The sequence below is a fragment of the Lissotriton helveticus genome, chromosome 1_1 (assembly GCF_964261635.1).
Source record: "Lissotriton helveticus chromosome 1_1, aLisHel1.1, whole genome shotgun sequence".
In the NCBI taxonomy this organism is placed as follows: Eukaryota; Metazoa; Chordata; class Amphibia; order Caudata; family Salamandridae; genus Lissotriton; species Lissotriton helveticus.
Genome location: NC_136057.1, coordinates 1,595,211,519 through 1,595,499,876, shown reverse-complemented (window position 1 = coordinate 1,595,499,876; position 288,358 = coordinate 1,595,211,519). Strand labels below are relative to the sequence as shown.

General features: G+C 46.6%; 2 protein-coding genes and 2 long non-coding RNA genes across 8 annotated transcripts; 3 read left to right on the top strand and 1 right to left on the bottom strand.

The window, feature by feature from the left end:
* Nucleotides 1-76,711: 76,711 nt before the first annotated feature.
* On the bottom strand, nt 76,712-227,931 carry MYG1 (MYG1 exonuclease). Its single transcript, XM_078687613.1, has 7 exons — nt 227,652-227,931; nt 149,139-149,251; nt 122,803-122,962; nt 122,012-122,161; nt 105,186-105,308; nt 95,274-95,455; nt 76,712-77,200 (listed from the first exon to the last, which is right to left on the bottom strand). Exons 1-7 carry the CDS (start codon nt 227,859-227,861, stop codon nt 77,020-77,022), a joined length of 1,119 nt encoding a protein of 372 aa, XP_078543739.1. The 5' UTR covers nt 227,862-227,931; the 3' UTR covers nt 76,712-77,019.
* LOC144773602 (uncharacterized) lies at nt 192,582-197,905 on the top strand. Of its 5 annotated transcripts, XR_013600028.1 has the most exons (12): nt 192,582-192,651; nt 192,748-192,843; nt 192,941-193,035; nt 193,421-193,729; nt 194,139-194,242; nt 194,346-194,387; nt 194,660-194,761; nt 194,875-194,903; nt 195,012-195,109; nt 195,213-195,274; nt 195,430-195,471; nt 195,582-197,175. It is a non-coding gene; the product is annotated as an uncharacterized LOC144773602 (long non-coding RNA). The 5 variants fall into 5 exon arrangements; XR_013600022.1 differs by having other exon boundaries at nt 195,213-197,175; XR_013600020.1 differs by having other exon boundaries at nt 195,012-195,471.
* On the top strand, nt 198,533-201,614 carry LOC144773597 (uncharacterized). Its single transcript, XM_078658732.1, has 3 exons — nt 198,533-198,982; nt 200,524-200,739; nt 201,190-201,614. The coding sequence occupies exons 1-3, from the start codon at nt 198,545-198,547 to the stop codon at nt 201,280-201,282; spliced, it is 747 nt and encodes a 248-aa protein (XP_078514858.1). The 5' UTR covers nt 198,533-198,544; the 3' UTR covers nt 201,283-201,614.
* A 25,840-nt stretch (nt 227,932-253,771) lies between the features above and the next one.
* Nucleotides 253,772-254,420, top strand: LOC144773592 (uncharacterized). Its single transcript, XR_013600017.1, has 3 exons — nt 253,772-253,785; nt 253,867-253,977; nt 254,089-254,420. It is a non-coding gene; the product is annotated as an uncharacterized LOC144773592 (long non-coding RNA).
* The last annotated feature ends 33,938 nt before the right edge of the window (nt 254,421-288,358 follow it).

Here is a 288,358-nt window from a genome sequence, read left to right as displayed (position 1 = left end):
GCTCTACAAAAAATAGATAGGGGGGTAGCCCTAATTACCCCACATACCAAGGGGTAACCAAGGCAAAAACACCACACAAGCTGAGTTGCAGGAATAGATATAAGCACTGCTATTCCATCAAAATGATTACTTCAATTAATCATTGTTTGAAATTCTAATTTCATACACTTTAATATTTTGACATATCCAGGTGTATACTTTAAGTCTTCTGTACAAAAAGTATGATACTGTATGGTGTCAATAATAAAACATTCATCCCCAGACCCAAGAAAAGGAAGCTCTCATATAAACGTTTACAATTGATGTTGGTGCTTGCCAGGCGCAGGTTGGCGATCACTTGGATGGGACAGAGGGCTCCGGAGGTGCCCATTTGGCTTAGGGATGTTAGAGAGTGGTCCCTGGCTGAGGAAACTCACATGTAACTTACTCGGAGAGACGAGAAACTGCAGGACGACCTACTCGCCTGGCGAGTCATGTGTGCCTCGGGACTGGCGGGAGTGTGCGGTCCTCCCAGAGCGAGTCTGACAGTGCGGGTGGCGAGGTGTGTACGACAGTTGGGTCGGGGTCTGATGGTGAGGGAGGGGGTGACCCCTAGAGTTATGTACCACCTATAGTTGTGATGTGCTTGGCTGCTTCCTCATGATGTCTTTTATTTGTCTGCTATTCTGTTTATTCCTCATGTGTCTGTACCTCTCTGGATGATGCCCACGTTTCTAAGTGACGATAATGAGGTTGTTGAACTGTATGCATACATTGTAGTGATGCCAATTGGGTGCTCTTGTTTAGGTTACGTAAACTGAAAAATAAAGTTTAAAAAAATAATAATAATAATAAAAACATTCAAATCAAACAATAGACAAAAACAATATAACTAATTACAAAAAATTCACTGAGTTGACATAAAAATTCCTCTTCTTCCAATAAGTATAGAATGTAGGCTGTGCTTTAAATTTTGCGCACAATCACAATAACAGATAGTCTATTGTGTCTGTACACGTACGAGAAGTATAGTTACTTTCTTCTGTTTTTTATATTGGTAATGTGTACAGAGTACTCAATACATAGATGTTACACTTCAAGAGACTTCTTAAGGAGGGTGTTGTCGCGTTTCGGCCTTGAACTTTAGGCCTCTTCAGGACCAATAAAAGAAGGAGCACATCGGGGGGGAAGTAAAAAGACCATACAGCCCGGCCAGCAGGTGGCCACCAATCCAGAAATTCAAAGACCAATATATGTGCCCCTTAATGCTGATGGGATTCCAGGTCAGACGCAAGTCCAGACAAACACATTAATGTGTCTGTCTGGACTTTGGTCTGACCTGGAATCCCATCAGGATTCGCGTTAGTGCTCCACCGAGCACATTCGCTTCTCCGGCCAGGAGCGGTAGAGCAGTGTGTGATCCCGTGCAGCACAAGCATAACACAGAGTGTAAGTGGGAGTCAGAGGCAACCTAGGCAAGACCTACCAGTTGGGCAACAGTATAATCAAATTGGGAATGTAGGAAGAAGTCCTGATCCTTTCACAGATTGTACTCCTTGAAACAACCACTGATAAAGTAACTTCTGAAGAGGAGCCACCTCAGAGAAAACCATATGGCACATCAAGGGAGACTCGAATGGAACGCGACTGCAGAGTCACAGACTTCCTGCTCCAGATGGAGAGTAGTCTAAGCATAATTAAGGGGACCAGGTACTCATATCTGGCTCCTTGCCAAAGATACAGGAGTTGTGAGCTACAGGTGGGACCACTAAGGATGAGTTCTGAAAAGCTTAGTCAAGTTGGCCACTCTGTTGGTCCCCTGGATAAAAGGAGCTGGGTACTTTCAGGTTACATGGGAAGATGGCTTCCTGCACAATGAACATGAGGTAGGGTGAAAGAATTGCAGAATTAGATCTTACGTACAGTCACTTACTGCATGGGCACATCTACAGGTTGAGATAGAAGCCTCTGATTTATTCAACTGGTTGATAAATAAAGATAAAGGTGCTTTACAAAGCAGTACGTACCAAACATGTGCCTGCATTATAGATAGGGTGCACTGTCCCTGTTTGTGCCGCAGGGCACCTTTAATTAAGTATCTCGAGAACAAGCAGGGACAGTGTTCCCTTTTACAGATAATATGCTTCTGGCAGGGCATTCGTGATCTAGCGAAGCCCCAAGGCAGAGCATTAGTGAAAGACGGATCAGCTTACTGAAATACCCAGTCCATTTTTCACAGTGCAGGTGGCACCCAGACTACACTATCAAGAGGCAGCTATCCCCCTGTAGTTGTGTGCAGTGAGTGACTGCACCCACGAGCAGTGAGATGTCTTGGTAGATCCATAGGACTCGACTGGCCTGCTTGCTTGGTGCACACTTGCTTAGGGGTGCACAAGACTGTGCGCCACCTTTTTGCCTCTGCATCCATCTACACAGTACGGCAAGGGTAAAGAGGCAAAGTGGTTCACTAATTTGCATGGGACCATGCCACCCATGCAAATGAGGGGGAGGCACTATCCTCTTTCGATAGTGCAGGTGCTATCAATATTAAAGAAGGCGCCTCAGAGGTGTATGCACCCCTTCTGTAATTCAACAGTGCTCCGAACCTGGGTGCAGAAAACTGGTGCCGGTGTCCGTTATGCTCCCAAGGCTCTGTTTTTAATGTGGCTCCCGGTAGCAACATAGGTACACGAAGTTTACACTCCCTCTGATATAGGCATCAACATTTCCTTTAGTAGTTTCCTGAAAACAGAAAGAGTAGGAGCAGAGTGGATAGAATCTGGAAGAAATTCCAATGATAAGGAGTGAGGGATATGAAGGAACGAAACAGCGGGGAGGCACATGGTGGTAAGGTAACAGAGAGAAGAAATTGGGAGACAGAATAAAAAGCAAAATTATATATATATATACAGAAATCAAACAAGATAGGTAAGGTGGAGCAAAAAAGTGTAGACCCTTAAAAACAATAACATAATAGAATATGAACGAAAGCCAACAAAGAGGAGTCCGATTGGGAGAAATAGGAGGAGTGTGAGTCAAAAGGGAATAGGACAAACGCAGGAGTTTTGGATGGATTCAAGCAAAATGAGCAGACAATAGCAAATGCAAGAAAACTACAAGTACTGTAGCAGCAGTTTGATCAAGGAGAAGGATAGAAAAGAATTAATTTTACGAACTGTGTAAAGATACAAGCAACAGTTCTTGACAAATGATGAAAGTTGTTTGGAAAAAGTAAAATAAGATTCCTAGCTGAGAAAGAAAACAGACTAGGAGGAGTAATTACAGCAAATAAGGCAAGAAAACGTGAATTTCATTATTCTTGAGTCTGAATTTGATGAACTCCAACTGCATTCAATTTTCCACAACAGAAAGACAAGCGGTCATCTGATTACAAAGATAGATGATTAAAAGGACCAATAAAACATACCTATGGCTCAGTACGGAATTGTGACTTAAAACTAGGGGTATTAGAAAAATTCTGCTCCACCGGTGGAGTTCACAGAGTTTTGCCTTCTCTGCTCGGAGCACTGCTAAATTCTGGACAACTCCGCCAACTGTCGTGTGGCGGAGTTTTTTTCTCATGCGCGACTCGCCAACGTTGCAAAAATCGAGCGCTAGAACGCCTCCTGGCGAGATTTTTCAACACAGGCATTTGTGGCAGGCCGCTACTGTTCAAGTTGTGAAAGCTGCCGCTCAAGTAGAAAATCTACTCGAGCTGCAGAAAACAGCAGCCCCCTCTGGTGCCATTTGCGCTGGTTTTACAGTGGGGAAACAAGCTACCGGTGCTTCAAATCAGCACAAGCAGCGCGGTATGCCGAATTCCGCAGCTCGCAGAATTTCGCAGAGTTTTAATGTAAGTCCGCAGAATTCTGCGGAGTGAAACACTGTGACTTGCGCCCATCCCTACTTAAAACCAAATGAAGAAATAATAGAAGCCAAAGAAATATCATACACAGAAAACAGTAGTGAACCAAGGACGAAAGCCTGAGAAACACTAGAGAACAAGACGTGGATTATGGCGTGTTTTTGGAGAGAGGTCCAGAAGTGTGAATTCTATTTTGTGGTTTCTTTGAAGCCCTTTTTCCCATGAAGGCCGGCCTTCTGTGAGTGGTTCCTCACTCCGAGACATCCCAGGTTCTTGCTGCTCATGAGTACTTCAAGAGCTCTACATTATCTATGCTACGTGGCTTTCTTGCCTGCAGGTCTAAGAATGCCCCCGCGCTACCAATACCAGCTAGAGTGTGTTTTTAAACTCTCTAAGAAGGATTTGTTTAAAGGTTGTGATCAGAGGAGCATCTCTGAGGATGACTCGCACATGGCTTGTGTATAATGCCTGTGCCTGACAATGATGTCACAGAACGGGAACTCAGTATGTTTTCCTCAAGAATAGGAAAGAGTGCCACGAGAGGGACATATTTTGATCCTAAACGGGAATATAGGAATCTTAAAACAATATGAATATCAGCAACGTATTCAAAGTAGCATCTAAAACGGCCTCCTCTTCACAGATTCTGGAACTGCAAGCACTACAGAGATGGTTAAAACTGTTCTGAGCAAATGGCCTCAATCAACAGGCCATCACACCGTGGACTAGGGTGAAGAGCAACCGCAATGGCACCCCTTCGTGCTAGAAACGGGGTGATAAGGTCTCCCACAGAGTAAGGGGACAGGTCAAAGGCCGACGGAGCTCCTCACTGGCAATCATAGAGGGCTTTGTATTGCAGATGCTCTTGTATTTGGTTTCGAGCAACTGGGCTACAGGGTCTTCGTGATTCCCAGTAGCTGCCTTTAATTAAAAGGTCAGGTCAGAAGGTCAGATGGGGTGTAGCGACACAGCTTTCTCCGTCATGCAAGGATTTTGCCAGATTAGTGCGCGTGCAGAGGGCCGCTGCTGCACGTGGCACCGCGTGACCGCGGTATGTGGCCTGGCGAGAACTTGAAGACCGCATACCATGAGCGCTCTGGGCTTGGCACAGTGACGCCCCAGCACCGGCTGCACACAGCCTTCCGCAGGTTCCGGAACTTCCGGTATTCCGGTCACGGATTCCGGCTGTGTCCTCGCGATGAGGTTTCAGGACGCCACGTCAGCTCCAATAATACACAGACACCGCGATTACTGTCTCTGCTACACAGTCATTATTAAATATGTATGGTGTCCTTTGCAGTCCAGCAGCGGTTGCAGCACATCATACATCATTAAAATGTCAAATATATAATCCATCGGCGGGGGAGGGGAGAGTCTGACGGCCATTCTACAGGGAGCAGGGCTGAATGTCTGTTCATAACGACCGGTGTCGGACGGACGGGTCACGGGAGATGTAAGGGGACATACAAGGGACAGGAATTAAAGCGTGCAGTTAATAGTTTAGGATTGGAGGGTACACAGGTACAAGCTGCATATTATGACCGCCCACCACATGACCTCAGTGCACTGGTCCCCATACTGCCGTCTCCTCCTGCGTTCTTGTTGCTACCAACACTTGGGTCCTTGGCTCTTCTAGTATTGCCCACCTCGTAGCTGCAGTGGCAGCTTTGACAGTTCCCAACACCCTTCCCACACAGTCAGAGCAAAGGAGTGGTTGATCTATGTAGAGGTTACTTTATGGGGTTATAAATGTCAAAGCGTAAGAATCTTATGGGAACAAACTAGTCACAGGAAGAGAGTCACAAGAGTGGGCATACAAGGATCAGAGGCTGTAACAAGACCGACAGTCTAGAGGTCGCGACTGGTCTGGGCTGGTTGTTTTCCCGTTCGGAGGGACTATAACTTGACTAACTTCGGAGTGGACTGTTCCTATGTAAATTGGATCAAGACTTTCTTGGATATGGTTGGTCTCCACCTGTAGTGGCAGTGAGCAAAAAAAACCCACAGGACTAGAATTTGCCTGAGGAGTTTTCCTTACCCATTATTGTTATTCTGGACGACAACCTACAAACGAAAAGGCCTTTCCTGTGGCATCTGGCTGCACTCTAACCAAACGCACAACCTAACACTAGGTGACTAGTTACATACCTGCCTTTGAGAGCCATGAAAAGTAACCTGTGACAATACACAGTGCAATACCCTGTGCCAGGAATGCCATGGATTTTCAATTTTCAGAAAGCTTAGCCATAGGTTGGCCCCACCATCCTGTCAGTTATTCTGAGGGGCTAAACAGTGACTAGTTGAGAAAGTAGGAGGGACATTGTCTAGACTTAGAGAAGACACTTTGTACAATGCCCTGACTTTAGTCAGGAGCAGTTCTCTGTGGGTTGCAGTCTTTCCTAAGCTAGCATCAGGTGACTAAACAGCAAATCTGGATTGCTCTCTTTGTGGGGAGGAATAGACTACTGACCAAGAGTTAAACAAGCATTTACAATGCAATGGTCTCGGCATTATTAAAGGTAGAGCTATTAGCATTGCTCATGACATTTTCTTTTTTTTTTTAAACATAAATAAATGGTATTGTCATTTACAATGGCAATAGGTGAGCATTAGAGAGTAGTAGAGAGTATTTGCGGACACAGAGCCACACACAGAGAGCCACACATACACAGAGAGCCCCACCCCCCCACACACACACACAGACCCCCCCCACACACACACACAGAGCCCCACACACACACACACAGAGCCCCACACACACACACACACAGAGCCCCCCACCACACACGCACAGAGCCCCCCACACACATACAAAGAGCCCCCCACACACACACAAAGAGCCCCACACACACAGAGCCCCCCACACACACAGAGCCCCCCACACACACATGCCCCCCCACACACACAGAGCCCCACACACACACAGAGCCCTACACACACACACAGAGCCCCCTACACACACAGAGCCCCCCCACACACATAGAGCCCCCCACACACACACAGAGCCCCCCCCCACACACACACAGAGCCCCCCACACACACACAGAGAGCCCCACACACACAGAGCCCCACACACACACACACACACAGAGGCCCACACACACACAGAGCCCCCTCCACACACAGAACCCCCTGACACACAGAGCCTCCCACACACACAGAGCCCCACACACACACATAGCCCCACACTACACAGAGCCCCACACTACACAGAGCCACACACACACACACAGAGCCACACACACACAGAGCCACACACACACACAGAGCCACACACACACACACAGCCACACACACACACATAGCCCCCCCACACAGAGACCCCCACACACACAGAGCCCCACACACACACACAGCCCCCCCACACACACACAGAGCCCCCCCCACACACACACACAGCCCCACACACACACACACAGCCCCCCCCACACACAGAGCTCCACACACACACACACACAGAGCCCCATGCACACACAGAGCCCCCCGCCCACACAGAACCCCACGCCCACACAGAGCCCCACGCCCACACAGAGCCCCACGCCCACACAGAGCCCCACGCACACACAGAGCCCCACGCACACACAGAGCCCCACGCACACACAGAGCCCCACGCACACACAGAGCCCCATGCACACACAGAGCCCCACGCACACACCGCCCCCCACGCACACACGGAGCCCCACACACACACGGAGCCCCACACACACAGAGCCCCCTCCACTCACACAGAGCCCCACACACACACACAGCGCACCCCCCACACACACAGAGCCCCACACACACACACAGAGCCCCACACACAGAGCCCCACACACAGAGCCCCACACACACACAGAGCCCCACACACACACAGAGCCCCCCACACACACAGAGCCCCACACACACACAGAGCCCCCCCACACACACAGAGCCCCACACACACAAAGAGCCCCACACACACAGAGAGCCCCACACTACAGAGAGCCCCACACACACACAGAGCCACACACACACACAGAGTCCCATACACACACAGAGAGCCCCCCCCCACACACACACAGAGCCACACACACACAGAGCCAACCACACACACACACACAGAGCCAACCACACACAGAGCCCCACACACACACAGAGAGCCCCACACACACAAACACAGACCCCACACACACACACACACACACACAGAGCCCCACGCACACACAGAGCCCCCCGCACACACAGAGCCACACACACACACACACACAGAGCCCCCCACACACACAGAGCCCCCCACACACAGAGCTCCCCACACACACATAGAGCCGCCCCACAAACACACAGAGCCCCACACACAGAGCCCCACACACACAGAGCCCCACCCACACACACACAGAGCCCCCCACACACAGCCCCCCACACACAGAGCCCCACACACACACAGAGCCCCCCACACACATAGAGCCCCCACACACACACACACAGAGCCCCCCCCACACACACAGAGCCCCCCCACACACACACAGAGCCCCACACACACACACACACACACACAGAGCCCCACACACACAGAGCCCCCCCCACACACACACAGAGCCCCATGCAAACACAGAGCCCCACGCACACACAGAGCCCCACGCACACACAGAGCCCCCCCGCACACACAGAGCCCCCCACACACACACAGAGCCCCCCCCACACACAGAGCCCCCCACACAGACACACAGAGCCCCCCCCACACACACAGAGCCCCCCCCCACACACACACAGAGCCCCCCACACACAGAGCCCCCCACACACACAGAGCCCCCCCACACACAGAGCCCCCCCACACACACACAGAGCCCCACACACACACAGAGCCCCAGACACACACAGAGCCCCCCACACACACAGAGCCCCACACACACACACAGAGCCCCCCACACACATATGGCCCCACACACACACATGGCCCCACACACACAGAGCCCCACACACACAGAGCCCCACACACACAGAGCCCCCCACACACAGAGCCCCACATAGAGCCCCACACACACAGAGCCCCACACACATAGAGCCCCCGACACACACACAAAGCCCCACACACACAGAGCCCCACACACACAGAGCCCCCACACACACAGAGCCCCCCACACACACAGAGCCCCCCACACACACATAGCCCCCCCACACACACACAGCCCCACACACACACAGCCCCACACACACACACACACAGAGCCCCATACACAGAGCCCCACACTACACACACAAACAAAATCAAATGGCACACTTTTTTGCTTACATTTACAATAAACATTTCCCTGTTTAAAAAATAAATAAAGCTATTTAAACTGTCCTCAAATAAACTTATACATACAAACCACTCGGCTGCCTGCCTTGTGGTTTAACCCAACTGTAGACCAAGAGCTTTATGTCGTCATACCATAAACACTCATAATAGACGTTAATGCCTTACACTTATCCTGATTTAAGTGACCACCATTCCCTACTAAAGAAAGTGTTTCGAGGGATTTATAAATTAAGCGAGCAACCAAAAAACTAAAAAGGCCAAAACTTTTCTACAGCGCGCTCAAAAGGAGCAAAGTCATCTTTCCGACCTTCCAGCCTTCTGTACATGTTAAATCGTTTGGAAAAAAAACCACACATCATCGCCCATTTCATACCCCAAGGCATCTGGATGACTTGCTCACTTAGTTCAGGAGACAAAAATAACTTTCTGTGACTAATGCAAGTACCAACAGAGCTTGCACACATTCACTGTTGCAACACCCAGTAATTGGCGATGTTTTTTCCTTAGTCAAGATTGGAAGACATGAAAACAGTTTATGTAGCAATTTTACGGAACCTTTGCACAACACACAAATTAAAAATAAAACGGATGAGAGCAAGGCTTGAGACAAGGATTCATTCAAGAACACATGAGCAGGCTATATGAATCACTCTGCAACTTCCCTAACCCACAACTCCGACATTTCTCAGCGGCTGGGGCCACCACAAAACTGCATCTAAAGGTAGAACTCCACCTAAAGTAGCCAGGGGCTCACGAAATATGCATATATTCTAAAGAGAAACTGGGATTTCCTCACTCCAACTTATAGCAAGATATGTTTTCATCAAGGCGACGTCACACAGCTCCGTCCTTCGAAATTAAGGTTAATTATCTTCATCAGTGCTGCACTTTAACAGAGCTGGGTCTCCCAGCAGAGGGTGAACTGGCAGGTGGGCGCAGGTGTGACAAGTGAAAGTGCAAACAAATACAACCAATGTGAACATCTTTAAAAGGGAGGAGGGGCTAAAGGGGGTCATGGCAGAGGGTGGCAGTGGTGTAGCGAATAGTGCGGTCGAGTGATGGAAATTGGTATAAGGGATGGGTGCAAGGTCACAAAGGGAATGACGGCTGGGTGGATTGACAGATTGCAGGGTGGAACAGACACGGTAGAGCAGGGTCATATGGCCAAGAATTGTGGCACAAGTAACAGGCGGGCATATAGTGCGAATGAAGGGTGGCACAAGTAAGAGACAGGGGTTTATAGTAGGTATGAAGGCTGGCACAAGCACTAGGGGTGGAGGTACAGCCAGGAGGGTGGTAAAGAGAAAATATAAATGGCACAGACTGGAAAAAGGGTGGTGGTTACGGAGTGTGGGTGGCAGTGCGATCAGAGTGAAATAGGCACGGAGGTGGACTAGACCACCAGGAGGGTGCTAGAGGAAGCTGGCCATGTACAGGGATTGGTGGTGTAGGCAGGAAGGTGAACAGTACAGAGATGGGGGATGCAGACACAGAAGCAGGGTGATATGGAGAAGGAGGGGTGATATGGAGAAGGAGGGGTAATATGGAGAAGGAGGGGTGATATGGAGAAGGAGGGGTGTATAGACAAGAGTGAGGCTGGTACAAGGAGCAGCAGAGGTGTTGGGAGGACACGAAGCAATGCGGTGTGTGGGGATCGGACAGGCAGGAGGGGCAGTGATACGGGAAGAAAATAGACAGGTAAGGTGGTGCAGATCAGAGTCAGGCAGGAGAAAAGTGGGACAGGCCATACGGAGGGTAAGGGGCACAGCAGGGGGGTGCGAGGGGATGGATAGATGAGATCCTACAGGCAGGGAGGTGAGTGCTGTACTTGTAACAGCTGTACGAGGAGATGGTGCAAAGGCCAGGGCGGCATTGACAGCGCAGCCCCCCCCCTTCAGCAAGGGGCTATAGAGATATAGGGGTACAGTATTTAAAGGGGAGGGATGGCACAGGGCAAATGGGGGCCTTGCAAATAAATGCAAGCGTGTAACCGAGAGCCATTGGCTGGGCACCGGGGGTTGGAGGCGTGTGGAGGGTAAAGGTACAGACGGCGGGGTGGGGTACAGACAGCGAGGGAGAGAGGGGGGCTGGCCCCGCAGAGGGGTGGGAGGACAGACAGCGGGGCAGAGAGGGGGCTGGCCCCGCAGAGGGGTGGGGGTACAGGCAGGAGGATGCCAATTTACCGGCATGATGGGGGACGGAGTAAGAAGAGGGGTGACAGGCACGAGAGATGCGGGATGATAAAAAGGAGGACCGCCAGCTGGCCCCAGGAGGCGAGGGTGACAACATCCGTGGACAGACAGCCAGAGACGTCGGGTGAGAAGAGCACAGAGTGAAGCAGAGGGGTGAGAGGCACAGGGCGCCCTCAGGGACCCAATCACTCACCACACAGTACCGTGAAGCCACCCTTCTGTAGAATCGCTTCAAGAGCACAGAGCTCCCACCCTCCGGCCTTGGAGTCATACAGCACAGTGAAGCCACCCTTCTGTGGAATCGCTTCAAGAGCATAGACAACACCTACAGCTGGAGGTACAAGAGTCATCCCCGGGGAACCCTCTCTGGCTATAGGAAGACTCGGTTGTAAATCGTTCTACTCACCAAGTGGGAACCCTCAGATTTCTCTTAGAAATCACTGCAACTACACTAGCGCCCAGATGCCCTGGTGGGTGATTAGCCATGCTCTATAAACCCTGGTTGATTGATTGGCTAACCACAGCCCTCACCGATTCCCTGACGCTGCCGACCCTGAGCTGTATAGTGCCTCGTCGATACTAAACGACAGCCGTCAATGCACAAGTGATGCTTGTTTCTCCAGTTCTCTTTTGTCCTCCTTTCCCTATTTACAGTTTCCTTGTTACACAGTCATTGGCATCCTTCCAAAGTGTCCTCCGGGATTGTAAAACGCGTTTACACCCTCGGGTCTAGTTCGTGCACTATAAAACAGCTAAAGAAATACAGAAGAAATACAGATTTCTAACCGATTTAAGCTTTGGAAAGTTAGGAAAGAAAACAAGGGTGCATGAAAACTTCCCTACTATGATGTCAAACGTCCGTGCCTCTGGCCTCTCGTTTCACGGCATTTTTACTATTTAAACACGAACATAGAGAATCACTGTCTGCATTTTAAACGGGCATAGGCAAACCGGCGAGAGCCACCACCAGCGTAGCGCACACGAGATTACACCTTCATCAGTAAGTACCTAGGGAAGACTGACTCTCCATTTGCAGCTCTTGTTTTATGTTTACTCGAATCATTTTACAAGCCGTATTGCTCCCACCGACTAGTACAGCAAGCATTCCTATGAATTACGAAGCTCATACAACCACGTTAATAGGCACATAACGGCAGTTTACTGACTCTATAGTTGCAGCATATGTTTATGTTTACCTACATTATGCTTTCAGCTACAGTGATAGAACTTGACATGTAAAGCAGGCAGAGAGCACGCCGCACACCTGCGCCCGGGGCAATCAGACAGCCCCGACCTCGCCAGACACCGCCACATAGCTGTACCGAGGCATCCAAGACCAAGCTGTGCCGCCCGACTCATCCCAGGCCCAACCCGTGACCTGGACCCCACTCACTGTGCCTCCTGTCGATCACCGTGCTCACCAGGCTCCACGTTGGAAGGGTCCGATCTCCGCTTTCAGAGACCGAGACCCGCAGCGGGGAGGGCGGGTCCTTCTACATGGACTGACTCCGAGGCCGAGATGGTGCTGATTTCAGGGGGTGCGGGTGGACTCCGCTTTTAAAATTTGCACGATCACATGTGTAGAAAGCCATGCATGAAATCAAGGGAGCTGACGATCACGTGATCGGCGCGGAGAGGGCACCCATATCACGTGACAGAGGTGAATGCTCGATGTTTAAATGGTATACGGGAATCTGGGGTTTTAAATATCCTGCTGATATAGTACTGTTCTAGGTTCTTTTATGGGTACTATAACTAAGGTGAAAAAAAAAACAAGTTGGCACCAATCTGCGCAAACATGCACGAGCGGACTGCGTCAGCCTTCATCAGAACCTGAGCAAACGTGCATCGGCGCATACACAAACCTCCGCCTGCACAGACTTGCAAAACCTACCGGAGTGAATTCATTTCACACAGTACTGTTCACAGACTACGCACTTACAATTCAGCTGTAACTTCGTCTTCTAGAGGCCATTCGTACGTTGCTGTTGTCTCTGCCGATAACTAAAAAAAAATGGCGGCCGCAAGCTTCCGAACATTTTCGGATTCGGGGGCGTGTTCGGCGTTCTAAAAAGGGGCGTGGCTAAAAAGTGGAAAGAACAGAACGAACACGCCCCCGAATCCGAAAGAGACGGAGCTTCCTTCGAGGGACGCCTCTCTCCTCCAATGGCTGGCCTCCGTTTAGGGAGCCAGCCAATGGAGGAGAGATAGAGCAGAGAGGCGGGTTAAACTGTCCTACTGAAGATCATTAAATCTCCGACTTCCGGCTGGCAAGCCAGTCTTCGGTCCCTCGACCTAAACAAGCAAGGTGCTGTTTACTGAAGTCCATGTGGGTGGAGGTCGTCTCAAGGAAGTAAGCTTCTGGGAGTCTTCTTGAAGACTTGTAGCTAGAACCGAAATAAAGGTCACCTTTATAACCAAAATTTGAAGGACCTGCAGAAAACATTCCAGGACTTCAAGTGAAGTGAGCATGCGTCGTTCCTCAACCACTAGGAACTAATTGGTTACTAACTAACAGGAGTAATTTTGCCGCTTGAAGACTTTTCCTGGATTTACATGCTTTGCATTATTCTGTCATCTTGTACTTGTTTTTCCCCTCTTAGTTGTAAGTCACTAAGTGAGCATTACCCTACCCCCATGATGTCAGACACACTCAGCGAAGCCCCACTGCTTGATCTCCATCTTCCGATTTCTTTTTTCCCTTTTTGTGACCTGTATTATTTATTGCGCTTTGTAGATCTTATGTTTTGTATGCTTTCTCTGTCTTATCTGAAAACGTACCCCTCATTCAGGGGCGGCGGAAGGCTTGGGTGTGAATCCACAAAAGTCTTAAAGGTGCAAAACTACTCATCCAGGTAAGTAACCCTTTTGCATTTTGTTTTGCAGCGTGAATCTTTTTTTGAGTCACATGATATGTATTGATTACATTGTGGTATTCCCCCACACTTGCGAGGTTGGGTGGAAATGAGGGTGTGTTTGCGAACAGATGTTTAGGGCCTGCGGTCCTACTTGTGCTTCCTTGGTGACCTGAATATCTACACAGTAGTGTTTTGTGAATGTATGTATGAAGGACCGCAATGCACATATAATTTATGGATGCACTGACTATGAATGCTAGAGTTGCTCCCATTTTCCTAGTGGAGTGTGAACTGTAATCTTTTTTCTAATGGCACCCTGGCTAACTTGCAGAATTTTTGTATAGTCTATACAATCTACCTTGCACGGTTCCCTTTCTGTCTGGCATCTCCAAATTGGTAGGTGTGACTGAAACTTAATACTGGTTTTCAGTTCTGCATTCTTTTGTCTCTTTAAAGCAGTATATAATCATTCTTCTAACATCCAGTATGTGAAGTGTGCACTCCCCATTCATTTCTTGACTCTTGAAAGAAAGCTGGTAGCTGGAATGTTTAATTTACATGAAATTAAGATATCACTGCAAGTAAACATTTAGAGTTTGTCTTCAGGGCTATTCTACCTTGTGAACTTGTAGGTATGGCTTCTGTACTAGTAGTGCCTGCAGTCCGCTAATGCTGTGTAACAATGTAATGGCCACCAAAAATATATTTTAGGGTTAGAAAGCAGAGTTGTGCCTTATGCATTGGCTCATGAACGCATAGGAGTTTTGTTGTCAAATAGGTATGCTGGGTATCTGATTACGGTGGTATCACAGGTTACTTGAAGAGTTAAGATTCTCTTTCCTGCACCACTGGATGACTCTGTTCCACTAAGCAGTGTAACATTTCCTTGTTTCTGCTTTCCCTGCTTCTCTCAGCACCTCCGTGTATCTCTGAGGCAAGCTCGGGTTACCAAATTCTATATCCTCGGAGGCTCTTTGGAACTAGGGGACACACTTGTCCTTCTTTATCGTTAACAGGTCTTGTGCGATTGGAAGCTTCATTAACCTGTCTTGTGCCACGTTTACCAGATCTGAGAACCATGTTAGACTGTCTCATTAAGTGGCTATTAGTCTCTTTGTTATTGTTGTTGGAACAGCTGTTTGGACTTGTTTTCCTCTAGGGCTTTTACTGATATTGGCGGAAAAGCTTATGCAAAGGTCTTCGTCCAGTCTATCAATAGGGCAATTCCCCACGACAGATGGTGTGTGTATCTGGACAGGAAATTTTGTCATTTTGCATTAGTTTGTGTTACAAACAGGCTTGTATCTGGTGTGCCCTATTGTTGGACTATCGTGTACAACTTCTTGTCTGAGTTCTCAGTTTAGTGACAGGCCTCGTCTCCTTCGGGTATATGCCCATATTTTTGGATACCGGGCAATCGTATCGCTCATATTGTTTTTAAGTCGAGCCTAAGCCATCCATTAGGGATGCTTGGCGAGATATAAAGTAATGGCTCTGAAAAATGCACCCAAAGGTGGATTGCGTACAGTGCATGTGAGCCGGGCGCGTGCACATCGCACACCATCTGCATCAGACTTCAAAGGAAGCCGCTCCCCCGCCCTCCTCCACGCAATGCCAGAGCTTGTTTTTGGTCCTGTTGTTCAGTGTTGCCCCTTCCTGCCCGCTCCCCCCTTCAGTGCCCCACACCCCGAGCAGTGCTCTGCTCCCTCCCCTGTTCTTGCTTTCTCTTTTCTCGCTCCCATCGAGCTTACTCTCGCTCCCTCTTCTTTTTTCCACTCTATATTTTTCTCTCAATCTATTATTTCTTTTCACCTCTCTATTCTATCTTCCGTCTCTTTCCTCGCATCTCTGCCTCCCTTCTCTGTACTTTTCTCTGTTCTCTCTTTTTCTCCCACTCCACATTTCCTTGCTTCATTTCTCTGTCCATTTCCTCTCCTACTCTGCTCTCTCACCTTCCCTATCATTAACACATAGTAGGTCCTCGGGATCTTCCAGCCTCTTCAAGTCCACACCCTCGTTAGCATATGCTGTCATCTTCTCTCCTCCAAGCCCCCGCCCACCCCCATCGCATTTCTCCGGGCTGTTAATACGTCCTGAAAACTTGTTTCAATTCGTCCATCCATGACATGAACCTATTTACATACCACTCTATACAGTCGTAGGACTTATTTTTCCAAACTATGTTACTAGCTACCAATGGGTAGACCAACCTTTCATCCTCCCAATGCTGGTAAAAGGAGTCCTATCTCTTATGGGCAGAGGTACGCTAAGTGTTTGTGGTATAGTGCTACTTATCGGCATGTTTCAGAAATATGTCGTTGCAGAAATAATAATATTATCCTATCTACTGATGGGGCTGTTTTAGCTTGAGAAAGTAAAAAAAAAAGATGTTTCTACATTTTGCCTAACAAAGGGGGGTTTCTGTGTCCACCACAGCTGGGGTTAACATATGTGAGGAACGTAACCAAACACAGACACGCAGATAACACATACTTAGTAACACACAGAAAGCACAGACACTCGCACATATGAAAACACTCATAGAAACATGTATAGAAGACACACAAACACCATACATACCCAAGCACCAAAGATACACAGGCACACAATATATTTATATATACAATAAACACAAGTATGCAAAAACACTTAAAAGCACCTATACGGACTCACAAGCACGCATACAAGACTCAGGCACACACAAACACACACAGAACGGCACCAAAACGCAGGTCAGCACACACACACATGCTACCACATTTACAGTATGGGCATATAAGTATTCCCCCCGTTTCTCTTTAGCACCAGGACGCACAGCACCCAAACCAGTGCAGTGTATATCCCTGCCCAGCTCTCTGGGTGCAGCAGGACGCACTGCATTCAAGCTAGTCCAAGCCACAACAAGCATTGGCATAGCCAAAACGTCTCGCCTTTGGGACCTTATAAGTGTTTAGCCATGCAACGGTTGATGTTGCACCAAGGATATTGTGCTGCATAACTAAATACATATAAGGTTCCAAAAGCAAGACCTATTGGCTACGCCAATGCAGAACCGGTTTCTAAACCCAAACAATCCTTGACAACAACTGACGGAGCACCCGGCAGCTCTGTTGTGTAAACACAACTAATGTTGCATGAAGGGGCCAGTCCCCTCTGAACATTGGGCACCACCACATCCACCACCACTGCGTCCACCACATCCACCACCAACACGTCCCCCACCACCACGTCCACAATCACCACCACCTCCACCACCACCACCATGTCCACCACCACCACACCCACCTCCACCACCATGCCCACCACCACTACCACAACCACCACATCCACCACCATATCCACCACGTCCACCACCACCACGTCCACCACCACCATTTCCACCCCCACTGCTTCCACCACCACCGCGTCCACCACCACCACGTCCACCACCATGTCCACAATCACCGCCTCCACCACCTCCTCCACTACACCACCACCACAACCACTACATCCACCACCACCACCACGTCCACCACCACCACCACGTCCACCACCACCACCACGTCCACCACCATGTCCACCACCATGTCCACCACCACCACTACCACCATGTCCACCACCACCACTACCACCATGTCCACCACCACCACTACCACCATCACCACTACCACCACTACCACATCCACCACCAACACGCCCACAACCACCACCACCACGTCCACCACAACCACATCATCCACCACCACCATATCCATCACCACCATGTCCATCACCACCATGTCCACCACCACCACGTCCACCACGTCCACCACCACCATGTCCTCCACCACCACCATGTCCACCACCATGTCCACTACCACCTACACCACCACATCCACCACCAACACGTCCACAACCAGCACCACCACAAACACATCTACCACCACCACTACATCCGCCACCATGTCCACCACCACCATGTCCACCACCACGACGTCCACCACCACCACCACAACCACCACCACCACACCCACCACCACCGCCACGTCCACCACATCCACTACTACCACCAAGTCCACCACCAAATCCACCATCACATCCACCACTACATCCACCACGTGTACTACCACCACCATGCCCGCCATCACACCCACCTCCACCACACCAACCACCACCACCACCACCACATCCACTACTACCACCAAGTCCACCACTACATCCACCACTACCGCATCCACCACCACCACATCCACCACCACCACACTCACCTCCACCACCACGTCCACAATCACCACCTCCGCCACCACCACCACATCCACCACTACGTCCACCACCAGCATGTCCACCACCCACCACCACCATGTCCACCACCATGTCCACCACCACTACCACCACATCCACCACGTCCATGACCAACACCACATCCACCACCACCACTATGTCCACCACCACCATGTCCACCACCACATCCACCACCACCACGTCCACCACCACTAAGTCCACCACCACCTTGTCCACTAAGTCCACCACCACCTTGTCCACTACGTTCACCACCACCACATCCACCACCACACCCACCTCCACCACTACCACCACCACCACCACACCCACCACTACCACCACCACGTCCAACACCACTACCACCACGTCCAACACCACTACCACCACATCCACCAACACTACCACCACATCACCACCACCATGTCCACCACCACGTCCACCACCACCACATCCACCACCACTACATCCATCACCACCATATCCACAACCATCATGTCCACAACCACCATGTCCACAACCACCACGTCCACCACCACCACACCCACCACCACATCCACCACCACCACCACATCCACCACCAACACCACCACCACGTCCACCACCACCATGTCCACCACGTCCACCACCATGTCCATCACCACATCCACGTCCACCACCACCACGTCCACCACCACACCCACATCCACCACCACCACATCCACCACCACCACTCGTCGCCGCCGAAACATCACTCAGCACCACCACAGCATCAATCTATGCAACCATTCAACAACAACTGGTTCAAATATGTTCTCTCAATGTTTCAAGCTTTATTACAAATGTCACAAAAAGATGTAAATATTTCACTTCTGTTCTTGGATTTTCATCACAATAAAATACACTGAACATAATCTTCACAAAAGTTATTTACAAAAGTTTAAGCTATTGCAATTATAAATTACAATAGCTTTTATTTAAGTATTAATTATTATAAAAAAAATAAAGCCATTGTTATTTGTAATATCAATACATCTAAGTCACGTAAATACAACACATATTGCATTACAAATGCTATAGGTGTCACATTTGCGAAAGTTAAAACTATTGGCATTGTAAATGACAAAGCAATTCATTTTGCTATTTTCATAACCAACACATAAATGCAAAATTTGGCATTTACAATACCAATAGCTCAAACTTTCCTAATGCAAGACCTATTGCATTGCAAATGCTTGTTATCATTTGTATGGCCCATGACCATGTCTCTTGTTCGAATATGGATGGGTGCCTTCCTGTTTGTCCAGTTAGAACATTGTTGTGTTGTCTGTTTGCACAACCATTTTCCTGAAATGCATGTGGAATTCCGTCGGTGCTAATAATGCTATATAGAGTTCCAGAACTTTTATGAGTTGGATTGCTTCAAGAGGGTTCCATTGCCTGCCTGGTGCTAGGTTACCCCCTGTGTGCACCACAACCGATGTGGGATGCATTAGTTTTGACGGCCAGAGGGGAAAGCTTGTTTGTATAACCTGCCTGTTGAGGCATTCTGAATATTCCACTATTACCTTTCCTTTTGTACCCTTTCTCCAGCAACCACTTGATCCTTCCAGTTTCTGTTGTCTGCGAGCATTGGCTCTGTAGCCATTCTTGGTTTGCCCTCATATGTGATCTGGAGAATGGGATTGATGACTTGTTACGTCTATGTAAGGTTACTTTTCTGTACCAGAAAAGCTTCCTGCTTGTTTGAGTTCAGGGTCACCCTAACAAAGTCTTCTCTTTCTCTATATTTTTAAAAATCCTAGTTTCTGTAAAATATATATCACTTTCTCTATTCTTGTATTTCCGCCTTTCTCAATGGTAACATCGAGAAAGGCGTTTGCCGAAACGTGTCTGGACACCGTGAGTCCCTAAATAAAATCTTTGGGACTCGCCACCACAAGTGCTTTTTTGTTTGTGCGAAAGGTATATATACATACAGCAGGCTTCCTTCGTTCGAAAAAGAAGATCGAGCCACACCAACCAGGTACTTTCCAAATCGATTTATTTCAGGGCAAAAAAAGGCGCGTTAGGAGCACATGTGTGCACTGTCACATCAGCCCCTGTGGAAAGGACTCCTTGGATACATGGCTGAGGTGGTATTGGGGTACCGGAGGAAGCGGTTTGTTTGAGGAACTCCAAAGTAGGAAACATTTCCTTTGTTCCAGTGGTTGGATATTGTTCTTTACATCCCCCGCACTGACTCTTGATAATTTCCTTGTTTCCCCCCACGCACAATTCCCAAGGGTCTGATTCTTGGATTCTGGGAAATGAAGTCCCTCTGTTACCACGGGACTCAACGCAGGTGTGAAAGTGGCTGATAGGGGGAGGAGCGCACCTGCTCCACCAAGGTACAAGGGGGCTGAACTCACCACATTTCTGTTTTGCGCAGTTGGGACGCTTTGGGCGCTGAGGAAGGCAGGAGTCTGCCGAAATGCATTCGCCAGTTTTTCATTAAAATTTGCTTCCAACTGTATCCTCCTGGGTCTCTGCCTCGTTCCTTTGGAGGGAGTTCGATGATTATATATATATATATATATATATATATATATATATATCCAAACCAGAAGTTTGCCTGTTTAAGAGTAGACCACACGCAGATTTCCTTTGGATACCATTTATTGAGCAAAGGCAATCACAGCCACGAACATGGTTTCACATCTCATAGTCCTCCTGACGCGTTTCGTGCTATTGGAGCACTTCTTCATGAGGTTCTGGACTACCAAGTGAAGGAACCAGCATTGTTTAAAGCACAACATTTTATGATAACTTCCCCGCCCATATGGGCATGGCCGCCCCTGCGGCCTAAAGTTCCACGCTTGTTAAAATATATAATAAATCCCAAGTGGGGTGTGAAAAGCTGCATGCAGGTTACCAGATTGCCGCTTCATTTCGCTCAATCACCATTTTCTGTTCCTATGCCGTAGTGCCGGTTGACACCTCAGTGGGACTGCGCACAGCGCAGCGGGGTCACTCCTGCGACTCAGGCAGGGGCGGCCACGCCCATATGGGCGGGGAAGTTATCATAAAATGTCGTGCTTTAAACAATTCCGGTTCGCCGCAGGGGGTGGAGATGGCATTGTCAGAGGCAGACCAGGCTCTTGGAGGTGCAAGGAAATCTTCTCCTTCTTCCCCCATCGCAGCCCGGGTCTATTCAGCCCTTTCCTGACCTACCTAGACTATCAGGAGCCATTCTTGCTTCCTAGCCATCTGTCGTCCAAAACCCAGACAGGCAATCCACATTCCAGTAGAGGCACACAGGATGACTGAGCAAGAAAACAACTACTTCCTAAAAGTGGTATTTTCAAAAACAGAATGTAAAAATCACCTTTATTATAAGATGCATCGTTAGATTCTGAGTTCAAGCATACTACATTTTATTTTCCCACCTAGTTCCCAGGGCCAGTTATGCTTATAAGATGTTAAACAAACTTCCTGTTCTGTCCTATGGGGACCAGGTAGCCTTGCTATAGTGAAAAAAATGGGCTGTAATTCACTATCAGGACATGACACACACACCAGGGGATGTCCTACCTTTCACATACCCTGCCCACAGGGGTACCTTGGGCCTTCCTTAGGGGTGCCTGACATGTAAGAAAAGGAAAGCTTAGGGACAGGAATGTATGTGCACTGGCCAAGTCGACATGGCAGTTACAAACTGTATGCAGACTCTGCAATGGCAGTTCTGAGTTACCTTTTTAAGGCTACTCACGTGGGTGGCACAATCAGTGCTGCAGGCCCACTCGTAGCATTTGATTTACAGGCCCTGGCACACTCAGTGCACTTCACTAAGGACAAACAATTAAATCAAAAATCCAATCATGGAAACACCAATCCAGAAGACAATTTACGCAGAGAGCATATGCACTTTAGCACTGATTAGCAGTGGTAAAATGCCCAGAGTCCTAAAACCAACACAAACAGGTCAGGAAAAGATAGGAGGAAGAAGCAAAACGTTTGGGGATAACCCTGCAAAAGGGCCATTTCCAACACTGAGAATACAAGGTAACTGTACCATCCACTCCTGTCTATCATCATAGTGAATATCAATCAAGAGTCATGTACTCTAGTCTGCTACGTCCACTATAATTTCATCTTGGAAAAGCTGACACACGGTGCCTGGTTTGCGTGGGAATGGAAATAACTATATAAATCGATAGGTACAAACTTTAGTGAAAATAACTGGACCGTGGGGAGGACATCCCAATCTGTCTCGGTTCCTTACCTCCGACAGAAATCTCTGCATTGGGTCATAAATATGTCCCTAAATGCTATACCTAGGATACTATTTTTCTGGATCATGGATTATGAGTGGGTGTCCGAACCCAATAGTTCCTTATTAAAAAAACAGTGATGTAGTGACCTAAAATTTGAGTGATGTGAAAATGAAAATAAGAAGAACTATAGAAAGAGAGGAGGTCAAAACCAGCGGCCAATGTGTGTTTGCAAGTTCTTCTCCACTATTTAGACCATTGGGGGTATTTGTATTCGAGTCAATTATGTATCTTGACTCCAGGACTCAGAGATTGTTTTCCCTATCGCCACCCCGAATATGGGGTAGAATTCTGTCTATTCCAAAGAAAATTAGGAGACTGTTGTTGCTTTTGTGTTTTTCAGCAAAATGCCGTGCTATCGGATAATTAAAATTACAGTTAGGCACGGCTAGAAGGTGCTGCAAAATCCGCACTTTGAGTGGACGTTTGGTACTGCCTATGTACCGGTAGTCACAGTTGCATTCCACCACATAGACAGTAAAATCACTATTGCAGTTAATCGCCTTAGAAATGCCCTTCATTGTACCTGCTCCTGTCATGTATGTTTTGCAGTTGATGCCATTCCTGCAAGCCTTGCATGAACTGCATGTTGTGAAACCGTTGGGTGATGTTAACCACTGGGTTCTGACAGTATCCTGGGGTACCTGTGAACTAGGCGATCTTTCAAAGAGTAGGGTTGTCTATATGTCAGTTTGGGAGTGTGCCTACGTGTTTTCCTATTATAGGGTCGGCTGTCAATAGGCTCCCGTGTGCTTTCATTATTTTCATTAAATTTAAGACCCCACTAATGAAGGTGGTAATCATTTTAGGCACTTTATTAGATGTGTCTCTAGGCCCCAGGTTTTTTCTGATTGATGGGTTAAACAGTAAATCTTTTTGTGTTTTGCCTTTATCTTTGGCATTCTGGAAGACTTTATCATTATATCCCCTTCTTTTGAACCTCCTCTCCATAGTGTCCTGTTCTATGAGAAAGCCCTTATTTGTGCTACAATTACGGTGGTCTCGGAGCAATTCCCCATACGGAATGCTGTTGATCAATGGGGTTGCATGGTACCTAGACCCATGTAGGACAGTGTTGCCAGCAGTCTCCTTTCTTAATAGACTTATTGTGAAGTTACCTTACACACTTTTCACACAGACATCCAGAAATTCACAATAGTCTTGGCTAATTTTATGAGTGAACTTCAAATTCAGGTTGTTAACCCCCAATTCCTTGATAAATTGTACGGCCAGAAATTCTGGTCCGTCCCATATCAGGAACAAGTTGTCAATATATCTGATCTAGATAGGTATATGGTCAGTATATCGTTCATTGCCCTCCACCCAGACAATTTGTTCCTCCCACCACACTAGGAACAAGTTAGCTAGGCTGGGGGCAAAAGAAGTGCCCATCACGGTGCCAGATCGTTGACGGAATACAGTCTTTTCAAATAAAAAGATGTTTTCCTCCAAACAATAAAGCATCATCTCCTCTAATATTTTCTTGTGTTCTCATAGAGTGATATATCTGCTTTTAAGGAAGTACATGTACGCCTCAACTCCTCTTTTTTGCTCTATACAGGTATAAAGAGAACAAACGTCTAGGGCTATCATTAGATATTTGCCCACCCATTGTATGTCATGTATTCTTCTTAGGAAGTCAGAGCTGTCTTCACAGTATGATCTTAAGTTGAGAAAATATTTTGAAAGAAAAAGGTCAAGAAAAATAGAAGTGTTCTCCAATAGCCCCCCCCCCCCCATTAGAAGAGACTATTGGACGTGCCCTGGTGTATTAGTGATACCTTCGTCAACCAAAAGTCCTCTTTGATTCCAATTTTTTAAGAGATCCTGATATCATTTGATGGACAGTTTGTATCTCTCCCAACTTATCTCCTCATAGCATGTAAGGTCAGCAAGTTGTTGTAGGGCCTCTGCTCTGTACATCTCCAAATCCATGATTACAATGTTGCCCCTCTTGTCGGAGGGCTTAATGATGATGGTGGGATCTTTTTCTAGAGCTCTCAACTCTTGCCGTTGGTTTCTGGATAGATTGTTGCGTTTCCAATTCATTTATCTATGCTGCATCTTGGTTAATTCCTGTGTTCCGGCAGAGCTGAATGTCCAATGCCGGAGATGTGAGCATTCGCTGCCTTCAGGTTTAACAACGTGTTTCTCCTGTGTTTCCTGTCATCAAAGTAGTTGGACAGTAGTGAAACGACACCGGCCATTCCGGATTGATTTTACATGAGGACCCTTATCCCTTTCCTGATCAACAAGATTCCATCACGCTCGAGTAATTAGGACCGCGTGGGCCGAGGCACGCCCGGCACCATGTCCAGCGCCTAAGGAGGTCTGCCCACCAACACTCCCCCCACCTTGTCCTGACAAAGACCCGTGCTGTAAGGGAAACTACCCCTACATGAAACAGGGTCAAAACATAGACTACTCACCCTTACTACACCAGCTTCTACCACTAGCAAGATTTGTACAGCCGTCACAGGAGCCTGGTCTATAAGAACTGTATTGATATGTGCAGGTCGTTTATGTGGCCCCGAGCTAGGGGAATCACTTCAAGATTGTACATATGAACAAAGAGAATTGGATTTAATTGTCACTTAAATGAAGATTGTTTTTCTTTTGCATTCCTCACGAAATCCCCTCACAGCACTACCTTTTTCCCTAATCCTTCTTTCGTACATGTGGGCACAATTTGTTCGGAAAAAGAAAAAGTTTTGAATGTGTATCTTATAACCAATGATAAGGTTTTTTAGTACTTTGTGAATAAAAACATCGTACTTTGGATTTGTTTCTGTTTTTCATTTGTGTAAAATATTGGTTCTATTTTCTATATTTCTCCCTTTCTCTCCCTGTCCGGGACCCCTCTGTCTATAAAAATTATCTACCCAGGTCCCAGTGACTTTGTTCGGGTTTAAGCCTGTTTAATATAACGTCAATGTTATACGGGACATTTGGATTGTACTTTGACTTTGGTTTCAAACCACTGTGACATGTTCGATTGGTTGTTAGACCTAAATGTTCTAAGATCAAATTAACATTCCCGTGTTGCTGTTGATCATTTTCCATTTCCAGGTCATAAAGGTCACAAATTAAGTCAATGTCCCTTACTTGAAGATCAGAGATGGATGTAGCAGTGTTGGGTCCCCTAACTGTTTTTTTTATCCAATTGCCATTTTGTTTTATTTCATCAACTTAAATTTGCGGATGATTAGAAATAAGTCAATCCTCGTATCAGTGTAGTTTAAATCGTTTGAGGGGCAGAAGGACAAGCTCAAATATTTCATCCTCTGAGAGGGAACGAGATGATAGATTAATGATGGATTTGGTTTCATCAACGTGCTCCATTTGTGGTACTTTGAATTGTGTTCTTCCTCCCCTTCTTTTGCTTAGTCGGAGCCTTATTTTGTTTATCTTGTTTTTCCTCTTCTTGGACCTTTGCCTCTTGCCCCCTGCCCCTTCCTGGGTGTTTGTCCGGTTGTCCTTGTTCCTTTTTCTGTTTGAGGATTTTAAATGTTAGGGGGCACACACCAAAAGGGACCACTGGGTTGTGTGCTTCTGAGTCTGAGCTGAGATCTGAGCTTGATCCTGTTATCACCTCCTCTTGTCGTTTATTGAGTGAGGACCTGATATTCCTTGGTGCCCAATCAAAGCGTTTTGCGTAGGTCAAAATACATCCTTCCGCATAATCTCGTTTGTCCCTTAAGAACTTTCTTTGCTTCTTTAACTTGATTGCATATTCTTTTAGCTTTGTGGGTAATGACTACAGAAATTTCATCACCACTTTTTCAGATTGTATTTTCTCAAATACAGACTTCAACATAGTTAATTCTTTTCTGGTTGCCTCTAGGTCAATTTGTGCATACTTAATAAGAATCTCCAGCATCATGTTTTTGCCATATATGCCGCCCATTCTGTAAGTAGTTCAGGATTGGGATTTTTATACGTTGGCACAATGGACATTCTAAGGCCTCTGGGCACACGGCCTACTTCCACCTAGTTTGTTAATGAGGTGGCTTCCCACCATTTGTTTATTTCGCGTTTCGATAATTTCTCTAGTTGGAATAGTTTTTGTTTAAATTGAAGGTTTGGTTCCTGTAATTCCCAAGGATCCAGTGGGCACATTAAGGCTTACATCAGGTCTTCGTTAAATAACGATATTGTTGCAGCCTTCCTCTCATTCTCCCACTCAGATATTACTGTATGAGCTTGTCTCCTGACTCACGCGGTTCCATTCAAGACCGCAATAGTTACACCGGTTCCGGGTGGCTTACTTCGATTGAGAGTACGGCAGAGGCAGGTCACAAAGACGGAAATGAAGGATGAGTGCGGTACAGTGTCGCAGTCCTACAACGTTGAGCCCGGCCACTACTGCAACCCCCGCCCTGTAATGTGCCCGCTTACCTTAAAAATGAATGACCGCAAAAATTCTCAACCAGGAACGGAGGGAACCACTTCAAATTGTAGACTCCACCAAACCATTGTACTTAGCGGTTCGCAGGCCTACAGTGTTGGTGCCAGCTATGCGGCGACAGCAGCCGTAATTTACAAAGAAAAACCTTGATAATACCCCAACTGGAGAAGACAAGGAGCGGCACACCAGGAGACTGCATAAGTCCTTTATTGTGCACCAAAAGCAAGACGACGCGTTTCGGCGTTTAGCCTTTTTCGACTGATTTTTGGTACAGCAACTTCCTTTAGAAATAGGAATCAAAACACATGGACATAGAAAACATACATTGCATCATCTTGAGTTTTTCTATTAAAGTTGTAACGCCACAATTCTTGATTATATAATCAAACATATTTAATTCATTTCTTTTAAATAACTGGCATGACCAATTCATTCTTTGTGAATAAACAAAAATCCCAGTGTGAATATTTTAGCGATTGGCGCACTGGCTGTCCTCTTACAGTATTCAATAAAGTTATATTCAAAATCTGATTGCTAAAAGTACCGCTTCTGAATACATGATATAGGTTTGGTTGGATGCACAGCTGTGATTTTATTCTTGTTCGAAATGTTTATGGGTTCACCTCAGGCGGCGTTGTTACCCCTAAAACGCCATTGTAATCAAGTGAATGTGGTTCCAGTGGATCACTGGGACCATCCCTGGGGGAACATCCGTTTTTCCTCTCACTGAAATAAGAGGATTCCACACTGTTTTGTCGATAATGTAAACAAAGATTTATTGCTTCCTTTAAATTTCAAGAAAAAGTTCATTGAAGATATTCCATATTTTATAAATGAGGCATCATTATAATATTATGTAGTAACTTGGCCGTGCACTGCTTAACATATACCAATGTTTCTGCGTGAGTCGTGCTCCTTTGGTTACTCCCTGCGAGGAGTATGTAAATCAATATAGTTGCACTGGCACCAGCAGGTGCGAGTGTCTCCTAGGGCACTGATAGTTATGTGCTGAAATCCTCAGCTATGTTCCAAATAATAAAGTTTTCAACAACGTTTGTCTTTTATGATTTTTTGAAGTATTTTATTCATACTTATAATTATTTCCATGAATAGTCATAGATTTCTCCATATCATGTTTATACAGTCCACATGTATATTTCTCATTCAATTATGTTTACATATGCCGGAATTGTATTTAGGGAATTATATTCCTCCAATGCATTTCGGCCTAGAAAGGCCTTCATCAGGGAAACCTGTGAAATAAACAAAAATTGTATCTATCACGCTGTATTTATCAAATAAAAAGAATAATTTCACTAATACATTGTGCACGTTCCCAACCACCATTATGTTGCAGTTTCCAATTTTATAAAAACACATGATTCCAATACAACAAATTCCTGACAGTCCTTCGTGTTCTGATGTATAAACATATACTCTATATGTATCGTTTCAACAGCCCTTGATGTAATTCTGTATTTGAATAAACATGTTATCCAATTTTGTTCATACGCCCAACATTCGTTTATGAATTAAACTTCACGACATTCAGTTACAAATTAGCCTTCTGCGCGGTGTATTTCCACTGAAAACGATACAAGCCACTTTGTGACAAATCAACTGAGCGCAATGGCGTTTCACAATTAGAGCTAACGGTTCACAATGCTAAATCACAAAGGCATACACTATACTCATTGCCTGTAACGTGTTTGCATTTACGCTATCAATTCTACTCTAAGTAGAGGCGCCCGCACTCGATGCTATGCTCTTACCGGATTGTAATGTGAACTCGTTTCAAACCAGCCCTTCGACTTGCATCTCGCTGCTGGAAAGTTGGCGTGTGACGTCTATGGGACAGGCTGTTTTAAAAAGTTCCCACGTGTTGTAGTTAAAGGGCCAGATTTACACATATTAGGAAGGGCTCGGGGAGTAGGTGTCGTTCTTAAAGGACGGTTCAGGGAATATCTATGAATCACCATGATAACTTAAACCAACATGATAATTTAAAAACATGCACAGCACAGCAATACAACTTCAGATGTAATAACAATTTAAAGATAACAACCAAATTCTGTCCTTTCATTAATCCCATGTGGGCGCAGGGTCTGTAAGTGGAAAATCCAGTGATTTTCTCGTTTTAATAGAACTTTCCTATTGTCAGTTTCCTCATTCTTTTGAACCACTTCCAAAATGCAAGCTTTCATCTGGCTGATTTGGTGGTTTTGTTCAATGAAGTGGTTGGCAATCATGTTGGTTTAAGTTATCATGGTGATTCATAGATATTCCCTGAACCGTCCTTTAAGAACGACACCTACTCCCCGAGCCCTTCCTAATATGTGTAAATCTGGCCCTTTAACTACAACACGTGGGAACTTTTTAAAACAGCCTGTCCCATAGACGTCACACGCCAACTTTCCAGCAGCGAGATGCAACTCGAAGGGCTGGTTTGAAACGAGTTCACATTACAATCCGGTAAGAGCATAGCATCGAGTGCGGGATAGCGCGCCTCTACTTAGAGTAGAATTGATAGCGTAAATGCAAACACGTTACAGGCAATGAGTATAGTGTATGCCTTTGTGATTTAGCATTGTGAACCGTTAGCTCTAATTGTGAAACGCCATTGCGCTCAGTTGATTTGTCACAAAGTGGCTTGTATCGTTTTCAGTGGAAATACACCGCGCAGAAGGCTAATTTGTAACTGAATGTCGTGAAGTTTAATTCATAAACGAATGTTGGGCGTATGAACAAAATTGGATAACATGTTTATTCAAATACAGAATTACATCAAGGGCTGTTGAAACGATACATATAGAGTATATGTTTATACATCAGAACACGAAGGACTGTCAGGAATTTGTTGTATTGGAATCATGTGTTTTTATAAAATTGGAAACTGCAACATAATGGTGGTTGGGAACGTGCACAATGTATTAGTGAAATTATTCTTTTTATTTGATAAATACAGCGTGATAGATACAATTTTTGTTTATTTCACAGGTTTCCCTGATGAAGGCCTTTCTAGGCCGAAATGCATTGGAGGAATATAATTCCCTAAATACAATTCCGGCATATGTAAACATAATTGAATGAGAAATATACATGTGGACTGTATAAACATGATATGGAGAAATCTATGACTATTCATGGAAATAATTATAAGTATGAATAAAATACTTCAAAAAATCATAAAAGACAAACGTTGTTGAAAACTTTATTATTTGGAACATAGCTGAGGATTTCAGCACATAACTATCAGTGCCCTAGGAGACACTCGCACCTGCTGGTGCCAGTGCAACTATATTGATTTACATACTCCTCGCAGGGAGTAACCAAAGGAGCACGACTCACGCAGAAACATTGGTATATGTTAAGCAGTGCACGGCCAAGTTACTACATAGTCTGACATTTCCCTGCTCCTGGACTGTAGCACGCTATATGAATAAACATGCAGTATGATGAGATCACCAAACTTACTGAAACTAAAGCTGACACATTCGCTTATACCCATGAAGAATCATCCAAAATTTATTCGCTTATCCAAGAAGAAAGTATTGAGTACACCACAACGAAATCTAAAGATCAACAAGTGAAACAACTGTTGTACCTATCACGCAAAATCATTAATCAACGCCTACATGCCAGCACCATGATTCGTTATCACAAAGCGTCTAGAATTCCAAGGGGTCTGAGAATCTTATTAAAACCATCACTTTGCAAAAACTCTAGAAAATTCACGGATAAATGGTATGCCATTCTGAATAAGTGCTCTTTAGATCTTATTTTATTAATAGTTGAAGAATTGTCCCAAATATTGGAAGAATTGGAAAAAGATATTACCACAGTAAAAGAAGAACTCAACAAAATGATGACCACTGAAGAAATGAATAAAACTTTGGAAGATATTAAGATGCAATTGGCAAAACATACCGAAGAGGTAAATGAGAGGAAATTAAGAAAATACCGTCGAGATACGATCGATTACAAATTAGACGAGGTATATAATTGGGCAGAGGTGTATGCAAGAAGGAGACAGAATCGCCCGTACACACAACAGACGGATACTTCCTCATCAGATACTGATGGCACAACAGATACGTCCCGAAAAAGACCTACTATACCTACACCAACAACCAGAGCCACTACATCTGAGCAGCCTTTTTTAGGAGTAGGACCCGACGAAAGGGACGAACCAGGAGGTCAAGAAGAAGATCTCGGACAAGCCACGGAGAAAGGACCACCACAGACCCGGAATGTCACGACCAAGAAAGACAGAAAGAAGAACCGATAGATAACCTGGTGATTAATATTTCAGATGTCAATCTTACAAAAATCCAAACTAAAATTCTTCAGAAGGGTACATCATTCGTACCAACGGCACATACTAACCATTTGGAGATCAACATAAGTTTATTTAAACTCATGAGAAAACTTAGACTAAGACATTTCTTTTCAAACATCGTAGGAGACCAACAGAAAAAGGAAGACACTTTAAAAGGCCTTACCACTACCAGCACATATATGGCTCCCATGAGCCATAAAACCTTGGATTTATTTGAACAACTGGTTAAACAGGACTTGAACAAAATCAACTATCGGAGAAAAGGCAAAGTGAAAAATCTCACCCAAAAAGAATATGCCATTCTTAGGAACATAGCTAACAACTCGAAAATTGTATGTCAGAAAGCAGATAAGGGTGGAGCCCTAGTAATAATGAACAAAGATTATTATGATTCACAACTTGCTTTACACCTACAAGATGAAAATACTTATATGGAATTAACAAACAATCCCACCAAGGAGATCCAAGCCACACTCCAAACCATTATATCAAATGGTATGTTGAATGGTTGTGTAGATGACAAAATGAATAAATTCCTCACAACAGACTATCCTAAGACACCGAGATTTTATCTGACACCTAAAATCCACAAAGACCCAATTAAACCGCCTTGTCGCCCTATAGTATCTACCTGTGGTAGCATTCAAGAACCAGTAGGTAAGCTGATTGATAAATACCTCCAACCATATGTCACCACTATGAGTTCTTATGTCAAAGATACGACAGATTTCTTAAATAAGCTTGATAATGTAACACTCACACCTAATGAAGATATACTGTTGTGCACGATCGATGTTCAAGCATTGTATACGTCCATACCCCACTCACTGGGGTTAGAGGCAGTAGAAAAGGCGTTACTTGACATGGAATACGATGAAAACATGAAGATATTTCTCTTAGAACTTTTGCATTTTACCTTGATGCATAGTTTCTTCAAGTGCGGAGACAAATGGTACCTCCAGAAGTCAGGAACCGCTATGGGAAATCCGGCAGCTCCGACCTATGCAAATATTTTCATGCACATGTATGAAAATAACCACATCCTACAAAAAGTTTCATGGCAACAAGGACTGCGGTTATACCTAAGATATATCGATGATATCTTCATTTTGTGGAAGGACACAAGAGAGCAGTTGATCTCTAACATTCAGAAACTTAATTGTGTTGACCAAAGGATACAATTCACCTACACTATACATGAAAGCCAAATTGACTACTTGGATGTGACTATCAAAAAAACAGCCAACAAATTTGAAACTACGCTGTTCACTAAAGCCACAGATCGGAACAATTTACTGGCCTATCAGAGCTTCCACCCGGCTCCACTTAAACAACACCTTCCATACTCACAACTCCTTCGAGTTAAGAGAATTGTCTCGGACCCAGAGGAATCTAAGGCGCAAACCCAAATCATGCTTGACAAATTCAAAGTGAGAGGATATCCACAAGAGGTATTACAGGGAGCCTTGGAAAGAGCACAGTCTAAAGACAGAAAAAGCTTACTTTTGACACAGAAAAGTAAAAAGGCTGATAGAACTACATGTGTCAGTAAATACTCTACGGCAAGCCCCCAGTTTAAAAAAACCATCAAAAGACATTGGCCGATGTTACAAATGGAACCTGATTTTAACAATATCTTTCTTGAGGAACCATTGTTTGCGTTTACTAGAGCCAAGAATTTAGGAGAAATCATCAAACAAACATCAGCGATCAAACCCACAACTACATTTAAGGGCACAATTCCGTGCAAAAATTGCAGTAACTGCAACAACATTATGGAAGGTAATTTCATTACCCACCCAATGAGGGGTAACAAAATCAAGTTGCAGGTTAATGGCACATGTGATACAAAAAACATTATTTACATGATTAAATGCCCATGTGGACACGCGTACGTTGGCCAAACAGAACGAAAACTCAAAATAAGGTTAACAGAACATAAGAGTAACATTAGGACCAAAGTGGTGAAATCAGCGCTTGCCAACCACTTCATTGAACAAAACCACCAAATCAGCCAGATGAAAGCTTGCATTTTGGAAGTGGTTCAAAAGAATGAGGAAACTGACAATAGGAAAGTTCTATTAAAACGAGAAAATCACTGGATTTTCCACTTACAGACCCTGCGCCCACATGGGATTAATGAAAGGACAGAATTTGGTTGTTATCTTTAAATTGTTATTACATCTGAAGTTGTATTGCTGTGCTGTGCATGTTTTTAAATTATCATGTTGGTTTAAGTTATCATGGTGATTCATAGATATTCCCTGAACCGTCCTTTAAGAACGACACCTACTCCCCGAGCCCTTCCTAATATGTGTAAATCTGGCCCTTTAACTACAACACGTGGGAACTTTTTAAAACAGCCTGTCCCATAGACGTCACACGCCAACTTTCCAGCAGCGAGATGCAAGTCGAAGGGCTGGTTTGAAACGAGTTCACATTACAATCCGGTAAGAGCATAGCATCGAGTGCGGGATAGCGCGCCTCTACTTAGAGTAGAATTGATAGCGTAAATGCAAACACGTTACAGGCAATGAGTATAGTGTATGCCTTTGTGATTTAGCATTGTGAACCGTTAGCTCTAATTGTGAAACGCCATTGCGCTCAGTTGATTTGTCACAAAGTGGCTTGTATCGTTTTCAGTGGAAATACACCGCGCAGAAGGCTAATTTGTAACTGAATGTCGTGAAGTTTAATTCATAAACGAATGTTGGGCGTATGAACAAAATTGGATAACATGTTTATTCAAATACAGAATTACATCAAGGGCTGTTGAAACGATACATATAGAGTATATGTTTATACATCAGAACACGAAGGACTGTCAGGAATTTGTTGTATTGGAATCATGTGTTTTTATAAAATTGGAAACTGCAACATAATGGTGGTTGGGAACGTGCACAATGTATTAGTGAAATTATTCTTTTTATTTGATAAATACAGCGTGATAGATACAATTTTTGTTTATTTCACAGGTTTCCCTGATGAAGGCCTTTCTAGGCCGAAATGCATTGGAGGAATATAATTCCCTAAATACAATTCCGGCATATGTAAACATAATTGAATGAGAAATATACATGTGGACTGTATAAACATGATATGGAGAAATCTATGACTATTCATGGAAATAATTATAAGTATGAATAAAATACTTCAAAAAATCATAAAAGACAAACGTTGTTGAAAACTTTATTATTTGGAACATAGCTGAGGATTTCAGCACATAACTATCAGTGCCCTAGGAGACACTCGCACCTGCTGGTGCCAGTGCAACTATATTGATCATTATAATATTGTCATTTCCAATGCATTTCGGGCTATTTACTAGCCCTTCATCAGGGAATAACACTGTTAGAGAAAATAAACAACTATGTGACATGGTTTCCAATTGTTTTAAAACAACAATAATATGCATGCTGTTACGATTCATATTGTTTGCTTCAGGCATATGGTCATCATTTGGTAGTGAAATATATGTGGTCTGTTTGTTACAAACATTATTAGTATTGTCAACAACATAAAAATAACAACAAAGGAAAAAACGTTGTGATAGCGTGCGACTTACATGCCTGCCTTTACTCGTGGTTATTCGAACGCTATGGGTAGAAATAAAAAAAGAGACAACCGTTGGTACCCATCTAGGATCTAAAGTGTCATCCTCTCAGGAATATTCGAATAATTTACTAACCTGTTGTGTATGGAAAAGCTTCTCTATTCTAGTAATGCCGGTTCCTTCCATGTTAAGACGCCACTCGTCCGAGCGTTCGCCATTATGTTTACACGGTCAGGGTTACTAGCGGTCACATGGTGTGCTGCAACTAAAAACAGACTATACTGTGGAGGCTAGCGCGTGTATAACTAGGAGTTAGTTTCTGTTGGGAAGACAATGGTAAATATCGTTAATTACGTAAATGACACCTAGATTGGGTGAATCTCAATATACTGGGCATAAATCCGGCTCATTATTCAAATAGGAAAAATTAAAAAATTAAAAAATTAAAAATTAAGAAATGAGGAGGGTTAGTTCGAACCCTGCTGTCTGTGTAAACATATGCCTTACTATGGTGAGCTATATGCTAATGTATGAAACAAGGTGGGTTTCTCATATGTACATGTAACACAGTATAGAGTGATAGTAGAACAAACACAGTCATGCCAAGTGGCATCAATGGAGCATATTTATAGGTAACAAGAAAATTCTATCCTATCGTTGAGTCCATTCGGTCTATGGGTACATAGACTATAAATCCAGTAATTCTCTCTTTGCAGAATATGTTTTGAATTGTCTCTTCCTTCTATTTTTTGACGCTTTCCAAAATCAGAAATTTGAGCTGTGCAATGTTGTGTTTTTCTTCCATAAAGTGCATTGCTATTGAGGATTTGGTGTTTTTGAGACAAATATTGGACTTGTGCTCAGTGATTCTAACTTTGATGCAACGTTCAGTCTTTCCTATATACAATTTGCTGCATGGGCATTTCAGTGCATATATAACATTAGATGTATCACATGTTGCATTTACTTTGAGTTTTATACCATGTCCTTGCATTGGATGATTGATTATGTTACCTTTCAGAATGTTATTACAATGGCCACAGTTGTAGCATGGTTTTGTACCTTTATAAATTTCCACATTTTGCGTTCTTGGTTGGATGATTTCTCCCTAGTTCCTTGCTCTTGTGAAAGCAAATAACGGAGGATCTTTAAAACAATCATTAAAGTCTGGTTCCAAAGTAAGCATGCGCCAATGCTTAAGTATGATTTTCTTGAATTTATTGCTGGAAGTTGAAAATTTGGAAATTGCCACAATTCTTGTTTGCTCTTTTTTGGTTCTGGGTTGTAACAGTGTTTTCCTGTTTATTTGCATGAGTTTGGATTTTGATTCCTCAATGATATGTGTTGGATATCCTCTTTGTTTAAATTTGTTTGTTATATCCAATGTTCTTTGTTCCAAAGTAGTCTGTTCAGATGCGATTCTCTTTATTCTAGCCATTTGTGAAAAAGGTAGGTATCTTTTGAGGTTTTGTTCATGGAAGCTGGTATAATGCAGCATATTATTTCTGTCTGTGCTTTTCACATGTAGGTCAGTCTCAAATTCTTTGTCAGTCCGATTAATTCTGACATCCAAGAAGGTGATAGTTGTGTCTGATATTTGCCAGGTTAGTTGAATTCTCTCATCAATGTTATTGAATTCAGTCAAAGCTAGTTGTAGGTCTTCTTTCGAGCTTGTCCAAATGATGAATATGTCATCAATGTATCTGATGAATAGTTTCAGGTTTTTGCTCCATCTGTTTTTGGAAAGTATGTGTCTTTCTTCATAGTATTTCATAAAAAGATTAGCGTATACCGGCGCTGCCGCATTGCCCATGGCGGTGCCCACTAGTTGTTGGTACCATGTCTCGTTGTGTTGGAAATAACTATGATACAGAGGAAAGATCATCAGCTCCATTAGATTTATAGTCTATGTACCCATAGACCGAATGGACTCAACGATAGGATAGAATTTTCTTGTTACCTATAAATATGCTCCATTGATGCCACTTGGCATGACTGTGTTTGTTCTACTATCACTCTACACTGTGTTACATGTACATATGAGAAACCCACCTTGTTTCATACATTAGCATATAGCTCACCATAGTAAGGAATATGTTTACACAGACAGCAGGGTTCGAACTAACCCTCCTCATTTCTTAATTTTTAATTTTTCCTATTTGAATAATGAGCCGGATTTATGCTCTGTATATTGAGATTCACCCAATCTAGGTGTCATTTACGTAATTAACGATATTTACCATTGTCTTCCCAACAGAAACTAACTCCTAGTTATACACGCGCTAGCCTCCACAGTATAGTCTGTTTTTAGTTGCAGCACACCATGTGACCGCTAGTAACCCTGACCGTGTAAACATAATGGCGAACGCTCGGACGAGTGGCGTCTTCACATAGAAGGAACCGGCATTACTAGAATAGAGAAGCTTTTCCATACACAACAGGTTAGTAAATTATTCGAATATTCCAGAGAGGATGACACTTTAGATCCTAGATGGGTACCAACGGTTGTCTCTTTTTTTATTTCTACCCATAGCGTTTGAATAACCACGAGTAAAGGCAGGCATGTAAGTCGCACGCTATCACAGCGTTTTTTCCTATGTTGTTATTTTTATGTTGTTGACAATACTAATAATGTTTGTAACAAACAGACCACATATATTTCACTACCAAATGATGACCATATGCCTGAAGCAAACCATATGAATCGTAACAGCATGCATATTATTGTTGTTCCAAAACGATTGGAAACCAAGTCACATAGTTGTTTATTTTCTCCAACAGTGTTATTCCCTGATGAAGGGCTAGTAAATAGCCCGAAATGCATTGGAAATGACAATATTATAATGATGCCTCATTTATAAAATATGGAATATCTTCAATGAACTTTTTCTTGAAATTTAAAGGAAGCAATAAATCTTTGTTTACATTATCGACAAAACAGTGTGGAATCCTCTTATTTCAGTGAGAGGAAAAACGGATGTTCCCCCAGGGATGGTCCCAGTGATGCACTGGAACCACATTCACTCGCTTCTGAATACATCCCACGAAGTTTCACTATACATTATTCTTAAATGAAAACTATTTTAAGATGATAGAAGCAGAAAATCAGGCTAAGATGGATGAATTGTTAGTGCTACATCGAGCAATTCAGCTCATATCGATTGTCCTGCACCCATAAGATTGCTTGCTATTCGGCACTTGATCAATGTTACATTATTATTCATTACATGTTGAATCCTTTACATTAGGAAACATATCACAATTATAATAAAAATTATTATTGTAAATTGTGTCCATGGTTGTCCTATATATTTCTACGTGCAAATGACAGTTAGTATATATTTCTCTTTTTTTTTTAAAGTTCTTTTTATTATTTTCAGCCATAATAAAAGTACAAAACCATCATCAAAGCTGTGGTACAGTGGTGAGTCAATTACTCTCTGGGTACATGGTATTAGATTCCTTCTCATTTCAGGTCAACGCAAGCACTGAATACATTCGGCAATATCGGCCATCTAAGCACCCAGCAACACATCCTGAAATAGGCATATAATCAAGTTACAGTGACAACCCCATTTACCCGAACAAAGTGTCCTCCACTGCTCTCTACAACAAATTGATCTCAGTTCCTCCAGTTATAGATAAGGCAGTGCACTCTCAATCCATCCCCTGTGGCATACAGTTGCAGCTCTACCTTTCAACACCGCAGTCTCCTGCTTCTCATCTGTCTTGGTATAGTCAAGGCTGTTTACGGTGGGTTTCGTGGGTGTGCAATCAGGTAGCATGTCAACGGGGCCCATATATACCTGGGCCTGGAGGCCATAGGCAACGATTCTGCATATGTTGTGAACCGTTCTTGGCAAATCACCAAATCATCAATCCAGAATGTGGGTGCCCGCGCCCTCTCCCAGCGGCAGGCCACTCTTCTCTTAGCCATGAGCAGCGCAATAGCTTCAAATTTACGGTGCTCCGCCTGAACATTTTTAACATAACCTAATAGTGCCATCAATGGAGTAGGGTCAACTTGCATGTTTAACATCACTGTCAGACCCTGGAAGACCCGTTCCCAGTAATCTTACACCCCGGGACATTCCCACGCCAGATGGAGAAAGTCCGCACCCTCGGCCTGGCACCTGTCACATCTGTCCGAGTCCCTTAGACCAAATCTATGCATCCTGGCAGGGGTGTAGTACAAACTGTGTAGGAACTTATAGTGAATTATGCAGAGCCTACTGCTGGCCAAGACCTGTTTGGTCTGTAAACAACAAAATTCCCAATGATCGTCAGTCTGGACAAATCCCTGCTCCTCCCCCCATCTTGTGCGGGTCATAGTGGCCGGGACTTCCCTTTGCGTGTGTACTGTACGATATACTCGGGACACTAGAGGCCTAGCTGTCGCGCACTGCAGCATCAACTGTAATGGTGTCAATGCTTGTGGTTCAGCTGGGAAATACTGCGTCAGCGATCGTATCCCCTGTCTAAGCGAGATATACCGAAAGGTATCCATTGGGGTCTGCTGTGTGCTCTGGAACATCTGTTTCATAGTTCGGAATTGGCCATTGTGGAATAAGTCCCCCAGGTGCGAATGTGTGTAAGTTTTTTAAAGTTATGGAAAATGACTTCTTGCAGGAGGGGCATGCTCGGGTGATAAGTAAGAGGCAGCAATCGAGAATAGGGCATGGGTGCGCCCAGCATACGCCCTATGTGCTGTTATGCTGAGATCGTGCATGTAAGGGTTGTCGGCATATTGACTCTAGTTACCACAGTCTCATATATAGCGCCATCTATGGGTGTGGGGTGTGCCAGCCAGTGTTCCGCTGCAACTTGTGGCATATATTGCGGTTGCGCTACCCAAAACCAGGCATAGTGGGCTTGCGCGCTCATGTAGTATAATTCGAAGTTTGGTATCCCAAACCCTCTCTGTGAATAGGGCCTGGTCAGCACGCTCCACTGCAGCCTCAGCTCTTTACCGCCCCACACGAGTCGTATCAGTTCGGTTCTCAATGTTTTGAAGAAAAAAGCCCCGGGATAAGATGGAATATTTAGAAAGGGGTAGAGCAATTGGGGAAGTATCACCATTTTAATCAATGATGCCCTGCCCACCATAGAGAATGGCAAAGCTATCCAGCGTGTGACACAGTCTTATGCGGGTCATGGCTGTACCATAATTCAGTCTCATTAGTTCCTCCCTATCCCTAGTAATTCGTATCCCCAAATATTTCAGCTCCTCGTCACACCATTCTAACGGATTGTCTAGTGGGAAGCGGAAAGTCGCTGTTGTCAGAGGGAAAATATTTGATTTCCCCCAGTTAATCTGGATTCCCAATAGTTTCTCGAACACTATAAATTCCCTCAGCACTGGGTTCAGATTCTGCTGAGGGTCCCAAATGTAAAGGGTGATGTCATCCGCATATAGAGATATAAGTATTTGACGCAAATTACACCTCAGGGCCTTGTCATTATGGTGCTGTCGCAGCTTTGCAGCCAGCGGCTCCACCGCGATTGCAAAAAGTAACGGGGAAAGTGGGCATCCCCGACGGGTGCCCCTAGTGATCTTAAATTGCAGCGAGGTATGCCCATTTATCAGCACTTTAGCACCAGAATCCCCTGCAGTGACCGCCAGTTGGAATGGCACCCTCTTCTTTATGAGGATCGCGTACCCCGCGCGTAAGAGGAAAAGAGTCTATGTTCCGCCCATTTACTTGCGAAGTTGTTAGATCTCTGTGGTGCAAAATGTGTTTCTTGTATCAGAGCTATGTGCACTCGGTGTCTGTCTAAATAAGCCAGTATATGCCTTTTCTTCCTTGGGTCACCCAGGCCTCTAACGTTCCACGTAATAATATTCAGTGCTTCAGAATCTACATTAGTCACACTCCCGGAAATCTTGCCTTGTTCGGCACAGTATACATTGAATGCCAGTCACTCCATTTGTACCAACATAGAACATACCTGTAATACGCTTGACTACTATTAAACATCTCAGCTGTGAACTTCTCATCTCTCTCAAGAGCAACAGTCTGACTTCGACATGCTATGCAACAATCCAACCAAGCAACCTCCCTAACCCTGCCCCCCTTTTGCTATCCCAACCTCAATCCCCCTACACCACCCACTTCCCACTGAAGCAACCCCAACTTGCCAGTATCGTTCTCCCACCCGCCCCACCCTGTCCCCAAGTCAGTCTGTAGCAAAATCTGCTCTCCAAGCTCCCCTCGTGTGCTGCAACAAACATATCTTGGGGTATACCCATTGGGGGTCATTTCAAGGTGGCCACATGGTAACCCCTCTCCCATCGAGCCCACAGCAGCCAGTACACCCAGGCCCCATGGAAGTTTGGGGTGCCCAGTGTGCAGTAGTGGTAACTTACTGAACCCAATATCTCATTCCTCATACAGTCCTGGATTTCGAACCATACACATGAACATTTGTACCACCAAAGCAATATTATAAACATGTCTTGGCAGTGAAATCGTGTCTCACTGCGAATCATCTTCCGCTCCAGTTGATACAAATTGCTGTGACGCAGCTTCAGCACCATCAGTCCGGTTTGTGCGCTTCACATATTTGAGGAATTCCTCCACTTGCTGCGGTTTTGTAAATAATCTATGTTTGCCTTAATGAGTGATCCTGAGTCGCGCCAGGTACAAGAGCGCATATTCTATCTGTGCCTTCCTCAGCTTGTTTTTAACATCCAGAAACTTTCGCCACTCCTCTTGCACCATGAGCGTAAAGTCTGGGTAAATGGAGAACGTGTTCCCTTCGTATGACAGAGTCTGCTTAGTCCGTGCCGCCCGCAGAGCCACATCGCGATCCCTATAATTCAAAAGTCTCGCTTTTATGGGCCGCGGGGTGGCACCCGGTGGCGGGCTAGGTCCCAGTGATCTATGTGCACGTTCTACAATAAATTGACTCGAGAAGGACTCAGCTCCTATCGCCGTCAGCAGCATTTTTTCCACGTACTCCTCCATCCTCCCCGTGTTGGTGGATTCCGGGTTTCCAATCCCACGGATGTTATTGCGCCGACTGCGCGCTTCCAAGTCTTCATTCTTGGCCGCAATCACTCGCAGTAGTTGATCCATGCGGGCCAACTGTGTGGTATGCCCAGACGACACATCCTCAGAGTACGAAATGCGCTGCTCCGTTTCTTTTATCCGTTCTTCATGCCCCTCCAGCTTGTGCGCTATGGCGTCCATACACGACGACATACTATCAACTTTGTCCATGATAGTGGCAAAACCTTGCCTGACGTCCTGAAAGATGCTCTGAACGTCCGCTGTTTGTGTCGTGGTGCCACTCTGAGCTTCTTCGCCTCCACTCCACTCCTGATTGTTCTGCAGGGTGAGGCCAGACCATTTTGCAGCATCACAATTGTATTTTGGTTGCCGTGTGTCCGGCTTTCCCATGTTGGCACCTGTGTGGAGACGTCCTCCAAGCAGGCCCTGTCACTCCCTCCTCCCAGCGCCGGGTTGACTCGAACAGCCTGATCCCTGCCAATCAAATCTCCGTAGCAATGCTCCAGCAGGGTCAGCCCAGACCAACAGTTGACCGTGCACTGATCTATCGACTGCTTAAAGCCTCTCCGTCCACTCCGTGCCCTTGCAAATAACAGTGTGAGGGAGCGGTACTCCCAGGCCGGGGTCACTCTAATGCAGCCTTGTCCTGTTGCTGACAGCACTTCAACACTGACTGAACAGGTACTGGATTCATGGAGTACTCGTGCTGACCACTGTTACCAAGAGGAGGAGGCACCTATTACTGAGGATCCACACACTTCAGTAGGGCATTTTGCAAATGTGTTGCCATTGGTAGGTGAACACACTCCTGGTTACCACTATTTTTTACTTCTCTAGGCAGCTCGGCTGTCTTCCCGCCGGTCTCTCCCCCAAGATGGCGTCCACAGTAACTGCAGCAGAGAAATAGCACCAAGAGAGGCTAGCTTATAGCCTCTAATTGATCAGTAGAGCGGGGGGCACACCTCACTGCATCTGCACTCCCTCTTCCCCCCAGGCAGAGCTATTTCTGCCTGTCACCTTTGGCAGCCGCAATCCAGACCGCATGCGGGTCGCGGTGGAGGGGGGCGGCCGCAGCGCTCTCAGACGCTTTGGTTTCACTAGCCCCCGAGCCGATCTCAATGCCGCATACACACGTCAGCAGCTCCCCACTTCAGGCAGCCGCTCCGTGCAGAGGAGACACCACTCTCTCTCTCACCTCCTTGCGGGCCGCCGTTTCTCTCGCCGCACTGCCCGCGGCTCTTCAACTCTCGCTATCGCCTCCACTCTTCTCCGGTCCTGCTGGCCTTAACTCACCGCACACTCCAGTCGTCCCCCGTTCCCAGTCAGCAAATGTTCTTCGCTCTGTCTCGGGTATCAGGGACGCCCCTACCGCGCCTCCTGTGCTCCTCTTGTGGGCAGGCCTGCACGCCTCCAACTCATCCACGGTCTCTGTTAGCCCGCACAACCCCGCCTGCTCCCCCAAGACTTCCGAGCCTTCTCTCGTCCAGACTTTAACTCGCCATATCTCGAGCGGGATAAGCTCAATCCTCACAATACTTGCACCAAGCTTGCGTGGGGTTCTGTTCTTCCAATAGGCTGCGGATTTACAGGTATATGGGTCAATAAGCAGGATAATTAACAGGATTATGACACTCGGCTGCGGGAACCTCGCATCAGTGCGCCCATCTCGAAAGTGTGCCACCTAGCTTCCCCCCACCCCGGTTGGTATATATTTCTTGTTGCAGCAATGACGTGATACCATGATGAGAATACAAGGTAATGTACCATCCACTTCTGTCTATCATCATAGTCAATCTCAATCAAGAGTCATGCACTCTAGTCTGCTGCGTCTACTGTAATTTCACCTTGGAAAAGCGGACACATGGTGCCTGGTGTGAGTGAGAATGGGAATAAATATATAAATCGATAGGTGTAAACACAAGTGAAAATAGCTGGACTGTGGGGAGGACATAGCAATTTGTCTCGGTTCCTTACCTACGACAGAAATCTCTGCTTTGGGTCATAAATTTGACCCTAAATGCTATACCTATACTACCATTTTTCTGGATCATGGAATATGAGTGGGTAGCCTAACCCAATAGTTCCTTGTTAAGAAAAACAGGGATGAAGTGACCTAAAATTTGAGTGATGTGTAAATGAAAATAAAAGGCAGTAAGAAATAAGATTGACGTTGGAGCTCGTTTGCTGCTGCCAAGTTTAGCCCGTGAACAAGGAACACATAGCTCTGAAACGCGTAGGGCGAGAATGAATTTCCTGATGTTGCTGCTGGTTCAGCCCAATAAAGACTTGGTTGGAAACGAGGTCTGCCTTTCCTGAGTGCACCTTTAATTTTGGACGCTTTTTGAATGATGTACTCTAGCCTGTCCAGGTCGGGAGGTTGCACTGCCATCAGAAAGGAGTGGACTGTGGTTGCGGATACACGGCAACCATCAACAGAGGATGGGTGGGCAGTACATGGACTGGGGACACCAGCGGGGCCCATGAGGGGCTCGATAATTTTGATAAATTGTTTGGCTGGCAACATCCATTGGGATAATATAAGGAGCACTACAAGTCCCAGGAGGCTGTCCATCAATCCATTAGAGCGCGGTATTTAAATAAGAATGACGTTGGTACTCTTTTGCCGCTGCCAAGTTTAGCCCGTGAACAAGGAGCATATAGATCCAAAACGAGTAGGGCGAGAATTAATTTCCTGATTTTGCTGCTGGTTCAGCCCAATAAAGACTTTGTTGGAACCGACGAGATCTGCCTCTCCCGAGAGCACCTTTAATTTTGGAGGCTTTTTGTATGATATATATATATATATATATATATATATATATATATATATATATATATATATATATATATATATATATATAAATATATCCAACCAAGAGTTGCCCCTATGAGGATAGCCTCCCGGAGTGCTGTCATCCTAAGCGGGAGAGTTGCAGCAGTGTCTGTGCCCATATTCGATCTAAAATCTTGGCCCAACGCGTTTCCAGCTTTCGCTCTTGTTCACGAGCCATACATCAAAGACACACAGCAGCCATATCTTGAAAACACCAGCTTTTAATCATTGAGTCCCGCCCCCAGTGGGCGTATCTTTTTAGATCATTCACAAAGCACCCTCAGTGCATTGTGGCCATATCAGTTCAAGATAAAATCAAACCTCAGTGGGTGGCGCTATTTAGTCCATATTCATGAAAATAAGCCACAGTGGGTAGATGAAATAGAAACACGGCATCCGGTGCTTTATTGACACTCCTCCTCATGGAGCACTCCGCTCCTTTGCGCTGGCGTCAAAAGGTCCTCTGAACGCCAAAGATCCGCTGTTTTGTGGCAGGCCACCCTCGCGGCTGAGCAAAGCCGCTATAAATCCAACCAAGAGTTGCCCCTATGAGGCATATTCATTTTCATCAAATATAATTTTATGGCAACGATACATAGATGATGTTCTGATGGTCTGGAAGGGCAGGGAGAACATTTTGTTCTCCTTTTTAGATTGGGTCAATACCTGTGACCCTCATTTGATATTCACCCATGAGCATGCGACAAACAGTATTGTTTTTTGGGATGTTACCATCACCAAGGTAGGAGAGCAGATACGGACAAAGACCTATTATAAACCGACTGCAAAAAATAATCTCCCCCATTTCGCTAGCTTTCACCCACTACCTTTGAGGGAGAACCTCCCTTTTGGTCAATACCTCTGCATAAGAAGAAATTGTAGCGAGCTGACTGACTTTAAAGAACAGGCGTCTGATTTGACCAACAAATTACAACAAAGGGGTTACCCTAATAAGATCTTAAATACGAGCTGTAAGAGGGACAAAAACCAACATAGGGACGCCCTACTTGAGACCTACCGTATGGACAACGAGACAGAGGTCCCCTTAACCTGTGTGGCTACATACAACCCAGTGTCAAATGCTGTAAGCCGCTGCATCAACAAACATTGAAACATCTTAACAAGTAACAAACACGACTGGGGAAAAACGCTCATTTCCTACAGACGGGCGAGGAGTCTGAAGGACTCACTAGTCCACACTCGCCCTAAGAATCAACAGAAGGATAGAGAAGTATCAGTCCTGAATGCCTGGGGCCTCCCTCCAGTGACAGGCCATTTTCCCTGCAGGGGTTGTAGTGTGTGCCACTTACCCACCAATACCAGGGTGTTGGATCTTGAACCAGGTTAACAGTGGCGACAACGAAATCACACCAATTGCAACTCATACAATGTTGTTCATTTGATTGTCTGCCCCTGCGGTTTAAATAATGTGGGGATGACGAAAAGACGCTTACGCATCTGCAAACATCGCAGTAACATTCGTTGTCAACGAAATACTACTAAATTAACGACCCACTTTTTGGAGACGAAACATACACCCAACGATATTAGATGGACAATCATTGAACAACTGAATGGCACAGAGAGTGGGTTGTTTGAGAAGGAGCAAAGGTGGATTTACTGGTTATCCAGCCATACTATAGGCCTGAATGATGATATTCCTTGAGGGTCAGTGATGAGACATTAAGACACTACTAGAATTAAAATTTGGGTTTTCCCAATCAATGCACCACTGGATTTAGTAAGTTTCTCCTAGGTACTTGGAGAAGATTACTCTTGATGAAGTTCACCTCCCTACCAAATGATGTATACCTGATAGGGTTAACCTGTAAGCGATTTAAATAGTCATCGAGGTGACAAAACATAAGTACACAATATGCCCCTGCTCTGATCACTTTTTGCCCGTGCCACATGAGTATGTATAATTTTACTCTCAGTTTAATACCAATGCGAGGAGTCTAAGATGCCCGCTACTGGTACTTTCTGGTCCGATAAGCTATGTCTGCCTTGCTACTAATAAGTTCATTTGGACAGGTATTGAGAGTACTCGGATTCTAGTGTAGAATTGTAAACAAAGTGAGCAATAAAGTTTTGTCCTATTTAAAAGCTTTTTTCAGATAGCCTGTGTTGTTCTACACGAACAGATTCTGATATGGACGATTTAAACCTTCTTAAGAAATGCAATTTACTTTGGATCAAGATATTTGGATGGCTACTTCCTCCCCAAAATTAACATTAGCTAGTTGACGGGGTGGATCACCAGTGGGTGCGGGTTTTGCAAACAAGCGACACTTAGGGTCAGAGGCAACGTGACCCAGGTCGCCACACCTAAAACAAGTGATGGCCCTCTTTGAACAGGTTTACCTGTCGGGGCCCCGGTTGATTTCGGGGGTGGAGGAGGCTGAGAACCTTTCCCTTGGTTCCCTTGGGGATTACTTTGGGGGCATTTGTGGAACCCTTTCTGTTTTCCCCTGTCCCCCCCACTCTTCTGCTGGGGACCCTGCCCACCTTTGGCTGAGTCTCCCACTGGACCCTTGTGGACAGTGGTGCTGAGCCAGCGGTTCGCTTCATCAGCAAGCTTCCTCGGGTTGGACAGCTTGCTATCGATCAGGTGTTGGCGTAACTCAAGAAAACAATTATCCGACAAGTGCTCCCATGCCATTAAATCAAGCAGCCCTTGAAAATCAGTTACTCTACTGCCCTTCACCCAACCATCCAGCGCTCTGCAGAAAAAGGTCACATACTCCACATACGTCCCCCCTTGAATCTTTACACACTTCCTAAACCGCTGTTGGTACATCTCAGGAGTTAACCCAAATCGATTCATCAGGGCATATTTCATGCGTGGGTAAGAGATGGACTCTTCAGAAGGAAGGTCTAGCAGGGTATCCCGCCCCTCGGTCAGGAACCGTCCCCACAACCCCGCTCCCCAATCTTTCTCAGGGACCCGGTGGGAGGACATGTCTACCTCGTAGGCCCGGAACCACTGCCCTATGTCATCCCCCTTAAAATACTCCTTCACTACATCCTTCGGTACGTAGACCCTTGACTCTACCTGGGCTGGCGTTGCGCTGCCACCAGGAGCTGCGTCCAAGCTCTTTGCTTTCAGCTCCAATTCTTTCAGGTGTATCTCATGCTCCAGCTGGAGCCGTTTCTCTTCCATTGCCATCTGACCTTTCAATCTGGCCATCTCCACTTCATGCGCTCTGGTTGCGGCCCTGTCCGCCAGCTCTTCTGACGACGGCCCTCCTTGCACCTCGATAAGGCTATCTGGTGGATCCACTACCACCTGATTTTCTGGCTCTCTCGACTCTTTCCAGGCTCTCAGTGCTATGATGTGCTGGGCTCTGGTTTTGCACCCGGAGTGGGCGACTCGGAACTTTCCGCATAGGGCTTTCAATTGCCCAAGTTTCAACTTGTCAAGCCCTTCCCAGTCAACATCGTTGATTCCAGAGATAACAGAGGGTGCTCTTGCGGGGAGTGAACCAGGCATGGTTTGGAGATTGGAGATCTCTCGGCAAGAACGTAATCTGTGGCTTCGTTATTGGTCTGCTCTCACTATGTGGTGATCATTAATTCACTGTATATGAATCATAAATGCAAATCCGAAATCCCACCGCTGCCACCAATGTTGGAACCGGAAGTCTCTGGTTGGCACAGGTATGCACTTGTAACAAGCAGGGACCCTCAGTCCCACGTCCGGGCAAGGGAACTACTCCTTGGAATAACCCCTGCTCACCCTCTAGGTAGTGTGGCGCGAGCAGACAAGGCTAATCTTCAGAGCGATAGTAAGTTAAGCATTTATGATCACACACAGTAAACCCACTCTCCCACCACAAATGGACACCAGTCGTATGGTTGTATCAAAAATACGTATACTTTATATAGAAGATAGATTCAAGCAGGATTATCACAAGACCAAATAAAGTTTAGCGATTTGAGGCCACCAGATTATAATAGTCAAGATTAGTCTTTGAATGTTCGTTGTTTCAGCAAGGTACGAGGACAGGGAAATAAGAACGTTGCGGACCCTGGATCCGATATGAACTCGGGACGGAGTTCACGTGTACCTTGCTTGTGGAAGTCCGAGGCGTTTCAGGCGCGGCTATTGGTGAGGGCGGACTTCGGACGAGGCCCTCCAGAGGATCTCTCCGACTCGGTCCCCCTCGAGGAGCAAGGCGGGGGAGTAGGACTGTGGAGGGTTGCGGCGATCCGGGGTCGATGCAGCTCACGGGGCGAGGCGCCGTTCAGGCCTGCGGGACGTACTACTTCTTAGCACGCCGGGTCGTACTCGTGGATCTGTGGGGGGGCGTCGCGTTCTATGGCAGACGGGTGCAGCACCAGGCTTCCGGTACCACGGTACAGGGAGGCCTTTCTTGAGGTGCGGCATGGGTCTTGGTATGCAGGAGGGCAAAGCGAGACAGTCGGGTACGTTACGACATACGGGCCGTCCGAGGCTATGGAATGCGCTCCGTGCAGATTCCGGCAGCAGAAGATGAGAGGTGCACAACGCGCTCCGTTAGCGGCGAGATGACAGGAGAGCGGGCGGCCCGGCACTAAAGCGGAGAGCGACTCAGGGATGAGCGGGGCTCTCTACGGCGGGGCGACCAGGCTCCGAGCTGTCACGACCTGGGAGGGGGCGAAGGCACCCGAGTCACAACTCCGGCGAGGGAATAAGAACTAAGGCCCAACAGCAGACGGGCACAAGCAGATAGAACCCAATGGTCCTGGGGTTCCGTTCAGGGGGCAAGTTCTCAATCAAGCCCTTGGAGATCGTTTCAGGCACAAGTCTACAAAGTCCTCTCTGGTCCTTTCCTCTCCGTTCTCAGCAAGGCACCACTGCAGGCCAGTCTTAGTCTTACAGGATACAGACTGGGTTCCGTCCTTCAGCTTCTCTTGGTCCTTCTAGTCAGGCAGAGGTTCGTCGTGGTCAAAACTGGATCGGATCTGTAAGGAGCCGAGCTCCTATATTTATACTGCGTTTCTTTTGTCTTTGCAGGCCAGGGAGCCTGAGCCTGGTTCAACCCGGTTTTGGAGTACTCTGTTTACAGGACGCTGCCGTCTTCTTTCAGGGTGCAGGGCAGGGACATCAGACGCTCCGCAGGAGGTGGAGCCAGCATTGTGGTGGTGGAGCACAACCCTATTCAGAGTCAAGGACTACTCCGCCCACCCATCCTGGAGTAAGCACCCTATTCACCACCTGGGGGCCCCGACTGTCCCCGGGAATCTCCCAGCCCTGTCACTCACACAAACCCAGACAGCAGATAAACATCCTGGCAGAGGCGGGCTGAACAGTTAGGCCAGCAAAGGCTAACTTTCTAAAAGTAGCATTTGCAAACACAGGATATTAAAATATACCTTTCTAAAGGACGTATTTTATTATTCTTAGTTCAGGCATACTAAACTCGACGTGCTACCATGTTCCCTGAGTCTGCCGGGACTATAGCGTGTAATAGTTATGACAGCTCATCTTGGCCTAAGAGAACAGGTAGGCCTTCAATAGTGAAGAACGGAAAGGGCGGTAATTCACTACTAGGACATGCCACGCTCTAGGCTTGTCCTACCTTACGCTTACAATGCACCCTGCCCGTAGGCCTGCCATAGGGGTGACTGATATGAAAGTTAGGGACGGTTCAGGGACTGGCAAGTGGGGACACTTGCGCACTCAGCGTGACAGTACGAGACTGTACGCGGGGTCTGCAATGGCGGACCCGAGACATCTTACGAAGCCGCTTCTGTGGGTGGCGCAACCAGCGCTGCAGGCCCACTAGCAGCATTTGTATCTACACACCCCGGCACTCCTCGTGCACTTTACTGGGGACTGACAGTAAACCAAATAAGCCAATCGTGGAAATCAATTATACACATACTTTACATTGGGAGCACTTGCACTGCGGCACGGGTTGGCCGTGGCGCAGTGCCCTGAGCATCGAACACCAGCAAAACATCTGAGGCACATCAGCAAAAAGTGGAAGGGAGACTCACGCCAAGGTGCCAGGTCTAACAATCACCAACTCCCCACTTTTTTTACAAACAAACAAACAAACCAGCTCCGCTGTAAGTCAGGCGTTGCAGCACACTGGGGGGACATTCAGTCTCCCCAGTGGAAACCCAATGATGAAACATGTCACCACCAGGGTGGTGAGTGAGGGTTCTTTTTAGAAAAAAAGCTTTTTTGCCCCCTTTTTCCACTTATCGCACCTTATTCTGTGACATTAAAGTTTTTCTAGGGTTATAAATTGGATATATTAAGCACAACTATTTTCTTGTGTTTTCTGCACCCTGTGTCACTCTTTTGTTGTTGTTATTCAGTAAAACTAACTCTCTTGTTGTTTATACATATTTCACAAACTACATCGAGGCAGTGGATGCAGCTGGCAAAATGGCAGCGGCAGAGAAAAAATGAATACTTTTACATTCATTGGGTCAAGCGGCATTGAAGGCTTATAATCAAATGACAAAGGCTACAGTTTCTGGTGACATATGTGTATTAGATCTAGCCTTGTTACACCTAGATAATTATTTTGCACCCCAGGTATGTATTTGTATTACTAGGTTCAATTTCTTACAAAGGAAACAAGGTAAATCAGAAAGGTTGATAATTGTGTTTCAGAACTAAACAAAATTAGCATTAGATTGTAAGTTTGGAGCTTTGTATGATCTAGTCAGAGATCATGCTGTCATGCATGTATGTAACCCTGCTATTTAAGAGAGGCTTTGGGTTAACGGTGATGCTCCCTTCGAGGAATTCCTTGCCATAGTTAGCAAGGCAGACAGGTCTAGTAGATGTGCAGTTGTTTTGAAGGAAGATGCTCAGGATCTAATGTTGGTTGACAAAGTAAATGTTGGTGGGGACAAAATGAACAGACATGGAGTTTCAAGATTTGAGCAGGGAAAATCTAGAACCAGGAACAAATGAGGCGTTATAGATGCAATAGTCTGGACCACTTGGCACACAGTAAAAATTCTCCTGCTGCTAGACAAAAATGCAGCAATTGTGGCATCCTTGGCCATTATGCTAAGGTTTGCAGGAGGTCATATAAAGTCAAATTGCCAGGTGGTGGTCACATCAATTTAGAACAGGATACACCTGCCAATAGTATAGTTATGAATGTTCGGGGTAATCTTGCTCTTAACAATAATGTTGGGTGTGGTAACAAGCTGGAATGTTGGAGGTGATTGGTGGCGTCAAACTGGACATTTTTGCAAAACTCAGGATCCCTCTATAACATTATTAATGAAGACTTGAGGAAAACATAATTTGTACAAAAGACGGGGAGAGCAGTCGTTGGAGCCGGATATATATCCGCAAGGTTACAGTAAAGAGAAAATTGATTTGCTATAGGTGGATCATATTAGAGTTCAAAAATCACGAACATTTTGGGAAACTGTATGTTGCTAAAACCGGTCCACCGGTTTTAGGTTGGTTTGACCAGAAAATGTTACACATTATATCAGATCCTAATAGCAAGGAACAGGTATTAGTAGTGGATGAGGGAAGAACATTAGGGGAAAGAATGCATGAACAATTTTGTACTGATTTTAGTGGCAAATTAGTAAACCTTCAGGGTTTTGAACATCAACTTTGCCTCAAGGATGAGGCTGTACCCAAAATACACAAATATTGCTATTTTCCTTTGTTGGCGAGATGAAATTAACAAAGAACTTGAGAAGTTAATTGTTTCTGGTGTAAATCGAACCTGTTGAAGCCTCCGATTGGATTTCTCCTGTAGTTATTGCTAGATGGAGCAATGGAAAAACTAGACTTAGTGGGGACTTGCGATATTTAAACAATAACCTAGTGATTGACAGGGTTCCACTAACCAAATTTTTTGAAATGGTCACATGTTTAAAGGGAGCTAAATGGTTCTCCAATCTCCACCATTGACCTTTCGTCAGCGTACCACCAGATTTCTTTGTCACCTGCATCCAGGAAATGTATATCATTTGTTACTCCCGTCAGCTGCTATCAGTTTAAACGTATGCCTTTTGGGGGGGGAAGGTGGGGGGAGAAATAGCGCAGTGGGGGGGGAAGCGCAGTGGGGGGGGGAATAGTGTAGTGCCCTGGCTCCTCTGTGACTCGCCCTTCAATAGGGCTACAGACGGTGCTTAAATTGAGCCAGTGGTTCTAATCAGCACCACTGGCGCTTTTCATGAGCACCAGTTAAGGGCACATTCATTTGTGGTAGGCATGGGAAGATTAAGTGATCTGCCCAGAATCACGAGAGGTTGAGCTGATGCAGACTCGAACCTAGTTCCCCAGCTCCGAAGTCCGCAGTTCTAACGATTATCCCACATCCTCTATCATGGTCAGTAGTTGGTTATGTTTTAGGTGCCACTAACAGGAGAAATGAGCAGGTGGAAGATGCCCCATGACGAGAGCCCTGGCATTTGTCTACAAATTAATCACTGGCTACAGAGTAGAGCAGGAGCAACACTAGGACTTAAACCAGACTCGAGTATGCCAGTCTCGCGCATCTATATACTTCACAGCCCGTCAATCCGTAATAAAAAGGCCCTCCTACCGCCTGCAACCACACACCCCACAGCCCGTGACCTGTGTGCTAACAACCCTTCCCTCAGTGGTAAACCGCGCTCTCCCGGGCGCTGCCATAGGCCGCCATCACTGGTGCAGGCCTCGAGCCTCCGCTCACAGCAGGCCGCAGACGGTATATACGTCGATCCTGTCATCTCCGCGACAGGTGCGTAATTAAGTGAGAAGCGGTTTGCCCGGCAGCTGAGGGCAGCAGCAGTTGCATGCGGATGTGGCAACCAACCCCATCGCTTCCCGCTCCGGCTCTCTTCGCCTGCTTGGTACCCGGGGGGAGCCCGCGCGGTCTCTTTTTATCAATGCTCTGCGCGGCTCGCTGTAAATTACAAGCCAGACAAAAATAAAAGGTTGCGACGCCCACAACGTGAGACTGACGTTTATCTCAACCGCTCAGAGTATGAAAAACACGAGGCTTTCCCGCGAGAAGCACGGACGGCAGGCTCGGTCGGGTTCAGTCAGCCGTCAAGGAAGGCTTCCCTGAGATTTCAGAGTGACTGAAGATTCAACGTCAAATTAAACCCCTGTGAAGAGAACAGCAAAGGGGCTGGATATCAAAACCAGCTGTACACGGGAGACGGGCGGCTTTCCTAGAAACAGCGCCGCTTCGTTAGAGCCAGCTGCGAGGAGTGACGCGTTATCAAGGAGCGCTGCCGGGTCATACCAGGGACACCCGGCACGGGGGTTGCGTTATACGGAGAAGAAGTTATGCAATAGTCAACAGATGTCGCTTAATTAGAACCAAGCTTGCAAAGGAGTGCTTCTTCATTAGCAGCAGTTATGCGCAGTGTGTTTTTTAACCAAAACGAGCAATGCATTGCCTAGGGTGTGTCGCTTTCATTCCGTCGGCTCTGCGCGGGATGCTACCCTATCAAACCTGCCTAATGCTTTATCAGAAGACACACCCTAGGCAAGAGGCCGCAACCAGTCAGCAGACTGGCCGGTCAGTTCGAGCTGGAGATTTCCTCACGGAGCAGGACTGAGACCGGCATATGGCCGGACCCTGTCTGGAGTGGCTATGGGGGCAAACACATATGCACAGGAATTTGTCCTAGAGTCATTATCGACGTCTGACCATGTAAGCCTTCCACCCATTTCTCTTACTTTCCTAAGCTTTTCAGAACCTCAATGCAAGGGGCGCTGATTTAACAGAACTATGCACAGGAAACTGAAGGTACTATGCAAGGGATGTGGATTTATTTAAACTGCCTGGCAATGGTAACTCTATCATCAAAATCAGCTATGCAGTGTGCTCCTTTATTAGAACCACCAAAGCACGGGTACTCATTTTAAAAAAAAAAACTCTATCTGCAGGATACTGCTTTAGTACAACCAGCTATGCACCTTTGCTGCTTGACCAATATCAGTAGTTGTGAGAGTTGGCCTGATGTATGATGTCTCCAATTCTGGGGGCACCTTATATCAGTCCAAACAATCCCTTATGGTGATGGTTGTAAGTCAACCTTAAAGACAAGCTATCCTAGAGGTAGCATGGACTAAGCAGCCTAAAGGCTTAACTCAAGCGGGCATGTGAAGCCAGCTGTTTTACCATATGCAATCCTGTAATATCAAATGAAAGGACACCACACAAGTTATATATTATAAAAATATATGTATTTATTCTTAGAATAATCCCCTGTACTCTTTATGAGTATAGAAGCACAAGCGTTTAAACAAAAGCACAGTATAACATATGAAAGTTGCACAATTATGGATGAGGCCGGTGGCCACTCGAACCATACATCAAAAAAGTGGTATAAGTATCACTATTCGATCAGTGGTAAGGCATAGGGCCTTGGGAATCGCTGGGACTACACTGGACTAACAGCAGTTAGGACGGGAGTAGCCCGCGGGAATCGGGTGCAGCGCTAAAAGCACACGCATGCACCAATGCAAAGTCAATGGTGCGTAAAAGTTATCGAGTTACAGTTTTAAGAGTCTTCCGACTGGACTCGAAGGACAAAACTTTAGACTTGGACACTAGAGGTGTAAACCACTACAGGAGCACCGGCGTTCAAGAGTTACCTCACCTACAGGAAGCGGGTGCGCAGGTGCAAAAGCGTGTCGGGTTTCGTCGTGTAGATCTAGGGTGCCTGGAGATGAAGATGCTGCAGGCAGCCAGTAGAGAAGAGTCCGGTTGGATCCAAGGGTGGATCGAAGATGTAGAGTACCTGAAAGCAGAGGGGACAGAGTCTGGGTCACTAGCCAGTGACCAGGAAGGAACCAGGCAATGTCGGGCGCAATCAGGTGGTTGTCGTGAAGCTTGTCTCCGCTGCCACGTGGACTCTGGGGCACCGAGGATGTCCTGGAGTGAATCACGAGCTGTCCCACGAAGGCTCTCGCTGTCGCCTTCCGGATCGGAGTCAACAGGCCTTGGCAAATGCAACCCACGCAGGTTTCGAAGATCGCTTCTTACTCGGACCAGCAAGGTCAGAGCGGGTGCTCCTTTTCAGGGGAGCGAGGGCCAGTCTGGAGCAACCAGACTAGCAGAGCAAATTCAAAGGTTCGTCAGTACTGGGGCCACTAGCCAACGGGCAAGCGACCGGACCAACGCGTCGAGCAGGAAAATGTAAAAGGGCCCCACGCAGCACTCTATGAGTGTGGAGGGGTGAGCTTCGGTGCAAAAGCTGCTCCGGGCTGGAGCTTCTCAGACTCCAATGCACAGCTTCGAGGGAGCCTCGCATGCTGCAGAGGTCAGCACTTTGTAGTTTTCCCAAGATGGCCGGCCCCACGCTTCAGGTCGCCTCCACTGGTCTCAGCTTTGCAGGGACTGTGGATCGGGCTGTTGGAAGGCAGGAACGCTGGGTCTTGTCGATCTCTGTCGCTCGAGTTCTGGCGGGAACTGCAACAAAGCAAACGGTGACGTGCTGGATGGTGCCTGTTTGCACAGGGTGATCACTCCTTGACCACAAGGGAGATTCTTCAGTCTTGCGCGTTGAGTGGGATGTCGAAGGGTCCAGAGTTTCGTTTCATAACTTTCAGTCAGGATAATCTGATGTGCATCTGCACAGCTCCTACCTTTATTCCAAATCAAGGGGCTGGATTACCTGCTAGGTCCCTCCTATGGGTGGGACCCAGGAAGGGGGTGGTTACACCCCTTTCCCTTTGTCCAGTTTCGCGCCAGAGCTGGGGCTGGAGTGCCCCAGAACCGGTTTGACTGGATTTTGCATGGGACACCTTGTGTGCCCCAGGCAGTGTCTAGTTTCTTTCAACCCTCCCTGCTCCAATCCACTATCTCCTGTCTGGGGTGGTGTAACACCTCCCTGTGACAGGAAACCCTTTGTCCAGGCCTCCCTTGCCAAGTTTCGGTCAGCAGCAGGAGGTCAGACTTGTGTCGGGGCAGCAGCATCCATTTTGTGATGCTGAGGCGTTGGTTAGGATTAATCGCGTTTTAAGTAAAGTAACATGTCTTCTCCCTCTAGAAGGGTGGAATGCTACCCCCGTCGCCAGAACTGGCGAGGGGGTAGTATTCCAAAGTGTATGACACCTTACACGACATGTTTTGATAAAGCCAAACCAAAGTTAGCATTAACCGCGAGGATTATAATGCACTTAAGAGTATATGGTATGGCAGTATCACTGGAACAGCAGTAAGGAAATGGTTCAGAACACTGCAGACAGGCTCACCTCATGCTAGAGCACCATCTCACATAAAACCAAGCACTCTGCCTCCAGGATTGTAAAGGCCTGCCATAGGAGTGACTTATAGGTGCATATGTGCCCAGATATAGGTTTAGACATAGGTATACTATATCTAAGCAAGGGGTGAGTACACCACCTTGCCCCAGCTGACTGATCAGCCAGTTGTGTCGATTTAAGTGCCCAGCCAGGGGTGGCAAAAGATATGCTGCAGCCCCTGGTGGCCTTGGATGCATCTATGCCCTGGGCACCTATAGTGCACTGTACAGGGACTGATAAGGTGTCCAGTACCAAATTGGTTATGTACCTATAGTACATGTCTGTGAATTTAGAGAGAGAACAGCAGGCTGTGGGTCTGATTAGCAGGCCCACAGCCACATTAAGTCGAAAACCAGTGAAGCAAAAAGCAAACATTGGGGTGACCATAGGATAGCAGACCCTACTCTCCTACAGTAGTACTTAGCATTATTACCAGCTATGCACTGGCTGCTGATTTACTGGAACCAGTTATGACTTGTTTGTTAAGAACCAGTCATGCAGAGTGTGCAGCTTTATTAAAACCAGCCCTCCCCGGAGTGCTGTTGTATTAGAACCGGCTTTGCACAATCTACGGTTTTATCAGAAAAATAACTATGCACCGTCTGCTCCTTTACTTGAATCGACTATGTTCAGTAAGCAGGCTTATTAGAACCAGCAGTGCACATGGTTGTTTTATTAGAATCCGTTATACATGTGCGGTATGTAGCTTCACAATAAGTAGCTATGTGCAAAGTGCTATTATGCAATAACTAGACATGCACTGGTCGTAGGAGTGACAGAACTAGAAATGTGCAAAGTGCTACAGTAGCACTTTGCTAGTTCTATCAGAACCACAACCAGTGCATATCTAGCTATTGCATAGGCTATGAAATAGCGAGATATGCACTGGTTCAGGCACTATTATAACTAGCAAAGTGCTACTATGTAATAGCTAGCTATGCAATGGTAGTTGCACTGTTTGAATTCACTATGTACAAAGTGCTACTTTGAAATAACTAGACATGCACTGGTTGTGGCACGGATAGAACTAGCTATGTGCAAAGTGCTACTATGCAATAACAATATATGCACTGGTTGTGGCACTTTTACAACTAGCTAGGAGCAATGTTCGGCCTTATTCAAAACAGCTATATGTTAGGTGCATTTTTTATGCGAAATATCTGTTCTACGGTACATCTGCACCAGGACCAACACCGCACAGGTGCTGCTACTCTACTGGGCGCAAGAGGTACTAGGTTATCAGAGCTAGCTATACATTTTGAGCAGCTTCAAGATCCAGCCATGTATTGGGCGCTGCTTTACCAGGCCAAATATGAATGAGGCTCTGCCTTAAATCGAACCAACAATGCATACTTGAACTAACAATATAAAGTGTGCTACCACTTGCTGCACATGGCACTGCTTTGTTAGATCCAGTTATACACTGATTGCTGCTTTACTAGAAACAGTTATGCATTGCTTGCGTTTTTACTATAATCAGGTGTGCACCGGTTGCTGCTTTACTAGAGTCGGGTATGCACTGGCTGGTGATTTACTAGAATCGTTTATGCACTGGCTGGTGATTTACTAAAATCGTTTATGCACTGGCTGATGATTTACTAGAATCAGGTATGCACCAGTTGCTGCTTTACGAAAACCGGGTGTGCACTGGTTGCTGCTTTACTAGAGTCGTGTATGTACTGGTAGTTGCTTTAGTAGAATCACATATGCACAGGTTGCTGTTTTACTGGCATCAGGTATGGACTGGTTGCTGCAGGTATGGACTGGTTGCTGCAGGTATGGACTGGTTGCTGCAGGTATGCACTGGTTGCTGCTGTACTAGATTCAGGTATGCACCGGTCGTAGTTGTACTCAAATCCGTTATGCACCAGTTGCTGCTTTATGAGAATCGGGTATGCACTGGAATCAGGTGTGCACTGGTTGCTGCTTTATTAGAATCCGGTGTACACCGATTGCTGCTTTACTAGAATCAGGTTTTCAATCGAAGCTTCTTTACTAGAATCAGGTGTGCACTGGTTGCTGCTTTACTAGAATCAGGTGTGCACTGGTTGCTGCTTTACTAGGGTCGGGTAGGTACGGGTAGCTGCTTTACTAGAAGCACATACGCACATGTTGCTGTGCATCAGGTATGCATCAGTTGCTGCTTTACGAGAATCAGGTGTGCACTGGTTGCTGCTTTACTAGAGTCGGGTACGTACTGGTAGCTGCTTTACTACAATCACATATGCACAGGTTACTGTTTCACTAGCATTAGGTATGCATTGGTTGCTGCAGGTATGCACTGATGTGAGAAAGTGCCATCTTTCTTGCCTTGGTATGCCCCCACTTTTTTTGTGAACTGCTGATGTACTTTGATTGAGTGCGCCCTGGGTCCCTGCCAATCAGGTACCAAGGGCCTGTGTTCCTTCCCTACAAAGAAAAGCTATGCTGAAACAAAATACCCAATTGGCATCTCTGGCCCCTGTCCGCCCCTAGTAAATGGTACCCTGGGTATCCAGGGCATGGTGACCAGAGAAGACCCCTGAGGGCTGCAGCACTTATTGTGCCACCCTCAGGGGCCCTGTACCCTGGCTCCCACACACTGCCTTTGCAGGCTGAGTGCCGAAGTACAAAACTAAAGCAAGAGTCGACATGGCACACATCCCTGTGTGCCATGCCCACAGAACCCACTGCCCTGTCATACTTCAGTGTCACCCCTCTAGCTGGGTGCCCTGTGCCAGAGGTGAGGGCCCAGGTGCATGAGCCCTGTGCCCCTACAGTACCCAGGGCCATTCCTGGGCACTGTAAGTGCAGTGTTGCCATTTAAGAGTATATGGTGCTGGGAGGTTGTCATTCACGAACTCCACAGCACCATAATGGCTTCACTGAAGACGGACAAGTTTGGTACCAAAACTTCTCAGCACATTAAACCCGCACTGATGCCAGTGTGGGATTTAATGTAAAATGCACAAGAGGGCATCTTAGAGATGCCCTCCAAAAACCCGAACCTACAATCTATGTCTGGGCTGAGTGGCTGCAGAGGCTGCCACCCAGCAGACATGTTGCTGGACCCCTGGGTGGAGAGCCCCCCGCTCTCCTGGGTCTGCAACAAGGCACATCCTGGGCGAGATGCTATGTCTCCCCCCCCAGGATGGACAGGGGGAAGCTTCTCCAGACCATTTGCTGTACCCAGCAACCGGCCCCCCACCAGTCCTACCCCCAGTCTGGCGGGAAGACTGGCGGGAAAAACTACGTCAAGAAGGGGTGTGTGCCAACTCCACCCCTCAGGTGGAGGAGACTAGGTGAAGCACGACCCCGGGCTCCGGCCATCTTGTAGCTGGGGAGTCCTGCCCAATCCCAGCTAGGCTCCTGCCCCTCTTCCACAGAAGAGGAGCAGGCTAGGGGGTGTACTCACCCCAAGACAGGGGCCATTGGGTAACGCCCCTAAATTTAGTATTTAGGGGCTCCCTGATCCTTCCTTCCTCAGATCCCGATATGAAAAAGAAGAAAGAAGATCAAGAAGACGACGACCCGCAGGGCAGCTGCTAACAACAGGACAACAACTACTGACTTGGCCCAAGCCCTACCGGCCTGTTGATCCTGGAACCTGCTCCTGCCTAAAGCCGGCGGCCTCCGCAGACAGCAACCTTGGGACACCCAGAGGACCAGCCTCCCTTGACCCTCTCGACGATTGGGACTCCCATCAGCACAGGCTCTGCTGCACCAACCCACCTGGTGCCCACCAGGAAGCTCCGGACCAGCCCACTCTGCACTAGCTGAGCCCAGGCCGGGTCAACCCGAACCAGGACCACGAGGACGTCCCCCCGGCGACTGGGACCCAAAGTCCAGTGTCCAAATACCCTCCTCGATGAACCAGCAGACGCCTGCAGACTCAGAACCAGGGGCCACCCCAACCGCGACCAGCCGAGGCTAAGCTTTTCCGACACCCAAAGACACCCTTGCACCCGGCGCCCTACAGCCCCCGGAGACTCCCTTTGGAGTACCTACCTGTGCTCCAACATCCCAAATTACCTCTCGAAGTGCTGGTCGCCCCTGGAGAGTCACCGTCCCCGAGCCTGCAGCCTTTGTTCCTTTTTCAAGATCCTCATTGGATAACATTGAGCGCCCGATGGCCCAAAAGCACCCTGCACCCAGACGCCCGAGTGCCGCTGGCTGTGACCTCTTTGCCCTATCCTACTTCCCCCCTTGCCCAGAGCAAGTGACCAGGAGCCCAGCTCCCAGAGCCGCGTGGCCTGCTAGCCAGCAGCCACCAACCGAAGGCCCCCTTTCCCTCATTCAAAAACATTGGGTCTACCTACCTCTGCACCCGGCCGCCCCTGCGCCGCTGGGACTGAACTAACGGTACTCACCTGACCCTGGGGGACCCCTGAGTCTATGCCCAGAACCCTAACTTCACCAACCAAGTACTCACCTGGAAACCGGTAATTCACTTACCTGCCATTGGATAACATTGACCCATTTTTTACTCGAAAATTTTCTAAGTGTGAAGTTTTGAAAACTGAAAATATTCCTATAAAATCAGCCAAAGTCCGAATTTGAAAATACTCACCTGTGATCAGGAGAGAAGCCAGTACTGTACCTTTCAGCCCAGTACTGAACCACAAAAGTAATCCCTAGCGGGTTTACTAGTAACATGTATTTCCTCCATAGGAACCCATTGTCTGCTTTTCTATGACATTTCTTCTAAGTGTCTACTTTTGAAAACTGCAAATATTCAGGGATAAAGGATGGACCCAGATCCTCGAAGAATTCCTCTTTGGCTGGCGCCGAATGCGGCGCGAGCGACTCTGCTCCAGTGCCGCATCCGGACCAAGAAATGGACTAGGGACGGTGGTGACCCCCTACGGGTCGACGCTGGCGGGGTCGTAAGGTCGACCTGCGGCGACCCGGATCCGGATCCAGTGGGGCCTTGCGGCGTCGGGACCGAAGTCGCCGCCGGGGCCGAAGGACCTGGCCCGCTTGGGCTGCCAGTCGGGGCCGCTGGGCCCGAAGGTGCCGCGGAACCAGACAGAGGAGTGAGCGACCTCATGGCCATGAGGAAGGCCTAGATCTTCTCTGGCGTCGCGTTCTGCCCAGGGACCGGCGGGTATGAAGCAGGCTGCGGCAGAGCCGCGTGGTCGGTGTCACCAGAACCCCCGTCCGCGTCGCGCGAGCGTCGGGGGGGGGGGGGGGGGGGGGGGGGAGTCAGAAGAGCGATGTCCTTGTATCATGTATGCATTTGGGAGCGGTTTCACTTGAAGCAGGTATGCACTTGGTTGCAGTTTTACTAGAATCAGGAATACACTTGGTTGCTGTTTGTAGGAGAGTAGGGTCTGCTTTCCTATGGTCACCCCAATTTTTGCTTTTTGCTTCACTGGTTTTCGACTTAATGTGGCTGTGGGCCTGCTAATCAGACCCACAGCCTGCTGTTCGCTCTCTAAATTCATAACCATGTACTATAGGTACATCACCAATTTGGTACTGGGCACCTTATCAGCCCCTGTACAGTGCACTATAGGTGCCCAGGGCATAGGTGCATCCAAGGCCTACCAGGGGCTGCAGCATAACTTTTGCCACCCCTGGCTGGCCATTTAAATCGACAACTGGCTGATCACTCAGCTGGGGCAAGGTGGTGTAATCACCCCTTGCTTAGATATAGTATACCTATATCTAAACCTATATCTGGACACATATATACCTATAAGTCACTCCTATGGCAGGCCTTAACAATCCTGGAGGTAGAGTGCTCGGTTTTATGTGAGATGGTGCTCTAGCATGAGCTGAGCCTGTCTGCAGCGTTCGGAGCCATTTTCTTACTGCTGTTCCAGGATATTGCCATACCATATACTCTTAAATGCATTATAAGCCTCGCAGTTATTGCTAACTTTGGTTTGGCTTTATCAAAACATGTCGTGTAAGGTGTCATACACTTTGGAATACTACCCCCTCGCCAGTTCTGGCGACGGGGGTAGCATTCCACCCTTCTAGAGGGAGAAGACATGTTACTTAAAACGCGGTTAATCCTAACCAGAGCCTCAGCATCACAAAATGGATGCTGCTGCCCCGACACAAGTCTGGCCTCCTGCTGCTGACCGAAACCTGGCAGGGGAGGCTTAGACAAAGAGTTTCCTGTCACAGGGAGGTGTTACACCACCCCAGACAGGAGATAGTGGATTGGAGCAGGGAGGGTAGAAAGAAACTAGACACTGCCTGGGGCACACAAGGTGTCCCATGCAAAATCCAGCCAAACCGGTTCTGGGGCACTCCAGCCCCAGCTCTGGCGCGAAACTGGACAAAGGGAAAGGGGTGTAACCACCCCCTTCCTGGGTCCCACCCATAGGAGGGACCTAGCAGGTAATCCAGCCCCTTGATTTGGAATAAAGGTAGGAGCTGTGTCAGTGCACATCAGATTATCCGGACTGAAACTTTGATACAGAACTCTGGACCCTTCGACATCCCACTCGACGTGAAAGACTGAAGAATCTCCCTTGTGGTCAAGGAGTGACCACCCTGTGCAAACAGGCACCATCCAGCGCCCAACGGTTTGCTTTGTTGCAGTTCCCGCCGGAACTCGAGCGACAGAGATCGACGAGACCCAGCTTCCCTGACTTCTAACAGCCCGATCCACAGTCCCAGCGAATCGGAGACCCGTGGAGGCGACGTGAAGCGTGGAGCCGGCCATCTTGGAAAAACTACGAAGTGCTGACCGAGCAGCTCCCGAGGCTCCCTCGAAGTTGTGCATTGGGGTTTGAGAAGCCCCAGCCCCGAGCAGCTTTTGCACCGAAGATCTCCCCTCCACACTCACCGAGTGCTGCGTGGGGCCCTTTTGCATTTTCCTGCTCGACGCGTTGGTCCGGTCACTTGCCCGTTGACTAGTGGCCCCAATACCGACGAAACCTTGAATTTACACTGCTGGTCTGGTTGCTCCAGACTGGCCCTCGCTCCCCTAAAAAGGAGCCATCTATCTGACCTTGCTGGTCCGAACAAGAAGCGATCTTCCAATCCTGCGTGGGTTGCACTTGCCAAGGCTTTGTATTATCTTTTGTCTGATTTATAAAATATTTTGATTGTGCTCACCAATGTGTGTTAATAAAATCCATGTATATATAAGAACCAAAATTGTTACTTGTGGTTGAATGTTTAGGATTTACGCACAAAAAAAGTCTTATTCTCTACTATATAAGCAATTAAATTGTTACAACTGAGTGCCAGGATATTGGTTTATATAACTTGCCAAGGCTTGTTAACTCCGATCCGGAAGCCGACACCGCCGACAGCGAGAGCCTTCGTGGGACAGCTCGTGATTCACTCCAGGTCATACTCGATGCCCCAGAGTCCACGTGGCAGCGGAGACAAGCTTCTCGACAACCACCTGATTGCGCCCGACATCGCCTGGTTCCTTCCTGGTTCCATCCTGGTCACTGTCTAATGACCCAGACTCTGTCCCCTCTGCTTTCAGGTACTCTACATCTTCGATCCACCCTTGGATCCAACCGGACTCTACTCTCCTGGCCGCCTGCAGCATTTTCATCTCCAGGCTCCATAGATCTACACGACGAAACCAGACACACTTTGGCACCTATGCACCCGCTTCCTGTGGGTGAGGTAACGATCTAACAACGGTTCTCCTGTAGTGGTTTACACCTCTAGTGTTGTAGTTTAAAGTGTGGTAATTCTATTCCAGTCGGAAGACTTCCAAAACAGTTACTTTGTAACTTTTACGCACCATTGACTTTGCATTGGTGCATGCGTGTGCTTTTAGCGCTGCACCTGATTCCCGCGGGCTACTCTCGTCCTCACTGCTGTTAGTCCAGTGTAGTCCCAGCGATTCCCAAGGCCCCAGGCCTTACCACTGTTCGTAAGGTGATACTTATACCACTTTTTTGATGTATGGTTTGAATGGCCACCGGCCTCATCCATAATTGTGCAACTTTCATATGTTAACCTGTGCTTTTGTTTAAACGCTTGTGCTTCTATGCTCATAAAGAGTACAGGGGATTATTCTAGTAATAAATACATATATTTTTTATAATATATAACGTGTGTGGTGTCCTTTCATTTGATATTACAGGACTGCATATGGTAAAACAGCTGGCTTCACATGCCCTCTTGGAGTTTAGCCTAAAGGCTGCTTAGCTACCATTAGGATAGCTGGTCTTCAAGGTTGACTTACAACCACCACCATAAGGGATTGTTTGGACTGATACAAGGTGCCCCCAGAATTGGAGACATCATACATCAGGCCAACTTCTCACATTGGTGTGCAGTGGTTGGGATTTGAGCTTGCTTTTGTTTTACATTTGCAATCTTTTTTTCAAATTCAAAGATCACATTAAGTACCATAGGTACATATAAACAAAGCTTACATATTTAAGTTCTACTGAACTTAGTAGTTGTAGATTAAAGGTTTTAGCACACCCTGCCTACAACTCACTAGCAAGGTACAGTAGGAAAACAAACACTTAGTGTAGGTAACTGCATCACTTACACCTCACTAGAAGCATGTCTGGAACAGGTGAAGCTTCCAGCTCTCTACCTGTGAGAGGTGACCTGACCAAGGTACCTTCCAGATATGCAAATCTCAGCGTCAAGGACTTGAGTGGCTTGTGCAACTCAAGGGGGCTGAAAAGGGGTCACAACCCCACTATCTCAATCCTGATAGGTATCCTAGAGGCAGATGATCTAGTTAAGGGTACAGAAGATCCCAAAGGGAATCCAGAGGATGAGGTAAACCCCCCAGACACTGACCCCATCACTCCAAGGGTAGATGTGGAGTTAGACTCAAGTGAGTCAGATTCAGATCAGGATTAAGGGGATAAACAGGTACCAGTTAGGGAGCTTAACCAAGCTAACTTGGTCCTACATGGGAATGGAGAAGGGAACCACTTTCCCAGACCCAATAGCAGAATACTTCAAGGCAATAGAAGAGAGATCTCCTTCCAGGGAATCTCACCTTTCTAGTGCCTCAAGGGAATCTCAAAGGGGAATGACTTCCCCCCAGAGAAAAGAGTATAAGGCCAGGATGAGAGCTGTCAAACTCCAGATAGAGAGGGAAGAGATAGCCCTGACCCAACCTAAACTTGCTTTAGCAAGGGAACTAAGACTGTGTGGGGAGATACCCACTGGTGGCAGCATTATTCCTAAAGAGAAAGACAGGACCTATGATAATAGAAACCTGACAAAGATTGTGCCCCCCTACAAGGAAGGGGATGACATACACAAATGGATGACTGCTCTGGAGAGAGCCTGCATGGTACAGCAGGTTCCTCAAGAACAGTGGGCAGCAATCTTATGGTACTCCTTTTCTGAGAAAGGGAGAGACAAGCTCCTCACTGTTAGACCTGAGGATGCTAAAAACTACTCTGTCCTGAAGAGTGCTCTTATAGATGGGTTTGGCCTAACCACTGAGTAATACAGGTTGTTGTTCAGAGATACCCAAAAAGCTACGACTCTGGACTGGACTGATTTTGTTGATTGTGCCACTAAGGCTCTGGAGGGTTGGTTGCTGGGAAGTAAAGTCTCAGACTATACAGGATTGTAGACTCTAATAATGAGAGAACAGATCCTTAATAACTGTCAGAACCAGCTATTGCATCAACACCTTATTGACTCAGATCTGACCTCTCCCCAAGAATTGGGTAAGAAGGCAGACAAATGGGTCAGAACAAGTGTTAAGCAGAAACCCCAGAACCATGGAGGTGATTAAAAGAAGGGAGACCAGAAGGGTGGAGATTAGAAAGAAAAAGACCAGAAGTCTTCTTCAGGCCCCCAAAATAATTCTAATAAGGAGGGTGGTTCCCAGAATGGAAACAAGAAGAATGATGGCCCAAAGAAACCTTGGTGCAAGAACTGTAAATCAGTTTCTCACTGGGGTAGTGAGTGCACTAAGAAAAATCCAGTACCTACCACTACAGCCCCTACGGCACCTGCACCCCCTAGTACAGTTAGCAGTGGTAGTGCCCAACCCAAGGGATTAGTGGGGTTAACCCTGGGTACTGAGATGGAGTCTGGCCTAGTAAGAATCCCTACTCAGGCAGTTCTGCTCTATGATGTGGACATGTCTGTGTCCACTCCTATGAGTCCCAATACTTTGGGCAAGTATAGGCAGACGCCTTTGATCAATGAGAAACTGGCTCAGGGCTACAGGGACACATGTGCCAGTGTCACTATGGTGACACCTAACTTTGTGGACCCTGGACAAATTGTAGTAGGTGAGAACTACCTAGTGACCAATGTTAGCAATGCCACTACTCCTCATAGTGTGGCTGTTGTTAAATTCTCCTGGGGAGGGGTAACTGGCCTCAAGAAAGTTGTTGTGAGTGCAGACTTCCCAGTAGACTGTCTTTTGGGCAATTATCTAGAGGATTCCTTATGGTCAGAAGTGGAGTATAGGACTCATGCAGAAATGCTAGGGATTTCAGCACATGTCCTTGCTGTAACCAGGTCCCAGGCCAAGAAATGCCTACCTGAACCTGTGGTGGATCTTGAAACTATAGACCAACCACAATCCAAGAGGAAGAGCAAGAGGGTTAAGGCAGTGCCTTCCCACTTGCCCCCGGTTGAGGATCAGACCTCACAGGAGCATGATTCTGTGATCCAAGAGGAGACTGTCCTGGAAGAACTTGAACCGATCAGGTTGAGTTTCTGGGGACAGGGGGACCCTCAAGGGCAGATCTGGGGCAGGCTTAGTTAACTTGTCCTTCTCTTGAACCCCTCAGACAGCAGGCTGCTGCTGAGGCTGCTGGGGATGCTCAAGGTACCCATAGAGTGTATTGGGATGATGGGCTCCTGTATTCAGAGGTTAGAGACCCCAAGCCGGGTGCTATCAGGAGGTTGGTTAAACCTCTGCAATATAGGGGCTTCCTTCTTACCTTGGCCAATTAGATTCCTTTAGCAGGACACTTAGGCCAGAACAAGACTTGGGAAAGACTTGTCCCACGCTTTCACTGGCCTCACATGTCAGAGAACACCAAGGAGTTTTGTCGCTCCTGTGACACCTGCCAAGTCAGTGGCAAATCAGGTGGCACCACAAAGGCCCCCCTTATACCTCTACCTGTGGTGGGGGTGCCCTTTGAGAGAGTTGGGATAGACATTGTTGGACCAATGGATCCCCCAACAGCATCTGGGCACAGATTTATCCTGGTGGTAGTGGATCATGCCACCAGGTACCCAGAGGCAATTCCCCTGAGGACCACAACAGCTCCTGTTGTGGCAAGGGCCCTACTTGGAGTTTTCTCCAGAGTGGGCTTTCCAAAGGAGGTCATTTCAGACAGAGGTACCAACTTCATGTCTGGTTATTTGAAAGCAATGTGGAAAGAGTGTGGAGTGAACTATACGTTTACCACACCCTACCATCCACAGTGCAATGGGCTTGTTGAATGGTTCAACAAGACCCTAAAGGGAATGATAAAAGGGTTACCTGAAAAGCTTAGGTGAAGATGGGACATCCTTTTACCCTGCCTGCTCTTTGCTTACAGAGGTCCCACAGAAGGGGGTTGGCTACAGCCCTTTTGAACTTTTGGTTGGCCACCATGTGAGGGGTCCATTGTGTCTTGTGAAGGAAGGATGGGAGTTACCTCTCAAAAAGCCTAAACTTGATATTGTGGACTATGTACTTGGTCTCCGCTCCAGGATGGCTGAGTACATGGAGAGAGCAACCAAAAACCTGGAGGCCAGCCAAGAATTACAGAAAGCTTGGCATGACCAAAAGGCTGTTCTGACTGAGTACCAGCCAGGGCAGAAGGTGTGGGTGTTGGAGCCAGTGGCCCCAGCAGCTCTTCAAGACAAATGGTCTGGACCCCACACCATACTTGAGAAAAAGGGAGAGGTCACCTACTTGGTGGACCGTGGCACCCCTAGGAGCCCCCACAGGGTGCTCCATGTAAACAGATTGAAACCATATGTGGACAGGGCAGACATGGGTTTACTCATGGCTACAGATGGGGAACAGGAGGAAGAGAGTGACCCTCTCCCACACTTGTTATCCCAAAATCCTGATGATGGTTCAGTGGATGGAGTAGCCTTGGTAGGCAGTCTCACTGACCAGCAGCAATGGGACTGCAGACAAGTGTTGCAGGCTCATAGACATATGTTTTCTCTTACACCCAGTCAAACTAGCTGGTGCACCCATGAGGTGGACACTGGTGACAGTCTGCCTGTGAAGAATAAAATCTACAGGCACCCTGACCATGTCAGGGATTGTATAAAGGCTGAGGTGCAGAAAATGCTTGAACTTTGAGTTATTGAGCCATCAGAGAGCTCCTGTGCCAGCCCAGTAGTCCTTGTGCCAAAACCTCATACCATAGATGGAAAGAGAGAAATGAGATTTTGTGTGGACTATAGAGGTCTCAATGCGGTCACTAGGACAGATGCTCATCCTATTCCAAGGGCAGATGAGCTCAGATAAATTGGCTTCTGCCAAATTTCTGAGCACATTTGATTTCACAGCTGGCAATTGGCAAATCAGGTTAGATTAGGAGTCTAAAGCCAAAACAGCATTCTCTACCCCCAGTGGACATAATCAGTTTGTGGTGATGCCCTTTGGTTTGAAGAAGGCACCTGCCACCTTCCAAAGGTTGGTGAATCAAGTCCTTGCTGGGTTGGATGACTTTTGTGCAGCATATCTAGATGATAATGCTGTCTTCAGCTCCACCTGGGAGGATCACCTGATCCACCTGAAGAAGGTTCTGGAGTCCCTGCAAAAGGCAGGCCTGACTATCAAGGCTACCAAGTGCCAGATAGGGCAGAGTAAGGTTGTGTACCTGGGCCACCTTGTAGGTGGGGGTCAGGTTCAACCATTGGAGAGCAAGATCCAGGCCATACAGGACTGGGCTCCTCCAACTACCCAGACACAAGCCAGAGCCTTCTTGGGCCTGACTGGGTATTACAGGAAATTTGTAAAGAACTATGGGTCCATTGTGACACCATTGAATGAACTGACATCCAAGAAGATGCCCAAAAAGGTTCAGTGGACAGTTAGCTGTCAGAAAGCATTTGATGACCTGAAGAAGGCCATGTGCTCTGCACCTATCCTGAAGAGTCCTGACTACTCCAAAGGGTTCATTTTCCAAACAGATGCTTCTGAGTTGGGGGTGGGAGCTGTGCTTTCACAACTTAATGTAGATGGTCAAGACCAGCCCATTGCTTTTATTAGCAGAAGGCTGACGCCTAGAGAGAAACGTTGGTCAGCCATTGAGAGGGAGGCCTTTGCTGTGGTTTGGGCCCTGAAGAAGTTGAGACCATACTGGTTTGGCACTCACTTCCTAATTCAGACAGACCATAAGCCCCTCTTGTGGCTTAATCAGATGAAGGGTGAGAATCCCAAACTGCTCAGGTGGTCCATTTCCCTACAGGGGATGGACTTTACAGTGGAGCACAGACCAGGGACTGACCATGGCAATGCAGATGGTCTCTCCAGGTACTTCCACTTAGAACATGAAGACTTATCTGGTCAAGGTTAAGTTTAATGTCCCTGCGTTTGGGGGGGGGGGTTATGTAGGAGAGTAGGGTCTGCTTTCCTATGGTCACCCCAATTTTTGCTTTTTGCTTCACTGGTTTTCGACTTAATGTGGCTGTGGGCCTGCTAATCAGACCCACAGCCTTCTGTTCTCTCTCTAAATTCATAACCATGTACTATAGGTATATCACCAATTTGGTACTGGACACCTTATCAGCCCCTGTAGAGTGCACTATAGGTGCCCAGGGCATAGGTGCATCCAAGGCCTACCAGGGGCTGCAGCATAACTTTTGCCACCCCTGGCTGGCCATTTAAATCGACAACTGGCTGATCACTCAGCTGGGGCAAGGTGGTGTAATCATCCCTTGCTTAGATATAGTATACCTATATCTAAACCTATATCTGGACACATATATACCTATAAGTCACTCCTATGGCAGGCCTTAACAATCCTGGAGGTAGAGTGCTTGGTTTTATGTGAGATGGTGCTCTAGCATGAGCTGAGCCTGTCTGCAGCGTTCGGAGCCATTTTCTTACTGCTGTTCCAGGATATTGCCATACCATATACTCTTAAATGCATTATAAGCCTCGCAGTTATTGCTAACTTTGGTTTGGCTTTATCAAAACATGTCGTGTAAGGTGTCATACACTTTGGAATACTACCCCCTCGCCAGTTCTGGCGACGGGGGTAGCATTCCACCCTTCTAGAGGGAGAAGACATGTTACTTACTTAAAACGCGGTTAATCCTAACTAGAGCCTCAGCATCACAAAATGGATGCTGCTGCCCCGACACAAGTCTGGCCTCCTGCTGCTGACCGAAACCTGGCAGGGGAGGCTTGGACAAAGAGTTTCCTGTCACAGGGAGGTGTTACACCACCCCAGACAGGAGATAGTGGATTGGAGCAGGGAGGGTTGAAAGAAACTAGACACTGCCCGGGGCACACAAGGTGTCCCATGCAAAATCCAGTCAAACCGATTCTGGGGCACTCCAGCCCCAGCTCTGGTGCGAGACTGGACAAAGGGAAAGGGGTGTAACCACCCCCTTCCTGGGTCCCACCCATAGGAGGGACCTAGCAGGTAATCCAGCCCCTTGATTTGGAATAAAGGTAGGAGCTGTGCCAGTGCACATCAGATTATCCTGACTGAAACTTTGATACAGAACTCTGGACCCTTCGACATCCCACTCGACGTGAAAGACTGAAGAATCTCCCTTGTGGTCAAGGAGTGACCACCCTGTGCAAACAGGCCCCATCCAGCGCCCAACGGTTTGCTTTGTTGCAGTTCCCGCCGGAACTCTAGCGACAGAGATCGACGAGACAGCTTCCCTGACTTCTAACAGCCTGATCCACAGTCCCAGCAAATCTGAGACCCGTGGAGGCGACGTGAAGCGTGGAGCCGGCCATCTTGGAAAAACTACTTAGTGCTGACCGTGCAGCTCCCGAGGCTCCCTCGAAGTTGTGCATTGGGGTTTGAGAAGGCCCAGCCCGAGCAGCTTTTGCACCGAAGATCTCCCCTCCACACTCAGAGAGTGCGGCGTGGGGCCCTTTTGCATTTTCCTGCTCGACGCGTTGGTCCGGTCACTTGCCCGTTGGCTAGTGGCCCCAATACCGACGAAACCTTGAATTTACACTGCTGGTCCGGTTGCTCCAGACTGGCCCTCGCTCCCCTAAAAAGGAGCCATCTATCTGACCTTGCTGGTCCGAACAAGAAGCGATCATCCAATCCTCCGTGGGTTGCACTTGCCAAGGCTTGTTAACTCTGATCCGGAAGCAGACACCGCCGACAGCGAGAGCCTTCGTGGGACAGCTCGTGATTCACTCCAGGTCATCCTCAATGCCCCAGAGTCCACGTGGCAGCGGAGACAAGCTTCTCGACAACCGCCTGATTGAGCCCGACATCGCCTGGTTCCTTCCTGGTTCCATCCTGGTCACTGGCTAGTGACCCAGACTCTCTCCCCTCTGCTTTCAGGTACTCTACATCTTCGATCCACCCTTGGATCCAACCGGACTCTTCTCTCCTGGCCGCCTGCAGCATTTTCATCTCCGGGCTCCATAGATCTACACAACGAAACCCGACACTTTGGCACCTATGCACCCGCTTCCTGTGGGTGAGGTAACGATCTAACACCGGTGCTCCTGTAGTGGTTTACACCTCTAGTGTTGTAGTTTAAAGTGTGGTAATTTTATTCCAGTCGGAAGACTTCCAAAACAGTTACTTTGTAACTTTTACGCACCATTGACTTTGCATTGGTGCATGCGTGTGCTTTTAGCGCTGCACCCGATTCCCGCGGGCTACTCCCGTCCTAACTGCTGTTAGTCCAGTGTAGTCCCAGCGATTCCCAAGGCCCCAGGCCTTACCACTGTTCGTAAGGTGATACTTGTACCACTTTTTTGATATATGGTTTGAGTGGCCACCGGCCTCATCCATAATTGTGCAACTTTCATATGTTAAACTGTGCTTTTGTTTAAACGCTTGTGCTTCTATACTCAAAGAGTACAGGGGATTATTCTAGTAATAAATACATATATTTTTTATAATATATAACTTTTGTGGTGTCCTTTCATTTGATATTACAGGACTGCATATGGTAAAACAGCTGGCTTCACATGCCCTCTTGAGTCTAGCCTAAAGGCTGCTTAGTCCATGCTACCATTAGGATAGCTTGTCTTCAAGGTTGACTTACAACCACCACCATAAGGGATTGTTTGGACTGATACAAGGTGCCCCAGAATTGGAGACATCATACATCAGGCCAACTTCTCACACTGTTTTACTGGAATCGGGTATACACTTGGTTGCTGCTTTACTGGAATCAGGTTAACAATTGGCTGCAGTTTTACTAAAACCTCATATGCACTGGTAGATGCTTTACTAGAATCAGGTATGCAGCAGTTGGTGTTTCGCTAGAGGCAGGTTTGCACTTGGTTGGCGTTTTACTAGAATCAGGTATGCACTGGTTAGTTTTACAAAATCAGGTATGCAGCGGTTGAAACTTCCCTAGAATCGGGTATGCACTTTTCGCTGTTTTACTGAAGTCAGGTGTGCACTGATTGCTCCTTCCCTAGAATGAGGTATGCACCGGTTGCTCTTGTTCTAGAATCGGGTATGCATCGGTTGTTGCTTCACTAGAATCGGGTATGCACCTGTTGCAGTTTTCCCATATAGGTATGCATTTGGGTGGTTTCACTTGAAGCAGGTATGCACTTGGTTGCAGTTTTAATAGAATGTTAGTATGCACTGATTGCAGCTCTCCTAGAATGTGCCTCTGTTGCTGCTTTACAAGAGTCAGGTATGCAATGGTTGCTGTTTTACTAAATCGGATATGCACTTGATTGCAGTTTTACTAGACTCAGAAATGAATAGATAGCTGCTTTAGTAGGTATTCACTGGTTTTCGGTTTCCTAGTAACAGGTATGCACTGGTTACATTTGTACAGTATCAGGTATGCACTTGGTTGCAGTTTTACCAGAATCAGGTATGCTCTTGGTTGAAGTTTTACTAGAAGAAAGTATGCACTGGTAGCGGTTTTGCTAGAATCGGATATGTACTGGTAGCTGCCTTGCTAGAACTAGTAAACCAGAGGTGGCGAGGCAATCTACCAGAAACCAACTATGCAAGTCGTGCTCCTTTACTATAATCAAATATGCATAGGTTCCTGCACAGTCAAAAGTAGCTTTAAACGGGCTCCTGCTCTACCATAACATGCTAGGCACATAGGACTGACAAGCTACAGTGGAAATGGGTCTTTAACAGGAGTGCATATTTACTAGAAGCTGGTTTGCTGCTTTATCATTCACTTGTGCTGATTTTCTAAAACCAATTATGCACTGCACGTCTCCCATTTATTGGGCCGGCTGTGCACGGGTGGCTCTTGAATAACATCCTAATGCATGTGGTGTGCTGCTTTACCAAAACCAACAATGCACTGGACACTGTTTTTCAAGAGTCAACAAGGCTTTTCTAGAGTAAGGTATACTGTCTTACAACATTGTGCATTACATGGAACGCAGCGCCGACTGCTGCCATACAAGAACCAACTGTACAAGGCAAGTAGAGCCCCTGTGGTAGAACCGGCCATGCTAGGAAGAACCAACTATGTGGTGCTGCTTTCCAGGAACAGTAGTGCAGGGCACATTGCTAGACACAGCTGTGCACGGGGTCCTGCTGCATAAGAACCAGGTATCCACACAGGGTTCTACTTTATACTAAGCAGCTAAGTAACGGGTGCTTCTGCATAAGAACCAGCTATGGGGTGTTGCTGTCCAGGACAAGTTGTGCAAGGCACACTACTAGAAGCAGCTGTGCACAGGGCCCTGCTGCCTAAGAATCAGGTATCCACACAGGGTTCTACTTTATACTAAGCAACGGGTGCTTCTGCATAAGAACCAGCTATGGGGTGCTGCTTTGCAGGACCAGTTGTGCAAGGCACACTGCTAGAAACAGCTGAGATCAGGGTACTGCTGCATAAGAAACAAATATCCACACAGGGTTCTGCTTTATGCTAAGCAGGTAAGTAACGGGTGCTTCTGCATAAGAACCAGCTATGCAGTGCTTCTTTCCAGGACAAGTTGTGCAAGGCACACTGCTAGAAACAGCTGTGCACAGTGTCCTGTTTCTTACGAACCAGGTATCCACCCAGGGTTCGGCTTCATAAGCAGTTATGCAGGGAAAGCTGCAGTGTGGGAACCAGCTGTTGTATTACCAGATTCACCTAGGCACAGGGTGTTTTCTCAACAAACAACGAGGCATAAGCTGCAACCAGGTAAGGTATGGGCGGCCCCTTTACTATAATCAGAGATGCAGGGAAGGCTGCTTTCAGAATATCAGTTAGGCAGAGTAACATACTTTACTAGAGCCAATTATGCGCGGGATATTTTTTTTTGATTGCACAAGATCGGCATGGCAAATTAGTGTGTTGTCTTAGAGGTCCTGGATGACAATTTACAGCCGCTTTACCTGTACCATTTTGCACATAATAAGCCATTGCTATAACACTAGGGGCTAGATGTAGGTAATTCTATTTTACCACTTCTTAAATACCGAATTTTACCGATTCGGTATTTAAGAAGTGGTAAAATAGAGGGGGGGTGTGGGGGGGGGGGGGGTGTAGGTATTTCTGAATCGGTAAATACCGAATCGTTAAGATTCGGTATTTACCGATTCTGTAAATACCGATTCGGTAATGCCCATTGATTCCTATGGGCATTGAAGCCCATAGGAATCAATGGCCATTACCGAATTGGCCGTTACCGACCGGTATTTTGGCTCCTACATCTGGCCCTAGGGCGCTAGAAGAGCGCCCAAACGCTATTTCACTTTCTGGCTCCAGGAGGAAATTCAGAAACTTGGTATAGTCTACGAACAACTGGGAGAAGGAGACATAACTCTGTTATTGCCAATAACACTGGCATGTTCCTGCCAGCATCTACTGACATCCACTGGGCCCGTTTAATCACAGCATAAGACAGGCGTAATCGAGAACATATTCCAATTAAGAACTATTGCCGTGTTTATGTCCCAGTACTGCGGGCGGGCAGCTCTGGGGGTATTTCCATGCGGCTGCCTTGGACAGGCTGCCTGACAGCTTTCGTAGCAATGAACGCCTTCACCAACTGGCCGCCATGAATACCAGGGTGGCTGCAGAGTCGCACACAGCCTCTGCAAACACACCTTGAATCCTTTTAAAACTGAACATAACGCTTACTACAGGCAGTGCTTGAAATGGAAAAATATAAGTGCAGGTACTCTGTACCAGAGTACCTGCTTGTTTTTGAGAAGTGCTGGTACTCTCCAATTAAAAGTATAGCATTTCTCTTGAGAAGTGCCGGTACTCTCCCTCCCAAAATAAAAAAAAGTGCCGGTACTCCGTACCGGACAGTACCGGCCCATTTAAAGCACTGACTACAGGTATACAAACCCTAGCACACTGCGCTATTTACGAGATATTTCACCTTGGAAAAAATGGTCATGTTTGGCAAGGGATAGGAGAGGTGAGGTGAGGTGAATCTTAAAGGCCCTTAAATATCAAATGGAGTAAGGAAGAGTTAGGGGTAAAAAGGTCCCACTCAGCTCCCAAGCATATGCCAGCAAAAATCAAAATGTGAGTAGGAACTGTATTTGAGAGGATACCTTTGACAACTACTTTCGATCTGTAGTATATGCTTTGCCACTAACAATACTGGTGGTTGATAGTGTCATCATCGAATCAATCGTAAAGGATCAAACATAATCAAGATATTAATTTAATGGAAAGAAAACAAATGCCACTGAATACATAAAAATGTCTGCATTTAAACCAGTTTAAGGAGGGGGCAGTAGGTCTTTTTCTTTAGGGATGGGTTGAAGGGATTGTCTACCGCAGCCTTGCTTGAACTCAAGGGTGCAGACAAGCTGGCACGGCACAATCTTCTGTCAGAGTGAGACTAGCAGGTGAACACTGTGGTACAGTCAGAGGGGAGACTACTTGGAATAGGATAGTGTTCAGTGACTGCCGTCCATTGGAGGCTTGCTGGGATGTAAGAGAATTGAGAGATCACTGTCCATTAGCAGCTAGCTGTTTCTCCAGGGTTTTCCGTGCCATAGCCAAAGCCCCCTCTTTCGTCAGGTTCCCACCGATGAAGCCGCTGGTGTGAACGAAGATGCAGCCCGGGATCCCGCTGATCTGTGACAGCTCATCATCCCGCACGCCGCGCCACTCCTCCAGGAGCGAAAGCCTGTAGAGAGTGAAAGATGCCCAAAATGAGATGTTCATAGCCAAGAATGCAGAAGACAAATTATCCTGCCTATATCATTCTGTGTACAACCCCATCCCTTCTGCAGCAGCGGTCCAATCTCACATTCGTCACTACCCACTTCAACATGCATATTTTACAACCCAGGTCTATAAAGGGTGACAACAGATCCCAGATACCGTCCTAGCCCTATAGTGGCACTGCCTCAACTCTGTCCAGGAGAAAAACAAAGTACTGGAGAACTACCAACCACCAATGCCGCTCTCAGACGGGATCGCTTACTTGGCGGCTTGAAAGGAGGTCAACCCTTATAAACAGCCTTTTGTCAAGGGATGTCACTATCAATAGACATAAGAATGAATATGCTACTTACCAGTATGCATCTGTTCTTGGCATGTAGGGCTGCTGACATTCATATCTATAGCATAGATCGCCGCCTAGTGTTGGGTCCGGATGATTGCACATTGTTGTCCTGGAAGAGTCTTCGAAGTATCACGAGATAGGTGGCTCCTCCCCTGGACTACAGTGCGCATGGGCATCGACTCCATCCCCAGATTGTTTTTAGCCATTGTGGCAAAGATGGAGTGTAATAGTGTTAGTGATGGCCATGCTAAGAGTAAGTGTTAAAAAGTCAGCAGCCCTACATGCCAAGAACAGATGCATACTGGTAAGTAGCATATTCAGTTTGAGGCATGTGGGCTGCTGAATTCATATCTATAGCATAGAATACATAGCAGTCCCTCCATTAACGGCGGCCACCTGTGCCAGCTGCAGAAGTCTGAAAAAGCGTTTTAAGAACAGCCTGCCCTACAGCTGCTTGCTGCTTGGAGTGCACATCAACACAGTAGTGTTTAGTAAATGTGTGTGGTGTAGACCATGTGGCTGCTCTACAAATATCTTCCAAAGGGATATTACCAAGGAAAGCCATAGAGGCCCCCAACTTTCGGGTGGAGTGGGCTCTTGGAGGGACCGTTAAAGTGCGCTTAGCCTTGTGATAGCAAATTTGAATGCATTTAACGATCCACCTGGCAATACCTGCCTTGGAAATGGGGTTGCCTTTGTGCTGGGCTGAGAAGGCAACAAAGAGTTGTTGTGTTTTCCTAAAGTCTTTGGTTCTATCGATGTAGTACATCAAGGCTCGCTTGACATCAAGAGTGTGGAGCATTCTTTCGGCAACTGTTTCTGGATTTTGAAAGAATGCGGGCAGTTCAATGGTCTGACATGGAACTGCGAAACCACTTTAGGAAGAAATTTAGGGTTAGTGCGCAGCACCACCCTGTTGGAGTGAATTTGAATGAATGGCTCTTGTACAGTGAGCGCCTGTAGCTCACTAACACGTCGCAGAGACGTAATGGCAATGAGAAAAGCCACTTTCCATGTCAAGAACTGAATCTCACATGAATGTAGAGGCTCAAAAGGTGGGCCCATTAACCTGGTGAGGACCACATTGAGGTTCCATACAGGAGCCGGCGGGGTCCTGGGAGGGATGACCCGCTTCAGGCCTTCTAGGAAGGCTTTAATGGCAGGCACTCTGAAGACGGAGAGATGCTTCCTGTTCTGGAGATAAGCTGCTATGGCGGATAAGTGTATCCTGATGGAAGCGTATGCTAGATTGCATTTGTAAAGATGTAACAAATAGCAGATGATGTTGGGAGTGGATGCATCTAGCGGGTTGATGTTGTGTGTAGCACAGTAAATGACAAACCGCTTCCATTTTGCTGCATAGCAGGCTCTGGTGGTGGGCTTTCTTGCCTCCCGTATGATATCCATGCATGCAGGAGGCAAGTCAAGGTAGCCAAACTCTAAGACTTCAGGAGCCAGATCGCCAGGTTGAGCTGTTGCGGATCTGGATGCTGAATGTCGCCATGGCTCTGCGTCAAAAGCTTGGGCGTGAGGTGTAGCCTTTGATGCGGTACCACGGAGAATTCCAGAAACGTGGTGTACCAGTGCTGGCGTGCCCACGTTGGAGCAACCAGGATGAGAGTCATCGAGTGTTGCTTTAGCTTTCTTGCCACCAGCGGTATGAGAGGTGCTGGGGGAAAAGCGTACGCAAATCTGCCTGACCAGTTCATCCATATCGCATTGCCCTGCGACTGTGGGTGAGGGAACCTGGCGGCAAAGCTTTGGCATTTTGCGTTTTCCCTTGTGGCGAACAGGTCTATCTGTGGATGACCCCACTTCTGAAAGTACGGGCGGAGTACTGATGGATGTATCTCCCACTCATGCATCTGGTGGCTGTACCTGCTGAGCAGGTCCGCCATCTGATTGTCCGTGCCTGGGAGGTGTTCCGCCATGAGGAAGATGTTCCTTTGAATGGCCCACTTCCACATGCTCTGAGCCAGATGAGACAACTGTGGAGAGTGTGTACCTCCCTGCTTCTGGATGTAGTACATGGCTGTCATGTTGTCCGTCCGGATCAACACGACCTTGTTGCACAGATGTACTTTGAATGCTTTCAGTGCCATGAAGATTGCCATCAGTTCTAGGTAGTTGATGTGCATCTTCTTTTGCTGTATTGTCCATAGTCCCTGCACTGTGTAGTGGAGTACATGAGCTCCCCATCCCTGGAGAGACGCGTCCGCCGTCAGGATGATCTGTGGGACAGGCTCTTAGAACGGTCGGCCCTTGCAAAGGTTGTGTGGATTCCACCAATGCAGAGAGTTGTATGCCCGACCGGTGACCAACACTAGGTCTTTCAACTGTCCCTGAGCCTGATTCCACTGATGCGCTAAGCATTCCTGGAGCGGACGCATATGTAACCTCGCGTACGGGACTATGAAAATGCAGGAGGCCATCATGCCTATCAACTGCATGAACACTCTCGCAGGAAGCGAGTGTTGCGGTTGGAACGGTTGGATTAGCGACTGGATGTTGATCCGCGCTGAAGTTGGCTGAGCCGTGGCTGCCAGAGTATTGATTAATGCACCTAGATATTGCCGCACATGGGCTGGCTGAAGGTGCGACTTCGGATAGTTCAGGGAGAACCCCAGACTGTGAAGAAGGTGAATGGTGTGGGACATGACCGCGGCGCACTGCTGGGCCGACTTTGCCTGAACCAGCCAGTCGTCCAGATAAGGGTAGACATAGATGTGTTGTCTTCTGAGGTGCGCCGCCACTGTCGCTAGATATTTGGTGAACACTCTGGGGGCCGTGGTCACTCCGAAAGGAAGGACCTTGAATTGATAATGCCGATTTTGAATGGTGAATCTGAGGTATTTTTTGTGTGATGGATGGAGTGGAATGTGGAAGTAAGCATCCTTGAGGTCCAAGGTTGCGAGGAAGTCTCCCTGATTGAGGAGCGGAAGAACCTGCTGCAGCGTTAGCATGTGGAAGTGTTCTGAGAGAATGTACTGGTTTAGGGGCCTGAGGTCCAGAATAGGCCTGAGGGACCCGTCCTTCTTTGGGATTAAGAAGTACAGGGCGTAAACCCCTGTGCCTTCCTCCTCCACTGGCACGAGCTCTATAGCGCCCTTTTGCAGCATGCAAGACCCTCCTGCTGCAATAAGTGCAAATGCTCTGTGGACATAGGACGGTGTTTTGGTGGTATGTTGGGTGGAGTGGATGTGAGCTCCAAACAATAGCCGTACTGGATAAGTTTCCTGACCCACCTGTCTGTGGTGATGGTTTTCCAGACTGGCAGGAACCGCTGGAGTCTCCCCCCCGACAGGTGTGGAATGGTCGGGGGCAGTGACAGGGCGCCACTGTTTGTTGGAGGCGGAGGAACGGGAGTTGTTGTTGCCCTTGCCTCTGCCTTTGGCGTTGTTGCCCCGATAACCTCCTCTATTCTGTTTGGGGTAAGAGGATTGCGCCCCACCTCTATTGAATTGTGTTTGCTGGGACATCTGGCCTCTGGAAACACCCCTATTGCCTGAGCGACGAAAAGTGCTCCCCCGAAACTGTTGGGATTGGAGAGCTCCCATGGACTTGGCAGTCTCGGTATCCTTTTTTATTTTTTCCAAGGTGGTATCCACCTCAGGACCAAATAATCTGTCAGGGTTAACTGGCTGGTTGAGGATGGTAGTTTGGATCTCAGGCTTAAATCCAGAGATTCTGAGCCATGCCTGTCGCCTTAACATCACACTGGTGTTAATTGCCCTGGCTGCAGTATCGGCAACGTCCAGGGCACACTTTATTGAAGCGTTGGAGATGAGCTTCCCTTCCTGGATAAGCCTCTCCGCAGCCTCCTTATATTGGTCTGGGAGATGTTGCAACAGGGTCTCTAGTGTGTCGAAGTGTGCCCTGTCGTAGCGTGCCAAGAGCGCCTGCGTGTTAGAGATACGCCATATATTGGCCGCCTGGGCTGCTACCCTCTTTCCCGATGCCTCTAGCACTTTGGACTCTTTGTCCGGGGGAGGAGCTTCACCAGTGGTTTGCGAATTTGCCCTCTTGCGGGCATTAGAAACGACCAGAGAGTCCAATGGCAACTGGCCCGTGATGTAAGTGGGGTCGCCAGGTGCCGGTCGGTATTTCTTTTCAATTCTAGGGTTGACCACCCTAGCCCGTGTGGGCTCTTTGAAAATGTCCGCAGCATGTTTGAGGACCCCTTTCAGCATTGGGAGGGTTTTTGCAGTCTTTTCAGCTGCTGAAAAAGTGTCAAAGAGGAAGTCCACCTCCACAGGGTCAGCATGGAGTTCAACGTCGTGGTTCGTAGCCGCCCTTTCAATCAAGGCATTGAATGCCGCAGAATCCTCAGTGGGAGACGTTTTGATATTGTATATCTGAGGGTCGAGGGCGGGTTGCTGATCCCCCTGGTCACCTGTGTCCACCCATGCGTCCTGTTGTGCATCAGGATCAGTGTGGGCCGGGAAGCTGTATTCCTCATCTTGATCCCCAGCATCCTCGGCATCGGAATAAGTTGGCGAGGGCGTGGCAATTCTTTGAGTCCGAGGAGTCAATGGTTCGACCAAGACTGGTGCATCAGAAGCAGGCCTTTTGCGCTTCAAAGGAATGGTATATGACTCCAAAGGCGTCGTTGCAGTTATTTTTCGCTTGTAAAGCGTAAGCTTCCCAGTGTCGGCATCGATGAAACGTTCCGACTGTTCCTCCAGTAATGGTGGTCGATGCGTGGAGTCCCCAGCCGGGAGAGTAGGCGTCGACCCCACAGCACTGTGCGTTTTCGCTTCGGGCGCCGCCCGTGGTGCGAAGGCCTTTAGTGCCACTTTCGGCGGAAACGTGAAGAGGAGTGGCGTCGATGACTTGGAGGTGGGGACCGACTGCTTCGGTGCGGAAGGCGTTTTGGGGTCTTCCGCCGAGGCCTTGTCCCTGATACGCTTGAGGGAGTCCGAAACCTGCTTCGTGAAGGAAGCGGACGGTTTCGCCGATACGACAGACGACCTCGGTCCAGCAACGTGGGAAGACTCGATCGTCGATGACTTTGGCTGGTCGGCTCAAGGCTTGCCAGTATTGGTGTCCTGGGCAACTGCTTTAGGGGCACCAACCTTCGGCTCGATGGCCTTGCCGGTCTTCGGCTCGACGCCCTTTGCAGCCTTTGTTGCCGCGCCCTTGCTCCGCTCCGGCTCGATGCCCGGTCCGGACTTCGGCTCGACGCCCTTGCTTGACGGAGTCTGGATGGCCTTTTTGGGCTTCAGCTCGACGCCTTTAGCCTGCTTCGGCTGGACGGAAGTCACCGACTTTGCCGGGTCGACAGGCTTCTTTGGCTTGGGCTGTCCCGACACCTCGGAGGACGAGGGTGTCGACGGTGGATCCGAAGGTTTCGGTTTCGATTGTGCCTGAACCACTTTAGGCTGTGCGGACACCGAAGGTTTCACTTTCGGTTTCGATTTCTTTAATGGCGGCTCCGTCGAAGCGTCCGTAGCCGGGCCGGGAGGCGGGGCAGTGGATTTTGGTAGAAGGTCTTGGGTAAGGCCGATAGGCGATCCCTCGACCTGAGCCTTCGTAAGTGTTCGAACGGGGCATAGCTCGTCCTCTGAGCTATCTTCCATGGCCCCATAGGCCTCATCGTCGTCTCCTACCTCGTCGACGACTTCTTCTACGGGTAGGCCTTCGACATCCACGAGAGTCGTAGTCGACTTCTTCCGCTGGAGGTGAAATCTGCAGCTGAACTTCGTGTTCGTCTGCTTCCTCGCTGTCGAAGATGTACACCGGTGCCGGGGCAGACTGCCGGGCCTCCATGCGCGCCACGCGCCGAAGCCGAATCGTTTTCTTGGAACGAAACCTGGAACAAGCCATACAGTTGGCTTCATCGTGGTCCGGCGACAGGCACTTGTTGCACACCGGGTGGACGTCGATGTGTGGGTACTTCGATCCGCACACGGGACACTTCTTGAACGGGCTCCGTTCCATGTCGCGTCGTCGAGGGTCTTGCTGCGTCGACTGGGCCTCGAACACCAAAGAGTCACGCGACTCCCTGGATGTTGAACTCGGAAGGCGAGTCCGAACAGAACTGGGCACCAAATGCAACAATACCGACGATAAAGAGAGAAAAAGGCCTTTTGGCCTCAAGAATTATGTCAATTCCGAACTGAGAGAACGAAAGTACATCCGAACCCAATGGCGGAAAAAAACAATCTGGGGATGGAGTCGATGCCCATGCGCACTGTAGTCCAGGGGAGGAGCCACCTATCTCGTGATACTTCGAAGACTCTTCCAGGACAACAATGTGCAATCATCCGGACCCAACACTAGGCGGCGATCTATGCTATAGATATGAATTCAGCAGCCCACATGCCTCGAACCATAGTTTATTCTCGTCATTCCTCACAGAATCCCAATGAAAGTAGCAGCAAGGAGAATGGTCCCACTCCTCTTTGCAGAATCAATTCCTGTAAGTGGTGAAAAGTGAAGTGCATACTCAATGCGCACTAAACCATCTGCATCTCTCTAAAGGATTCCAGCGTGTGTTGATGGTGGGAGAATTTTGCATCTGCAAGAGGGGGTATCACCATATTCTCATTGCGCCGCTAGACTATCTCCTTAGAGAATGAGGCATAGATTACATTTTGAGGGAAGCAGGCCTCTAGACTTAACTTACGTCTGTCTCCAGAATGTCTTTGGCCTACCACAAGAGCACTCAAATCTGGGTAAGGCGTTATGGATTGCTTCTGGAACAGAGCTCAATATATTTGCACTATATCTTTAGATTTAACTTTATAGACATTACAATAACAGTAGTATTCTCTTCTGGGACAGAGAGGAGAGTTTGTGTGCATTGCTAACTCCAGGATAAGATTCTTATTTCCAGAAACAAGGGGAGAGTTAAATCTGTATGATCATCCAATCGTGTGCCTCGTTGAGAAGAAAGCATACCACTTAGGCAAGGGCTGCCCGTTCTGAAGATTGAACGGATTAATCCAGGCACACAAAATGGAAAATCCCACCCAACGAACGAAAGCTATTCTACTCTACCAACATGGACTGCATGCTAAGAGGCAAAAGAAAGGACATCGACCCTATGCCAAAAACCTACATTGATTTCCCAGCTTTATACATCGCTGTAGTTCAAGGGCACCAATAAAGATGTATTTAATCAATAGGAGATACATTACAGAAACGAAAGACGTAGAAGCCGAATGTAGCAGAAAAGGAGAGGACAAACTAAATATTGAAAACAGGCAAAAAAATGTGGTCAACATGACAGAGGGCCAAGGACACAGAGGCAAGTAATGTCAGACTGTATTATCAAAGCAGAGAAATGTGTGAAATGTAAAAGGGAAACCATTTTGAGGGCTCATGAACACATTAAAGCAATGAACGTCTGGAGTTCTGCAGCATGCATATTTTTATGCATCTACTGTCCATGTCAAAATCATAAATCACCGTTCTGTGATTTCTGTCAGACATTCGCTTAAAAAAGGATTAAGGACACACAGCACTCACTTTCTCCACCCCAAACAATGTCTTTCTACACCAACGGCAGGTGAAAGTCAAAGAAAGAGGCATCAAAAACATTATCGTCGACCATTTCACTAACAAAATCCTCCTCCTGGTCTATCGCAAAGAAGATGGTAAAGATTGCAGGGACCTCTCAGTCTAACACCACATTGAATGACAACCAACTGACTAAGAGTTCGTCGTCTTAGACGCCACCACAAGCCATTTCACACTGGCCCAATCCTTCAGGGTTCTCTTCTGCGTCCATCTACCTAGGTACCACCTTTAAAGATGTCGCTACTCCTGCCAGCAGAGATTCTAGAGAAATCATCTTCCAGTCAACAGTGCAGAGAGGAGAAGAAATAGAAGGATGACGCATTAGATGCACTTTCCATTTCATAACTGTAAACAAAAACAGACGAAGAGATTTACTAGCAAAAATACCAATACTGTCCTTTTCTCATGACCAACCATATTATTCTCCTCCACATGAATAACCTTTCCCTATACCAATAGTATCACTCTGCAAGGGCTTCTGGTGGGAAAAAAAATGGTCAAGGAAAGTTATTACGAACATAGAGAGCCACTTAAGCCATTTGTTGACAAAGGGTGCTCACCTTCAGAAGGGAAGGAACACGTTTGGTTTATCACAAAAGGCCCCAGGGAGCTTCTTCAGAAACCATTTCCCATGTGTAAAAGTGAAGTCATGTAAACTATTTAACTGACAGATCAACTCCCTTGAGTACGGAGAAAAAAAAAAGCACTTCTTTGAAAACCATGCAGGACGCTTACCGGGGAGGACGACTGTTGGAGGTCACAAAAGACCCTGCCAACAAAAGAGGCCATGAACAGCCATTATGCGAGGGCTACATTGCCACAACGTCGTCAACACTCAGCATAGAGTATAGGGACCTATCTCATTTATCTTCATTTGAAGCTTCTATACAGCGGCTCCTACATCTTGGGTTATTAGTACACTTTACAATAGACTAGAGAAGCATTCCAACAAACAAAACTGCAATGGTGAGATCAAAATGGAGATGAATCAGCTGGAGCAGTAAATATAGTGAAGTGTACCGTGAGTTGAATGGGAAGTCTGATCATTCAAGCAGATGCGGAAAAGGTGTGATTTTAGTGGTTTCTCGAATGGTGAAAGTGTGGATGTGTTCGTAGATCTGTTCGGAGGGAGCTCCAGAAGGGCGCTGGAGTACATGAGATGGACTGGTTTAAGGCTTGGGCGGATGTCAGTGTTACGGTATACAGAGTTGTCGCTCCTGAAGCCTTTTTAGCCACCGGAAATGGTGAAAAGGGTAGCAAGACAATGGGGTTGCTGAAGGGCTTACAGGCTAGGCAGACGTCCTTGGAGTTCATCATCTCTTTATGAGAAGTCCACTGGCTCCTCAGCTGCTACTCGGCTAGGTGGTGCTTTCCTACACACGAGCCCCCTTTCCAAAATGACTCATCGTTACTCCCACTGCCCAGGAGTTAGAAAGGGAGATAACAAAAAGGCTAAGCAGGGTCGGATGAACTTGCCACTGAAAAAAGGAGCATGTGTTGGGATGAAGTTTCACTTTAATTTCTATGCCCTCCTACAAAGACCATAATTTGCAGCGCCATGGGACCGCCTGCACCCCCACGAGACATCCTCTACAGCCTGAACTCAGGTGGTCAGTAATGCTGGGGTTAGAGGATTCAAAGCACAAACCTGGGAAACCTGTGCCACCACAGCCGCAAACTTTCAATCTCCAAGACCTCCTAGGTCGCGTAATGCTAACTGGAGGTTCATTCTCAATCCAGATATGGTGATAGACTCTTGAAATTCCTGCTACTAATGGGTGTAATACACAAAACGCCCTAATTGATCAATCAGATATGCCATTTCGCAGATATACAAAGGCAGTGGATCGGGGTGTTGGGAAACCTGTACCATAGAGCGTGCAGTGGCGCACGTTACACATGCTTACTTCTAACAAGGCAACCACCTAGACTTCCTTGTAAAGGCAGGTTTAAGACCGAGCCACTAGATGCAGAGTGAATATAGAGAAAGATCTCCAGTCTGGATTCAGCTATTATATTTTACGCTTTGCTGCTTTTGTTCGCTTTCCACATTCTAGCCTCACTACACTGTGACAATTCTGATTTATCATATGTCTTTTGATTCAGTGTTTCTTCCTTTTTCTCTCAGTCTGCTATTTTTATAATACATGACCAAATCTTCGCTTGAGGCAGGGAAATGGTTTTAATGAGCGACTCTTCACCCCCTTCAGACTTACTCCTCCCCTGTGCACTGCAGACACCCCTCAGAGAGGAAGAGGAGAAAATATACCACGCTTTGAGGACTGAATCTAGTTCCAGGGCTCAATGTATGTCACAAAATCCCCAGGGAAGAGCTCTTTCCACCCACACAGTGGATACCTCATTAACATGAAAATAGCGGGTTCCCAGAGTCCCTCTCACAGACAATCAATTGCGCCACAGATCCCCAGCTGGTTACAACAAGGGTCACAGACGTTTATGATTGTCCTTGGTTAGTCTCGGACTACTGTTGTAACCACATTTCGTCACAATAATTAATATTATACTGATCCAGCAAGCTGGAGTGATAATGAATTTGAGAATGATGTGATCAATTGATCAAATGGATGACTTTATTGGCCCAAGAAAGGTCACCGATGACAGCAGGAGATGTGTTCCTCATAGGGCTTTGGTTCACCTCTAGGACCCAAACATTTATTAATAGTAGCAAAGATTCGGTAATAGTCTTTCTGGTGGATACTTTAACTCCAGATTCCTCACTTTAGAATATTCCCCAGGCACCAAATTGGATCTAAAAGCTTCTCTTAGGCTGTGCTCTTGGGGTAGTGGAAGGGCAGTGAGGAATCTACTGTTAGAATATCCATCAGAAAAGGCAATACCGAAAGTAAGTAACTTGTGTTTTTTAATGAATACTTCTAACTGCAGGTTCCTCGCCTTAGAGTAGAGAAATCAACTTGTGGAGGATAAGTGAAGTAGACTCAAACTAGAATGTCCTGCAGGACCAATTGGGCAAATTGTCCTTCCTGCCGGACCAGGCTGTCAAGACAATAGTGCTATGTAAACAATGACTCCCATGTCAGGGCCTAGCAGATGTCAAGTACAGGTACTCCACAAGCCAATGACGTTGAATGAGCCATAGCCCTTTAGAATGAGCTCTTAGGCCTTCCAGGGATTGCTTCTTGGTGAGTATATAGCAGATCTTAAGGCAGAGGACTATCCACCCAGACAGGGTCCTCTTTTGCTATGCTTACCCTTTTTTCGCCCCAAGAAATACACAAAAAGATGATAGTCCACACAGTGTTCCTTGGTACGGACAATGTAAAATCAAAACACCCATTTTTGGTCCAGCTGAAGGTCCAGGAAGTGCCGGGGGCTGCCACGTCAGCCTGGGATCATGACGTAGCGCGTTGCCACGTCCTCGCGCTATCGATCATTTTCTGTTAAAGAGACTCGGCCGCTCTACTCTGGTTCACCACCCTCGGAGTGAATCGAGCCGGAGAGGTATGGTAGCTGCGATTCTTCTACCCGTTTGATCTTAGTGATACCGCCCCATCAGGGACATATTTAGCACTCAGGCCTTTAGCGCCATCCCACGATTTATGCAATCGGACTTTGCCTAATTCAGTGGGCGTTTTGTTGTTGTTTTGAATACCGGCGCATAGGCGAGTAATTAATTATTTGTTGTTCAAGGCAGTAACCGGCCTTCGACATGTTCTTCTCTTATCCCAGCCATTGCACCATTGATGTAACGATACTTGGCCTGTTTTGATCTTACACCCGTTGCGGTGGAGATTGTTTTTAATTGGTTTTAGAAGTTAAATGATTTAGAGGTGGAGTCCTGGCTTTCATCCTTTAAATACCACCGACTCTAGGTACAGTACGCACCCAGTTTTCTGTCCATATGACTCATCTTACATGCCCATTTCTGTTGGCAAGTGTAGAACCCAACTTCTTCCATTGTAGAATTGCAGATGTCAGTCTCTTACATCTATTGTTTCTCATTATATACGTAGACTTTGTTCTTCCTTTCAGCTCAAAAGGGATTGATCCCTGGACCTGTGAGCCGACCGTGTCGCTGTTTGCCCCTACATATATTTATTTATATATCTCCACATCGTTACCAGGAATTTATATCCTGATGCTTATCCTTTAATCTATTTGAAGTGAGTACTGAATTTTGTACTACCCCAGAGTTACTGAGATAATCCATCTCAAATGCCACTCAAGGCCCCTTTTTTGTTTCCCTCTCTTATTAAGAGTGTTTTCTCAGCCCTACATCCATACAGAATACGGTGGAATTGTTCCCCCGTTTTCCTCACGTAGGTATTCGTACCTGATTCTTTCCATTTAGCACAGACACCATTGTAAATATACCCCCTCACACACTGTTTGTTTCCCACAGGTGCTCCACTAGTCCTGAAGAAGACCCCACCTCAAGGACTACTACCTGTCCTGAACCACAGGGGTTGAAACGTCGACTACATTCCAAATACAAACTCTAGTGACACCTCATAAGATAAAGTCAGGGTCCTGCGGAGTTATGTATTGTAATGGGAACATTTTAATCATGTATGGAAACGTATACAGCAAATTATACTGATGTGTATATGTCACCACTACTTTTCCTTGTCCCCTACCCACACGTGAACACTTCATCCCCATCTTCCTCTCTTTCCACGTCACCCTGAGCACTGTATATATAAGAATCATTTGCATTTTTGTTTTACTGAGCATATGTAAGACTCATATTTTAGATGCTTTGATTTGTACTGCATCAGATATTTTGGAACAATACAAAGACACTGAAGTGGATCTATTGACCACATTTAAATTTGTGTTGTTTTTGTGCTACTATGATTGTTTGAATACTTGCTCGAACTCCTGCGACCACTTTACTTAATACTGTATTTGTTTGACCCAGGTCAGGTAGTATATATGGGTTACCCCCCTTTATATACAACACTGGATTCAAGCTAGCCTGGCTGAAGAAGGGTGACATACCCTGAAACCGGCCCCAGGATGCTTGTTTCCGATCCAGGGAGGACCTGGCCTGGCAGTTAGATCTGGACTGTTCCAATGGGGCACAGGGTCAAGACTGATTTGCATACGGCTGGGTCCAAACTGGTGTGGCGTAGTGGGCAAAAGAGCGATGGATTTAACCCAGATCTTTTGACTGGGGAAGAATGTTTGCATTGTCAGCATTCCGTACATCATTTGTTTGCTGTAACACAATGTAAATAGGTGGCACGACTTTTGTCAAGAATGCAGCCAGAGTCCTTACACCAACTTGGTGGGGGGTTATGGTAATTGCTCTAAAATTTAACCCATGTAATGAGCGGACGTAATCACAATGAGGAAGATAGTCTTCAAAGTCAAGAGACACCTGCAAACAACTATTCATAAGCCTGAAGAGCATACACATGAGAAATGTCAAAACCAAGTTACGGTCCCACTGTGGCTTCACAAACTGCTTGGGAGGGGCTTGTGTCAAACCTTTGCTAAATCTCATCACACAAGTGATTTAAACTTGAACTGTTGATCTGGTAAACATAGGTGACAAAATAACCTTTAATAGTGCCCACTGCAAGATCTTGTTGGGCTAAAAATAAAACAAACAAAAGCACATTTGACAGCTTTTCTTGCAATAGATCAGTCTCATGAATGCCACATCAGTCCAAAAGTTTGTACTGGTGCCCAGCAAAAATGCATTTTGTGGGAGGATTCCTGGCAAGAAATATGACATTCACCACTTCAGGGAGCAGATCAAATGCAGCTAGTTGCCGCTGCTCAATCTCAAAAGCATGTAGGTGTAGATTGCACAGATTTGGGTGTTGGACTCTGCCCCATTGCTGGGACTGAAGATCCTCGTAGAGTGGTAGCTTGGTTGGAGGACAGATGCTCATGCCCAGCGGTTCCAGATACCATACTCTTCTGTAGCCACTAAGGTAACTTGGGCCTAGTCATTCTTTACCTTTTTCAGAACTCAGGGCAGGAGAGGGAAACGAGGGAAGGCGTACATGAGTCTCTGGTTCTATTTCAGATGGAATCCATCTCCTACCGAGGTCTCTTGCAGAAACGCCAACAAGCAAAATGTTCGGACAATGCATGTTGTCGACCTTGGCAAAAAGGTCTTGTAATGGTTCTCTCCACTTTTGGAAGATGTCCTACGTTACCTCATGATAACACCACTGGTAATATATCAGATGCCACCTGCTCAGCTCATATGCTCTGGCATTGAGGGACCATGCCAGGAGGTTTGCGATCAGGTGAATGCCTTGTGGTGTTATCCGTGAGAAACTTCATCAGTATCTTCTTGAGGAACCATCAGAATTATTTCAGAGCCACACGAAAGGCCAGTAACTCCAACAGTTTGATGTCAGACCAGGCTTCTGTCTGAGGCCACAGTCCTCTGATCTCCCTCTTTCCCAATTGACCTATGCAGTCCAGCAGTGATGTGTCCGTCACCACCATCAGTTCTGGTTAGGGAAAAGAGAGAGGCCCGACGTCGGACCAATTGCGTTAGAGCAGCCACCTCAGATAGTGAACCATCTCCTCCAAGATTTAAATGACATATGTCAGATTCCCTTTAAGCTGGGCACATTCGAACTTCAGATTCTATAGCAGAGCACATGTGCCACCTGGTATAGCAGACAAAGTGGATGCAAGAGGCTAAAAACCCAAGAAGCCTCACAGCTGATTTCACCATGATCCCGGATTGAGCTTGAAACATCAGGATCATAGACCGGAATCGTAGATTCAGAGGGAAGGCCTGAATCACAGTGTCCAGGATAGCTCCAATGAATGGAATTGTGAAGGAGCCAGGGGCAAATTTGGCTCGTTCATCATGAACCCAAAAGATGAGGGGTTTCGCTGTCATTCCAAAGTGGTCTACGACTCACTGTGGCGAGCTTGGCTTCAACAACCTGTCATCTAAGTGTGGAAGGACCTCTGGGGGGCAGGCAGTGATCACTGTCATCACTTTTGTTAACATCCAAGGGGTACGGTCTAGGCCAAAAGGGAGTACAACAAACTGAAAATACTCGTGGTCCACCTTGAACAGCAGGTCCAAGGACACCAGTTCCCAGTGTCCAGGGCAGATAGAATTTGTCCCTCCGCATGAAAGCCTTCAAAAGCCGGAGAATGAAAATAGACCCCCGTGCTCGCTTTGGAATAAGGAACTAAAAAGAGTAGCAGCACACTCCTATTTCTGGATATGGTACCCTCTCGATAGTACCCTTTGAGAGTAATGCTCACACCTCAGGCAGTAGAATGGACAGGTGCTTGTATGAAATTGGCTCTGATATGGAGAGGAATATTTGGCAGGCAAAAAGAAAAGGAAGGGCATAGCCATGTTGAGGGATGTGTAGGGACCATCTGTTGTATGTGATGGATAGCTACCCTGGGAGGAAAATGATGGAACCTGACCCACACTGGATGGGCATGTGACACTAAAGGCACACTAAAGTGGTTTGGTGGCAGTTGTAGAAGGGGAAGACAAATGGGAGGACTGATGTCCCTGGTGGCCAGTGCAGTGCCTGCCAGACCCACCTGCAGATCTGCCAAGTCCGCAGGAACAGGCAGGGATCAGCCCAGAGGGTTGCAGAGCCACAATGAAAAGATACAGCATCCCCAGCTAGAAGATCTCGACTGGCATATGGAAGCATTAAGAGCCTGGAAACTCCAGTCTCATCATTTTAGGTGCCAGGGCAGGTGCCCTGCATCGGGGAATAGCATCAAGAACTCAGAAAGGTGAGTGCTTCCTCAAGAAGGAATATTTCTCCTTCCTATGATGCTTTTTTGGAGAACATTCCATAGGAAGGTGAATTATCTCTGGGAGACGGGAGTACACTTGAAGTCTCCCTGATGCCTCAGTCAAAAAAAAAAAACCTTGGCCTCTTTCTCCATGATGGCCTTCAGGTGCACAGAGGGGCAAGATTTGCATGCAGCAGCAGCATCATATTCTGACCCCAGACACCACGAAGAGTAATCATGGGGTCTAAAGGGACTAAAGCTTGTGGCACCGTCTACAGTAGGGTAAACTATGGGTCCTTTGTGGAGACATTTTATCTAGTCGCATTTGATCACTGACAAATAAGGCTTCGAGAGAGCGCTCTGGACCCAGTCAGTGAGGTGCGGAATACCAACTGACACCAGGTTGATGCCTAACATGCTAGAGTGCTGTCCTTTACAGAGGCGAGGTCATGTCTGGAGCAGTGGCGCCACCTGGAGTGTCATTGCGGCAGAAACGTTTTCGAGCCTAGTGAGAAGCTTGGAAATAGTATTCATAAGGCGAGGAATTTGCAGGAAGATGTAATAACAAGGGGTAAAAAACAAAGGGAAAACTCTGCACAACAGAAGAGTACAAAACTAGGGATGAGGAAGTGAAACTGAAGAGGGCAATTTGCACCGACAGGGAGTGAATGCACAGGAAATAATTCTAATGGCTAAGGAATAATGAGAGGAATTTGTTCTCGAATAATCATAATGGCCCAGGCAATAACAGGGCAGCGAAAGCATAGCACAACTGCCAAAGGCTCAGGTGTAATGTCTGGGACATGCCAGCCTTTAAAGGGCAGTGAACGCACTGTACAGCCTCCAATGCCCAAGTCATACTCAGAGGAGACTGTTCTGGTCTGAATGTATAGAAATGCAGAAAGCAGAACCTCTGGCTCATGCATAATGAAAGAGCAATGTCTGCAATGAAATAACAGTGACTATACTGACCAATAATGTGAGGAAATCTTCAGGACTGAAAGAACAATGATGGCATGGAACCACCACCAATGGTCTGCATAACAGAAAAATGATGTCTACACTAAAATGCACAAGTATGAATTGAATCACAGATGTATAGTGGAAATGGAAGAGAAATGACTTCACTGAAATTAATGCATTGAATAATAACTGCTGGTTCAGGCGAGATGGACCAGACATGTTTGCCCTGAAAAGGCAGAGAAAGTACAGAACAATCCCCGATGGCTGACGTGTAATTAGAGGAAGTCGTAAGGACTGAAAGGACAGTGAATACATGGAACCAGTACTGCGGACTCGGGTGCAACGGATGGGACATTTCTGCACCGGTAGGGCAGTGAATGCATTACACAACTTCCAAAGGCTAAGGTATGATGGAAGGAAATTCTTCTGTCCGGAAAGAACAATGAAAGCGCATATTAACAAATGATGGCTCAGGCGATTTAGAAAGGAAATGTCAGAACTGAAAGGGCACCGAATGCATGGGAGAACATGAGCCGGTTCAGGGATAATGGATGAAAATAGCTACCCGCTGAAAGGGCAGAGAATGCGTGGAACCACCAATGGTCAAGTGTAATGGAAGTTAATTTACTGTAATGAAAGTGCAGTGAATGGATGTCCAACCTTTGATGTCTAAGGCATAAGAGGAGGAAATCATTCTGCTCTTAAAGGGTAATGAATGCACAGATCAACCTCCTGGCCTAAGCAATAAAGAAAGAGCAACAGACTAATGAAAAAGGTCTGGGACAGACACATGATACTAAAGGCACAGATGAAACTGCAGCACACACTTAGGGAAATGGACAGATGAATGAGTTGGTGACCCATTTGCAGTCACAAAATGTTTTCAACGAAGAGGAGGCAGGAAGTAGAACTGAAGGAGTAGAAAAATTGTACAAGGAGAGAGCTAGGGGGGTTAATGGGAGATGGAGTCAAGTGAGAGAATGAGGAGAGAACTATGCATGGCTGGATTTTCATACAAATTCCCCAACTGGATATTGGGCCCAATTAGGTTCAATCACCATGATCAGTGATTGTTAGGCCCTTAATTTAACTGGACTGCTCAGTACCTTGGCACATATTTGCGGACCGTTTCCCCCGGAGGTCATTTTGTACAAGTTAATGAACCTAGGGCCAAAACCACAAAGATGCAGTTTAAAATGGGCCACTGTGGGAAATTCGTATAAGAGGCCACAATTTGAGAGACCTAAAGCATAAATAGCCTACTAAATCAATGGGCCAGTGAAAACAAGAGCTGGCGAGCAGGACAGAGCACTTCTAGTGTAGTCAATTGTACAGCGTGAACAAGTTAACCGTGCATACTGGCCAATAAGCCTAAAGCTTGGCTATACTAAACATGCACCAGACAGCTCTCCAGTTTCTCAATATAGGGGCGTACTCCCAAGAGCATTTGCTTGCCTAACCCACTGGTCCTTACCTATTCTGGAAAGTGTTCAGTCCTGCAGGTACACATTGTACCCTCCACTGGCCATTCTGGTCTGTATACAGCACAAACTTGATAGGTTTCTCCACGTTTAGCTCTTGCTCCAGACGAAAGAGGTGCTCCTTCCATGGGCAGCCGCCGCGAGACAAGACCACTATCTCCCCGCTGGCATCTACCTGAATGGACAGAGAAGAGGAAAGAGAAGCACAGTCTTAAAAATGTTATCAAACCAAAGAGTGTGACAGCTATATGTAGATTCAGAGGCCTAAAATAACCTAGATTGTGCCTTCAGTGTTAGTTCAACACATGTATCAATCAATTAATTCTTTTATAATCATACAACACATCTGCTGCAGAAAACAGAAGACACCCAGCAGAAAAGCCCCAGAGTCAATGTTACTGTGGCACAATCAACATAGAGGAAGACAGAAAGAAAGACATGAAACAGCAGCCACTCAAGACCATAACCGGACAATCATGATAGCAGTACACGGAGTGCAAGAATGTAATACAGTAAAAGGCTAAGAGACATCTTTGCACAAGTGCACATTTAATTTAGAAATATCATGGGAAAGATGTCGGATTTAATTATGTATTTTAATGATCAAACAACTGAACACATTATTCCTGCTTTTACATACATTGAGTTATTCCTTGCTGAAAACAGTCTGTAGCACGTTAGTAAAAAAGCAGGCGACTGTTCAGTCTTTTTTCCGAGTTCTGGAGCAGTAGATGGTTACTGGGCAATATCCAAAGTGCATTCTGTTGTTTAGCATTATCCCAATGCTATTTGGATACTAACTGGACAATTAGGGCACTCCATTTGTACAATCAACTCACAAGGGTAGTAAAAACAAGCTTTCAAGAATAACTCCAGAAGTTGGTAAACTGATGTAAACTAAGATACAGTATGACACACAATGAACAATGGATAAACTCAATGTTTGGTCCAATCTGAATCTCTTTAGTTGACCAGACGCCTAACTTTAAAGATGGTGGTGTGGAATCATAACCACATGTACATTTGTTTTCAGTCCACCAGCTCCCAGAGGCATCCATGACGCCCCAAGTCACACTCCAGACCCTACTTTCTGGCCCGCGACAAAATGTGCGAGTACCTATGGTCTAAGAGAAAATTATTTCTACACCAAAAAATCTTGAACGATTGATTTAGAAAAATGAGCATCACCACTCCCCTACATAAAGGTGTGCACATGCTCAAAGTGCTACACAAAACATATCAGATACTGGGACTCCTCAGGCCAGAGCGTATGGAGACTCTTTCTCTATTGTGGTTCCTTTTTGCAAGGCTTTGGAGAGATACATAAAAAGAACAATACAGGGAGTATTAGTATCAGAAATGCCTTCCCTTTGTTCCTAATTACAATCTCCACAAACAATTGATAATCCTTGTGGAAATCCTTTATCCAATCTTTAAAAAAATAAAGAACTTTTCAAGTCGATCCAATCTGACCTCTTCATCTTGGGAAGGATGTGGAGGAAAAAGGAATACAAGTAATTTAACAATCAGAGACATGGAAAGGTGACACTACCACTACTCAAATAAAATGAGAATGCCTAAAGATTACAAAGTTACCAGCCGCCATACTGAGAATCCAGAAAACTCTTTCAAAAGTCAACAAGCATTGGAAATGCAATAGGTCTCGCAGTAGTAAAGTTTGAGCTATAGGTGTTATTTATTTATTTTTGTATTTATGTGTTGTTTTTTCTAAATAGCTAAATTAATAGCTTTCTTCTTTACAAAGCCAATAGTTATAATTTTTGTAAATGTGACACCTCTAGCATTTGTAAAGCAACATGTTTTGTATTAACGGGACTTATATGTGACCTATATGTGTTGATATAAAAAAAATCAATGGCTTTAAAAAACAATTAATAATTAATACGTGGATTTAATTTTATATTGCCAATAGCGTAAAGTTTATTAAATGATGCTGTGGTTGCGCTGAGTGAGGGTGAGTGAGGGTGAGTGAGGGTGAGGGAGTGTGAGTGAGGGTGAGGGGTTGAGGGTGAGTGAGGGTGGGTGAGGGGTTGAGGGTGAGTGAGGGTGAGTGAGGGTGAGTGAGGGGGAGTGAGGGGGAGTGAGGGGGAGTGAGGGGGAGTGAGGGGGAGTGAGGGGGAGTGAGGGTGAGTGAGGGTGAGTGAGGGTGAGGGGTTGAGGGTGAGTGAGGGTCAGGGTGGGTGAGTGAGGGTGAGGGGTTGAGGGTGAGTGAGGGTGAGGGGTTGAGGGTGAGTGAGGGTGAGGGTGGGTGAGGGATTGAGGGTGAGGGGTTGAGGGTGAGGGTGAGTGAGGGTGAGGGGTTGAGGGTGAGTGAGGATGAGGTGTTGAGGGTGGATGAGGTGTTGAGGGTGGGTGAGGGTGAGTGAGGGTGAGGGGTTGAGGGTGAGTGAGGATGAGTGAGAGTGAGGGGTTGAGGGTGAGGGGTTGAGGGTGAGTGAGGGTGAGGGTGAGGGGTTGAGGGTGAGGGTGAGTGAGGGTGAGGGGTTGAGGGTGAGTGAGGGTGAGTGAGGGTGAGGGGTTCAGTACAACCATCTTGTTAGCTAACAAAGTACTCCTAATATGACGGATAATTACGTTGCATCAGGGAGCACTGTGTGTTGTTAGGAGGGCATTGCTGTGGGGAGGGGGGAGGAGAAATGCGACATGGCGGGGAGGGGGCGGAGCGGGGGAGAGGGTGTTAAGCAGCAGGGTACAGAAAAAGGTTTGCCAGGTGTTGCGATGTATTTAGTTGGTTGGCGAAGGGGGTGTTGTGGATTTTTCCTGCTTTTTTTAGCCGAGCTGCTGCAGATGTTGTGAAGACATTTGGCAATGTAAACAGCTGAGCTGAATGGCCGGGAATGAGTGGGCGGTCGAGGAGGCCGCTGCCTATTTGGTTAATGTTGGAGAAGGCTGAGAACAGCATGCTCGGGAACCAAAGGGCGGTGCAACCTGACGACTGGCCATGCCTGGGTCATGTGATACGACACCAGCAAAGCTGAATGGGGCGCAGGCAGGGGAGGGGGCGGAGAGGGGAGAGGTGCGACACGGCAGGCAGGCAGGGGAGGAGAGTAGGAGGAGGAGGGGGCATTCCAAATTGTAAAATATGCCCCTTCTAACAAGTATTCCCCTTGACTCTGTAGCATAAGCGGCAACTTCGGAACAGATCGAAAAAGGCGGCGCCCCACCGACCGAAAGCTCGGCGCTCAGTATGTTTGTGACACAAATAACGTAAGTGCATGATATTAGAACGAACTGCTCAAAACAGTTAACACTAACGTAGAAAACATGTCCCGTTAATACCAAATCCCTTTTACCCACGCAGCACAAACGGTGATCTTCAAATAGACTATAGAGGTGGCGCCCTATTTTAGGAAAAACCCGATGCTTCCCGTCAACTGACATTAAGTAAGTGCACGCCATTCAGGCGGTCTGCCGACGACCTTTACCTGCAGAATCCACAGCCTTTTAACTAAACAAGCCTTTCACCGTAACACGGCGGGCAGGGGAGGGGGCGGAGAGGGGAGAGGTGCGACACGGCAGGCAGGCAGGGGAGGAGAGTAGGAGGAGGAGGGGGGAGGAGAGTAGGGGAGGCACGGCCTAGCGGCCGTGCAATCAAGTAGTGAGGGGGCGGAGCTGGGGGAGGCTGTGAGAGAGAGTAGGCAAGGCTAGCGGCAGGCAGGCAGGGGAGGAGAGGAGGAGGGGGGAGGAGAGTAGGGGAGGCACGGCCTAGCGGCCGTGCAATCAAGTAGTGAGGGGGCGGAGCTGGGGGAGGCTGTGAGAGAGAGTAGGCAAGGCAGGCGGCTGGGGGCATGTGCACGCGCATTTAAGCTCAATGCGCATGCGCATTGAGCTTAAATTTCTCGTGCACTGCAAGGAATCGCCACGATTCCTTGCAGTGTGGATAAAGAGCGGATAAGTGCCAATACTCTCGCCTTGCTCGATGCGCATGCGCATCGACAGGCGAGACCTAAAAACTTCGGTTTAAACAATGATGCAATTAGCCAGTAAACATGTGATAATCAAATTGAGATTTCACGAGGCATCACAAAATGAGTAAGACGAAACTTATGATTCCATCATTTTGATAACATTATCTCCGAGCACAATTTAAACAGCTGACTTGATAAATACAGAATCAAATACTTTTCTTTTTTTAAATCTGTTTATTGCTTTTATATTTCATACATGTAAATAGCCAAACAACGTTTGCGATGAATGGCGATTATCAACATTCAGATTCCAATTGCAATCATCCCACTCTTTTTCAATTCGGTACACCACATCTTGTATTAGGCAACTGGATGAGCAGTTGCTACAGATCTTTCCACAATAGGTAACTATAGTCACATTAACAAGTCTTTCCCGAAGAACAACTTAACTCCACAATTATTGGGGTTGTCTTTCTTTACATTAGATACTGTACACTGGTATACAGGCTTGGGGTTTAGAGGTTCTGCGTCCATAGTGTTCGTGCTAGGGCCTTTCTCCTGTGATGAATTAGGTTCTGGGTTTTCAAAGGCCCCTAGGATGCCTCCCAGGTATCGGTGCTAGGGCACTTCTACAGTTTCTATTTTCTTCTTGCTTTAAAGCTGTATTTTCGCTCTGTACCCAGTGAGATACATCTCTCTTCCATCTCACAATGTGGCGCCTTGTCCCCTTCCGGTGCATAGCTATACACCTGTTCCGTAGTGTTATTGCCAGTGTCAGAAATCTGCAGATTGCTCTTCCTTTTTAGGGCTCGGACTCCTCCCCACTGTAAGTGGGGGAGGAGTTTCGAGATCCTAATGTTATAAGAAAAAAAAAGAAGAAGTATCCTTAGGGCCTTGGCGAGAGGAATTCCACACATTCCTTAGCGTGTTCTGTCATCTGGCCAGTGATTCGTCTTCGTTGTGTTGTCGTTTTAATAGGCTTGAAGTGATAGGGTAAATGTAGTTTTGTTCCGCCATTTTGGGCATATTTCGTTCGTGCTCGCGCAAAGAAGTACATTAATTATAATTAGGAGCTGTCAGGGTGCCTCCGTAAGTGAATCCAGATGGCCGGGCGCGTTCACCATTCAGCAGCGCTCAGCGCGCAGCTGCTCCATGCCAGGCCGTGAAAGGGCTTCATTAGTTCAAGAACAAGAGTCTGACGTTCTGTCATGGGCTGTTCTTTTAATCTCAGTTTCATCCACAGATTTATTCGCGTGTGTTTTAAAGAGGCTGAAGGGAAATCCGCCCAGCAGACCGGGAATTCGGCTCCAGTGTTTTACTTCTCTGCAGTGGCTGCTGCAGCCCCTCTGCCTTGTTTATAGCACTGCATTCCGAATATGCAAATGCGCTATTCAGCAGACAGTTTTTATGGCTGAATTTCTGTAGCAACACAGGGGATGCGCGTTTACTGGGCCAGGTTAGCAGTGCATTCCGCAGATAAAATCCGGGTTTCCAACAGCCTGAAGGATCTGCCTTGCAATACTTTTCGTCAAGCGGGCTTAGTTTTTGCACGGGAAGTGACTTGTTCCATCATCCCAATGCTTCCATCAATGCAGAGACCCTTGCACTGTGGCTCAAGGCTATCTGAGGAGGCGCATGGCAGCCAAACGGTACAACGCCACATCTTAGTAGCTATGGTGCTGTTCCGCTCTTACCCGTTCAAGCACAGCAGCTGCAACTTGATGTCCGGTGTTGCGTAACTTCTTTGTAAATCTAGGCTACACTGTATAAAGATTAAAGAACTGTTCTATGTGCGGCGTGCGGCCGACGGATGACGTAAGACTGAGACCGCTGTTTGCTGATCATAGGTTAGCGTGCATGGTGAAGACGACTTCGGATTTCAACGGTCGGAGTTGTAAGAGCTGGGGCCAAACATGGCTCGGAGATGGGAGAGTGCACAGCTTGTTTGCAGAGCGCTTTTGGACCCGTGACAAGAATGTGCCGAGCTCTGCGACTGCAGCATTGCAGCGATGTGTGTATATCTCCACAGTCGGCGTTGCCGCCTCCTCCAGCTGTTCTGCATCTCCACAGCTGGGAGTGTTCGGAGTTTCTCTGAATACTTTCTGCAGTGCGTCTTGGCTCAGGGAACCAGAAATAGAAGGGCACACGGCAGCTCAGTTCCGGAATGCATAACAGTGCTCACGGTACGGGTATGCCCTGTCCTTTCTTCAACCCTGCCAAAGATGTGCCTGGAGGGCAGGCATCGGGTAACAATGAACTGTGTGGAACGCTTCGGCACGTGGGCGGTGAAAACGGGCAGGACCGCTTCGGCCACACAGTCTCGATATTATAGCAGATCATTAGCTGAGCTCGTGCTTTCAGAGGAGATTAGAAGTCGGAAAAACTGACATTTATCACACTGTGCTCCTATTATTCATGAATATTCGATAACATTCTGACATTCATGACACGTGCCAACACACTCACCACCACACTCACTCCCCAGGCTCACCCCCACAGACTCACCACCACACACTCACCAGCACACAGAAAACAACACACACAACAACACACCCCCAGCCGTCAATGAAAGCTTTCAGCATGCACAAACACCAACAACCATCATCCATCTGTGCACGCTTTTACCAAGCACACACCCACCAGCCGTCAGTGCACCCTTCCACCAGGCACACACACCTCCAGCCGGCAGTGCACTTTTCCACCAAGCAATCGCAGTATGGTACACTTTACTTTTAAACATATTCATATAAAGCACAGCATGCCACCATTGGTAAAATTACAATTCAACCAAGATACTTCCACTACACACCACATGCACACACTCCATAACACATGGCAAAAAGACATTGGCATTTACAATGCCATTAGCTCAAACTCAAATAAATCCGAGCCCGATTGCATTTCTAATGCTTGTTCTGTGTGTGTATGCCTCAGTAAACAAATCTCTGGGTTGCAGAAAACTGCCCTTGTCTGTGCCTTGCTTAAGGGTTCCATTGCCTCATTCCAGAATTTGACTACTGCCTCTTATCCCCAAACCATGTGCATAAAGTCAGCTTCAGCGAGTTTACACCTCTGGCAGTTGTGTCTGGTTCTGGTGGCTATTCGTGCGAGTTCTTGGGTGTTAAATATGTTGTATGCAGATAATTTAACTGTGTATATTGGAGCCTCACATTCCTTTGATGTCTTCTTCACACTTCCCAGCGCCCTCCCCAATTGCTTATCTGCGAGTTCTTTTAGGACACTCGCTTTCCACTTAACTCGCGGGGTGCGTGGGGTTTGTACACCTGTGTTGCAGTGTCTAATAAAACCAAACACAGAATCAATTATAAGGATGCTAGATATCCCTTTACTGACCTATACCAGGATTTGACCTGCATGCTGCTTGCTACACCCACATCCACTGCCTCGAAAGGACTGGGGTGCAAATTGAACTGGCTAGGAAGGCTATCTCTTTCTGTACGCCAGCCCTCTGGAATAACCTCTAAACGTTCTGGATTGATGCAGATACTGGTTTGCAGGGATAGACAGTCTGAAAGAGTGCTCCACACAGCTCTCGTGGCCTTAAAGAGCTCCAACACAGTCAACTTTCCCACTGTAAAGGCAAGACCCATCAATGGGTATATCTGCGAGGGTAGCCTGTACATTGCCAGAGAATTCTCTGGAATGCATCCACGTGTGTCGACACTAATACCTTCTGCTCTTCCCAGGCAATCAATAGTACTCAGACCTGTGCAGATAACATGTTTTGCTGCATTCTATCCAGCATGAATCACCTGAGGAGCCGCTGGAAAGTAGTTAGGACCCTCCTTTTGGTCAACAGGCGCCAGTCTGAAGTCTGGCCACCTTCGTACTCCCAGTCTGGTAAGAACAATGCTTCGTCCAAGTAGACATCAAAGAATCAATGAGATAATTTTTAAAGGAAAGCAATGGTTCAAAAGAAGCAGGCCCGGGTGTAAGATCTCTGTAAGGACATATGGTTTGGTCTCAACTGAGAGTAGCAGTAATTCTAGTGCCTCAGCTGCACTCAGGACCACTGCAAATGAGGCAATTTCCTGAGATGAGTTTTTGTAATATCATTTGTTGAGTACAAGACAAGGTCAGGTCGAGGTCCAGCATTAGCACAAGGTCGTCTTCTGGTACTATTAACACTGGCATAGAAGGTGGCAGGGGCTTATGGGTCAGAGTAGAAGTATCCACCAGAGTCAACATGGGCCCAGTAACTGGCCACAGGGTGGCAGACTGCACCAGGGTTGGTTCAGTTGACCGGAACCCGAATGTAGATCCCAGCAGGTCTGTGGCACTCAAAGGAACACCAGAGGGGACTGGATATGAACTGCAAATCTGCGGTAGGAGCTCCCTAAAGGCCTTGCTCTGGTCATTTTTGGACGACAGTCCGGGAAATATGGAGCAGGTTGGAAGCAGCTGAGGAATCTGTTCAGTGGCCAGAGATCTTGAAGAGGTAAACCATCGAGATACCTGTGCGCATCCACTTCAGATTCAAATTATAGGGATGGTGTGGAGTCCCACTCTGCTTTTGATGCTTGCACTTGGATTTAAATTTAGCGGAGGACTAGGTGCAAACTGAGCAGCCGCAAAAAACAACCTCAGACCAGGTCCGCAACTTGGATCAGAACTTGCATGATGCCAGGACACAACTTACTGTATTCATACAGCTTCGCCTCCCGGTCCTGGATCAGAGCACACATATGCAACGTAATTCGTACCCTGAGACGAGACCGTGACCAGCATCTGCTTCTTATAGTCATAGTTTGGCTTGAAACTTGGTGTTTTCGTTGGGCACAATGTTCCCTAGAACACTAGTGAAATCAATTAGAAGTTGTGTGAAAAACCGAAAAAGTAAGAGGGACGCTCCTGATCCACGCTGTGAAGCAGAGAAAGAAAGAAGTGAAATCTGCGTTCAGAGGTGGCATTTAGATGGGTGTTTGTTCTGTCACTTACGTGGCGGTGTGGAGTCAGCGGAGAACGTATGACACCAAGTAGTGGAGTACAGGAGCACTGTTTGGAGAATCTATTTCTGGATCCAGTCTGGCGACTGGGGAATATTGTGAGGCAAGGAATCTATAGTTAGCAGTATTCTTCAATATAATAAACGTGTAACTTAAGCTGGGCCCTCACACTCGCTTATACATTTTGCCTATCATGGAGATCTCCTGCTTTGACTCTGACAGCAATATTCTAATATTGTTTTATTCATTTTAGATTGTTTTTAATGTCTTTCTTTTTACTCTGTGAACTTTGTGCAGTAGAAATACTGCAAAATAAAGATAATTGAATGACTGCAAATCACAATATGGTGCTTTGTCCTGTGGCATATTACCATAATCTTTCAGAAACTGTGTCAAACAGAGTTGACAGCCAAACCGTTTAACAGAAAAAACACTGGGTTTCCCTCTTGATGCTGAAAGGGCAAAGGCAGAAAGGAAGCCAAGGGACAATAAGCAGCACACAAGCACCACAGTAAGGCCTTACAGCTGACAAGGAAAGCAGAGGGATGTAATGATCAAACACGGTGTTATTACAGCATTCACTTAAATACCTGGGTGGGGCAAGAGGAAGGAAAAGAATGCACAAGGACTCTCACAGAACCATCATGTACACAGTCATTGTGGCTTTCTTGAAAGGGATTTTTAGAGAAAGTTTTGAATTGTTCATTATTGATAATGTTTGTGGTGAAAAACACTCCAAAACGGGACATTTTACATTTCTGAAACACGAACTCTGGACATTTGATTTGTTATTAAGTAGTCACAATATGTATACATTTGCTTTTTAACACAGACTCTGGCTTAGTCCTTGATGCCCAGCCTAGCTCGGCAACTCCTTTGTGGTTGCATAAGGCATTCTGAAGATGCAAAGTTTCTCAAGATTGTCTGTCCCCTTGTACTTCGTTATAGCATTGCCTAGGGCAGGGGCTCCTCCCCCTGCTATGAAGCAGCCACCCATCACACCCCCTACCTGAAAGCGTTCTTTGATAGCCTCTTCCACCAAAGCACGTGCAGGCAGCCAGGAGTCATGATAGTAGTGTAACCGGTCCTGGAACTCAGATCCCACCAGCTCCATCGCCTTCCGGAACCCAGCCTAAGCAAAAGAGAGACCGACCAAAGCATGAACATGCGCCACCGGGATTCGAAATTCACTCATCTCAATGTGCACGACACACCTACCCCTCCGCCAATATAAATTAAGAAGAATCCTTAAGTCAGCTACAACAGCAGCTGAATGGAGACCTGAGATACTGGCTGAAGAGGCAGTCAAGACAAATTCACAAGCATTCAAACGGAGACGTGTTCTGTAATCAAAACTGATGCACTGCTTTAAAAGTGGTTTCTTGGCTGTTCTGGTCCGGCTGGTTGGGTTGGTGATAGAAAGTTCAGAGAATTCTTCCTGGGTTCCGTCGCCACGTGCTCTAAAGGGGATCTGGATCCTGGTTTCAGAGATAGCTTCCTGGGTTTACTCTACAACTTTTACATCACAGCTCAAGAAGTGATTTCAGAGAGAACTCAATAATTCTCAGTATGATAGGAGTGTGCGGACCCAGCAGCTTTTAGAAGTGGCACCGGGTGTACGGTCGCCGAGTGTCACAGTAGGGCTGATTAAGTGGGCTCAAGAGTTAACTCCATGGGCTCTGTTTCTGACATTATGAGGGCCATGAAGCCGGTTTGAACTCCTCGGGCTCTGCCTCAACAGGTTATTGATGGCATTATTGGACGAATAGAGACTGATCAAGAGGTACTCAAGAGTAAGAAGCAATGGCTACAATTTCGCTCTGTGGGGATGTTCCTCTGCTTTGTTGAGGAGTCCAACTGTTTGGTTTGGCAAAGTGCAGTATGTAAGTGCGCTCAAAAACTTGCTAGTTAGGGTGGAGACATAAAGAAACAAGCATTGGCAAAGCCAATCGGTGTCGCCAAAGCAAGAGTTATTGGGTTGCCAATGTGTTTTAGCAATGTTGTACATAGCTGTTCAGCATGGCTAAAAGTTAATGGAGTAGTGGAGAGTGCTTTGGAGTGGAGTGGCGCAGAACGGAGTGGAGTAGATTGGCAAAGAGAAGAGTAGACTGGTAAAGAGAAGAGTAGACTGGCAAAGAGAAGAGTAGACTGGCAAAGAGAAGAGTAGACTGGCAAAGAGAAGAGTAGACTGGCAAAGAGAAGAGTAGACTGGCAAAGAGTGTTGTGGAGTAGAGCCCAGTGTGAACCAGAGTCGTAGAGTGAAGTAGCATAGAGCAGAGTGGCCTAGATTTAAGTGGCATAGAGCGGAGTGGTGTATCTATACTACTATAATAAAGGAAGAACTTTCAGCCTTTGAGGCGGGTAAACTCGGGAACCACAGCGCCAATCCACACACCGGATACACCGTTGGAATCGTCAGGGTGTGTAGATGGTTACAGGCTATATAAGTTAAAAAAAAAAAACGTTATTTAAAAGATTTACAGTAAAAAAAAAAGTAGTCCCTCCGAAGTAGCGCCGGCCGCGACGTGCGTGCTCACGTCAGGAGTGCGGGGAGGAGCGGCGTCCAGGAGCGCGACGAGGAGCGGCGGACATGGCGCGGGGGAGGAGCGGTGATGTGAGGAGCAGCGGACAGGCCAGCGGCGGGGCGAGCAGCGGACAGGCGGGAGGAGCGGCAGCTGAGGTAAGGGGACCCATGTCGGGGCAGGCAGGGGACGGGCTGGGCGGGGGCCCGGGCTGCAGGAGAAAAGAGAATGATCCCGTGTTTTTATGGTGAAACAGAAATCCTTAACACACCTCTAGGCCAAAAAGATTAGCTATGATGTAAGCTTTCCCAGCCAATGTACACTCTGTAGAACGGATTGGTCAGCTGTACACCTCTGCAAACAAGGACAGACATATTTAAAGCAGTATATCAGCAGCGGACAGGCGGGAGGAGCGGCGGATGAGGTAAGGGGACCCATGTCGGGCAGGCGGGGGTCGGGCCGGGCGGGGGCCGGGCTGCTGGACAATGTCGGGGAGGGCGGGGGAGCCTGTTGCTCCAGGACAACGTCGGGACGGGCTGCTAGTAGTAGCATAAAATGTCAGAGTGGAGTAAAGTGGAGGGGCATACAGTGGAGGGGAGTACAGTAGAGTAAATTGTTGTGGAGTGGCAGGAGAGAGTGGCGTTGCATAGTGTGTTAGCACACAGCCATTACAGACAACATTTTCAATTGAAATTCCCATTACATTTACACACAGTTTTACTGATAAAACTATACAGCAGACAAATGATAAAGTGTATAAATGGCATCATCGAGTGTACTGATCGTATATGTTTCCACCACACTTCCGCATTACAAAAATATTGATCTTAGTCTTTGAACACACAGCAAATGTGACAAGATGAGAACAAAATTAAAAGGCCTGTTAACAGAACGCAAGGATTCGTGGCAGAATAAAAGGAACGTTCGTGGACAAGCATTGCTCCACTGGAAGAAGGCAAGCTGGACAGCCTAAAACAAATAAAGCCAGCAAATAGAAACCCAGTAAATGCGAGTTCCAAACAACAAAGACAATGGCTGTGCTGTTTGGCAGACTTCAAACTAAAAACACCTGGAGAAACTGCTTCCTGTTCAGAAGTTTCTGCCAGTGGTTAAGAATACACTAAGGCAAAGCTCGGAACATTGTTCCTCTGCCCTCCTCTCCTGGTTCAGTTACTAGGTAACAGGGTACACTAGATAGGTTTCTAATAAGAAATCCATGGTGTGGTGCTGCATAGCATTTCTGAAACTCTACAATCGGTGATAACCACATTTGTAAACTTGATGCAATCCCCACGCCAGGATATTAAGCCGGATCCATTTGCACAGGGCGGTGCAGCACAGGGCAGGGTCGTCTCAGCGGGCATAGAGACCCTGAAGATGTTATGTAATTAGGATATCGGAGGCCGGGTAGTTCTGGCTGAACATTTGCTTAGTGAATACCTCTAGTTAAACTATGTTTTCACAACAGCATTGCCACCAAGTAAACCACATATCAGCACTCTTCTTGCCTTAAGAGTGCCCGTGCTACAGTTGTGGACCACTATTGCGAATACCTGACCTACTCATGCAGTAATCCAAGGTTTCCTTTTTCAGCGGAGTATTTCCTGCACCAGCAGAATACTGTTGTTTTTTGGCTGTTTCTCTGTGCCAGCGGGCACTCAGTGTTTGAAATTCCCTGCAGCACTTACTCCTATGCCACCTATTGAATAGTTAATTCTTGATTTTGGTTCCTTCATCTCTTAGCCCGTGTGATTAGTTATACCAACGTGTGACTGCTATAAACACATTGGTTTCTCTCGTTTGTCTGCTATGTCCCTGCAGGTTTCTAGGATCCAGCACGGAGAGTTGGTGCAAGTCCAAAGTTGGCATTTCAACACGCCCTCGCATCTGCGGACAGTCCGTCCTACCACACTTATGGCACATTAATAATAAACTTCCTTTGAGTTATTTTAAGTTTTTGTTGATAACTCCACAGTGCTGGGTATTCGTCAGCTATGCAAAAACAACAGCTATGATCAGGTCCACTGGAATTATGCGAAAGGGTTTATTAAATCATGTGACAAGAAAAGGCAAATTAGGCTGTGTAATGCGGCAAATCTTCTGATAGTACTACTTTATTAATTTGGCATTCTTATACTTGTTAACACAGTCCAGGCATAGGTTGTACCTCGTTTAAACACACAAACATAATAAGCAACAGAAAGGTGCCAAGTCAACCTTTGCAAAGGGCCTTCCACTGCGCAGCAACATGTGTAATTACATTTTCAGTAACCTTTGAATCATTTGAGCTAGAAATTATTTATTTTTATTAAATCTGCAAATTATGCAGTAGATGTTGGATTATGTGGCAAATGCAGCAGATCCATAATATATGGAAAAATGCTGAAGCTGCACAATCACGTAATTCCAGTGGCCCTGCAGACTTCCCAGGGTCTGTCAAGCATAATGCTGGGAAGGCGAAGGGGAGCTGTATCTGCGCCTCCTCGTTTTTTAGGTCTCGCCTAACCGAGCACTTATGCTGTTGCTACGAGGGGTATTGTACAAAGGGGTTAGAGCCCGCCATTACTTAGCCTTTGCTGTTCGAATGGTCATGCTTTTTAGCTACCTCCTAATTGGCAATCATATGCTTCACATCACTTCCTTTTGTTTCGCTGGATCATGGACCAAGTACTAATTGATCTAATTTGAGTTGTGTCCTTCCGCTGACCTTCTGCAGCTGTACTGTGATTCAGGGTCTTTTTTTAAAATTTTTTTTTTACTTTTCTGTCCATCATTTCCACTTCCATGCTACACCTTTGGGTTGCTTTTAACTTCCGTCCTACAGCTTTGTTGGTTATTGCCTTAAACTTTTTGGAATTTCCTTTTACTGCACCAAACAAATGGTAAGGAATTAAAGCAGTCAGTGTGATTCCATATGTTTGTATGCTGCGTCTCCTCTCTGTACATTAAAAGTATGTGTCTGTTTAAAGCATACATGAGTCTGAAACCGGACTCCCATACTCTTTCTAGACAAGCAGTCCACTTGCATGCTTCAGCCCAGGCTTCCACTAAGCAACAAACATTTTGGACACATTTGTGCCTTTTCAAACACAAAGGATGTGTCTGTTTAAAGCACTTCAGCTCTGCGCAGTGCTGCAACTACTCCATTTCTCCTTAAAACCCTCATTCTCATATGTATTCCACCAAAAGTGCTTTCATTCACCCTATATTCATACGCACTTAAGTGCAAGGGATGTAGCCTAACAGCCACACCTACACTACACTCTACTCCACCCAAATCTAACCCACTCCAATCTACCCCATTCCACCCCAAACTACCCCACTCCACCTCAGTCTATACCCATCTACGCCACCCCAATCTACCCTACCCCACTCTATCCCAATCTAACCCATCCCATTCTATCCCAATCTACTCCACCACCTTTTATCCCAATCTACCTCACTTCATCCCAATTTACCCCACTCCACTCCAAACTACACCACTCCATTCTACCCAGGCCCACCCCAATCTATCTCACTTCACTCTACCTCAATCCGTTCCACTCCACTCCAAACTATGCCACCCCACTCCAAGCAACCCCTCTCCAATCCAATTTAGTCCACGCCAATCGACCCCACTCCCCTCTAGCCCAATCGACCCTACTCCGCTCTAACCCAATCGACCCTACTCCGCTCTAACCCAATCGACCCTACTCCACTCTAACCCAATCAACCCCACTCCACTCTAACCCAATCAACCCCACTCCACTCTAACCCACTACCTTTTAGACTAGCAGAACAGCAGCCACACTGGTGTACAACACAGTGAAAAAACATTGCCAAAGCCAACATCTCAAGCATAGGCAAGACCCACTGGCTTTGCCAAAGCTTGTTACTGAAATATCTGTTTAAAGACCATCAACCTCACTGGGCGCTTCAAGTCAGAGAAGACACAAGAAACATTTCCTGGAATAAACTTTGCTGCTGCTGTCAGAGTACAGAAATGTTATAAAGCCATTTAGATGCCCTGTGGGTTTTTATAACCGGCTTTCAAATGGAACTCACGGCAGCTGGAATTACATCTCTGCTAAACCTGCCTTTCACTTAATGTCTACTAACCTCTCCCTGCTCGCTGAGGCCCTTGCAGCTCTGATCGAATGGTGGTTTTAAAATAACATGAGTCAGACATCTGAAATTTCAGATTCTAAGAGAAGCAGGGCATCAAACAGAATAAAGCCTTAGGAAAAGATTACAACGAAAGAATTGGAAGAGCTGAAGAAAGCTTACAAAAAAGAATGGAGAGGTAGGAGAGAGGGTATGAAAATCAAAAGAGTGGAAGATAAGAAAAGAGGAGGAAATAGTAGAAGTGGATACAGAGAATCCGGAGTCTCTGTACTTTGGAGTACCCAGGGAGATAGAAGGCCGGACGTGCATCCTAAACGAAGGAGACTACTCGTTAAACACAATGAGGAGGAAAATGCACAGGAAGCACCCATGCTGCTTGGTTCTGGTAGCCCAGTCTTGACTGCTGCCGAAGAAGAAAATGCATGTAACCTCGCAAAAAGTAATGTTTTTTTCAAATTACTTACGGTTGATTTGTCTGTACCATGAAATTCATTTTCTACTTTAATAAAGACAAACTGGGCGAGAATGAAGTCGCACGGCTATGAAAGATGTGTCCCTCTGCCCTCGTTCAGTTTGGTCTGTCCTGTGATAGGCCACAGGGGACTCAATCTGCGAGGCTGGATACGTCCACAACAGTTCCAACTGGGACATTATTTCAAGTTTGGACCCTAAACAGTAACCTCAGTCCTAACTGGCACAATCTGTGCCGCTGGTTCCATAGGTGCCTGCACCAAGTGAACATTTTAAGAGTGAACCGCCATTTTCAAAATACGGTGCATTTAGGATGTGTTGCTGTGGTGGATGTATTCAAAGGTGGTTCAACACCAGTAGTCTGTGTGTGAAAGGAACTTCCAAACTTAGACTGTGTGGTGGCCGCTGGTCCCTGTTAGTACTGTAAAGTGTCTCCTAGACTTTATGAACAGGACTGTCTGAACCCTAAATCTTTATGTTGTGCGCTGGAGCTGGGGTTCATTTAAGGGAGGGGGTTTCAGGATGACTTGGACTTTGGATAATTTTATTTATCACCTTCCTGGGCTAAAATCTAGAGCTACCTTGCCCCACAGATGCTGAGAAACAAAGGCAGAAGGAAAACTTATATACAACACTCCTCTCGACGCCTCTATATTATTGAGAACACGTATTAAACCAAGTCTGTACCATGCAAAGCTTACTGTGCCTGCAGAGGACACCCAAATCTTTCCTCGCAAGGTAGATTGGCTGCAGGGCCGCCGGTTATTTGTATCACAACAGATTAACACAACTGCTATATTCATTTTTGAGGCCTTATTTAGTATAAGTGTGGCTCTGAATTAGCCCAGCAGAGGGGTAGTTTAGGCTGATGTGAAGCTTTTGGTTTTCTTGATAATTTTCAACTACTTTCAGTACTTACCTTTAAAAAAAAGCTATATTTTCTACAAGGATACTGGTATAACTTAATATTGAGTTTATGGAGCATAACTACTAGTGTGAACCAGTAGTGAGGGCAACGAATAGTTTCTTACCTGTCGGTGTAGTTTTGCAGCTTGAAGATCTTTCTGGATTCACTATGCTGTGCATATTCCGCAATCTGGTGGTTGGGTCCGGAATCGTAGTCTTTTTTCTCTTTTGTCGTAGCCCAGGTGGGCGTCGACGTCCCACCATTTGGTGTCCTTTCGGTGACGTCGGCGTGCTTCCGGCGGAAGCTACCACCCTTGGGCGCCATCTTCGGATTCTTTTTTTCTGTCTCTTTTCCTTGTATGTCTTTGTAGTGAATCCATGGCTATGTATGTTAATCGTTTTTTCAACGTTATTGTTTCCACGTATTTTGTAATTGTTCCAACTTGCTTTCTTTTCCATGTTTTTCCACCCTCTTTTCCAGCCTCATCTTTCTGGCGGAGGCGGGTGGGTTCGCTAGTGAATCCAGAAAGATCTTCAAGCTGCAAAACTACACCGACAGGTAAGAAACTATTCGTTTTGCAGCGTGAATCTTTCTGGATTCACTATGCTGTGCATAGATTTTGTAGCGGTTTTCGTTACTTTTGTGGCGGTTGGGTGGAAGATGAGCGTTGGTTGCTAAAAATATGTTGAAGCACTTTTTGTCCTACTTGTGCTTCCTTGTTCATCTGTACATCCACGCAGTAGTGCTTCGTGAAAGTGTGTACTGAAGCCCATGTTGCCGCCAGGCATATATCCTGAATCGGTGTGTTGGCCAGGAAGGCAATTGTTGCTCCTTTCTTCCTGGTGTAGTGGGCTCGTGCCCCTCCTGTTAGCTCCTGGCCAGCTTGCTTGTGGCAGAACTGAATTGTCTGTGCGATCCATCGGGCTATGGTGTTTTTCGTAACTGGTTTGCCCATGTAACTGTTAGCGAAGGACACGAAGAACTGTTTCGTCTTCCTGTGGTCCTTCGTTCTTTCAATGTAGTGCATCACAGCCCTTCTTGCGTCTAGGGTGTGGAGCGACCTCTCCGCGCTTGTAGTGGGGTTTTGGAAGAAGCTAGGGATCTGAATACTCTGATTCATGTGGAACCTTGACACCACCTTTGGCATGAAGTGTGGGTCAGTTCTCATCACGACCCTGTCACTGTGTATCTGGATGTAGGGTTCCTGCAGTGCGAGTGCCTGCAGTTCGCTCACCCTTCGTAGTGAGGTGATCGCCACCAGGAAGGCCGCCTTCATTGTCAACATTTGCAGTGATGCTTTGTGGATGGGTTCGAAGGGTGCTTTCATGAGCTCCGTCAGTACCACGTTTAAGTTCCAGGCCGGTGGCGGTATTCTCTTTGGCGGTGCTATTCTTTTAGCCCCTTCCAGGAATCTTTTCACGACTTGAGATGTGAAGAAGCTTCTCCCTGTTTCTCATCTTGTGTATGCCACAATCGCTGCTAGGTGCACTCTCAGTGAGGATGAGCTTAGCTTTGCCTTGATTAGGTGTGTGAGGTACCTTAGCACCGTGGACTCCTTGGTCAGTCTCCTTTGGAGTTGTTTCTTGCAACACCATTGAGTGAATCTTTTCCACTTTTCCCCATAGCACTTGCGTGTGCTGGGCCTTCTTGCCTCTCGCAGCACCCGCAGGGTGCTCTCTGGTAGTTTCAGGTGTGCAAATTCTAAGTCCTCAGGAGCCAGGCTGAGAGGTTGAGGCTCTCTGGTTCTGGGTGTAGGATTCCTCCGTTTTCCATGGAGAGTAGGTCTCTTCTTTTTGAGAACTTGTGGGGAGGCCCCTGCGCCATCTCCATTATCTGAGAATACCACGTCTGTCTGGCCCATTGTGGTGCCACAAGGATGAGCGTCATGTTGCTCTTCATGCATTTGTTGAGCACCCTGGGGATCAGTGATATCGGGGGAAAAGCGTAGGCAAATGTTTTTGACCAGCTTATCCATAGGGCATTCCCCTGGGACCGTGCCTCTGGTTGCCTGGATGCAAAGTATTGGCATTTTGCATTCCGGTGTGTTGCAAATAGGTCTATTGCTGGGGTGCCCCACTTCCTGAATAGACTCTGTTTCCTAACTGTTGAGTTCCCACTCGTGGGATGCTGAAGTCTGCCTGCTGAGCCAATCCGCTTCCACATTGTCCTTCCCTGGCAGGTGTATGGCTAGCAGGTCTATTTTTAGTGGTATGGCCCATTTCCAGATCTCTTGTGCCAAGTTTGACAGCGGGAACGATTGAGTTCCCCCCTGTTTGTTTATGTAAAACATCGTTGTGGTGTTGTCTGTTTGTATTAGCACCTTCCGGTTGTGTTGGTGTTTCTGAAAGGCCTTGAGGGCTAGCAACACAGTTTTCAGTTCCAGGTAGTTGATGTGCCTGACTGCATCTGTAGGGCTCCACAGACCCCTCACTCTGAGCCTGCTCATGTGAGCGCCCCACCCTTTCTGGGATGCGTCTGTGGTGATGGTCACTGTTGGGTCCGGTGGTGTTAGAGGTTTCCCTTCTGTTATTCTCTCCTTGGTCCACCACCTTATCTCTTCCTGCACCCTGTGCGTTACAACCACTAGATCCTCCCAACTTCCTGTAGCTTGTGACCATTGTTGTTGCAGCCACTCTTGGAGTGGTCTCATTTGTAGGCGTGCATTGGGAACCAGGTGGATGCATGATGCCATCATCCCCAAGATCTTGCTCACAGTCCTCACTGTCAGAGATCGCCCCTTCTGGTAGTGACGTTTCTCCCTCAGTAGGCTGAGCAGTCTCTTTTCGCTCGGTAAGACTCTGCATTGTATGGTGTCGATCTGGGCTCCCAGGAAGATCTTCACCTGCTCTGGTTCCATCGAGCTTTTGCCCCAGTGTATGGAGAAACCCAGGTTTGCTAGCATTCCTGTCACCTGTTCTGCATGCTCTTTGCATGTCCTGTAGCAGTTTGCCTTCACCAGCCAGTCGTCGAGGTAGGGGTACACGTGTATTCCCTTTCTCCTTAGGGGTGCGGCCACTGCCGCAAGGCATTTGGTGAACACCCTTGGTGCGGACTTTAGGCCGAAAGCTAGGGTCGTGAATTGGTAGTGATCCTTGTTTACTGTGAACCTTAGCATGTGCTTGTGCTGCTTGTTCATGGGGATGTGCAGGTATGCATCTTTGAGGTCTATGGTAGACAAGAAGTCCCCTGCTTTTATCTGAGGAATGACCTCTTGTAGGAACGTCATTTTGAATTTTTGCGTTTTGACGTATTTGTTCAGGAACCGTAGATCCAGGATGGGTCTTAGGCTTTCGTCCACCTTTGGCACTAGGAAGTAGTTTGAGTACACTCCCATGTTCCGTTCTTTGAAGGGGACCCGTTCTATGGCCGCTTTGAGGAGGAGTTCTTGGGCTTCCTCTTGCAGTAGTTGCAGCTCTCTTCCTGAGTGCTGTCTTTTCTTTGGTTTTCTGTTTGGTGGCCTTTTTTCCAACTCTATGCAGTACCCGAACTGCATTATATTGAGTATCCACTTGTCTGTTGTTATTTTTCTCCACTCCTGGAGAAAAAATCTCAATCTTCCTCCTACCGGAGTTGCATGTTCCTTTGTGTCTTGTCCGTGTAGCCCTCTCCTCTTTGTTTTCCCGTGCTCCTCCCCCGGAGGGTGTGGGTGGTAGAGCACCTTCTCTCGTGTGAAGTCACTTAGAGGGGGGCTGTTCGCCGCCTCTTCTTCTCTGGCCCCGTCCATTTCCTCTCGATCGAAAGGACTGGCCCCTGCCTTGGTAGTTCCAGTTTTGCCTCTGCTGCCCCTGGTGGCCTTGGCTGTCACTCTGTTGCCCCTGGTGGAAAGTCTGGTGAGAATCTCCTCGCTGGCTTCCACCTCTGCCATTCGGCCTCCGCGACGGAGTGCCCCTTCTCATCCCTCTGAACTGCAGGGCTCCCATGGACCTTGCCGTCTCGTTGTCCTTCTTCAGATGGGTGAGCTTATCATCAACTGGGGCTCCGAACAAGGTTTCACCGCTGAAGGGTGTGTTCAGGATGTTGTTCTGGACTTCAGCCTTGAATCCTGAGATCCTGAGCCATGCTTGCCTTCTTTCAGTGATGCCTATAGCCATCAGTCTGCTGGATGTTTCTGCCCCGTCCAAGGCGGTCTTCAGGCATGAGTTGGCAATGCTCTTCCCTTCCTCTACCAGGTGTGCTCCTCTGTCACGGTATTGTTCCGGGAGGTGCTTGAGCAACTGTCCCATCTCCTCCCAGTGCTGGTATTGATGCCTATTCAGGAGGGCGTTGGAATTTGCCATCCGCCAGTGCGTTGCAGCGTTCCTCTCAATCTTCCTGCCCGTTAGGTCCATCCTCCTGCTTTCTTTGTCAGGTGGGGGTCGGGACGTTGTTGGGACGTTTGCCCTTTTCCTGGCCGTTGCAGCGATGATAGAATCCGCTGTGACGGAACCCTTGATGTAAGCTGGGTCTTCGGAGGAGAATTTGTACTTCTTCTCGGTCCTCGGCGTTACAGATCTGCATGTAGCCGGGTCCTTGAAGGCCTCCTTCCCCTGGGCCGTGATACTCTTGAGCATGGGCAGGAACTGGCTCCTTGTCTGTATGGGGAGCAGTGTCTCGAGTAGGAAGTCTGCTTTTGGCTTCTCCTCTTCCAGCTTAATTCCATAAGCTGTTGCCGCCTTTCTTACCACCTCATTGTATGCCCCAATGTCATCCGGTGGCGAAGGCCTCAAGGGGTATGATTCTACCGCCTCCTCTGGGTTTTCGGCCTCGATGTCCTGCCATTCCTGGTCTTGGGCCGTCGAGGAACCTGAACCGTAGCTGGACTGCTGTTCCCCGTTATCCCCCTCTGTGTAGTAGAGGTCCTCCTCCTCTTCGTGTTCCGAAGGTTCCGGAGTTTTCGGCGGCTCTTCGATGTCGAACTCTTCAATCTCCTGTACCTCAGCGACGGTCGGTGCCGGCTTCGGGGGGGATCTTGTAACTTTTCATTTTTTCGTCAAAGTCCTTCTTTCTCTGAAGGATGTTCTCCATTTCGGCCTCGAGCCTTCTCTTTTTTCTCTGCATTTCTGCGGCCTGTTCGTCATCGAGCGTTTCGGCCGCCCTTTTCGGCGTCGTCGTCGAAGCTTTCTTCGGCTCTTTTTCTTTCGACGTCGAAGTCGAAGGCCCTTTTTCGGGGGCTTGCTTCGATGACCTTTGCTTTTCGCTGGTCTTCTGCCTCCGGGAGTCCTTCTCGGAGGATCCACTTGGCTCTTTTTCGGAGGATGCAGCTTCGGTCGTCGATTTGCTCGGCGCCGGTGCTCCTTTCGAGGCTCTGTGCTCAGACTTTCGAGAGTCTGCCTCAGGTTTTCGAGGCCCTGTGGGAGTTTTCGGGGTCGTAGACTCTCCTACCTCATCAGGCGTGCTCTTATCGGTCTCAACGACCGTGAAGTAATCTGGTCCTTCGGCGATGTTGTCCTCATCGTCGGTGGAGAGGCCAAGTTCATAGAGCGTCGGGGCTTGGCCCTTGCCCTGCATCGTGTGGTGAGCCGTCCTCTGTCCTTCTCGAATTCGGAGTGTCTTCGGCTTGAAGACGGAGCAGGCTTTGCAGTCTCTGCTTTCGTGGTCGATTGGCAGGCAGAGGTTGCAGACTGGGTGCTGGTCCTTCTGTGCGAACTTGTGGTGGCAGTTCTTGCAGAATTTGAACGGCGTCTTGTACATCCCTGCGCTCAGGGGGCCCCCTGTGTGCGCATTCCTTCAAGGAGGTCGAAGATTTCGAAGTTCTCTCCTTTCTTCGTCGTCTCCTCACTAAAGGTCCTCTTTTGTCGATGTTCATAGGTCTTCACCTGTGAATTTCTGCTGTATTTTCTTCTTTCCTACTCCAAAACTTCTGGAGCTTCACGCGACGATCCAGACCCAACGGCGGAAAAAAGAATCTGAAGATGGCGCCCAAGGGTGGTAGCTTCCGCCGGAAGCACGCCGACGTCACCGAAAGGACACCAAATGGTGGGACGTCGACGCCCACCTGGGCTACGACAAAAAAAAAAAAAAAAGACTACGATTCCGGACCCAACCACCAGATTGCGGAATATGCACAGCATAGTGAATCCAGAAAGATTCACGCTGCAAAAGACCCTTTATCGCTTCCTGTAAAAAAAAGTTTGTGAAGGACATAAGTTGGTTATAAAATTGGGAGTTCACCAGAAACCAAAGCGCTTTAATATCAGAGGAAAACCCCATTATCTGACATTCACACTCAAAAGATACAGCAAAAAAACTCACCCTGGGAGGCTTAGAGATTCTTACACCGCAAACTAGAATACTTAACACCAGAGGAGCAGCCACAAAATCCTTTGAACATTGATTTGGGACTTGCTCCCGGTAAAACTTCACCATTTTTTCCATAAAGGACTAATAAGAAACTTCCCTCTATGAAAGCATGCTGCCCTTAGGATTCTCTCGAGGCCCAGTTTCCATCAGTTCAGGCTGTCGGTCACTGATGTTCACCATAATATTTCTTGTCTTACATATTTGGTTTGGACAGATCTTTAGATTTAAGAACTTTAACATCAGTCTCACTTAACCTGATCTTGTAGTATCCAACTGCCTGGGACTGAAGGAGAGTTGGTGATTTTAGATCAGACGAACCACACAGGAACGGTTCTCCATAAGAAACTGGTCTCATTAAGATATGTCAAGGGAAATGCCCATGAGTAGGCATGATTGGTATAGGAAGCTGGCAACATATGGCTCGATAATAACTCCTTTGGTAGTGAAAAGAAAACTCATTTTCAAATATCGCGCAATCTGTACAAGAAATTAATGAGCACATTGGTCATGATCGGGGACTGATCATCTACCTTTGTCAGTTCCAAGCCCCAAACCCTAGTTATGATCACCTTACGCCATTGGTTTTAAGTACTGAACCCTAGGTACTCCCTACGCCTTATTAGCATATATTCTACAGCATGTTGTCACTAAATAGATCTCTAAGAATTTACAATCCTGCAAAGGAAGAAACAGCGGAGACAATGGTCCAGATGTTCAGAGCTAACTTGTCGAGATGTTAGGTGACACTGACGGCTGTGAAGCACAAGTTAAAAGACTCATGGATTATGTCAATGGGCACATGTGTGAAGGTTGTATAATTAGCATCAAACCCCTTAGCTGATAAGCAAGGAGATCCAGCTACAACCAGTAGTGATGATGCCATAGAGAAGGTGTTTAATGTTGAAGGTCACAGGGCCAAAAAATATATTTTCATCATGGTTAAGTCACAAGGAGTTTACTGGGAAGGCTGTTCCACCACTAAAGAATGTTACGGCTAACCCTTTTACTCCGCACCCCCCCCATAGGAAACATTGTAATCTTCAGTAATGTAATCCCCTTTCCGACACATTAAAAATGTCTAGAAGGGAGGTCCATGGCAGAACAAACATATGTAAGACTCTTTGCCCAAAGAAACAATTTATCTCTGCAAGTCTCCCAGCTCTTTATAATTTTTCCCCTGCTGGAAAATTCCCTGTATGCAACTTTTCATCAAATGAACAAGAAAGAAACAGAAAATGCAATATTCACATAAATCCTCAAGATGAACATTGTTCTTTCTGAAAGACTTGTAATGTTCCAAAAGACTTGTTTCTTGACTTTGGACATGGTTAAAAACAAGGGCCTCTTTGAAAAAGAAGAATCTATCACATTTACACATACCCCGAATCATGCTGAATATCAACACCACTTTTACTTGGGAAAAACTGAATTGGCATAACAGCTTAGTGCAGTTTAAATATACATTTTCACCTTCATCTTTGAAAAAGCTTTATATTAAAAAGTAAAGGACTATAAAATGACACGCGGCAAAATAATCTGGCACAATAATATGGTCCATATACTTTTTCTGATAGTATGCAACCGAAATAATGAGTTGTATAAGCAGCTAAAGCACGTATTTTCAGCTGTAGGTCATGCAACAGAAGAAAAAGCATTGAATACCAGTCTGAAAAAAATTGAATTGAACTGTTCAATTGACCTTTTTATGAGGAATTTTCCAATAGTAGAAAAAGGCCTCTCCATTTGTTTTTCTATAAAGTTAAATCCATTCATTCTTCCATCACTCCCCTTTCCATTTTCGCTTGCTGTTGCTCTCTTCCCTCTGTTCCTTTGATTAGGGTGGGGTATTCAGCATTGGCATTAAAATTACATTGAAAATATGTTCCGACCCAGCATTTGTGATGGGGTCCAATATTTGACTTCCTTTGAAAATTGTTTTTTTTCTTTTTTTTGCACATTGATGTATTTTTGTTTTTGGAGTTTTCTTTCTATTATTTTTAATGTAACCACATTTCAACTAATTTGTTTTTCCTCTTTGGATTATTTGGGTTTCTATTTTTCTATGAATTTACATACTACAACGTTTACATATTACTACCATATTCACGCACTAATCATTATTAGCTTGAACCAGGAGAATACATCAGAAACATGTGTCTCCAAGAAAGATTAAATGTTCTTCTGATGTTTTCTATGAGGGTTCTCAAAGCTATGCTGGGGCAACCAAGCTCTCTGTATTACAAGAAGTTCAAGTGAAAGGGTAGGAGAGAGCGCACTCTTTTTGTCTTACGCCTTTAAAAAGTTTTGTTCCGAATAATGTTCTTACCAATCATTGACGCACCACCCCATTTATCCTTCTTAGTCTGATTTCAACAGTGACATCTTATTGGTGCACTTCAGATTATCCCTCCACAACATTTTCATTGCGCTGCACTTTTTAATTCTTACGGTGCTCTTTTAATTATAAGTTGACTCGTTGCTTGGGAACATTGATGCACCCATGAGCTTTTTCAAGACTATAGTCCGTTTGCACGCTTAAAGATGATTTATTTAATAAATTAATACATCTATATAGTGCAGACCAGATCTAATGGTTGACAGAGTGCTTCACAAAACCGAGCAACTGGACAACCAACTGTGACAGGAAAATATACAATACAGCAAGTGAAAACACAATATTTGCATGTGGGTTGAATAACTAGTAAATAACCCGTATACATACTTCATACTTGTCGAGATTTGTGCTCACTTGGAAAATTCTTTATGTATTTCGTTATAAGTATAAACTGAATAAGTCCGAGAAATCTCAGTCCAACCTGAAGCAGACTACTCAGGAGACACGGACCGGACAATTTCATGCGACAAAAAATTGATTTAAGGTATCCCTGCATGGTGTAGAGTAACTATTTTCAACTACTCAAGGCTAGCCATTAGACTGGGCCTGGTCTGCTTGGCATCAGCAGAAATCTGTTATATGAGGAGGAATACATTAAATTATCTAATTAAATGCGCACATCGGTGAATCCTTCACCTTTTCTGTAGAATATTGTATTCTTCACAAGATTTAACAGGGTTGGATTGTTACCTAGTGAAAGATCATTTCTGCATCAACTTTTGATTTCTGAAAACATTAATTCTGTCGCATGTGTGTTATGAATACTTGCAAAATCTAGTTACTCATCAAGGGAGAAAACGGAGTCGCTCACAAGCTACATCTAGAGTTCTCGTGCATTAGTATCTTTCATAGATGCACATGATTGAATTATTCCTCATTGTCAGGCTCTGACCCATAAGTTGGAAATGTTAAATGATTAAGAAACTAATTTATGGATGACTGTACCTCGCCACTCCTGAACTGATGATGTACCCTGATTATTCTGCGCTTGGAGCTGCAATGTATGTGTGAATGTTTGAGTAAATGATTGTAAGTATGTTTAATATGAGCGTCAGAAGACTTTACACTCTTTAGGAAAGCGCACTGTCTGGCATCTGTTTTATTAAGTGAATGGTAACCATGGTGCTTGAGTCCCATTCTCTTATTCACATAGATACCTCTGTGTCCTGCTGTTCATCGTTCCACCGCGGGTTCAGATGGCCAACCCGGGAGCTGAGATTGGTTGAGATGGCATAGCGTGGCTCTGCATCACACTGGGAGATGCCGTTGTCAATGGCATCAATCTCCTCCACAAAATTCTCATACATCTGGGAGGAAAAATAACATGTGAATCACAATGTATCAAGGAAACCATAAGCACTCAAAGACCTGAGACGGCCATATGTAAACACATGAAAGGGTCAGAAGACCAAAGCCATAACATGTCAGAGAGGACACCACATCACTGAGGAAGATAAAATGCTAGTTGTTGGTGCACACAGTAATAGCCAACTAACTTACAGTACAGCTCTCAAAGTAACCATTATGTTATATTCACTGCTGGTTTGTCAAATGGTAAATTTAGTGATACCACCAGAAGATAAGTCCTATAATTGAGCACATACCACCAAGACCCCATGCCCTTCCAATGGATTCCAGTTAAAAAAAACTCCAAGCCACGAGGTATCCCCTCACTCATCCTTTGCTCTAGCACTTCTGGAACTTCACTTCTTCCAAAAGGGGAGAGGAAAGGGGAATCTGTTGTAGATCTCTACATCATGTATTGGTTACTGAATTGAGTAAAAGTATACACCATCTTAAGCCACTCTAAAAGATCAAAATAGTAATTCCTCCAAATGCATAAGGCAAGGAAGCTAAGGCACCGTGAATATGAAAACTGCATAAACTCTGAAGAAAGATCAGTGGACACTCCCCGACCCCCCCCACCCCCAGCATTTTGTTGTCCTACCTTATTATACAGTACTGAGATCTGTGGATCTTCCTCCTTAGTACTCAGGATGTGGGCCAGAATCCGGGACCCAAAGTGCAAGTACACCAGGCCGGCACTGCTGAGTTTGGTCACCCAGGGTTTCTCAGGTTTCAGGCTGTTCATGGTCTCCACAAAAGACCTGTAAAAAGTAATGGGGGAGAAGGAATCAAAATAGAAACAGAAAGGGGATGTTCCTATTTGGACTGAGCAGAGTCGTCAGACTACCTAATACAGCAAAAGAATTCAGTACATGTAATGCTTCATTGACATGGCCAAAAGTCCTGCGTATCATTACCCAGTATAATCAGTGCAGTAGTAAAATATGAATAGTAATTTCAACTTTGATAGAGAGTGCAGTAAATCTGCTTTGTCGTTGGCTCTGGAAACGTGTTCCCATCCTTTTTACTTGTGGCATAATGAATGTCGGCCACAATACTTAAAATGCCATTTTAGAAGATAAATTACGAAACAATCTTATTAAAAGCATTGAGCACACGCCATTTAAGAAAATCAAAAATATACTTGACTCATAGTCACCCAAATATATTACTTTGTGGGGCTGGATAGAACCATCAAAATGATGGTTGCTCCTCATACTTGTTTTAGGGAAGTTTGTGCGCCCTCTCTCTACAAACATCTGCAAATCATTGAACAAACTGGTCTCCAATTTTACCTGGAGAGCTGAGGAACAGGAATTAGATTAGGCCTCGCACGGGGAAATAGATTGTAGTTTCTCAGTTAGTGTTCAGCGTGATGCAACTAATTAACATGCTAAGAACGCCCCTATGGCATAAGACACCCTTTTCGTTATATTCCGTCATATATTTTATAATCATTTCCTCTGCTCTCCTTGTAAATAGGCTAGCGTCGGTCAGCAGGACCGGCGCCATTTTGTTTAGCCAACTCGTAGCACTGTCTGTAAAAACCTCCATGTCTCTGCCGTTTCGCATCTCCCCGTTCTCATGAGAAATAGCTAGACACATGTAGCAAGCAGCTGCTTCTGCTTTTGGGCCCCGTCAAGGTTGTAGGAGGGGGCCGGCCAGATAAGCACATTCTTGCAAGCGCTGTGCGGACTCTCACCGAAACTAGCAGAAGGGAGTCAACCGGCGTGACCTTGCTATACTGAGCTCAGATAGACGCTTTGTGTGCCATATATGGGCATATCCCTTGCCACTTTCTTGTACCAACTTGTACTTTTCCATCTTGGGTAACGGTTGCAAATTGTGATAGTATATATGTGTTGACCTGACAATGTGCCAGCAGTCTCTCTGCGGTCCTCGGGGTGTGAGGTCCTTGGGAGCTCCTCTGGCAGAGTATTATTTGTTTAATAAACGCTTGAACTTTCTACACTGCCAATCGACTGATTATTGATGAATGATATTTGGTAATTGTAAGTATAATCCTTTAGGGGTTTGTAAATTTCGGTACTTCAGTTGGCGACTCCGCCGGGACTCCGCGTTGGGGGTCGTCCCTCCGTATCTGGAAAGTAAAGGGACATTAAGAGGGGTGCCCTCGGTCGGGGGGTGGACTGACCAAAGAAAAAGGGTTGCTCCGCTTTTCCGATCGGGAGAAGCCTCGGCTGCTAGTGGCCCCACGCCAGAGTCCTACGGGTGAAACCCGCAAGAACAGATCGATTGGCAGTGAAGAAATCTGCAACCGGACCCGAGTGCACCAGGTGAGTGTTTTGTCTCGTTTCATGTCGGATATCCTTCTGCATTTGATTTTGGAATTTGGTGGTCGTAGAAAGGGGGTCTGACGGGGCGGTAGTGAGACTGCACGGGCGGACGCCTCTATTTTGTATTTGATAGAGATATGACTAACACGCCTAAGTGTGAACTGGGAAACGTTCATACCTGGCCGGATCGCCCTCTGAAATGCTGATGGTCATGCTTGGGTAGCACTCGGACAGATCTGGAGCGGTGCTTGAAAAAGCGGGCTAAGCCAGCATAGTCCGGGAGGTGAACCAAGAAGGCCATTGGATGGTCGGTAGGTCGGTTTGTGGTTGTGAAAAACCTGTGTGGCTATCTCTAGGCAGCTCCTATGGTGAGGCTGTTTTGATCTTTGGTTCTTTTTGACTTTGGAATATACCAGTTCTCCACAGACGAGAGTCGACGGGCTCCGTCTTCTGATTTGGGCTAGCATTGGTTCATATTGGTTTGTCCTGTCTGTATTTCGATCTGTGTTCTGTTTTCGTTTATCTGTATTCCGGATGGTCATATGAATTTTTGGGTATGAATGAGTGATTGAATGAATAAATGAACATGGCCATGTATGTGTGAAAGTATTGTAAATAATAACTTGCCTTTTCCCTTCTACAGCTACAATTAGAACAGTAGTAAAACAATGCCGTGCTTCAGTAAATTATGCTTTGGCTGTACCAGCCCAAATAGTACTAGATTAGATGAAAGCCAGCCAGCCCCTCCGGAAGGTACTCCCAGCCATGACTTATACTGTAAGCACGGGATTGGATCCTTGGTGTTTAATCGTCTATGGTACAAGTACACCAAGAATAATGTAGGGCTGCAGTGGCCTTTAACAGGGTCCTTCGATGAGAAAAAGATCAATTATTTGCAGGAACGTCTGTTTGCAAAACGCAGCAGACAGTCCATGTTCGATACCCTGAGGACATGGCAGAAAGAGGCCACCCGCAGAAGAGTGAGGGCCGAGAAATTAGTAAAAATGAAGCAAGGACAGACCATTACTCAGAAAGCAATTGCGCATGACAAAAACCAGACCAATGCAGAACATTGAGTACCTAGATAGACAATTTCGGTTGGAGGTAGATAAGAGCTATGTTGTCCGTAAGGAAGCCGAAGATGAGATAGAGGATCTGCTGGACGTTCGCCCCCCTCCGCCATATGCTCCACAGCGGATATATCCAGCGGTGCCTCTTACGGCGCCCACAGCCCCTGTGGCGTCAGCTCAAGAGGGAGCCCAACCTCGGGCTCCCACCGATGTTCCGGGCACCGTTGCTTCCTCTGCTATGAACTTAGCCACCCTGCTCCCAGACACACGCCACCCCTTGGGGGTGGCGGGTGTCTCCCCAACGATACTACCCTTGTCTAGCCCCGTAGGAACTTCCCAGTCAGCCAGCACGACACCCGAGTGCAGGGGTCAGGCTCCGATTGGGGATCCAGAGGGCTCACATATTAGACGTTTATTTACGAGAGGGTCTGTAGGCTATGGAGAAAAAGAAGCAATAGCCGACCAAGCAGTTAGATGGATGTACAAAGACATATACACCTTAACCGACATATGGAGTACCATGAAAGATTTTGAGCCAGTAATGCAACAGACTGCCCTACAACACATGTCCCGATTTCTCATTGAAATCTGGGAACAATGTTTTGGAGAAAGGGGATTAGCCCCACAAATTCTGTATGACATTAAGGATCGCGCCCATAGATTCGAATTAAGCCCAGACGAAGTTTATAAGAATGTTGACACTTTGGTAGGCTATCGAGGCAGACTCATTTCGCGGTTCCCTGAATTGGGTTCCCAGTACCCCATGAGGGAGGTGCACCCCATTTATCATCCTGAGATAACTGAGCTGCGGAATGATCACAACGTAATAACACGGGCCGGAGTAGAAGCTAGGTTTCAGGAACAATGGGTGCATACGCCATGGAAACGAAGTGAAGTGTTGGCCTTAAAAGCCCAACTTCCGGACCCCCGAAAGAATCCCACTGCCTATTATAAGGAATTAACAGAGGCAGCGTCCTCCGCTGTCATGACTTTAGCAGATATTGAGTTGTTTTTCAGGTTGTTAGTTCCCGTAGATATATGGCGGCAAGTCCACGATACTCCCCACGCGGCCGAGTTGGGGGGCACCTCCGATGAGCTAAAAGCATGGGATCAAGACCGTAAGCCGGGGGATAAGCCGAGGGCTGAAATAATTGCCCTACCAGCAAAAATTATAGCCTATATGCATACCTTGATTCCTCCACGAAAGGTGGATTGGGATAAACTGACTGCTTGTAAGCAAAAGAAAGATTAAAGTGTCTCCGAATTCTTTACCAGATTCGAAGGAACTTTCATCGATTTTAGTGGTCAGGACCTCGCTAGCGAGGGGGGAATACGATTGTTTGTGAATAGATTCGTAACAAATCTGGTGCCTGAGATTTCAACCCGACTGCAAGCTGCTGAAAGCACGTGGACTACGTCCTCCCCTTCTATCATATTAAGCATGGCCCAGTATTACGAGCACAGGGAGAATGAGAGCAAGGATAAAGATGAAAAGAAGACTAAGGATCTTAAAACTCGAGTGTTGTTGCAGCAAGTTATGAGGGGTCGAGGCAGCGGGAGAGGCGCCAGAGGGCCCGGGTCCAGCGGGCCGGCCTCCCGAGGAGGAGGAGGAGGGGGGGGGTCAACCCTACCGATGGGGACCCAATCAGTGCGCATATTGCCGAGAAGAAGGCCATTGGAGAGATCAGTGTCCGCTGCTATTCGAGCAGAACGGAGCTGTTCGAGGAAGGGGTCGAGGACGAGGCGGCTCAGACCGCAGTGATATGCCCAGGGAAGGAGCTGTGCAGGGAGAACACGAGCGAAATCATTTCGATAAAGCACGAGGCACAGGTAGGCAGTACTACAATGAAGATTATGGTTACGAGGATCAGGATAAATTTGGAGATGTATAGGACAGCCAAGGACAGAGTGGGGGCCAAGTGTCGATACCGGTCAATCAGCAAGGACCCTATGTGACAGGGGAGTTGATGGGGACCACCGATAAGTTCTTGATTGACACAGGAGCAATGAATAGTTCGGTTGCTCGCTCGTTGGTCCCAGGGGCCGCTCTGTCCGGGCAAAATAACGTTTCAGTGGGATTTTCAGGAGTTCCTGTAATCAGCCCCATCTCTCAGCCTCTCCCCTTCACGATTGGCCCGTTCACTATGGACTCTCCATTCCCATTGACTTCCAGTTGTGGAGAGAATCTCTTGGGTTTGGATATGTTAAAGAGATTGAACGCGAAAATACATTGCTCTCCAGATGGTGTTTATTTGACCATTCAAAATCCCGATGTAAGTACGCGACAGTGTTTTGCTAAAAATGACCCATTGCCGTCTGAATTTGCGGGCATACCACCCAGTTTGTGGGCGACAGGAGATACGGATGTCGGTAAACTGGATATCCCTCCTGTCCGCATTACATTGAAACCCGGTGCTAAATTGCCCCGCATACCGCAATACAAGATCTCCCCAGCAGGAGAACGAGCTTTGCTTTCGACAATACAAGACTTGATTGATAAAGGGGTGGTTGAAGAAACTGCATCGAACATCTGTAATAGTCCTATCCTGCCTATTTTAAAGAAAGCCCCTGAGACAGGGACCCCTGACAATGTTGATGTCTATAATTTTGTGATCGATTTACGGAAGGTTAATAAAATAGTGGTGCCCCAATTCCCGGTGGTTTCGGACATCACTACAATCTTTACTATGATACCTCCCGCTGCTAAGTATTTCTCTGTCATCGATCTGAAGAATGCCTTCTTCAGTATCCCTATCCATCCTGATAGCAGGCAGGTCTTCGGATTCTCATTATCTGGCCGAAGCTTCAGATTTTGTTGCGCTCCTCAAGGTTATACCGAAAGTCCTAGCATCTACAGCCAAGCCCTTAAGGCGGTCTTGGATGACCTGTCCTTGCCAGATGGTAGTGTGCTCTTGCAGTACGTTGATGATTTACTAATAGCGTCTGACACTGAATAGGGTTGTAAAGAAGCCACGGTTAAGTTGTTACACCATCTGGCAGACAGAGGTAATAAGGTTTCCCTGTCCAAGTTCCAATATTGTCGACAGGAAGTGACCTACCTCGGCCACTTACTATCGAAGGAGGGTAGACGTCTATCACCTGAACGAGTTACTACCATTTCTAACATGCCTGTGCCTTGTACTCGGAAGTCCGTGCTTTCCTTGGCATTACCTCTTACTGTCGTCAATGGATCCCTAATTTTTCTCTTCTTGCTAAACCTTTGCTACACTTAACCACCAAAGATGTGCATGAACCCCTCCCTTGGACTGATGAATGTCAATCTGCTTTTTCTTCTTTGAAATCTGCTCTGTGTTCTTCTCCTGTCCTTGGCACTCCTGACTACCGTAAACCTTTTGTACTATATGTGCACGAGGTCGACGGTTGCTCGCTTTCAGTGTTGACACAGGGTTTTGGTGGTAAGCAAAGACCGTGTGCTTATTTTTCGGCCACATTGGATAACGTGGCCAGAGCACTTCCCAGTTGCCTGAGGGCCACAGCGGCTGTAGCGGTGGCCATCAGGCAATCAGAAGGGCTCGTTCTAAATTCTAATTTGACCGTGATGGTGCCGCATGCTGTGGACGCATTATTAAACAAAACAAAGACTCAGCATCTGACAAGCACGCGCCTCACGGGGTATGAATTGACTCTGTTCGCTCCACATGTGACCATTAAGCGTTGTGCCACATTGAATCCGGCTACACTGTTACCTCTCCCTTCGGGGGAACAGGCGAATGATGTTCATGATTGTATCTTCAGGACAGAAGAGGAAACGAAGGGAAGAATCGATCTCACAGACGTTACCTTATCTGAACCCCAAGGGGAATTGTATGTGGACGGTTCTTGTTTTAAATTAGCAGATGGCACAACGACAGCTGCATATGCAATTACCACTCTAAAAACAGTAGTTGAGACATTCCGAATACCCCATCGATCAGCCCAAGCTGCTGAGTTGATGGCTTTACTACGGGCCTGTGAGCTAAGTGAAGGATTAGAGGTCAACATATTCACGGACAGCCAATACGCCTTCGGTGTGGCCCATAGTTTTGGGAGGTTATGGAGGGAGCGGGGGTTTCTCACCTCACATGGTTAGAAGATACTGAATGGACCCTTGGTATTGCGATTACTTGCAGCATTGACTCTCCCCAAGAAAGTGGCAATTGTAAAATGCAGTGCACATAAAACAGTGGTGGATGAAGTGGGAGAGGGTAATGCTTTTGCAGATCAGGTAGCCAAACAAACAGCCCAGTCTATGGTGTCCTCTATGTATGTAAACTCCTCTGCGAGAGGGGTGGGGGGAGTCCGACTTGTTTAATAATACCATTGAAAGAGTACAAGGAATTCAGAAAGAAGCAACCTCAGTGGAGTTAGACAGATGGGAACAGGAGGTAGGAAGATTGGACAAGAATAACTGTTGGGTGGATTTGACAGACAAGCAGCGATGGTTGCTGCCCAATGCTATGGTACAGGCTGTCGTCACTATGGCCCACGGACCAGCTCATGTTGGAGCAAAAGGCATTTGTGCCTTGTTGGATCCAGTTTGGAATAACCCCAATATACAGAGAACAGTTGTACGTCTGGTCCAATCTTGCATGGTTTGTCTGCAGCATAACCCAGGGAAAGGAGAACCTGTTCTGAGTGGGAATTTTGCACCCCCGACATTGCCATTTGAGGTGCTTCAGATGGACTACATCCATATGGAGCGCGTCAATAACTTGAAATATGTACTAGTGGTGGAGTGCGCCTTCAGCAAATGGGTTGAGGCGTACCCTACGAAAGAAAATACTGCCCAAGCTACCGCAAAAGCCCTTATAAAGGAGTTCATCCCACGCTTCGGATTGCCTCGCTTGATATGGTCTGATAACGGCGGGCATTTCCATGGGGCCCTGGTACAATGTATATGCAATGGGCTCCAGATACAACAGAAATTCCATGCAGCCAGACACCCCCAGTCAAGCAGGACTAGTGGAAAAGTATAATGGGATATTGAAATTGAAGATGGCGAAAATCCAAGAGAGCACTGGTTTAAAATGGCCTGACACCCTCCCATTAGCTCTTATGTCCCTGCGGGTCACCCCCCATTCAAGCTCTGGCTTATCTCCCTACGAGATAGTCTTTGGGCGACCCGCTAGTGTGTGGGGCGTGCCTAGGCCGAGGTCGTTTACGGATGTTGAATACCCTATGTTGATCGATTACCTGTATACTTTGACAAAAGATCTTCGTTCTATTCATCAGCAGGTAGCATCTTTACTGCAACCCCTGCCAGAGGGCTCAGGACATCGCCTGGAACCCGGCCAGTGGGTACTGGTCAAGAAATACGATCGAGACTCCAGCTTGGCTCCGAGATGGTCTGAGCCACACCAGATCTTGTTGGCCACACGGACGGCAGTGAAAGTGGAGGGGAAACGACACTGGATTCATGTGTCGCACCTAAAAAGAGTTCCTCTTCCACTTCCCTATGACCAGCGACACCCTGAGGGAATCCTGATTCAGGAGGGCGAGAGAGCTGTTGCATTCGTTCCGTTCTCCGACGCTCGTGAAATTGGAGCTGAAGGAGAGATAGGGCTGGACGGGGCAGTCTCTGGAGAATCAGCAATCACCCCTGGCCCTGTCCATGTTTATTTGGTTGGCAGCAGTTCTGACGAAGGTGTTGTACCTTCCCCTTTGTTATTTCCGGATCAGGAAGTGCCCGGTCATGTCCATTACAACCTGCGGCCAAGAAAACATCACAGTACCTCAGATGACACTGTTAGGAGATAAGGAAAGACTCGGATAAAAGTAGGGTTTGCTAGTTTCTGATCTGTGGTACTGTGCGAGACACTGGACTTAACTAGTTGAGAGCTGGAACATTGATATTGTGCTCTGTTCAGAAAGAAAGACTCTGCTCTTGTCACTGGCCAGGTTGTTTGAGCTAAAACTCCTTTCAGAAGATCTGCATCGTGGGACGTCGTTGGATATGTACGCTGATTAAAACTCTGCCTGTGAGGCTTTGAAGGACACAGGGAGAAGAACCCTCTGGCAGGAAGGTTGTTCTAGCCCCATTTAGTTATTTTGGACTTTTAGCTAGGAATGTACCCTTTTGGTCGTCTTATAATTGAAGAAGAACTCCCTTTGGCTCCTAGGTATTTGCCTTTTTACGAACCAATGTTTTCCAGTTGGACCATGCGTGTGAAAATAGCCTTTGTAGTTACAATTACAGTGATTTTAGAAATCTTTATGGGGTTTTTTATATACTTAGAATATAAACAACCAATGCAATCAATGATGATGTCGACTGTTGCTCCCCCTGAGCATTTTATGTATACTTTAGCACCCCACAAAGAACAACATCGCCAGACCTATGTGAAAAATGTATTTGTAGAAATGCTGCACCAAATGCACAGCACCACCAACACTACTGACTGCTGGGTTTGTGGACTTCTGCCTTCTGTTGTACACAATCATGATCTGTTCCTCTCGTTACCTCTCTCCTATTTAGGGAGTTGTGAAGCTTGGTTCAAACTGTTTTCTGCCATGTACAATCATTATATAGAAAATTACAAGCAATTCGTTTACACTGAGAAAGACTATAACATGATTCTAGCGTACATTAGGGCACATCAGGGGTTTGACCCACAAGGCAATGGGGGGCGGGGATCCCTAGATCCTCAGGCTTGTATGAACAGGTATATGGAGGTTCGAAATAGTACTTGGTTGCAGGATGAACTCTATGATTTTAATCCATTTAATTCCACCCAATATTTCCAGCTTTTTGTTGATCGAAATGTTACAAGCGAACGCATTTGTACCCATTCCTATTCTGAATACGTCCTCTGATTTCTGTGTACAGGGAATGGGGCATGTACCAGTTGGTGACAGTGTTTGTAATTATACCTATCAGATGAATATCCTTAGCAGTCCTCCTTTGTTGACACCACCCAATGTGTATTTCGTATGTGGGGAAAATGCTTACACTTGGCTACCCCGTGGGTGGGCAGGGCACTGTTATCTGCCCTTCCTGTATCCGCCTGTATATATAGCACCGTCGAGAACACACCAGTTACACTCAACGAGAGCAGTACCCAATAGACAACGTAGGCAGCTCATAGCAACTGAAGTTGATCAGACCGACACCTCCCTGGAGCAGTTCACAGACTTCAGCAAAGGCTTGGTCCCATTCTGGGGACCGATTTTTAACAGCAGAGAAATAAGACGGTTATCTAGAATAGTAGAAAATGTCATTAACATCACTACTGATATTATGGCCAATCTAACGGTTGAGCTTCAGGCGACCAGACTCGTGGCGCTTCAGAACCGTATGGTTTTAGACGTTATTTTGGCCGATCGAGGAGGAGCATGCCGGGTGATCGGCAGCTCTTGCTGTGTTTACATTCCAGACTCCGCCCCTACTGTTCATTTGGCCATTCAGAAGCTCCATCGCATAGCAGCAGAGATGCATGTAGATAATGGGTCCTGGTCCCTGTCAGGGTGGTTCTGGGGTCTTCTGGGTACTTGGGGTTGGAAGGTATTGCTGATTTTGAGTGGAGCGGCAGGTGTCCTTTTTGTCTGCTGTATCTGTCTACAGTGCCGTCCTGCGTGCTGCTCATATTGTGCCTCTAGATTAACAGCGGCTGTCACCCCTTCAGCGACCCCCACCAAAGCTCAGATGCTCCAGCAGGAGGTCCGTGAACTTATGAGAATGAACGAAGATCTCTTTGACGATTAGTGACCTCTGTTATTAGCTTCATCACGCTAAAGTAGGGTTTGAGGAACAGGAATTAGATTAGGCCTCGCACGGGGAAATAGATTGTAGTTTCTCAGTTAGTGTTCAGCGTGATGCAACTAATTAACATGCTAAGAACGCCCCTATGGCATAATACACCCTTTTCGTTATATTCCATCATATATTTTATAATCATTTCCTCTGCTCTCCTTGTAAATAGGCTAGCGTCGGTCAGCAGGACCGGCGCCATTTTGTTTAGCCAACTCGTAGCACTGTCTGTAAAAACCTCCATGTCTCTGCCGTTTCGCATCTCCCCGTTCTCATGAGAAATAGCTAGACACATGTAGCAAGCAGCTGCTTCTGCTTTTGGGCCCCGTCAAGGTTGTAGGAGGGGGCCGGCCAGATAAGCACATTCTTGCAAGCGCTGTGCGGACTCTCACCGAAACTAGCAGAAGGGAGTCAACCGGCGTGACCTTGCTATACTGAGCTCAGATAGACGCTTTGTGTGCCATATATGGGCATATCCCTTGCCACTTTCTTGTACCAACTTGTACTTTTCCATCTTGGTAACGGTTGCAAATTGTGATAGTATATATGTGTTGACCTGACAATGTGCCAGCAGTCTCTCTGCGGTCCTTGGGGTTTGAGGTCCTTGGGAGCTCCTCTGGCAGAGTATTATTTGTTTAATAAACGCTTGAACTTTCTACACTGCCAATCGACGGATTATTGATGAATGATATTTGGTAATTGTAAGTATAATCCTTTAGGGGTTTGTAAATTTCAGTACTTCAGAGCCAAGAGGACTAGAATACCCCTAAACAAACTTAAATTGCGAGGTACTTTCTGAATTATCAAATAGCTTTCTTGGCCAGATGAGCCGCTTGGTGGCCGAACACAGATACCCGCACATTCACCACCTTCGAGTTGCAATGGAGGCTGACCTAGTCAATATTCTCCCCCTTTTAAATAGAGCAACATAAAAAACTGAAAGTACCACATTTCTTAATGATCATAAAAGACACAACTACAGTACTCAGAACCTTGGACAAAAGATCCCAAAACAAACTAAAGGGTTTAGAATTAGCATCACAATGATGATTCAACCCACAAATCACAATTGGATGCAGTCTTGTGGGCGAATTGGGCATCCTGTGGCATTATTCTCATCAAAGACCTTGGTATTCCTATGAAGTCTTTCGCAGAGCGAGTGGCGGCGCCCAAAGTCGAGTGGCGGCGCCCAGAGTCGAGTGGCGGCGCCCAGAGTCGAGTGGCGGCGCCCAGAGTCGAGTGGCGGCGCCCAGAGTCGAGTGGCGGCGCCCAGAGTCGAGTGGCGGCGCCCAGAGTCGAGTGGCGTGGATTAGACTTTCATATAGTGAAGTAGTGTTGAGTGGAACAGTGTCTTAGAGTGGAGTAGGAAACAGTATTGTAGAGTGGAGTATGCATGGTTTTGTACCACAAAGCAATTACAGGGAACAAATGTTCAACTGAAATGGCTGTTACATTTGCACAGACATACAGTTTTACTGGTACAGGCCTCAAGAAATCTACTTGCCAACTAGTTATGGAGAGTCAGATTTTATAATGGTGAGCTTTTTTTGGCCTACTGACCTGTTCTGGCAAGCTGACAAAGAGCAGGTGTTCTGTTTTTCTCACACAGTGAATGAGCAGTAAAGATGCCTTTACATCTTGTTTAAATCTGGTCAGATTTGCTCCAAGTTCAGAGACAGAGGTCATATGTCAATTTGTATCTTCGTACAATTAACGTTGGAGTCAGAGGAAGAAAAGTAGTGTATTTTGTACAGTGAACTGTCTGACAATCGTGCTGTACAAAGAGTGTGAATAAAAGGTGGTTAGTTTTTTTCCCTAACACACAACATTTAAATATCTAATAAGGGAACTGTACAAACATTTCAAATTATATTTCATGAGGTATGAAAGCACATTTCTGTAACTGTGATGAAAAACAAGATTTTAATAGGATGAAAACAAAATCAGAACACTTTGCTTAGTGATGTGCAAATAATTTCTACTGAATCACAATTTCCAAAGATTGCTTATACGCTGTATAGTTTTATCAGTAAATATGCGTTAGTGTGCACATTTGTTGCCATTTCAATAGAAAATATGCTATCTGTAAATTAAAGTGCAATAACCGATCATGCTAATATATTTATTAAAAGAGAATTTTTATACATGAACTGAGAAATATTCTTTCCCCGCCCTGATGGCAATGCTATTAGTGAGCTAAGAGTTAAGTCAGGGATCAAGTGTACCATATATGTGAGCTAAATGTGCATTATATATGGAGCAAACGTTTACTCTAGTAAATCAAACAAAAGATTTGTAAAGGTGAAATGTTGAACTCTCACATTAGAAGGTGCTCTCAAGATAATGAAGAAAAAAGGAAGTCTCTGTAAAATAAATATTGGTCTAGGATCACACAATTCAAGATCAATTTACAGGTCAAGTACATTACAGTTAGGTTGAGTAGATTATTCAAGTTACTAGACCTGCAGGTCTAGTAAACCGTTTACAATTTCTAGAGGCCTGTGATACACTATACAGTGCACAAACATCAATGTGTGGAAGTCACCTGGTGCATTGATTTGTTTTGATACTATTAAAATATTTGTTTAAATTGTGCTTCATTTGTGCTTTCCTAATCCGGATATATTCTGAAATATATGTACAGTTCATTTACAGGCATTTAGAGGTTGTTGAATTACAACAACATACTGGGCAGCCTAAAACAAATTAAGCCAGCAAAGAGAAAGCAAGCACATGTGAGCTACAAACCACAAAGCAAATGGGAGTCAATGAGCTGAATGCATTTTCAGGAAAACTTTCAGAATATCCCCAAGACGTCTTTCACAACCAAACAGCCGAGCCATCTGGTAGGCTTTGACCGAAAAAGGAAGAAAGGAAAGAAAATGACATAAAAGCAGCACAAAAAATGGAGGTCAGGGCTGGGAGACCGCACACAAAAGGAAGGCCGCACGACTGCACCAAAAAGGAGGCCGCACCAGACGTGAGTCCCTTGCTCACTTTGCCACTGGATTCAGGCAAGCCGGGCTGAAGACGGCTGGAATGCCAGAAACCGGTCCTCGGAAGATTGTTTCCGGTCCAGGGAAGACATGGCTGGGCAGTTCGGGCTGGACTGTTCCCATGAGGCACAGGGTCAGACTGATTTGCATATAGCCATGTCTGAACTGGGGTGGCAGAGTGGGCTAAAGAACGGTGATGGATTAAACCCAGATCTTTTGACTGGGTGTGAGTGTTTGATTGGTTCAGATGCTCCGTCCATTACCACCCCCTTTTGTACCGCACCAAAAAGGAGGCAACACGACTGCACCAAAAAGGGAGGCCGCGACCGCACACACAAAGGAGGGGCTGAGAAAATGAAAAAAGGTTAAAAGAAAGCAAAACAAAAAAGATTCGGGAGAGTGCTTAACAATACTAGAGTCATCATCACTGAATAGTCCCACCTCATAAAGAAGATCTGATGAGAGAGAATTCCCAATTCGGATTTAAAGAACATGAATAAAGAAATGTTTCTGCCTAGTGTGGAAATTCATATTAACAAATGCAGGTTTGGGGGATGGTCTGCGGGCATTTATGGATAGTGAACTCTAAATGCACATTTGAACAACCACATCCTTCTAAATATTGGGGTATATGCATGCTCCTTATATTTCCACAGTGGAACACTCGCAATTTTTCTCCTGCCAAGAGCCAGAATGGAAGCCCTACCAGTGCTAGCCTTGGAATAGGGGGCAGCCTCCAATCCTAGTACAGAAACAACTTTAATGAAAGACTGGAATACGGAGTAGTACTCAAGCAAAATGTTGTGATAATCAGGGCTTGAATAAAGAAAATGTGTGTAATTCCACAGAAATACATTTCTAGAATACTCAAAAATTCACTTGGCTGCTTCTATACAAAGAGGAAACCCTAGCAAGTAAGAAATGCGTTACCTGTAACTGCAGTTATCCAGTATTAGTGTCTTTCATAGATTCACATGCCTGAATCATTCCCCGTCGTCGAGACGGGAGCCTCCGGTATATAAAAAAGTAATGTCGTAGAGACATACATAGAAAAGAATAGGCCCAAAGGTCTCACCTTAATAGCCTATCCACGTCCTTTTGCAGGAAGGACCAAACAGAGCAGGCCCCAAGGGCCCCACCTTGGTGGCCTATCTGGGTCCTTTTGTAAAAAGGACCAAATAAAGTAAAACAGCCAATCAGCTACTACCTCCTTCTAGAACCTTCCTGCCAGGAGCCCAAGTCTCTCAGATTTTCGTACGCACCAAACTAGTTAGGCGTAAACTCAGTAGAGAGAAAGGTGAGCCCTGCCAGGGGAGGCGGGAGGGTGCATGTGAATCTATGAAAGACACTAATACTGGATAACTGCAGTTACAGGTAAGTAACGCATTTCTTATCCAGTATTTGGGTGTCTTTCATAGATTCACATGCCTGAATCAGAGTAGCGAGCAATACATTATGCACATTCTGTATGAATATCAGGTATGAGTATGTAGATAATACATATCACATGACTATAAAGCACAAAATGCAATGGCATATAAATACAGTAAGAGAATGTGCATACCAGTAAAGGATGGAGGGATGTAGTAGGGCTCACCTCACTGGAATAGATGGCGAAGCACTGCTCGGCCCACTGCTGCATCCTTCATCAGCTCAGTATCCAGGCAGTAGTGCCTGGTGAAGGTGTGCGGGGACTTCCATGTCGCCGCTCTGCAGATGTCCAATATCGGCACTCCAGCGAACAGCGCCGCGGACATGGCTCTAGTCGAATGAGCTTTGACTCGTGAGTCCAAAGGCCGTCCGGCCTTGTCGTGACAAAAGGTGATCGCAGAAGAGATCCATCTTGAGATACTCTGCTTTGTCAGAGGCATGCCCAGCCGTGGTCTACTAAAGGCAATAAAGAGCTGGGATGACTTTCGAAAGTGTTGTGTCTTATCGATGTAGAATTTAAGACATCTCTTTAGATCTAGAGAATGTAGAGTTCTTTCGGCTGCCGTGTTAGGATTCGGAAAGAATGATCTAAGCACCACTGGTTCGTTGAGATGGAAGTCCGAGGGGACTTTTGGAATGAAGCGAGGGTTAGTTCGCAGAATGACTCTCTCCTCCCTGAATTGTAGAAAAGGATCCTGGATGGATAGAGCCTGCAATTCACTGACCCTTCTGGCAGAGGTTAGCGCCAGGAGGAGGGCCGTTTTCCAAGAGAGGAACTTGATCTCTGCCTTATGGATGGGTTCGAAGGGATGCTTCATTAGTTGATGAAGAACCACATTGAGGTGCCACGATGGAGGAATTGGTCGTGGTCGTGGAAAGGACCTGAATAGGCCTTTTAGGAATTGTTTGATGAGTCTGTTCGCCCACAAAGATGGGCCCGTAGCCGTCCTTGTGAACCTTGAAATCGCCGCTAGATGCACTTTGATGGATGCATGTGCAAGGCCTGATTGCGCAAGATGCAACAAGTATGGCAGCAGCTGCTGCGGAGTGGCATGGAAGGGGTGCAAGCCATGATCCACACACCAGGAACAGAATCGCTTCCATTTTAGTGAGTAGGTTTTGTTAGTGCTGACAGCTCTAGCTTTCGCAAGGACATCTCTGCAATCCTGTGGGATGTTCAGGTGGCTGAATTCGCGGTATTCAGGAGCCAGGCTGACAACTTCAGAGAGCTCAGGTTCGGGTGGAGAACCTGCCCTTGGGACATCGTGATCAGGGCTGGAAACTGCTGCAGGCGAAGAGGGGGCCGGGCAGAGAGGCGATGAAGCTCCGTGAACCAGTGCTGCCTCGGCCAGGACGGAGCAATGAGGATCAGAGTGCAGGGTTCCGATTTCATCTTCCTGAGAACCCTGGGTCTCAGTGGAAATGGCGGAAAGGCGTACGCAAAGACGTTGCGCCATGCGATGGAAAATGCATTCCCGAGGGTTCCTGAGTGGTGATGCCTGCTTGCGAAGCTTGGGCATTTGGCGTTCTCTCTGGTGGCAAAGAGGTCTATGTTCGGGGTGCCCCACTCCTCGAAGATACGGTCCAGCACCTCCATGTCCAGTTCCCATTCGTGGGAAGGAGACCTCTCCCTGCTCAGTGCGTCCGCCAAGACGTTGTCCTTGCCCGGGACATACTCTGCTTTCAACGCTATTTCATGTTCCAGAAGCCAGTTCCAGATTCGTTGCGATTCTCGAGATAACGAGATCGAACGCGTCCCCCCCTGTTTGTTCAGGTAGTGCATCGCCGTGGTGTTGTCCGTTCTGACGAGCACTGGGGAGTGACGAATGCGTGGAAGAAACGCCTGTAGAGCCAGGAAGACCGCTCGTAACTCCAACAGATTGATATGGAGCTTGGTTTCCTGTGTCGTCCATTTGCCGTTGATCTGGAGTTCCTGGAGAACTGCTCCCCAACCTTCCAGGGACGCATCCGTAGTTATTACGTGTGGCTCTGCTGGGAGCAGGAACGGCAGACCCTTTGACAGATGGTGGAGTGATGTCCACCATTGCAAGTGGTTGATAATGGGTCGAGTGACTCGTATGCGGTCCTCAAAAGAGCCCGTGGCTTGGGTCCATTGCTTTGTCAGTGCCTCCTGAAGTGGACGCATTTTCAGGCGGCAGTGGGGAATGAGCAGTATGCATGAAGACATCATGCCAAGGAGGGACTTGAACGTGCGGACCGGAAGAGTCTTCCGCGAAGCTACTGCCTTGGCCAAGGAGATGAGTTTGATTTTTCTCTCCTGAGAGGGGAAAGCCTTGATACGCTCCGTGTCCAGAGTCGCTCCAAGGAACGTGATGACCTTGGTGGGTTCCAGAGTCGACTTTGCGGTGTTGAGGGTCAGTCCCAGGCGGTGGAAAATATTCAGACAGGCGCTGGAGGATGAGGCTGCGGCGGCCGCTGTTGGTGCCTTCACCAACCAGTCGTCCAGGTATGGAAACACCTGGTGGCCTTGCTGACGAAGAAATGCTGCCACGGGTGATAGGCATTTGGTAAATATCCTCGGGCCGATTTGAGGCCAAATGGAAGGACACGAAATTGGTAGTGCTGTCCTGCCACCGCAAACCTGAGGAACTTCCTGTGCCCCTTGAGAATAGGTATATGGTAGTAGGCGTCCTGAAGGTCTAAGGACGTCATGTAGTCCCCCTTCTCCAGAAGACCAAGGATTTCTTGCAGAGTCACCATACGAAACAATTGTTTCTTTAGGAACACGTTGAGTGCCCTGAGATCCAGGATTGGTCGCCACTTCTTTCCTTTTTGGTGGATTAGGAAGAAGTGAGAGTAGAAACCTTGTCCCTTGTGGGCCCGTGGAACTCTCTCTATCGCTCCCTTCTGCAGCATGGAAGCTATTTCCTGAAGAAGTAATCGTAGGTGCCTGTGTGAACGTTGGCACGGTGGTGTTGTTGGGGGAATAGAGGTGAATTCTAGTGAATGTCCAAATCGAATGAGTTGGAGTACCCACCGATCTGTTGTTATAGTTTGCCAATTTTGTAGGAAGTATTTCAGTTTCCCTCCAAGTCTTAAAGAATGTAGTGGTGGAGGGGCTAGCCGGGGAGACAAGTCATTGTCTGTTGCCAGCAGGTCGTTTTTGGCCCTTTCCTCGGTAATTGGATTTGCCGTAGGAAGACTGTCGTCCCTGTTGAGGTTGTCGCTGTTGAAATTGCGGCTTGGACTGTGAATATGAGTATAAAGACCGATTTTGATAGGAACCTTTGTACGCAGGTTGGCCTCTTCCCCTGTTGCCACGAAAGGACTGGGTCCGGAATTGTAGAGTACCCAGAGCCTTGGCGGTATCCGTGTCCTTTTTAATGGTGGTGAGGGCCGCGTCAATCTGTTCACCAAACAGGTGCTGGCCATCGCAAGGCATATCTAATATCCTGGTTTGCACCTCCTGGCGGAAAGTGGTGGCCTTGAGCCAACCCTGTCGCCTCAGGACTGCAGCACATGCCAGTTGCCGGAAACCAGTCATGGCGGCATCAATGGCACAATCGATGAGCTCTGAAGCAGAGGTCTGGCCTTCTAAGAGAAGTGAATGTGCTTCCTCTCTGAGATCTTCCGGTAGATTGGAAAGATAGGGTGCAATGTCCGCCCAGAGTTGGCGATTGTAACGGCCCAGTAGGGCAATTGAAATAGCTACTTTCACCGTCATGGCCGACGTGGTAGTGAAGCGTTTGCCAACGGCATCCAGTTTCCTGCCCTCCTTGTCAGGTGGCGTCGACAGAGGCGAGGCTGGATTTCGTGAGTTCTTCTGTGCCGCTTGAGTCACCACGGAATCTGCTTTGGGGTGACCTGTCAGGCATGCCGGTGCCGATGAGGTGGCCTTGTATTTCTTATCAAGCCTGGGCACCACCACCTGTATAGAAGCAGGAGTTTGCATGATTTGTTTGCCCTGCTTCCAGATATAGTCAATAATTGGGATTGACCTTGTGGTCTTCCTAGTGGGCTCCTTGAAGTCATAAAGGAAGCATTCAGTTTCCTGAGTTTCCATGGACATATGGAACCTCTTAGCAGCCCGCTCAATGATGTTGGGGAATCCACCGATGTCTGCAGGTGGAGACTCCGAGGTCTGTGGATCCGGAGAGGCTGGAGAATGTGCCACATAGTCCTGGTCTGCATCCGGGTCCGACTGGTCGTCATCGACTTCCCCTTCCTCCTGTTCCCTCTCCTCTTCGCCAGATGAGGGAGCGTCCTGAATTGGTACCTGTGTCCTTTCAATGACCAGGAGAGTTGGTCTATGGCGAGATGAAGGAGCTGGCGCCTGTGCAGCTGGAAGTGCGGGCGCAGAGGGTTTCTCCGGGAACCTTTCCTTATAATCCTTTATGAGGAATTGTAGGTCCGAGACGATGGATGCGGGGAGACACACCATAGGAGTAACCTGTGTCTGGGATGGAGGTTGGACCTGTTGTTGTAGAAGGTCTTCCTCCTCTTCCGGCTCCTCGTCTGTGGTTTGGCACTTTAGTACTAGGTCTGATGGACTAGTAGCCTGCGTAAAGGAGTCATCGTCCGACTCCTGACCTTGTAGTAGACAGGCCGGAGGTAGTTGTTGTATCCTACCGGGCGATGTCTGAAGTGGCGTAATCGGCCGTTTAGTAATTTTCACCGTGACATGGCTCACTTGCGGTGGAAAGGTATCCATGGCGTGGGATAGGAGTGCAGACTCCTTCCAGGGACCTGTAGACGTCGACGCTGGAGTCGACGGTGTCGTGGCAGGCATTTTCGTCGACGGTAATTTACTCGTCGTCGACGGTGGTTGCGACGACGGTGTCTTCATCGACGTCATTTTCGTCGACGGTAAGGTCCCCACCGTCGACGGTGTACTCGTCGTCGACTGCTTTCCCACCGTCGACGGGATGATCCTCGTCGACGAGGTAGACTTCGTCGACGGCGTTGTTTTAGTCGACGGCGTAGTCGTCGTCGGTGTCTTCGAGGAGGGTCTCGTCGTCGATATCTTCGTTGTCGATGGAGTGACTGGGATGGTCGACGGCGTAGGTCTACTCGCCGACGATGAAGGCGTCATCCTCGTCGTCGAGGAGGAAGCCGACGATGCCGTCGTCGTAGACACTGTCGTCGTCGACGTCGAGACACTTTTCTGCGCTGAATGTACCATCGACGCTGTCGTCGTCGTCGGGACCAGCGGCTGCTTCCTGGGGACAGGAAGGTCCTTGACAGACACAGATGTCTTGCCCTCTGAGGACTTTTTAGAAGTCTTCATAGGAGGGGTGTCTGTGGGGCTAGGGGAAGAAACCCTTGGCCTCTTCAAGGAAAAATGTGACGCTCCAGACACACTCTCACCTTCGGACACCAAGTCATCAGACTTGGTCTTGAGCCTGTTGAGCCACAGCAGAAGTCGACCTTCTCGGTCCTTGAGTGTCTTGTTGGAGAAGGTCCGACATATTTTGCAGTCCTTTGCCTGGTGGTGAGGGTAGAGGCAATATAAACATGTCTCATGTTTATCCTCAATATGAAGTCTTTTCTTGCTGCAGGAGGAACAAGCTCTGAAAAGACCCTTCTTCTGACTATCAGACATAACTGTAGAAGACAATTAAATTTGTTTTTTGAAGAAAAAAGAGAAATTCCTGAGGAGAACTCAGGTGGAGACTCCCTAGCACAACGTGCGGTAGAAAATCTGAGAGACTTGGGCTCCTGGCAGGAAAGTTCTAGAAGGAGGTAGTAGCCGATTGGCTGTTTTACTTTATTTGGTCCTTTTTACAAAAGGACCCAGATAGGCCACCAAGGTGGGACCCTTGGGGCCTGCTCTGTTTGGTCCTTCCTGCAAAAGGACGTGGATAGGCTACTAAGGTGAGACCTTTGGGCCTATTCTTTTCTATGTATGTCTCTAGGACATTACTTTTTTATATACCGGAGGCTCCCGTCTCGACGACGGGGAATGATTCAGGCATGTGAATCTATGAAAGACCCCAAATACTGGATAACAAACATAAGCTGTATCAGTTTGATAACCAGGCTGAGTAAAAAACTCACGAGCTTCCTAAAGAAAAGTTACTTCACATGTGGTCTAGGGCAGTGGTTTCCAAACTGGGGTCCCTGGATCTCTAAGGGTCCATGACACATTCCCAGGGGGTCCCCAGGCAACAGTTGTAAAAGCACTGCAAAGTTCCTTGTATAATCAGCAGTTTTCAAAGCAACAATAAAAGCGTCAAGATAACTCCGGTGATTAATGTACCTGCTGCACAGAGAAATTTGAGTTTTGTCTATTGGCAGCCTTGACTCCTCTAAGGAAGCGCAGAGGTTTAATATGCCTGCTGCAAAGAGCATGTACCATGCATTTAAAAAAAATATATATTTCAATGTGCATAGCTCAGTGGGTTACAGCTTTTGTCACAGAGCTTCTGTTATTACTATGCAGTTCATAAGTTACAAGCGTAAACTAGCACAGTGACCTATGAACTGCCATCAAAGAGCTGCATTCAAACTGCATGGTACAAGGTAGTAAGTTATGTTTTCTCTCAGTCTTTCATTATCCGGATGCTGCTAATAAAGGTTTATTTGGGTAGAAATAAATTTGTATTATTGACATCAATGCTAACCACTGGTATGTTCTGAATCCTGAGTGTGTGCTTCTCCAGACAAGCACTCTTAAGAAAATGCCTACAGGTATAGATTACATAAATCCCACACCTTGAAGACCCCTTGGCCTTATGCAACTTTTTCTCTACACTGATTTGCACATGAATGATTCATTGTCTCTGCCATACACTGCTTTGAGAGATGCTATGAAACAAATGCAATACGTGTGACAGAGGAGCTATGGAGAGATAAGAAGCACTGTTGGAGGGTGATAATGAGGGAATCATTGAGGAGTCCCAACAAAATATCGTTGTATCCTGCTACACAGTAAGGTCAACATTTACTATGCTTTAAAAGCTAATGCAATTCAATATATGATGACAATGGGACATATGTGAAATGGTGGGGGTGGGGGGGGAGGGGCAGGACAGCCGCCCGAACCTCTGTAGTGGTCCGGCTCACTCGCTACACTTGGTACGCACAGTGGAGGCACTGTTCTGACAACATTTGCCAGGGCTGCCTTGGGTTTCCAGTATGGCCCTGGCAGAAGCAGGAGCCTGATACCGCAAAATAAAAGCAAACATTTAACAGTTAGTCGCCGAAGTACAGCACCAACCTTCCCATTAAAATCTTTAGATTTTTTCACATCTTTTCAATATAAAATATTCAAATCTTTAGCTATTAGAATATTTGTTTGGTATGCACTTGTTTGTGTATTTTTCACGGACTTCTGTTTTGTTTGAAATTTAAATAGTACAAATTGCTTGGGGATCCCCGGCTTCCAGTAGTGACTTATTGGGGGTCCTCAGGAGTCAAAAGTTTGGGAATCACTGGTCTAGGAAGTTGTATTCAGATTTTTCAAGTTTGGGTTTTTGCAACAATACCTCCTAAATTAACACTATCAATAAGGGACTAACATAGAACAATAGTTCAAATTGTTACTGCACCATTTCTGGAAGAAAAAGATCGAATTGATGGTAGTCAGAGCACTTTATGGGACATTCTAAAGGCTGTCATCGGAGGCCACACAATAGCTACAACAGTGAACGGAAATAAGGCACGTGGCCAAAAAAATAAAAATAAAGTAAAACTAGAAAAGGTGGTCCTCCAATTAGAAAATATACAGATACTCTCAGGGTCACCTTGAGTATGGAGACCACAAAAAATCATACATGCACAATTGTGTCTTCTGGGCCCTGGCAGAAAGGAGTAAGCTCTGCTCCAGTTGAAACATACCCATTATATGGGGGAAAGGCAGGGTTTAGGGAAATAAAACAGGTAAACATTTAGCACATAAACAGAGAGCTAAAATCAGCAGGGACAGATTAGAGTACCCAACTTATACTAAGGGGGATAAAATAGTACGGGTGAAGCATTTAGCAAAAGAAATCTGGCGAATTGGGGAGAAGAGCACACCCTACCTATTGGAGGCCAAATTTCCCAAAGTGAGAAAATCCAAAACAGTGCACCTGGAGAAACAGATTAATGTTTAGGAAATTATTTCAGATATAGCGAATTTAAAACCTAATAAGGCCTCAGGGCTGGATGGATATTCCCCTTTATTTTATAAAACATTTTCAGTCTAGCTGACCAACCAGTATAATTCCTTCATAGACAGCGGAACACTTACACCCTTAATGCTTAACCTCATCCATGCTGGTGACGAGCTCAGCTCGTCATGGAGTACAGTTGAGCTCCACTCATGACGAGCTGAGCTCGTCACGGCCGTTGGAACGTTCGCACGCGGGGCTAATTTCCCTGCTGTGCTGAACGTTCTAAAAACGGGTGCGGCCGTGACGAGCTCAGCTCGTCATGAGGGCAGCTCCGCTTTGCCTCATGACGAGCTCAGCTCGTCACCAGCATGGGGGCGCTGCGCGCGGCCCCTCTCCCCCCGCACAGCGGGGGTGGGGGGGGGGACACCCTGCAGCGAAGGGGTTAAGACCAACATAGCAGTTATATTCAAACTAGATCAAGATGCCTCCCACAGTGCCTCATAGAGCCCCTACTCCCTCATCAATGTTGAAGCTAAGCTCTCGCAGCTATCTTATCTGCCAAACTCAATCCATATATGCAAGATCTCATAGATCCCGATCAAAGCAGATTTATTTCCAAGAGAAGATGCTCAGTTAATACTAGACGAATCCTATACTTAATAGATGATGCAGACAAATCTAACAAGGATACTACACTTGATAATGTACACATAAGTAACACCAGCGCTATGATCTTAGCGGTCAACATCAAAAAGGCATTTAACAGTCTACCGGCCGAATTTCACCGAAACCCTTCGGGAATTGAGCTCTGGGGAACAATTCCAATGTTTGCTTCAGTTCAGGAATTCTTCTCCGAAATCCCAGATTTAAGAGTGAACGGCATTTTGTTCCACCCTTTTCCTACACTGAGAAGAACGTGCCAAGACTGGCCCCTCCCCCCCCAACCACTTCTGTTTCCATTATATATAGAACCATTGGCACAGACAATTACAGTCCATATGTCCATACAAAGCATCCTATTCAGGTGGAAGGGCACATAGAAAGTTGGTATGCAGATGATTTAATCCTCTCCTTAAGAGATCCAGGATAATCACTCCAGGCAGCGATTGGAGAGAAACATGCTTTTGGGGTGGTCTCTAGATTTAAACTAAATTGGCAAAAATCTAAAATTTCTAATCGTACGATTCAATCTTCCTAACAAGATACACTTTATGCATTACACACAATGATCTTGATTCCCACACAAATTACCTATCTGGGGATTCAACTAGCAACAACTCCACAGCAAAAATACATTTTCGACATTTACTTGGTCAGACCCAAGAATATTATAAGGCTCCATAATGTAACTCGCTATTATCAAAGATCACAACTCTGCCCCTTTGTAGAGTGGTCTAGAGATCGGATAGAAAAAACACTGGTGCTTCATGGTTCAGCTAGTAACTGGGATCCATGTATGGAAGCTTCCTTGGCTGCATAGAGCCCATAGACCCGGTGGTCTCTATTCATCACTAGAAACTAAGCGCTACAGTTGCAGTATGGGTTTCAGTGGCAAAGAAAATATGCCCTTGTAACTTGCCCATCCCCAACACACCCATTATACACACAAAATGGAGTTCCCTTTGACCCCGAAGGAAGAGCAATTTCAAGCTGGTTGAGAAACATTGAAAAAATTCTGGTACTAGACTCTAGTAAGCATGAATAAATAGTCCCCCAGAGCCAGATCAGTGTTTGAGAGGCCGCAGGAATACAGGGACTTCATCTACTGTGGCATTGTCCCAAGTTGAAAAGATATTGGAAAGAGGAGGTAGATGATCTTGATAGGAAAATGAACAATAAGATCCCTTGATTTCCAGCATACACACTACTGTGCTTACGTAGCACCCGAACATATCCGCTGCGGTTAATCGGAGGAAAACAAATGGCATTGTCGTTATGTGCAGCAATCCAGCTATATCTCACATTGTGGGGGATAGATAGACCCAGATCATGGGGTTGGGTGACAATGATATGGGAATTAATGAGCATGGAAAAACTAACAATGTCAATGGACTCCTCCGACAAATAATTCACAGTGGCTTGGGCTCCCCTTCCTGGAATTGAGTGAACTTATCTGTCCACGATATCTACAAACCATGCAAGTCACACATGCTGCTTCCAACGCATGTAGGCAGAATTAGATACTCATCTTAAGTTACACCTTCCGAAGATTACTATTGGAGTTTTTCTGATGAACTTAGTGGCTGCAAAGATAGGCCATAGCTAATCATTGTTGTGTATGGAGACACTCATGATGTGAATGCCCATATCCTGTTTAATATGTCACCGGGGTTGACACTGATTATTTTTTAGGTTTTGCCTGCAAGTGCGCACGTAGTGCGCATGCGCTAAAAAACCTCTTGAGTTCTATGTCGGATGATGACCCGCCTCGGTCTCTCATTGGCTAGCTCCATAAATGGAGGCTAGCCATTGGGAGACAGAGGCTGTCAATCGCGCTCTCTTGAAAACGCGATTCGGGGGAGTTTCGTGGTGTTTTTTTAAGCCCCGCCCCTTTGTCCTGGGCCGCACTGCGATTGGCTGCCGGCCCGGGACACCCCCGTGACGTCATTCCCGGGCCGCGCTGTGATTGGCTGCCGGCCCGGGACACCCCCGTGACGTCAGCCAATCACAGCACGGCCCGGGACCTGACTCGTTTTTCATGTGTGAAACAATTATTACTCCTAAATTATGGGAAGAGTGTTTCAAATGCACAGCGACCATTTGCAATTAAATATGTCTAACGCAAGTGGCTGTTTAAGCCAATTCAACGCTGGCCTTCAGTGTGACTAACTTTCATTCACAAATCCCAGGCTGTCAGTCCAAGATGGCGCCTGCGCGCTCTCGGCCTCTCTGGTCCCACCCTCCGCCCCCGCCCAGCACTGCGAGGCGCCGGGGCTGACTTCGTGGCCCGGGGCGGGGATCAGCGCTGCCTTTCGGAAGCAAGAAGCTGAGGGCGAGAAACAAAGTTTCGCGGTCTCGTTTAACCCCCACCCGTCTCGAGCGCATCGCAGGCGGCTTCTACAATGCTTGCCCTAGCGGGGATGACGAACAGGTAAGAGAGACTCTTTGGCGCTGCTGACGTGAGCTCCGGCATCTCGGGGCATCCTCTGTGCGGCTCTATGCGCCCAAATGCAAAACCTATTGCATTGCAGATGCTTGTTTTTATTTAATGTTGATGCTGAACATATCCAACCTCTGGGATGTGGGCAATAAAGCATATATCAGTTCACTTAAAACAATAAAGAAAATCGATCCATAAAATAACACTATTGGTCTCATCTACATCTCACCCTTACTAACCTCTGATGGTGATCGTATCTGTGAGTTTCAGGGTCATACACACCGCCTACATCCACAACTACATCACAAGTTGACAGAATTTTAGGGTCCCGAGTGCGCACGATTTCTGCATCCTAAAAAAAATTCAAAAAGTAAAGTCAGAGACAAGCATGAGAACAGTCTTCCAAGTTTCAACACTAAATCGTACAATAATTATCGCAAGAACTATTGAGGTGGCAAACAGTAATGACCAGCCCATGTTCGAAAACAAACATCGGAAAAGTCAAAAAACAGAATGACTGCAAGTTTAACAAGCACTGGCAATGCTTAGTGGTCTGGCTTATAACTCGAAGCGCCTGGATCATTCCATCCATGCAGTGACTGTCAGCCAACCACACACACTTAGTCACTCATCCTTGCACTCATGTATCTTTTCATCCACTCAACTAATTTTTCAATTCACCCATTCACAAAGCTACACGTGAAAACTCAACAATCAAAGAGGCATTTACAACCCTCTCATTCGGCTTCCAAAATGTGAGTTATTAAATAACTTCTGGCAGTGCATGACAGCTATTCTGTGAGGCATGCAAGTGCTTTGGTGGTGTGAGACTGCTAGTCTATGAGGGCCTAAGAGTTTCTGTTGGTAACCTGTGACTGCTAGTCTATGAGGGGTGTGAGTGCCATCAGTACCATAGCATTGCTACGCCTGTGTGGTGAATGAGTGCTGTCAGACTGCTACTCTGAGGGCTGCGATTGTTGTCAGTAGTGTGCGGCTGCTGGACTGTAAACGGTGTGCGATCTTCTGGTAGTGTCTCAGTCTCACTGATACTGATGGGTGCGGGAGTGCTGTGGGTAGTATGGGTCTGTCATTTTGAGGGGCGGTAGTGTATGAGGATTGCAATTGATTTTGATACTTAAGTTGTTTTGTTATGGGGCTACCTTTGGCCCACATCTGCATCTCTGAAGCCGTTTCCAACGACTGCTTACCCTGGCTAATGCTAGTCTCTGTGCACTAACCCAAAAGTCACCCCAGCTACCTAGTTTGTGCACACACAACACCAATTCATAAACCCATTTTTGTCACAAAGGTATGTTTATAGCAAAACAAGGACTCCATTTATTCACGTAAGAAATTCACAGAAAAATACCCGACAGGCACAAATGGTAATACTACTGTGGAGTTTTCATCCACCAGTGCAGAGAAACCTACAGTTGCAAAATCCAGGCAAGATGTGGCAATAGGAAAAATAACGGTGTTTGCCTTGATGTTTGTTAAAGCCCTCAAAATTGATTGTGATTTGTTCGCATTCACAATCTCCAATCCAACCTTTTCCCATTCTGGGAATCTTCAGACTTTTACTCCGGCAGAAGTACGTCCTCTTCCTGGATGAGATATGGAATGTACCAACAACAAACTTACAGGGGTTATAGAGGAAGTGGCTTCACCACATGGAAAAATAAGGAAAAACATGCTTAATTGCACATCAGGCTGCATGTGCTCTGGTCAGAGGTGTACCCTAGCAAGAATTTCGAAGTGGGGATGGGTGATTGAGAAGAAGGTCACATGGCAATGCCAGGAGGACATCTTGAACGTTTTTCACTTCCCAAAAATTGTAAATCTACAGCTGTGTGGAAGAGTACTACTAGGGATGAAGCCTTACAACTTTTTTGTGCAAAGAGCACATACCTGTGCATGCACCACAGATTGCCATATTCAAGCACTAGATGGGCCACCATAGCACCGCACAGACCTCCCCCACTGCCCAAGGGCACAGAAGGGCAAGGGCTCGGAGGGGAAGCCTATCAGAGGTCAAAATAACACATTACACGTCACTGCTGAAGGACAAACTCAAAATCAACAGTTGATGGACAGAATGCAGAACAATGTCATACATACACCCCAGTACAGAGATCTGGGCCTAAATCCACCGTCCGTTTTTTTGCTCACCATGCCATTCCAGTTTGAACCCAGCCATATGCAAATCAGTCTTGACCCTGTGCCCCATGGGAACAGTCCAGCCTGAACTGCCAAGCCAGGTCCTCCCCGGACTGGAAACACGTATCCTAGGACCGTTTGTGCTTTCAGTCCTCATCAGCTAGGATAACTTGAATCCAGTGGCAAAATGAGCAAGGGACCCATGTGTGGGCATACCCTGCCAACTTAGGGCGAGAAAAGCAAACATAAGGAAATGATGGACGGAGCGCTGACACTTTTCAGACACTCATCCCCAGTCACAGATCTGGGTAGAATCCATCATCGTTCTTTAACTCGCTTCACCACCTCAGTTCAGACACAGCTATATGCGAATCAGTCTTAACCCTGTGCCTCAGGGGAACAGTCCAGCCCGTACTGCCATTTGCACATAGCTGGGTCTGAACTGAGATTGCGAAGTGAGCTAAAGAATGATGATGGATTCAACACCGACCTGTGATAGGGGGCGAGTGTCTGAAAAATTTCAGCGCTCCGTCCATCATCTCCTTGTGTTTGCTTTCTTCGCCTTAAGTTTGCAGGGTATGCCGAGACGTGGGTCCCTTGCTCACTTTGCCACTGGATTCAAGCTAGCCTGGCTGATGAAGGGTGTTACCCAGAAACCGGTCCCAGGATGCTTGGTTCCAGTTCAGGGAAGACCTGCCTTGGCAGTTCGGACTGGACTGTTCCCATGAGGCACAGGGTTAAGACTGATTCGCATATAGCCATGTCTAAACCGGGGTGGTAAGTGAGCTAAACAATGATGATGGATTCTATCCAGATCTGTGACTGGGGCGGAGTGTCTGAAAAGTTTCAGTTCTCAGTCCATCATCTCCTTGTGTTTGCTTTTATCTTTAATTGGTGTCAGGGGGCCCACAAGAGTAGAAAGGTTGTCTACTTCCCATCTATAAAATCAGAGGGACAACTCACATTGAGAGCACGCCACAGCAGCTTGGCCTTTTCTTTGTTAACTACAGCCCACACAAAGCTGAAGAGTCATCAAATTCGGACATGGAGACCATCTAAGGAGTAGCTCTTGATGCTGCTGACACTGGCGTCATGATGCACTCTTACTACTTTTTTAGGTCGAACCAGGGCAGCACATGCGCTGTTCTGCGGGGCATGCTGTATTCAGGCAGGGACTGGATGCTCCGTCCACTCTCTGCCCATATTTTTCATTGGCTTGTGTCTTTGTCCACTGTAAACTGTGGCTGTATTGGTAAATAGGCTTAGTAGGTGCTCCTTAGTAACGCCTTGTCTCATTTTGTAACCTCCCGCGGCGACACCCCCTGTTACGTGTGTTGTTACTCTGTAGGCTTTAATTACAGCCTCCGAGCACTATTTCCTCCAATAGCTTTGTCCAAGCTTTCACCTTGAGAACAACGACAACAACTCCACGACCCTGATCGATAACCTCGCCAACCTCGGACTGAGACAACTCGTCACAACGTCCTCACACTTCGCCGGCCACACGTTCGGCCCCGTCTTCTCCTCAAGCCTGCACGTCTCAGTCAGCCACACAACCGAACTCCTCTGGACCGACCACCGCTGCATCCACTTCACCTTCCAGAAACCCACCACACACCACCGCACCCAACAGATCCCCCGCCGCCACTGGAGCAAAATCACTGAAGACCAACTACAAGCAAACCTCGCTCTCAGCCCACTCACCGAACCCTCCAACACCGACGTCGCTGCCCACAACCTCAGATGCTGGATCGAGGACTGCGCCAACGCCCTCGCCCGCTGAAGAAACCCCCCACAGATACACCAGCAAGAGGGCCAGCTGGTTCACCGCAGAACTCCTAGATTCCAAGGAAGCCTGCCGGAAACTAGAGAAGAAATGGTACAGTGAACAAACTCTGGACAGCCACGCAGCACACAAGGACGCCGTCCGCAACCACCACCACCTCATCAGGGCTGCCAAGAAGACATCCTTCAAAGACCGCCTCGACAACAACGCACACAACAGCAAGGAGTTCTTCAACATCGTGAAGGAACTCTCCAACCCCAGCTCCAACACCAACGACATCCCGCCGTCGCAAGCCCTGTGCGACTCCCTCGCCACCTTCTTTCACCGCAAGATAGCAGACATCCACTACAGCTTCAACACCCAGACAGCCCCAACAGACAGCAACACAACAGACCCTCCGCACACCATCGACCACGTCCCCTTGCTAGCCTGGACCAGCGCGAGTGTCGATGACACCATCAAGACCATGAGCACAATCCACTCCGGCTCTCCGTCAAACCCATTCCCGCACCACGTCTTCAACAAAGCAAGCAGCTCCATCGCACCCACCTACGCTACGTCATCATCTCTCCCTTGAGACCGCGACCTTCCCAGAGATCTGGAAACACGTCGAGATCAACGCCCTACTCAAAAAACCCAAGGCAGACCCAAGAGACCTCAAGAACTTCAGACCCATCTCTCTGCTCCCCTTCCCGGCCAAGGTCATCGAGAAAGTCGTTAACAGACAGCTAACCCGATACCTCGAAGAGAACAGAATCCTGGACCCTTCCCAGTCAGGGTTCCGCAGCAACCACAGCACCGAGACCTCCCTCATCGCCGCCACCGACATCAGGACCTTGCTAGACAATGGGGAGACTGCAGTACTCATCCTCCTAGACCTCTCCGCCGCCTTCGACACCATCTGACACCGCACACTATGCGCACGCCTCAGGGATCCGCGACAAGGCTCTGGAATGGACCAACTCCTTCCTCTCCGGCAGAACCCAGAGTGTTCACCTCCCCCCCGTTCCGTTACGAAGCCTCCGAGATCATCTGCGGCGTACCCCAAGGATCCTTCCTCAGCCCGACACTGTTCAACATTTACGTGGCCCCGCTTGCACACGTCGCCCGACAGCACGACCTCAACATAATCTCCTACGCCGACGACACTCAACTGATCCTCTCCCTCACCAAAGACCCCATCACCGCCAAAGCCAACCTCCATGAAGGAATGAAGGCCGTAGCCGACTGGATGAAGATCAGTCGTCTGAAGCTGAACTCTGACAAGACGGAGGTCCTCATCCTCGGCTCCAACCAGTCAGCCTGGGACGACTCCTGGTGGCCAACGGCACTGGGGGCAGCCCTGACCCCCACCGACCACGCACGCAACCTTGGAATCATCCTCGACTCAATGCTCTCAATGACCAAGCAAGTCAACGCCCTCCGCATGCTCCGCAAGATCTACCGATGGATCCCGACAGATACAAGAAAGACAGTCACCCAGGCCCCCGTCAGCAGCAGACTCGACTACGGAAACGCCCTCTACGCGGGAGGCCCGACCAAGCTCAATCAACTACAACGCATCCAAAACGCCTCAGCACGACTGATCCTTGATGTACCACGACACAGCCGCATCACCCCCCACCTGAGAAACCTGCACTGGCTCCCTGTCAACAAGAGGATATCCTTCAAGCCCCTCATCCACGCACACAAGGGACTCCACAAGACCGGCCCAGCCTACACCAACAGACGGCTCTCCTACACCCCTAACCACCAGCTACGCTCCGCCGACCTCTCACTCGCCACCGTCCCGCGCATCCGAAGAACAACCACCGGCGGGAGATCCTTCTCCCACCTCGCCGCAAAGACATGGAACATCCTCCCACTGAGCCTACGACAGACCCAAGACCTGCTGACATTCAGGAGGACACTAAAGACCTGGCTGTTCGAACAGTAATGGCCTCCATCTCCCCCCCCCCCCTGCGCCTTGAGACCCTCGCGGGAATGTAGTGCACTTAACAAATGACTGATTGATTGATTGATTGTCCTGCCTGCTGGCAGGACACGCTCTACCCTAACGCTTTAAAAAAAGTTTATAGCATGGGCGCCAAAAAACATTTGCAATGGAATAGGTCTCGCATTTGCAAGAGTTTAAGCTATTGGCATTGTAAATGGTAATGCCTTTTATTTATCCGTTTTAAAAACAGCACATAAATAAAAGGCATCTGCCCTAAAGCCACAGACTAAATCAGAACAGTTCTGGATACAGGTGGCGCAGCTGCTCTGACTTTGCTCGACCTGTCGGCAGCCTTCGAGACGGTCGATCACAATTTCCTACTTAAGCGTCTGAATTCTATTGGCAGGTCCGACAAAGTGCTCACACTTGTCTCTTCCTTTCTGTCTGGAAGAATACAATCGGTAGCCTTGGGCAGCTATGATTCTCCTTCCTTTGTCCTTCCATGTGGGGTCCCACAGGGCTCGCCCTTGAGTCCCACTGATTAGATCTTTTGGACTGACATTGACATCATATGCAGACGATACACAAATTGTCTTGTCGGTTTTTAAAAATACTCTGCCACTGATGCAAAAATGTAAGGATTGCATGCTGGCAGTCAGATCCTGGATGAGGTCTCATTCTCTTAGATTGAATTCAGAAAAAAACTGAAATAGTCCTTTTTCGCTTGGCTGGTCACAGAGTTGGTTGCCAGATGAACTGGGGACGGTACCCATCCCAGTCGCCAAAACGAAGAACCTTGGCATGAGTCTTGATAATAAATTGAACTTTGAGAAACAGGTCAATGCGGTCTCCTCTTCTAGCTTTTTTCTTCTTAAGGTAATCAAGAAAATACCACCTTGTATCCACGCGGACAGCAAGATAACAGTGATTACTTTGCGGATTCTTGCTAAACTAGACAACTGCAATGGGCTCTCTTGGTATGCCAGAGAAGCAACTTAATAAGTTGCAAATGACCCAGAATGCGGTTGCTAGGCTCTTGTTAGGAATTCCCAAGTTTCGCTCAGTTGGAAAACACCTGCAAAAGCTACATTGGCTCCCAGTTAAGAGTTGTATCATCTTTAAGGTCCTTTTCATTTCCTATAGGGCACTTCATGATACTGGTCCTCAGTTCACTAAGACGCCTATTACACTGGTATACCCCTAATAGACCTCTTCGCTCAGATGAAGCTAAATTGATAGCAACTCCGGGATTTTTTAAAACCAGCTGGGGTAGCAGAAGCTTTAGGGTGACAGCCACCAAACTCTAGAATGATCTTCCGTTTTTTCATTAGAACACTTCCGACCTGGTCTGCTTTCAGGAAGGCTCTGAAAACTTGGCTATTTAATAACTAGAGACCCTTGTCTTACATGAACTTGCCTACTCCAGACCAACAGCGCCAACACACCTCTGGGTATTTGCGAGCTAAATAAACTTATTAAAATAACATTTATAATGCCAATAGCTGAAACTCTTGTAAATGCGAGACATATTGCATTGCAAATGCTTGTTCACAGTGGCTACCAGCCCTGCAGCTGTTGGAGCTTGAAATGCCATAAAGGTTTTCTTCTGGGACAGTGGACAATCACAATGCACATCTATTGCAGTTCACGTGGGTATGTGAGGTCAGGGCAGTCCAAGGGCAATCGCACGTTAAAGTTGTCAGCTGTAAAAATTGGAGCCTTTATCTCAGATAATCTGGGGCCACACTATTAATGGACCCCCATTGAGCACAAGAACACCCCTCTCGGACATGATCCTCAGACACTGAGGCAGAGCAGTCTAGGGATTACTGGGGGAGATGGTATTAGTTAGGAAGTCTGAATTCTGCAAAGCACATAACAATTCAATGTTAAACCAGTGCTCATACTTTTAGAAGAAAAGGTCATCCCAACTCTAAATTAAACATAAAATTATACATGAACACAGTAAAACCAGGCCTTTTTAGTCCCTGTTGAATTGCCAACTTCTGTAAGGTCTCCAAGAGTAATCAACGTAAAGGGCTTTTCCAATGGTGTGTTTACATCACGATGTAGAACATGTTCCTCTCAAATGCATTTATTAAGGAATTTACTACGTAAAATCCCATCTTACTGTATGTCAGAATATGCCATGCAAACAGGGGCAGCTCCGTCGCTAAGGCAGAGGAGCACCGCCCCACTGCAGAGCAGCAAAAACAAAATGATAATGTCATTATTATCATTTATTTTTTGTAGCTGCAGGGCTGGGTTAGGGCGGGCCGGGGCTGATGGCACAGGGGGAGGAGTGGTTTGCACACTTCCCAAGTGCACATGACTTTTTGGCCAGCCCTCTTGTGCCAGCCAAACATCCATGCCCACTTTGCATGTTCCCCACCAGGCAGCATTACACAGCCTGGTGAGGAACATGCAAAGCCTCCCTGTCCCCAACTGAGTGCCGAATCACAGCGATCAGACCAATCACAATACTGCACAGGGGAGCCCAGGAGCCGGATGCTTCCTGCTGCCAGGAAGAAGGAAGATGAACAAGACAGAGGCGAGGCGGTGGCTGGCGGAAAGGTAAGTAGTATTTGTATTTTTCTATTTTGTTTCTCTCCCCTCCCCTGTTCACCGTCAGCCGCTGATGAAGTAAGTGGCCCGATTCGTGTCACCCGGGTCACTCACGACCGCCTATATGCCTTACAAATAAATGAAGAGTCGATCAGACAGTAGAGAATACCAACCAGTTAGTTCATTGATAATACACTGCAGCAGAGCCCAGTCTGAGCAGTTTCCTGAGAAGACTGCCGGTCTGATCTTCCTCCACACGGTAACACAAATTATACAATTCCAACACCTCCAGAGTCCCGCCCAAACCGGAATTTTCCAGCTCAGGCCACGGTGAACAAAGAAGGCACATAAGATGGGCAGGGTCACTGGGCAGGGAACATGCTATCTCAGTCTCAAGACCTTTCGGCAGCTCTCTATCATGTAAAGCTGTGGGAACGAGTGTATTGAACGGTAAAGGTATGCAACAATGAATAGTACATTTATTAGTACAGCAAAGCTTCGACCTTGAGAAATACAAGCTGGAGGAGTAGGTCAGCCTTTCTGCAGAGACAAGCATTTATGAGACAGACACCCGATCTCTGTTACAGAAAAACATGGCATCAATAAAGATGGCGCCATGCATGCTAACTTAACGGGACAGAGGTTTGAAAATAGCAAATAGAGCATTTTTATCATGTGCATTACGGAAATAACATTTCAAATCCAACAGACCCTTCTTTTACCATGCATGCATGCCAAGAAGCTTTACTGGCGTGATCAGGTCAGGGTCTTAACAATTCTAGAACTGAGAGAAATAGGGAATATGCACACATGCAATCAGTTTTCAAATATCCCTTCATCTACATTTAATAAATCCTGAATACCGGGCATCATCTTTACTCTTGCATTAGAATCTCGCCTCGGGGTTTGAGACGCGGCTTGAACGTTGATTCACAAGTAGGGAGACAGTGTATACACAGGCAACATGTCAGAATTACACCAGCAATAGCAATAAGGAAATTAAGGATCTTCCAACCCCAAGTGGCGAATAAACCCCAGAACCATCCTGTGAATGACCAGGAACCATTATCTTGGTCCATCTCTGATGCTATCCTATGCAGCTTCTGTATGGCAGTGTATACAGTGGGGGCGTGATCAGGGATATATACACAACAGCTACTAACGATGACGTGGCATGCCCCACCCCGGTCAGCCAGGATAACCTCTAAAACCATACGATTTTGAAGAGCAAAAAGTCTCGTAGCCTGAGCATCTACTGTGGTGTTAGTCAGTATCCTGCAGTCGTATCAATGACTCCTTCCACCACTCTCGTAAGCCGTCTAATATTGAGGCTATTGGTTATGGGGCCCCAAATGGGTATAATGCCCTTCATGGCATCCGTGAACTGCTGCATCATGGTATCGGTCTAACCAATGTCATCTGCGTTAATCATTCTCTTAATCCAGGGTACACAGTCCTCTCTTCGTGACAAACCATGATCCTTATGATAATTGGGAGGAGCTATATATGCGGGTGGCAGGAGGTAGGAAACATAGCACATGCCCGACTACCCTTCAGGGAGCCAAACATAACCATGGTGCTCACATCCAAAATAAACATTACGTGGCGGGATCAAGGGTGGACTTCTCTTTACTCTCAAATTATAAGTAGTATTTCATCTGCTTTCCCCCAGCTCTACATCCCATACCCCTTGGACACAGAAAAGGGCCATAACCTCCACCACTGACAAGGGTATCGGTTTTTCCTCTGTAACGTTGCGGGCCTGGAAAGACTGGTAATATTAAGATGAATTGAACTGCAGGATATTATCTCTCTCTCTACCTGAGACGCATTCCCCCCTCTCACTCCGTTGTATGCCTGCAAGCAAGAGCTCAGAAACAACCTGCCAAACGGCTCTTGGCCTGTGGGGGAACCAGGGGAAACCCTATGCTGAAAACACACATTCTGTGTCGAGGTATGAGAACTAGTACTCTTTCGTTCCAATGTGTCAGCCTGAATAAAAGAAGTGACCATGCTCAGTAAAGCAAACCACCCCTCACAGCTATTAACATACGACAAGTGAATGGATAACAAATTCTCACTTTTATGCGTCACAGAGGGCACATACCCAACACTCTGTCATATTGTACGCAGCATGCGCCTGATGAAACGTTTGAATGAAGACATTATCTTTATAAGAATTTCTATGTTCCTCCTTGTGAAGAACCAAAGTAACAAAGATATGCTATGGGGGGACAGGTGTGGTACCAATCAAAACACGTGCAGGATATTTCTCCTCAAGGTAGTATGCCACCCCAAGTACCAATATCAAAGAGATCAAGCCAACCAGTAGAAACACAACCTTGCTTCTAACGGAACAAGTGGACCAAACGGGCCCATTCTGCTCAGGACGCGGAGCTGCGAAATGCTGCTCCTACTCCTGAATGTGGCGTCCGAAGGGATACATGTATATTTTTCTCTATTCACACGACAACAACAGAAAAGTCTTACACTTGGAGCCACGCTGGAATGAAAAGGAATTTTTTATAAAAAGGGAAACCAAGGCAGTATATTGTTCATTAATCGTTGGCACTTTTGAGCACCGGCGGTGAAGCTGTTCATCCAGCTCTGATCCGGATCCCACGTTGCAGGGCAAAACACCTTCTCCTCGGAAACACTGTCCACTTGCCCTGTTCGGTGGCTGTTCAAGTACTGCACCAATTACTCTGTCCCTAAACAATCTTTGGTACCACAGGCAAGGTCCACACAAACTATTCGTCCGCAATGCAGTCTTATCCCTACTAACCTGACTGGCCCTCTGGTGCACTGTTCTTATTACAGGGACGCAAACTGTATCTCAACACTCCAGGCACACTAGGGTCAGAAAACAAGTGGTCAGGCTCAAGGGGTACAAAGGGCATAGGGGCAGACTCAGGAGGAGGATTAGCAGATTGGGCCAACAGGCTGGGGCTTCTGGATGGCCTTAATGTCAGGGGGCACCGTTCAGTCAGCACTGCATTACTCTCTTCCTCCGACGATGCCCACATGAGCTGGGCATGCGAAAAGGGAATGAACCGTGGTACTTGCTCTCCTTCACAGTCCCCAATCCCATCCGCAACCCATTGATCACAGGGCAGCGGAAGAGCACCCGCTTGCAGTGGGTGCTATGTATCCAGTTTTTTAGACCGTCTACTTACACTGCAGTCCTAGTGGCTAGAGGGACCTGGAGAGGTCCCTTCCAGCGTGGCTCCAAGATGCTCCTCTGAAAATTCTTGACCAGCACCCAGTCTCCGGGCCAAATTTCGTTACCAGGAGCCTCTGGATGCTGCTGCAGCGTCTCAGAAATCTGTGGGTTGGAATGCAGATTTTTGGTCAATACATTAAGGTAATCGATCAGTAAGGGGTATTCTATATCAGAAAATGTACGCGGGCGCGGGATGCCCCGGACATTTGCCGGGCGACCGAACACGACCTTGTAAGAGGGCAATCCTGTTGTAGAATTGGCTGCAACTCTCGCAGACATTAATGCTAGGAGCAAAGCATCGGGCCACTTCAATTCTGTGCTTTCTCTGATCTTGGCCATTTTTAACGAGAGTACCGTTGTACTTTTCAACTAAACCTGCTGATTGGGGGGTGATTCACCGCATAGAACTTCTGCCTAATGTGCAACCCATCACACACCAATTGGATGACCTTGGCATTAAAGTGGCTGCCGTGTTCACTCTAGATCAAATGAGGCTACCCAAAACGCGGGAAGAACTCTTTCAAGAGCACCTTCGCCATGGCGGTATTCTCCTTAGTGAGGTAAGCCTCAACCCATTTACTGAACGCACAGACAACCATCAATACATATTTCAAGTTGTTGACCCATTCCATCTCGATGTAATCCATCTCCAGAACCTCGAAAGGGTAGGAGAGGGGTGCAAAACTGCTAACAGGAGTAGGAGTACCCTTTCCAGGGTTATGCATTAGGCAAACCATGCAATTCTTCACTAGGGGAGCTGCAACTTTGGGGATATTGTTATTTCGACATACATGGTCTAATAGTTTACAAATACCCCTCGCACTAATGTGCGCTGGCCCATGTGCCATGGTGATCACAGAGAGTACGTACGCATCCATCGCTGCTTGCCGGATGTGTCTGTCCAACACCCCTCTTCGTTCAGGGTAGCTGTACTTTCCTGTCATACTGCTAATTCTTCAATTGTTGCCTCACTTTGGATCTCCTTCACATTCTCTAGGGTATCCTCAAACATCCCATTCTCAGGCACCCATCTAGCTGGACCCGCCACAAACATCCTCTTCATTTTAGTCTGAGCTGTCTCCTTTGCTGTCTGATCAGCAAATGCATTCCCCCTCCCGACATCATCTGTGATTGCCTTATGAGCACTGCCCTTCACTATTGCTAGTCTCTTAGGGAGTATCAATGCTGACAAAAGTCTGTCTCAGGGGGACATTTTGAATCCTTATGCCATGGGACATCAATAACACCCTCTTCTTCTCTTCATTGTCCCTATTCTCATAATACTGAGCCATGCCTGAGATGACTGATGGCGAGGAAGTAGTCCAAGTGCTTTCCGAAGCATGTAACCAACACGCGATCTCGGGAAGCAAGTTCACAACAAACCTGTTAACAATCGGATACCTCCCTCCATTGACAAATCCTGCCCGCTAAAATCCAAGAACACCCCTTCGAACCTGGTAAAAAAAAAAAAAATCAGACACTTTCATCTATCTTCTTGCGACATTCCGTCAAGTATCCCAAGCCACTCACCTCGGTGGGATCAAGGAGTGCATATATGTGCTAATTCGGCCTGGCAATGCGAGTGTCTCAGCTCTAGGTTTGTCACCAGGCTTCCTCTCCTGATACCAAGCTCCAATCTCTTGTCAAGTGCCACCCAACTCCACTACATGGTCCTGTGTGTGTACCTGCCGCCAGATATCAACCGGCACCAGTAAACTAAAAAACATCTCAATGTCGGTCAGTGTCATCACCACCGAGGACACAGCCACCGTCAGTTCTTTATAATAAGCAGTCGGATTCTTCCAGGGGTCAGGCAACTGGGTCTTAGTAGATAAAACCTCACTCCTTTTCCAAGGAGTATAAACCCACTGTTCCTGAAAACAGCTTTCCGCCCGCTGTCTGAGGACCTCGTTCTGTCCACTGCATAGCTCCGGTATCTCAGGGTGATAAAAGGGCTGCATCTCCCTCATAGGGAACTGGGACACTGCAATCGGACTCGTTTTGATCAACCTGCCTCGGTACCCAATCAACGTGGTAACATTGCTAAAAACATCATTAGGAGCCATACCTGTTGTGTACACACTAGCCCGAATGTCAAATAATTTGAGGGGCAACACCATTAAAACATTGTTCCCATAACCCGATCGAAGTGGCCGACATATGCTTAAGGGCATGCTGCTGCACAAACGGCTCATAGTCTTTCAACACACTCCACCATACTCCACACTGTAAATCGAATTCAGAGCCCACTGAGAGGCCTGATCAGCTGCCATCTTCTTCTCTGCATCACCCACATCAGACAAAATCAACACTCGCCCCATCCGTTCTTTAGCAGCCTCTCGAGTCCCATCACTCTCTCCTCTCAGTGGCCTCGTTGATTACAACAAAGGCGGGGGGTAAGAAAGTAGGGAGGAGGCACTCACTGATGTATCAGGGAGCGGGGTCACCAATGTCGGTGGGGGAAGTTTATGTGACTGAGAGGAGACGGAGTCTGGGACAACAGGCATGGTGGATCGGCCCAACGTTTCCACCGTGTCAGCCACTGAAGCCAAGGAGGAAGTGTGGGATGCTCCATCTGAATAGCCAGATTAGGGACAGGGGTGCCCGAGGCAGCAGCGGGAGGTGAGGGTGGAACCGCCGTATATACCCTTTGCGGGGCATAGGCGAGGGGGTGAACATCCAACAGGTCCTCCACAAAAGGATCCCCTTCTTCACGTGCAACATAAGACTCATCAGATTGCAGCCTAAAATTTCGATAAGCACATTATATACCCTTTTCGGCCTTCTACCTCTCGTACGCTATAGCCTTTTGCGTTACTGTCTGTGTCATCCCTCTATGGGCCTCCTTCTCCGCTCTCCTTCGTCTTTGCCTAGCCTCCTTTTGCAATACCTGAAGGTTGTCGAACAGACTGACTACTTCTCCTTGCAAACAATTTATCCTGCAGGAAATTCTATTTTTGTTCATCAAAAGTACCCGTTAAAGGCCACTGCAACTGGGCATTGTCCCTCGTATACTTGTGCCATTGTGTACTAAACATAATAGGGCCAATGCCATGATTAACATACATATTGAAATTCGGAGTACCTTCCGGAGGTGCAGGTTGCCTCTCCTCTCGTCTAGCAACAGCAGAGCAGCAACGTCATCCAAAAAAAGCAAAATTTGCTAAAACAAGGCATCCTCAAAAGAGCAGCAAAACAAAACTCTCTACTTCCATCTGTTAAAAACGCTCAAAACCCCTACAACCGGTCACCAGAGCGCACCTATTCCTCAAATTAGACTCCGCCTCGCGATTCTCAAACACTAATCAAACCCCAGGCGTTTTTCCAAGAAAAACCAAATTACCAGGTCACCTCGCAGAGGGTCCACACAAACACCATGTACCTCCAAGATGGTCCGCAGACCGGTCAATTATGCAAACAAATCAACGAAAAGGATCTCCAGACCACATCCAAATTATTCAGCACAGCTCCGTATTTACCAAAATTCAAGCTAAACTCACCTGGTGCACACAGGTAGAACAAAGTTATTTTCCACTGCCAACCCTTCCGGACCAAACGTCCTGCTGCAAGGGTTTCACCTTTCAGGACCCAAGCCAGGATGACCACTAGACGAGGCACCGCTTGAGCAGACGGGCTACGCAGGTGAGAGGCTCTATCATGCAGGGTACCCTGATCCACCCATCCGCAGCCCCGTCCTCCTTGCACCCGGTTACGGGCGAGGATGGGACACCCGATAGAGTTTCTGTTCGGGCGCCAAATGAAGGAAGTGGCCCGATGCAGGGCACCCGGGTCACTCATGACCACCTATATGCCTTACAAATAAATGAAGAGTCGATCAGACGGTAGAGAATACAAACCCGTTAGTTTATTGCCAAAATGCTGCAGCGGAGCCCAGTCTGACAAGTCTCCTGAGAGGACTCCTGAGGGGTCTGATCTCCTTCCACACAGTAACACAAATTATACAATTCCAACACCTCCAGAGTCCTGCCCACCCCGCCATTTTCCAGCTCAGGCCAGGGTGAACAAAGAAGGCAGATAAGATGGGCAGTGTAACTGGGTAGGGAACATGCTATCTCAGTCCCAAGGCCTTTCGGCAGCTCTCCATCATATAAAGCTGTGAGAACGAGTGTATCGAACGGTAAAGGTATGCAACAATGAATAGTACATTTATTAGTACAGCAAAGCTTAGACCTTGAGAAATACAAGCTGGAGGAGCAGGGCAGCCTTTCTGCAGAGACAAGCATTTATGAGACAGACACCCGATCTCTGTTACAGAACAACATGGCGTCAATAAAGATTGCGCCATGCATGCTAACTTAATGGAACAGGGGCTTGAACATAGCAAACGGAGCATTTTAATCATGTGCATTACGGAAATAACATTTCAAATCTTACACTACTGAATACAAACACCATTCCTACTTCATTCGACATGGAGTCTGTGTTAACAATGTCTCTATTCCTTGTAAACAACTGAACATAACTGGCCTAACCTGACTGCTGCACAATCAAATGCTGGTAAAGAAGGCGGCCAACTAAGGAGCGGAACTAAAGCCTTGGGTCACCTTGCTACACTATTGGACCCAAACTGAGTATTTTAATTCACGCACCTAAATATTAAACCAAATTACAAACATACAAAATGAAAATAAGATCTCTATAGCCCCCTCCTCAAGTCAAGATCTGTACAAGACACTATAACGACTCCTTATGGCATTTATTTCTGAATACACAATGTAAAAGCCATTCCCGTTGCATTTGTTACCAAGTTCACAAAGTGAAAGCCTTCCATTCTGTCACAGGGTCACATTTTGCAAAGAACCTTTCTTCCATATTGGACCATATGTGACCACGAGATCAAACACACCCCCTATAGTGGACGCATTATTCCACTAAGCCACCAGACCCGGCTTAGATGTATTATTAGAATTATAGATTTATGTCAGACAGGCTTTAAATTATTAAGGATTATGACCTAAATCAAAGGCTTACCTTTTATTCTTCAAACTAAATGCTTGGAAGACAATCCGCAATTTTAAAACTAAACGATAGCACAGGATTGAAAACAGGATATATTTGAAATGCTAGGAAATAAGCAACTGCTTTCCAAGCGGGATCTTGTTTTTCATATGAATGTATAACTAATTTTTAAAGTATAGTGTTATGCAAACCTTCCTTTAGCCATCTTATTTTAGCACTGAAAATATAGCAACTTGATTTTTGGTATCGCCTACTAGGCCGCTTCTAGCTGTCTGTAAGCAAAGCCACTTGTGGACCCTACCAAAAACTTTCAGTGGGCATAGAACATACCAATTGCTTAACATTGGCTGGCTATATTGTCACTCCTTTGCTGGATTCTTATTTAGTGGTTTGTCTCACTCTTCTGGTCTTTAGCTTTCCCCTGCAACATGGTCCCTATACCGTCCATCTGACTGAATAACTTGTGTTCTTCCACTGCTCATGTTCAGGGAACTAAGTTTTAGTCTGAAGCCTGCCAGACAGCACAGCTGCCTGGTTTCGAAAGACTTACTAGGGAAATGTCCTTTGCTGACCTGGGGCCGTATTATGTATGCTGCGCATTATCCTGGTTAGCGCTGAGGGCAGTTTTCAAAAGGTGCGGCCTTCGCTAACCTGGAAAATTTGCAGCAGTAAGGTTAATGTGCACCCCCAGAGCAGCCTCAAACTCGTCCTGCCCTGGGGGCAGCGCATTCATGTGAAAAACAGAGCGGCTGCTTTAAAGCCGCTCCGTGTTTTCACAGTGCAGGTGGCAACCCACCTGCACTTTTAAAGGGGATTAGGAATCCCCTTGCAGGCGGATGCAGTGACTGACTGCACCCGCATGCAAGGGGATGTTGGGGGGGTCCACCGTACCCTTCTTTCCCCCTCCTGTGGCTGCTATCAGGGGAAGCACTGACAGTGCGCCACCTAAAAGGTGGTGCACTGTCAGTGCACCCCTGACAGCTTCTTTGCCTCTGCGCCCGCATCAGTAATACGGCACAGGCGCTGAGGCAAAGGGAGTCCCTCATTTGCATGGGCCACACTTCTATGCAAATGAAGCAATGCCCTCTTGAGAAAGCGCTGGCACTGTATGTGTGCCAGCACTTTTAGTATTACAGAAGGGGAAGCACAAGCGCCTGTAAACCTTTCTGTAAAATCAAAGTGCCCAGTGGGCACGCAAAGCCGGCACAATGGCCCATTTCTCTCCTGGGGCACTTCGATACTATGGCCCCAGAAGAGCAAATCCACCCATTGCTTTCCTTTGGCCTCTTATTGGGTCACTTTTATTTGCTTGCTTTCTAGCTAATGGTTTTATTTGTTTTAGTCAGTTCATCTATTGTTTGTCCCTCCTGTGGAGCACTGCCTGCTGACCACCTCTCCGATTGGCTCTTTTTCCCTTCTAGTGGTATCTGCTTTTCTGAACCTTTTTTTTTACTTGTTCCAAGAGTGGTACAGCGCATGCTTTTCTCATTTTCCAACTCCTCCCAGCAAATGTATTTTCCTTCCAGCCTCTTACGTCTACTTTCACTTCTATACTGCTTCGTCCTTTGAACTACTCTCCCATTGTTTTTAACCCCACTTTGCACTCTTATTCATTGGCTTCCACCTCTCCTTCACACTGCTGTCTACATTTGGTTCTTCCACCCGTGCTACTTGCCCCACCCACGCCCTCCATATTGCTTCGCCAGCGCACCCCGGTGTTACTTTAGCCCATCCTCCGTGCCACTTCCCCGCATCCCTCCTGTTTGTTACACGCTCACCTGGATTCAACCCTATATTTTGCTTCACCACCTGTGTTTTGTCCTCACAAGCTTGTTACTTCTTTTTTTTTTTTTTTTTTAAACCAATTCAACTCCATTCAGTACCAATCTTGACTAAATGAACACTTATCTTCCCTTTTCTAGCCCAAAGAGAGCATTGAGAAATATTATTCAGGCCTGCAGCAGATTTAGAAAAACAATTGCCAGCTTTCAAGCTTTAAGATGGGGTTGTCCCCTCATGCTAAATTAATTTTGCAGGTGAAAAGCTGTGGGTCAGGTGGGTCCTGTAAGAAGTCCAATACATTTTGAATACACCCAGCCATTCACTTTGATATGTGCCTTCAAACTGTGCTACCCAAACGGAGTCCCTGTGTGCTAGCCTATTCTCATTCTCCGGTTTGTAGTCACTGCACCGACCAATAGGCACAAGAAATGAATGCCACACTCAGTCAACGTTGTGGAGTCTAGGAATCCGTTAACTGTTGCTGGTCTCTGGCTTGACACTAATTCGTTTGCGGGTCATAATCCCAATTCATACGTGGATGGGGAGTTTTGAGTGTTTAAAAGAGTTTTGTAATGCGTGATATGCAGGCAAACTCTTAGCTGCCTGAGCTCAAACCTACCTAGGTGCTGCTCGCTGAGATACCACCTGTGGCCATATTACACTAGTGCCCTGGTGGCACAACAGGAGTTTGCGTCCGCTTTCAGTGCCCCTGGGGCACTTTGGTATTACAGAAGGGGGCGCAACTGCTTGTGTGGCCCAGTCTGTAATATAAATAGCGCTGGCAAATAAATAGCACCAGCCCTGTCATTAGAGGGTATTCTCTTATTTACATGAGGGTGTGCCACCCCCATCCCTTTGCACTCATTAATCTCTAATCCCTCCTACGAGTGCAGGCAAATTGCCACCTTCACAGAGAAACATGCAGCCACTTTAAAATAGCTGCTTTATATTTCTCTTGAATGTGCTGCTCTGGGGGTAGTGCAAGTTCACGGCTGCCCCCATATTCCATATTCAGAAGTAGGTCAATCTGAGAGCCCCACATAATACTTGTGAAAGTGGAAGACATGAGACGGAGTGAGATCAGACCAATGGCTCGACAATGAATAAAGAGAAACTTTAGGGCGAACCACAGAAAATGTATCTTTTTTGGGGGAGAAAGAATAAATATGTACTGTGTTCTGTCAGAAAAAAAAACATTTAAACTAAAAGATAACTATTCCCACCTGACATATGGCCTGCAATTTGCCAAACTGATGTTATGGTTCACTACGTCAAATGCCACTGAGACAGTTTACGTGACAAGGCCTTCACCACCACTCCTTCCAGGCATCCATGTGTCATCCAGAGCGGAGACCAAAACAGATTCCGGGCCCGTGTTGAAGTTTATCAGGCATACTCCGCAAGATGTGTTCTAGAGTACCCTACCACAGACATTAAACCGTTTGATGCAAAGGAGAAAAGATGTGTAGAAAATTAGCACGAGCATCCACGTGATCATTAGATTTTTTAATTAAAGGAGCGAATAAAGCAGGTTTGAGAGCTTTTGGCATTAATACGGACGACGAGGAGAGGTTGAGAGGAGCTCGTAAAGTTGACATGGTGCAGGCAGGTAAGCTCTTGAATATAGATGGGACAAAGGTCACGAAAGGTATCTAACTATAAAGATATTACTCGGACTAGACAAGGAGCCTCCTGCCTGTGTTATTATGTCATTCTGTATAAAAGTTACAAATCTAATACCATCTCCGGACTGGAGTAAGCCTTGCATTCTAGACCTCTTCAAGAATCCAGAGTTTAGCGGGAGTAAGCTGGTTAATAAATCGGATTTCTATACATTGTGCCTGAAACCTTTGAAGACGAGCGGTCAACAACAATGCACATCAAAAATACTGTTCAGCAACTACTGATGGGCTCAAGACTAAAAGAAAAGGCCTCACGCGACCCTAATACAGGAAAGCATATTCAGACAGCCCTACAATACACAAGGAGACACAGCCAGGACCCCGCCCATAACCACCAGACACACTAAAATGTAGATAAAAACATTCTGGAAAGACAAGAGAAACCCTCTGAAAGTCACAAATCGAATGAAACGGCAAGAGCATGTCTTGGAGACAGTCCCCTCAATCCTACACTCGCATAGAGAGAAGACCAGTGACAGGTGTACAAGGCAGTCTGCCACACAACCAGACTGCTGCTACCTCCCACTGAAAACACCAAGTGATGCTTTTTTTTTTTTTTTAATTGATACTTGTATAGCGCACTACTCACCCGCAAGGGTCTCAAGGCGCTTGTACGAATACCGCTGTGGAACCCATCCTGGCTTTCCCTGTGAGATGTCCACTCCTGGGCACCCCCCCAAGGTGGAGGCCAGGCATCCTTAGCGTTGTGGGGGCCGTTGTGGAGATTAAGCAAGCTATTAGTTGCAGAGTGGGACTCCATGATTGGAATAGGCACCGAGGCGAGAATTATCAGGTCCTTCCGTCGTCCCTGCTGCAACACAACGCTCACGGCGTTGAGTGTTGTGCACAAGGGGGGGGCGGGGGGGTCACGGTAGGCACAACAATGCATAAAATGTTTCAGCTCTTTTTGGTCGGTCCATATGTCGCCTTGAGGCTAGTTATGACACAAGAAGCGCCAGGCATCAAGAGACCACTGAGTGCATGGCGTGCCCTGAGTGAAGTCCCTTCCGCCACCCCCTATCTCCGCCTCGCAGCCGGCGTCCGCCGGTTATCAAGGCTTTACATTTCTGTATTTTTCGGCCGGATGATTTCTGTCCATCCGCGGCCTGCTCTTGCTTGTGCTCTCTTCTATTTATAGAATAAGGAGGATGAATGGATCTCTCCCCAGCCCGGGCCTAATCTCGCAAGGCAGTCGGCGGAGGTCAACAGGCTCTTGTTCCATCTCTTGAAGGGACTGGCACCGGCGGAAGCTCAGAGAATGTCCTCATTACAGACTGAAGACCAGGGCTCCCTATTAGAGACGCTAAATAATACATCGGCTGGCTAAATCCGACCGCGTTCGCTCTATAATTCATCTCCAGATCCCATCTCGATCCTTTGAAGCAGCGCAGGCCATGCGTGCGCTGGCGCCCTCTGGTGGCAGCTGAGGGGAGCACAGGGGCCGACCCACGGGGGCATGGGAGGCTAGCCCTGAAGAAAGCTCATTCCCAAGAATGGAACGAACGCTGCTGGTTCGCCATAATTCCTAGAGTAACATAAGTAGCATCACAAACTCTTTAATCCACTTTGACTTAATGATATGCCTGCCGCGCCCTACAATTACTGCCCCTTGCCTTGTAGTCTCCTACTTGCTACTGAGCAGGGCACAAGTACTAAACAAGCACTGGCATAGCCAATAAGTCTCGCCTTTGGGACTTTATAAGTGTGTAAACATGCAGCACATTATTATGATTGCTGTGCCGCCATGGATTGAAGAGCTACACAATTACGACACACTGGGCCATGCAGTCTGATTCAGATATACATGCTTGCCCCTGGAAACTTTTATGGACACATTCCAAGGTTTTTTGACATACAGACAAAGACAAGTGCCTCGAAAGTCAACAGAACTGAATCAGGAATTAAGGATATCAGTTTGGAGGGCAAAAACCAGTGCAAGATTAACTATGCTCTGGTTGCCTTCTATACAGTTGTCAGTCTTTAAGTGGGTTGCATCATTCTAGGAGACTTTCAGAGTAGCCAAAGTGGAAATTAGTTTATACTGGATTGTTATTTGGCAATGGGTATGGCATTTAAGAGAATCACTTATCATTGGATACGAACAGACAACAGGGAGGATCAGATAAATGAAGCCGGTCCAGGGGCTCCTAGGCCTTCTTTTTGCCTCGAAGTGTGACTAGGTCGCACCTGCCTAATGAAAGGCAACTCTTAAGGCTGGAGAGATTGCTTTTTCAGAACCTCTATGCCAGAAAACTAACATTTCATAACCTGGGTATCGCAAGTGTGAGGCAGCTTGGTGAGCAGCAGAGCGTCTGCTTCGTAAATATGAAAACTCCAGCCAGCGAAGATCACTGCCAGAGAGTTCAAGCAGAAAATAAACCGAGCCGTGGAAAGTGAAGACCTGTTGGAACCCCCCCAACGCCGCCATCATCTACCTCCCCACCTCAACCCTGCTCTGTAGAGTATACCATCCTGGGTGGTGAATAAACAGGGTATTGTAAAGCCGAGTGGATGAGGGCAGGGAGCCCCTAGAAACACATCTGTTGCTGCCCCATCTACTGCAGATATCGCACAGAACCTAAACCCTGGTTATGCTAAATGACCTGCAATGAACAGCTTACAAAGAGAGGAGAAATTATTTAAGCAGAAAAAAGCAAAACGTTTGTGTTTGTTTACCTGTCAAGTACACTACCCAAAAGTGCCTGAAGGCGTGATGACGACAAGCATCCCTGAGACAAGCACTCAGTACAGCCCTGCTAAGTGGGGTGTCAAACGAACCAAATCATAGTTACATAGGTATTCTCCAGCAAATTAATGTCCATGTTTACCTCACACGGATGCATATATTACATCACAAACAAAGTTGCCCATATGAAGAAGCCAACACACAGGGGAGCATTTCCTTTTTCTTTATTCAAGGATTGCAGGATAGTCGTCTCTGCTACTCACAACACAATGAAAAGGCCTGACGCGTTTCGAACATGGCAGTTCTTGTTCATAGGCGTTACCCTCAGAAACTGGCAAGCACGTTGTTTAAAAAGTCCGCATCTCTACATTAGTCCCGCCCCAGTGGGCGTCGGCACGTGTTGCTGTACCGTTGCCGATGGTACATGTAGTGCTTTAAACAACGTGCTTGCCAGTTTCTGAGGGTAACGCCTATGAACAAGAACTGCCATGTTCGAAACGCGTCAGGCCTTTTCATTGTGTTGTGAGTAGCAGAGACGACTATCCTGCAATCCTTGAATAAAGAAAAAGGAAATGCTCCCCTGTGTGTTGGCTTCTTCATATGGGCAACTTTGTTTGTGATATATATATATATATATATATATATATATATATAATCCATTTGACATCTCCTTTGGCAGAATGCTCTCACTCTTCACATAACTCTCACAGACATTTGAGCGCTACTTCTTGCTTTGAACTAGTTCTTTACCGCTGTTCATACTGTTTATTTACACTTTCCTTAGTGCGGGAGATGCCTCTGTGGGATCAGTCCAAGCTAAGGGCTGCTCTCCGTGGCCCGGATTCACACATTTGATTAAAACCATACTGCAGCTTGCACGCACATGTGACCTAAAGAGCTCTTAATACAAGTTTAAACAAATCACTGCATGCCTAGCTGCCTTATATGCAGAGATCGCGTGTGCATCATGCTTGTTATCAGGTTGATGAGATGGCGCATGCCTCGCTGACGGAGAACTGAGATGGTCCACCACACATGCACAACCTGCAGAGTTGCAACCACACCGCCCTAAAAAACTGCCTGAAATTTACCGAAATTAAAAACAGAAAAGGAAAACCTTGCCATCGTTCTTTACCAGGTATTGTAAAGCATCTGCGAACCTAAAATGTATGGAAATACTAACTAGGACTGCACGCAGGATGAGCGGAGGGCACCATGCTCCTTAACATTTAAATAACTCATGCGCGTTCGTCCTGCCTGCAGCCTGCAATTAGCACACAGGGCCTTCTTTGCTCTGCCCCCTCCCTGAGGGATCACCAGGCCTTAGAGAGAACACGAAAGTGGTAACGCGCTGACAACTGCAACACAGGTTGGTTGGTCACTCATCCCACTCGGCCAAAAGTGTAACTCACTCCGCAGCTGGTGAAACTAGGTGCAAGCGACACAGAGTGCTGTGTCGCTTAACAAAAGGCCCAGCCTTTGAAGAGTTGTGGCAGATATAACAACTGAGCTGTGACATGGCTAAGGTGCGAATGGCGGCGGCACAAGCTACAGTAAGGTCCCTGCGAGAGGACTGGAGCAGATGAAGAGCGCGAAAAACAAAAAGGCAGAGGGAAGGTGAGAAGCCAAACAAGGAAGGGGAAGAAAGGATCGGGTTGCAGACTCTTTGGTCGAAGAACAAAAGATAGCAACACAAGAGGAGCCTTCGAGGGTCGAGGTGCTAATTGTCTGCCCTGCAAATGGGCATGGGGAGGGAGCCAAGATAACAATCAGGGAGGAATGCAGCTGGCACAATGTGTGCCGCTGCTCGCTCCCGAACCCCCTAGGCCATGGGAGTGAAAGTTTTGAGGAAAGGCGGGACATGCACCCGTCTTTGACCATTTGCGTGCTTTCATTATTGAAAGCCACACGCAAAGGCCAATGGGATGTGTGGGAGGAGGCAGACCCACACGGAGAAGTCTTTTGGAAGTGTGATGTGATTCCAAGAGGCCCCCTCCTAGAGCAGCACATGCACGCTGCGCTAGGGGAGACCTAAAAACGAAGTGGGGGTACTAACCTAGTTAATCAGTATGCAAGTGACATCATGCCGCGTGGCATCACAGGAAGTGGCATCAGATCTTAAGCCCCTCACATATCTTTAACATGTCTATCAGGACCACGTTGCGAGTATACAGGGAAACCCTTCTGATTTAGGCAGAATATTCACACTTTTGTAAGCTATACATAAAACAATGTTGCCTTTTGTCAGCGTAAACTTCCTCTACCCATAGTGCTTTACAAGAAAAAATTGTGATATTTAAATTATTACAACACCTCCTCAGGGGTAGTAAGCACTATATAAATTCTATTTATTTTGTGTAAATACTGGGAAAGATCAACACATCTGATATTCTTACAGTGCATACATATCTCCTAAACAGGGCACAAACAAAGTGAAAAGCTGCCTCTCAAGTATGTGCAAGTGCTAACAAGGTGTGAGCCTTCGTTTCCCCTCTGCTGTATTTGCATCTAGGTGTTATGCTCATGACTGCTCCCAGCCAAGAGACTCAAACTAAAGGAGGCCTGATGACCCCTCAGATTCGGCCTTTGTTATGGACCCAGCAGGAGTCTGAACTAAGAAAGACCCCTCCAGCCTGCACGGTGTTGCGGATCGAAAGCAGACAACAAAATGCAGGCACTGCTGAATGTGTCCCGGTGTTTGAAAATTACACCAGAACATATTCAGCATATTTTTTAGTGGGCCCAACTTCTTAGCAGGGTGGACGGTGTCGACCCTGTGAAAATAGTGGATGGACGCCGTCCACCCACGTGCACCCCCAACTTGTGCCCTGCTGCTGAGGAGGTAAGTAAAGGACAAGCATACATGCCACAACACTCGATTCAGGAGGGAAACTCCCGATTTGTGAGGGAAACGTGGTTTATTTTAGCCGTCTCCCTCCTGAAATTGCCTCTGCTGCAATAGAAGTCAATGGGGGAAATAAATTCACCCGGTTTTATTTTTAAAATCTCCTACTTTCCTTTAACATTTTGCCATGTATGGACAAGGGGTTCAAAGCTATAGAAAGTGAAGAGAGCTCTTAGACATTTTCAAGGCCAGGGGTAGCAAGGACAGTGACATGGATACTAAAGGACAAGCTAGGAGTATGAGCTGCCACCCCTATTATGGTCCATGAGAAAGCGACACTTCCCACATACTGTATAAAACAATGCTTTAAACCTATCAACGCAGAGATTTACCCGTGAGGTCCTGAGTGCTTGCTCTGCTGTGCAGAGGACGTCAACAAGCCATCCTCACAAGTGGGTGTTGGGGAATCTTCAGTACGCCCACCAGTCTTTCCACATTTGAGCACCTGCGCAAGCTGACGCAGAAGTGCTTCTGCATCAGACCCCCATGCCTCCCCCTACCCATCAGGGATACCAGCGTGTGGCACAGCACGCTCATGTCACACATCCCACTGAACAGCGCAAACAGGAGAAGAGCGCAGATCCATGCGAGTACAGTGGGATATCTCCCGCCAGCCTTCAAGTCTAGATTGGAACAAGTTATCCCTTTCAGCAGAGCCTTTTTAGGTCTCACCTAGCGTTGCAGCGCATGTGCTGCTCGCTTTGCGAGGCATCCTGTATTAGGGTAATGTTTAGAAGTAGTGTGGAAGCCCCGCCAATATTTTTCATTGGCTGGCATCATCATCCATGGTTAGCGCTGGCTTCCGATTGAAAATTAGGCATCTTAGTCCCTCCTTTTGGAACCGCCCATCAGGACTGGATCGTTTACTTGCAGCGTTATATTATCTCCTTTAATTAGTGGGTAAGCCCTATTTTTTGTTATTTGCAGCGTGTTCCTCTTTCACTTTGGGGACCGCGCTTGTTTATTTAATTAACTCGGCGCAGCGCGGGCTGCTTTAACTTTAGCGGCCGCACTTGTTGAGTTCTGACATGTTGTGCGCGCCCAGAAGATCTGTCAGCCGTGATTCAGTTGGGTCTTGCGTGCTCCACACTGCACTTGTTCCACACGTGGGGGAGATCTACACTGCGTCGTAAAGCTTTACTGTAGGAGGTGTGGATGCGCTGGATTGCTTGTAGCGCTTTTAATTCTTGACACAATGGTAAACACAAACATAATGCACGGGTTCATAAAATACTATACACTTACGGAGCAGCCCATTATACAGTATATGTCTCCCTCTATGTATTTACAGATACACTACAATGCAATATATTCCACTTTTGGACATATTTTATTGTAAGAAAGCGAGGACGCAGCCGCCATCCTCCTGTGAGGAGTGTCCGTTATTGCGCATAACTAATCCCCTCATGACTGGTGACTAGTTTCACTCTCATCGCTCTTGTAATAAAAAGCCACGTCATGACCCCAACTAACTGCTTCACGCTCCTTGTAGGTCACTTACACGCTCCATGAACCCTCCATTCCCGAAAAGCCCCTTTGCCCGGAGTAGGAAATAAGCTTGCAGTACAATTGTTTCAATGCTTTTTTGGCACTGAAAGGCATATATGTGTGTGCCTATTCGTGTGTATGTTGTTCTGAGTGTGCCAGTGTTTGTATAAGTGTACTTATTTCTGCGTGTGTGTCTGTGTGCCCAAGTGGTTGTGTATATTTATATATGTGAGTGAGTGAGTGAGTGAGTGAGAGAGAGAGAGACCAATTTACAAAGTGGCTTCCTCCTGTGACATGTTTTCTGAGAGTAATCTAGAATTAAAAATGTAAAGACAATACAAAGTGAATATATTTCCTTTAACCTCGAGTCAAACATGAGGGGTCTCTTTTCTAGCAATTTTTAATGGGTTATTTAAATGTTACAGTCAATCTAAATAAGAAAGTAGTCTCACTCATTTTTATGAACACTTATACTTCCTGTGGTTCTTCCTCTGGTAGTTTTAATGTTGGTTACGAAGACCGAGCTGATGCTACCGCTACAGACATGTCGCGTGCGGAGCCAAGCGCAGCCCTTCTGCTTTTCAAGCTCTCTCTGAGGGTCTGTGGAGCCCCGGTCACGAGGTGAGCGAGAGACACACGCATTGGGCAGTGTGGTATTTTGGGCCCTAGGCCCTCATACTAAGTAAATGAGGTGACACCGACACCGGGGTGATAGTTGGTTAACTGGCCCTGAGCACGTGCGCTCAGCCCTTTTTATTTAGCAGGGTCATCTGACTGATGACGCGTGTGGTGGGTGTGTTCAGTGTGCGACAACATACTGGAACACTAGAACGTATCCCACGATACTACATCCCTCCCAAAATTAAATGAAAGTTCAAACAAAATGAAATCCGAACCTGTGGGAGAGAATACAAGATTACAAATCAAAACATAACTCAATGTGGACGACTTCCACACAGTCTCTTCACTGCTGGTCGTCTGCCGGCGAGGGTGTCCTTACAGCCGGGACCATTAGTTATCCTTGGCACCATGTTTTAGAGCTCTGTGGATGTGCTCCGTTGTGTACTTGCGCCGTGGAAGTGGGCTTTCCAGTTCCTTTCTTCCAACACCGCAGTCGGTGAACAGTGCAGCTGGATTGATGGTGGATCATTGGTGTTCTGCTGTTCACTGTGTATACTCCTGGTTGAGGTGCCTTCACCCGCATTGGCGATGTTCTTTAATTCGGCCTGGTCTTGCGGTGTCGATGCATCTGGAGCTATGGTGAAATCCACTTTGGATTTGGAGACAGTCTCTGTGAGTGAGGCTTTCCTGTGGGGTGACGTGTTCGGTGACCTTCCTTACTCCAGACTGCTGAGCGACGTCCGACTTTCCTCTCGCCTGGACTCCTCTGCCACTGGAGCCTCTTGGATGGCCTTCCTTGCTGGCTGTCATGGGACCGTGTGGAGCTTCGCGTGAGCCGCGCAAAGGGGTCGCTGAGGAACTGCCTAAGCATTCACAGCCAAGTTGCTCATGTAGCCCCTGAGGGTGGTGGTGTTGTCTGGGCGTCGTCGCCGTCTGGACTCAGGTTCTGCACCTTCCTCTGGCAATCTTGTGGGTGATCAGCCTTCAACCGTAACCTCCATGCTTCCTGCGCCTGACGTGGAGCTACGGCCGACACATCTCTCCTACTCGGGAACTCCGTTGAGGCCCTTGTCCCCTAGACTGCCACGTGACCGCGTGGACTGTGCAGGCCTTTGTGTAGGCCGCGCTTGTGTAGTCCCCAAGGGCGGATCTTCCTATGGCCGGGAGTGCTTGACTTCGGCAGGCTGTAGGTTCACTGGGGTGCACAGAAGGTTCCTGGGTGATTCGCCTCTTTGACCCCTGGTTGTTTAGGGCGTGTGTGGATTCACTCGGGTGGTGAGATGCTCCTTGGCGATGATGCACCTGGATAGCGATGGCAGAATGTTGGATTTCTTCTGTGGGTAAACAGGCTGTGATCTTCTGTCGGGGTGACCTTCGGGTTTGCACGTAGATGTGTACTTCCAGTGGTGCTGATGTGTTTCCAGGAACTGTGCTGAGATGGTCATGCACCTCTTCACCTTCTCCATCGGGTGTTCCCCTTCTGGTGTGGGTTGTGGCGTCTTGTCACGCACACCTCTCTACTCGGCTCTTCTTCCTCCTCCTTTCTTTGTCGTGGCGCCGTGCCACTCAGGATGGGTCATCCTCCCTTACTCTTCGCTTTTCTTTGTAGCGTCGTGCCACTCACTCGCCATCGTTTCTCTCCTTCCCTTTTGCGACGCTGTCCGGTCTCCTCGCTTTCCTTCTCATCCTGACCAGGCTTCTCCGAGCAGCGTGCCCTCTGCTCGTTTCCCTCTGGTCTTGTCCCGGCACTAGGACACTGTCGTTACTTTGCTCCATGTCCAGACCTGTCGTCGCGACCTTCTGTCACATGATACTTCTGCTGTCAAAGTGATGTTGTGGGACTTCGCGTCCGTCTCCTTCTGGTCTTCTTCGCTGACCTCTCCTGGGGTCCTCTTTGTCGACGTCCCCACGGTCTTCCTCTTTACACTTGCTCTGACCTCTTGGTCGGTCAGCATCTTCCATTGCGACCATCTGACAGGTTGGCTTCCTTGTTGCGACCAGACTGCGTGGTCGGCTTCTTCTCCCTTGCGACCAGACTGGGTGGTCGGCTTCTTCTCCCTTGCGACCAGGCAGGGTGGTCGGCTTCTTCTCCCTTGCGACCAGACTGGGTGGTCGGCTTCTTCTCCCTTGCGACCAGACTGGGTGGTCGGCTTCTTCTCCCTTGCGACCAGACTGGGTGGTCGGCTTCTTCTCCCTTGCGACCAGACTGGGTGGTCAGCTTCTTCTCCCTTGCGACCAGACTGGGTGGTCAGCTTCTTCTCCCTTGCGACCAGACTGGGTGGTCAGCTTAATCTCCTTTGCGACTAGACTGGGTGGTCGGCTTCATTTCCTTTGCGACCAGACTGGGTGGTCAGCTTCTTCTCCCTTGCGACCAGACTGGGTGGTCAGCTTCTTCTCCCTTGCGACCAGACTGGGTGGTCAGCTTCTTCTCCCTTGCGACCAGACTGGGTGGTCAGCTTCTTCTCCCTTGCTACCAGACTGGGTGGTCGGCTTCCCGTCGCATTCATGTTGCTGTGGCGCGCTTCCAATTGCGCTTTCGCACTTGCCCGCTGCAGAGTTCCTGAACCGCCGTTGGTTCACGTGATGTTGCTCCTGTCTTCGCCTTAGTGCTGTAGCGATAGCCTGTGGCCACCAGGCAGTGCTGCACTCTCTCCGGGCGTGACGCAGGTGCTTCCGGAGGGTTGTGCCACAGCTCCGTTGACCTTCTCCTGGTCACTCCCTTTTACGCGCGGATCGCTGCGCTCTTCCTTCTTCTGGGGGGCAGTTCCAATTCGCTGTCTTCATCCGTTTTGCTAACGTGCCCACAAATTGCTTCAGTGTGGAGTTCCTACACTCCTGGCGCGTTCCTTGCGCTTTGTCAGTTTCTCCTCAGCATCTGTGTAGTGTCATGGCACCACTGTAGTCAGCGTTACTGTGCATTCACTTTTCGCATTCTTTCCTGTACTTGGCAGTACTCACTGTCCAGTGTTGCTTTTCGTACGCCATCTGGGTGAGGCTTGGCTGCTTCTCCTGGTCAGCCGTGGCACTAGTCTCAGGCAGGCGTGAGCACGTGTCCCTGTCTCTGCAGACGTGTGTGCTTTATTCTGTTCCCTTTTCTGGAGATCAGCCACTTGCCAGCAGGTGGTTCTCTGTTAGTTTCTGAGCAACGGCTGTGCTCTACAGTCACTCATTCCCTGTGTGGCAGCTGTCCTCTAGCTGTTGTGTACTTTCCTTTCAGCGGGTGCGTTAACGGGAGGTGGCCACTAGGTGGCAGTGCTGCTTTACTCAGGCCTACTTTTTCTGTTCTCGGCTTTCCCACAACGTTGCAGGCTTCGTGCTCACTGCCTCGTGGGAGAGCACATTCACCGATGGCTGTTGCTCACACTCATGCACCAGGACCCCTCCAGGTTGTGGAATAGTTCTCCTTGCTGTGGTGAGCGTCTGTGTACTTTGTGGAAATGCATCAGTGGGGCACTTTGCTGCAAATTATTCACAGGCACTACAGCACTTCTATCAGCCCCAGCAGATTCACCCACGCTGCGGGCCTCTTATTACTGTCTCTTTGCCCTCGCGCTCGCTCCCCGTGGGGGGGGGGGCTGGCTTCAGTTCTTGCCAGGCTCTGAATCATGAGGGGGGGGGGGGGCGGGCGGGCTCCGCGGTCGGATACTGCAGCCTTATTTCACTCTGCACCCACGCAGGTTCACCTCGTGCCATATGGGCTTTCAGATTGTCCATATGCGGGGTGGGCTCCCGCTCCGATTCCCGGATAGGGTGGCGGCAGGTCGATAGCCCAGGTTACGCCACGGCTGCTTCTCGGGACGCACAGGGGTGGCCAGACACCACGTGAGGACTCCGGCCTCATTGCGGTGAGTGTCACTTTCACCGTTAGGTCTTCCGGCTCCTCGCAGTAGGCCTTTTCTCCCGCTTGGCTGCGCAGGGAGGGGTTACTGGCTCCGCTTTCACTGCGGGCTGCGCGGACCTTGCACTATGTCTCCATTCCTGGACTCACCCCACTCAGTTCAATGCGCTGCGGGGCAGGGGGGTGCTGGCGCCGCATGCTTCAACATCCTGCGCATGCTACGGAAGATCTTCCGGTGGATCCCCATCGAGACCAGGAAGACGGTCACCCAGGCCCTCGTCACCAGCCGACTGGACTACGGCAACGCCCTCTACGCCGGAACCACCGCCAAGCTCCAGAAGAGACTCCAGTGGATCCAGAACGCCTCAGCCGAACTCATCCTCGACATCCCCTGACGCAGCCACATCTCCGGACATCTGAGAGACCTGCACTGGCTCCCCGTCAACAAGAGAATCACCTTCCGTCTCCTCACCCACGCACACAAAGCCCTACACGATCAAGGCCCGAGCTACCTCAACAACTGCATCAACTTCTACGCTCCCAAACGCCACCTCCGATCAGCCAGTCACGCCCTCGCCGCCGTCCCCCGCATCCGAAGAACGACAACAGGAGGAAGGTCCTTCTCCCACCTGGCCGCCAAGACCTGGAACTCCCTCCCGACCGACCTGCGCCTGACCCAAGACCACCTCTCCTTCAGGAAGAAGCTCAAGACCTGGCTGTTCGAGCAGTAGCAGCACCCCCCCCCCCCCCAAGCGCCTTGAGACCCTCCGGGTAGGTAGTGCGCTCTATAAATGTCCTTGATTGATTGATTGATACAGGTCAGGGATTTCTTTTGGCCATGAGTGCGGGGTGGGCTCCTGCTGGCCTCCTATCGCTTAGGGGCATGTCGCGCTTCGTCGCGGGGGCTGAAACAGCGGGGTGGGCACCTGCTGTCTTCCGATCATGCAGGGCCACGTCCCATACGGTGGGCCTCTTCTTCCATGCGGGTGGGTTCCGCGTGGGTCACCTCACTGGCGGGTCAGTACCTTGCGGGTGATGTGAGTGGGCTCTGGTCGGCTCGGGCTGCTCTCCACGCAGGGTGGGTGGCTCACAGCGGGCACATGAGGTGCTGGTGGGCTCCCGGTCACCTCCTTATCTGCACGCAGGCCCGGGGCTTGACACACGCCCCGCGTGCCTCTCGGCGGGCGGCGCGCCTCCTTGCAAGGGGTCACTCTGCCGCGGCCGATGCGGGTGGGCTCCGATCGGCTCGCACTTCATTCCCGGGGCACTTTGTCGCAGGGCGGCTCACAGCGGGCTAAAGAGGTGCCGGGTAGGCTCCCGGTCACCTCTAATCTTGAAGCAGGCCCAGGGCTCGGCACATGCCCTGCAGGCCTCCCAGAAGCCGGTGCCGTTCACAGGGTGTGCCCTCGAGGCAGGCAGCTCCCTCCCCCTTTCTCCACGAATTTCAGCGGTGGCACGCGGGGCACAGCTTCCACCTCATCGCCATTGTGGTATTTTGGGCTATAGGCCCTCATACTAAGTAAATGTGGTGACACAGACCCCGCGGTGATAGTTGGTTAACTGGCCCTGAGCACGTGCGCTCAGCCCTTTTTATTTAGCAGGGTCATATGACTGATGATGCCTGTGGTAGGTGTGTGTTCAGTGTGTGACAACATACTGGAACACTAGAACGTATCCGACGATACTACAGGCAGCTGCAGCACTGACACCGTGAGTTTGACTGGCTTGGAACTGCTTGGTTTATTTGTTGCGCTAGATCCTTGAAACCAGTAACATTCTCCAGACCATTGAACTTTTTGTATGCTAAAATGTCTGGCCTGCTCCTAATTTGAAAATGCCCTCTTTCTTGTCCTTTGGAATCCCAGGTGCTTTGTGACTCTAAACATGCACAACGCGCAGTTCTCATGTGCTCGTGAACTCTGTACAATCCATGCATTCAAACGGAATGCACTTGTTTCTAGATTGTGAACACATTTCACCTAGATTCTCGCCATTGTTTGGAACAAACCGCTTCATGTATATGTATGAAGAAAGTGAGGGTGCTTAACGATGAAAAGGGCGTGGCAGTGAAGCGTCCACATAGACGGCAGCATTATAGGCGATAAAGTGAAGAGCCTTTAAGGGGCGCCTCGGTGCGCGGAGAGACAAGCTGCTGCAGTGTCCAAACTGTTTTAAGTGACACAGAGGGCACACATGGTGTCAGCGTGCCGGTAGGAGGAGGGGGCATGCGAGGGAGGAGGCTCTGCTTTCAACAAGTGACTCTTTCCTGCGACTCTTTCCAGAGAATGAGACTATTTGAATTTACTTTTTAAGGGGTTTCACTGCCCTTCCCCAGAGTCCGATTCCAGCGAGTCGGCACCCTCCAAATCTAATAAGGATGGGGAAAGCGGCGAGTACCGTGTGCGTTTGATGTAATTTCTTCTAACTGTTAAAACGAGCTTTTGGTTATTCAAAAGAACACTTCTGGACTTAGTAAAGATTGGCCGAATTCTGTTCAAATGACTGGCAGAGTTCTTCGATTCCGGTGGCACCACGGAGTCGCAGGTTCAAATCTAGGTCGGGCGACTCAGCCTGCATCCTGCCGAGGCGAATATATGTTTTCCCTAAAGTTGGTACTGAGCAAGGCCGATGTATATAGATGGTTAAGCTTGAAAAAATATCTCGCTGAACTATAACTTCGTCAATGAGTTGTGATAAATTGCCTGACCACCACCTCTTCGGGTTGGAGGAATAGGATAATGTGGGGGTTAATGCACCTTCTGCAGAACGGTGTGTGTGTGCACGAGTGTGTGTGTGTGTGTGCGTGTATGTAAGCCTGTTGTTGGCATTGTGTTATTCCAGAACAACTACGTGTATTTCAAAGATATTTAGATAGGTTTTCAATGTGAAAGCACATATGTTTTTCTAACACTGCTTAGTTTCTCTGCCTGCTTATCAAAATAAACCATGCTCACAGGAGGCAGCAGCGTAAGCTAACACTAGCTCTGTTTATTTTAGCTGATAATAAATAGTTTTTATATAGTGTTTCATAGCACACATTTGGCATTTGTACGCGCTGTAAATAACGTGCTGCCACCATCCCGGTTGATTGTGCTTAATTTATCAGACTTAGAAGGAGGGAATACTGAAATGATTCGAATTTGTGACCTTCCAATTTACAGCGACTTTATAATTATTGAAATTCTTACTGGGGTCTTCCATTTATCTTCACACATTCCAGGAGAATGATTAATATAATAATGTGATCTTAAAATAGAAGTTCCCAAAACGAAGCCAAATTTAGAGAAACTGAACATTTTACAAAAAGCACTTTTTGGCACGCCATTGCGATGTTCACCTGCTTTTCGAGTCATTAAGTTAGAGTTGTGATAATTGGAAGAACACCAATGCTGTTAGGAGAGACAAACATGTTCAGTTATTGCTCATAAAGTTTTAGGGTCCTGCTTCTTTCCTCCATATTTAATACACATTGGAAGATTACGCTGTTTTCCGCCATTTGTTTTGCAGTAGTCGGTGGTATTTTCAAGAAGCAAAAAAATAAAAACATGCATTGGCATAGCATTTAGGTCCTCCTTTTGTAATCTATTGGCTTTATCAATGGTTAAGTGATGCAGTACTGCATTACAGTTGCAGTGCAGCATGGCTAAAGAGTAGAAAAGGAAAAAATATATATATATATAACAGTTGGCCGCATGAGCATTCTTAAACAAGCATTTGAAACGCAATATGTCTCGCATTTATAAGAGTTTAAGCTATTGGCATTGTAAATGACAATGCCTTTTATTTATGTTTTAAAAACGAAAACAAAAATAAAAGGCATTGTTATTTACAATGTCAATAGCTCAAACTGGCCTAAATGCGAAACCTTTTGCATTGCAAATGCTTGTTTAAACTGACCCCTGTACATAGAGTGCAGATATACTGCAATCCACGAGCAGGGATTTGTTTCGCAAGGGTGGGCCGGCCCTCTTGGCAAGGGTCGACCCTCCCTCGGGGGCTTAATTATATTTATTGATTTTTCCTTAGCTTGGGGTGGCTGGTGGCACCATCCAGGGAAGGGAAAAGATGGCAGCTTTTTAGGTCTCGCCTAGGCAGCACTTGCGCTACCTCTTCGAGACATCCTGTATTCAGGATATGGGCATAAAGCTCCGCCCATCTTCAATTGGCGGTCACTGTCCTTTGTGAATGGTGGCTTTTCATTGATCAATAGGCTTAGTTGTCCCTCCTTACTACTGCCCCCGTTACAAATGTTGTTACTCAGTGGGTTTTAATTACAGCCTCAGAGCACTATTTTGTCAAGCACTTTGTCCTGCCCAGGACTTAATTTGAGCCAGTGGTTTCCGGTGCTCAGCACCGGAACTAAATTGTCAACACCAGCACTTGCGACAGACGGAGTGAGCTAAAGAATGATGATGGATTAAACCCAGATCAGTTGACTGGGGGTGAGTGCTTGCAATGTTCAACACTCAGTTCATCATCCCCTTTGCTTTTGCTTTGTTCGCCCTAAATTGGCAGGGTATGCCCAGACGTGGGTCCCTTGCTTACTTTGCAACTGGATTCAAGCTAGCCTGGCTGATGACAGCTGATTAGCCAGAAACCGGTCCCAGGATGCTTGTTTCCGGTCAGGGAAGACATGGCTTGGCAGTTCGAGCTGGACTGTTCCCATGAGGCACAGGGTCAGACTGATTTGCATATGGCCATGTCTGAACTGGGGTGGCGAGTGAGATAAAGAATGATGATGGATTAAACCCAGATCAGTTGACTGGGGGTGAGTGCTTGCAATGTTCAACACTCCGTTCATCATCTTTGGTTTCCCCTTTTGGTTTTGCTTTGATTGCCACAAGGCGGCGCTGTCTGGCCAATTTAACAAGCATTTGCAATGCAATAGGTCTCGCATTAGGAAAGTTTGAGCTATTGGTATTGTAAATGACACATTTTTTATTTATGTGCTTGTTTTGAAAATAGCGAAATTAATAGCTTTATCATTTACAATGCCAATAGTTTTATCTTTCGCAAATGTGACACCTATAACATTTGTAACACAATATGTGTTGTAGCACTGAGTGGTATTTGGAGTGTATGTTGCATTGAGCGTAGTGTAATTATGTGGCATGTAATTATGTGGTACTGAGTGGGATTTGAAGTGTATGTTGCATTGAGTGCTGTGTAATTATGTGGCGTGTAATTATGTGGCACTGAGTGGGATTTGGAGTATGTTGCATTGAGTTTAGTGTAATTATGTGGTGTGTAATTATGTGGCACTGAGTGGGATTTGGAGTATGTTGCATTGAGTTTAGTGTAATTATGTGGTGTGTAATTATGTGGCACTGAGTGGCATTTGAAGTGTATGTTGCATTGAGCGCAGTGTAATTATGTGGTGTGTAATTCTATGGCACTGAGTGGTATTTGTAGTGTATGTTGCATTGAGCGTAGTGTAATTATGTGGCGTGTAATTATGTGGCACTGAGTGGTATTTGGAGTGTATGTTGCATTGAGTGCAGTGTAATTATGTGGCGTGTAATTATGTGGCACTGAGTGGGATTTGGAGTGTATGTTGCATTGAGTGCAGTGTAATTAAGTGGCGTGCAATTATGTGGCACTAAGTGGTATTTGGAGTGTATGTTGCATTGAGTGCAGTGTAATTATGTGGATTGTAATTATGTGGCACTGAGTGGGATTTGGAGTGTATGCTGCATTGAGTGCTGTGTAATTTTGTGGGGTGTAATTATGTGGCACTGAGTGGGATTTGGAGTGTATGTTGCATTGTGCGCAGTGTAATTATGTGGAGTGTAATTATGTGGTCCCCCCAAAACAGTATCCATAGCGATGTAATTCTCTTCCCAATGAATATTGCAGTGAAGTCATAAGCAATACATTCGTTAATTTATACATATATGGGAAACTGTAACTTTAAAAAAGAGAGTGCATATATTTTACGCAATAGATATAAATAAACAACTGGTTTTAACATGACAGTTATCACCTATTCATTTAGAAGGATCAACCTACTGTATGTTTACATAATCAAACTCAATATACAAGGCATATCAAGAAAAAAAAAATTGGGATAAACACAGAGGAGGTGGTAACAGAATGGGTGGTGGAGGGAGAGCCACAGAGAGCTAAAGAAGAGAGCGAGGTATAGAGGAGGGTACAGAGATATAGAAAAGAGCTGAGTGAGGAGGTAAACGAGTGTGGGTGAGGGGGGACCCAAGGATAGACGCAAATAAAGGCAAAAATTGAGGAGGGAATGGTACAAAATGTGGAGGAGTGAGAGGGGAAGGTCCAACGGGAGATGAAGGAAGTGGGGACGGTAAGTGGTCGGGAGGAGTGAGTTAAGAGACAATGGAAACATTATTGAAAGGGGAGGAATGGTAAAAACTGAGGAGAGAAAAAAAGTGAGAGGAGCAAAGAAACAGAGATAACAAAAGACAGGTGCATGTAAAGAAATCAGGAGGGAGCTAAATTGGTTAAGGGGGCAGATGGGAGGAAGAGAAAAGGGGAAGAATGAAAATAAAATGGGAGAGAAAAAATTCGTCTGAATCTACCCCTGAATGCGAGTGTCCAAAAGAGGAGGGAGCCGACGCCTAGACTTGAACGGGTTTCCCAGTTCCAAAGTCGGCAGCTTTTGCCGTTATGCCACATTCTGACTCAAGTAATAGGGCCTGAACACAAACACGAACATTATTGATCAAAATATTCTCTGAAAAGTTGAGTTCTGTTATTTACAGCTCTGCGCTATGTCCGGGTTTAAGAACACGGGAGCTGGAAGACAATTGCCTGTTTCAGACCGACGCCCGTAAGCATCTTCGTTCATGGAGGGGTCGCGAGTTGAGTGGCGGGAGACTAAAGTGCGAGGACGATGACGGCATCTAAAGAGAGGAGGAGCGCCATGTGGGTCGGCGAGGGAGGATGAATGAGCTAAAAATAAAATGCTGTGGGGTTTGAGCGGCACATGACCCGGCCCTGGCATTTCTCCACACACCTGCCCACAGAAGCATTCTGGCCTTTCTAATGTTATTTCTCTGTAATACTGACCAGTTCCTCGCTCGTCAAGTTGCCAGAGCGCAGGGTTCTCAAGCCCTGCCGCCATGTGGCTCTATCCATTTCGGCTCATGAGATGGGGTTGTTAGACCACTCTAACACTATAGTAATTTAAGGCAAACAGACCCTGGAAAATGAAGAATACGAGGCTATTAAAAGAAGCACTGGTAAAGAGAACAGGTCTTGTTTTTATGTGCTAACACATACAGCAGTAGCGCTTTCAAGTGAGGCACACAGCAGGGAGTCCGCAGGAGCGGACAAACGGGGCTGTAGCTGAAGTTTAATTGTAAGGTAGGAGCGGAGGGCTACCACTAAATATCATTAGGCGATAGGCGAGAGATAAATAATGAGGCCGAGCTAAGACGTGATTAACAAAGTCTCAAACTACTGGCGGAAGAAGGCTCGTGGAAGCAATCCGATGGAGGCAAGGGGCAAAAGTAAATAAAAATAAAAAATAGGAAAAGTTGAGTCAGTGCCCTGGCACAGCTCTGCGTCTCAGAGTGTTCATGTGTTTTTGCAGTTTTATATAGCATGAACTCGACGCGATGGTATAGGAGCGCTTTTTACACGAGCACAAGTTGCATTACACAAGAACACATTTTTGTTAGCAACGGAGATTAAGTGATTTGCCCAGAATCACAACAGGATGTTGAGCCGACGCCTAGACTCGAACCCTGTTTCCCAGTTCCAAAGTCGGCAGCTTTTGCCGTTATGCCACATTCTGACTCAAGTAATAGGGCCTGAAGACAAACACGAACATTATTGATCAAAATATTCTCTGAAAAGTTGAGTTCTGTTATTTACAGCTCTGCGCTATGTCCGGGTTTAAGAACACGGGAGCTGGAAGACAATTGCCTGTTTCAGACCGACGCCCGTAAACATCTTCGTTCATAGAGGGGGCGCGAGCTGAGTGGCGGGAGACTGAAGTGCGAGGAGGATGACGGCATCTAAAGAGAGGAGGAGCGCCATGCATGTGGGTCAGCCAGGGAGGATGAATGAGATAACAAGAATGTGGCGTAATGCCCAGAGCTGCAAGCGAAAAGCTAGAAAGCCAGGTACAAGTTAGAATGTCAGCTCACTATACTGTGACTGTGGGAGAATTAGTTAATGTTCCTGCGGCTTTAAGAAGGCAATGTGTTCTTGTACTATGCAACTAGCTCTCATGTAAAAGTGGTGCCGAAGGGTGTGAAGGATGGGGGTGGGCGGGGAGCGTAGGGGTGGCTCGGGGCCGAAGTAATGACAAAGGGTGTGAAGGATGGGGGTGGGCGGGGAGCGTAGGGACGGCTCAGAGGCCTGAGGCAGAGCGCACCATATGGAGAGGGAGGGGGGTGGCAGTGGGAGGGTGATTGATGGGCGGGGCAGTGCTGGGGAAGCCTTTGATGTGGCCTGGCGGCCGTGGAAGCCGGGCCTTTGAAGTGAAGCTAAGCTTCACTTCAAAGGTGTCGGAGGAATGCGGGCGGCTGTGCACGCGCTTTTAAGCTCAATGCGCATGCGCATTGAGCTTAAAAGTCACGGGCACTGCAAGGAATCGCCACGATTCCTTGCAAGTTAGATAAAGAGTCGATGAGCCCCTATAGTCTCGCTTGCTCGATGCGCATGCGCATCGACAGGCGAGACCTAAAAATGACTACAGATAATTTTTAATTCGATATACATTAAAAATTACTATTACTTGCCGCCCCAGCCATTCTTATAGCTTTGGGGGATTGGAATAGTCCAAAATGTCACACTTGTAGGAGTGTGATGGCTAGTAGTTGTGATGTTACAATAATTTACAGCATGGCAGGGACAATGTGTGGTGCCAGCTGAAGTGGCCTCCTTTCAAGGCCCAGGCACTTATGTTTTTTTACAAATTAAGCAGAGAGCAGGCAAGATACACTCTCCAGCAACGATTACCAACTCAGCAGGGCCCCCGCTTTATGGACGTCGCACTATAACTTTCAAATATGCTCACCCCGTCTGCACATACGCTGCACTTCATGGTTTGCGCATTTGCGGATGCTTCTCCCATGTGCCATTGTTCCCCCTCCCTCTCCCATGATTGGCTTTCAGCATGCAACCTGCTTAGTCTCAACCACAGACTGGGCTTTTGGCCATTTCTGGGCCCTGAGACGACGTGACTAACATGCTGTTCGCCATGGGTGGCACTGCAGTCATTAACTGTGATGCGCTTTTGATAAGGACGCAGAGAGGTAGTTTTTAGATACTGGGAAATAGATGAGACCTCGTGGCTTTTCCTGGGCCATATCTATTGTAGCGCACAGAAGGCTTCTTCTGGTGTACCTAAGCAGCAACAGTGGCAGTTTACTTTGGGAATGGGTGGGCTGTATTTTTCAGGGAGGTTCCTTTTCTAACAAATCGCAGGCAATTACTAGGAAGTACATCGATACAGACTTTCCTAATACCGCCCAACAGCCTGCCTATCACTTTGAATCCAACTTTTTCGTTACTTCGCCTAGTTTTCACATATGGGAGAGTCTAAAGCAGAGTGAAGGGAGTCACTTGTAGGAGATTGCCTGTCCAGGCATGGGATGTAAGGGCCACGTTCAGGCACCTCACCGCCTGGTTGAGGAGCGTTTGCATGTCCGCAGCAGCCGCGGTTGTAAGAGTGTGAAGTTTAATTGTGTTACTGACTTCTCTGTGTGAAGGTTTACACTCGGTGAACACAAGGGTGGTTGCTGCATTAACACGAAGGAGAAGCATTGAGGGCTTGTCCTCCATTACTAACCAGCGGTGTTTGAAATTAAAAGAGGTCAGGTGTGTAAATCTCTTACACATATACACAGACTAATAACATTTAAAGAAGGGGAGATCATAAAAATGCGTAGAGGCCTGCAATGTTCTTTAATACTCGTACCCAAGTTTCTAGCTAAAACACACTAGATAATACAATGTACGTCATTTTTTTCATACCCTAATTAGAGAACCATTGCCTACTACTTCAAGGGCTTCTGTACAGAATGTGGTAGATTATTCCTTTTCAAGTTGTGGGGGATAGTGGTGCAAAAATGGATGAGGGGCCCTCCAAATCACCGCTGATCATTTCTCCCTTCAGCGAGCCCGACACACTTTTCCCCAGATTCTGTATTTTTCTGACTAGGTTTACCATTAATTCCTTTCGCAACTGTACATTTAACCACAGCATGAGCTAATCAAGTTGACTTAATGGATCTACTCAGAGAAGCATGCAAAGAAAATAGCTCTGTTCCGATGGCTGCATCAAGCAGTAGAACTAGAGTCCATTTTTGTCTAAAAAAATTGATTCCTACATAGTAGGGCACATCATTATCCAAACCTCTGAGCAGGTGTAATGGGAAAAACAAAAAAAAGACCTACAGCATGCACAACCTTGATAATAGTTGTTTCTAACGTGGCAAAGAATGATCATGTTAACACTCAAGAACTAAAGGTAAATCCCTGGATGATACCAAAACAGCACTTGAGGATCGTAATAGGGTTGTCTGTGAAATCATCCTTAAACCAGAATTCCTTTTCCTCCTGGCTCCAGGAGAAATAGCGAATTGCATAGATAACTGCCCTTTGGGATCAAGTGACTGACAAAAATATTCCCAATTGAATGCATCCCTCAAAGTAGATGTAATACAGTGGTCTGTCCTTTTTTAGCAAACACCCTATTTTAATATGGCGTTCAAAGCTGCAGGATAGCTTGACTGCTGCAGTCTCACCACTACTTCCCCTGACACCTCTTGCCACATAAGGCCCTTCTGCTCATCCTCCAAAGTCTGTTCTTCAATTTTAGAAGCAACTGTCCATCTAACTTCTCACCCAGGGCCATTGATTTATGGAGGGCAGGTTAGTTAAACCTCTTTCTTAATATTGGTAACGTTCTCCCTTCACTTCTCTGTAGTCCACGCTTACCCCCCTGCCTGGACTCTTTGCATCTATGACAACATTCTGGGATAAAAGGGGGAACAGACATCCCTTTAAAAAAGTTGTCCAAACCAGTCTCTACTGGAAGGCTTCCTTGAGATTCAGGCGGACTGGTGGTATCCTGTTAGTTTTATCAACTCAGAGCCTATAATTTCTGCAAATAAACTGTCAGTGGTTGCAAATTAATAAACGCTCAAGGGATAACAAATGCAGATGGTGCCTTGCTTCTTTGGAGTTGTAGCCTGTCTCTCGCTTATTACTCTTGCAACTTGGCTCTTGTGGCTGTCCTTTGTAAATGCTTCATTGTGTTTGGTTACTTTGCTTACTAGACCCTCCTTAGTCCTTCCTTTTCTACTCTTTTAACCCCCATAAGGACTGCCCCTTGTAGATGTGTTGTTACCCGGTATGTTTCATTTACGCTTTGTGAGCACTCTTTTGTAAATGGCTTCTTCGGCGTGGCTGCCATTACAAGCACACCAGCTACACACTGCCTGAACCGCACTGACAACATGCAAGGTAACATTGTATTTATTTTTTTGTTCATGCGCGGCATGCACAACTTGAAAAAAAATATTTACTGACTTGACGAGATGGCGGCATGCCGCGCTTTAATTTAAACATCTAAAGCAAAAGCTTGGCGTGCCGCCATTTTCACAAAAGTCAATAAATAGAAAAACAAAGGTGGGCAGAGGCTGCATTTTTAGGTTTTGCCTGGCGAAAGCTGCGCTCTGCGCAGCTTTTTCGCGCAGGCGAAAACCTGATGAGAACTGTAGTGTGGCTTTGGGTCGGCCCTCGTCATTGATTGGCTGGCTCCGTAAATGGAGCCTTGCCATTGGACGAGGGGCCTGTCCGTCAATGCCGGACCAGACACGGGGGCGTTCCCGACATTCTTTGGCTTTTGCCGACGTCACGCGACGCCGGGAACGCCCCCGAGTCTGGTCCGGCATTGCCGGGACCTGCCTTTGCTGACGTGTCGGGTTTCTTTGTGTGTGGCGGAACAAATTGCAGGTAAGCGATGGTGTCTTTTGTAAAATAAATGACTGTCTGTTTTGAATGCCCCAGCCGAAATGTTTAATCACGTTTTTTTTTTTTGTTGTTCTCTGCAGGTTGCCGGGACCTGTTTTGCTGACGTGTCGGGTTTGTTTGTCTGTGTCGGAACAAATTGCAGGTAAGCGATGGTGTCTTTTGTAAAATAAATGACTGTCTCTTTTGAATGCCCCATCCGAAATGTTTAATCACTTTTTTTTGTTGTTGTTCTCTGCAGGTATTTTGCGACGGCCCGGTGGGGGGAACAATTTCCGGTCGGGATCCTTGGCTCGCTGTCTGTCTCCGTCTCCGTGCTCCAAGGGATTTCTTGCAGGTAAGCGATGGGGGCTTTTGTAATATAAATGACTGTCTTTTTTCAATGCCCCATCCGAAATGTTTAATCACGTATTTTTTGTTGGTCTTTTATGCAGGTATTTGGGACGGCCCGGTGGGGGGAACAATTTCCGGTCGGGATCCTTGGCTCGCTGTCTGTCTCCGTCTCCGTGCTCCAAGGGATTTCTTGCAGGTAAGCGAAGGGGTCTTTTGTAATATAAATGACTGTCTTATTTGTTTTATATATTTTGCGCCTGTTCTCTCTAATGTTTCCGTGTCGGGTCTCCTCCGTGGCGTGACGACTTGCAGGTAAGCGATGGTGTGTTTTTTAATTTACATTTTTATGTCGCTGTAATTTCTTTTATGTGTTCAGCCTATTCTGTTTTTATTGTAATGTATTTATTTTTTGGGCCTGTTCTCTCTAATGTTTCCGTGTCGGGTCGCCTTCGTGGCGTGACGACTTGCAGGTAAGCGATGGTGTGTGTTGTAATTAATAAATGACTGTCTCTTTTTAATGACTGTGAGTTTTTGTAACTTTGTAAAGCTTTTTTTAGAATTAATTTATCTCACTTTTGCAGGTTTTTTTCGGCGTCGCTGCGTGGTCCCGGTTTTGGGCGTGGTCACGCTTTCCGGTCGCCATTTTGCGCTCGGTGTCTGGCTTCGTGGTACGATGGATTTCAGGTACGCGATTTAAATTTGTATGTAATTGTAATTTGTTTTATGTGTTCTACTTTTTATAACTTTGCAAAGTGTTTTAGAAATTAATTTCTCAATTTCGTTGCAGGTATTTTTCGGCGTCGCGGCGTGGTCACGGTTTTGGGCGTGGTCACGGTTTCCGGTCGCCATTTTGCGCTCGGTGTCTGGCTTCGTGGTACGATGGATTTCAGGTACGCGATTTAAATTTGTATGTAATTGTAATTTGTTTTATGTGTTCTACAGTCTTTAGCCTATTTGTTTTATATATTTTGCGCTTGTTCTCTCTAATGTTTCCGTGTCGGGTCTCCTCCGTGGCGTGACGACTTGCAGGTAAGCGATGGTGTGTTTTTTAATTTACATTTTTATGTCGCTGTAATTTCTTTTATGTGTTCAGCCTATTCTGTTTTTATTGTAATGTATTTATTTTTTGGGCCTGTTCTCTTTAATGTGTCCGTGTCGGGTCGCCTTCGTGGCGTGACGACTTGCAGGTAAGCGATGGTGTGTGTTGTAATTAATAAATGACTGTCTCTTTTTAATGACTGAGTTTTTGTAACTTTGTAAAGCTTTTTTTAGAATTTATTTATCTCACTTCTTTTGCAGGTTTTTTTCGGCGTCGCTGCGTGGTCCCGGTATCTGGGCGTGGTCACGGTTTCCGGTCGCCATTTTGCGCTCGGTGTCTGGCTTCGTGGTACGATGGATTTCAGGTATGCGATTTACATTTTTATGTCATTGTAATTTATTTTATATGTATTCAGTCTATTTTGTTTATATTGTTATGTATTTATTTTTGGGGCCTGTTCTCTCTAGTGTTTTTGTGTCGGGTCTCCTTCGTGGCGTGACGACTTGCAGGTAAGCGATGGTGTGTTTTTTAATTTACATTTTTATGCCATTGTAATTTTTTATATGTGTTCAGTCTCTTGTGTTTATATTGTAATGTAGTTATTTTTTGGGCCTGTTCTCTCTAATGTTTCCGTGTCGGGTCTCCTTCGTGGCGTGACGACTTACAGGTAAGCGATGGTGTGTTTTGTAATTAATAAATGACTGTCTCTTTTTAATGACTCTGAGTTTTTGTAACTTTGAAAAGCGTTTTTTAGAATTAATTTTTCTAACTTTCTTTGCAGGTATTTTTCGGCGTCGCGGCGTGGTCACGGTTTCCGGTCGCCATTTTGTCTTTGGATTCTTGCTTCGCTCGGTGTCTGTCTCCGTGGTACGATGAATTTCAGGTATGCGATTGGCATTTGTATGTCATTGTAATTTCTTTTATGTGTTCAGCCTGTTTTGTTTATATTGTAATGTATTTCTTTTTTGGGATTGTCTCTTTTGTGTTTTTGTGTAGGGTCTCATTCGTGGCGTGACGACTTGCAGGTAAGCCATGTTGTGTTTTGTAACAAATGACTGTCCCTTTTCAATGCCCGGGAGTTTTTTAACTTGGAAAAGGTATTTTTGAGTTTATGTATCTTCCTTTCTTTGCAGGAATTGAACGGCGGCGGCGTGGGAACGATTTCCGGTCGCCATTTTGTCATGGGATCTTTGGCTGTCTGTCTCCGTCTCCTTGGTCCAAGGGATTTCAGGTACGCGATTTAAATTGTAATGTAATTAGTATTTCTTTTACAGGTGTTCAGCCTTTTTGGTTGATATTCTTTTAATGTTTCTTTTTTGGGCTGTTCTCTCTAGTGTTTCCGTGTAGCCTGCCGTGACGTGTCGGGTTTCCTTCCCCGTGGACGAACGACTTTAAGGTAAGCGCTGTGGTCATGTATTACTGCGACTCGGTGTAGATAGATTCGAATGTAATTTGTATTTTCTTACAGGTGTTGTAGATTTAACGTAACAGGTGTTCGGGCTATTTGGTTTATGTTCTTCTGATGTTTCTTTTTTGGCCTGTTCTCTCTAGTGTTTCCCTGTCTGGTCTCATCCGTGGCGTGACGACTTGCAGGTAAGCGATGTGTTTTGTAACTAAACAATTACTGTCACTTTCGAATACCCGGAGTGTTTTTTACGTTTCAAAAGTAATTTCTGACTTCATTTCTTTTCCTTTATTTGCAGGAATCTGTCGGCGGCGTGGTGGGGGTAACTATTTCCGTTAGCCATTTTGTTTTGTCATCTTTGACTCGCTGTTTTCGTGGTGCAAGGACTTTCAGGTAGGTGATTTTGTTTTTTTTCCAAAGTAATAAGTGGAGCTCATGTGTATTTGTTCGCCATTTTGTATGGTGATCTTGCCCTGACTATTCAGGTAAGTGCGACTCGTAGTACATACTTTGTTATGTAATTACTGTTTTGTTACAGGTAACTTCATGCTCCTTTGCTTCTAATCTTGGAATATATTTTTGTTTTGCAGCTCTCTCGTGTTTCCTTTATATGTTCGGACGTTGCCTACGTGCGCTTTGTTCGTGGTGCAAGTAAGCTATTTAACATGTTCGATATTAATCTCTCTTTTCGGCTTCTTTTTTAGGTACGTACTTTCGTATCGCCTCAACTGCTTGGTGCCTTTGCTGGTGTCTTTTGTGATCTTTGGCTCGCTGTCTTCATGGTGCAAGGCTTTTCATGTAAGAGATTGAATAGATTTTGTCTTTTGTAAAATAAAACTGTTTTGTTTCTTTGAATGCTCTATATTTTTAAATACATCTATTTTCTTTTCCTTGCAGGTATTAGACGGATGGGTGGCACTCGTAATTCTATTATGCTTACTTTAATATTTATTTTATATCGTGTGCTTTCTGTGTAGGGAATTATTGCAAAGAGCTATCGTGTTTTTCTACTTTAACAAAATGATATTCACCAGCACTTCTTTTTGTATTTGCAGGCAGCGTGGCGCCAACTCGTCTACCACTAAGCTTTGATATTCAAGATCGGCTAAAGTCGCACATAGCCACTAAGTACTCTAACGAGTCACAGCATCCACGACCTTTTCATTCGGCCAGACAGCCTCCTATCAGCAATTTACATATGTCGAGACAGCAACATCCTAAACAACATCTCACCTACATGTTCTTAACAACAAACTTTGCAAGTCTTTTGTTATTTAATGAACTAACTGCGTTTTTTGTCTTCCACAGTATGTAAAGGACTACAGCCACGGAAAGAAACATTTCTTCGAGCGAGCTCAGAAGGTATACTTCGAGACAGTGGACTGGAGCCTCTCGATTTCTCGACCGATCTCAGGAGGTATACTTCGAGACAGCGGACTGGAGCCTTTCGACATAAACTGTAAGTTACTTGCCTGTCTGTGAAAGTAATTTGTCCTTTTGAGCAGCGGTATTACGACCACAATTTGCAGTTTTACACACGCAAACAAAGCAGTAATAATATGAATGACTTTAGAATTAAATTGTGTTGCCTATACGTTTGTCCAATTTCACCATGTTTTTGTTTAATGCGTTTGAGTACTTTTTGGTACATCGCCAATAGGTACATTTACGATATGAATGTTGTCGCATGTCTCCTTTATTCATGAACTTTTCAAATTCAAACAAATGCTTACATTGTAAGGACCTCTGTTTATTCAAATTCGCCATTATGTACATTTTGGATGCCTTGTTTGTGCGATGCCACATTTTTTTTTATATGCAGAAATCGTGGGGCTGAGTTAGCTGACCACAAGCATGTATTTGTCGCAACACTACATTTAGTCAAAGCATGAAGGCCTGTTACATTTACTGAGAGCATAAAGAACAGTTAGGATAAGGTGAGACCGACGAGTTTCAGTGCAAAGTTATACATCGGGAAACTGTGCATTTAGGAGAAAAATGTAGGTAGATTTACGATATAAATTTTTGCGCATGTCTACTTTATTCATGGCCGTTGAAAATTAGAACACATGCTTACTTTGTAAGGCCTTGCTGTTTAATCCAATTCCTCATTATGTACATTTTGGATGCCTTGTTTGTGCGATGCCAGATTTTAGTTCATATGCTCAAATCGTAGGGCTGAGAGTTAACTGAGCACAAGCATGTGTTTGGCGCAACACTCGATTTAGTCAGAGCATGAAGGGCCGTTACATTTACTGAGAGCATAAAGAACAGTTAGGATAAGGTGAGACACGACGACTTTCAGTGCAAAGTTATACATCGGCAAACTGCATTTATGAGGAAAATGTTTGCGCATGTAAGTTTAGCCCTTTCTGTGAAAGTAATTTGTCCCCTTTTTTAGTTAATATGCTCAAATCGTAGGGCTGAAAGTTAGCTGAGCACAAGCATGTGTTTGTCGCAACACTAGATTTAGTCATTGCATGAAGGCCCGTTACATTTACTGAGAGCATAAAGAACAGTTAGGATAAGGTGAGACACGACGACTTTCAGTGCAAAGTTATACATCGGCAAACTCAGCATTTAAGAGGAAAATGTTTGCGCATGTAAGTTTCGCCATTTCTGTGAAAGTCATTTGTCCCAGATTTTATACTGAGAGCATAAAGAACAGTTAGGATAAGGTGAGACCGACAAGTTTCAGTGCAAAGTTATACATCGGCAAACTGTGCATTTAGGAGAAAAATGTAGGTAGATTTACGATATAAATGTTTGCGCATGTCTACTTTATTCATGGCCTTTGAAAATTCGAACACATGCTTACTTTGTAAGGCCTTGCTGTTTAATGCAATTCGTCATTATGTACATTTTGGATGCCTTGTTTGTGCGATGCCAGATTTTATTTCATATGCTCAAATCGTAGGGCTGAGAGTTAGATGAGCACAAGCATGTGTTTGTCGCAACACTAGATTTAGTCATTGCATGAAGGCCCGTTACATTTACTGAGAGCATAAAGAACAGTTAGGATAAGGTGAGACACGACGACTTTCAGTGCAAAGTTATAACAATTCTACACTAGATCACATCTATACTAATGACAACATCATGCACTACGGTACATTAGAATCATATTATAGTGATCACAAAGCATTATGGGTGGCAGTTTAAAATGCAACCACTTCATTAACATGCTATTTTATTACAGGTAATAGCAAAAGGGGAAAAATTTATGCTCAGAATGTGTACTAACATTTTCTCTCATTTCAGATGATTTCCATAGAAGACCTCAAAAAAATGAAACATGAAGACAACAAACCTTACCAAAAAACAATCCGAGCCAACGTAATAAAATGTTCGACAAAAACAAACTATACAAATGCTAAACAAGAGCACAAAGTCATGTATCATCTAGCTCTAGCTGATGAAAGTAGTTGCATTAAAGCAACGTGCTACAATGAGCCATTTTACCAGCAAACTAAAGAAGGACAAGCTATTATGATTCGCAATTTCTTAGCCAAAAACAATGTGATTATTATCACGAAACAAACGAAACTATCACGCATGATGCCCTTATCTATACCTCAAGAAATAATACAGGAGGCAGAATATATCCTACAACCCCCTGCTCCACCAATATCACCGATAAAAACAGTTAAAGCAGCTTCACTACGCTCATTAATGAGCATTTCTGGGACTATTGCTGAGGTAAGCTTATAAAAAAAAAAAAAAAACTCACCCTTTTACACGCACACTATATAACAAAAACTCTTCCACACAATACTTACACCTTGGACAAACTCTCCCTCTTTGACAGACTCTCTCGCTCTTTGACAGACTCTCTCTCTCTCTTTGACAGACTCTCTCTCTCTTTGACAGACTCTCTCTCTCTTTGACAGACTCTCTCTCTCTTTGACAGACTCTCTCTCTCTTTGACAGACTCTCTCTCTTTGACAGACTCTCTCTCTCTTTGACAGACTCTCTCTCTCTTTGACAGACTCTCTCTCTCTTTGACAGACTCTCTCTCTCTTTGACAGACTCTCTCTCTCTTTGACACTCTCTCTCTCTTTAACAGCCTCTCTCTCTCTTTGGCAGCCTCTCTCTCTCTTTGACAGACTCTCTCTCTCTTTAACAACTCTCTCTCTCTTTGACAGACTCTCTCTCTCTTTGACAGACTCTCTCTCTCTTTGACAGACTCTCTCTCTCTTTGACAGACTCTCTCTCTCTTTGACAGACTCTCTCTCTTTGACTCTCTCTTTGACTCTCTCTTTGACTCTCTCTTTGACTCTCTCTTTGACTCTCTCTTTGACTCTCTCTTTGACTCTCTCTTTGACTCTCTCTTTGACAGACTCTCTCTCTTTGACAGACTTTCTTCAACAGACTGTCTCTCTTTGACAGACTGTCTCTCTTTGACAGACTGTCTCTCTGACAAACTCTCTCTCTCTTTGACAGACTCTCTCTCTCTTTGTCAGAGAGAGAGTCTGTCAAAGAGAGAGAGAGTCTGTCAAAGAGAGAGAGAGTCTGTCAAAGAGAGAGAGAGTCTGTCAGAGAGAGAGAGTCTGTCAAAGAGAGAGAGTCTGTCAAAGAGAGAGAGTCTGTCAAAGAGAGAGAGTCTGTCAAAGAGAGACAGTCTGTCAAAGAGAGACAGTCTGTCAAAGAGAGACAGTCTGTCAAAGAGAGACAGTCTGTCAAAGAGAGACAGTCTGTCAAAGAGAGACAGTCTGTCAAAGAGAGACAGTCTGTCAAAGAGAGACAGTCTGTCAAAGAGAGACAGTCTGTCAAAGAGAGACAGTCTGTCAAAGAGAGACAGTCTGTCAAAGAGAGACAGTCTGTCAAAGAGAGACAGTCTGTCAAAGAGAGACAGTCTGTCAAAGAGAGACAGTCTGTCAAAGAGAGAGAGAGTCTGTCAAAGAGAGAGAGAGTCTGTCAGACTGTCTCTCTTTGACAGACTGTCTCTCTGACAAACTCTCTCTCTTTGACAGACTCTCTCTTTGACAGACTCTCTCTCTCTGACAGACTATCTCTCTTTTTGACAGACTCTCCCTCTTTGACAGACTCTCCCTCTTTGACAGACTCTCCCTCTTTGACAGACTCTCCCTCTTTGACAGACTCTCTCTCTCTTTGACAGACTCACTATTTGACAGACTCTCTCTTTGACAGACTCTCTCTTTGACAGACTCTCTCTCTCTTTGATAGACTCTCTCTTTGACAGACTCTCTCTAATTTCGATTACCAATTTTGTCTTACAGGAAGAAGAAATAAAAACAATTGTTATTGCCGGACAAGATACAAAACTTAAATCAATAACTGTGAAAGATACAACGGACTCAGTAAAAATAACTCTTTGGAGAGATGCCACAGACTTTCCCATAGAAATTGGATCCTACATTAAGATGACGCACCTGACAGTGCATGAATTTAACAACAATAAAATGTTAAACACAACAAGAAATACGCAATTTCAAGTAAGTACAAATTAGGGAAATATTAATAACTTGCTCTACTACTCAATCTATACTATCTACTTTTTAAAACACCATCAAACTCTATATTCACTAATTACAATTCACTCAAACTCTCGCTTCTAATACTCTCTATCTAAATGCATTAAGCTATACTATGTATTCTACTAATCACTACTATAAAACTAACTAATACTCTCCACTTTATTAAAACGTATTTTTACTAAAGTAGCTATAACATTACAAAACAGTCTCTAATCCTCTATTATACATACTATATTATACCTTTTCACTATACGTACTCACAATCTATCCTTTCTTAAACTATCTTCACTACTTATTAACATTATTTAAGACTGCATATAACAAGAAATTTTTCCGTAGGTCAACACAAGAAAAGAAATAAAATAACTTCATAAATATGAAATTAACTAAATTCTTTTTCCTTCACAGAAAATACAACCACCAGAAGAAGAAATAAATATGACTATATATGGGCTAGAAACTGCGAATCAGGAACACAAGTACACTAAATGTACATATTGATAATGCAGAAAATTTACAATCTGTCGAAATAGATAACAATATTCTACTGGACTTCTTCAATATACCACCAGACATTGACGACATTCAAGAAGCTCTAATGCCAATCTGGCCAAAAAATGTAAATGTAATATTACAAAATGGATACATACGAAAAATACATGAGTTGTAAAAAACAACACAATACTTTACTGTAAATAAAAGTACAAAATGGAAGATATTCAAATTATGTTTCTGTAAAAAGGCTAAAAATACAGTATTTTAATTAAAGTTTAATTTGCTTGCAAACAATAATACTAAATATATATTTACTTAAATAAAACTTTTTAAAGCTTTTTATCTTGTATTTGCATTATTATTTACAGAGTACATAAGATATGTTAATGGACAATTTTACTTTAAAAATACTACAACAAATGCAATTATTCTATAGCAAATTGAGCTACATGCAAAAATGTTACTGTGTAAATTTTTTTTTACAGAAGCTACACCACATGTGCACTCATTCGATGTTATGTAGCAAATTCATATGTCTTATACATTGTGAAAAAATGGTAACATAAACACATATCCAACGTTCATTGAAAATGCTACTCCCATGATAATGCTCATACGCCCACATTTTCATCCATCCACCCATCATTCATCCCACCACCTTTTCATACATCATTCATACATGCAACATTTTCTCCATCCATACATCCATCTAACATTTCATTCTCCAAAATATACATCCATCCACACACCCTTTCATCATCCATCATTCATCCACTTACCTTTTCACACATCCATCCATGCAACTTTTAATTTAGCCTTTCATCCTCCTATCCATACATCCTTCATCCATCCACGCTATCATCTATACATCCATACGCCCACCCTTTCTCCATCCACACATCATTCATCGCATCCACCCATCATTCACCACAGCACCTTTTCACACATACATCCAGCCATCTTTTCTTCCATCCATACTTCATCCGTCCACCCTTTTATCCTTTCATGCATCCTTTCATCCACACTTTTATTCATCCATCCACACTTGCATCTTTCTATCCATACATCCATCCTTTTCACATCCACCCTTCAATTCATACACCCACCTACATTTGCACACATCCATCATTCATGCAACATTTTCATTAATACATCCATCTACCATTTATTATACTAACAATACATCCATCCACACTTTCAGTTTCCCATCCATACATCCATCTTTACACATACACACTTCTATCCATCCACTCATCATTTGTCCAACAGCATTTTCACCGATCCATCAATCATTCGTCCATGCAACATTTTTCACATCTATCTTAAAAATTAATTCCCCAATCTATACACACATCAACGCATCCATCCAGCCACACAATACTTATCCACCTACATTTTCGCTCATACATCATACATCCATGCAACATCTTAACTATCCATCCTTCCATCCATCCATCCTACATGCTTCATCCATTCAATGTTTCATCTATACATCAATACACACACACTTTCATCCATCCACCCATCATTCATCACACCACCTTTTCACACCTCCATACATCAATCATCCATTCAACATTTTATACATCCATACATCCAACTTTTATTACATCCGTCCTTCTTCCGTCCACCCTTTCATCATTCCACACATCCTTTCAGCCATTCACACTTTCAACAATACATCCTGCATCCAACAACACTTTCATCCTTCCATCCATACATCCATCCTTTACACATCCACACACCTTTTCACACATCCATCATTCATCCATGCGACATTTTATACATCAATCTTCAAATTATTCGAAAGTTATGGGATTGTTCAAACTAGTAAAGTCACTATGCAATATAGTTCCTATGCATAGTTCTGTGGCATCCTAAAATGCCTTATTGATGTTTTACAACAAAACGTGAAATCACTTTCTAAGACCTTGACTTCATTGTATATGTTGTTTAAAGAAGTTTCTAAGCAACTGCCTGCATCCATCTAACAGTGCCTTGTCCAAAATATATTTTCATAAGTTGAAAAAAAGGACACAATACTTTACTGTAAATGGAAGTAAAAAAAACAAATATTCAAATTAGGGTTCATAAAAAAAGAAACAGTATTTATTAAATTTTATTTTGCTTTCATACAATAATAGTCAATATATTTACTTAAATAACATTTTCAAACAGTATCTTCTCTGTGCATTATTAGTTACAAAATTCATAAAATATGTTACTGTGCAAATTTAGTTGAAAGAAACGATAACAAATGCACTCATTCTATGTTCTATAGCAAATTAAGGAAAATGCACAAAATGTTACTGTGCACAATATTCTTTTTTTTTAAGAAGCTGGAACATGCAATCATTCTATGTTCTGTAGCAAATTCATCTGTCTTATTCCTTTTTAAAGAATGGGAAAAAAAAAACATATCCCACATTCATTACAACTGCTACTCACGTGATAATGCTCATACGCCCACACTTACATCCAGCCACCCATCATTCATCCCACCACCTTTTCATACATCATTCATCCATGCAATATTTTATCCAACCATACATCCAGCCACGTTTTAATCCATTCATCCACCCTATTATGCTACAAGACATCCTTTCATCCACACTTTCATTCATCCATCCACACTTGCATCTTTCCATCCATACTTTCTCAGCCACACTTCAATACATCCAACAATCATACAGCCACCTACAATTTCACACATACATTCATCATTCATGCAACATTTTTATTAATACATCAATCTAACATTTCATTCTAATAACAATAGATTCACACCCTTTCAGCTTTACATCCATACATCCATCCTTGAAACATCCACCCTCCCATCCATCCACTCATCATTCGGCCACCCACCTTTTCAACAATACATCATTCATCCATGCAACAGATTCAACATCCATCTGGAAATTTCAGTCTCCAATGTATATACACATCAACGCATCCAGCCAGCAACACATCATTTAGCATCCTACATTTTCACACATACATCATACATACATGCAACATTTTAACTATTCATAGTTTCACTCTACCATCCATCCTACGTTTCATCTATACATCCATCCACCCACACTTTCATCCACCCACCCATCATTCATCACAACACATTTTCATACATCAATACATCATTCATCCATGCAACATTTTATACATCCATACATCCACCTTTTCTTACATCCGTCCTTCCAACCACCCTTTTATCCTTCCATGCATCCTTTCATACACACTTTTATTCATCCATCCTTCATCCAGCCACACTTCCACATTTCCATACATCCATCCTTTACTCAACCACCCTTCAATCCATACACCCATCATACAGCCACATAAAATTCAACACATCCATCCATCACATTCATCTACCATTTCATTCTACTAACAATACATCCATCCACACTTTCAGCTTTCCATCCATACATCATTTACACATCCACCCTTCTATCCATTCACTCATCATTTGTCCAACAACTTTCTCAACTATCAATCATTCATCCATGCAACATTTTCAACATTCATCTTAAAATTTCATTCCACAATCTATACACACATCAACACATCCATCCAGCCACACATTATTTATCCACCTAGCTTTTCACACATGCATCATACATCCATGCAACTTTAACTATCCATCCTTTCATTCTTCCACCCATCCTCCATACATCCATCATTTCATCTATACATCAATTCACCCACACTTTCATCCATCCACCCATCATTCATCACACCACCTTTTCACACATCCATACATCATTCATCCATGCAACATTTTATACATCCATACAACTACATTCTCTTTTATCCGTCCTTCCGTCCAACATTTCATCCATTCACACTTTCAACAATCCATCCTGCATCCATCCACACTTTCATCCTTCCATACATCCATCCATCCTTTACACATCCACACACCTTTTCACACATACATTATTCATCCATGCAACATTTTATACATCAATCTTCGGATTCTTCAGAAGTTATGGTTTTTACAAACTAGTAACGTCACTGTGCAATATTGTACTTATGCATGGTTCGGTGTGACATCCTCAAGTGCCTTATTGATGTTATCCAACAATACATGCAATCGCATTCTAAGACCTTCACATCATTGTATATGTTGTTTAAAGAAGTTTCAAAGCAGCTGCCTGCATCCATCTAAAAGTGGCTTGTACAAGATATATTTCCATAAGTTGAAAAAAAGTACACAAAACTTTACTGTAAATGGAACTAAAAAAACATAACTAAATTACGTTTCATACAAAATGTAAAAGTATTTTCAGTACAGTTTAATTTGCTTACATACAATAATAAATATGTTTACTTAAATAAAAAAGTTAAACCTTATCTTGTCTTTGCATTATTATTTACAAACAACATAAATGTTACTATGCAAATATAATTTAACAAAGTACAACAAATGCACTCATTCTATGTTCTATAGCAGAGTGGAGCTTCAGAGTGGAGCTTCAGAGTGCAGAGTGTCAAAAGCAATGCCAATAGCTCTAACTTAAACAAAGGCAAAACCATTGCATTGTAAATGCTTGTTTCCAATGTATTTACTTTTATAGCAATGACATCATGCTATGTTACTTTAACATATTATGGTAAAGCGCGGCTTGCCGCCACTGCTACAATCGTAAATAAACAGAAAAAAAATACAGACAATGCATAACTTTTTTTCTTTTATTTACTGACTTTTGTACCAATAGCGCTTTAGCTGTAAACATCTAAAGCTAAAGCGCCGCATGCCGCCATTGCTACAAAAGGCAATACATTTGTAAAATGCAGGCGGATGTCGTTTTTCTTTCACATTTGCAAATCAACAGCACACATCCTTCTGTGGTGCGTGGGGGACGTGCGTTAGCAGTGGTTGTTGCATCTTGGGTCCAGAGCTCGGAGGGAGGCACTGTAGCTTCATGGGGTAGAAGAGGAGCCAGGGTTCCTGGCGCTGGGCACGGTTCAGGCATACCTGTGGCGTGCCAGCAGCGTCCATAAGTAATCTTAGGAGGCGGAAGGGGCTGGCGGGAAGCCAGGGAGCAGGAAAATGGCAGGATTGGTGACAACTGAAAGAAGAATGCGGAGAAAACAGAAAAACAAAGACCAAACAGACAATGCGGGCAAGTAAAAAAACAAACAGACAATGCGGGCAAATACAGAAATCAAGCAGACAATGCAGGCAAATACAGAAATCAAACAGACAATGCAGGCAAATACAGAAATCACTAACAGACAATGCGGGCAAATAAAGAAAACAACAATAGAATCACCCAAGCAGCGGGTCCTATAACCAGGCCTCGAGGACCGTGGCAGAGTCACAGTACTGATGTGCTACCTCATGGCTGATGGCTCATCTTCCAGCGATTCGGAAGAACATGCCCCATGCAGTCATGATGTCCCTTCACAAGCACAATTAGTGCAGCGGAGAGCCAGTCACAGGGTAGACCAATTCGGAGTGCACTCCAGTATGGTGCTGAGCACAGGCAGTGTGCTCACTTGTCAGACTCCTAAAATAGTTCAGCCACAAATTCATTAATTCACTGCAGATGTTTGATGTAAAGTCAATGCTGCAATTTTTTTGCCTATTGACTACTTCCATCTTTTTCTGGATGAAGATTTCCTTGAGAAAACTGTCAACCAAACAAATTTGATGCCAAACAGCTTCTGAGGGTGCATGGAGGCACTCTGGCACCTCACTGTAGGGCACAGTTGTGGACACCCACTTCTTTTGGGGAGGTGAAAAAAGTTATGGGCCTAACATGGGATTAGTGCACAAACCAACCAGATAGAGCTTGCGTGTAGGAAGTAAAAAGAAAAGTGAACCATTTGTTGCTCGCTGCCAAATTCTCAGACAGGCAGGAACTAAATGTGTTCACTACACTTCACAATGCAAGCACTTTTACCGTCACGGTTTGAGGTCCGTTGGCAGAAGTCCACCTGCATACTTGATTACAAGTACATGGGTGGAGTGGATAAAATGCATCAAGATCTTCAACCATATAATGCGAATCATAAAACTCAAATGGTATAAAAAGTTGGCCAGTGACCGAACTCAGCTAGTAACATACAATGCGTATGTTGTCTCTCAGCAGCCCACCACAGGAAGATTAATGTCCTTCTTTAACTTTCAGTTGGCTCTTATTGAAAACCACACTCCTGCAGAAGTGGTAACCTCTAACCCATTTCTTGTGGAGGATGTTGCAAGGCTGCACAATCTGCACCCCGCCAACAACATTGCTGCAAAAAAGCTGCTGATGCTGCGGATGCAAAGTTTGTGCTCAGCAAGGAAAGAGGCAGCAGAGTAGGTATTACTGTCCCCATTGCCCATCTCAACCTGGCCTGTGTTTACCAACTTGCTTAACTTAGTATTACAAAAAAGAGGTGTTCTATGAAACCGATAAAGTATGGCACATAGCTTAAGAGTTACTATCTGCCCCCATATGGTTGTTCGTGGATACATACCTTTCATGGTCCATTACCAGAGTAGCTGTGCAGTTTTTTTATGCTTCCATCTAATTTTGAAAGAATTACCCTACTCTAAGTTTTTTTGTTCCCAAATTAGTTTTGAGCCGAAGAGTCTTTACTGCCTCTACTGACTTTGGCTGTTTGCCACCTTCACCCTGCGTCAAACCATGGTAGATGTCCTGTCTGCCATATTACAATTACATTACAGTTAATGAAATGGACGTGGACAGGACATGCACCATGTTTTGACTCAGTACCCTGTCCACTTAACGCTAAGGCTCTTAGTCTCTGTAAAAGTGTTCTTTCGGGAACCTAGTAAAGTCTGAGGTGGTGAAGTGAGCTAAAGCATGATGATGGATTCAACCCAGATCTGTGATAGGGGGTGAGTGTCTGAAAAGTTTTAGCAATCCGTCTATCATCTCCTTGTGTTTGCTTTGTTACCCTAAGTTTGCAGGGTATGCCCAGACGTTGGTCCATAACTCACTTTGCCACTGAATTCAAGCTAGCCTGGCTGATGAAGGGTGTTACCCAGAAACCGGTTCCAGGATGCTGGTTTCCGGTTCAGGGAAGACCTGCCTTGGCAGTTCGGACTGTACTGTTCCCGTGTGGCACAGGGTCAAGACTGATTTACATATAGCTGGGTCTGAACTGAGGTGGTGAAGTGAGCTAAAGAATGATGATGTATTCAAGCCAGATCTGTGACTGGGGCGGAGTGTCTGAGAAATGTTAGCACTCCGTCCATCATCTCCTTGTGTTGGCTTTTATCTTTAATTGGGGTCGGTGAGTCCACGAGTGTAGAGAGGTTGTCTACTTCCCATCTACAAAATCAGAGGGACAATTCACATTGGTAATCGGATGCTACGTAGCTGTAGCAAAGCTTAACAAAATACACCTTTATATGACTTGGGCGTTCCATAGGTTTTCTGGCAACTTTAAATCTTGAGTCAGGTGGTTTAAACGTAACTGCCACAGTTTCTAAAATAAGCTAGAACCTTTGGTATAGAGTTTCTCTCTTTACATGGAAGAACTCTGTATACCTATGCAAACGAAGGGCGAGATCAGTGGCAAACAATATTTGTTGACTCCACTGAAATAGTAGGGCACATACTCCAGAACTGAGTAAGAACCACTGCTGCTGCGAAAGAGAAAACATGAGCATAGAGAATCACTCTTGCTTCATTCGAGAACCTGAATATATCTATGCAGTGCATGTCCTTGGGAAGCTTTGTGAGATATAGAATACCAAGAACAAATGCCTGCGACCATTGTCCAGTGATTATTGCAAATTAGTTCTCTCTTTATCCCTACCACTGACCACAAGTATGCTGTCTTCTTACTGATACCAATAGCATCACGATCCCGCAGAGGCAGAGTGTGCTTCCCACATTGCTTCCTGCACTGGCTATTGAAGACTGCAACTAACTAAGAGACAGCATACATTTGATTTTTGGTTTTGACAGCAGTGCCAGTTTGGGAGACCATTATCGGGGAATAGAGGTCAGGGGTCGACACCATCACACCACCCTATATACTGACGAGATACTGACGTTGAACTAGAGGGGAAAATAAGGCTGCTAGATGAATATGTTTCATTAGGAAGTTGTGGCAATTCCCAGTGGTTGTTAACCATATATCCCTGGAGGTACTGAGGATGTTTCATTGGGAGCCCGTTGCCTGCGGCATCTAGGGGTGAAATTATATCATGACCAAGATCACTTGCTGGAGGGGAATGTGGGAGCGGCTGTCCAATTCCTCTAAGCGAGTGCCAACTTCTGGAAGATGCTTCCCTTGTACACTGCAGGACGTAGAGCCCTTTTTAAGATGGTGGCGCTCCCCATGCTGCTATACTTTTTTGCAGTCTTACCTGTGTGGCTTCAGGGAACTGGACTCACTCATTATCGCCATCAACGGAGGCATGAGCCAAAGGAGAGTGGCACGGACAACTCTGCAGAGCGCTGTGGGAGAGGGAGGCCTTGCCGTCCCAGAGTTTGATACGTACTATGTAGCGGCGCAGCTTCAGTGGCTCACTCAGTGGGTGACTATTTGGACAACCCCAGGGTGGGAGGTTGAGCAGTCTGTACTAGAGATCCAGTAACTTTTCTGTGTCCTCTTGACGGCCTTTTGAGGAGAGCACTAGCGAATTCCAAGTGCTTTGGCACTGATGGGTCAGGTGCTTGCAAAAGACACAGACGCAGGTTCCATACTCGCCTGACCTGCCCTTAGGTATCCTAAAGTTGCAGCAACCTGGAGATGAATAACAGACTGGACGGTTACAGTTATCACTCACATAGGCGACATTGTTTTGTTTGAACTGGGGGAGGGTTGGGAGGAGGCTCCTCACATACGAGAACCTTAGCTTGGAAGCTGGTCCATCCCAGGGGCATTTTCTTCTCCGTAGGGTGGTAGTGGCGATTAGGAAGCACAGGGGCGGGCATATCAGAGTCCCCTATTCACAAGAGTTGCCAATATATGGTCGCGAGCTCCAACACCTTCAAAGAGATCTCCTGCTTATAAAGAGCAGAGATGACACCAATGGACAATTTACGGAAACGATGGGAGGAGAATTTAGGGATTCCGGTTCCAGACACTGAATGGGTGAAATTCATGTAACAGTCCTTCAAAGTGTCTCAAAAAGCCCTTACTTGAGGGAGAGTCAACTGGTTTCTTCACATGATTGAGGCAGCATGCCAACGGTGTGGAACAGTGGGGTGGAATTGTTTCATGCTATGGTCCTGCCCATTCTGGTATGATTACTGGGAAGAGATCACGACCCCAGTAGCTGATCTCACAATGTTCCCCGGGGCACTACTTGCTGAGCTGGTTACCACCCACCGCCAAAACCAACATCACAAATTGGTTCCCAAATTTGGCCTTTCTTTTGGCAAAGAGATAGAATTGAAAGGCTGCCAGGGGAACTACGGTGACAGCATGGCACAGAGAACTTGAGAGATGTGCATGAGAGTGGAGTGTTGATTCAGGAGGCAAGAAGGGGTTGTGGCTCTCTGAAGGTTGCCAGGTCCTGGAAGGCGTTGGGGAAATGTATGAAAGACCCAGAGCCAACATCACATATGGCATCCCCCAGAAGCACAGTGGCTTAGGACCCTGCTTAGAATTACCCGAGTGGCAGGGCTTACCACTGGTGATACGTGGATTCAGTATTCTGGCCCTATGCTGCATGATACAGCTCAATACCAGCCTAAATTCAATGGGTGGGAACTGTTATGTGGAAATAGACTTGGCCTGCATACCTTGGGGCGTGACTCCGAGAGGTGGGAGGGAAGTTGTGGGTGGGGAGTTCAGGGTTGGACGGTTGCTGGGTATGATTTCAATGATATTCCATACAATGTTGTACTATGGTTTGCTGGTTTCTGATTCTACGAAAACCCAACAAAATCGTTTTTTTTAAAAGTCGGAAGGATTCCCCAGGGCTTGCAGCACTGATTGTACCACCCTGGAGGACCCCCCCCCCCTCCCCAAGTTAAACAAGTCCCCCAGTCCACCACTGCAGACTTGAAGAGCAGTTGTGCACCGCTTGCCCGACTTGGCCATTGAAAGTAGCGGCAAAGCCACCACCTCCCCTGTACATGTCGCAAGTCACCCATCTGGGTAGGCCTGCAGAGCACTAAAATGCAAGTTGCAACATATGACGCAGGTAGGCCATGTACTTTACATGTCCTGGAAGGTAGGGAAAAAAATCCGCAAACCCACCGTTTTAGCGTAGAAAGACTGGGTTTGCCTAATTGGAAAGTATGGAGTTACATGCTGAGCTCCTCAGCTGTGCTAACTGGAACAGTGTTTCCCAAATGGGCAATCTGAGGTATCAAACAACTCGCTACATTATGCCCGCCTTGTATCTAAAGTCAAAATTAATGGAACTTGTTGCAGTGTGCAGCTTTAGCAAAGCTTCCACTTTGTTGCCTTTAAAACTGCTGTGCCTTCCTGGGCATACATGGAGCCTGCTCCAAGAGACAGCTTTCTGCCCTCTCGGAGAGACAAGCTAACAACTCTCAGGAAGGGGTACAAGGAGGGACTGCAGGCCAGGGAGGTGTCACCTCCCTCCTGCAGGAAGCCACTTGGGTGTTAGCACAAAAAGGCAGTCAAAAATGATGGCATAGGGGAACAAAGAGGGAAAACCAGATCCCAGGAGCGTGTAGCCCGGAGGTAGCCACACTACAGATCTGTACACCAGGAGAGGGGTCTCGCTATATTGGGGGTGGGCAGAATTGTGCATTCTGAGCTAATCAGATGCCACACTCCACAGGAAATAGTCACCAGGTGGGAGGGAACCTGGTAGCCCAGAGGCTATTAATCACATCTTGCCCAGAGGGCACTTTCCACTCATAAAGGAGACACCCCTGGCCCCAGATTTCAGATCTCGGCCGACTCGGAAGAAGAACGGACCAGTAAAGAGAGGCTGCACCGACGAAAACTGCGCCTACTGAATCTGGTTGCTAGCGAAGAGAGCGACTGTGCCTGCTGTTTTGTTTAGGGAGAAGCTGTCTCCGGAGTCCAATCAGGGCAAGACAACTCCAAGGGCCAGCGGACTGGCCTCCTGTTCGCAGCACAGGGACACAACAGCTGAAGAAGCCTGCTGGGGCAAGTTGGTAGCTCAAAGTCTTTAAGCCGCTACCACCGCCGCTGGGCAACACAGAGGACCAACATCTGATGCACAGAGTTGAACTCGAGTTTGCAGAGCCCAGGAGTGCTGTCGGACTGTTGCTGGGACCCTCAGAAGGAATGTTATCGCCCAAGGAATGATTGACCAGTGACTTTGACTGGCAGTCCAGTGGCGACTTGACTTCGAGGGAAATTGACCCTACAACCAGGACCCCCTCGCAATCTTCGTGGGCTAAAGAATCCCTGCAGGAAGACCCTTCAATTGCGTCGCATCCACAGTATCCTTACAGCATCTTCAGTATCCTTCATTACTTGCATCAGGACCTCTCCATCTGCATTCATTGCAACACGGATAAAGTGCCAGAAACTGTTGAAGGACTGCTTCTCCTGGGACAGTAACTTGGTTGGTTGAAGCTTTTATTCGATATGCAAGATATCTTGAAAGCGTACACAAAATACAGCATATATATAAAACTAAAAACAAGACATTTTTTTAAAAGCAGTATTGAATGTACATTAAAAAAAGATAAAAGGACTTGTGATGTCAGAATAAATTACCTAAAAGACAAATTAAACCACTATTGACAATCTCTTGCAACGAATCAACCAAAAATTTTTAAAAATTTGGCTACACCACAAACAATAGGAGGTGAAGTGTCCGTCATTAAGATGCGAAGGGCTACCAGATAACTACGTGTACCCATATTGCAACAAAAGGGTTTGAGCCAAAAACCCCTGGGTTTAGCATAGTCCGGACATTCGAACAATATATGCGGTATGGTCTCTGTCCTCGTGGTACAACGGGCGCAAAAGGGGGACGTGTGGACACCCAATTTCCACTTTGACACCAGGGCGCCAACTGGAAGGGAGCCCACTCTAAATTTAAAATACAATGCTCGGTCAACTGCCAGGGTAATTAGGTCCAGGTACGGTTCGTAAACTACAGCATCTTTTATTGTTAAAAAGGCAGCTGTAGCTTTACAATGGCTAGTATTTATAACTAGCTGGTCCGCAACCCAGTTCCAGTATAGTCTTTTCAGAACATCTTTTGGTGGAGCCGTTCTTGATGTCCAACAATCCCCTAGCCCAAGATCCTCCATAAGTTTTTTCGTGTCTCTTAACCACTTGATCTTCGCCCAACCGCCCAAGCTCATTATCTCTGCCAACCCTTCAGCATATGATTTTAGCTCTTCGCCCCTCCAGATGCGTGCCCATAGAAGGAGTGGACGAAGCCGGGCTTGATCTTTAATATTCTTACACACAGTGTCGAGCAACACAGGCACTGTAGGGGTGCTTGGAGGCAGGGCGATTAGAGATTTCAGGAGCTTGCTCTCTGCTGTTACCAAGGAGTCCAGACAGCAATGCCCCCATAGCTCTGCCCCATACAGGGCTGATGTTACTCCCTTGGCCTTATAAATGTCAATTGCTGGAGCGAGCGACCTCCTCGGTGAAGCCCGGAATTCCCTCAGAAGGGCCCCTCCTACTCTCTTGTGACTCAGGACCATCTTAGCAATGTGAGGTGACCAATTCATGGTGTCCGTAATCCGTATTCCGAGATAATCAAATTCGGATACTTTTTCCAAGGGAACAGAGTTAAGAATGGGTGGGCGGCCCAGTTTCCTTGGAGGATTTAGAATTAGAAACTTAGTTTTATCCACGTTGATTACCAAGCCCCTTGAGTCACAAAAGTTCTGGAAGCGGGAGAGCAACTTCTGGAGGTCTTGCGGGGTCTTAGAAATCAAGAGTGTGTCGTCCGCAAAAAGTAGAGTTGGAATCCGCACTCCCCCTAGACAAGGAGCGTCTGCTGGTTCTTGCTGGAGATAATCCACCACCCCATTGACATATAATGAAAAGAGGGTGGGCGCTAGAACGCATCCCTGTCTCACACCCCGAGACACTGGGATCTTCTCTGTTATCTCTCCGTTCCTCCCCCAGCGAACCTGAGCAAAGGTATGGGCGTGTAGGCTAATGAGGAGGGACAAGATGTAGGGAGGTAATCCCAACCCATAAAGCACCCTCCATAGCTCCTCCCGAGGAACAAGGTCAAAAGCAGTCCTTAGATCTATAAAGGCCAAGTATAGACTGCCCTTGCCTAGTTCCACCACCTTCCAGCCAAGGAGTGCCAACCTAAACACCTGCTCTATCGTCCCTGTACCTGCCCGGAACCCTGCCTGGAAGTCTGATAGTATTTTGTTTTCCTCCACCCAATGAAGAATCCTACCAAGGATAGCTTTACCTGCTATCTTTTGGGAGGAGTCAATGAGGCTTATGGGACGGTAGTTCCCTGGAATTTCTCTAGATCCTTTCTTATAGATTGGGACCACCACCGCCCCTTTCCAGGATTCGGGCACTGGCCCCCCCTTCATGATGTCATTGAGGAGTGCCGCAATGACCCTCCCCCAGGCCCCTGGATATGCCCGCATAAGATCCCCAGGTAAGCCATCTGGGCCTGCTGCCTTCTGGGGAGCTACCCACCCAATCACCTTTTCAATTTCTAATACTGAAAAGAGATTGTAACCATGAGCTTCAGATACTAGTGGGGGGAGCATCCGGACGTTTAGTGCCCCATCCGCCGGAAGGTATAGAGCCCCAAAATGTTTTACCCAGCTTTGTGGGGGGATGTTACAGGGTCTCATGGCATCATCAGGCCTGTTCCGGGAGCCTACAAGGTTCCAAAAACCCCTTGAGTCTCTGCTTTTACTGGCGACAAGTAGGTCCTCCCAAAATTTCTCTTCCCACTCTTTTTTAGCAATTTTAAGGGATCTGTTGTAGGCCTTCCTTGCTTCCAATATATCGGGGTGGGATTTGAGTTTCACTGCCTCTACAAGTTTTGATTTGTTTAGCCTACATAGTTGTGTGTACCACCCACTACCTTTCTTTACACCTCCTTTCTTCCCTGCCTTATTCGAGGAGATGGAAAACACATTAGTCAGCGCCTCTGTTAGGGAGGCAAAGACCTCGCAGGCCCTCCCCACCCCTTCCGGGAGGGTCCCCAAGTTTAACAATGCGTGATCTAGGAGGGTTGTTATTTCTCAGACCTTTTTCTCCGACAGGATCAATTTGGCCCATTTTAGGCGCCTTCCACTAAGCGAGACTACCGAGTCATCGGGGGGGGGGGGGGGCTAGTGTGGGGTTAATGAGACCCTTCTTAGGGTGACACCACCACTGGACCATGGTCAAGGAAAGTGGATTGTGATCTCTTTCAACCGTCGGGACCACAACCATGTCCCTCACCTGGCTCCACAGACAAATATCTAATAAAATGTAATCAATTCTAGAGGTATGTCCTGGTCTGTTGTAAGTGTGAGCCCCCCCCCTGTCTGAAGCTGTCCTCCCGTTCAATGCCCGTAAATTTGATTCGATGCTCAGGGTGTATAACTGTAACGCCACCTCTGACCATCTCCTAATGGGTACAATCTCCAGAGTTGAGATCCCCATCTTTGCGTCCTCCTCATCCTGCTCTAAGGCAACATCCGAGCCCAAGGGCTCGAACGTACAATTCATATCTCCCGCGACCAGGGTACACAACTTGTGTGAGGTTGAACTGAGAAGGCTGTCCAGAAGAGATAATATAGTGGACTTCCTCCCGCCCTTAGTCCCTCTGGCGTATACATTATAGATATTCAATATTGTACGACCCCTGGAGTCTCTTAGAATAATGTTTTGAATATCGGGACAGCCTGTCTGAGACTCCTCTATTCTACAGTCTAGGGAAGCTGCCACCCATATGAGCAAGCCACCCGAAGGGCGTCCTCTACCCGATTCTGAGATTTGTGCAGGCACAGAGTAGGAAGAATATCCCACCCTGTGTAATGGGTCCAAACTCCAGGTCTCCTGGAAAATGCATATGGCGTGGTCGTCAACCAAAGCATTCCAGTCTGGGAGGGCCAATTTTCTCGCGATCCCTGCGACGTTCCAACTGAGAACCTTAAGGATATGGTCCGTCACAGCTGGTGCGTCGCTGACCATGAGAACACTCCTGTCTATAGGCCTCACAGGGGGAGCAGGCAGATTACTGTCCAAAAAAATGGGCAGAGAGTCTACCAACCCACTGTCACCTGTACTTGTAGGAGAGGCTATTCGGGGCGGTGGTACTGTTGTTGAGCCTATTCTATTAGCAGTTACCAAATCTGACACTACAATTACCCTCGTGTCACCCTCCTCCAGTCAACATCTCCCTACCCCCCATAGTGGATTCTGCCCGATATGTCCAGGACCCCCAACCATACAAGGGTTCCAGCTCTGGCCTGTGCCAGTTGTAATATCAAAGAAGGGAGGGTGATCAATTGATCAAGCAGGCACTCTTTTACCACTTAAACAAGTGGAAGGTCCGGTATCAGCTAGTGCCCTAGACAGACCTAGGTAAACAAAACTGGGTTGCTGAAGCGTTCCTAGAGAGGGGGTGGTGTTTGTCTGGCGTGACCGAGGGTGTAGATGTAACACCTTTGGGCATCCATTATGTTGGATGTATTTGCCTCACACACCCATATGGGTGTCATGCTTCATCATCGGCGGTTGCTCCTCGTTGGGGAGGCGGTGCAATCCCCAACGGGCTCACCTCAAAGAGGGGCTCTTTGGCGGAGATCTTTTGTATCCAACAGCCTTATGGTGAAGTGCGGGTGTGTGGGTAACGAGGCAAGTAGCCTAGGGGGTGATTTAAAATGTAGGGGGACTGCCGGAAACTATTTTATTCTGGGGGTATCCCGCTGCAGTTAAAAGCGTGAAGCTAACTCGCTAGGAGCCAACCAGTTAAGTGAATTGGCCCTAGATGAGCTTAGGAGGAGAGTTGGTCAACATGTTTCTCGCAAAGGGATATTACCCGCGATTCATCAGGACCTATCAGGTGTAGTGGATAAAGAAAATACTTAAAATAAACAGCATGCTACTGTCATGTGTCTGCCACCTTACGTGTGGGGGTCAGTTACCTCTGTGGTATAATCCTATGCCTAAAGGTCAGGGAAGATGTGCCACATGGGCATTCGGCGGGTTAGGTACCGCGGGGTTGAACCTTCAGGTTTGGCTCATACTGCCCGTGTCCTTGCTGGTACACCTACCCTACGCCGCCGAGCACAGATAGGTGTATCTGTGCTCGGCGGTGCAGGGACTCCTGGTCTTCAGAGTCCCTGCGGCGCGCGCTCACCTCAGCCTCACGGAGCTCCCTCCTCCTTCTTCCACGCACTGAGCAGCCCTCCTGGAGCCTCGACCCCACGCCTCAAGCCGCGGAGCGGGTGCTGCAAGGAGTAGACGAGCGGCAGAGGCGGTCAATCCCTCCGGGGATACAGGGAGGCTGGATCACAGGAAGTCAGCGTCTACAGCGGCAAAGCAGCAAAGCACCCAGGTAAGCCTTGGACAGAGACAGTAACTGACTTGAGGACCTTGCTGGTCCTCCTGACTAGCTCCCTGCCGGAGTTGATCGCCGTAAGTACTTCTAACCAACCGAATTGGCAATTACCAACGTTTTATTTTAGCACCTTAGATTATATAACTGCTGGGAGCAGCCTTTGTTAAAATTAGTGTATTACATCCTTTCTGCTGAGACAATTGTATTAATGACTGAAGAAGCAAGTCAGGATGTCTTTCTTTTTTTTTTTTACAAGTGTAGGAAGCTGGCTCTGTATATACTATACCAAAGCAAGGTATACTGTGCACAGAATCCAGTCGATCCCCAGAGGTATAGCAGAGGCTAAAGTAGATAATACCGTACTCTCTTTTGTGGCTGTGTGGTTGAGCAGTCAGGCTTATCAGAGGGTAGAGTTAAGCATTTGTTGTACGCAAACAGGCAAGAAATGATGTCACACACTCAAATAGTGAATCCAGACCAACTGTTTGTATAAAAAGTTGTTACATTGTTGATTTTATTACTGGAAACAAGATTTGCTCAGTAGCAGTTAAGTGATACTTTCAATACAATACTTTTCAAGATACGGTGTGTACTGGTTTTGTAGAAGCATACAAGTTACTTTGCAGTAGAGAAAATGGGGTGTAAACTCTGTAGAATACTTGCAATTACTTTAGATTACTTTCTAGTTACTTTTCCATTACTTTTCTAGCTTAGGGTAAAACAAACTAAAAAGACAGTTTAGGCACTGTAGTACATCAGTAAGCAGGACAACTCAGTAAGCAGGGCAACTTGTAGGCATGAATTTACTTTTGTTGCAATACAAGGCAGAGTAAACAAACATTTTTCAAAGGAAAACCACACCATGCAATCCCATGGGGAAAATTAAGTTAGCAATTGCAGGTATGCTAAACGGTTTACAATACCTATCTTTTAGGTGCAAAACCAGGGTTCCGCAAGGTTCAGTTCTGCACCTGGACTGCACCACCAGCGGCCCTGGGGCGGCCGGGTGCAGAGTGTAAAATTTGGTACCGGGCCAATGCCAGCCAATGGGGCTAAGGGCACCGTGTGTTGAACTGCTCACGGGCAGGACAACTGGGCTGGGATGAAGATCTTTTGGGGTTAGGTGAGGGCAAAGGGGGACGGACCCAAGGCAGCACTAAGACCACACCACCAGTGGCACAAAGGGCGGCCGTGTGCAGCATCGGGCGACAAATGCGGTTATATAAAGAGCTTCAAAATCAGTCCCAGGCTGCAGGAGTCTGTCAGGAGGCCTGGAGCAGGGTTTCTTGGTTCCTCAGGGGCTTGATCTTTTGTGGACAGGGCTGCTGTCCACGGGAGTCTAGAGTCTTTATAGAAGTGGGGGTTAGTCGTCACCAAGTTTGGAGGTCGCTGATCCTTTTTGGAGCAGTCGTTTTCTTCGCAGAGGAGTTCAAAGCTGCTGGCAGGCCAGTATGGCTGGGGTCAAGTCAGTTGGGCCTGGAGTCTTCACTGCAACGGCTTCTTTGGGTTTCAGTCTTCTTAGGTCGTCGATTCTGAATTCTGGGTTCAGGGCTGCCCCCTAAATACTGTTTTTAGGGGGCCTTCTAGGGGTCTCGAGTTAGTAGTCAATGGGCTACTGAACTCAGGGTGACTACACCCTTAGTCTGCTCACCCTACGTGGGGGAGTGAGCACATTCCCTAACCCTGATTAGGGGATGCCCGTAATCAACAAGAGGAGTGGGCTTCACCTTGCCTCCCACATGAGGGGTAGAGGTGGCCACACCCGCCTGGGTTTTCTAAATGTTCCCGTCTGTCTTCCCACGAACAGGGGGTGAGACAGGAAAGGGACCTGCTCCTGATAGAAGGAGAAGCTGGGTGTCACGTTGCAAAGGCAGCAAGGCCTTTGAAGCTCCCCTGCCACAGATGGCTCTTCCTGACCTGTGGGAGGTGTGAACACCTTTGCCCAGGAAAGGCTTTGTTTCTGGGCACTGGGAGCGAAGGTTCCCACCACAGGGGTCCAGAAACCTGTCTCGTGGTGGCAGGCTGGTGCTCACCAGTCAGGAAATCACCAGTGGTTGGTTCAGGAGTCCCCTCTAGAAGGGACCCCCTGAGTGCATGGAATAATAAATCTGACCGTGGCATTAGTACAGGTTTATTATTCTGAGATGTTTGATACTAAACATCCCAGGATTCAGAAAAGCCATTATGGTGCTAGGAAACTCGTAATGACCAGTTTCAAGGACATATACTCAGGATAGCTTTACTGGACACTTATAATACTCAAGAATGGCCTTCGATATTATAGGGACCTGTCTGCTCATGCAGATAGGTCCTCACATGAGGTATAGGGCACCCTGCCTTAAGGGAGACTTACCTAGGTCTCAGGCAGTGCTGGGCAGGGATGTGTGCCATGTTGACTCTTTGCTTTTAGCTGCACCACAACATGCAGGCTGCAATGACAGTGGTGCATGTTTGTGGTGAGAAGTCCCCGAAGGTGGTATAATACACACTGAAGAACTCAGATGCCTTTCCCTGGCTACCATGTCGTTGGTACCATAGCTATCCCTTACAAAAGACTTACAGGAAGGCCAGAATTGTGCCAATTGTGGAAATATTGGTACAGGTTAGGGAAAGAGCACAGGTCCTGGGAACCTGACTGACAGGGACCCAGGGCACATGAAGTCAAAGTGGATCAGAAATCTGCCAAAAAGTGTGTGTTTACTGCAACCGATACCCACTTATCTACAACAAGCATTTATTTTTCATAGATGGAGCAACATTATGGTCTATTAAACCATTCCCAAAGAGGATGTTGTGAAGTGTGTATCCTGAATCATTTCAATGTGCTTTCAAGTGTGGTGATCATGGAAAAGGAAGGCAACTGACTAGGGTCACGTTGTTTGGTCAAGCTTGGAAGCTGAGATTAAAACCAGGTTTCCCAATTATACATTGTGCACTTTAGAACCAGGATGGATATCACATTCTTTCCCCTTCAGCCCTGATAGAAATGTTATTAGTCACTCAAGAGGCAAGTTGGCCGTCTTATGCCTCCTATATTAGGCCTTTACCCTTGTCATAAAAGGAGCTACATTATGGTCTATTGAACCATATTCAAGAGAGATTGTTGTACAGTGCACACCCTGAATTAAATTATTTCAAGTAGCTCTCAAATGTGAGGATCACTGAAAAGGAAGCAGAGGGAAGAACAGGAATTGCCCTACATAAACCTGGAAAGCTGTGATTGAAACCAGTGTCTCTGGGTCAAGGCCCGTAACTAGTTTTGCCCTGGGTCAGCTTCTGTCTGACCTGAGCATGTTATGCAAGAGCATTCAAATGATCTTTTTATCAGATGGGTCAACAGCAGTAAAAACACCCTTATTCATTTTACAGCTTCACTTTGGGCAGAAACCGTGCACGTTTACCTCCTTCAGAGGACAAGTACAACTTGAGTAGCATCAGCACAAGCAAGTACAAATCTGGAAACTGGAGTGCAAGCTTTAGTTCCTCACAGAATAGGGACAGCATGACAGTAGCAAAGCAAGTATCCCTCGCTCACAGAAGACAAGAGCAATCTTCCATTTCCTCACAACAGATCAAGCATTGCAGAGTTGTATAAGCTTTCATCACTCGCAGTGCAAGAAGGTTTAAGACATGAGTGACAGCTAGATTACAAAATTTTATGAACAGGTGCTTACCGCACTGAGAGGAATGTATATGTGAATGAGTGAGCAAATATGCAAGCACCGACACTATTCTCACCTAGGCGATATTCCATATCAGCACCCTACAAATCCTGCAGCCATCGCTCTGAGACCTATTTTTATTAATTCTTTGTTTTTCCATGTAGTGAGAAATTTCAGTAACCTACTTGGTCATTGTCATTTGGAAAGGCCTTGTCACAGCTTAATTTGCTATGCTCTAGACCAGCACACAGGTGTCAACCGCTTCATAAAGGTTTTGAAAGCGTGCGCGCATTCGGCTTTGTGTAATGCCACTATCGGTGCTGCACAGTGCACCAGTTTAAAATGTTTAGGCCACCAGTGTTGCCACCTACACTGCACTGTGCAAGTAAACAAACAATGTGGCTGATGCAGGTGGCAAACTGCCACAGCAAAGTGGCAAGAGTGAGCGGGTGTATGCATGGGCACCCTGCCGTAAAGTGAATAAAGCATGCGGGAATGGCCGGTTACTTACCAGTAATAGTCAGAGTCATAGACCTCTCCATCACAGCCCTTACATATGTGTGTGTGTAAGCTCCACCCCACCCCCCCAGACATCCTCAAGCACAAACTGGAAAAATATGTAAAGCGCTCTGATACCTGATTCGGTTCGGGTCTAGTTCGCGCTATATAAAACTCTGCAAAAAAAAAAAAAACGTCCCTGGAGAGGTGTGGCGCCGCGGCCAGGGCGACTGACGCTGGAATCTGGGGATCAGGGTTCGATCCCCGGCTCCGGCGGCAGATTAGCCCAGCACCATGCGACTCTGGGCAATAGCTTGCTTAATCTTCCCGACGGCCCCCAGCGCCTAGAGACCCTACGGGTGATTGTGCGCTATACAAATGTGGATTATTATTATTATCCCTACCCTCCAGGCCACGCCTACATTTTGTGGAACATATCCCCAGACCTCACCTCCGGAAATCCTATAAATCAAAGCACAAAAAGCCTAATACATGGAGGGAGGGATGGAAACCAGGACAGTGATGGGTAATGAATATTACTGGTAAGTAACCGGCCATTACCTCCTAGTCAGACCTCTCCGTCACACTCCTTACATACGTGAGCAGATACGCAAGCAAAAAATAAATAAATTAAATTGGCTTCAAACACCACATCTGCAGAACAGACATTTAAAAGCAAGAAGCAGCACATTTACACCACCGGCACAGAACCCAAGACAGTGCCCTCAATACTGGAAGACACATCCCCACCCACCACCAAGCAGTAATTGGACATAAAGGTGTGAGGCGAAATCCAAGTAGCGGCCCTACAAATCTCCGCCATTGAAGCCCCTTGCAAACAAGCCAGGAAGCAGCCACCCCCCTGGAAGAGCGACCCTGCACAGCCCCAAGTACCAGCACCCCTCAGGACTCATAAGCCGCAAAGATAGCCCTCTTCAACCAACAACAGCATCAACAGAGGACTTAAGACTCTGACCCGCCAAACCAAAGGTCTCAAAAAGGGAATCCACCTTACGAAAAGGGTAGATACAATCCAGATATACTCCAAGGGCCCGCTTGACATCCAAACGGTGCAGCATAAGCTCCTCCTCAGACAGAGGATCAGCACACAGAACAGGCAAAACCAACTCATCCAAACAATGGAAAGAGGAGGGCATCTTAGGAACAAACGCAGGATCCGGCCTGAGAACCACCCTTTCCGGATAGCACTGGAAAAAAACCTCACAACACAGCAACGAGACAAACTCCCAACAATCTTGCCGAGGTAATAGCCACCAGGAAAAAGACTGATGCTCAGAAACCGCAGGGAATACTCCTCCAGCAGCTCAAACGGGGCAGACTGCAACGCCAGTAAGACCAAAGGAAGGTACCAACTAGGTACCAAGTACTTAATCAATCACAGGCTTCTTGAGAAAACAACTCCTCAAGAGTCTCACCACACCATCATTGTCCCGACCTCGAAAGACCCACACAGCAGCCCACTGAGCGGGTAAAGGGGAAACAACCAATCCCAAATCAAAACCATTCTTCAGAAAATCCAAAACCTTCAGTGTCTACTGTCAAGGCAGACCAGCCCTTTAACTACTACATACTCCATAGGGTATACCTGACACCTGAGCGCATAGGCAGGTATTTCCACATTCCTAACAACATGCCCCCGATGTGGAGACACAGGAGCACACCTCCTCTAAATGTTTTAGTCATGCCCTGCGATACACGCTTTCTGGGAGGGAGTTATATGCATGATAGCGGAGAGTTTTGAGAAGGAGATCCCATGAACCCCAGGTCACTGTCTCCTCAGTTGGTTTCTCCACCCTGCAAAATCGAAGATAACAGAAAGATTCCAGGATCTAGCATACAATATTACCAAGCGGGGAATAGCGCACAATTGGAAGGAAACAAAGGGCCTGTGATTATTAGCCTGGAAGACTGAGATGGTAAAGTGGGCGAGCTGTGAGGGGCATGTACTCCTGAGGGAGGCGCAGAGGGGTCTGGGAGGCATGGATGGAGTTATAGCCTGGAATGTATTAGTGGATAGCCTGACCAAGCTGTAGCTGGCCTCACCAGTGGCTTCTCCGACGGCATCACCCAAATGAACTGTATATGTCACAATTGAGGGCCTGATGTGTGGAACATATTCCCCATTAAGGGACACAGACCTGAATCGCCGGGGGGGGGGGGGGGGTCGCCCCCTCGCTCATGACTTCTGCTATAACTGATCATCCTTCTTTCCTAATGCGTAACCCTGGATTTAATGAGTAAATTGAGTGTATTGACCGATGGCGGGGAGGGAACAGTACTGTTAATTGTATCAATTCAGATTAACAGTGCCGGATTGAATTGTTCATTGTAACAAGCTGTACCTTGGTGCTGCACTGTGGGGCGATTATACTGCAGGTTTTGATTGCTTCTGAAAACTCAATAAAATCAGGTTAAAAATATAAACGTTGACTAGCCCTTCCCAGAACACGAGCCCTGAAACGAAACCCAATGCCTGGCATAAGATTTCAGCGTAGAAGGTTTCCGAGACTACTGAATAAGGAGAGCCACCTCAGGAGAACAATCCAGTGCCACAAGGCTCAACCTTTCAACAGCCAGCCTGCCAACTGCAACTGGACTAGGGACTCTTGAGACAGCCCCGGAAGCCTCAGAGCACAGGGGTCCACGGGAAGCTTCCAACACGGTAACTCTGCCAACTGTAACAGAGGGAACCACAGCCACCTGCTCCAGCCCTGCACTACCAGGGTCACAGACGCCCTGTCCAGCTGGACGTTCAGGAGAACCCTCTGAATCAACGCAATCGGAGGAAAGGCATACAGCAACGGGGTTCCCCATGCAAACAACATTGCATCCACCTTGCAAACCTTGCTTGATGGGCTCAGAGAGCAAAACCAGTCCCTCATTGCATTCTCGGGGGTCGCAAACAGGTCCACCTTGGGCACCCCAAAACGTCTGCATTAGGACCACCCACAAAACATCTCGGACAGGGAGAGAAACAACCTGCTCAACCGATTGGCCCCTGAGTTCAACACCCCAGGAAGATGAACAGCCCTTAGTAACAACATATTCATCTCTGCCCGCTGGCAAATCTGCTGAGTTAAGAAATTCAGAGAAGCCACTGTTGCACTCCCCTGATGGTTTACATAGCACACCACCACAGTAAATTCTGTCCTCGACAGAACATCCTGATGCACAATCAAAGGGAGAAATCGAACCAGGGCCATTTCGAAAGCCTTCAACTCCCTCCAGTTGGAAGACATCCGAGCCTCCTCGACCAACCAGATCCCCTGAACTAAATCCTGAGCAAGCACAACCCCCCCCCCCCCCCCCAAACCCAGTTCGCTGGCATTTGTAGTCAAAACCATCCTGTCCTGGAGCACAAACAGAGAACCCTTCATGAGATTCCCCACATTCAGCCACATATGTAAGGACTGGGACGGGAGGTCTGACAAGGAGGTATTGGGGTCAATAAAACCAAGGTACACCTCGTAAACCTACATCTTGTTCGCTGTCTGCTAGAATAAAAACAAGCCGTCAGCACATTTCCACAGAAACACTGAAGAGCAACGAAAACCAAGTGTATCAGGTACGGGGCACAAAAAAAACCTAAATTACCACGGGGCAAAACCCATGCCTAGAGTGCGTAAGCATTTGTCCCATGGAGAAATATCTGCAAATCATGAGGGCCATGAACCCACGCACCCCTCTGTCTGGAATTGAAAATGCCCACTGCTGTCATTCTCCGGAGGCCCTTGAGACACCCTGTTGACATCCCTTAAACTATAGTGGTATCTGGCTTCTATGGTTCAGGGATAACACCAAGTTCTTGGAGGAGAACTCTTTTTGTCCCCACTGTGCAAATGCACAACTGAACATGCAATAACAGCACCCCCTCTGAACAAATGCACTACTGGTGTACATGTCAGAATGAACCCATAAAAAAAAATAAAAAAAAAAATAGGCCGGCTCATTCTATGAATCCTTGACTAAAATAAAATATCTACCCAAGCAGATACCTTATATTAGCCAATTCAAATATATTAACCACCATATTACACATGCAATACCCTTATCCAAATTAAGTTATGCGCTCAGTTTAACACATGTTGAGCTTCCCCATCAAAACAGCCAACTCGCATAAACTTGGTATATGCTCAGTAAACTGAAGTAGTCAATGATTCTTACACCACTCTATGTATCCCTCAAAGTTCTTGCACCTTGAATATGCTATACATATTATTACCTTAATATACAATGCTAGGCCTGGGCGGTGAACTCCGCTCTGTTCACGGAGTTTGCTGAGTTTTCTGCATTTCGCAAAGCTTGCAGAATGCAGAAAACTCCCCTCTGCGTAGTGCAGCAGAGTTTTTCCCCCGCTTGCGAACGGTAAGTTGGCGAGAGCGAGCTGCAGCTCCGGTAAGAATTTCTACTTGAGCGGCAGGAAGACCAGTGAGAACGGCAGTTCGCGCTGCACTTCACCACTTGCGGAACTCCGCAGAGTTTTTTTGTCACTTAGAAGAGTTCTCGAGTGGCCGAACTCCAGAAACTAAGGCACACAATTAACCCTGCACACGGGAAGCACAGATTTCAAAAGTCAATAGTGCATCATATTTCAAAGCACAACAGAATATAAGTAAATAGCTTCCCAAATTAAAAAGACCAGACAATCCTATTTTTTGATTGTAGAAAATGTCCTTTTTATTTCAAAAACTTAATTCTTTAAAATACACGACAGAATTGCTTGCCAACGTGTTTCATCCCTCATGGGACTTCTCCAGGGCTCAAAAGATTCTTTGTCTGCTGTTTTTTAGAAGTATGATATTTAGATCAGCAAAAGGAATATGATATATGGTTAAATCATATTCCTGATGTCAATGGGCGCCTTGACGCCCATTGGGCATAGTTGCGCACGACAAATGACATTTCAATGTCGCATCTGTATGAGCGAGAGGCATCAACAAGGCACCATGTAGTCAATCATATCAATGTAATGATTTCTTTTGTATTCATGTACATGTTAGATTTTTGTTAGGTCTCGCGTGGCAACCTACATCTACGACAATACCCACTACTTAAAAGAGGTCTGCCGCCCCCCCCCAATAACAAACGGTAACAACTGCCCTTAATATCTCAACATATAGTACCCCCTATTGGGAAATACTGTCCAATTACGAAGACGTTCTTTTTACATGAAGGAATCACATGTGATGATCGATTCCGAGCATGGATACCCGTGGGCATTTCATTTCGCTGGAGGTATCAATGCTGGGCTCTTCGTTTTGTTGGGCGTATATACGGGGGGGGGGACTTTTTGTGTGGAATAAAAATGATGGTCGTTTCACCTAGATCAGGTGGGCTTTTACTTTACTTGGTGACATGCAGTACGTACACTTTTTGGAACATATGGACAATAGTACTTGGGGTCACCACACATATAGTTCACTATGTTATAAGAGATCCAGAACACACTAGGCTTTTCCTTCTATTATGTGGGGTAGCCAGATGATGGCTCCGTGTCAGTTGGACACCAGCTTTCCAGTGGGGAGATTTATTTTAACAAAGTGGTGCATAATGGATGAAATGATTGATTGTAATGCATTGAGCCAAATGCACCAACACGTTTTAACGGAGTTACTGACTGAAGAACAGTTGGATATTGGAAAACAGTCACCCTAAGCTGGTGACATTTGTTTACGTTTCTTAAAGGTAAACAAGACCACATGTATAAAGGAAGAGTCCGCTTGGGAAGTTGCTGAACGTAAGCTCTGTTCCCGTACTCTTACCTGGTACTGCGGCAGCGTCCGCAGCAAATAACAAGCCAGAGCTTCGTCGCAATGGAAACTGCCGTTATGGGTGCCGATACGGCTGCGCATGGCGTCGTCCTGCCGGGGGCGCTTGGGGTCTGCCGGCATGCGGAGAGCGGGGAAGCACGTGGAAGCAGAGATCCTGCGGTAGACTGTGAGCGCCAGAAAAGTGGAGCAGCGGGGAAACATAAAGCGGAACTCCCCCGCCGACAGCAAAAAAAGAAAGCTGAGAAACTTCCGGGGAGGTGGCGGCCATGACAAAGACAGGCAAGGATCCAAGTATTGGGTATACTGTACACAAAAAGTGATATCCCGCCTGACCTCAACAAGACGGCTGCTCAATCTTCCCAAGATGTAGCCTGAGTGCCCAGAAGTGTAAACTAATCGGTGCTGCCCCTCTCGGTCATATGAGTAAGGACGTGTTTCTTGGGTCCAGCAAAAAAAGGCAGCTTTAACTGTTATTCCAGCCTACTTAGCTGCCAATGTTTCAGATTGACATTTTGATAATTTCAGTGTAATTATGAGTGATATTTCAATTCCAATTTGACAAGAGAAACTCTTGTTAAACTAGTCCTACCAATGTACATCTTTTACCCAGGCAGTCAAAATAGCTAAATTCTGCCCCTATATGCGAGGCCCTATACAGGAAGGTTTTTACATAGCTATTACCTCTGTGATTAGGATTACTGCTTGATATACTATTTTACCAAAATCATATTGTGCATATATTTGTAGTTTCTATGCAAAGTATTTAGCTTTGCATACCATTGAAGTACCATTCCTTTTCTGAAGTAAAAGCACCGACTGGACTTTACAATTTATTGTCCTCCTGATCGATGCAGTGATAGTTTTACAAACGGCTGGAGAACGGGTGATAACATCTAATTCACCATTTTTCCTGTCTGCGCTAAATCCTTGTAAAATGTTCAAGCTGTTACTGACATTGCAAGGACTGAAAATGTGCACATTAAAAGAAAACTCTGCATAAGGCTTTACGAAACAGAACAATATTGCTGCCATGTTATACTTTATCAGCGGCCAGCCCAACCTCTTTTTCTAAGAGGAACGCTCACTAAAGAATTGTTAAACTCCTTCAAATTATGTGTGCAACATAGTGCCCACACCGTCATGCGCTCCCCCCGCTTGCAATACACACTTACATTTCCCAACCATAACTTAGGAGACATATTTATGGGAAAGAACTGCTGCAGGTTTATTTCACACAACACAAGTATGGTATGACGTTCGTTATGGTGGGTCATCTTACAGGCGATCCAAAGCAGGCAGCCCCTCGCTGTCCCGCTTGCCTAAGGAGCCATCTTGCACGGCGAGACGATGCTCTGACGGTGCCTTTATTCCACTTTGTTACACTCCCGCCCGCCCCCCCTGTCAGGGCGGGGCGATGGGGCCACCCCCGGTCGGTTTAGGCCCCCGACCGCCCGAAGGACTAACGGGGCGCCGCCGCGGTTTCCCGGAACCTCTTTCGGCTCCAGGTCCTTGGCTCAGGCACCCTTACTGTGCCAGGCAGAGGTACCCTTACTGTACCATTCTGCCGCAGAGGTACCCTTACTGTCCGTCTGCTTCCAGATCGCCCTGTGACTCCGCCTGCAACACAAAACTAGACCATTAATTTATTCATCAATTCGCACCGCTGCTCTGCTGCTGGGTCAGGGTTCAGGGAGGGAACAGCGCAGAGCCGGGGGAGCCAAACGGACAGGAAAGAGGCCGAGCACTGGCGCTGGGAACCTAAATACCAGGGGGGGCGCCCCTCCTCCCAATAGAGTCCTCCCCTTGTTGGAATCTGGAGGTGGGCGCCAGGAGGGGCGTTGCCGAGCTGAGTTCGCGCGTCGTGTGGGACTAGGGCGCTGCCCCGCCCATGCTCCCCTGCGGGTCACGCGGACAGCGGCATAGTGCCCACACCGCCATGCGCTCCCCCCGCTTGCAATACACACTTACATTTCCCAACAGAAACTCAGGAGACATATTTATGGGAAAGAACTGCTGCATGTTTATTTCATACAACACAAGTATGGTATGACGTTTGTTATGGTGGGTCATCTTACAGGCGATCCAAAGCAGGCAAGCCCTCGCTGTCCCGCTTGCCTAAGGAGCCATCTTGCACGGCGAGACGATGCTCTGAGGGTGCCTTTATTCCACTTTGTTACACTCCCGCCCGCCCCCCCTGTCAGGGCGGGGCAATGGGGCCACCCCCGGTCGGTTCAGGCCCCCCGACCGCCCGAAGGACTAACGGGGCGCCGTCGCGGTTTCCCGGAACCTCCTTCGGCTCCAGGTCCTTGGCTCAGGCACCCTTACTGTGCCAGGCAGAGGTACCCTTACTGTACCATTCTGCCGCAGAGGTACCCTTACTATCCGTCTGCTTCCAGATCGCCCTGTACTCCGCCACAGCTCTGGAGGAGGCCCCCGTCGATGACAGAGCCCCCCACCAAACATGCTACTTACAACCTGCCGCTGACAAAGCCTCTTGTACGTCTAGGAGGAAAACATCCATACCCAACCCAGACAAGTGCACCCCGTCGCTCTCGTAATAACCGTCTGTTCTTTCATGTATGAGTGCGTGCCTCCGAAACCCCAGTCCCCTTTTCTCCATGAACTTCTGCATGGACCTGTTGACTCTCCTGCGGGACTGTTCTATTGCCACCTGTGATCGTGCGCCCCTCCATGCTTTGCGGGGGATAATTTCTGACCAGATTAGCTCAGTAGCTCCTAGCTTTTTTGATATAGCGGCCACGCCCTTCTGCATGGCCTGCAATCAGGGCCCCCCTCCCTACTGTGGCCAGATCGTTCCCTCCTAAGTGTATGATGAGAATGTTGGGAGGACCTGCCTGTACTACCAGGCATTGTTCAAGCTTATTTTCCAGCTGGCCCCATCTCATACCAGGAAACCCCAGCCACCGAATTTGTGTCCTTGCAAAAGCCAAATTCCATCTTTTGGAAGTCGCCCATTGTTCCAGCCTGGGAACGTAAGAATGGCCCATCACCCACACGCAACAGTCCGCTGTAAAGAGACAAGACAATTATTACCACCCGCTACATGAGAGAGAGGACCAGAAACCGTTCAACTTATTTAGTTTATTGGGTACACCCGGTACATAATACTTGTAATTAGTGAACACTGCACACTACACTCAGAAAAGCCGTGATGTGACAAAACATTATACGTAACACTTAAACGTGCGCACTGCAAATTCCTTAAATCACCCAAAAGTGTCTTCTTCCAGGCTGCTTATGACCTTTATTACTCATTCCCACAAGTGTCATTTTCAAGGCAGCTTATGACCTTTATTACTCATAACTTGGAAGATCGCAGCGGTCGGCCACCTTTTCACGGGCGGATGTACCGTCGGTAACAAGAGGATGACCACCTCCCTACCCGTTTGATACCTTCCTCACCCAACCCGGCATTGAATGCTGTTGTAGCTGCCCCTATCCTGAATGAATGGCTGTAGAATTTCTGGCCAGTCCCTGACAAACCTGCCTTGGCCAAGGCCGCAGCCATCACTCGTTCCAGCTGGAATTTAGTCAGTGGGGAGCCATCGGCATGGATTAAGAAGTGACCTGCCAGCAGAGGCCTGATCTTCAGGTATTCCCTGACAGTAGCAACCGGACAGTACCTAGGGTCATCTAATGCTTGCAATGAGATTGACGCACCCTTCCCCTCTTGGTCCGTCTTGGATTTCCGGACCCACAGAACCAGGGAGTCCCGTGCACACACGTCCATCATGTCCAGGGCTCTTCCTGATCTGTCTGCTTTTGTTTTGGCCACTAGCTCGCTGGCTCTAAAGGCACCAAAAAATGCTAAGCAGAAGGCTGTTGCGAAGAGCTGGGCCTCAAACACTGAATTGGTCATGGATGGCACAATATCCATCATGCGCTGCAAGGCGGGGAAATCGATCCCAACCCTCTTGTCGGGAGACCTAACTTCTTCACGGGCCCACCCCTTCAATGCTGCCCTAATCCTAAATGCACTTGTGGGATCGTCTCCTCCGCTAAGCTTAGTCTCGTGTTTGAATGCTGCCAGGTGGCTGCACACCCATGAATGTGCCTTGCCTGTTTCCTTCGCCCACACAACAAAATTCTCAACTTGTTCTACGGGACTTGAGGCAGCTGCCCCCAGGGATAGTGATACTGCGCGAAAAGTGGTCAGCTGGGCCGCGTATCTTCTCTGAGTGGTCTGGGCCAACGAACGCTGTCCCATCATATACAACCGCTGCCCAACTGAAGGAGTCGCCAGAGTGGTGCCAGGAATGGTGTAATCGCCTCCCTCGCCTGTGGCCAGGCCTCCCGAAATCGGTGCCACTGAAAGCGAGAGAGAGCGTCAGCTGCCACATTCTTCACACCTTCAATATGCCTTGCCCTAAATTCAATGTTGCTCTGTAGGCCAGCCCTAACTAACTCCCTGAGCAGGCTCAGGACCAATGGGCAGTTGGCTGACAACCCGTTGATGGCCTGGACCACGGCCATGTTGTCAGACCAAAAAACCACTTTCTTGTTACCCAGGCCCTCCGGCCATAGATGTAAGGGGAATAGCTCTAGTACTGTTATGTTTGAGGACAATCCTTTCTTGCGCCAAGCGTCTGGCCATCGCATAGCACACCACTCTTCCCCGAAGATCACCCCGAAACCTTCTCTACCGGATGCATCAGAGAAAAGGCAAAGTTCCTGGCTACTTTCCCAGGGGGCCCTCCATATCACGGTGCCATTGAAATCCTTCAAAAATTCATCCCAGATCAAGAGGTCTGCTTTCAGCCCTGTACCAAGGCGCACTAGATGATGTTTCTTTCTGATGTGGGCTGTAGCCCTTGCAAGCCTGCGAGAGAACACCTTGCCAGCTGGTATGACCCGTGCTGCAAAGTTCAATTTGCCTAAAAGACTCTGAACCACTTCTAGTGTTGCCTTGCTCTTGCCGACAGTGAACTAATGTTGTGCCTCAAATCCTTAACCTTGTCCGCTGGGAGCCTGGATTCACCTTTTACGGTATCAAGCTCGATGCCCAAGAAAGTGAGAGTTTGGGAAGGCCCTTCAGTTTTCCCTGGCGCCAGGGGGACACCCAAATGCTCTGCCAGTTCTTCAAAGGCCTGCAAAGCTTCTGCGCACTCTTGAGAACCCTCCTTGCCAAAAAATAGGAAATCGTCTAAATAGTGTGTGACTTGGGAAATGCCGTGTTTGCTTGTGAGAGCCCATTGGAGAAAAGAACTGAAAGCCTCGAAGTAGGCACACGAGACTGCGCAGCCCATGGGCATGCAGCGATCAAAAAAGAATGCACCTTCCCACTTGAAACCTAACAAGTGCTGACTCTCGGGGTGGACAGGCAAGAGGCGGAACGCTGATTCAATGTCAGCCTTAGCCAACCACGCCCCTCTGCCCGTTCTCCTGATCATGTCTATGGCCATGTCCAATGAACAATAGGACACGGAACACGCCCCTTCCTCTAACCAATGGTTGACCGAGTTGCCCTCCGGGTAGGATAGATGGCGAATCAGACGATATGCCCCAGGCTGCTTCTTTGGCACAACTCCCAGTGGTGAGACTAGGAAATTATCCAAGGGGGGGGGAGAAAAGGGGCCCGCCACCCTCCCCATTTCCACTTCCTTATTGATCTTACTGGCCACAACCTGTGTCATGTCCCTGGCTGACTTGAGGTTCAAAGCGTCCCTGGAACCCAGAGGTCCCTTGTAAGGTATCCTGAAGCCATCAACAAAACCTTCCACTAGTAAAGTCCGCTCTTTCGTGAATGGGTACAGTCGGAGTAAAGGTAAAAGATTTTGTAACACTATGGGCGAAGGGCCCTTGCCCTCCGCCGGCCTATTCCCGTGCTTAATCAGGTCCCTATGCTGTGCAGGTGTCCCATTTTCGGGGCCCGTCCGCTCCATGTGCTGTGGAGGGGGGGGGATTCTGGCCGTTGGTGCAAGATATTGCTGCGTGCTGGGCGCCACATTTGCTGCAATTATGGGCCAACTTACAAGCTCTACCCCATGTACATGTTCCACTATTGAACAACCTGCAGGTTCCAGAGTTAAAACGTCTTGGTCCGGATCCCTGGCCCCTTCCCCGACCCCCCCGAAAGGGCTGCTGGAAAGAACACCTCAGGAATTGTTCCCACTTCCTAGTGTCTGCTTCGCCTTGTGCCTTATATGGTGTGTCTCTCTGATTGTTACTAGTCTTGCACATGTGTTTGATCCAGAGCTGGACGAATTTCCGGGCTTGACCTGAAAGATAAAACCGAATTACTCCTCGTGTCTATTGCCCCAATGCGCCTTGCACGTTGCACTCTTTCTGGCAGGAGCCAACCTGGAAGAAAACAACTGTGGTAAACAATCCTACAGACTAAGTAGCCCCTCCAATTCGCGCCTGTGAATTACCTGCTAATCAACTACGTGATCCTAGAAGCTGTCAGACCTGCGTCGTGTTCCCGGGCCTGGCCTGCTACTAAGCTCGTTAATCCTATGCAGCTGTCAGACCTCGTGACGTATTCCCGGGTGTGATCTGAAAGATAAAAGACCGATTAATCATCGTGAATATCGCCACAAACGGAAGAAACGAGCCCCAAGGTAACGCGTGAGCAGGAGGAGAGAACTCTGTGGCCTAGCAGTCGTTCCCCTCGCTAGTTCCAATGCCAGCATGTTCATTAAAATTGCACCCAACCTGCATAAAAGGTTAATCAATACACCCGCCCGGCAATGGTTTATTGAATATACTCCGTGCCTAGCACTCAACATTGTATTTCCCCTAGTATTTTCCTTAATCGAGTTTGGTAGCGGTCAAGAGCGTTCCTAAAGCTTTTGGTTTCTTAAAACCACGTCCCCCCACTCTAGCTGGCGTGGCAGGTGGAAGATCGGCTTACTGATCATATATTGGACTAGCAGCTCGCACATTTGCACACCTTTAACCGTATCAATCCCTTCACTCCCCGGTTTGCGCGCGCTGTTGGAGCCCCAGCACTGCGGGTCCCAGAAAGCACCCCAAATTAGAAGGCCCAACAAGTGATGTTCAAGTTCCCTGTGTTTCAAAACAAAGCATAGTGCAGGAGCGAGCGCTCTACTATTTGAGCTAATTCCCCTGCGGTTATTACCATTACTCGCTGAACCCAAAGAGTGGTGCAGATTACCATTAATCACTGAACCCAAGTACGGGTGTGGCGCAAAACAACCCCCGTGTGTCAGTGCCTGTGGGATTACAGGGCCACCATCTGTGCAATGTTTCGTTTATAAGCCTTGCTTCCGCTAACCATAGAACAAATGGAATAAGGCCACGAGGGCCAGACTTTCTTTTCCACGGCTAGTAACCATGTCACGTATCCGTGCACGGATCCCCTTTTAATCGTTTCTCAACTGGTCCCCAGGAAGCATTTATGTATCGTGTGCCGTGTATACCGCTAAAATACATAACAAGTGATTTACAGGCAGGAGCTTATAGGGGCCACTCAGTGCACACTATGGTGCAAACCGCTGTGCGTTTCGCTCGCGGGAGTCTGCGGTGCATGGTGGGAGCCCGCGGTGCATGGTGGGTGTTGGCTGAAAGAGGAACAATCACTTTTCGCCATTCTTTCTTTGGAACACGCTGACTGGCACAGCCCTCGTCTACTCCATTAGGGCTTTCTTTCTTTGTTACGGAATGGCTGGATTACCAAGGCTGAGTTGCAGAAAAGTGCAGCGTTTGTGTTTTTAATGCACAATCATCCGCAATGGGTTTGCTTGCGCCTTTTGTTGTCAGCATTTGCTATCGCTGTTTAAGTTATGGCAGTACCAAGCCGGCCTGAGTCACTTTTCAAGCCACTTCTTGCAACCATCCTTTGAGCTTTTTACGTTAAACTATTCATTTAGTGCGGATAGGAAGTGCACGACTCAGGGTTTTATTAACAGCCTAACGCGTTTACTGCTTGCGCCACAAACCGCGTGTGAGCGCCCTTCTAAATTCTGCACCTAGCAAGCAGCAGCTAGTGCTGGTCTATGTCGGAACTATCTCGCGAGTTCAAGTGTTGGTGACCAACGGTACCACCGAGCAGCGCTCACTAGTGTGGCATTTAGGGTCGCGTGGACGTGCTCGGCGAGTCCCGACGCCATTGCTGACTCCCAAGCCGGTGCCCGGCCTTTGGCACATTGGTACACCGCTGCAGGCAAGACAGTTGCCTTCTAAAGAGCAAAGTGAAATATTCGTTACTGCTTGATTCCATTTGGTAAATACAGGACAAGCGTTTTCAAAAGAAGGAAGCCCTGGAAATGTTTCCCTCGGGTTGGACGTGGAATCTGCTGTTTGCTTGGCAGCCCGGATGTCTGCAGTAACTCGAGCACTAGTTCACGGGGGACGACCGTCGCTCTGCACAAACTGCAGCACGCCATATCTTACCACAATGTAGACAACGGGACCTTGTCTTTTTGGCGAGCTCGTTTACTGTTGCTGTTGCAAACACATTAACGCCGCCCGAGAAAACTGTCAGCCTGCCAGAACTCATGTAATATCTTCGCACGGGGCAAAGGGAGTGGGTCTGATCCACAATGACCAGCTTGGCTGCTGCATTAAAACTCAAGCTGTAAACATTTCACTAGCTTTTCTTCTCCAGTCATCATTTAAAAGTGCAGCAAACGGTGTGAAAATTGCAAAATGTTTGTATTACTTTTTATTTTATTCAGAAAATTAATATATTGATCTTTCTTAAAAGGGTAACTAGTGCTACGGACATTATTACAGAACTCTGAGAATGGATGGATAATGAATATAACCAGATTGAACCTTTAATCCTTCCAAAATACCCAAAGGCATTCCTGCTAAAATCGTCTTAGTGAAAGCATTTTCTTTGTTGTAAAATGCTTTGAGACCCTGTTCAAATTGCAGAGTGTCACAGCGTGTAAAACTTGTGGGGCACCGAGGGCGCTATTGAAGAACCAGGAGCGAAGGGCAATGCTGCGTGCTTGTATGTTTAGCTAACCCGGCACTCCGGAAACTGCTGCACTCCCGGCAAAAGGAGAAAAGGCCCGTAAATTAAGCCAGTCCATATAGTGACCCCCCAAACGTGGGCACCGAGGGCGCTGTTGAACAATGACAACAGCGCAGAGCCGGGGGAGCCAAACGGACAGGAAAGAGGCCGAGCACTGGCGCTGGGAACCTAAATACCAGGGGGGGCGCCCCTCCTCCCAATAGAGTCCTCCCCTTGTTGGAATCTGGAGGTGGGCGCCAGGAGGGGCGTTGCCGAGCTGAGTTCGCACGTCGTGTGGGACTAGGGCGCTGCCTCGCCCATGCTCCCCTGCGGGTCGCGCGGACAGCGGCAGTAAGCATAGTATGATGAAAACATAAACGAGGACGGTTTCTCGAGAAAAGATTGGCTGATACTTGCTTGGGGGCCGAATCCATCCCAAAGAGACTTCACAGCTCTCCACATAATGGAACCATTTCTTATTAGGCACATAAAAACGGTAAATTTCAAGCCGCAGCGAGCATACAATATTTTCTCTGCTTTCATTTTTTCAATAGATTGTAACAGTCCTGAAAGCCAATTTCTGCTGCTGTAGTGGCTGTATTTTACAGCAATCTAACTCAGTGCCTGACCTGGAGCTGAGAATAATAACCCAGCAGTGTAAAAACCTGCGTGTTTATTAGGCGCGCGCGCGCTTGAAAGCAAAGGTCATTTATGACCTCAGCTGACGTAGGACTTTTGAGCCTCGAACGAGTGACCAACACCGCAAATGGACTATTCCGAGTCATAATTAGCCAATAAAGGTTCACTTTGTAGGACGTGGTAGTAATTGTAAATATTATCAACAACAACGTCTCATTGAAAATATATGAAATTGTTCACCCTTTTGTAGAGTTCAGAGACTCTGACTCGTTCGTGACTGCACTGCTGCTGCATGAATCGATGCACTCTGCAGCAGTCTTCTTCTCAATCCAGGCTGCTGCTGACTCACTAGTCATCCCGCCCCTGCCGCAGTAGTAGTTTTGGCCGCTGGCCGCCCGCCGCGATGCGATCGATCATGCCTCTTGCGCGGCGGGCGGCCTTGAGAGCAGACTCGAGTTTCGACTGTCTCTAGATTGAATCCCCCGCCGCTTCTGTCCTCACTTACTTTTCCTCTGGACCTAAGGCACTGCCCGGGCACATTCGGATATTAATCTCGGCCCCCATGGTGTGCCACAGTGTGACTGACAGCAGTAGCATCGACTGCTGAGAGGGCAGCCCTCCCCCGTAATTGGCAGCATCATGTAGTGAGTCCGAGTGTGTCAATTAAAGCCGTGCCACAGCCAGAATAATTGCCGATTTGATACTTTGTAGCGCTCTCAGCCACTCCAGAGCTGAGCACTGAGGGATTTAACTATTTAGGAGCTCAGCCCACAGCACGTCTCTTGGGAACAGCACAGAGCCCGGTGCACAGGCGACGGCTGGTGGCGCTCGCTGGCAGGTGGCGCCAAAATGCGTGACAATGCATTTCAGTGCAGTGATGCGGAACACCGCACTGAAATGCGTGAACGTCTCACCTGATGCGTGATAATTGGCAGGACTGGCAGTTTTACATAGCGCGAACTCGACCAAGGTGTCGTAGCCCTTTAGTTAAGAACCAGTTCCATTATACAAGGACACATTCTTTTTTAGGCACGGAGAGGTTAAGTGTTTTACCCCGAATCACAGGATGCTGAGCCTCCCGCGAGTCTCGACCCCGGGTGGGTCCCTCAGCTTCAAAGTCGGTCTGTTCAGATGCCAATAGGGTGACTAATGGCGAGAAGGCAAGTTCTGGACAGCTTGGTAGCAGAATAGATTGTTATGTTACTAGGTTAAGAATGTCTTTTAGAATGCTACTCATGGGTTCTGTTATGGAATCTTCTGTGTCATGCATTCTTGTGCATATTTTGTATGTCTTTGAATACTGTTGTTTGTTCCATATTCTGAAGATCAGCTGAGCTTCAGTTACACTGCTGATCTTCAGAAGGTGGATGCTCCAATAAACTTCTCTGCAACTTCTTCTGGATTCCTTGTGGATTTATATATATAACCCACCACTACATATTGGCGACGTTTTGGGATTTTGCTTTGTTCTGCAACAGCAACTGTAAACATTCAGGCTAGAGGGTCAAAATTCAGGACACATTTTCTGGGCAAAAGGTCACTTTCATGGATATACCTGAGGAGGTTGTAAGTTCTAAAATAGACGGCTGAGCGAAGTGCAATTCAAGGTAGGTTTATGCTCCTTTTTTTGTGTGCATATTTATATAGTGCAAACTCATCCAAAAGGTACTTGAGCACTTTACATGAGCACCAATTACATTACAAAGGCAAAGGGAGATTAAGTGATTTGCCCAGAATCACAGGCTGCTGAGCCAACACTGAGGCTCAAACCGGATTCCAGCTCCGAAGTTGGCAGCTCTGGCATTTAAGACCACACCATCTCCCTGCTCATTCTCTTCCTTTTTTTATAACCATAGGGGTATTGACAATAGACCAGATTCAGGCGGGAGACTCCCGATTGTTGTAGCCAAAAATGGCTTTATTTTATCTATCTCCTACCTGAAATTGCATCTGCTTCAATAGAAGTCAATGAGAGAAATACATTCTCCTGATTATTTTTTGGATATCTCCCACTTTACTCTTCTAAAAGGTTGGCATATAGGACATATTCACATATAGCTGGGCTTATTTAAAGATGAAATCTAACAAACATATACACTCATAGTTGACAACATTTGAGAAAAAATTCCTGGGACACTTTGCAGCACAGGACTGCTGCAGATACAAAGTTCTTGTTTGCGTACCTGTGTGAAATGATAAGGAACAGTTTCTCTCAACAATATTACACGGTACAGTCTCCAATCTTGTTGGAACTGTCCCTGTAAAAACGGGATGGTTGGCAACTATGATAGACTCGAGGAAGAATTTAATAGGCAATTCTATCCTTTACTATGAATGACAATGCCAGAAGCAGTACCCTGCAACTGAATATAGACTTAGAGTTCATAGGCAGTCACACTACTAGAGTGCGTGAAACAGAGAAAGAAAAGATGGTGAGAAAGGAAGAGAGAGTGGTCTATACAGAGGGAGAGACAGAAGGTTGCAACAGTGAGTGAACTGTGAGGGGAGATGAGAAGCAACCAAAGATCAACCCACTGAGAGAGAGAACAGAGGAGCTAAAAAGAGATATAGGACGATGTTCAAGGTGACAGAAAGGATGAAAACAGAAAACAAGCATTTACAATGCAATAGGTCTCGCAGTTGTTAGAGTTTGAGCTATTGGCATTGTAAATGGCAATGTCTTTTATTTATGTGTTGGTTTTTAAAACATAAATAAAAGGCATTGTCATTTACAATGCCAATAGGTTAAACTCTCGCAAATGCGAGACCTATTGCATTGCAATGCTTTTTAGGTCTCGCGACCTATCGATGAGCGCATGCGCATCGAGCGGAGCGAGAATTCAAGCGGCGAAAACATCATGAAACTACCAGCTTTTTGCTGGCGTTTTCATGGCGTTTTCCTGCAGTTCATGTGAACCACGTGTTCAAACATGAACGCGCATCAGCCTCCCTCCATTTGCCGCAGAGCACATCAAAGGGCTTCGCCCAGCGTGCGCTCTGCGGCTTCTCGGCTTCTCCTCCCCTAATTACGCCGCACACAGCCTTCCTGCATTTCTCCTCCCCCTCCCCAGCCAGCTTCCCCCAGGCCGTGTTCCCTCATCCCTCGCACCTCCTCGGCTCCCTTTCTCCGATTCCTCTCCATTTGTTCTTCCTTCCTCTACCTTTTCACATCCTCTCTCTTTGCCTGTCCTACTTCCTCTTCATACCGCTACACCTAAATCCTTTTTTTTCTAAAGTTCATTCATCTTATATCTCTCACGTGCACAGAACAACTTCTCTCACAAACACGCTAACTTTTCCTTTATCTCGCACATATACACATGTGCACTTCATTAGTTAATTCCCGTCCCATAACCTTTGTACTCTCTCGGAGGCAAGCTCGCCCACCCCCTCTCTCATGAAAACCCACTCACTCTTGTGCACAAATGCACGCTGATTTGTCGTGCCATGATGTTTGTACGAATCCACTCACTGCCTCTCTCGCTCCCACGTCTCCGACACACTCTCCCTCCCGGCATTGATGACCCTGACATTCCAATTAGCAGACTGTGAAATGCAGGGTTTCCTAATTAACACAGCCCTCCAACTACGCACTAGTCGTTAATAAAGGGCCATTAACAAGCTCGGATTCTGGCCGTCCTGGAACTACACTCGGGCTCCTGGTTTTAAATACTACCTGCCCGCAGTGGAGCTTGTTTGTTGAAGATGCATGCTGCTGTAACCGCCATCTGCACTGGTGCGCGACGCAGATCGATGCAATAGGCTCATCCCAGGGACCAGAGGCGCGAGCTCCCCTCGCACTCAATGGCGGGACAGAACAGCAGCAAGAGAGAGTAAGCACCGGTGGGAAGCAGAACTGGAAACTACCCACACACACCGAGCAGGGGCTCTCACGGGGGCAGCAGTGAACCACCACACACAAAGGATAGGGAGGGACATGTTGGGCGCCAGCAGGGAAAACGCGCCTCACACAAACAGGGAAAGAGGAGTCGGCAGCAGTGAAAACATCCTTCACACAAACACGAATAAGGAAAGAAGAGTTAGCCACAGAGAAAACACCCCTCACACAAACAAGAACGGGATAGGAAGAGTTAGCATCTCTGAAAACGCCCCTAACTCAAACAGAATAGAGAAAGAAGAGTTACAAGCAGCGAAAAACCTCCTTACACAAACAGATTAGGGAAGGAAGAGTTAGAAGCAGTGAAAACGCCTTCACACAAAGGGAATATGGAAGGAAGAGTTAACAGCAGTGAAAAACGCCCCTCACACAAACACGAACAGGGAAGGAAAATGTTGGCAGCAATGAAAACACCCCTTACACAAACAACAATAAGGAAAGAAGAGATAGCAACAGTGAAAACGCTTGTCACACGAACAGAAGCACAAGCTTTATTGAAAAACATAATGCAACCCCTCCCACATAAAACAAGCATTGGCATTGCCAATAGGTCTCGCTTGGGGACCTTATAAGTATTTAGTTTTGCAGCACAATATCCTTGTTGCATAATCGGATATTGTGCTGCAAAACTAAATACTTATAAGGTCCCCAAGCGAGACCTATTGGCAATGCCAATGCTTGTTTTTTATGTAGTTGTCTGTGAAGTTCCACTTGCAAGTCATGGAGCACGCCCAGGTCAAGCAGAATCTGTGGTGTTTCTAGACAACTGAAACAGCCAATTGTTTTATGGCCATTTCTTGCAGGGGCTTCACAAAAAACAACCACGAGGACTGACAGGGGAGACCCCTCAGCAATCCTGCATATTAATGTTTTAGGAGAAAAGATAGTTGCAAAAAAATACTAGGCGTGACCGTCTGGACAAGATTGGACAAAACCAAAGAAAAACAGCAGTCTTTTCCACGTTTGGGGTGTCTTTAAAGCCCTAGCCTAGCAACATTTTAACGGCACTCTGCATCTGCACTCTAAATCTGCACTCTGCACTCTGAATCTTGAATCTGTACGCTGCACTCACACTCTGCACTCTGAATCTGCACTCTGAATCTGAATCTGCACTCTGAATCTGCACTCTGAATCTGCACTCTGAATCTACACTCTGAATCTGCACTCTGAATCTGCACTCTGAATCTGCACTCTGAATCTGCACTCTGCACTCACAATCTGCACTCACAATCTGCACTCTGAATCTGCACTCTGAATCTGCACTCTGAATCTGCACTCTGAATCTGCACTCTGAATCTACACTCTGAATCTGCACTCGCAATCTGCACTCACAATCTGCACTCACAATCTGCACTCTCAATCTGCACTCTCAATCTGCACTCTCAATCTGCACTCACAATCTGCACTCACAATCTGCACTCACAATCTGCACTCACAATCTGCACTCACAATCTGCACTCTGAATCTGCACTCTGAATCTGCACTCACAATCTGCACTCACAATCTGCACTCACAATCTGCACTCTGAATCTGCACTCTGCACTCACAATCTGCACTCACAATCTGCACTCACAATCTGCACTCTCAATCTGCACTCTCAATCTGCACTCTGCACTCACAATCTGCACTCACAATCTGCACTCACAATCTGCACTCTCAATCTGCACTCTCAATCTGCACTCTTAATCTGCACTCTCAATCTGCACTCTGCACTCACAATCTGCACTCACAATCTGCACTCACAATCTGCACTCACAATCTGCACTCACAATCTGCACTCTGAATCTGCACTCTGAATCTGCACTCTTGAATCTGCACTCTGAATCTGCACTCTGAATCGGCACTCTGCACTCACAATCTGCACTCACAATCTGCACTCACAATCTGCACTCTGAATCTGCACTCTGAATCTGCACTCTGAATCTGCACTCACAATCTGCACTCACAATCTGCACTCTGAATCTGCACTCACAATCTGCACTCACAAGATGCACTCACAATCTGCACTCTGAATCTGCACTCTGAATCTGCACTCTGAATCTGCACTCTGAATCTGCATTCACAATATGCACTCACAATCTTCACTCACAATCTGCACTCTGAATCTGCACTCTGAATCTGCACTCACAATCTGCACTCTGAATCTGCACTCTGAATCTGCACTCTGAATCTGCACTCTGAATCTGCACTCACAATCTGCACTCACAATCTGCACTCTCAATCTGCACTCTCAATCTGCACTCTCAATCTGCACTCTGAATCTGCACTCACAATCTGCACTCACAAGATGCACTCACAATCTGCACTCACAATCTGCACTCTGAATCTGCACTCTGAATCTGCATTCACAATATGCACTCACAATCTGCACTCACAATCTGCACTCTGAATCTGCACTCTGAATCTGCACTCACAATCTGCACTCTGAATCTGCACTCACAATCTGCACTCACAATCTGCACTCTGAATCTGCACTCTGAATCTGCACTCTGAAACTGCACTCTGAAACTGCACTCTGAATCTGCACTCACAATCTGCACTCACAATCTGCACTCACAATCTGCACTCACCATCTGCACTCACCATCTGCACTCTGAATCTGCACTCTGAATCTGCACTCACAATCTGCACTCACAATCTGCACTCTGAATCTGCACTCTGAATCTGCACTCTGAATCTGCACTCACAATCTGCACTCACAATCTGCACTCTGAATCTGCACTCTGAATCTGCACTCACAATCTGCACTCTGAATCTGCACTCTGAATCTGCACTCTGCACTCACAATCTGCACTCACAATCTGCACTCACAATCTGCACTCTGAATCTGCACTCTCAATCTGCACTCACAATCTGCACTCACAATCTGCACTCACAATCTGCACTCTGCACTCTCAATCTGCACTCTCAATCTGCACTCTGAATCTGCACTCTGAATCTGCACTCTGCACTCACAATCTGCACTCACAATCTGCACTCACAATCTGCACTCACAATCTGCACTCTGAATATGCACTCTCAATCTGCACTCACAATCTGCACTCACAATCTGCACTCACAATCTGCACTCACAATCTGCACTCTGCACTCTCAATCTGCACTCTCAATCTGCACTCTCAATCTGCACTCTGAAACTGCAATCTGTAAGTGTGCTTGCCCCTCTTCTAGTGCACTTCCTCAGAGGTAAGAAGCACTATATACATTCAGCTACAATACAATACACGCCTTTCGCGAAATTATTTTCTTCCTTTGGTTGTCTGCCCTGGACTATATATATATAGATATATATATATACTACGTGTAGAAAACAAAAAAAAGCTTAACACAAAAAAGAGACAGGACGCTTTATTACAGTTTTATAAACATTAACTTTATCGACTGTTAACACCTCTCTTGGATCCGAAAAACCCAAACAGGAAATCACGATGATCATCACAAAATATGTAATTGCGCAGACAAAGCTTGAGAATACTTTCATCGTTAATAGCCCATAGCCAACAGCAAGATCTCAAATACTCTGTACCCAACAATACCTAGGGTACACTGCTAGATTGATTTAGTATGGCACTGGAAGGGGAGGTGTGTGTACGAGGCCTATCATACTGTCTTCATAAATGTAAAAAGCCTACCTGTTGTGCTGTTCGGTAACTTTGCCCAACGGCTCCGAGAATATTTGCTGAAAGAACAAGCGGGAGGCGGCTCGGGCGCAGCACGTCTTCCGGAGACGTGCGCGTCCACAGAGCTGAGTCGGCTCGTGCACAGGCCAGGAGCGGCTCGTGCACAGCCCTAGACTCCCTTGCCAGTGAACACGGCGACTATAGAACTCGCTGGCGGGAGCGCTTCGCGCTCCAACGCCAGCTCGACCTAAAAAGTAGGTGGTGCATACAAAAGGCGAGGTAAAGGAAGAGAGAGAAAGCATGTAGGCTTGAGAGAGGCACGAACAAATGGCAGAGGTAAGATAGAGGAAGGCGCAGCTAGAGAAAAGGGAAGATGAGAAATGAAGAAATTGAAATGGAGTGGACAGAGAAATTATGTGAGGGTTCAATTTTTAACATGCATTTCAGAGCTTTCAATACCAATAAACTACTTTGCTAAAGGAGCAGTGAGGGCTAGAGCACGTTGCTGATGTCTGTTCAGAACTCTTCTTGAGGGCTACAAAGAGAGGTTGAAGTTGACAGGATATACTGGTAACATTCCCAAGCTTTCTTAATTGTACCAACCCAGATCCTATACTTTTCATTAACAAACTGACACTCCTGAATGGTTAATGCTAGTCTTCAGCTGCCTTAGGCTGAAAAGGAAAGAGAGGCTTTCCTGTACTGTGAAGGAAGGGACAAACAGCTAAAGAAGAAGTAATTCTTCTCTCCTGGGTTTCTCTTACCAGAATGAAATAAAAATGCGTGCAATGATTTAATCAGCAAACCTAAAAGCTGTTGAGAAACTTCTCTTATACTGTGTGCAATATATTTGTAGGACGAGTCTACCAAACAATGCAAAAATGTAGAGGGGCATACAGCCCTCCTATCGCTTACTATTGATTTCCTTTATTGTCATGGGCATTCTCTTTTTAAAAAATATTTTTTAATTACACCCAGAGCATTAAATATTATCAGTTATACATAAACAGTGTCTCCAGTAACAATTCATATCTTATATATATGGTTATGTGCCATTAAATAGATAGAACAAAAGTAGCAGCAATAAGAACAGCCTGATTGATGCATTTCATACATATTTTACAGTACAGTACATCAGATACCAACAAGATCTTCAAGATAAAAAAAGAGAATCATACCACCCTTGAATGAAGGTCTGGCGGGACATAAAGGCTCACTGACCATGGATCCTGCCCTCGCTAATTAACCACCCTGATTTACAGAATATTTGGAGTTAGTAAGTCGCCACAGCGGTATAATAAGCACTGAGCAAGTTGTTCTACTGTACGGTCCATATTATCCTTCCAACCCATAATAGTGTATCAGATTTTTTCCCCAGCTTCCTGGCCTGTTTACCCCTACATTCATAGAGGGCAATCTCCTGTTTGTATATAGCAAGCAGCCAAGCTAACCAGGCCTGAAACGAGGGAGGATCCGAGTCCTTCCACCTGGTGGCGATTAATGTCTTAGCAACAGCTACTGCAACAATTACAAAACATGTCTGGGTTGGAAAAAGACCATTATTATTATCATGCCCCAGGATCATAAGAGTTGGGCCGAGTTTAATCCTGATCCCAAACAGTCCTTTCCAAAAGAGCTCCAACCCCTTTTTTAGGTCTCGACTATTCTATCCTTCCGGGGTAGATAGGCGAGAATTATAGTAAGCACTTCAAAAACTCTATCAAACTTGCGGATCATGCACAGTTCATGTGAGCTATGCGCGTGCACAAACCAGCCACGTCACATCACCATTTGTCTGTGCCTCGCATCACACTTCAAAGGCTAACCCTCCCCCACCCCCGCATCAGACTTCAAAGGAATACGCTCCCACTACGCTCTCCCGCCCCTGCCACAGCAACGCCGAGAGCTTGTTGTTGTTTGTTCACCCAAATGGATCACCATGATTACTTGTGGCATACAAACTTCTCCCATTATAAGCTCTGCAGGCAAGTGTTCATGTTTCCTTTCCCTTAATCAGCGCAGCGCCTTTTCACGGCCGCCCGCTTCATCTTTCACACCAGACCACTTACTTTTTTTAAATCTATTTCCTGATTAGTGCCCACATAGGTACATGCGACAATGCGCTAGTCCTTCCATCTTAAACTTGGTTTTCCTTGCATTACAACCGAAATAAACACAGAGACAACAGAAGAATTTCTATTTGCGAGACCTGACTCTGCTCTGATGCTCCACGACGTGCTGCCACTCTGCACCACACATTAACTGTGGCCACTGCGCGGTGTCGGCAACACTGCTGCACGCCAAAGACTGCTGCATGCTGCACGCCTCACACTGCTGCACGCCTCACACTGCTGCACGCCACACACTGCTGCACGCCACACACTGCTGCCCGCCACACACTGCTGCACGCTACACACTGCTGCACGCTACACACTGCTGCACGCCTCACACTGCTGCCCACCTAACACTGCTGCACGCCACACACTGCTGCACGCCACACACTGCTGCATGCCACAAACTGCTGCACGCCTCACACTGCTGCACGCCTCACACTGCTGCACGTTTCACACTGCTGCACGCCTCACTGCTGCACGCCACACACTGCTGCATGCCACACACTGCTGCATGCCTCACACTGCTGCACTGTGTATTAGTCTTTCAGTTGGTGACCATGTGGCTTACACACTTAGATTGTTATCACTTTTTATTTGTAATTTTATAATTGCTAATAGTACGCCACACATGAATGTCATTCTTTGTAACTCTCAAAGTTTTATTTTTTATAAAAGGTTTTTATAAAAAGAAAGAGCAACATATTGCATCGGTACACTTTATGAATACACATATAATTAAAAAAGTGTGCTCTGTTACACTTTTAGCCTCTTTCTAACAAATCCAAATTACGGTATCTATTGCAGAGTCACACCACAGTTAAAAAAGCCTTCGTGTAATCAAATTAAATACATGATACAGACAATTTATACAAAATACAAAGTCCCATTGTCGACGCGTTTCGGTGCGTAGAAATACATTTGTGGCACCTTCCTCAGGACAGACGAAATATTAAAACCAATGAATTAAGCTTCTTTCTAAAAAAGAAAAAATAAATATAATCAATACTTTATACCTCTAGAGAGTTTTTAGACTAACTGTGGGCTATTTTTGGTAGGGTTCGCTTTTGGTATAATCAATGCCCTTACTTGAAGTATAGGGTTAACGGTCCTTGTATAGACTTTTCAGGACTTCTTCACTTTTCGTTTAGTGTTCGCATAAACTCGCTCACACCATATAAATTATCTTTCAATGGCCTTCTATGGAGGGAAAGGATGGAGTTATACACCATACTAGAACTGTGTATTGGCTAATTTGTTCCAATCTCACATGTTACTTACTCATAAGGTTTTTTGATGACCCTTTAGCGAGCGCGTCTTGTTAAAGCAGCCTGTTTCCAAAGTAGGGTCCGTTTATTTTCTGCAATCTTACCGCGCCTATAAACAGTGCACATTTACTTTAAGGAGTTTTCTTAACTTAATTTACAATTACTCATTCTACATAGAGTCAATGACACCTGTACATACCCGTAGCTATTATCTGTGTAGCCGGCACCCAGGCTGTTCCTGCTCACCCCCACTCATAGAGTCTCTTTTGCCTGTGCTGAAGTGACAAGGACTTATGTTTTAGTAAGTTCAGTGTCTTTGTTTCTTACAGTCATCCCTAACATAGGATGCGGCATACATACCTAATTGGGGTGAGGATTTCTTTTGATCGCCCAAGGTGCAGCTTTTAGTTTTCTTTAGCCGTTGCAGGTGTTGACTGTTTTGTGGGGGTTTCTTTTCAATTCGATCTTTCCCAACCTAAAGGGTGAACATAGCGTTTTTTTACTGGAAATCATTTAAATTTACTTTTTTTTACTTACAAGATTTCCATCTCATTTACTGATAAGAGTGCTACTCTTGGGGCTTCAGATAAATCTTTTGGCTCCTTTCCGTGGTATTTTCTTGGAATAGGAGTTCAGTACTATATTAGCGCTAATTACTCAAAACCGTTTGCTGTTGTCATAATTCTACATTTTTCTTGAGTAAATCAACTATGTTGGCGCTATTTTCCCACTGCCATTTACCGTTATAATAATTCTACATTAGTCTAAGGTTAACCAACTGCATTACTGCAGCAGAGGTTCACGCTCCCTGCCCTAACACAACCACCGCCTGATACTCCGGGGCATAGTGCTCACCTTTTTGTTCCGGGCGTTCGGCAGACCTTCAACTGGCGGCTTCCTCCTTCCGACTGCTTCCGATCGCATCGGTCAGAGGCGTCAGCCTTTTATACCTTACTGCTCTGTTTAATTGGACCTAATTATTCAATTACGAGAAAAATGTGGCTCGCGCTTGCTAGTTATTACTATCGTATCTCCCGTGTAAACGCGCCATTTTAGTAGTTTTTTAATAATTAGTCTGAACTACAGGGATGCGTGTTCGCGCCCCATGTCTACTGTGAAGTTTGTTACTGGTATTCACTATTCACAGATTTTTATTAAATGATTAACACTGCCCACAGTCTGGCATACATTTTCTTTAAGACGTTTAAACCCCCGTGTAGCCATTGCTAATAACGTGAGGCTCGCGCATGCTGATTATTGCAATCGCGTCTCTCATGTCTAGGCGCCATTTTCGTAGTTTTTGATGGTTATTGGGAACTACACGGGTGCGAGTTCGCGCCCCATGTCCACCACGAGATTGATTACTGGTGTTCACTATCTAACTTTTTAGGGCCACTCCGCACTCGATCTTTATATTTATATTTCACAATTATTTTTTTCGTGCCCTTACTTTTGTTTCAAAATTGTTTTCTAGAGTCAGCATCGTTCTCTGCATAATTCATAAATGACAGTTCAAATCGTACTCACGCTCTGTTTTGCCAACCACTGTTTAGATAATCATCAAAATGTTATCAAGATTTTCACACAATGAATACGAGAAACGTTATGATGACCTTTAAGAGTCCATTCCAATGTTTACTCTTCATTCACTTTCCCCAGAAATGGATCTTTTCTTGTATTAGAAAACCCAAATACATTTTTCAGTTTGTACCACCAGGTTTGATTACAAGGTTATCTACAACAATTACTGAGATTCTAATATTTGCCACACGGTTAATCCTAAACATATGATTTAAGGAAACCGATCTACTTCAGTTGCCCAATTCATTTGACCATATGCAGTGATCAATCATGTTCGAAAAAATGGTCAATACAAGAATGTTCCAGCATGTTTAACTAATTATATAAATATTAAACAGATTCCCTAGGGAGGGATGTATCCACATATGTCATATTATCTGATCATTCTGTCCCACTCCTCCCGGCTGTTTAAACCGTGATAGTATGACTTAAATTTAGACATGTAAAATTGTTCCCTTAGTTTTCGTTTTTTGTTAGGGTCACCTCCTCTTACAGAGATCTTGATCTTTTCCAAAATGAACCACCTAATTTCCTCAATGTTGTGTTTTTCTGCTATCCAGTGCTCTACTAATGGGGCGTTCTTTTTTTGATTTCTGATCGCGGAGCGATGTTCTGTGAGACGTAGGCGCATTTCGCGCCCTGTCTCGCCAATGTAGCATTTGTTGCAGGGACACAACAATAGATACACCACATTTGTCGTGCGACAATTGACGTGTTCGTTCATCCAATGGGTTATTCCCTGCACCTCCAGCTTATCAGTCTTGATCACATTTTTGCAATGTGTGCAGGTACCACAGGGCAAATTGCCCCTGATTGGGTTATTCGTCACAATGTCTCTTAATCCTCCTTTTTTGGGCTCTTTAAAAGTATGTACTAGGTGATTTCTTATGGTCTTGTTTCTCCTGTAAGCATAAACTGGTTTAGTCATCGGAGTTATTCCAGCTTTATTTAGTATGGTCCAGTTTTTGTTTATGAGGTTCTTTACTTTATTGCTAAAACCATTAAAGTCACTAACCATGATAATTTTTTCTTCCCTGCTCTGCTTTTGTTTGTGTGATACCTCGAAGAGACTATCTCGGTTATAGTACTTCGCTCGCTTGTATGCTTGTTTTATTAAGCGTTTAGGGTAGCCTCTTTGGGCGAGCTTGATTTTTAAATTTGCAGCATGTTTTTCATAGCTCGCTCTATCACTGCAATTCCGCCTTATTCTTAAGAACTGGCTAAAGGGTATCCCATCTTTTTGGCATCTGGGATGGTAACTTTCATGGTGAAGGAGCGTGTTTCGATCAGTTGGCTTTACATACAGATCCACATTTAAGACTCCTTCTCTTTCATGGATTTTGATGTCAAGGAAGTCTACTGCTACTTGGCTTTTGTTTGAGGTAAACTTAAGGTTAGGGTCCCCACAGTTTATCCATTCTAAAAAGGTGTCTAAATCCTTATCCTCGCCCTCCCAAATAAAGAAAATGTCATCTATAAAACGTGACCAGCACTTCACATTTTCAAAAAATGGACAAATCTCATTATAGATGTGTTGGGTCTCGAAATTACCTACATATAGGCATGCCAGACTGGGAGCACATGTGGCTCCCATGCTGGTGCCCTTGATCTGACAATAGTAGTCCTGGTTGAATAAAAAGATGTTATTTTTTAGGATGATTTCTATACAGTCTAATATGAAAGAGTTTTGTGAGGTTAAGTCACCATTTTCATCGCTCAAAATGCCCTTCATCATTTTAACAGTGTCTTCTTGCGGTATGTTTGTATACAGCGCTTCGATATCAAGGCACACCAGCCATTGTGTGTCCTTATTAAACTCTCTCCCTTCTATTTTTGAGATCATGTGGGTAGTATCTTTTATATACGAAGGCAATTTCGTGACCAGAGGTTGGATGAAGTGGTCAACGTATTTGCTGAGGGGCTCCGTCAGGGAGTCTATTCCCGACACTATAGGGCGCATTGGGGGATCTTCCAGATTTTTGTGCACCTTAGGCAACCCGTATAGTGCCGGGATTTTGGGATTTTCATTTATCAAGAATCTGTATTCCTCCTCGCAAATGATGTTGTCTTCTTTTGCAAAGTTTACAACATCATGGTCTTTCTTTTTAAGATTGTTCCATTCCCTCGTATTGCTAGGTCTGTAATGTACTTCATTATTTAGAAGTGTTAACATTCTACTCTCATAATCTTCTGTGTCTAACACCACTATGCTGCCCCCCTTATCTCCAGGTTTTATCGTTATTTCATCACAAGAGGCTTGGGCAACTGAAGTAGATCGGTTTCCTTAAATCATATGTTTAGGATTAACCGTGTGGCAAATATTAGAATCTCAGTAATTGTTGTAGATAACCTTGTAATCAAACCTGGTGGTACAAACTGAAAAATGTATTTGGGTTTTCTAATACAAGAAAAGATCCATTTCTGGGGAAAGTGAATGAAGAGTAAACATTGGAATGGACACTTAAAGGTCATCATAACGTTTCTCGTATTCATTGTGTGAAAATCTTGATAACATTTTGATGATTATCTAAACAGTGGTTGGCAAAACAGAGCGTGAGTACGATTTGAACTGTCATTTATGAATTATGCAGAGAACGATGCTGACTCTAGAAAACAATTTTGAAACAAAAGTAAGGGCACGAAAAAAATAATTGTGAAATATAAATATAAAGATCGAGTGCGGAGTGGCCCTAAAAAGTTAGATAGTGAACACCAGTAATCAATCTCGTGGTGGACATGGGGCGCGAACTCGCACCCGTGTAGTTCCCAATAACCATCAAAAACTACGAAAATGGCGCCTAGACATGAGAGACGCGATTGCAATAATCAGCATGCGCGAGCCTCACGTTATTAGCAATGGCTACACAGGGGTTTAAACGTCTTAAAGAAAATGTATGCCAGACTGTGGGCAGTGTTAATCATTTAATAAAAATCTGTGAATAGTGAATACCAGTAACAAACTTCACAGTAGACATGGGGCGCGAACACGCATCCCTGTAGTTCAGACTAATTATTAAAAAACTACTAAAATGGCGCGTTTACACGGGAGATACGATAGTAATAACTAGCAAGCGCGAGCCACATTTTTCTCGTAATTGAATAATTAGGTCCAATTAAACAGAGCAGTAAGGTATAAAAGGCTGACGCCTCTGACCGATGCGATCAGAAGCAGTCGGAAGGAGGAAGCCACCAGTTGAAGGTCTGCCGAACGCCCGGAACAAAAAGGTGAGCACTATGCCCCGGAGTATCAGGTGGTGGTTGTGTTAGGGCAGGGAGCGTGAACCTCTGCTGCAGTAATGCAGTTGGTTAACCTTAGACTAATGTAGAATTATTATAACGGTAAATGGCAGTGGGAAAATAGCGCCAACATAGTTGATTTACTCAAGAAAAATGTAGAATTATGACAACAGCAAACGGTTTTGAGTAATTAGCGCTAATATAGTACTGAACTCCTATTCCAAGAAAATACCACGGAAAGGAGCCAAAAGATTTATCTGAAGCCCCAAGAGTAGCACTCTTATCAGTAAATGAGATGGAAATCTTGTAAGTAAAAAAATGTAAATTTAAATGATTTCCAGTAAAAAAACGCTATGTTCACCCTTTAGGGTGGGAAAGATCGAATTGAAAAGAAACCCCCACAAAACAGTCAACACCTGCAACGGCTAAAGAAAACTAAAAGCTGCACCTTGGGCGATCAAAAGAAATCCTCACCCCAATTAGGTATGTATGCCGCATCCTATGTTAGGGATGACTGTAAGAAACAAAGACACTGAACTTACTAAAACATAAGTCCTTGTCACTTCAGCACAGGCAAAAGAGACTCTATGAGTGGGGGTGAGCAGGAACAGCCTGGGTGCCGGCTACACAGATAATAGCTACGGGTATGTACAGGTGTCATTGACTCTATGTAGAATGAGTAATTGTAAATTAAGTTAAGAAAACTCCTTAAAGTAAATGTGCACTGTTTATAGGCGCGGTAAGATTGCAGAAAATAAACGGACCCTACTTTGGAAACAGGCTGCTTTAACAAGACGCGCTCGCTAAAAGGTCATCAAAAAACCTTATGAGTAAGTAACATGTGAGATTGGAACAAATTAGCCAATACACAGTTCTAGTATGGTGTTTAACTCCATCCTTTCCCTCCATAGAAGGCCATTGAAAGATAATTTATATGGTGTGAGCGAGTTTATGCGAACACTAAACGAAAAGTGAAGAAGTCCTGAAAAGTCTATACAAGGACCGTTAACCCTATACTTCAAGTAAGGGCATTGATTATACCAAAAGCGAACCCTACCAAAAATAGCCCACAGTTAGTCTAAAAACTCTCTAGAGGTATAAAGTATTGATTATATTTATTTTTTATTTTTTAGAAAGAAGCTTAATTCATTGGTTTTAATATTTCGTCTGTCCTGAGGAAGGTGCCACAAATGTATTTCTACGCACCGAAACGCGTCGACAATGGGACTTTGTATTGTGTATAAATTGTCTGTATCATGTATTTAATTTGATTACACGAAGGCTTTTTTAACTGTGGTGTGACTCTGCAATAGATACCGTAATTTGGATTTGTTAGAAAGAGGCTAAAAGTGTAACAGAGCACACTTTTTTAATTATATGTGTATTCATAAAGTGTACCGATGCAATATGTTGCTCTTTCTTTTTATAAAAACCTTTTATAAAAAATAAAACTTTGAGAGTTACAAAGAATGACATTCATGTGTGGCGTACTATTAGCAATTATAAAATTACAAATAAAAAGTGATAACAATCTAAGTGTGTAGGCCACATGGTCACCAACTGAAAGACTAATACACAGAAAGGAAAACTTTTTTGATATAGTTCTTGTTACCCAGTCCTTTCTGGTCCCTGGGAGACTCTCTATTTTTGGAGATCACACTGCTGCACGCCACACACTGCTGTATCCCACACACTGCTGCACGCCTCACACTGCTGCACGCCACACACTGCTGCATGCCTCACACTGCTGCATGCCACAGACTGCTGCACATCTCACACTGCTGCACGCCACACACTGTGTGCAGCAGAGTGAGGCATGCAGCAGTGTGTGGCGTGCAGCATGCAGCAGTGTGTGGCGTGCAGCAGTGTGAGGCATACAGCAATGTGTGGCATGCAGCAGTGCGTGGCATGCAGCAGTGTGTGGCGTGCAGCAGAGTGAGGCGTGCAGCAGTGTGTGGCGTGAGGCGTGCAGCAGTGTGTGGCATGCAGCAGTGTGTGGTGTGCACCAGAGTGAGGTGTGCAGCAGTGTGTGGCGTGCAGCATGCAGCAGTGTGTGGTGTGTAGCAGTGTGTGGCGTGCAGCAGTGTGAGGCATGCAGCAGTGTGTGGCGTGCAGCAGTGTGTGGCATGCAGCAGTGTGTGGCGTGCAGCAGAGGGAGGCGTGCAGCAGTGTGTAGCGTGCAGCAGAGTATGGCATACAGCAGTGTGAGGCATCCAGCAGTGTGAGGCATGCAGCAGTGTGTGGCGTGCAGCAGTGTGTGGCGTGCAGCAGTGTGTAGCGTGCAGCAAGCAGGAGTGTGCGACGTGCAGCAGTGTGTGGCGTGCAGCAGTGTGAGGCGTGCAGCCGTTTGTGGGGTGCAGCAGTGTGTGGCGTGCAGCAGTGTGTGGCATACAGCAGTGTGAGTAATGCAGCAGTGTGAGTAATGCAGCAGTGTGAGTAATGCAGCAGTGTGCAGTGTGCATCAGTGTGAGGCGTGCAGCAGTGTGAGGCATGTAGCAGTGTGAGGCGTGTGGTAGTGTGCAGCATGCAGCAGTGTGAGTAATGCAGCAGTGTGAGGCGTGCAGCAGTGAGGCGTGCAGCAGTGTGTGGCATGCAGCAGTGTGGGGCATGCAGCAGTGTGAGGTGTGCAGCAGTGTAAGGCGTGCAGCAGTGTGAGGCGTGCAGCAGTGTGTGGCGTGCAGCAGTGTGAGGCGTGCAGCAGTGTGAGGCTTGCAGCAGTGTGTGGTGTGCTGCAGTGTGAGGCATGCAGCAGTGTGTGGCGTGCAGCAGTGTGTGGCGTGCAGCAGTGTGTGGTGTGCAGCATGCAGCAGTGTGTGGCGTGCAGCAGTGTGAGGCGTGCAGCAGTGTGAGGCATGCAGCAGTGTGAGGCGTGCAGCAGTGTGTGGCGTGCAGCGTGCAGCAGTGTGTGGCGTGCAGCAGTGTGAGGCGTGCAGCAGTGTGTGGCATGCAGCAGTGTGAGGCATGCAGCAGTGTGAGGCATGCAGCAGTGTGTGGCGTGCAGCAATGTGTGGTGTGCAGCAGTGTGTGGTGTGCAGCAGGGTGTGGCGTGCAGCAGTGTGAGGCATGCAGCAGTGTGAGGCGTGTATCAGTGTGTGGCGTGCAGCAGTGTGTGGCGTGCAGCGTGCAGCAGGGTGTGACGTGCAGCAGTGTGAGGCGTGCAGCAGTGTGTGGGGTGCAGCAGTGTGTGGCGTGCAGCGTGCAGCAGTGTGTGGCATGCAGCAGTGTGAATAATGAAGCAGTGTTAGAAATGGGATTTCTAGTTGGCTGAGGCTTGCGCCAAAGCCAGGCAAGGGAGTTACACGCCCAAGATAACCCCTGCTCACCCTCTAGGCAACGTGGCGCGAGCAGTAAGGCTTATCCCGGAGGCAATGTAGGTTAAGTGTTTGCGCGCGCACCCAGCAACAACACCCAAGGCCCACCACAAAGGAAACTCCACACAAGGTTATATATAAAAATAGCCTTTGTATTGTAGCAAACACATTAGATAAAAACGCACACTTTACAATGTGCCAACAGGCAAGGGGGGAATTTACAGGGGATATATGTACAGGTCAGGGCCACGTGGACCACTGTCAGGACTAAGCACTTTTAGAACTAGGTTACTTGTAGGAATTAGCACTTTGTAGGAATAATATTTACTGTAGCACAAAATAGGAATTAGAGCACACAACCAGTAATCACTGGTAACAGGTAAGTCCCACCTACGCAACCCTAACCACCTTAGGAAAATATTACGCATGGAACTCACTAGTATAGCTATATTAGGAAGAACAACCACCTAAGCATCACAGTACAATTAGGGGTGTAGGCATAAAAACATTACACATGATGCATCACAACACATTCAGAGGTGTAGGGAAAAACACATGATGCATAAACATACATTCAGCGGTGTAGGGACAGCAGAATTGCGCAGGAATCACATAGGCCAAAACATATAGCTGTCCCCAGGCCAACTGGCCTCTCTGGGGCTGAAACGCCCTGTGTCCCAAAATGTCAGGGCAGGCTGCACAGGCAGCCACGGAGATTGCGCAAAGCTTAAACGTGGCAGCTGCCCACTAAGTGCTGGGCAGCTGTAAGAACTGAGCCTGGCACCAGCGTGCCTCCTGGCTCTCTGTAGGGTCTAGGGAAACAATTGGGCCCAAAACCAACATGTGAGCCTTGTGGTCTTTGAGAGAACTGTGGGACCTGGAGCCTCGTGGGCTCTGACGAAACAACTGTGGCCAAAGGAGCCTCGTGGGCTCTGAACCCCGTCACCTCTCTGGGGAAAGCGGCCCGCTGCCCGCTGGGGCCGCTCTACCGGCCAAAAATGCCCCCAAGAGCCTCTCGTGGGCTCTCAAGAAATGCTTGTTCCGTTGGAGTTCCTCTTGGGGGACTCGGAATCACAAGAATGCCCCCGGAGCCCTCGTGGGCTCTCAACAAGGCTGGGCCTTCGTTTGAGTCACGCTCGGGGTACTCGAAATATGCCAATGCCCCCGGAGCCTCTCAGGGCTCTCAACAAATGTCCCCCTCGTTGGAGTGGCCCTCTGACAACCGAGCCGCTCTAGGACAAAGGGGAAACTTCCCCCGGATTCACCGGTCTGCTCCTGGGGCGGCGGCTACACGCGGGGGCTCTCTACTCCTCACACCGGAGCCCCGCCTGTTCCTCGGGACGGCGGCTCCTCTTCTGAGGCTGCGGGGCTGTTCTGGCTGCCGGGACGTCCTGGGAGGCGGGGTAGGCTCCCGTGCTCCCTCTCACCGGCCACTTCCTCTCTTGGGGTCGCAGGGGCTCTTCTTACTCACGGAGCCGTCTGCACCGCAGCACTTCTTCTCCTGACACAGGAGCGTGGGGTGGGCTCCCGTCGACTTACGCACGCCTCACACTGCTGCACGCCTCACACTGCTGCACACCTCACACTGCTGCACGCCTCACACTGCTGCACGCCTCACACTGCTGCATGCCTCACACTGCTGCACGCCTCACACTGCTGCATTACTCACACTGCTGCATTACTCACACTGCTGCACACCACACACTGCTGCATGCCACACACTGCTGCACGCCACACACTGCTGCACGCCACACACTGCTGCACGCCACACACTGCTGCATGCCTCACACTGCTGCATGCCTCACACCACCACCACATCACTCAGGGACACCACCATAGCACTCGGGGACACCACCACATCACTCTGGGACACCACCACATCACTCTAGGACACCACCACATCACTCTAGGACACCACCACATCACTCTGGGACACCACCACATCACTCTGGTACACCACCACATCACTCTGGGACACCACCACATCACTCAAGGGCATCATTCAGGGGCACCACCACATCACTCAGGGGCATCACTCAGGGGCACCACCACATCACTCACGGAACACTACCACATCACTCACAGAACACCACCACATCACTCAGGAACACCACCACATCACTCTGGGGCATCACTCAGGGGCACCACCACATCACTCAGGGACACCACCACATCACTCACAGACACCACCACATCACTCACAGACACCACCACATCACTCAGGAACACCACCACATCACTCTGGGACACCACCACATCACTCTGGGACACCACCACATCACTCTAATACACCATCACATCACTCTAATACACCACCACATCACTCAGCCCAACCACAACAGCATCACTCAGCACCACAACAGCATCACTCAGCACCACAACAGCACTGTCCTTGCTTGCTACCAACAAGCATTGCCATAGCAATAGGACTCACATTAGGAAAGTGTAAGCAATTGGCTTTGTGAATAACAATGCTATTAATTTATATATTTTCAAAGCCAACACATAATATAAAAAATTGTCATTTACAATACCAATAGCTCACACTTTCCTAATGCGAGCCCTATTGCATTGCAAATGCTTGTTAAAGGTAGTAGCCTGGCGCAATCATAAAACATATGGATCAAGGTAGCTGGGCCTTCCATACATCTGGGGCAGTTGTCGTCTGATCTCTTGCCCCATTGAAACAGTTTGGCCGGTGTAAAATATAGATTAAATAACATTTTAAAATGCTGCGCCTTCAAGCTCGCTGATAAAAAGATCTTTGCGGCTAGTGCTAGAGCAGAATCTATATCGACATCCGGGTCGCCAAGCTTCCTAGCCCAGCTTGTCTCAGTTTTCTCAAGGTCATCCGGGAGATGTTCTAAGATAATACTATAGTTATCTCTTATTTTACAATTACCCGGGGTGATTACCTCCATCAACGGTATTTCACCAAAAGGTATAACTTACCTGGAGTTATTACAAAACTCCCTAATTTGCATATATTTAAAATACTGAGTTTCCGGGATACCAAACTTTTGCTGTAAAGAAGAAAAAAGGGAAGTAACTGATCTGAGTAAAACATGTCCCCAATTACTGTCAGGCTGCAGAGCTCCCATTGTCTACCCATTACATCATGAAATAGTGTAGGAAAAAGGGAGGAGCCCCACAGTGGAGTATATATGCTATATTTAGGAATATTTATGACATGTCATTGTCATTCTCATTTGCTTGCCTCATATTCAATGGCTTTCCTTGTCCCACCTTGTCCATCTTGTGTTTGTCCCTCCCCTGAAACATAGCCTCCTTACCATTTCTCTCATTGACTGGCTTTTAGGGAATTTTAGTTTTTCCATTAGAGTGCATGCATTTTCAAGCAGTCTACTTCTCAATTTTGAGTTCTCTTCCCAAATGCTTACGCCCGCACTCTGTTTCTCTCTTGTGTACTTCTCACTCGAACCACCATGCAGTGCATGATGTTCTTGTTCCTTATGTGTTTCCCCAACTGCACTGTGATGCTGTCACTTTTGGGTGCTTCTCACTCTCTTGGAGAGGTCTCCGCCCTGCGTTCTGTTTTTCTCTTGCCCTGCTCTACTGCTCTCTATGTTCTTCACTCCAAGCATGCTTATCTCCACTCCTAATGTTGCTCTCTGCCATATGCGATGCCTTCACTTTCACTCTCCCACCTGTTTCCTATTCTCTCTGTTACCCCAACCATCTGCAATCTTCTTTTTTGTAATTTGCACCTTTGCGCTAAAAAAACGTATTTTTTTTTATATAGCAATCCACATGACTCCGTCTCGGATTGGTAAGTAAAAACCTAAAGCAAATAGCATCTGTGTCACCCTGTTGGTGCGCACATACATCATCATGCATGCACGTGCAAAAGGAATGATGCGACCAATAGCTGCAGTTGCATTATTATGCCATTTTTTATAACTTTTGACGATGCTGCACAGCATCGGGGGGGGGGGGGGAATTTGATGCTATAGTGCATCACCAAAAGACATTGGCAGAGCTAATATGTCGCCAAGGTCAGGCCTATTGGCTTTGCCAATGCTTGTTTTAAACTATAGCTGACTGTCTTAACTGCGTAATAATTTTGCACCAAACAAGATTTAAATTGGTGACCATCTGGTCAGACACAAACATCTGAAGTAAGTGACTTCCTTGCGAGCTTTCCTACCAGTATTAACAAAGGAGGGAGGATCCCTACTATTCTCAAATAGGGACAGGGTAAATACAGTTTAGCAAAGCGGAAAACGTCCCAGATTGTATGCACAGGTGTGCATGTGTGCTAGCAAAAGTAACTAATTAAGTCTGAGAATTAAATTAATATTGTGAGGTGAAAAAAGTAGATTGGTCAGCAAACACTGATTGAAAAACCAAAGTCTAAAATACACATTTTCAATTTATTTCACAAATTAAAAAGATTTTTCATACATTAAAAAACATTCCATAATTGCAATATATTAAAAACAAAGAACAACATATCATGGTTACACGTTAGAAAACAAAGTCGGCGCGGCGTTTCGGTGATTGACAAAGATGTTCACCTTCTTCAGGACAGTTTTCTAAATGGTAAAAAACAATGTATTATTTTTGGTCTTAACATTATGTTTGTGTTGTTGACGACAACCTCACTAAAACCTACATGTGATAATATCATATTGTCTTATTTATACAGTATTCACACCTTCTTAACACAGTTAATGCCCTATAATTTATTAAGACATTAAAACAGAGGAACATAGATCAAGAAACATCATTCTCTTACATTTTCACAAATAAATTCCATGACTATCAGTTAATAGTTTAAACACAAGTTTCTTTCTTGGTTAATCATTGTAAATCTCTCAAGAAAACGCCATTGTGCAAAAAAAGGATTTTTCTAAATTACAAAGGATCGTACCTCAATTGGTTGTTGTGTTACGCCTACGTTCAGTTTGACTTTATACCGAATGTAGACAGGATTTCATGCAGGTATCACTTACAATTAATACCTACAATGTATAGGGGTAAGTTAGATCGTGGGCCAAAAATATATTCAAATTTAAAATGGCAAATGCGTCTAATACATACCCATGAGTAAATAAATCAATCAAAATCTAGAGATCATTGTTGGAGCCACCGTATGATATGATAAGAGGGCTGTAGGGATAAGATGAGGGAAATACTAAATTATCCTTCATTCAGATTTGATTCCTAATATTTATGATTCTATAGTTATATAAAAGCTTGGTCACTTGCCTGATTTAAAATCACAAGACAACTTCAATGTGGTGCTGTCATGCCTCGAGGTCCGCAAACGGGCGGTCCCTTTAAGAAACCCCTACATAAGCAATTAGAGCCCTTGGAGCGACGCTTTACGTCCTTGCGTCAAGCTCCCGTTACTGCAATTCCTGTCCTGTTTCCTGTTGCCTGATTTCCGGATTTTCCTAGTGTTGAACGGGCTCGCTTCCGTTCTTCTGCTTTGAGGCTTTCTACTTGCTCCTGCTGTGGTTCCGAGAACTGGAACTTGTCTAAGAGCCTCGTTTTGTATTTGACTACTCCGCCGTCCGGTCGGGCAGTGTGTCAGTGTTCCCCTAGGTCTTGCTGGCTCCGCCCGACGGCCGGGTCTTGCTCCGTCGTCCGGCCGGGCAGTATACTGACCTCTCCTCTTTTCCCTTGGCTCCGCCCGACGGCCGGGTCTGTACTCCGCCGTCTGGCCGGGCTGCTACTTCCCCAGTCCGCCATTTCTCTTACCTGCTCCGCATACCAGCCGGGCTTGTTCCCCGCTGCCTAGCAGGGGATTCTTTAGGTATTTAGCCTTGTTTATTCCTACCCTCCACCCGGCGGCCGGGCTTAGTCTCCGCCATCCGGTGGTTCCCTTACCCGCCATTTGTTTCCTTCCTGGTCATTATCATCTTCCTTCACTTCCTGTGTTCCTGGCCATACTTACTGTGTGAGGGTTCTGTACTTGCGTGGACTCGTGAAAGATACATCTCCACATCTCCCAGAATCACGGTAACAGCGCAGTGCGCTACTCTTATGTTATCTCTATAAAGCCATACTTGAATTAATAGATGTTTGTTTTGTATCTCAGACATTTAGTTCTACGTGAATGTTACCTTCTGATTCTGGTGTACTCTACTGCGATACAGATGTTTGTTTAAGAGTCTTCTACATGTTATCAAGTAAGAATTCTATAATCCTGAACAGTGTTATATAAGTGCACAGTACACCTCGAGTAATCGCTATTGTGTTTCTTGTTTGTTCCTCCACCTTAGCTCAACCAAACCCCTGTCACCAATCCACAGTTATATGCCAACAAAGTTTAATTACCATTGGTATGTAGTACACATTTATTGTAGAGGTGACTGTTGTTCTTTTGTGTATGTTACTGAGGGTTAGTAATTCATGTTTTGGTTTTAGCTCCTACACCCACCAGAGGTCCAGGCCAGGTGCATGTCCACACACACAGAAGTCTACAACCAAGAAGAATATTTTTTCCCCGCCTTTCCTTGTTTTGTCTCCCTGTTTTCCCCTGGCGAGCCTCTCGGTACTCTAGTGTTTGATAGAGTCGGAAGGCCGTAGGGGAAGGCTGTGGAATATTCATCGGATCCTTGGCGCTCCTGCGGAACCTGCCTGAGAACCATTACAGGTACTTGTAAGTCGCGACTGGATACCGACTGATCCTAGGACCTCCTCATTGGGTATTTTTTATATAGTCCCAACCTCTGTAAGTATATTAGCAAAACGCTAAGTTTAACTTTCCATAGAGTTTGTTTATAAAACAGATTTACTAAAAGGATTTGTAGACATAATCAATTTACCTGAACTTGAAGTATAATGTAGTATTTTGTGCAGGTTATAGGTACTTGATAGTCCTGTTATTGAAAAAAAGTGGGGATAATCAGGGTGGATGTAGAATATCACATATCTAATTGTCAGGACTGGATAATCTCTTTGTCATTCTCTTTTTAGTTCTACATTTTTGCTATTTCAAAAAATTAGAAAATACTGGCCGGGAATTTAATATATTATATCTCCTGAATGGCATAGGGGATGATATCGCAAATGTTTCAGATCTATATATACTGGCTACATGCATAACATCTGCCAAAGTATCTCACTGGCGAACTGGGCCGGGGACAAGAAAAGGGGATAATTATTGGCCTCTGCAGCTCTCAGGGTGGCATCACTTTTTTTTCAATAGCAGGACTATCAAGAATCAAGTACCTATAACCTGCACAAAATACTACATTATACTTCAAGTGCAGGTAAACTGATTATCTCTACAAATCCTTTTAGTAAATCTGTTTTATAAACAAACTCTATGGAAAGTTAAACTTAGGGTTTTGCTAATATACTTACATAGGTTGGGACTATATAAAAAATACCCAATGAGGAGGTCCTAGGATCAGTCGGTATCCAGTCGCGACTTACACGTACCACATTGAAGTTGTCTTGTGCTTTTAAATCAGGCAAGTGACCAAGCTTTTATATAACTATGGAATCATAAATATTAGGAATCAAATCTGAATGAAGGATAATTGAGTATTTCTCTCATCTTATCCCTGCAGCCCTCTTATCATATCAAACGGTGGCTCCAACAATGATCTCTAGATTTTGATTTATTTATTTACTCATGGGTATGTATAGACGCATTTGCCATTTTAAATTTGAATATATTTTTGGCCCACGATCTAACTTACGCCTATACATTGTAGGTATTAATTGTAAGTGATGCCTACATGAAATCCTGTCTACATTCGGTATAAAGTCAAACTGAACGTAGGCGTAACACAACAACCAATTGAGGTACTATCCTTTGTAATTTAGAAAAATCCTTTTTTTGCACAACGGCGTTTTTTTGAGAGATTTACAATGATTAACCGAGAAAGAGACTTGTGTTTGAACTAATAACTGATAGTCATGGAATTTATTTGTGAAAAATGTAAGAGAATGATGTTTCTTGATCTATATTCCTCTGTTTGAATGTCTTAATAAATTATAAGGCATTAACTGTGTTAAGAAGGTGTGAATACTGTATAAATAAGACAATATGATATTATCACAGGTAGGTTTTAGTGAGGTTGTCGTCAGCAACACAAACATAATGTTAAGACCAAAAATAATAAATTGTTTTTTACCATTTAGAAAACTGTCCTGAAGAAGGTGAATATCTTTGTCAATCACCGAAACGCAGCGTCGACTTTGTTTTCTAACGTGTAACCATGATATGTTGATCTTTGTTTTTAATATATTGCAATTATGGAATGTTTTATAATGTATGAAAAATCTTTTAAATTTGTGAAATAAATTGAAAATTTGTATTTTAGACTTTGGTTTTTCAATCAGTGTTTGCTGACGAATCTACTTTTTTCACCTCACAATATTAATTTAATTCTCAGACTTAATTAGTTACTTTTGCTAGCACACACGCACACCTGTGCATACAATCTGGGATGTTTTCCGCTTTGCTAAGCTTTCCTACCAGAACAATGCTTTTCCCACAGATTAAGCTTACCTGGTGTTTACTGTTCATTGAAGGTGTATGCATTAGATGCGAGGGAAAGAGCCTTTTTTAGGCCTCACCTACGCAGCGCGCATGTGCTGCATAAGCCACCTTTAGCCGTCGCTCTGCTCTTTTTCGAAGCACACATTCATGCTTGTGGCGGCATCCACCTTGCAGGAGCGCGCAGGGCCGCGCCACAAGTACGAGTATGTGCTTAAAAAAAGATCAGACTGCTCGCGCGCGCACACACGCATGCACCATTCCCAGGCCAATGCTTGTTTTCACTTGTCACAACACACCTCCGCTGCTATTTTCCCTTCATAATTTGGTCACCTGCTGCCACTTTACAGTCTAACATATCTCTCTTTTTTCTACTTTCACACCTGGCACTGTTTCTGTTTCACCCACCCCTTTCAAGGGCCTTAAAGTTCTAACCATGCAGACAACTTTTCTGAAGACAGCTACATTTCTATTGTTCACTTGCTAGTCCTTCTCGGGCTCCTTGTTTGACACGTTTCTGGTCGCTGCATTGGAGGTCATAAATTGTTCCGTCGGTATTTTACATACATATCCCTAATGACAGAATAGCTTTGTTCGCTGTTACTTAATTCAAAGAGAGAAATCATCAACATGATTTTCTGCATTTTTTCAAAGCAATATTTGGTATAATCCCGTATAACTAAGCATTTAAATGTTGTTTTGTGCTGCAAAAATCCCTCTGTGGAATAGAGATGGAATAATGAGTCACCTCCATTTATGTGCACACACCTTAGAGTTGTCCCATTAACAGTATCTAGCATTACCGAGCAGCCACTGCGTAAATAACCACTCCCCCTCATTAATAGTTATTTCAGACTGTTGTTGTGCCCCTAAAAGGACCCCTATGTCATTGCCTTTGGACCAGAAATCAAGACCCATCAGTTCTTTTTTGCTGGTGGTTCCACACTAAACTATTAGCGCAGCAGAGGTCAGTTGTTTTCTATACAATGGCCCCCATGATATAACGAATATGTCACGAATCGTACTGCAATCAGACAGTAATTATGGTAATTAAATCCCATCAGAGAGCCACTGGATTTGTCATCTTGCGCCCAGGAAATAGTTATTTTGCCATGTGACAACTAAAATTATGTTGTGAGTGTATGTCATAATCAGCTAGTTTATGAGCAACTGACTATACCCAATCAGGTACTTACTGTACCAGCAACCAATGCCTAACAGCCACTCATTGGACGTCTTGTGCAAGCAATCCGGCCCTTACCAGACTGATATTGTAGCAGCAATCAATTCTCAAATAGGTAGTTCTGTTGTCCACGTCAACAATATTCATATTTAGGTCGCTCCTAAGAGACAGAGCAAACTGCCTGGTTGCAAACAACGTTGTGGGCTTCCCAAGAACATACTGTGGCTTGCAGCTTGCCCTCTGCTTATTATTGTTTGGTGCTACTATAACCCTTAATTTCTTGTTTTTTCTTGAATAGCTTTCCTTGTTTGGTCTGTCCATCTTGTGTTTATCCCTCCCCTGGAACGTAGCCTCTTTATCATCTCTTTGATTAGTTGGGTTCTATGCTTCCTCTGTTCGTTTTTAGGTCTCGCCTGTCAATGCGCATGCGCATTGAGCTTGCAAGACTATGGGGGCTTAAACAGACTTTAACCAACTTGCGATTCCATGGCGATTCCTTGCAGTGCCCGTCAAATTGAAGCTCAATGCGCAAGCGCATTGACATTAAAAGCGCGTGCACATGAAAGCGACAAGGCTCCCTCCCACGGCAATCCCCAACCCCATCCGCCAGCACCTCCCCTCTCTCTCGCACATGAAAGCTACAAGGCTCCCTCCCACGGCAATACGGCAATACCCACCCCCAGCCGCCAGCACCTCCCCTCTCTCTCCCCGCACACAGACAGGCTCGCATTCCTCCACAGCCAGGCTGCCATTTCTCACCCCAGCCACCAGCTCCTCCCCTCTCTCTCCCTGCAGTTTCACGGACGTGTCTCGTCTTAAACCCTTAAACATGCACAACTCACACACTGAAACACACTATTTTTTAAACAAAAATCGGCAGCCTTCGACATCTGTTCCCCAGCCCCCAGCCGCCAGAACCTCCCCTCTCTCTCCCCGCACACAGAAAGGCTCGCATTCCTCCACAGCCAGGCTGCCATTTCTCACCCCCCCTCCCCAGCCACCAGCTCCTCCCCTCTCTCTCCCTGCTGTTTCACGGACGTGTCTCGTCTTAAACCCTTAAACATGCACAACTCACACACTGAAACACACTATTTTTTAAACAAAAATCGGCAGCCTTCGACATCTGTTCCCCAGCCCCCAGCCGCCAGAACCTCCCCTCTCTCTCCCCGGACACAGCCAGGCTCGCAATTCTCCTCCCCCTCCCCTCTCTCTCCCTGCAGTATCACGGCTTTCTCTCCTCTTAAACCCTTAAACTTTGTCTCTTCTTAAACCCTAACCTGCACAAATCCTTTTTGGGACACTGAAACAGAGTATTTTGTAAACAAATTTCACCAGCCTTCGACATCTGTTCCCCAGCCCCCAGCCGCCAGAACCTCCCCTCTCTCTCCCCGTACACAGCCAGGCTCGCAATTCTCCTCCCCCTCCCCTCTCTCTCCCTGCAGTATCACGGCATTCTCTCCTCTTAAACCCTTAAACTTTGTCTCTTCTTAAACCCTAACCTGCACAAATCCTTTTTGGGACACTGAAACAGAGTATTTTGTAAACAAATTTCACCAGCCTTCAACATCTGTTCCCCAGCCCACAAACGCCAGCACCTCCCCTCTCTCTCCCCGGACACAGCCAAGCTCTCAATTCAACTCCCCCTCCCCAGACGCCAGCACCTCCCCTCTCTCTCCCTGCACACAGCCAGGCTCGCACAACACAATAAACGAAAGACTTGAAACTGAAATCGTCGTCAAAAACAAAAATTTCACAGACGAATTAGAATCTAAATCGCCGTATACATTTTGCTGTTTACACACAAATCAATCACCATCTCTCTCACTCTACATCATATATTGAATACATTATTTACAATCTTAATCATACAGCCTCTGTCCCATTCTGCAGCATACATCAGCTCATACCATTTTGCCACACCTGTGTCTACATTTCGGTCTTTACACACAAATCATCCAGCATCTCTCTCATTCAACATCATACATTGGATACATTATTTTAATTACTATTCATCCAGCTTCTGTCCCATTCATCAGCATACATCAGCTAGCTTTACTTTCAAAATACTTATGTATAAACGAAATACAAGACACAGACTCACCCCCATTCAGCAGGCCAACTATTTCCTACTATTTTAAGGGCCGCATCCGCAGTTACAATCTTAATCATACAGCCTCTGTCCCATTCTGCAGCATACATCAGCTCATACCATTTTGCCACACCTGTGTCTACATTTCGGTCTTTACACACAAATCATCCAGCATCTCTCTCATTCAACATCATACATTGGATACATTATTTTAATTACTATTCATCCAGCCTCTGTCCCATTCATCAGCATACATCAGCTAGCTTTACTTTCAAAATACTTATGTATAAACGAAATACAAGACACAGACTCACCCCCATTCAGCAGGCCTACTATTTCCTACTATTTTAAGGGCCGCATCCGCAGTTACAATCTTAATCATACAGCCTCTGTCCCATTCTGCAGCATACATCAGCTCATACCATTTTGCCACACCTGTGTCTACATTTCGGTCTTTACACACAAATCATCCAGCATCTCTCTCATTCAACATCATGCATTGGATACATTATTTTAATTACTATTCATCCAGCCTCTGTCCCATTCATCAGCATACATCAGCTAGCTTTACTTTCAAAATACTTATGTATAAACGAAATACAAGACACAGACTCACCCCCATTCAGCAGGCCTACTATTTCCTACTATTTTAAGGGCCGCATCCGCAGCAATGTTCTGTATTTTCCGAATAAACATAATGTCCCAACTTTGAGGGCAAATATTGCATCCAGCCTCTGTCCCATTCTGCAGCATACATCAGCTCATACCATTTTGCCACACCTGTGTCTACATTTCGGTCTTTACACACAAATCATCCAGCATCTCTCTCATTCAACACCCCCATTCAGCAGGCCTACTATTCCCCCCCCTCCCTCTACAGCGTGCTACGCAAATTTTTGCGCATTACATCAGCTCATATCATTTTGCTACACCTGTGTCTACATCTCGGTCTTTACACACAAATCATCCAGCATCTCTCTCATTCAACACCCCATTCAGCAGGCCTACTATTTCCCCCCCTCCCTCTACAGCGTGCTACGCAAATTTTTGCGATTGTATCTATAGGCTTGCACCTAAAAAACATTTCCTATTTTGACATCATTGGGATTACGTTATTATAACCTTTACAATGCTTGCGAACAATAAATACATGCAAACATTTACAGTATGTCTGTTTCTCGCACTCTGTACCTTTCACACACTCTGTACCTTTCACGCACTCTGTACCTTTCACGCACTCTGTACCTTTCACGCACTCTTTACGCACTCTTTACCTTTCACGCACTCTGTACCTTTCACGCACTCTGTACCTTTCACGCACTCTGAACATTTCACGCACTCTGTACCTTTCACGCACTCTGTACCTTTCACGCACTCTGTACCTTTCACGCACTCTGTACCTTTCACGCACTCTGTACCTTTCACGCACCCTGTACCTTTCACGCACTCTTTACCTTTCACGCACTCTGTACCTTTCACGCACTCTGTACCTTTCACGCACTCTGTACCTTTCACGCACTCTGTACCTTTCACGCACTCTGCATCATTCACCCACTCTGCATCTTTCACCCACTCTGCATCTTTCACCCACTCTGCATCTTTCACCCACTCTGCATCTTTCACCCACTCTGCATCTTTCACCCACTCTGCATCTTTCACCCACTCTGCATCTTTCACCCACTCTGCATCTTTCACCCCTTTCACGCACTCTGGATCATTCACGCACTCAGGATCTTTCACGCACTATGGATCTTTCACGCAATACAAACATCATACTATCGATCGAGCAGTAGCGGCACCCCCCCCCCCCCCCACCCCCCAGCGCCTTGAGACCCTACGGGTATGTAGCGCGCTCTATAAGTGTCACTGATTGATTGATTGATACTATGATTCTGCCAGCAAAACACAGCAAATACTAATGCTTGCTTTAACGCCATGCAAACACAAAAAATAAGTCCATCCATGCAAGCTTACACAGGGCACACACAACAACAGACACCGGCACACTCCGTTACACACACTCAGCAAAATAACCCCTCACTAAACAGCACCCTCACACTACCTCTCCCTCACAACACCTCACGCTCACACAACTACGCTCCCCACACAACACTCACAACAAACTCACTCACTACACCTCACACCCTCACCCTCACACACACTTACAACTCTCACCCTCACACACTGTCACCATCAACACCCCTCACCCTCATACACCCTTACACTCATTACATCACCCACACACACATATTTGGAGACACACACACCCTCACACAATCTTACTCTCAACATCACGCACTCATTCCCTCATACTCCCTCACTCACCCTCACACACCCTCACACACCCTAACACTCACACACCGTCACACCACTCTAATAACTCTCACACTAACTACACCGCACACCTCACCCTCACACAATTTTACCCTCATCCCCTCACCCTCAATAACACTCAGTCACCCTCACAACCCCTAACTCTCCTACTCACCCACTCACACACCCTCACACTCCCTAAGTCACCTTCACAGAACCTCACCCTCACACCGTAACACACCCACACACACACACTCCCTCACTCACCATCAAACACACTCACTGACGCTCACACACCCTCACACACCCTCAGCTTCACACACCCTCACTCACCCTCACACACACACACACACACACACACACACATACAGCATCCAAAGGAAGAATAGAAATAAACCATCCTAATCCACACTCTAACTCCAACATAGAAATCCAGACTCCTAATCCACCCTAATAAACTAACAGCCGAATCCACCCTCCAAATACACCCTCAAGATATGCAACAGAAATACATCCTCCAAAACAAAATCCAACGGATAAATACGCCATCCTAATTGTTGGACAGGCCCCATGAAGGGCTCGCTCCCTCCCCGCATGACAGGGCCCGGGTCCCGGCCGTCCGGGTACTACCCGCAGAAGCAACCCCCAACCCGTCCCCCATGGGACGTCTGCTCCCGGGAATCCCTGTGTCCCTGGCCTGGGCCACCGTCAGCACCCCTGCCCGGACCAGCCGCCATCTTAGACACTGCGCCACGAGGCCGCATGGCCGCGGCTCGACCCCAACCCCGGGCCTGGCCAGGTCCCGACATCCCGGCACCACCATCCACCCAGGAGGTGAACGGACCACTTGGCAGGTCAATGGGAGTAAGGAGTGTCGATGGCTCTCTCCCGCCAGGTGCCGATCACCCCCAGCCTCCCCGGGCGCTGGCTCCACCCCCCTGCTGGGTGTCTGGACTCCCTCATCCCGGACCTCCCGACCACCAAGAGCGAGGGTCCGGACATCAAAGAGCGCCAGACCTATGACTGAGGCAGCCCCAGAACAGGAAGGCAGTTGTATCCTGGAGTCGAGAGACACCGCGACGAACTCATCCTTGACAGACTGCTGGCGCTGCCGCAGCCCTGCCTTGTGAACTATTGTCCTGCCTGCTGGCGCTGCCGCGGCCTTCTGCAACCTTCATCCTCGTGGGACCTGCTGGCGCTGCCGCGGCCCGCTGCAACCTTCATCCTCGTGGGACCTGCTGGCGCTGCCTCGGCCCGTTGTAACCTTCATCCTCGTGGGGCCTGCTGGCGCTGCCGCGGCCCGTTGTAACCCTCATCCTCGTGGGACCTGCTGGCGCTGCCGCGGCCCGTTGTAACCTTTATCCTCGTTGGGACCTGCTGGCGCTGCCGCGGTCTGACCCGTCCGAACACCGAGCTCGAGGATTGTGAGCTATCACCGTTCCACCGCCGTACCTACGGGTACCAAGACTGTCCCGCTACCCCCTTTTCCTACTAGAGACTAGAACTGAGAGGACCACCGTGTCCTGATCTCCTTGTATCATACTGCCTCATTTCAAGAACTGCCTATAAAAGGTATTAATCTGATCTTCGTGTGGTGTCCATCTGTGGGGGGGAAGTTACCTGTCTGTGCGATTGCTGGAGACGGTCATCACTGGAGGCCTCTCCCCTTGTGCTCGGCCGACCCTCCAGGTCTCCGTCTAACATTGGTGGCCAGCGGCACGATCCGAACCAACGCGTACCGTACAGACAGTAACTCACCCTACGACTAAAACCACAATGACGACCAAAGAGAGCGGATCGGCAGAGAAGTTCCAGATGGAAAAGCTGGAAGAATACAACCACCGAGAGCTCAAACAATTTTGCATGGACTTAGGCATTGCTACCACCGGGCTAAGCACAAAAGAAGACTTCAAAAACGCCCTAGAGGCCTGGACAGAGACGAATACCGCCACCCCCCGGGACCCCGAAGCCCCGGAAGTCAACACCACCCTGACGGAAGAACGGAGAACAGGCCCCTCCCGAGAAGAGATCCAGGAGCGGGAAAAAAATAGACTACACGAGTTAGACTTGGCACGGCTCAAATTAGACGGAGAATTGAAGCTGGCGGAACAAAAAATAAACTTAGAACACTTACGGCTCAGAGAAGAGCGAGAGGAAAAACAGAGACAGAGGGATCTCGAAGAAAAAAGACTGGCATACGAACACGAGTGCAAACTAGCAGAGATAGAAATGCGCAAACTGAACAAAAACCTAGGGGTGCCCGAGCCACCGCGCTCCCCGGGTACTACCGAGCAGAAGGTCCACATCCCCAAGGATGTGGTCCGAGAATATCACCGAAACGACGACATACAGCAGTGGTTCAAGGCCTATGAGATCGCCATGACTGCCCACCGGGTCGCTCGAAGTGACTGGGGAGCCGGTCTATGGGGGAGATTCGTCAATGAGGGCCGTGATGCCCTGCTGCAGCTTCCGGACCATCAAATGACGTCCTATGACCACATGAAGGCCGCCCTCCTCAGTCGATATGGGCTTACGCCCGAAATGTACCGCCAGAGGTTCCGCAACTGCACCCGGATCCCAGGTACAACTTGGTTGGAATACGTGAACTATTTCAGCCGGGCCTTCGAGGGATGGATCAAGGGTAACAACGTAACCACTTACAAACAACTCTTCAATCTCATTGTGTGGGAGCACCTCTCCAACATCTGTTTCGTCGAGCTCAGGCCGCACCTCCTCGACAGTAAATTGACTGAACCACGGCAGCTCGCCACCGAGGCGGATCGGTGGGAGAGCACCCGAGTGGCCCGGAGTGGGCCGAACAAGCAGAACAGAACCAATCAAGGTCATCATCGTCCCCGGGGAGGAGGAGGAGGACAGGGCCGGGGCAGAGACGCTGTCCCAGTCGCTCCCGCTAACACCACCCCGCCACCCCGCCCCAGCAGGCCGGGGAAACCCCCCGATGCGCCCGGGGTTCCGAGCCAACGTTACGTGTCATCGATGCCAGCGAGTCGGCCACTATGCCAGTGACCCGACCTGCCCGAAGAACCAGGTTCCCAGGCCCCGCCAGGTGGCGGCCGCCGCCCTAGGAGAAGAACAAGTCTCCGAAGACCCTGAAGCATACGAGTCGGAGCAGTTCGAGTGGGAACCCGCCGCCATGACCCTGGCCTGCCTAGGAGGAAGAGACATGGTCCCGCGGACTCCCCTGCCCGCCAACACTCGGAAGTACAGCCAATGGGTGAGCATAAATGGGCGCAAGGCCGAGGCCCTGCGTGACACCGGGGCCAGTGTGACGGCCGTCCGTTGTCACCTGGTGACCCCAGAACAAATCCTGCCAAACGTGCTTTGCCCCGTCCGATCGGCAGACAATTCGGAGAGCCTGTGTCGGATGGCCTGCGTCCCCTTCGAATGGGGAGGAGTGTCCGGCATGCTGAAAGTAACTGTCCGCGACGATGCCCCCGTGGACTGCCTCCTGGGGAACGATCTCGAGAGCTCCCCGTGGGCAGCTGTTGAAAGAAGAGAGCATCTGGGGATGTTGGGTCTCCCGGACTGGGCGTGCGTGACCACCCGGTCCATGGCCACCCGCACCATCCCTAGACCAGAAGAACCCGAATGGTCAGCACCTCCGCCCTCGATCGCTCCAGAAGAAGACTTCATCCATACCGACCACCCGGAACCCACCCCAGAGGGGTCCGCACAGCCCCCCGAACTTCCCGACCTGGCTCAGTGGCGTCAAGAAGGGGGGCCCACCCAAGAACAATTCCGGCAGGAGCAAAAGATCTGCCCCTCCCTCGAGGGACTGCGACAGCAAGCGCTCGCCCAGGGCCAAGGAGACACCACCGGGGCCCACTGGGTTTATTGGGACAATGATCTCTTGTACAGCGAGCAGAGAATCGCAGAGCTGGGGGCCGGTCGAGTGCTGGTGGTGCCCCTCCACTTCAGAGACTTCCTGTTGAACTTGGCCCATGATGTCCCTCTGGCTGGGCACCTGGGGCAAGACAAGACCTACCACCGCCTGGTGACTCACTTTTTTTGGCCCAAAATGAGAAATGACGTCTCCAACCACTGCCGGTCCTGCCCGACCTGCCAGGCCAGCGGGAAGAGCGGCCGCAAACTCAAGGCACCCCTACAACCATTCCCCGTGGTGACCACCCCGTTCGAAAGGGTGGGAATAGACATTGTGGGGCCCCTGGACCCCCGAACAGCACAAGGGCATCGCTTCATCCTGGTCCTGGTGGACCACGCCACCCGCTATCCTGAGGCGGTCCCCCTTCGTACTATAACAGCCCCAGTAGTGGGTCGAGCCTTAATGGGGATCTTCTCTCGAGTGGGCTTCCCCCGGGAAGTCGTCAGCGACAGGGGTACGAACTTTATTTCAAAGTATATGAAATCCCTCTGGCAGCAGTGCGGGGTCACTTACCGATTCACAACCCCCTATCACCCCCAGGGAAACGGACTGGTCGAGCGGTTCAACCGCACTCTCAAGGGGATGATCATGGGGCTAGAAGAACCCCTACGCCGCCAGTGGGACGTGCTACTACCGTGCCTCCTCTTCGCCTACCGAGAAGTCCCCCAGAAGTCCCTCGGCTTCAGCCCCTTCGAACTCCTGTACGGACACCCCGTTCGCGGGCCTCTCAGCCTAGTGAAGGAGGAATGGGAAATGGCCCCCCTGAAAACCCCTCCAGACGTCTACAAGTACCTCCTGACCCTCCGCAATCAGACCCGGAAATTCAGGGAGATCGCCAAAGCCAATCTTGAGGCCAGTCAAGAGGACATGAAGAAGTGGTACGATCAACATGCCTCCTCCATCGAGTTTGAACCGGGTCAGCAGGTATGGGTGATGTCCCCCATCGAACCGTGTGCCTTGCAGGACAAATGGACAGGGCCCTTCAAGGTGATCGAGCGCAAGAGTCCCGTCACCTATCTCATCGACCTGGAGTCCCCCCGGAACCCCCTCCGGGTTCTCCACGCCAACAGACTCAAACCCCACTTTGTGCGCTCAGAGCTCAGCCTGCTGATGGCTACCGACAGTGGCGCAGAAGGAGACTCCGAGCCCCTCCCTGACCTACTGAGGACCCGTGAAAGAGATGGTTCGGTGGACGGGGTCCGACTATCCGAGGCCCTGACCCCAGAGCAGCGTCAAGATTGTCGGGCCCTCCTGCTGCCGTTCGCAAACCTGTTCTCCCTCGCACCCGGAGTCACCTCCTGGTGCCTGCACGACGTGGACACTGGGGACAGTCCTCCTGTCCGACACCGGGCGTACCGAGTACCGGATCGGGTACGTACATGCATCCAAGAAGAAGTCTCCAAGATGCTCGCCCTCGGGGTCATCGAACCTTCGGACAGTCCCTGGGCCAGCCCGGTCGTCCTGGTCCCCAAGGCCGCGGCCCCGGGCACCACACCGGAGCTCCGATTCTGCATCGACTATCGGGGTCTGAACGCGGTCACCCGAACCGACGCTCACCCCATCCCCCGAGCAGATGAACTAGTCGACCGCATGGGGGCAGCTCGCTACCTAAGCATCTTCGACCTAACAGCGGGCTACTGGCAGATCGGCCTCACCCCCAGGGCCCAAGAACGTTCCGCTTTCTCCACCCCGGATGGGCACTACCATTTCAGAGTGATGCCCTTCGGCATGAAGAACGCTCCAGCCACTTTTCAAAGACTGGTGAACCAGGTATTGGCGGGCCTCGAAGAATTCAGCGCCGCCTACCTGGACGACATCGCGGTATACAGCCGCCACTGGACAGACCACCTCCACCACCTCCGAGAGGTCCTGCAGGCCCTCCAACAGGCCGGCCTCACCATAAAGGCCAGCAAGTGCCAAATCGGCCAGGGGTCCGTGACCTACCTCGGACACCAAGTGGGGAGCGGTCTGGTGGCCCCCCTCCAACTCAAGGTAGCTGCCATTCAGTCCTGGCAACCCCCCGAAACACAAACCGAGGTCCGAGCCTTCCTGGGGCTCACCGGATACTACCGGCGGTTCGTGAAGGACTATGGCAGCATTGTGGGGCCCCTCACGGAACTCACGTCTAAGAACCACCCAAAAAGAGTCAACTGGACTCCCGACTGTCAAGCGGCCTTCGAGAAGCTGAAGGCCGCCATGTGCACCGCCCCTGTACTCCAGGCCCCCGACTACAGCCGCGAGTTCATCGTGCAGACCGATGCCTCCGACCATGGTATTGGGGCCGTCCTCTCCCAACTGAACCCCGAAGGAGTCGACCAACCAGTGGCCTTCATCAGCAGACGCCTCCTGCCCCGAGAACAGCGCTGGAGCACCATTGAGCGAGAGGCCTTCGCCGTAGTATGGGCCCTCAAGAAGCTCCGGCCGTACCTCTTCGGAACCCATTTCCGGGTACAAACAGATCATCGGCCCCTGCAATGGCTCATGCAAATGCGGGGGGAGAACCCCAAACTATTGCGTTGGTCCATCTCCCTGCGGGGGATGGACTTCACTGTAGAGCATCGCCCTGGAGACGGTCCTCACTGGAGGCCTCTCCCCCTGTGCTCGGCCGACCCTCCAGGTCCCCGTCTAACACTAATCCACCAGCCAAATCAACAATCTAATTAAACCATACAAAACACAATATAACTAAAGACTCAAAAAATAGCCTCCTATTCCACCCTATTAAAAAAAAAAGCTTGTACATGTAACAATATGATAAATGTTATGCCATTTTCAGAGACATATACAACTTTTAGGACGAAAATAAAAACAAAGGGGGTCAACGGAGTAGTGCATCAGATACATTACACACAAAATCTACTTCCCAAAAGTGAGCTACAGCATGCAAGGATGTTTATCAGGCTTCAGGTCAAAAAACAAAAATGATTCGGACAATATAACACCAACAAAACAACGAAAAATATGTGGCAGGAAGCGAGGACGAGGATGTACAAACACAAATGTGAAACAGCCTACTTTTTATTGGGGCAATAAATAAGCATTATTCACCCGGGGAATGGGACGGATTAAACACAATGGTCAAGAGTTACACAAAAAGCCGTACGCATATAACAATAGCATTTATTAACACGAAATTACATCAAATATAAAAAAAAAATATTACGCAACTCTACAGTAATGTTAACATAAGTCAGAATTCTGATAGCAACATGGAGAAAGCATATATAAGAAGAAAATATTGCTTTAAAAATAAATCGTAACACAAAGCGGAGACATTGCATTGATTATTAACGAAGAGGAAGTATCACAAAACACAGCACGAAATTTACATACACATCAAAATAAAAAGATATACAAACATACATTTAATAATAACTGAAATAACAGAACGTAGGGTTGAAACAATATAAAATATTCACGCACATATACAACATACTACACAATTACACAAAAAAAACACTATGTTCTAATTATTAACACAACTACTAACCAAAACCAAACATTATAAAAATTAGATCTGAACAATAGGATACAATGCATTACATACATAAAGAGCCGACATTTCAAAATAAACATCCTTCGTTGCAAGACAAAGACACTACTATGCAAATAAAACAATAGGAAACAACAAATCAAAAAATTCATTACACTACACAAACACAAAACAAACAAAAAAAACAACTTACCTGTCGAACGATGCACGGAACGGACAACGAAGCCAACACTCCTTACACGGGACGCGCTTTCAACAATATGGGGATTTCCAATTAGACGCGAGTAAATTGGTACGCAACGTGAGAGGATTTTGAAATCTCATTGGCTGACAGGGACGTCAATCAAAATAGTACGGGATTCCAAAAAAAAACTAGAACGCAACACTTGAATACGTAAATATAGTTAAGGGACAGTCACACATCTGCTATTTAACATTTCCCAAACATATACTACAAAGATACACAAACAACTACACACACAATGAAAACAACACATACACACACACACACAAGCACACACACCACAAACACAACTACACAACACACAAACACCCTCACACACCCTCACCCTCACACACCCTCACTCACACCCACCCTCACCCCCCCACCCTTACAACCCACTCACCCTCACTAACCCTCACACACACACCGTCACACACCCTCACACTGACACACCCTCACCCACCCCCACCCTCCCTCACACACCTTCACACCCTCACCCTCACACACCCTCACTCACCCTCACACCCTCACACACCCTCACTCACCCTCATGCCCTCAGCCTCACACCCTCACCCCCTCCACCCCCCTCACCCTCGCACACCCTAACTCACCCTCACCCTCACAACGCTCTCACCCCGACTCACCCTCACACACCCTCACACATCCTCACCCTCACACATCCTCACCCTCACACATCCTCACCCTCACACACCGTCACACACACTCACACCCTCACACACACTCACAACATCACACACCCTCACTCACCCTCACTCACCCTCACGCCCCCTCACCCCCACAACGCTCTCACCCTCACTCACCCTCCCACCCTCACCCTCACACACCCACACCCTCACACGCCCCCACCCTCACACACCCCCACCCTCACACACACCCACCCTCACACACCATCACACATCCTCACACACCCTCACACATTCTCACTAACCCTCACACCCTCACCTACCCTCACTCACCCTCACACCCTCACCCTCACCCACCCTCACTCACCCTCACACCCTCACCCTCACCCCCTCACCCTCACACCCTCACCCCCTCACCCTCACACATCCTCACCCCCTCACCCTCACATGCCCTCAACCTCACACACCCTCACCCTCACACCCCTTCACTCACCCTCACCCTCACACCCCTTCACTCACCCTTACACCCTTGCCCACACCCACCCTCAGCCCCCTCACCCTCACAACACTCTCACCCTCACTCACCCTCACCCACCCTCACACCCTCACCCTTACACCCCCTCACCCACACAACACTCTCACCCTCACACACCCTCACTCACCCTCACACCCCCTCAACCTCACACCCTCACCCCCCTCATCCTCACCCCCTCACCCTCACACAGCCTCACACCCTCACACCCCCTCACCCTCCCCCCTCACCCTCACACAACTTCCCCCCTCACTCTCACACCCCCCCCCACCCTCACTCACACTCACCCCCACCCTCACTCACCCTCACCCCCACCCTCACTCACCCTCACCCTCACCCACCCTCACACCCTCACTCACCCTCACACCCCTTCACCCTCACACCCTCACCTTCACACACCCTCACTGACCCTCACACCCTCACCCTCACTCACCCTCACAACACTCTCACCCTCACACACCTCTCACCCTCACACACCTCTCACCCTCACACACCTCTCACCCTCACACACCCTCACCCTTACACACCCTCACCCTTACACACCCTCACCCTCACACACCCTCACCCTCACACACCCTCACACACCCTCACCCTCACACCACCTCACCGCACGCTCGCACACCCTCACACACCCTCACTCACCCTCCCACACTCTCACACACCCTCACCAGCAAATGATAGCAAAAAATAGCATAGCATAACAAAACAAAGCATAGGATAGCAAAACAAAGCATAGCCAAACAAAACAAAACATAGCAAAACACAACAAAGCATAGCATAGCATAACAAAAGACAACAAAACATAGTATAGCATAACAAAACATAACAAAAAAAGCATCGCATCACATAACATAACAAAGCATAGCAAAACAAAACATAGCATAGTATACCAAAACATAACACAGTATAACAAAACATAGCATAGCATAACAAAAAACAACAAAACATAGCAGAACAAAACATAGCATAACATAACAAAACATAGCATAATAAAGCAGCATAACAAAACAGCAAAACACAACAAAACATAGCATAGCATAACAGAACACAACACAACATAGCATAGCATAACAAAACAAAGCTTAGCATAGCATAACAAAACATAGCATAACAAAGCATAGCATAGCATAACAAAAAATAGCATAGCAAAACATAGCATAGCATAATAAAACACACAACAAGACATAGCATAGCATAACAGAACACAACATAGCATAGCATAACAAAACAAAGCTTAGCATAGCATAACAAAACATAGCATAACAAAGCATAGCATAACATAACAAAACATAGCATAGCAAAACATAGAATAGCATAGCATAATAAAACACACAACAAAACAAAGCATAGCATGATAAAACACAACAAAGCTTAGCATAGCATAACAAAACATAACAAAGCATAACAAAGCATAGCATAGCAAAACACAAGAAAACATAGCATAGTATAACAAAACAAAGCATAGGATAGCAACAGTAAACTTAGCATAGCATAACCAAAAAAAACATAGAATAGCAAAACAAAACATAACATAGCATAACAAAACATAGCATAACATAACAAAACATAGCATATCAAAACACAACAACATATAGCATAACAAAACATAGCAAAACACAAAAACACATAGCATAGCTTAACAAAACACAACAAAACATAGCATAGCAAAAAAAACAGAATAGCATAGCAAAACATAGCATAGCATACCAAACACAACAAAACATAACATAGCATAGCATAACACAACTTAGCATAGCGAAAAAAAGCATAGCATACTAAAACACAAAAGGTAGCATATCATAACAAAACATAGCATAGCATAACATTGCATAGCATAACAAGACATAACATAACAAAACACAGCAAAGCATAGCATAACAAATGAAAACATAGGATAGCAAAACATAGCATAGCATAACAAAACCAAACATAGGATATCAAAACAAAACATAGCATAGAATACAGTGACCTAATGTTATTTTTAATTTTTAATGGTAAAAGTTTTTACATGTAAAAAAGGACAAAACTAAACATGTAACTTTACTAATGCTATAAATGTAACATTTGGTAAATTTATAACTATTCACTTTACAAAAAACAAAATTAATACTTTTATAATTTGAAAAAATATAAACAAAAAAAAATTACATTTGCAACACCAAAAGGTTAAACTTTTCTATTGCGAGACCTGTTGCATTTTCAATGCTTGTTTAATGTGTTACTCTTTTTTTGTTTAATCATTTAAGAGAGTACATGTGTTTTCTACCTGTTTCCCTCGTATTTTTCTCCACCCCTCCATGTTGCTATCTAATGCTCATGTGCTTTTCACCCCCACATATCCACATTCGTGTTGCTCTCTCGCCCATTTGCTTCTCCACCAAGCTCCATGTTGCTCGTTTTACCCATATTGTTTTTCCACACATCCATCATGTTGCTTCATGTCCAGGCCACCATGTTGCTTCACACCCGCTCACTGTGTTGCTTCATCTTCAATCCCTCCCTGCTCATGTTTGAATTTTAAAAAAGCTCCTACATTTATAAAGAGTAGTTTCACTGTACTTTTTAGGTCGAGCCTGGATGCAGCGCACATGCGCTGTTCTGCGAGACTTCTTGTAAGGGGCTTCAGAAAGCTCACCACAAGCTTGTGCGTGTGTGGCCTATTGCTTGCGGTTACCCGCACGGGCCCCATGTGTTTTGAATTATTGTGCCCAGATGTGTGCGCGATAATTCAAAAGACGTGGCTCGCTGTGGCACGCGCACCACTCACATGCTTCTCCTCAGTTTCCCCTGAAGTTGCCTGGACATCCTTCCTCGCTGCCATTCGGCAGGTGTCTCCCCTCCCTCACTCTAGCTTTACTCCCTTCTCCCTATCTTGTGCCGCTGTTTTTCTTGCCACACCCTCTTTTTCTAACTTTTGCAGCCTTTTGCCCGTTTTCTGGCTGTCTGTTTGCTCTCTCCGATTTGTCGCTTCTTATTTTTTGGGCTGGTGCCTTTCCCTGTGCCTCGTTGCTGCTGCCGATAGTTACCCTTTTTCTGCCTCCTTCCTCTACATTAGTGCCAGGGCTGGTGATCCTATACTCTACCAGGTCCTTTTCATTTCTCTTTATCATCAGTGGGTTTAAATCAGGTCTTCAACTTACAGCAATACAACTCCTAAAATACATTTTCCTTGCACTACTAAGAATCATACTTTACTGTGAAGGGCATTAAAAAAAAGTGTTTCTATGCCTATTCCAAGTGTACTTTCCATATAGAAAACAAGTACCGCTTTATCAAAATCATATGCAAGTTTTTTTTTTATTTAACACTTTTATTGCAATCATATGGCCACCACATGCAGGCAGCAATGTTTCTTCTTTTTAACTTTTAAGGCATATGCTTGCAATAAAATTTCCAAAATCAGACCTATTGGTTTTGCCCATGCTTGTTCAAGAAATGACGCTGATCAACTGAAGTATAGCATGCCAGGCTCTAGACTGTTCTCAAACAAGCACAGAATACTATTTAGAAAACTGGTGAAACTCTCCAAACTAACCACAGGCAGAAATCGTAAACTGAACCACAATGAAACAAGAACCAAGCCCCTAGCTGACTGGAAAAATGATGCACACAGCTGACAATGATACACCTGCATTCATATCAATAAACTAAAGCATATTTCTCCGAGTACGGACACAAGTCGAACATGCTCTTTGTATCCAACATATGTAGGGTGAAAGTTTTCCATTAACTGTACTAAAAGGACATTGCAAGTCACTAAAGAGTTACTTTATAATTCCACGAAACTCAGAGGTGACTTACAATATTCTCTTAATGTACAGCAGGCAGTATTTTATTCCTTATAATACAGGATTGGTTTGTCACTTTTTCAATACCCTAAAATCATTGGTTTCTGGTTAAGAAATGAAAAATAAATGTAATTAAAAACTGTAGTGTCAATATTCACCTTTTCATTATTTGCTAGCACAATTTTTAATCATCCGAGTATAAGCCGCTTTCAAAAACCAGCTTTGGTTTATTATGTGCAGTAACCCACAGAAAGGTTGCAGTTTTCCTGCAATGTGCTCCAGTACTGCAATAAATAGTGTATGATAAATGTTTCCTTAGCAGACAGTGTTTATGAATTATCATTGTGGAAAATTCAGAAGCAAGGGTGTTGAAAAACACTGTCAACTGTAATTCGGTCTCATGACCTGCCTTTCACCCTTAGTGGTGGCTCCAGCAGCCTGCAATTTCCAGTCAAAGCGCAACTGTTATTACATTAAATTACATTAAATCTAAATCCATCAACCTCCCTTGTAAGGCTCCCCTTTCTGCACCTACCTGAATTCATTCACTCTCTCCTACATCCATATGATTGAAACTTGCGCATCATAATTAAGACTCCCTGTTTTCGTTTTTTCCTGGTTTTTACAGATAAATGCAGACAGAAAACATTTATTTTCTTGTCTGTACTTATTTTTAAATGTGGTTAAAAACGGAAATTGGGTTGCTTTTTCAGTCATTCTAAATACTGTCTGCCATGACTGCCAGGCCAATAGCTGTGTGGATTGATAGATAAGGGGGTTAAAAAAGAAAGGAATTTTAGTAAAGAGGCTTTAACTGCAGTAGATATGCACAAGGTTGATACTGAAATTTGCATATTTTCACATAAATACACTGATTTATCTCCAGCGGGTGTTCACAGCACTCCAACCTGGCAGACATTCAAGCATGAGTGCATATTTATCGGTTAAATAAATGTGAAAATATACGAATTTCACTTTAATTATTCCACAAAACCCAAAATAAATATGGGTAAATACAGATAAAACTAACAACAAATAAATATGGGTAAATACAGATGGAAATGGCACAAAAAAATAAATACCATAAAACCGGGAGCCCTACTCATAATCTTTCATAGTTCTTTACTTTGTCCCAACATACTCTAAGAACTGCTTCTACTGTAGTTACAGTCAATCCCATCAATGTTTCCTGCTTGCGGGAAAAATATGTATTTATTTAAGGTACCGAAATACTCACTCTGGTGCAGGTGTTCTGTATAAAAAAAACTCGACATAAATAAGGTGTAATAAAAAAGACATTAGAGTAGTAATGTCTGTTATTACTGGTGAGTTGTCATGTCATAACGGGACTGCTATAATAAAGAAATAAAATGCAGTTTTTAATACAGTTATCGCATGTTTTTGTGTACTATAAATACAAACTGAATATTTCCATTGGTTTTGTAACATCACTGCCTAGGACTAGGTCGTGAATTTAAAGTCCAGAGCGTTTATAACACCGCACAGTAAATGTGTCCACTCTGGTTTATTTATGGGCACACTGAACAAACTTTTGACATAAAAATGCTCCTAACTGACTGCAAAATTTGGGATGGCTGGTACCCAAGAAAACAGCGGAAGGGAACGGCGGGCTTGTTAGAGACCACACAAACTAATAACTTCATTAAAAATATATCATAACAGAACTTCCATTTAAGCAGGACCATGGGAATATTAAACAAGCATTTACAATGCAATGGTTTCGCCTTTGGAAAAGTTAGAGTTATTGGCATTGTATATGCCAAAATTTGTATTTATGTTTTTGTTTCTAAAACAGATAAGTAAATGGCATTGTCATTTACATTGCCATTACCTTTTTTTTTGCAGTCACTTGGCACTCTCTAGCACTCCCTAGTACTCTTTATGCACTCTGCATTTCTTATGCACTCTGCATTTCATATGCACTCCCTGTGCACTCTGCACTCCCTATGCAGCACTCTGTATGCACTCTGTACTCTATATGCACCCTGCACGCTCCACTTCCTATGCACTCCCCATGCACTCTGCACTTTTTATGCAGCACTCTGTATGCACTGTGCACTTTGTATGCACTCCACACTTCCTATGCACTCTGCACTCCCTATGCACTCTGCACTTATCATGCACTCCCTATGCACTCCCTATGCACTCTGCACTCCCTATGCAGCACTTTGCATAGAGAGTGCAGAGTGCATAGAGAGTGCAGAGTGCCTAAAGAGTGCAGAGTGCACTCCCTATGCACCCCTGCTCTATGCACTCCCTACTCTGCACTCCCTTTGTTAAAGTTTGAGCTTTTGATAAATGGTGTTTTGTATCTTCATTGAATTATGTGTAAAACGTTGATGTGTTTTACTTTACACAGAAATCTGGAGTGCATTTATAATGCAATTATTTGCAGAGAGAGGGAAGGGATGAAAGAGGCCAGGAGTAAGAAAGCTCAAAAGGAAGCGAGTGCAGGATAGAGAGGGAGGGCAGGAGGGAAGGAATAGACGCAGGAGAGAGGGAGGGCATAAAGGAGTGTGAGTGCATGAGGGAAGGTAGGAAAGTGTGAGAAAGGCAGAAAGGAGAGGGCGGCAGGTAAGAGAGGGAGGGCGGAAAGGAGAAGGAGGGCTAGAGGAGGAGAGAGAGGGAGATGGAGGACAGGAAGGTGAAAAAAAGAGGTGGAAAAGGGAGGGCAGTAGAGACTAAGAAGGCAGAAGAGAGAGATAACAGAAGAGAGAAGGGCAGAGGTAATAGAGTGAGAGAAGGCAGAAGAGATAGGGAGGGCAGGAAAGAATAGAGCAGGAAGGAGGGCAGAAGCGAGAGAGTGTTGAAGGAAAAGATAAGGAGTGCGGGATAGAAAGTGAGGAGAAAATGTAGATGGAGAGTGAAAGGCAGGAGTGTGAGAGATGTAGAGGGAGGGTGAAAGGAAGTGAGATTGAAACAAAGGAGAGAGAAAAAAGAGATTGAGGACAATAAAGTGAAAGAGCAGAAGAGAGGTGGAAAGGGAGAGAGTGGGAGAGAGGGAAAGGGAGGGAGTGAGAAGGAAGGATGTAGGGCAAGAAAGAGAGAGGGTAGAAGGGAGAGAGGGGGCAGGTATTAGTGTAGTAATGTAGACAGAAAGAGGAAAAAAATGTGTGAAAAAGTTGACAGTGCCTCAGGAAAGCAACACCATAGCAGTTTGCAGATGTGTTCTCATCACATAAGGAACAACCATTGGAGTTTGCAGATTTGTTGTCACCTGCACTCACTTTCTCATCATAAGCACTGGTCAACTTATAGCCTCTACACATGCCCTTTTAAACATGCACTATTTGCACTTGATCTCTCTGTACTTGCCCTGTCCGGAAAACACCCTCTCTGCACACGCCCTCTTTACTCATGCCTACTCTTCACTTGCCCTCTCTACACATGGACCTGTGCAGAGAGATCATATGGAGAGAGGCATGTGCAGAGAGGCCGTGTGTAGAGAGGCTGTGTGCAGTGATAGCGCATGTTGAGAGGGCATATGCAAAGAGGAGAGGACAGGATACAGAGGTAGTGCAGGAATAAGAAAGTGCAAGAAGTAGTGGGAGGGCAGAAAAGAGTGGGAGAGCAAGAGAGAGGGCAGAAATAAAAGGGAAGGGATGAAAGAGGCCAGGAGTAAGAAAGAAGAAAGGTCAAAAGGAAGCGAGGGCAGGATAGAGAGGGAGGGCAGGAAGGAAGGAATAGAGGCAGAAGAGAGAGAGAAAGGGCATAAAGGAGTGTGAGGGCATGAGGGAAGGTAGGAGGGTGTGAGAAAGGCAGAAAGGAGAGGGCAGCAGGTTAGAGGGAGTGCGGGAAGGAGAAGGAGGAGAGAGATGGAGGACAAGAAGGTGAAAGAGAGCAGAAGAGAGAGGTGGAAAGGGAGGGCAGTAGAGACTAAGAAGGCAGAAGAGAGAGAGGGATAACAGTAGAGAGAAGGGCAGAGGTAATAGAGTGAGAGAAGGCAGAAGAGATAGGGAGGTCAGGAAAGAATAGAGCAGGAAGGAGGGCAGAAGCGAGAGAGTGTTGAAAGAAAAGATAAGGAGTGCGGGATAGAAAGTGTAGAGAAAATGTGGATGTAGATGGAGAGTGAAAGGCAGGAGTGTGAGAGATGTAGAGGGAGGGCGAAAGGAAGTGAGATTGAAACAAAGGAGAGAGATAAAAGAGATTGAGGACAGTAAAGTGAAAGACATCAGAAGAGAGGTGGAAAGGGAGAGAGTGGGAGAGAGGGAAAGGGAGGGAGTGAGAAGGAAGGATGTAGGGCAAGAAAGAGAGAGGGTAGAAGGGAGAGAGGGGGCAGATATTAGTGTAGTAATGTAGACAGAAAGAGGAAAAAATGTGTGAAAAAGTTGACAGTGCCTCAGGAAAGCAACACCATAGCAGTTTGCAGATGTGTTCTCATCACATAAGGAACACCATTGGAGTTTGCAGATTTGTTGTCACCTGCACTCACTTTCTCATCATAAGCACTAGTCAACTTATAGCCTCTACACATGCCCTTTTAAACATGCACTATTTGCACTTGATCTCTCTGTACTTGCCCTGTCCGGAAAACACCCTCTCTGCACACGCCCTCTTTACTCATGCCTTCTCTTCACTTGCCCTCTCTACACATGGACCTGTGCAGAGAGATCATATGGAGAGAGGCATGTGCAGAGAGGCCGTGTGTAGAGAGGCTGTGTGCAGTGATAGCGCATGTTGAGAGGGCATATGCAAAGAGGAGAGGACAGGATACAGAGGTAGTGTAGGAATGAGAAAGTGTAAGAAGTAGTGGGAGGGCAGAAAAGAGTGGGAGAGCAAGAGAGAGGGCAGAAATAAAAGGGAAGGGATGAAAGAGGCCAGGAGTAAGAAAGAAGAAAGGTCAAAAGGGCGCGAGGCGCCCAGCTCACCTCACCATACACAGGGGTCTCAGAGCACACACTCGCACGTTTATCTACGCCTGATGGGTCAAGTAAGGGCACACCCCATGATGGGGACTCGTTGGGTGGATTGCGTTCTGCTGACGTCACTCTCCGGGTTGCTGACCGCTCTCCAGCATTGCTTGCGTCACCCTAGTCCCTGTGGCCTGCAGTCCGCTTAAGATGCGGCTCCAAGGTCAATTCACCAAAATGCCTGGGGTAGCGGAAGTGCCTTTACATTCCACTTGACCTTCACTTACACATACATATTTATACATATACAAACACACACTCTGCCTACTCATTTACACTCTTACATAAACACACTTAAAACTGCCAGCACGCACACAACATACATATATATAAAAGCATTTTTCCCCTTACCTCAGCTGCGAGGGAAAAGCATTCACCAGCTATAAATATGGGGTCGTTGGAGCCCCCCTCTGGGGCTCGACGTCCTGAAAAATGGCCCCTCTGAGCCTCAACAGGCTCTCTTCAGCGTTGGGAAGACCCACTGCCATCCGGGGCCGCCCTGACTCTCCA

What these genes read in the sequence shown, in the direction of transcription:
- LOC144773597 (XM_078658732.1), top strand. Translation starts at nt 198,545, where the DNA reads ATGATTTCCATAGAAGACCTCAAAAAAATGAAACATGAAGACAACAAA. An exon ending in TTTCTGGGACTATTGCTGAG is followed by an intron (nt 198,983 to 200,523) that starts GTAAGCTTATAA and finishes TTTGTCTTACAG; the next exon opens with GAAGAAGAAATAAAAACAAT. An exon ending in CAAGAAATACGCAATTTCAA is followed by an intron (nt 200,740 to 201,189) that starts GTAAGTACAAAT and finishes TTTCCTTCACAG; the next exon opens with AAAATACAACCACCAGAAGA.
- MYG1 (XM_078687613.1), bottom strand. Translation starts at nt 227,861, where the DNA reads ATGTTTCCCCGCTGCTCCACTTTTCTGGCGCTCACAGTCTACCGCAGG. An exon ending in AGATACGATCACCATCAGAG is followed by an intron (nt 122,963 to 149,138) that starts GTTAGTAAGGGT and finishes TACTTTTTACAG; the next exon opens with GTCTTTTGTGGAGACCATGA. An exon ending in TCTCAGTACTGTATAATAAG is followed by an intron (nt 122,162 to 122,802) that starts GTAGGACAACAA and finishes TTTTCCTCCCAG; the next exon opens with ATGTATGAGAATTTTGTGGA.